The 245,151-nt window shown below is 40.0% G+C and overlaps 6 protein-coding genes and 4 pseudogenes across 10 annotated transcripts; 2 read left to right on the top strand and 8 right to left on the bottom strand.

Annotated features, from left to right (window-relative positions):
- Window positions 1-11,374: 11,374 nt before the first annotated feature.
- LOC118823554 (cathepsin L1-like) lies at window positions 11,375-20,651 on the top strand. Of its 2 annotated transcripts, none has more exons than XM_036593245.1 (9): window positions 11,375-11,407; window positions 12,755-12,871; window positions 13,730-13,872; window positions 14,605-14,790; window positions 15,376-15,567; window positions 18,125-18,290; window positions 18,415-18,523; window positions 18,632-18,733; window positions 20,506-20,651. In XM_036593245.1, exons 2-8 carry the CDS (start codon window positions 12,772-12,774, stop codon window positions 18,729-18,731), a joined length of 996 nt encoding a protein of 331 aa, XP_036449138.1. In that variant the 5' UTR covers window positions 11,375-11,407; window positions 12,755-12,771; the 3' UTR covers window positions 18,732-18,733; window positions 20,506-20,651. The 2 variants fall into 2 exon arrangements, with proteins under 2 accessions (XP_036449138.1, XP_036449139.1); XM_036593246.1 differs by having other exon boundaries at window positions 11,377-11,407; window positions 12,771-12,871.
- Window positions 20,652-29,624: 8,973 nt separating this feature from the next.
- Window positions 29,625-54,225, bottom strand: LOC118823559 (cathepsin L1-like). The gene is made up of 8 exons (XM_036593251.1): window positions 53,962-54,225; window positions 44,394-44,400; window positions 44,113-44,248; window positions 43,791-43,985; window positions 31,821-32,012; window positions 30,683-30,845; window positions 29,839-29,947; window positions 29,625-29,724 (listed from the first exon to the last, which is right to left on the bottom strand). Exons 1-8 carry the CDS (start codon window positions 54,125-54,127, stop codon window positions 29,625-29,627), a joined length of 1,068 nt encoding a protein of 355 aa, XP_036449144.1. The 5' UTR covers window positions 54,128-54,225.
- Window positions 54,226-58,442: 4,217 nt separating this feature from the next.
- Window positions 58,443-64,784, bottom strand: LOC118823561 (annotated as a pseudogene).
- Window positions 64,785-70,077: 5,293 nt separating this feature from the next.
- Window positions 70,078-175,354, bottom strand: LOC118823547 (cathepsin L1-like). 4 transcript variants are annotated; one of them, XM_036593236.1, is made up of 9 exons: window positions 117,851-117,944; window positions 116,781-116,881; window positions 99,620-99,762; window positions 99,303-99,497; window positions 98,715-98,906; window positions 98,084-98,246; window positions 96,772-96,880; window positions 70,730-70,831; window positions 70,078-70,301 (listed from the first exon to the last, which is right to left on the bottom strand). In XM_036593236.1, the coding sequence occupies exons 2-8, from the start codon at window positions 116,878-116,880 to the stop codon at window positions 70,732-70,734; spliced, it is 1,002 nt and encodes a 333-aa protein (XP_036449129.1). In that variant the 5' UTR covers window position 116,881; window positions 117,851-117,944; the 3' UTR covers window positions 70,078-70,301; window positions 70,730-70,731. The 4 variants fall into 4 exon arrangements, with proteins under 4 accessions (XP_036449129.1, XP_036449128.1, XP_036449130.1 ...); XM_036593235.1 differs by lacking the exons at window positions 116,781-116,881; window positions 117,851-117,944 and adding exons at window positions 103,844-103,944; window positions 104,981-105,056; XM_036593237.1 differs by lacking the exons at window positions 70,078-70,301; window positions 70,730-70,831; window positions 96,772-96,880; ... (2 more) ...; window positions 99,303-99,497; window positions 99,620-99,762 and adding exons at window positions 107,894-108,110; window positions 108,535-108,636; window positions 110,813-110,918; ... (2 more) ...; window positions 112,776-112,970; window positions 113,093-113,235.
- LOC118823534 lies at window positions 90,433-93,544 on the bottom strand. The gene is made up of 2 exons (XM_036593223.1): window positions 91,878-93,544; window positions 90,433-91,705 (listed from the first exon to the last, which is right to left on the bottom strand). Exons 1-2 carry the CDS (start codon window positions 92,758-92,760, stop codon window positions 90,756-90,758), a joined length of 1,833 nt encoding a protein of 610 aa, XP_036449116.1. The 5' UTR covers window positions 92,761-93,544; the 3' UTR covers window positions 90,433-90,755.
- On the bottom strand, window positions 124,064-133,257 carry LOC118823535 (cathepsin L1-like). Its single transcript, XM_036593224.1, has 9 exons — window positions 133,223-133,257; window positions 132,111-132,211; window positions 130,749-130,891; window positions 130,414-130,608; window positions 128,373-128,564; window positions 127,738-127,900; window positions 126,705-126,813; window positions 126,490-126,591; window positions 124,064-124,225 (listed from the first exon to the last, which is right to left on the bottom strand). Exons 1-8 carry the CDS (start codon window positions 133,249-133,251, stop codon window positions 126,492-126,494), a joined length of 1,032 nt encoding a protein of 343 aa, XP_036449117.1. The 5' UTR covers window positions 133,252-133,257; the 3' UTR covers window positions 124,064-124,225; window positions 126,490-126,491.
- Window positions 142,151-146,451, top strand: LOC118823568 (annotated as a pseudogene).
- On the bottom strand, window positions 165,748-170,736 carry LOC118823869 (cathepsin L1-like). Its single transcript, XM_036593713.1, has 4 exons — window positions 170,398-170,736; window positions 169,324-169,486; window positions 168,356-168,464; window positions 165,748-165,847 (listed from the first exon to the last, which is right to left on the bottom strand). Exons 1-4 carry the CDS (start codon window positions 170,734-170,736, stop codon window positions 165,748-165,750), a joined length of 711 nt encoding a protein of 236 aa, XP_036449606.1.
- A 28,980-nt stretch (window positions 175,355-204,334) lies between the features above and the next one.
- Window positions 204,335-214,831, bottom strand: LOC118823539 (annotated as a pseudogene).
- Window positions 214,832-241,944: 27,113 nt separating this feature from the next.
- LOC118823867 lies at window positions 241,945-244,413 on the bottom strand (annotated as a pseudogene).
- Window positions 244,414-245,151: the final 738 nt, after the last annotated feature.

The raw sequence follows: 245,151 nt of genomic DNA, 5'->3' as shown, positions 1-245,151 counted from the left end.
GCTGTAGTCAGCTTCACACTGACTCACACTCCAGAGACTCAACACTGACTCACACCCCAGAGACTCAACTCTGATTCACACCCCAGAGACTCAACTCTGGCTCACACCTCAGAGGTTTGATTCAGAGTTGCACCCCAAAGACTCGACTGAGACTCACTTCCCAGAGACTCAAATCTAACTCACACCTCAGAGACTCGACTTAGACTCACACCTCAGAGGTTTGACTCTGACTCAGACCCCAAAGACTCGACTCAGGCTCACTTCCCAGAGACTCAAATCTGACTCACACCCCAGAGACTCGACTCTGACTTACACCTCAGAGACTCAACTCTGAATCACACCTCAGAGACTCAACACTGACTCACACCTCAGAGACTCGACTTTGGCTCGCACCCCATAGACGTGAGATTTGATTCAGACACACACCGCAGAGTCTCGAGGTCTTTGGAGAGACCTACTCGTGCCTCTGTCTAGCTGCGGTATCTGGTGCTGCTGTCAAAGGAAGTGTCAACAACACATTTTTAAAATTCTAATGGATATTTCTGCCTGGTTTTGAAAGGAGGCAGAAAATTGCCTTCTATATGCTTTTGGTAATCTTTATTAAAGTGAGTGGAATATATAATTGGCTGCATTTCTGATATCTCCACCCACTTTTGTGCACTCCTCCCTCGTTTTGCACAGCCATCTCACAAATGTCTATGTACACTGGATCCTCGCTGGTTCCAGACTTCTTTTATTTAAGAAAGATGGAAGCCACTGTGATCTATCTCAGAGTTCCATAGATGATTCCTTGGAAACATCTCAAGGATGATTAGTGAGAACGGACTGCCCCTAAGTTCAATTTTAAGTGTAACAGCAAAGGGTCATGGGAACATAAATGTCTGCCTGATTATCTGCCTTTATCTGTCTCTTTGTGGTTTTGTCTGAAACTGTGCTGCTTATCTCTGTGATAAGGATGCTGGCAAACATGCTGTGCTCTCCACGAACATAACAGACATTCATATAAACCATCTGATAAAATAAGCAAACACTGGGTGCCATAGCAATACAAAAAGCCTACGCTGCAAGGGTCTATGACCTAAAGAGGAATGTGAAATGATGGCTTTATACACTATGTATCTATTTATCTACCAAAGATGTAATTCGTAAGGTAAAACTGCAGTGTTTCATGAGCAAACAATAAATATTAAGGGCTGAAACTGTATAAAAATAAAGTGCAGAAAAGCTCAGAAACAACAAAAAGCAATGAGCATTATGATGCTCTTGAAAAGCTGGTCTCAGATCAGGTCAGAAAAACTGTGAATCAATCAACGGATTTGTATTATTTTGATCAACAGGAGCATCCACAATGTAGACTGAAGTATTGTATACAAGAAACAATTATTTTTTGATGTTTTAATCAAAGTTTTAAGTTTTTTTGAGAACAACAAAACACATTTTTGATGAACAGGGACTCCCCTGGTGGAAAGTCTGACTATCTACGAGGTGACCTAGATATTGACCTATTTCCACAATATATATTTATATATATATTGTGTGAGGTTTACCTTGTAGTTAATCATCTATTTTTAATAATTTCTTCCTAAGTGACCAGTTTTAAGATTTTTTGCCTCAAGACTTCTGAAATATGATGCCTTCTGTATATATTATTTCAGCATCATTGTTATATCTTTTCTTTTACAAAAAAAAAGGATTTTAAATCTGTTCAGACAACATAATGTTTGAAAAATTATATCCAATCAAAAGAAAGCATCTTCAATGTAACTAAATATAACATTTAACTAAATGTTAAAATATTTTTTTTAATTTATTTTTATACAGTTTCACTTGTTTTAAGTCATTTTATCTGGTGTCTCAAGTTTCTTATTCCATTGGCAGATGATTATTAGTTATAAAAATGAACATATTGCATAGAACAGTGAACACTGCTAGCACAATAAATATCCTAATATATATATAGCAAACAAATTGTTAAATAATCTAAACACAGTAAGTCTAAATGCAGTTTTTGGAAGAATGGAGGGAAATGAAAAATGAAATAGGTCTCTGAGTACTGCGGTGGGCACCTATTTGTCAGTGTGGTTGGCTGACGGTGTAAAAGTAGGTCACATGTCTACACCAGAACTGAAGTTTGTACGATCCTGTTCTTCCCTCTGTGTGATCTTTTAGTCTGAAATAAAACACTATAGCTCCAAAGAGGCCTGAACAACAGTAAAGAAGAACAGGAGCTGAACTACAAGAATGAAATTAAAGTTCAAATAGGAACTGAGGAAAAAAGTCGAGGGGAGTCCCCTGGTGGAAAGTCTGACTATGAGGTGACCTGCACTGTTAGAAATAAAGGTTCTGTGCAGGTACATATTTCATTCATTAAGGTACAAACAATGTAAATGTGCAGTCAATACTTAGAAAATAGCATTTCAATAGATTATGGTACAGTTATGTTCCCTGACTAAAGGTACTGAGATGTACCCTTGAGGGTTCCACCCCAGTGACAAGAGGGGTACTGTCCAAGTGACAGTTTTGTCACTTTTTTTCTGAGAGTGTGTGTATTAATAAAAGCTATTCTCACAGCATATTTTTACTCCTGTAGTTTTCTCATAAGGATTTCTAGGCAGGAGTCTTTTAATTTTACACCGATCAGGCATAAGATTATGACCACCTCCTTGTTTCTACGTTCATTGTCCATTTTATCAGCTCCACTTACTATATAGGTGCACTTTGTAGTTCTACAATTACAGACTGTAGTCCATCTGTTTCTCTGCATACTTTGTTAGCCGCCTTTTACCCTGTTCTTCAGTGGTCAGGACCCCCATAGACCCTCACAGAGCAGGTACTATTTGGGTGGTGGATCATTCTCAGCACTGCAGTAACACTGATGTGGTGATGGTGTGTTATTGTGTGCTGTGCTGGTCTGAGTGGATCAGACACAGCAGTGCTGCTGGAGTTTTAAACACCTCAGTGTCACTGCTGGACTGAGAATAGTCCACCAACCAAAAATATCCAGCCAACAGCGTCCTGTGGGCAGCGTCCTGTGGGCAGTGTCTTGTGACCAGCGTCCTGTGACCACTGATGAAGGACTAGAGGACAACCAACACAAACTGTGCAGCAGCAGATGAGCTATTGTCTCTGGCTTTACATCTACAAGGTGGACTGACAAGGTAGGAGTGTCTAATAGAGTGGACAGTGAGTGAGGGGGTTCAGCCTGCCAGTGCTGCTGCTGCTGCCCCTGCTCCTGCTTTAGCTCCCACTCCACCCCCCCGCTGACCTGAACCCCATCCGGGGTGATGCTCTGGTGGCCAATCCAGAGAGATATGCTGGGGACCCAGAGACCTGTAGAGGGTTTCTCTTGCAGTGTTCTCTGGTGTTTGAGCAGCAACCCTCTTGGTTCCCCACAGAGAGGTCCAAAGTGGCTTACATGATCTCTCTATTGACCGGTAGGGCTTTGGATTGGGCCACCTCGCTGTGGGAGCAGGACTCTCCTGACACAGCATCGGGAGAGAGTTTTTTCAAGGCCATGAGGGCGACCTTTCATAACCCCATCGGGGGTAGGGAGGCGGCACCCCGCCTCCTGGCCCTCTCCCAAGGAGCCCGTTCGGTGGCGGATTATGCCATCGAGTTCCGTACCCTCAGGGGGGACCGGTGAGGAGCCAGTCGTCCTTTTCCCCCACTTCGGGGCTCTTCTTGGAAGTAAAACTTTCATGGGGGCCCAGTCAACACACGACCTTGCAGGCCTTTGTTTACTCAGGAGCAGCAGAAAACTTTCTTGATTTCACGTTGGCTGCTGAGCTGGGCCTACCCATTGAGCCCCTGGAACGTCCTCTACCGGTTATGGCCATTGACGGCCAGTCTCTGGGGTCTGGGCCCATCACTCATCACACTGGGCCAATCACCTTGCGAGTGGGCCCCCACAGTGAGAGCAGGGCGCTGTACCTCACCCAAGCCCCCCACTTGCAATTTGTGTTGGGGTTCCCTTGGTTGAGGCAGCACAACCCTCGCATTGACTGGTCGACACAGTCCATATATGCATGGGAGCCCCGGTGTAACGGTCATTGCCTGGTCGACCCTGGCCCCCTCTGAGGGATGCCCTCCCTCAAGGGTCCCGCTATGCCAGACCTTTCAGGGGTCCCCAGAGACTACTGGGACCTCAAGGAGGTCGTCAGTAAAGAGAAGGCCCAGGTTCTGCTGCCCCACAGGGAGTTCGACTGTGCCATCAACCTGCTCCCAGGTGCCACACCACCCCACGGCCGGTTGTTTGCACTCTCGCCCCCTGAACGTGCTGCCATGGATGAATACATCCGTGAAGCATTGGAGCTGGGCTTCATACGCCCATCCTCCTCTCCCGCAGAAGCAGGCTCTACAACCTCATCCACATTCGGCAGGGGGATGAATGGAAGACGGCGTTCGTCACCCCCACTGGGCATTATGAGTACCGGGTAATGCCCTTCAGGCTAATGAATGTCTTTCAGCGCTTCATAAATGAAGTCCTCAGAGAAGCCCTGGGTCTTTATGCGTATGTCTACCTTGACGACATACTCATTTACAGCCGGTCCCTCGAGGAACATGTCAGGCATGTCAGGCGGATCCTGCAACTATTGCTGGAGAACCACCTGTATGTAAAGCTGGAGAAGTCGGTGTTCCATGTCTCTACGATGTCCTTTTTGGGCTTTGTGGTGTCCAAGGGCACCCTCCGCATGGACCCGGCCAAGATCAGAGCCGTGGTGGACTGGCCCCATCCTACCTCCCTCCGGTTGGTCCAACATTTCCTGGGGTTTGCCAACTTCTTCCGACGCTTTGTGAGGAACTTCAGTTCCGTGGCGGCACCCCTCACCGCCCTTACCCGGAAGACCCCAGGGCCCTTTCGTTGGACCATCGAGGCCCAAAAGGCTTTTGAGGAGATCAAAGCACGGTTGACATCTCCCCCGGTCCTCCAGCTGCCCGATCCGGAGGAACTATTTGTCATCAAGGTAGACGCTTCGGAAGTGGGTGTTGGGGCCGTACTCTCCCAACACCTAGGTCCGGCCAAGAAGCTCCACCCGTGTGCGTTCTTCTCCCATCGTCTTACCCCAGCTGAACGCAACTACGATGTCGGAGACAGGGAGCTTCTGGCCGTGAAGCTCGCCCTGGAGGAATGGAGGCACTGGCTTGAGGGGTCTAAACATCCCTTTGTGGTCTGGACCGACAACAAGAACCTGGCCTATATCCAACAGGCAAAGTGGCTCAACCCTCGCCAAGCCCGATGGGCACTGTTTTTTAGCCACTTTGATTTCCTGCTGTCTTATAGGCCAGGCTCTAAGAACACCAAGCTCTGATGCTCTGTCCAGACAGTGGGCACCTCCGGGGCCTGGCCCCTCCCTGGAACCCATTATTCCCGCTCCTCGGATCTTGGCCCCACTCCATTGGGAGCTGGAGACTGCCATCAGGGAGGCCCTACGACAGGAGCCCGATCCTGGAGGCGGTCCCCCCAGTAAGCTGTACGTGCCTGCTGCCATGTGGCAACGGGTGCTGCTATGGGGGCACGCCTCCCCATTTTCAGGTCACCCAGGGGTGGCTAGGACCCTGGACTTTTTGCGCAGGCGATTTTGGTGGCCTAGCATGGAGAGGGACATCCGTGCCTTCATTGTGTCTTGTGAGACGTGTGCACGCTGCAAAGCACCCCAGTCACAGCCCCAAGGTCTCCTCCACCCGCTGCCCATCCCTGCGCGTCCATGGTCTCACGTCTCCCTGGACTTTGTCATGGGTCTACCCCACTCCAAAGGCAACACGGTCATCCTGGTCCTCGTGGACTGCTTCTCCAAGGCATGTAAGTTTGTGGCCCTACCCAAGCTTCCCTCTGCCAAGGAGACAGCGGAGCTCCTGTTACAGCACGTGGTCAGGGTTCACGGGATGCCTAGTGATCTGGTGTCTGACCGGGGTTCCCAGTTCGCTAGCCGTTTTTGGAAGGCCTTCTGCCAGCTCATGGGAGCCTCTGTGAGCCTCTCCTCCGGCTTCCACCCAGAGTCCAATGGCCAAACTGAGAGGGTCAATCAAGACCTTGCCCGGACTCTGCGGTGCTTGACCTCCACCAACCCCTCCTCATGGGCGGAGTATCTACCCTGGGCGGAATATGCCCATAACACTCTCCGGCATTCGTCCCTGGGCATGTCACCCTTTGAGTGCCAGTTTGGGTTTTCTCCGCCCATGTTCCCCGAAGAGGAGCGCGAGGTTGGGGTTCCTGCTGCGGAGCAGTTTGTGCAGCGTTGCCGGAGAGCATGGCGGAAGTCCCGTGCTTCCCTCCTGGTCACCACCGAGGCCAGAAAGCAGGTGGCAGACCGCAAGAGGCGCCCAGCCCCCACCTTCCGGCCAGGCCAGCGGGTCTGGCTCTCGGCCAAGGACCTTTCCGCTCCGTGTGGAGTCCAAAAAGCTGGCGCCTAGATATGTGGGGCCCTTTAAGATCGACCGGCGGATCAACCCAGTCACCTACCGGCTACGCCTTCCGCCCCATGCGGATCCACCCCGCATTTCACGTGTCGCGCCTTAGGCCGTTCCTTTGTGGGACTCGGCCCCCAGCACCGCAGCTTGTTGCTGGCTCCCCGGCTTACACGGTCCGCCGCCTCCTGGACTCCCGCCGTGTGCAGGGTGGCATCCAGTACTTGGTAGACTGGGAGGGCTACGGGCCTGAGGAGCGTCTTGGGTTCCGGCACGCCATATCCTGGACCCGGAGCTGATTAGGGAGTTCCGACAGACACACGCTGCTGGCCTTGGGACTTCTGGGGCTGTCCCTAGGAGGGGGGGGTCCTGTAAAGGTTCAGCCTGCGCCGCCTGCTGCCAGCAGAGGGCGACGGCGGCAGGGTGTCCAGCCTGCGCCGCCAGCTGCCTGTCTAATAGTCCATTTTTCTCAGTTAGTTAATTAAAATATTTTCTTTTGGTAGAAAATTATGGTTTACGGTCATCAGCAAGTAGGTTTGATGGCTCCCATAAAAAGTTAAACCAAATTACGGTTTGCTGGAGAAATGAGTAAAAATGCGCTCATCTATTGGTTGCGCAAAAACACTCTTATTGCTGCATGATCTGATGTTCTAGTGTAAACGTTAGTCATCGCACTGTGGAATTTTCTGTTGATTTCTGTTTGATATGTTTTCCTTTTATCTTATTCCTCATTTGCAGAGTTGTGTTATCTGTATGCTGTGTTGTTTAAACTGTAATGATGATGGGTTTTTTATTCCTTTTAAGGGTTCCCCTAAAGGGTTCTTTAGTAAAGAAAATGGTTCTATATAGAAACATGAACACTCAAAGAACCATTTGCACGATTAAAAGGTTCTTTGCATCATGAAAGCGTTCTTCAGAATGTGTTGTAGATGGTTCTATACAGAACCTTTTTGAAAAGGGTTCTCTATAGCACCCAAAAGAGTTCTTCTATTGTTATGATGTTAAGCTTCACTCCTAAATGGTTCTTCAAGGGTTCTTTAGTAAAGAAAATGGTTCTATACAAAACCATGAGCACTCAAAGAACAATTTGCATGATTAAAAGGTTCTTTGCATCGTGAAAGGGTTCTTCAGAATGTGTTGTAGATGATTCTATACGGAACCTTTTCGAAAAGGGTTCTAAGTAGCACGCACAAAGGTTCTTCTAGTGTTACAATGTCAAACCTCACTGTTGAAAAAGATGGTTCTTCAAGGGTTCTTTAGTCAAGCAAATCGTTCTCAAAAACGCTTGCATGATTAAAGCGTTCTTTGCATTTTTTTTCAGATTGATGGAAAATGTGCATGAATGTGCTGTAAATGGTTCTGTATAGCACCAAAAAGGGTTCTTCTGTTGTTATAAGCTTGACACTATAACAATAGAAGAAACCTTTTGGGTGTAGAACAATTTTCACAAAGGTTCTATATATATCCATCTACAGAACAAACTTACCATCATCAATTTGAAGAACGCTTTCAACATGCAAAGAACCCTTTAATAATGCAAAGGCGTTTTCATGGTTCTGTATAGAGCCATTTTTTGACTAAAGAACTGTTGAAGAACCATCTTTTTAAGGGTATATAGTATTAACTGCTGAAGGGTCTGTATATATTTCAATTTATGATACTCTGACAGATGTAGATTTTGCTGTATTGATTAACTCCAGAGTAGACTGCTGGTCTTCTAGGCCTTATAAGGCAGCCCTTGTAACTTCCCCTGCCACCCATGTCATCAGAGGTCATGAGCAGAGGTGCCTTCAACCCGCAAAATGAGTATATAAATGAGTATATAACAGGCACGGTGAAAGCCGAAGGCAGACGGGGCTACGGCAGGTTGATGTTCCAGCACACTCCACATTAATAAGGCAATAAGTCACTAGAGGCTGTGCGATTTTATAATGGGATGGGGGGTTTCCCTGTGATAAAATCACAGTAACACACAGCCTCAAATGGCTTATTTTTCATAAAATAATTTAAGTTTCGTGGCTTTCTGAGACATGCTCAAACTTTAAGGTTTTCTAGATTTAAAATGTAGTGATGTGGCTCAGATTGCATGGTTATATTACGAATTCAGCCTGAGTGAGCTCCCAGTTTATTCAGAGGGAAGGAGGCTAATGTTAAACATGATAAAAGCATAGAAAAAAACAGTTACAGACATTAATTTGGTCAGAAACATCCTCAAACCTTAAAAAGTACCTGAATTGAGTAAATGGAACTATTTACTGCACATCTCTGCTGTGGGGACATTGTGTAGGTGGTTGTGGAGTGATTTGTGGTGAGCAGTTTGCAGGTATCTGAACCTAACACTTTCCTTGGTAGTACCTAGAATGTAGGGCACCATCAAAAAAAACTTGAACAAAAAGTGAACTTTAAACCTCAGAAACAGTAGAAACAGAAGTAGGCAGCAGGTTAAGATGCTGCTGAATTTCTTTCTCATTGTTAATTATAACAATGCAATTCACTCTCAGAGAATCTACACAGTATCATTTTGGAATATTTGTATGCTACTTGATTACAGCAGCGATATGTAAAAGCATGAAGAGTTCAAATCATTTAAATGTAAACAGTTATGAAGTATCACATAAATTCACTGATCCAGAATAACCCAAGAGCTCAACCACTGAATCAACTGATGTTTTAGCTAAAAACATTACAATTTATTCCACTTGTGCTGAGGTGACCAGCTGCTTCTGATAGGCATCAAAACTATTTCATGTACTTGGCAACCATCACTTTTTATGTAGGTAGTTCTGATTAGGCTAAAATTAAGAATAATATATGGGATAAATGGTCTGTCACTCAATATAAGTGTGCATATGTTGTTAGAAGAGGAGAAAAAAAAATATTTTATTGGCCTGTTTGTATTTGCATGTAAAGTCAACTTAAATAAAAAAGTGAATATAATACATTTAAATAAAGTTACCTTAACTTAAAATATACTAAAAAGCTGTCTTACTCAAAATGACCGAGTTACTATCTCGACAATTAATTTTTGAGTTAGTTTTGAATTTTCAGATGAAGTTACTCCACTTTTCTGTAGTATTTAAGTTGTGTTAACTTAATTATTTCATTAATATGTGCAGTTGGATTTTACAGTGTAGCTGTGAAATAACCCCCCAAATTGCTCTGTCTTATGGGGTCCCTTTTCTCTAGTGGGATGTCCAGGACCCCCTCAGCCCCCCTGAATTTGAACTAAAGGTACAACCCCATTTCCAAAAAAGTTGGGATGCTGTGCAAAATGTAAATAAAAGCAAAATGCAATGGTGTGCAAATCATTTAAACCCTATATTTATTTGAAAATGCTACAAAGACAACATATTCAATGTTGAAACTTTGAAATTTTTGTGAAATTTTATTGTTTTTTGAATAATATTTGCCCGTTTTGAATTTGATGCCAACAACACGTTCCAAAGAGGTTGGGACGGGAGTAACAAAAGGCTGGTAAAGTTGTGTAATGCTAAAAAAAACACCTGGTGGTTAATTGACAACAGGTCAGTAACGTGACTGTTTATAAAAAAACATCCGAGAGAGGTTGAGTCTTTCAGAAGTAAAGATGAGGAGGGGTTCACCACTCTGTGAAAGACTGAGTGGGCAAATAGTGCAACAATTCAAGAATAACGTTTCTCAACATAAAATAGCAAAGAACTTCTGCTTTTCATTATCTACGGTACATAATATCATTAAAAGATTCAGAAAATCCAGAGAAATCTCTGTATGCAAGGGACAAGGCTGAAAAGCAATGTTAGCTGGCCATGATGATGGTCCTCTGGCAGCACTGCATTAAAAACAGACACAATTCTGTAGTGGAAATCACTGCATGGGCTCAGAAACACTTCTGAAAACCACTGTGTGTGAACACAGTTCATCACTGCATCCACAAATGCAAGTAAAACTCTAAAACACAAAGAAGAAACTGTACATAAACAGGATCCAGAAATGCTGCCGCCTTCTCTGGGCCCAAGCTCATTTAAAATGGACTAAGTGGGGGGAACAGTGTCCTGTGGTCCGACAAGTCAACATTTGAAATTCTTTTGGAAATCATGGACACTGTGTCATCTGGGCTAAAGCTTGTTATCAGGGCACAGTTCAAAAGCCAGTATTCATGATGGAATTGGGGTGCATTAGTGCACATGGCATGGGTGATGTGTACATCTGTGAAGGCACCATTAATGCTGAATGATATATACATGTTTTGGCAATATATGCTGCCATCCAGGTGACGTCTTTTTCAGGGAAGGCCTTGATTATTTCAGCAAGACAATGCCAAACCACATTCTGCATGTATTACAACAGCATGGCTCTGTATTACAAGAGCCCGGATGCTAAACTTGCCTGCCTGCAGTCAAAGACCCACTGATAACATTTGGCACATTATGAAATGAAAAATATGAAAAATTAGCCCCTAAACTGTTGAGCAGCTGAAATCCTATATCAAACAAGAATGGGAAAACATTCCACTTTCCAAACTTCAGCAACTGGTCTCCTCAGTTCCCAAACACTTTTAGAGTGTTGTTAAAAGAAGAGGTGATGAAACACAGTGGTTAACTTGCCCCTGTCCCAACTTCTTTGGAACATGTTGTTGGCATCAAATTCAAAATGAGCATATATTTTTCAAAAAAACAATAATTTTGCAGTTTTATCATTTGATATGTTGTCTTTATAGTATTTTCCTTTAAAAATAAGGTTTACATGATTTACGTATCATTGCATTATATTTATATTTACATCCTGCACAGCGTCCCAACTTTTTTTGGAAATGGGGTTGTATTTTCATTTGAAAATAGTTAGTGAAAGCATCTTGAAGTGATTTAATGGAACACTATTTAGAACATTGGGTAGGTTGTTTTGAAGCAGTTTGTGGTGAGCAGTTTGTGGTGAGCAGAATGTCTTTGCAGGTCACTATAAAAACAGAGGGGTGCAGCAGAGCAGCGGATAAAGTCAGGGCACATCTTTAGAACATTACCTGCAGGTAAGTGCTGAAATGTACAGTCCCTTTAGTTCCAGATACTCACCAGGTACTACTCTAAAGTAGTTGTGATTATTTCTATCACTTTACTTTTCACAGTGTATATCCAGAGCAATCTAACTAAATTATACTGCAACGCTCAATATCTCTCTGCATATTTTAGTGCACAGTTTCTATGTATTTTTTAACATATTGGAAAAATTAAAACATACAACATAAAATGTGCCTCACATTTGTATTTGCATTTTTTGTTTTCAGTATGTTAAATTCTGTAAATAAACAGCAATTGTGCACTAAAATTTGCAGAGTGGGTGTTTTCTGTAGAGGATGTGTTCACTTATTTTGACTCAGGAAATCAACCCATCATTTGACCTGGGGTGCCCAAACTTTTGCATACATCTGTATAATAGTAATCTCTGTATAATAGCACAGATTACATGGTACTGGGGGGAGGACGGTACTTAAGATTAAGTAAAAATGTTAGATAAAACCACGCAGCCAGTCACTTTAACTTAATATTAACTTAATATGTTTAACTTAATATTCAGATTCAGTTTGTTAGAATAAGTCTGGAGCTAAACTTTGCAGGTGTGGTAGATCTACAGGACCAGGATTGGGCACCGCTGCTTTAGCCTATATGCTACCTCTAGACTGTTTCTTAAGAATAAACTGACTATATTAAAAATCATATATAGTTAAATAAGAATAAGTGTTACCATTAGGTAATAAGCAATTTGCTACTAGTGCCCCCTTTTGGGGAATCGGAATTATTCAGGAGAACAAATTCTGTACATTTTACAAATTGAATATTAAAATAGAACCTTTTACATGACAAATTTGTCTTTTTTTCACAGTTAATGTGACACTTTGTTCCCCTTGTTGAGATTTATATTTTAAAAAGCACTTTGTCATTTTTTATCTATAAATTAAATGAATTTGTGCTACAACACTTGCAGTTTTTATAGCACCAGTGCTACCTGCTCAAAAATTTTCCATACATGATAATAAACAAACATAAATCATAAGAGCTTTGACCTGTATGACTGGAAACATTCATGGAAATTTGTATGGCACTGTATATTATTGTGTATTATGTTGTCAGTACACCCAAACAGGAGAATTACCCTCATATACCTTCATTTATACAGTGTAAAAGTAGTGAAATCTGCTAAATCAGAAGCTTGGCTGAATTACACACTCTGAATCATCAGGATTCAGTCAAAAAAGGATTACATTTTTTAAATAATGCTGGTGTGAATTGACATGAAGTTAAATGTACTTACTGTAAATGTAATTGATTGAAATTGAATTAATGCAATTCAGTTTATTCTGTTCTCTTTCACCTACCAGATTTTATTCTGTGCAGAATGAGGGTTTTACTCGCTGTCACCACTCTTGTGGTCATAGCTGGTGCTGCCAGTGTCTCTCTGGAGGATCTGGAGTTCAACGCTTGGAAACTGAAGTTTGGTGAGAAATCTACATCATATCTGCTTCTGTATAACAAAATCTCTATTTCCATCTCCATCTCAACAGCTTCCACTCTTCTGGGAAGGCACAAGATAGCAGGAGTTTATGGGGATTGGCTTTCATTCAGCCACAAGAGCAATAGTGAGCGTCACACATCTCATGAATCTGATGTTGGGTGATACGTCCTGGAACACAGTTGACATTCCATTTGATCCCAAAGGTGTTTGAAGGGGATTGAGGTTAGAACCTCAGAACAATCAAGTTCTTCCACACCGAGTGTCAGAGTACACTGTAGCATTAAGATTTCACTGGCACTAAAGGGGCCCAAACCAAGAAAAACAGCCCCAGCCCATTATTTCTCCTCCACCAAACTTCTGCATTCGGGCAGGTAGTGTTCTCCAGCATTCTTCAAACCCATCTCAGATTGCCAGATGAAGAATGAATTATCACTCCTGAGTACACAGTTCCACTGTTCCACAGCCCATTGCTGGGGGCCTTTGTAGACCTCTAGCCCATGCTTGTCATTAGGCATGATGACCTTAGGCTCATGTGCTGCTGCTCCAGAGTGTCCCATTCTATTGGTCAGTGCTTTTCTATGGAGATTATTCAAGCTGTCAGTGTGCAGCTGAGTCAGAAATAGGTGCACCATAAACTAGGTGAATTCATTCATTAGAAGGACTGTTTTTGGATACTTTTGGACACATAGTGCATCATTAAACAGCCTGAAATAAATTACGGAATTGTACTGGAATTATTTTTTATGTTCTCAAACCTTGGATATGTGTTTTCTTCTCAAACTCTATGTATATACATGTGCTGGAATAAAATCAGTATATATGTGTGTATGTTTCCTCTCAGGTAAGAATTATGGTTCAGTGGAAGAAGAGTCTCAGCGTAAGATGATCTGGCTGAACAATCTTAAGCTGGTCCTGGAGCACAACATGCTGGCTGACCAGGGCCTCAAAAGCTACAGACTCGGCATGAACCACTTTGCAGACATGGTAAGATCTCACATACAGACAAAGCCACTCAAATGTTTGTAATTTAATTATATAATTCACTGAATCCTGATGCTTTGCAACTCTGTCAGTTATTATGTGTTGTTATATAACTATTGTCAACATCTGGGAAGTAGGTTGTTAAATCCCCACCATCTCTGTCTCCACTCTCCTTCTCCACCATCTTCTCCACCATCTCCTCCACCATTTCCCTCTCCACCTTTTCTTTCTCCACCTTCTCCCTCTCCACCATCTTACTCTCCACTATTTCCCTCACCACCATTTCTCTCTCCACCATCTCCCTCTCCATCATCTTCACCATCTCCTCCTCCACCATTTCCCTCTCTATTATCTCCCTCTCTACCATCTTTCTCCCTCTCCACCTTCTCCCTCTCCACCATCTCCCTCTCCACCTTCTCCCTCTCCACCGTCTCCCTCTCCACCATCTTCCTCTCAACCATCTCCCTTTCAACCATCTTTCACTCCACCATCTTCCTCTCCACTATTTCCCTCGCCACCATTTCTCTCTCCACCTTCTCCCTCTCCACCATCTCCCTTTCAACGATCTTTCACTCCACCATCTTCCCCTCCACTATTTCCCTCACCACCATTTCTCTCTCCACCATCTCCTCCTCCACCATTTCCCTCTCCATCATCTCCCTCTCTACCATCTTTCTTCCTTTCCACCATCTCCCTCTCCACCATCTTCCCCTCCACCGTCTCTTTCTTCAACAGGACAATCAGGAGTATCAGGCCAGGTTCAGCGGCTGCCTGGGATCCTTCAACATGACCAAGGCCACTACTGATGTCAGAAAGGCAGGGGGCACTGATGTACCCAATTATGTAGATTGGAGGAAGATGGGCTACGTGACTGAAGTTAAAAACCAACATCTCTGTAACTCCTGCTGGGCCTTCAGCGCGGTAAGTTACAGAAGGATGGACGAGGATAAAGAAAGGGATGGAGGGATAACAAACAAAAGGAAAGAGGACAGAGCGGATAAGATTATAGAGGTGCTGACACTGGGCAGGGTTTTCATTAGCTGATGAATACTGATTTTTGACCTGAAAAATTTTACAGTGAGCATTTTGTGCTCACCAGTTCAGTTCAAGTTCAAAACAAACAGACCATTCCCTAATCGGACAGCCATAATGTCGAAACACATAGGTCACATGAAAAATAAGGCGGATACAGTGCCCTGCTGCCTCCTGACTAAATACACCTTGAAGGGAATGCAGTCGAAGCTTTAAACAGGAGTTTCTCAGTTTTGGCTTTTCAGATGTGATGGATTTAATATGTCATAACTTGGTCTCTGATTGAGGTATCTTAACATTTTTTAAAAGTAACCTATTTGTCAATTTTGAAAATAAACATTCAAATTCCAAAAAGTCAGAATATAAAAAATAGTATACTGGCAAGTTAAATCAACTTAAATCTACTCAATATGTACAGTATTTCTGTAAGCTTATATATTGTTTAACTTAATAAACTCCTCCCCATTTTTTCAGACGGGGGCACTAGAGGGTCAGATGTTTCGGAAGACAGGGCAGCTGATGTCCCTGAGTGAGCAACAGCTGGTGGACTGCTCCCAGGAATTTGGAAACTATGGCTGTAAAGGCGGTTGGTACTTCAAAGCTTTCAACTATGTCATGTCTAGTGGAGGCCTGGAGACGGAGAACACCTACCCATATCAGGCCAAGGTGAGGTGACACTAGTGACAAGTGGAGCTTCTGTGATGGACAATGTTCCACTGATTACAAATATGAATCCTCAGCTATTATATTTTTGAGTCTGATGTCTGAATCTTTAATTTGCTAATGTAGCTAACAAGAAAAAGGTGCTAACCATAAGCAATAGTGATTACTCAATAACATCAAAAATGTACAAAAGTATGTTAGCATAGCTAAAAACAGTAATAGTAGCCATCTTAAAGCCTAAATTTTGTCCATACTGTCCATATTTGTTGATAACAGTGTGTTGTAACATTATAAACCATATAATCAAGTCTGCTGGAGATTAGCACTGCATGGTTACGGCAAGCATATGAGGATTTGAGCATAGAGTATGGAGCGTACTAACTATACAATAAAATTTGAATCTTTTTGACTTGCTGTGCCACACAGAGGGGCAGAGAATACATGTTTGCATGCATGCTGGGTGTATATTGCATGTAAATATTCACTGAAAAATGTTTTAAAGGCATCAAATGTACATGTTTTTGATAGAAATGTGTGGGAATGCAGATACACTACATTTTGAGCTTTTAATTAAAGCATTCCTAGAAGAAAAAAGTTGAGCATGGTGAGCATATGTATAATTAAGCATTATAGCATTAAATTAAAACATGCCATGAAATCTAGAACACATTACGGCGGAAGGTATATGGGCCTAGGTATGGAATATGTATATATCTGAGCTGAAAATGCACTTCAATTGCAATAATCTTGCCTTAAACATCAGTAGAACCAGGTCTATTTTTTAAGATAAGGTGTAAGATTAACCTCAGTTAAATCTAATATATAGCACCATCTAGTGGTAGATGTGTGTTTTTTAAATTACACATCAATTGGACTTTATTTAAACAGCAGGTGCACTTTAAACTGCAGCTTTCAAGGACACAGCAATGGAGTTCCAACACCCACATGACTCTTTCAGGTTTAAACTCGGGTTAAACTCTAAACTACAACGCAATAACCCCAGTGGAGTATAAATTCTGGGAAAAACGGATGAGACATACCTGGGAATACTCAATCAGCAATCACACACAGAAAGACTAGTGTTGTGTCCAAAAACGTTTGCTACTGCTCCTCTCCTACCTCATAAGAGCATGGAGGAATTGAAGAGAGGAAAGTAGGAAGAGGAATGGAGAGAACAAGCAGAAACTAGGGAAATGAGACAGCTGACTCCTTTAAACGTCATTAAAGTTGATATCGACTACTGATGAACTGAGCTAATCACAGTATTTGCTGGAAAGCACACCTCTATACTGATTTGTGGGATTTTGTACTTCGAGTCTTTGTTTTATTTTACACCCTGTACAAAGTACACAACACAAAAAATACAAACATGAGACAAAATTAAAAATGTGTAGCTGAATTTCTCCGTGTTTGTCCGTCCTCTCTGGTCATATCTGCAGTGATGTCACTCTAGAGTCTGTACAAGTCTTCCTGGGTTGCATGCACCCATTTATCCTCTGCTGGAAGTCTGGTGTGTCAGTACTGCTCCCCCTGGTGTCTGCGGGGCCTAAACAACTTAATTATCCTGCTTATATCGAGAAACGGCCCTGCTTGTTAGCTACATCAGCCTTGTAGCTCCAGTGTAAAACTAAAGAAGCAAAGTACACCGATCAGGCATAACATTATGACCACCTCCTTGTTTCTACACTCATTGTCCATTTTATCAGCTCCACTTACTATATAGGTGCACTTTGTAGTTCTACAATTACAGACTATAGTCCATCTGTTTCTCCGCATACTTTGTTAGACCCCTTTTACCCTGTTCTTCAGAGGTCAGGACCCCCATGGACCCTCACAGAGCAGGTACTATTTGGGTGGTGGATCATTCTCAGCACTACAGTAACACTTATGTGGTGGTAGTGTGTCAGTGTGTGTTGCGCTGGTTTGAGTGGATCAGACACAGCAGTGCTGCTGGAGTTTTTAAACACTGTGTCCACTCACTGTCCACTCTATTAGACACTCCTACCTTGTCAGTCCACCTTGTAGATGTAAAGTCAGAGACGATAGCTCATCTGCTGCTGCACAGTTTGTGTTGGTCATCCTCTAGTTCTTCATCAGTGGTCCCAGGACACTGCCCACAGGATGCTGTTGGCTGGATATTTTTGGTTGGTGGACTATTCTCAGTCCAGCAGTGACGCTGAGGTGTTTAAAAGCTCCAGCAGCACTGCTGTGTCTGATCCACTCAGACCAGCACAACACACTAACACACCACCACCACGTCAGTGTTACTGCAGTGCTGAGAATGATCCACCACCCAAATAGTACCTGCTCTGTGAGGGTCCATGGGGGTCCTGACAACTGAAGAACAGGGTAAAAGGGGTCTAACAAAGTATGCAGAGAAACAGATGGACTACAGTCTGTAACTGTAGAACTACAAAGTGCACCTATATAGTAAGTGGAGCTGATAAAATGGACAATGAGCGTAGAAACAAGGAGGTGGTGATAAAGTTATGCCTGATTGGGATATAGCTTGGCTGATTAGCAGCATTAGCTCATCTCGATTGTTTCCCCCTCTCTCCAGGATGGGATGTGCCAGTTTAATCCAAAGAATGCTAAGGCTACCTGCCAAGACTACATTATATTGCGCGGTGGAAATGAGAACAATCTGCAGTATGCTGTAGCTGTAATCGGACCCATTTCTGTAGCCATAGACACGTCCAGACCCACCTTTCAGCTCTATCATTCAGGTAACCCTCAGGAACAAGCCTTCACTCACCATCAGGGGCTAAGTTAGAATTTCAGAGCCATGTTTTTTTTTTTTAATGATACTCTTTGTCATTCCTGGGTAATGGTTGAATGTTCTAATGGCAGGTGTGTATGATGAGCCATCCTGCAGCAGCATTAATCTGACACACGCTGTCCTGATTGTTGGTTACGGCACTGACAACCTCAGACAGGACTACTGGCTGGTCAAGAACAGGTAAACAAACAAGCTAACCAATTATCAAAAAGGTGATTCCTGACCACAACAGTTGAATATCCATATATGTATCATTATTAAATATACAATATATCATTTACTTTGAAGCTGGGGTGCTCAGTGGGGTGAAGAAGGCTACATCAAGATGTCAAGGAACAAGGATAACCAGTGTGGCATTGCCACAGTGCCCATCTTCCCTGTGGTTTAAAGGTATGACTTACAGGGTTTCAGTGCCAATCACAGAGATTTACACTTTTAGGTTTAGTTCCAGCTGCCCTTGGACAGAAGTTGCTCTTGGAGGTCTAGTGTTACAACTCCTTTCTACTGTCCACACAGAATTTAGTCTAGTCTAGGGGAAAAGAGGTAGCAATAGAAAAACAAATAGACCAGAACACAGAATTAATGCTCAAGTGAACAGGTTGTATTATGTATAAAGGCAAACAGTCACAAAGGTATTGACTTCAGGGTGGGCTGACGTCAAAATAACAAACAAAACCTCTAAAGCCATCCCTTGAATCTACCTTCCCTAATCCAAATGAAAATATAAAAAGAAAATACAGCACAATCTCAACAGGTAAACAGGAGAAAATAATATATATCAAAATAAATGGCACCCACTCCTACATAGTTGTGACTTCTAAGGTATAGTAATAAGGAACAGGCAATACAGTGCAAGTATGAAATAGATAAGAGCTAAACAAGAGTCTCAATCACTAGCACAAACATCAAAAATCTAGTTCATAAGTCTAACTGGTCTATAGTTCCAAAACAACCAGGTGAACAACATTAAGGGAGCAGCAAAAACCACAGCTTTCCTAGAGACCACCATGGACCACATGGTGAAAATACCACAAGCCAGCTGTATCCCACCAGATCAGCTGATCCAAACAGCTCCACCTAGGAAACAGAGAAAGAAAGACAAAACAAAAAAGACCAGCAGAGGGCAGCAGAAGAAGCGACCTGGGCATAACACTAGTCAACATACACCAATCAGGCATAACATCATGACCACCTCCTTGTTTCTACACTCATTGTCCATTTTATCAGCTCCACTTACTATATAGGTGCACTTTGTAGTTCTACAATTACAGACTGTAGTCCATCTGTTTCTCTGCATACTTTGTTAGCCGCCTTTTACCCTGTTCTTCAGTGGTCAGGACCCCCATGGACCCTCACAGAGCAGGTACTATTTGGGTGGTGGATCATTCTCAGCACTGCAGTAACACTGACGTGGTGGTGGTGTGTTAGTGTGTGTTGCGCTGGTCTGAGTGGATCAGACACAGCAGTGCTGCTGGAGCTTTTAAACACCTCAGTGTCACTGCTGGACTGAGAATAGTCCACCAACCAAAATTATCCAGCCAACAGTGTCCTGTGGACAGCGTCCTGTGACCACTGATGAAGGACTAGAGCATGACCAACACAAACTGTGCAGCAGCAGATGAGCTATCGTCTCTGACTTCACATCTACAAGGTGGACTGACAAGGTTGGAGTGCTTAATAGTGTGGACAGTGAGTGGACACAGTGTTTAAAAAGTCCAGCAGCACTGCTATGTCTGATCCAGTACAACACACACTAACACACCACCACCATGTCAGTGTTACTGCAGTGCTGAGAATGATCCACCACTCAAATAATACCTGCTCTGTGAGGGTCCATGGGGGTCCTGGCTACTGATGAACAGGGTAAAAGGGGGCTAACAAAGTATGCAGAGAAACAGATGGACTACAGTCTGTAATTGTAGAACTACAGAAAAAAGAGAACTTTGTGCTCCTGAGTGTGTGTAGATTCTGTTCTTACCTAAGAACAAATCCCAAATAAGAAAACATTGGTGAATGTCAGAATCTTTGTCAAAAACTACATAAGTGGGTTTTAAAATTCTTCTTAAGAAGGGTATGAAGGTACATTTTGAATCACTTTAATACAACAATACAGATGCAGCAGTTCATGTGACTTAATTCTATTAAATGTTGTTTTTCTACAGATTGGAGAGGCATCATGAAACCCTCAAGGAGGAGATTACAGTCTGATCAGATCTGTTTTATTTAATGATGCAGAAAAAAAAGTCAGCACTGTTTTCCTTTATCTTTTGCATTTTTTAATTGTTTTTAACTTTTCTTGAATTTTTAATTATCAGCTTTTAAAGTTGTGAAATGTTACTGTTTCTGATTGGTAAACATATCTAATAAACTCTCAGCATTCACAGAATTCATAACATGCATAACTGCTCTGATTATTGCTGTGCTTATGTTCAGTAAAATATTTTAAAATGCAGTAAAGTCATCAGTCATCAGATCAGGTGTTCATTATTTCATCAAATACTTTACTTCAACAGAACAGTTTTGCCCACGTCATAATCCGTATTATAAAACTAGAACTGATAATAGCTGATTGATTGAAACATCCATCTGTATTAGAACCAAAGACGATTTACAAGGAGCCTGGCCACTTCCTATTTCTCCCATTGTACCAGAAAATGACTGACAAACACTAGAGGGCACCTGCAAGAAAGTCATCAGTGAATCAGTGGAGCTAAATGGCTTAAAATGAAAAATTATAATGGTAGACATTATTGAGTGGCATTTCCCCTTATTAGAAATTCTCTGGTATAATTACACCGCATATACAGTTCAGGGCTGGGTTTAGTAAGCTTTACCTGTCTTGTCTCACTAACATTTTTACTCACTTTTTTTTTTTAATTTGAACTATGATTTTGTTCTGTGGTTGCCTTTTTCTCCAATAAAGCCAGATGCTATAACTTCTGGCCTCCAAAATCCAAAATAACATCTGGGACAAAATGGGAAATGTGCTTGTATCCAACAGTATTAACAGTAAAGTAAAGATTATACCACTGTGCTTTCACCTGCTTAGAGTGCTGGTCGCCGTAGCAACAGTCTCATCTAGCTAGTATCTTACAAAAAGAGAAAGATTTAAGATGCGCATGGATAATTTAGAGACAAATGGACTGATTTGCATTAATAATTTGCAATGAGAAACTGTCAGACACTAAAGTCGCGAAGCTGAAGTCAGCTTCTCATTCAAATTTTCCCATTCCACCTTAAATGGTGCAGCAGGCACCATTTGGGGAAAAATCGAACAAGAAGCTGGTGAATGAGAAGCTGACTTCAGCTTCGTGAAAAGTAGAAGGTTAAGAGACATTTTACAAGAAGCTGTTCTACTTTGGAAAAGTTTCCTGCCAGAGATAAGAGAAAAGCAGCTATAGCTGAGTTAAAGATTAAAGCAGTCCAAAGTAAGTATGTGTTTTTGTTCATATTAAATTTGTTAGCCTATACTAGGATATGTGCACTGATTACATTAGAGGAGAGTGAGAGAGGCTCCTAATCAGCAGGACAGCAGTTAAGTGCAGTGTGTATAAGGTGGAGGTGGTGGTTGGTCCGAGTCTTTAGGGCTCTCATTCTTGGTCTCTGCTAAGATGGAAACTGATGGAAGAGAGAGAGTGATCGGGGTGTGAGAAGTCAGCCAAGATTTTCCCCGCCCTGTTCCTCATCTTAGATGAGTAAAGTTCTTGATGGTGGAGATCCGACAGATTGATTTAGGATGAAACACACACACACATTTTTTAAACATTTTCTCTATCTTACACCTGTCAACTTTTTTATCCAAAGTTGTGTGGGCCTGGTAACTTTTTTTCCTCCATAATTCAGTGGATGAGAAAAAAGTAAACAAAGTCATTCAGTGGTTTGGTGTGAAATAGTTCATTGTTTTTTTTCTTTCCAGTGGTGGTGAGAGGAACCAGCCTGCATGTATAAGTCCACAATGAATGGAGTTTAAGGCCAAAATCTTCTCAAAGGTATCATAAAACAATGTCTCAGACATCAGGCTGTGAATTCATAACCATTTCATGTAATAACTTTCTGTGAGGGAGCTTTTAGAGGTGGACATCTAGTTCCTATCACCTTGCATTGAATTTAGGGTGACTGTGTATTTGAGTTATCAGTAAATTTAAGATGGCAGTGTATTTAGGATATCAGTAAATTTAGGCTGGAAGTGAATTTAGGGTGGCAGTGAATTTAAGGTTGCAGTGAATTTATCAGTAAAATTAAGGTGGCAGTGCATTAAAGTTATGACCACGTTTAAGATGGCAGTGGATTTAAGAAAGCAATATAAGGTAGCAACTAGAAACACATCCACCTTAGATATTGCAGCAACCGCCTAGCAACATCTAATCAAAACTTTAGCAACCATCAACAGTCTTCTTCCATTTTAATGTCATTAGTTGGCTTTTTAATGCCAACTTAAAGTTTGTTCACAAACTTTCCCTTTCTAGTAATTTATAATTTTAATTTTTATTTTAATTTTATATCTTAATTTATATGAACACATATTAAGACAAAACACATTTTTTATTTTTTTAATGTTTTTAAGGAGCAAAGTTATCCAACAGGCAAATCAACTATGTGAAAAAGTAATTGACTTTTAGCAGCATTTTTAACCAACATTTCTTATAACCTGATAGCAGCCTTTTACACTGCTGTGGAGGAACCTATTCTCACTGAAAAGATGCTTTAAATTAAATATTTTGTAGGTTTTTGAGCATGTTGAGCAGCTGACCTCAGGGTTCTGCCTCAGAATTTATATTGGGATCATGTCAGGACTTTGAAAAGGCCACTACACAACATCCACTTTGTTTCTTTTAAGCCAATCAGATGGATTTGCTTTACTGTTTTGGATCTCTGTCTTGCTGCATAATCCAATTGGAGAAGTTGTGGCAGATCAGTCACTCCTGGGAAGAAGTAGCATGGTCCTTCTGTACTAAATAATTTTAGATCAATTTTAAACCTCTTCTTTTTTTAAGTAAATCTTAGAAAAAACTGTTTTCAATTAAATGTGTATCTAATATCAAACAAGTTATATGAGAAGTTTCTATCAGGTTTCATTCTAACCATAGTACTGAGACAGCATTGCTTAGCATTGTGAATGACCTCAGGCCCAGTGCTGATGTACAAAACCCTTCAATTCTGGTTTTATTAGACCTTAGTGCAGCTTTTGATACCATTGACCACACGATCCTAATCAAACATCTTGAATGCTGGGTCAGCCTCTCGGGCACAGTTTTAGAATGGTTCAAATCATATTTATGTAATAGACAGTTCATGGTTTCAATGGGAAATCATTCATCAAAAAGATTTGGCATTTCTTGTGGAGTCCCTCAGGGTTCAGTCTTAGGGCCTTTGCTTTTCTCTTTGTACATGCTACCTCTAGGTGATGTCATTAGGAAACATAATATACATTTTCATAGCTATGCTGATGACACACAGTTCTACATTCCCATTCCTTCTGATGATGAAGACTCTGTAGTCAGACTAACCAGCTGTGTGTCAGATATTTCTGTGGATGTCACAAAAATTTCTACAATTAAATCACAAAAAAATGGACATACATCAAGAACAGAATTTTGTGAATGTTTAGAGTTTATTAGATATTGTTATCAGTCAAAACATTAATATTTCACATGGATTTTAATTTTTTAGACAATGCTTTTGCTGCATATGTAAATAAATGGTAGTCTGATTGATCAGACTGTAACCTGCTCTGTGGGGCTTTCTGGTTCTGTCTCTCTCCAATCTGTAGAAAAACAACATTTAATAGAATTGACTCATGAACTGCTTTATCTTCAATGTTGTGTTATAGTTAGAGATACAACATATTCATTGATGTAGTTCAGTTCTAATTCTGGAGATCCCATCCCACCTCCAGGAGATCCACTGACCTGCAGAGCTCAGTTTCAACTGGAATCATACACACCTGTTCCAGTCTTACACTGGTTACATACAACAGACAAGTAAATGAAGTGAATGTTCTTATGGGGAGATTCTCAGATTTTTGGTTGTTGTAGGTCATTAGGAACATGCAGTTATCAGACACAAACTAATGTTTACATTTAATTAATGTTTTAATTGTAGTTTAGACATTTCAGGTGACTTGACCACATACAGAAACCTGAAAAACTCCAAGAGCAAATTCTGAGCACTGGATCTTAATGACCACCTGAAAAGGGTGGTTGGAACTGAACCCAACAGTGCAGATCTCTGTGGATGAGGACTGGAACCCCTGTAATGAAGTTATACCTTTAAACCACAGGGTAGACAGCATATGTGGCAATACCACACTGGTTATTCTTGTTCCTGGACATCTTGATGTAGCCTCTATCACCCCAGTTAACACCCCAGCTGCAAAATAAATTACTGTCAGGGTTGTATATTTAGAGCAAGTATCTGCTTTGAAGTCTCATTTTGATTTTTTACTGAAAGCAATCATATTTATTATATTATATCAATTCATTTTAATCTATTTCAACGAAAACTGTAACCCAACAAATGTTACTGTTTAATATTAATCAGGCATTGAATTTGTTTTTACTAAAGAATTCACAGTACTGCTTACAAACAAAGTAAGTTTCATCTGGATAAGAAGCCTTAACCCCAGTGTGGGAAACACAGTGTCGGCTAGTTGCTAGCTAGTTGCTAACATAACATTGGAAACTGCATAAAAATGCTAATGCTCAATTCGTATTATTGTAACTATGGCTAAAGGTTCAAAAGCGTCCTACAGATAGTATTCAATTGACATCACGCTTGTCACGAACGCCATGTTTTTGACAGCGGCACTCATAAAGCCATCTTCATTGTACAGCATTACACTGCAAAAAATATCTTAGCAAGTGTAAACATCTCAAATGTGCTCAATATATCTACTATTTTTAAATAAAGACTGTCATAAGAATATTGCAAGATTATTAAACTCATTTCTAGACATTTTTTTACTCAGTATTAAGCAGGTTTATCTTATGAAAGCATATTGTTCCACTGGCAGATCACTTTACTTGTTTGAAGCATTGCTTCTTGAAATAAGCAAAATTATCTTTGTTATTTCTTAAACAAGTAAACTAATCTGACAATGGAATAAGACGCTGTCACTAAATTATTTAAATTATTTTAAACAAGTAAAATGTACAGGAGGAATAAGCTTATAATATTTTTACAATAGTCTCATAATGGGACTTCTTCTACTCTGAAGAGCTGAACCTAAATGGAAAAGCCTGAAATTTGACACCCAAATACTGCAAAATGAGTTTTATGCTAGGAGGTAGAAAAGAGGAGATCTATACTTGGGTTACAGCAAACTATTAGAAAAAGGGATTTTTTTTAAGTTGCCTGGGGCCGAATACAGCCTGTTACTACAGCACAATAACTTGTGCATAAGCTGTGTGCTCTTCCATAGCGGTAAACACTACAATATCTTTGAAAGTCTGGTAACACTTTCTTTGAAGGGTGTCTACATAACACATTCATATCACCTTACATAAACACTTCATAACATGTTCATGAATGCTTAAATCAACATTCATAAACTATACATGTTTTACATGTTATTAATATGGACTACTATGTCATTTTCCCGAAAGATGTTTTTCACAATAAAAGTCCTTATTTTATTTATTATTTTCAGTGAAACTCCTCGTTTCTGGACTGTCAGCATAAAATGACCTGGCTTTATCCCTTTGGACAGAAAGTGTTTTGACACTTTTTGCCTAGACTTTCAACTTTTTTTTATTTTTTTTCTCAAGCATTTGTATTTTGCAATACGCTATTCTTTCTGCTTTTTAAACTAATTATTCATATATAAAATGTACTGTTCATTCAACACTCTATAGATAATTGTGGAAAATGTTACTTAAACTAAGTTTAACTTTCTTGGGGTAAATGCTAACACTGTTATCCCAATTACCAATTAGGTTTTATTTTTAGTGATGTTCTTCCTCACTTACGGTTTTGGAGAAGGCACAAGTATGCATTAGTTATCCTGTGTAACTGAGGTTAAATGTGACAAGCACTGTTATCACTTTTACAGACACTTTTAAAATCTGCCCTGGTGAAGCTCTGACTGAAAAAGAGTGACATGGATCCTTCCGTACTAAATAACCGTAGACTAATTTCAAACTATCCTTTTTTAAGTGTTAGAAAAAGTTGTTTTCAAAGAATTAAATGCATATCTAATATCAAACAAGTTATTTGAGAAGTTTCAATCAGGTTTATGTTCTAGCCACATTACTGAGACAACAATGGTTTGCGTTGTGAATGACCTCAGGCTCGGCGCTGACACACAAAATCCTTCCATTCAGGTCTGATTGAAACATAGTGCAGCTTTTGAGACCATTGACCACAAGATTCTAATCCACCATTTTCAACTCTGGGTAGACCTCTCAGACACAGTTTCTTGGTTTCACTCGAAATCATTCATCAAAAAAAGTTCAGTTTTAGGGCCTTTGCTTTTCTCTTTGCACATGTTACTTTCAGGTGAGGTCACTAGGAAACATACATTTTCATAGCTATGCTGACAACACACAATTTCCATTCCTTCTGATAATCAAGACTCTGTAGACAGGCTGACCAGCTGTGTTCAGATATTTTTCACAAAACTTCTACAACTAAATCACGAACAAACTGAAATATTGATCGTTGGTTCTAAAACTCAGAGAAAGCTGCTTTATGAGAAGATCAGCTCTTTACCTTCATATATCAAACCTAAAGTAGGAAACCTGGGTGAGACTCTGAGCTCTGCTTTATCTGGCATGTAAACACAGTCACTAAAGCAGCTTTTTATCATGTGAGAAATGGTGCTAATGTTCAGCCTTTTCTCTCTCAGATCGGTGCAGAGAAACTCGTTGCCGCATTTGTTCAGCAGAGTTGATCACTGTAATGATCTTCTTACTGGGGAAAACAATCCATCCTCTACAACTCGTACAGAACGCAGCAGCACGGATCCTTACAACACCAACACAGAGAGCTCATATCACCCCCGTTTACACACTGCAGTGGCTGCCTGGATCTTTAAGGGGAGATTTTAAAGCTCTGCTGCTGGTTTTTAAAGCTCTAAATGACCTTAAAGCTCCTGAATGTCTGTCTGTTTATGATCTTAGATCTGCAGATACTGACCTTCTGCAAACACATTTCATAAAATACAGAAAACATGGAGAGACGCTTTCTGTTATTCTGCTTCTAAACTGTGGAGCTCAGTTCACCTTTTATTAGACAGTCAAGCTCAGAGCTCACTTTTAATAAACATCTGAAAACGCAGCACTTTAAATCATTAAAACTCTATATCTCTTTGGTGTTTATCTATTTAATCTGATCTGTCTGCGTTATATGTTTTTAAATACTCATAATAACATTATTATTATTATTATTATTATTATTATTATTATTATTAAACACATTATTTTCACAGAACTTTACTAACTGTTTTTATTACCTGTTTAATAAACTGTGGAGCTTCTAATCTGAAGATTGTGGACATTTTGTCATGTATGTAACAAGCAGAGATGAGAACTCCAGACTTTTAGCCAAAAAATGTGAATAAAACTGATTTTATGCAGTCATTACTGCAGCACTGTTCTCCTTCAGATTGCACCAGCATTAGGTTCAATATGGCTTCAGATAACAAGCCTTTTATTGTAGAATAATCTTCTGTCTGCACTGTACTGTTGAAAGAACTTTCAAAGAAACTTCAATGAACAGTTATCAGAAATAAACTCTTGAATTTAGCTTACAGTTGTACGGTGCAGAGGGTAACACTGCTGCCCTCCATCCAGCAGACTGAGGTTTGATTTCCTGCTTGGGACAGAACCAAGAGTCCTTAGGCAAGACACATAATGCTAATTTAACATGAAGAGAGTGTAAATTACTGTAAATATTTATTTAAACAAATAAACCTTAATAAGGATGACTAAATTTATCAGCTGTTGAGAAAATTAACAAAATCTTATGTTGGCTTGAAATTTTAAGTCCTCCCAAAAATTTATTTTATATAGTCAGACGGACAGAATGAGTCCAGAATTTTGTTTGGATAGCAACTATGCTAGCTAATGCTCTAGCTATTACAGCTGAAAGACATCATCTAACCTAAAAGAGTTTTAATAAGTTACCAGTCACATTTCAGCTGTATAAGTTATTGCGCTGGCTTAGTAGTTTACATGCTATATAAACTATTGACAATCTACCTGTTTCAAACGAAGCTGAAGTTGGCTTCTTATTCACAAAAATATTTTCCATTCCACCTCAAATAGTGCAACAGTTACATTCTACCACCTGTACACCCACCAGAATGCAACATTTTCATGACTTAAGGTGGAACAGAAAGACTCGACCGAAGGACTTGCAAGCCAGACCCTCGAGACTCGCATGAACTGATTTGCTCTTTACCCACCACCACCAACCTCCACCACAAGCTAATTCACAACCTCTATGTTTATAAGATCTACACTACACTAGAATTTATTATATTTTTTACAACACATTCATTGATGTAGTTCAATACTAATTCAGAGATCCCATCTCATCTCACCTGAGATCAACTGACCTGCAGAGTTCAGATTCAACTGGAATCACTAAAACCTGCTCTCGCCTTACAAAGTTTATTTATTTATTTATTTATTTTTATTTATTTTTTTGAAGTGTTACCAGTTAACTTTGTATCTGCAGCACTATAAATGATTTTTACACTTAGAAGCTGACAAGAAGGCAAGTAGGTCTACTAAGTAAAACCGATTCATATGTTGATTGTTGTCATATGATAATAAAGGCTAAGGTGAACATTACTGAATGCATGAAAACTCTTGGCTAACTAAAGCTTATTCCATATTTGTGGACATTTATCTGATTACAGCCTATTTTTTTCAGTGTGTTAATGGCTGCTATCTAAATGGCTAGTATCTAAAGCTTCTCAGCAGCTGACACAACAGGCTTTAATGTTCTCCAGTTTTAAACTCAGCTCTGTCATACAGTTATTAATTTGGGCTGGGTGCGAGAGTGAGGCCAGTTGTGCTCCCTTGGACTCCCAGCCATGGATGAATGCAATTTAGCATGTTTGGGTAACCAGAGCAATACTGACAGGTCCAATGACCTGAAAAAAGTAACATTTGACTAGAGAGTTTTCAATGGTCATTCAAACTTCTAATTATTTGCACCCCACATCTGGTTTCTAAAAGTCTGCATGAGCGTCTGAAAGAGGCAGCTGGAACTGAACTCAACAGTGTAGATCCCTGTGGATGAGGACTGAAACCCCTGTAACGAAGTTATACCTTTAAACCACAGGGTAGGAGCCTCTTGTGGCAATACCACACTGGTTATTCTTGTTCCTGGACATCTTGATGTAGCCCTTTTCACCCCAGTTTACACCCCAGCTGCAAAACAAATGTTGGATATTTTTTGTCTTCTGAGTAAAGCACATTTCCCTACATCCCTGACTGTTATGTGATCAGGAATTGTCTTCTTTATTGTTTAGCTAACTTGTTTACCTGTTCTTGACCAGCCAGTAGTCCTTTTTGAGTGCGTCAGTGCCGTAACCAACAACTAGCACAGCATGAGTCACCTTATTGTTGCTGCAGTCTGGCTCATCATACACACCTACAATTCATACATTATCTACATTATTCATACATTAGCATCTATAACATTTGTGCTAACAGACTAATAGCACAAAGGAACATAAAGAGGAGAACATCTGAAACATTATTATTATTCAAAAATTAACTGGCTTGATGTTCAGAACGGATTTACATCAAAATTAATTCTGGAATCTATTTTTGCATTAATTCAGGGAAATATATTAGGCATCTTGATGTTAAAGCAGCAGAATTTCATGTCTAATGAGACAGAGATCTTAGTGACAGAAGATGTCCCTTCAGATGAGCTAATGCTAAATAGTCAGAGAGCAATGTTACATTAGTTCCTGAGGAGGACTCATTGTCTTTTATGTGAGGTCTGTCAGCAAGTTTTAATGAAATAATACACAGAATTGCATGTGTATGAGTGCATTAATATTTATCTTTACACGGTGTTTATAATCCCAAATGTGAGTGTGCTACAGTCCTGTTTAATCTGGTAACTGTCAGCAGCTAAGCTAAGAAGCACCAACTAGTTCGATTAACTATAGATGACAATCCTAAAATTGTTCTGTAGCCAATAAGTAAGTATAAGTCTACCTATGAATAGTTTTGACACTGAGCTGTTTGAGCTGAGAGTTTGGTTTTGCAAAGCTTTTTCCATTTCAGGAGTGAAAAGAAAAGAAACAAAAATACACGTATGTCTCAAACACAGCATATTGTAATGAGTACAGCAGGACTGGTTTCTGAGGGTTACCTGACTCATAGAGCTGGAAGCTGTGTGGGAAGGCATTTATAGATACAGAAATAGGTCCAATTGTGGCCACGGCGAGCTGCAGAGCGTCTTCTGTGGGCTTCGCCTTTTCATAGCCTGAGCACTTAGCCCAAGCTTTCTGTTTTTTAAACCTGCACAGCCCTGCCTGAGGAGAGATGGAAACAATCAGGATGGGTTGCCACTGTAACGTCCAGGTGGCCTGCTAGGATGGAGTAATTAGAGCTGAGCGGTGAGAGCTGTGGACGCCTTACTTAAGGGGTGCCCACACACTCAGTCTTGAGTTCACCTTACCAGAAACACCTCACTCTGACTCATATCTGGTAACCTTGGTAAAACAATCTCTGACATTGAGTCTTGAGTATTGCCTCTTTTGAGCTACTCCCCAGCGTAAGTATAAAGAGGAAAAGAAAGAGGAAAAGAGTATCTTTTATTTGTTCAAGAATCTCTTAGTGAAAGAGGATTTTGTTTTTTTTTATTTTGAGAAGCTCTTAGTGATTTGAGAATGTTCTTTGTAAACCCTTTAGTTGGCATCACCCCCACTCTTTCAGGTGGTGTGTGGTACAGCACATTGGTTCCACAATGTAAAGGTCAAGTTTTGATCCTCCCTGGTGACCAATCTCATTTTTTTGTTTATTACACTTATGTTCAAGTTCTTAGTTGAGTTATAATTTCTTCTCAAGCCTTTACTGCTCTGCACTTGAGGCCAGCCTCTAGTGCCCGCCGTGTGGTATGTCTCTTGGTGCTCAGGTTTACCATTACAAAGGTTGTGCCTCACACAGGGTGAACCAACTGATGTGTTTCAGCTACTCTTCTGGTTAAAAGTCCAAATGGATAGTTTCAAAAATCAAATGTACAAAAATTTCCTGTCACTTCAAATATATATGAACAGACAAACAAACATGACCAAAACAAAAAAGTTTTTCACTGGAGCTGCATGCCCAAATCATCACATGCTTCTTTGCAACACTGGTGTAAAAATGGATGAAATGTTTAGACAATATTCAAAAAGGGTACAGTTGGCTTTCATTACTTGTTAGTTCCATTAGCATTGTAGCTCCACTGTAAAGTATATAAAGCAAACTTCAATAACTACTGGCATCATTAACTACGGTAGCCTCACCTTGGCTTGATATGGATAGGTGCTTGCTTTCTCCAGGCCTCCACTGGACTTGATGTACTCAAAGGCCTTGTATGCCAAAACACTGGTACAGCCATGGTTTCCAGAACTCCAGGAGCAGTCCACCAGCTGTTGCTCACTCAAACTGACCAGCTTCTTTTTCTTCTTGAACATCTGACCCTCGAGTGCACCCGTCTGAGAGAGAGAGATAATAGAAAACAAAGGGAGGTGAAACAATGGAAATGCTAATAGTGTGTTTTCCTAATAAAATAATGCTCTATTTAAAGTTCCCCTCTTCCACAGCAACCCTACTCTTACTTTTACTTTTACCTGTGTTCATCCACAAGCTGATAAGATGAATATTATTGATATCTTTACCTTATTTGTTTCCATAAGCAATATTTATGCGAGTTCCTTCATTGCACTGGTAACTTGGTCAGCTACCTCAGATTTCAGGATTGTATTTGTTAAAAATAATTATTACAATAAAACATTCTGAACTTTATCGCAATTTGCATGCAGTAAAGGCCCATGTGTGCTTGGTTCAGAGCGTAATTTGTATTTTTATATTTTAAAAATCTGCAGTAGCTCTGCTTTGTTTAAGTGAACGCTATATTTTCATTACAGCTGCTGGTCACTTTAGGGATGCTTCGCTTAAAAACATGCAGGTTGAGGTGCAAAGAGGAAAAGTGTGTGAGAGTTTTAGGCCAGTTCTGAACCCCAAAGCAAACTAATACTTTTGTGTGTGCCTTTAAACAAAGATTGCTTTAATGTAATAATGAAGTTTATCAACCATTATATCTCCTCCTCAGTGGGGGAATGAATGGCTGTAATGAAAGACAGTAAAATTGTCCAAATATATGGGGCGCATGTATGACAGTAATATTCTTATTCTCTGTCCCACCTGTTTTGCACAAAAAATATTTCTGATTTATTTTACACAAGTCCAATTTGCTAAAAATAGAAGCCTGTGGCAGCACCTCAAAGGCAGAGGTCATGAGGGGTAGGGGTAGCAGTCCTTGACCGTGATCTTATTTATGTCCCAGTAGTCAATACAGGGCCGGAGACCCCATCTTTTTTTCCTACAAAGACAAACTCTGCTCCTGCCGGAGAAGCAGAGGGTCAGATGAACCAATGGGCAACGTCCTCTGGAATGTACTCATCCATGGCCTCACAATCAGGACCAGACAGTGAGAACAATTCAGCCTGGGGAGCTAATACCAGGGAGAAGGTCTATGGCAATGTTGTAAGACTGATGGAGAAGTACGAGCTGGGCCTTCTTATTGAAGACCTTTTGGAAGTCCCAGTACTTCGGGGGCATTTGAGAGTGGTCAGGGCTATCCTGACCAGAAGATGGGGGATTTGTTACACAAAGGTTGCAATTAAACTAGAAGTAGGTCTGGCAGTGGGGGCTCCATGAAAGGAGTGAACGAGTAAGCCAATCCAGATGAGAATTATGGTGTTGGAGAAAAGGAAGGCCCAACACTGACTGCAGATCTGTTGCACTGATCAGAAAAAGGAGATCTGCTTTGTGTGCTGCCCAGTCTGCAGCAAGAGTAGCCTAGTCTGAAGAGGGACCGCCCTGACGGACTGTCCATCCTGATGGGATGGGGCATAATATTTGAGGTGGGCTTACAGAAGAACAGAAGCATCCAGCCTCTGGAGTCCTGCATCATTCCCACGGCCTATTGTTTAGTTAAGGGTTAACATGATCAACTCATCTAAGCTGAAATACTGGTCATGAGGAGCAAGTTGCTCCCTGAGCTCCTCCCTCAAACCTTAATGGAGGGCCATTAGTGCTGCCAAATTCCAGTCATGTTTGGTGGCTAGTGTGTGGGACTCTGCATAATCAGCCAATAACCTTTTTCCCTGACGGAGCCAGGAATCTCACCTCTGCAGACTGGGTGGTCATAGACATGGTGCACAGCTGCCATGAAAAGGTCTGCAGAGTTGTTGCTTCTCAAGTTGCTTCTCCCACATGGGGGTTGCCTAGATGAGGGCTCGCCCCATCAGGAGGTGAGTTTGGTGTGGTCAGAAAGATAGCTATGCAGAAAAGTACCTCATCCTGACTGTGATGGTGGATTTGTGATACTGTGAGACTGTTTTTCTTCCAAAGGCCCTGGACATTTTATTCAGATACATGGTATCAGGGAATGCAACAAGTACCAGCAGATATTAAATCAAAACCTGACTGCATGGTTCTTTGAGCGTTCATGGGTCCACATAGAACCACTGTCTTTACTAAAGAACTCTTGAAGAATCAGCGTACAATTTGCTTTGATTGTAGCTCAGATTGAGACAGAGTTACAAATAACTAAGCAATCCAATTTGAAAGTTTAGAAGTTTGGAATAAATCATATTTTCTTTTACTTACTATTGTTTTGAAAAGTAAAATACTGATTAAGGGCTGCATGTGTGAACAACACAAAGGCTGAACATTAGTGGTAAAAGTAACCTGGTAATGTTCCAGGTTTTGAGCATGACAAAGCCTTTGGTTAGCTGAGTGTGTTGAGGTTTAGTTTCATTTCCAGTCAGTGGTCAGCATAGGGTCACGTGACTGTGAGATTACAATATCTCTTCTTTTCATACCATGTTTTGTATGTATGTCACAAAGGCTGAACATGAGCATAGAGTCATATGAATATGAGATTACAGCATCTCTCCACATCATATTTTAAACATGCACTCAGATTTTATTTGTAAACCTCTGTTTAGAAAACGATTCATCATTCCCTCCTAAAAAAGGTACTTCATGTGGAAACAGGTTAACTGGTGTTATTCAACCCAAATAAATACTTCAAAATGAAACAATGCAAAGCTAAATTGTTGTTTAGATTACCCAAAACAATATTTTACATAATTTCCAAACATACATCACACCAATTTTGCTATTTTCTACTTTTTGCACTGTGTGGAATCAAAAGCCACAACAAAAACATAATTTGAGAAAAACATGCATTAAATCTGTCATGTGATCACTGGTAAGTTTATATTATTTTAGTAGGTCAAACATACAGCTGTTTATCATTAGCATAGTGATGACAGGTAAGGCTATGTTTATGTGTAACAGTATTGGAGCCTATATTATGAGAATAACAGCGATCCTAAAACAGAGCCTTGTAGTACACCATACAGTGCTTTTGTACAAGCAGAAGGTCTGCCGCTTAGATTTGTACAGATGTTCAGTCAGCTGTCAATCAGGAAGGATCTAAAGCTTCCCTGTGATTCCAAGAAAGTTATTATTATGATTTATGGGATCAAATACTTATAAAAGAAAATAAGAAATATAATGTAAGATGTTTATTTATTTTTTACCTTTCTGCCTGCCGCACCTCCTCTGGAGCTCTTGAGGGATCTCTACTCTTGATGAACTGAGACAGAAATGAGAAACAGGGAGGCAGTGGGGTGATGTTGGAGGTGCAAAATGGGTGGTTTGAAGGAAGACGAGTTTTATATACAGTCCTCCTCCCAAACTTTGATTATTTCATTACCCCATTTTGTGGCATTCTTTCTTCTGCCTGTAAAGACTGAAATGTAATGGACTGGTGCAACATAGGATTGTGAATCAGAATCACTTAATTGCACCCACATATAGTAGGAATTTGTTTTCGTGGAAATTCTGAAGTTTAGAGCATCTCATTAAGGAGCAATGAGATGATGAAAATTATTTCAAACAGCCAGTGCTGTCAGTTTTGAACAGTCTGTTTATTATTGTGATCTCAAACTAGCTTAAGTCCTTTACCTGATCTGAAGGACGCTTTCATCATGCAAAGAACCATTTAAGCATGCCTATGATTCTTTGAACGTTCATGTTTCTAAATAGAACCGTGGTTTTTGCTAAAGAACCCTTGAGGAATCATCTTTTTTAACACTTAAACAATTGCAGGTCAGATTGAGACATGAACCTTTCAATATAGAAGGAAAAGTGAATATAACCCCTTAAGTGGCCAGGATCCATGCGCACAGGCTTCTATAATTTAAGAATAACTAGTTTGCTTTGATTTTCATGTAAGGATTAACAAGCCTTAAGATGTAATAAGCCTGGGAGTTTAAAGGGTTAAATGAACAGTAGGTATTTTCCTTCTCCTGTAAAGGTTTTGTTCCAACAGCAGCAAAATGTTTGAAAGGAGAATAAAGAAGAAAATAATGCATAAAAGAATGTTGTGCTTTTGTGTGCAGGAAGGCATGCATGTCATGGGTTAACAGGCCTGATAGGGTGAGAAAGGAGGCTCTAAAGTGGGTCTGTCAGCAAGAAAGTTCACACAGACGTTTTAGTTCTGCTTCAGTTTCATAGAAAGGGTTAAACCCTAAACCTCAAACATCCTGTTTGACTGAATTGCACCTTGTTACATTCACCAAGTCTCTCTCTCTCTCTCTCTCTCTCTCGTCTCTCTATCTATCTATCTGTCTGTGTATTCTCAGACACTCTCTTTTTTTCAGTATTTTTTGTATTTTTGTGGTAAGTGGTAAGGTCTACACTGCGCACAGTGGCCACTACTGCACAAAGGCAATGCAGCATGAGCAGCAAAGCAGGACATTTGGAATTTCAGTGCTGAATTTAAGAAATGAAGTAGTTCATGCTGAGGTCTTCTTTCCGTCCTGTTTACTGACATTTTAATATAATCATAAAGTACCATTTAAGGGCTTCATGTGTGAATGACACCAATACTGAATATTATTGGTAAAAGTGACCCTGTAATATCCCAGGTTTCAAGTGTAACCTTTGCTTAGCTGAGTGTGTTGAGGTTTAGTGTCATTTCCAGTCAGTGGTCAGCGTGGAGTCATGTGACTTTAAGATTACAACATTTCTTCCTTTCACATCATGTTCTGTGTGAATGACACAAAGGCTGAAAATTAGCAGTACAATGACACATTATGTTTTAAACATGCACTCACAGATTTAATTCGTAAACCTCTGTAAAACTGGTTTATCAGTTCAACCTAAAAAGAGGTACTTCAGGTAGAAACAGGTTAACTGGTATTATTCAACACAAAATTAAAATGAAACAATGCAAAGCTAAATTGTAGTTTAGATTAACAAAAGCAATATTTTACATTAATTCCAAACACACATCAAACACTGCTCTTTTCTTCTTTTTGCAGTGTAAGGAATCTAAAGCCACATCAGAAACATTAGCACTGAGAACTTCTGAGCATTCCTTCATCTGCCAGTAAAGACTGAAATGTAATGGATTAGTGTAACATAGGTTGGTGAATGAGAATCACTTTATTGTACCTGCATATAGTAGGAATTTGTCATCATCATCATTATCTTTAACTGCTTAATCCAACTAGGGTTGCGGTAGCAGTTGGGTGAGCAGAGAATCCCAGATGACCCTGTCCCCCGCAACTTCCTCCAGCTCATTCCGGGGGGACTTTGAGCAGCTCCCAGGCCAACTTGGAGATATAATCCCTCCAGCGGGTCCTAGGACGACCCCCGGGTCTCGTCCCAGTAGGCCGTGCCTGGTAAACCCCCACCTGGAGGCATCCAGGGGGCATCCTAATCAGATGCCCGAACCACCTCAACTGGCTCACAAGAGATCATGTACCCTGCCCCGGAGAGGGTTACCAGGACATACCCAGGAGGTAGTAATTCTCAAGTGTCTGGTGGCCCGGCAGCCAGTGTAACCTAAGGTCCAAGCATGGGGGACCGGTGCAGTGCCGTATAGCATTCAGCATGAACCACTTTGCAGACATCAGGAGAACCTACACATACAAACCCCAATGTCAGCTTTGAGGTTTATTACAAAATATGATGTTCAGTAACTATACTTTCATCATTTGGGAAGTAGGCCAAGAAAAGCAAAAATGTGCAAATGTGACGGCCAAGACTTTGCACAAACTTGTGGTTTGAGGGACTGTGAGTGTTGCTCTACAGTTTCTCATTAGGTTGAATGAATAACTGACTCTAAATGTAGGTATTGTGATATAAACTGAATCTGTTCTACAGTTTCTCAATAGGTTAAATGAAAGACTTGACAGAAGGACCCTTGAGACTCGACTCTGACTCACCTGAATTGACTTGCTCTTTACCCACCACCACCACCAACCTCCGCCCCAAGCTAATGTATAACGCAAACCCACTTATGCAGTTTTGATGAAGATTCTGACATTCACCGATGCTTTCTTATTTGGGATTTGCTCTTAGGTAAGAACAGAATCTACTCACACTCAAGAGCACAAAGGTGAGAACAGTTCTGCGCTTTCAGAACACGTCATGAATCAGACATAGACTTTTTTTAGGACCTTTCTTAAGAACACATTTGAGAAAAAACTTAAGAGAAGAAATTGGTGAATTAATTTCTTTAATTAATATATTTATTTTTTATATAATATATATATATATATAATATATATATATATTTCTCTGTTCATCCAACAATATGCTGGCAATAAAATTTAGGGGAAAAAAAATTGCCTTTGCAGGACACTCTTATCCAGAACAGCTTCCAGTGTACTAGTGTTACAGAGGTTACAGAGCGTGTCTTACTCAGTGAGGCTTACTGGTACAGATGATGTGCCTGGGCAGGGAATCAAACCCCAGTCTGCTGGGTGTTGGGCAGAGGTGTTACCTGCTCTGCTCTTCTAAAGACCAGAATGATAATGTTTTCATTGTCATTTCTATTGAACACACTATGTCTCAACACATATTCAATGAATAATGCTAGGTTGACTGATTGATTGACATGATTGACTGCCTACTAGTCCCAAACTAAATGTCCCAGAAAACTCCTCAAACTGTTGTCCATTTAACAGAGGCCCCGCTCGCACCTCAATGTGGATTTTATAAGCTCCCCCCATCAGGGTAATACTACAATACTGGTGGTAATAGATTGTTTTTTAAAATATGCTAGTTAATTCCAAAGAAAAACATACATTTGGTGTGGAAATCACAGAAGCCCATTTTCATGTGTTTAGATTTTTGGGATTACAGGAGGGCAGTGTCTCAGACCAAGGAACCCAGTTCACATCACAGGTGTAGAATGCCTTCTGTACTTTGATAAACATCAATGTGGGCCTCACATCAGGTTTTCACCAGCAGTTTAGTCAGGTTTAGAAGCTTGTATAAAAATGTGTGGGTTTAATGGGGCATGATGATTGACAGGTGGTGCTGGGCATTGCTTCATTAAATGCCCCCTTGATGCTGGGCCTGGGACGATGAGTCACGCTTCCCAGCCCTCAAACAGACTCTCACTGTCTTATAGACTCCAGTTCCCAAGATGCATTCACCATTCACATGACCTAGCCATCCACTCATCAGTCAGTCAGCAGATCCCAGTCACCTCAATTCTAACTGGTTTCACCTGCACTGCAAAAAAGGGTGTCTTGACAAGTACACTTATCTTAAATATAGTCAATACACCTGATATCTCTTCTGTTGAGATTGTTGTGAGCTTAATTTAAATCAAATCTAGAAATAAGCTAGAAGATCTGATAATAAGTGTACAACCATCTCAAAATGGGAAATATTAGATATATCGACTAGATTTAAGATCATTTCACTTGAGAAGATACCATTTTTTTGTAGACTGTTTGCTCTTGCATATATACCTGTCTGTTTATCTCTCTCATTGTGAGGTATTGCCTCTGTCTACCAGTGCACACTGAGCCTTCTGTCTGTAGTTTGTTTTCTAGTTATGACCCTGTTTTGTCTACTGTTGTTGATTCTTTGATTTACCCCTTTGGCTAAGGTTACCGGTTGGTTTGCTTTTTGGTTTAGATCCTCATCTGTTTACTCATTACTCTTTTTGTCTGTTCCTATGCACCGTGTTTGGCTATTCTTGCTTTTATCCTGGTCTGGAGTTAACCCTACTGTTTCATATCATTCTCCTTTTAATAAACCTTTTGTTTATTAAACAAAAAGGTTTGTTTTACATCTGCGAGTGTCTGGTTCATCAGCCCAGCGTTACACAATGTCTCAAATGTGCAAAAGCACCGAACCGCATGAAAGCCATTCAAAGAGATCAGAGCCAGCCTTAGTGTCCTCACAAGGTGGTGTGATGGAGTCACCTACTTAACAAGTAGACCTGACAAGTAGACTTGCATATTAAAACAATTCATTTATATACTGATGTAAACTCTACATAACGTTTTGCTGCTGGATCTTAATGTGTGTATGCTGGTGTGAGGTGTTGGAATGAATTACAGCCATTATAGATTTTGTAAATGCTGAGAGTTTATTTTGTTTTTGAGCAGTCAGAAACAGTAATATTTCACACTGAGATTAGTTTTGTATTTTCAGAAAAGATAGTGGTTTAGCTAATGCTAATTCTACTTTAAAATAACTGAAAAAGAAATGTAATGTAAAGGCAATTAAGAGATAAATGTCAAAAGAAAACTTTTTTGCTGCACTGGTGAATAAATTCTGTTCAGTCTGTAAAACTCATTCGCTTTCTTGGGGTGTTTCAGGTTCTCTCTCCAGTCTGTAAACAAAAATAAATAAAATAAATAACAGAATTAATTCACATGAACTGCTGCATCCTTAATTTTCATTCTTATTTATTATATTTAGAGATACAACATATTTATTGATGTAGGCCATTTCTAATTCTGAGATCCCATCCCAGCTCCAGCTTAAACCTTTAAACCACAGGGTAGTAAGCATATGTGGCAATACCACACTGGTTCCTCTTATTTCTGGACATCTTGATGTAGCCTTTATCACCCCAGGTAACACCCCAGCTGCAAAACAAATTACTGTGAATGTTGGATATTCATTTTGTCCTCTTAATCAGGCACCAAACCTTCCCAGACCATGTTGCACTTCTGTTTACCCTTCCAACAATCAGGAACTTTCTTAATGTTTTGCTAACTTGTTTGTTTACCTGTTCTTGATCAGCCAGTAGTCCTTTCTGCATTTGGCAGTGCCATAACCAACAGCCAGGACGGCGTGAGTCAGGTTAGTGCTGCTGCAGTTCGGCTCATCATACACACCTGTAATCATTCAAGTTAGCAGCTTTCAATTAGGATATTCAACGATTAACTAATCAATTAAGTATCTGGTAAATCAGATAATAATGCAAGCTTAGAAATCAGGCAAATCCAGACACCCTGAACAAGCAGGAATATTCAAAGGGATAGTTTCAAAAAGCAAATTTCTAAACTTTTTCTCTCACTCCAAATGTAGATAAATGGTGCCAAAACAAAAAAAGTCTACACTGGAGCTATAAAGCTCACAACCAAGACCCCAGCAATTAGCACTGGGCGATTCTGAATTGATTCACAAATGTCAAAAATCGATTTTCTAAATATTTATAACGTATTTTTGACGAAACACAAAAGGCGGAACTTGGAAGTGCAGAAGTGCAGCGCCCGGACAATCTGTGACAGCACATAACAAAAACACAACTGGATGAGCGAGAAGTCCGACCGGCACCCTCTGCATTAAAAGCTAGGTTAGGTCAGGAGTCGACAACTCAAATGTTAAGAAGAGCCATTTTGTCATTTCAACAAAATATCCAAACCACCTTGGGAGCCACAACATTTAATGTCCAATATATCTCAGTATGTGATAATGTTGTAGCATAGGCTAAAAATATAAATGAAAACTCGGACTTACTTTGCTCTGCTTTAAGCTTTAGCTATAGCCGCTTTCCTCCCATCTCCACCAGAAAACTTTTCCTCAAAAGCTGAACAGTTTCTTGTAAAACATCTCTCCATGTTCAACTGTTTTACGAGGCTGAAGTCGCTTCTTATTCGCCAGCTTCTTGTTCGAATTTTCCCGTTCCACCTTAAATTCTGCCTGAGGCACCAAAATGTAAATGTGGCACCATTTAAGGTGGAATGTGAAAATTAGAAAGAGAAGCTGACTTCATCTTCGCAACTTTTTAGTGTTTGACAGTCTCTCATTGCAGGTTTAACGTTCCAGGAAACCAACTGCGCTGCTTATAAATGCAAATAAGTCCATTCATCTCCAAATGTTCATCTTAAATCTCTTTGCCTTTTCATGCACTACTAGCCAGGCGAGACTGCATTGCAATGTCTGCAGTCTGCACCCCAGATCTCAGTCGTTGAGAACCAGGGCTTTCGCGCTATGTTGCACACTTTGTAGCCGAGATACAGGGTCCCGTCTTGAGGATATTGACACAGCGATCCCCCACTCTCTACAACGAGACCAAAATTAAAGTTACAAAATAAAAAAAAATATATAAAAGAAAACGGGTAGGACGGCTGTGACATGTGTTGCTTGGACATCTATTGCTACTGGATTTTATGTCACCGTAACAGCACATTTTATCACAGATGAGTGGCAGCCAGTGTTTCCTGTGCTCCAAACGAGAGCAGTGAATGAGAGCCTTCTAGTCACTGGGGCAGTACCCCTCTTGTCACTGGGGTGGTACCCTCAAGGATACATCTCAGTACCTTTAGTCAGGGAACATAATTGTAACATAATACTCCACATACCCCGTCTCGTCTACAGGCTTTTTATTTTATTGTTCTGTTTTAAAACTTTGGGTTATGAAAAGGTTCAAATACCTACTTTTCACCTGGAAAAACCTATTTAAGATACACAATTGAACCTTAAAACCACTGTTGTACCTTTGAGGTACATTTACATTGTTTTACCTTAATGATCGAAAAATGTACCTGCACAGAACCTTTATTTCTAACAGTGTACCTACATAAAGAACAATCCAATCCCTCCAGAGATTTTCCACTCTAGTTCATATTATTCAAAGTAGTAGTGTTCAAGGAAGGGTTGTTATGTTTGTAATGTGTAACATCCTGTCTTATTCCGTCTTTGTCTTTCTCTGTTTTAGCCTTGCTTTTCTTGTTTCCCAGTGCCATGTGTTTTTGTTTATGTCTGCCATGTGCCTTTTTTTTCTTGTGAAATGTGCCTTTGTTGTTGTTTTGGCCTGTCTACTCCCTGGTCCGGCCCCTTGTCACCTGCCTGTAGTCTGTAGCCCCTGTTATTAGTCCCAGGTGTTTCTTGTTTCCCCTCAGTGTATTTATTCCCTCTGTGTTTGCTCAGTCCCTGTCACGCTTATCTCCATTCCCGCTGCCTCCCAGCCTCCAAACTCCATCTCCCAGAACACCTCACATGATCACATCACCTCTGATCTCCTTCACATGACTCTCCACCGGTCTGCTTCACCTGACTACTGATTACCCACACCTGTTCCTTGTTTCTTGTGCTTGTTAATTTGGTATTTAAGCCTGGGCTTTAGCATAGGATAGTTCCAAAGTATTGACTTTCCAGAGCCTTCCAGTCTGCTTGTTTGCTTCCTTCACTGTATATGACCATTGCCTCGTTTGTTTTTGACCTTGCCTTTTGCCTTGCTCTCTCAGTATTGTTGTGATTTCTGATTCAATCTTGTTTCCTGGACTTTGGCAATGGAAGCTGCCACTTCAGAAGAGCTTCAGGTGAGCTAATGCTAAATAATAAGAGCAACTTCACATTAGATACATATGAGGATTCTTCATCTTTTATTCAAAGTCTGTAATAAAACAATACCAAGAATGGCATATGTACAGAGTATTGATGTTTCTTTTCATGAAGAATATTTTTAATGCCAAATGTAAGCGCTTTACGTTCCTGTTTAATCTGGTATCTGTCAGCAACTAAGCTAAGAAAAGATAACCAGTTAGCTAACAGATCTTAACATATTCTGTAACATGAATAACTATAATTGTTTCCAAATTCGAGTAGTGTCTGACAGGTGGAGAGATGAGTGTGTAGGGCCACCACATGAGACTAACATTCGAATGTTGCATTCCACCTTTTTCTGCACAGTAAAAATATTTCGGATTTACTTTAGTTGTTAAAAAATGTTTCTAATTGAAAAGGGGCGTCCCAGAATAATAAGCCCCTTTCAAATAGGTTAACTTAAACATCTAAGTTTGTTTGGAAATATCTTGATATATACCGAATTTTAATTATACCATGACAAATATTTTCCCATACCACCCAAAACTACTTCAAATTATTCGTCCATCTGGTTCTCCCTCTCTGTCTGTCCTGCTGTAACTCACCACACTGAAGGCCCAGCAGGCCATACAATGACACTGGTCCTTAACCTCAGTCACATAGCCTTTTTTCCTCCAGTCCACAGTCCTGGGAAGAGCTGCACCCTCTACCGGTTGGAAGAATGTAGTTGCATTATCAATCTCACACTCCTTGAAGGATCCCAGGCAGCCCTTAAACATCTGCTGGTACTCCTGGTTGTCCTGTTGGAGAAGAAGAGAGAGTTGCGACTTCCCAAAAGTAAAATATGATTACTGAAGAGCACATAATCAACAGAGTTGAGAAAAGATTCAGTGAATTGTGCAATGAAATGTCTAAGTGAGATCTCACCATGTCTGCAAAGTGGTTCATGCCGAGTCTGTAGCTTTCGATGCCCTGGTCAGCCAGCATGTTGTGCTCCAGGACCAGCTTACGATTGTCCAGCCAGATCATCTTATGCTGAGTCTCTTCTTCCACTGAACCATAACTTTTCATACAAATCCAAATAAAAAAGACCCATACACTTAATCACCCATAATGACAATAAAAAACATGTTTTAAGAAAAATTAAAAATCAAAAGTTGAAATGTGTTTCACAAAAGCCTGGGCCACTCCGCATTGCATCCAGTCACATCCTGTCTAGAACACAACTGGAGTCCATTTGCTGCAATTTGAATTGAGTGGACATAGTTTGAAAAGGCACACATCTGGTTCAGTAAGGGCCCACAACTTGCACTGTGTGGGAATGTTGGGGTGTGGGGATTGCAAAACTGCACTAGTCTACGTGTAGCGTGATGGTTTAGAGGCTAAGTTCCCCTCGAAAAGATCAGGCGGGGCTCCAAAGTTCGACTTACACACACGTGATATTTTATTTGCACACAAGCACGCAAAAAGTGAAAGAAAATATTGTAACCATAAAATAAATGGGCTGCAGGGCAACTAAAATGACTAAGACAGAAATGGATTATTTCCAAGCATCTAAGCAGTCTATTACGGATATTCCTGGCTAGGCGTCAGCCAGGTTGTGCCGGCGGCCGCAAGGCCATATAGACACATCCTCTCTCCTCCCCCTCAAATGAATTTCACCCCCCTTTTAACACCCTAGCCCCACCCCATCTGGTTAACCCAAACCATTCCCCAGGGCTAGTGAGGGGATACACAAAACAAACAATAACCAAACAACTTCAGGACAATAAACACAATACAAATAATACACATAACAAGAAGCTTCCTTTTACCGGTAATCACACTCTTTTACATTAATTTACCCCTACCCTTTTTCTGTCTCTCCCCCCAGGTTCTCGGATCCCACCTCCCCCCTCCTACACACAGCCATGGGCTCTACCGGCCAGTATAAGGGAAGCCCTGGAAGGCGCCCGCACTCCCCTGAGGATCAGGACAGAACCAGGTAAGTATTTCTTCTATGTACATTTTACCATAGTCTAGGTTTCACTCCAGTCGTTGCCCCCCTTTCTATGCCCTGGTGTCCTTTCACAGTCTTTGTGATGGGACAGATTTACTGACCCCATCACACATCCCCCCCATTCAGCTAGTCACTCGCTCGACTAACGTGAGAGGAAGTCTGCAGTCACATTTTGCGTACCTTTTGGGTACCGCACCAGGAACTTAAAAGGTTGCAACGACAAATACCACCTAGTAATCTGAGCGTTGCTGTCTTTCATTCTCTGCATCCATTGCAATGCACGATGATCAGTCTCAAGAATGAAGTCAGAGCCCATTAGGTAGTATTTCAAAGAGTCAAGAGCCCACTTCACTGCAAGGGCTTCTTTCTCGACCGTCGAATAGTTCACCTCTCTCGGAAACCCTGATGCATCAGTCTGGACCACAAACTGTTTCTCAAAGTCCGGGCTGCTCAAAACTGGGTCTGTACAGAAAACTCTCTTTAAGGTCCTTGAAGGCAGCATCACATTCTGCTGTCCATTTCACCCGCTGCGGCATGTCCTTCTTGATCAGGTTAGTCAATGCTGCCGCCCTACTGGAGAATGGAATGAATCTCCGGTACCAGCCAACAAGACCCAGGAAAGACCTCACCCATCTCTTTGTGGTTGGGGCCGGAGTCTTTCGGACAGCTTCTACCTTGTCGACCTGGGGGCACATTACCCCACCCCCTAGGACATAACCCAGGTATGAAACTGAACCTTTAGCCAGGTTGCACTTAGATGGGTTGGCTGTCAGGCCTGCATCTGCGATCTTCTGCAGGACCACCTTCACATGCTGCACATGCTCTCCCCAGCTTGCACTGTATATCACCACATTGTCAATGTAGGCAGCTGCAAAACCTTCTGTTCCTGTCAACACTTCGTCCATTAGCCTTTGGAATGTCGCGCCCACTCATGCAGGCCAAAAGGCATAACAGAGAAATGGTACAGCCCAGTTGGCACTCGAAAGGCCGTCAACTCGCGAGCTGCAGGACTGAGTGGCACTTGCCAATATCCCTTGCACAAGTCCAGCGTTGTGAGGAACTTTGCCGTTCAATCAGCTCATCAGTTCTTGGCATGGGGTATGGGTCGAAGGCAGATACCGCATTGAGCTTGGAGAAGTCTATGCAGAATCGTAGGCCTCCATATTTCTTGGGTACTAGGATGACAGGACTACACCACTCACTCTTTGATGGCTCTATCACCCCCAGCTCCAGCATAGTCTCTACTTCCTTTTTCAAATCAGGGATCAAGCGTGCTGGCACTCTGCAGTTCGTCTGTCTGATGGGATCCGGTTTCAGCAGATGGATGTTATGCTGCATGATGCTTGTCCTGCCCGGCTCCTCCCTGAAGAGGTTTGGTGGAATCACGCTCATGAGCTCTTTCTGCTGGTGAGTGTGGAGGTGTGACAGCTCAAGTGGGGTGCTGGTCCCTCCTGTACCTGGGAAATATTGCTCTTTGTTCTCTTCTTCGTCTCCAACTGCTCTCACCTATAACTGTTCAGCTGTGTTCGGCTTGGCCTCTCTCCACTGTCTCAGCATGTTGATGTGGAAAGTTTGTTTCTTTTTCTTTCTATCAGGCAGCAACAGTTCATAGGTGGTCTTACTGATCTTTCTCAGCACTTCATATGGCTCCTGCCATTTGGCTAACAGTCCCGTGTCAGATGTAGGAAGAAGAATGAGTGCTCTGTCCCCTGGTTGCAGCTCTCTGTCTTTTGCAACCTTGTCATACCATTGCTTCTGGCGATGCTGGGCTACCTCCATGTTGCCTCTGACCATCTCAGTCAGCTGAGCCATCTTGTCCCTCATTTTGAGCACATGTGACAGCACATTGATCTTTTGTACGTTGCCATGTCCCTCCCAGGCCTCTTTTAGGACATCCAGCAGGGCCCCTAACCTCTCTGCCATAAAGAAGCTGGAATGGCGAAAATCCAGAGGACGCTTGGGGTACTTCTCTGTAGGCAAAGAGTAGATATGGCAGCCACATGTCCCAGTCAGCTCCAGTCTCTGAAACAAACTTCTGAGCATGCTTTTGAGTGTCTTATTGAAGCGCTCAACCAGGCCATCAGTCTGGGAATGGTATGGGGCGGTCTTTATACCTTTTATGCCTAACAGAGAGAAGACCTCTTTAAGCTGTTTAGATGTGAAGTTTGTACCCTGATCTGTTAAAACCTCCCTTGGTATACCCACTCTAGAAATTAATTGAATCAGAGCGTTAACAATTTGGCGTGTTTTAACCTTCTTGAGTGCGAAACACTCCGGGTACCTTGTTGCATAATCACAGACCACAAGGATGTAGCGGTTGCCTCCCCGACTTCTGGGGAGAGGTCCTACTACATCCATGGTTATGCGTGAAAAGGGCACGTCTATTATGGGCATGTTAATCATAGGGACCCTGTCTGCCTTCTTCTGAGGGGCTGTTAGTTGACACTCTGGGCATGTTCTGCAAAACTCTGTCACATCTAGGTGTAACCTTGGCCAAAAAAATCGGTTTGCTATCCTACTCTGAGTTTTGTCCTGTCCCAAGTGGCCTGCCCATGGCTCAGAATGTCCCATTTTAAGTACTCTATGCCTCATACATGTAGGTACCACTAGCTGTTCTACATTGTTCTTTATTCTGTATAAAATGTGTCCCTCAACTTGAACTGGATGTCAGTTTTGCCCAGGCTGTTCCCATGACTACATTTTAAAAACAGAGGTTTAAGAGACTCATCCTGTTCCTGTAGCTCCCTTATGTTACCAGGTAACACATCTATGTTACCATCTGGCATACTTAAAGGTTCTGCCATGGTCGTGCCTTTAACCTTTTCCTGCCTCCTTTCCCTACAAGACCTTCTGATTTTAGGGGCTTCATTAAAAGGCAGCTCTTGCAGTAATTTGCTGTTTTCAGCCTCATTTAGCTTAGCTTGCATTCTAGTGACTACAAAGGTTTCAGCTGTTTTGTGTTTAGACGCCAGTAAGTCTATCAAAATAGGCAGATCTCTCCCGAGAATCACGGCATAAGGTGTTTTTTGTAGAACGCCAACATTCAAAAGGTAAGTTTGACCATTAATTTCAATGTTCACATCTGCTGTTGGGTAGATTTGCTCTTCCCCATGGATACATTTCACTCTGAGCTTAGTCTCATGTTTTAGATGGATTTTTGGCACACATTTTGCTGACACTAGTGTCTGACTTGCTCCTGTGTCTATTAGAGCTTTAAACGTTTTGTTGCCTATTTTTACAGCAATAACACTCTCTTTAGTGTCTTCAGCAAGTTTAAAGCTATTCTCCTTCCTGGGTAAATAACACAGTTGAGATGAACTATTTTGCACTGACGGGCATGCATTCATTTTGTGTCCAACTTGGTTACAATTAAAACATTTAAAGACTTTCTCAGGGTGACATTTTCCACTACTCTGATCCCTCTCTGCATTTTTATTAGTGTTACGCCAGCTCCCCTGTGTGGTAGCTTTGCTAAACTGCAGTTTTGGACCACCCCTTGCCACACCCTCAGATCTACCTGGCGCGTAGCGATGACATGGTTTGTTGTTGTTTCCCAGTTTGAATTCTCCGTCCACCATTCTCGCTGCAGCAAATGCTTCCGCCATTTCCACTGCTTCATTGGCTGATGATGGGCCTCGCTCCACAATCCAGCGTCTTAGCTCGGGACTCACCATGCTCAGGTACTTAACATAGTCAAATACTGTTTGATGTCGTCGGAATCTTTGAGCATTGGCATCCTTGGTGTCGGCCATATCGTGCTCACAAAGTGCTGTTGTTGCAGTGGAGTTTCCGCACCTCTTCTCTGGACTCCGCTGGCAGTATGCATGCTCCGGAGAATCTGTGACTCTGTCGGTTCGCTCGACTCACCACGCTCTCCACTCACGCGCGTCTTTGCACTTCTGCTTGGAGTAGACCGAACTGATGCTGCATTGTGCGCCACCTCTGCTCATTTTTAGCTGCTTCACTTCGCAGGTGCTCATCTTTTGCCCTCTACTCTCTGATGAAGCTTTGTAGCATGCTGCATACTTGCTCCATGTCGCTAGTTGAGCCGCTCGGTGTCGCTTCAGCCAGCCGGTTTGTCGCCTCTTCTTCTACCACTGTTTGCACATCTTGTTGTGCGCTTTGTGATGAAAGGGGTCTCTTTGAAGCCATCCTTTCAAGTAATGAGGATGTCTTGAACTTCACGCTGGCACCGTCTGCCTCTTGTCGTTTGCTTGCGTTACTCTCCAAGACTTTTTCGCTGCCACCATTTGTGGGAATGTTGGGGTGTGGGGATTGCAGAACTGCACTAGTCTACATGTAGCGTGACGGTTTAGAGGCTAAGTTCCCCTCGAAAAGATCAGGCGGGGCTCCAAAGTTCGACTTGCACACACGTGATATTTTATTTGCACACAAGCACGCAAAAAGTGAAAGAAAATATTGTAACCATAAAATAAACGGGCTGCAGGGCAACTAAAATGACTAAGACAGAAATGGATTATTTCCAAGCATCTAAGCAGTCCACTACGGATATTCCTGGCTAGGCATCAGCCAGGTTGTGCCGGTGGCCGCAAGGCCATATAGACACATCCTCTCTCCTCCCCCTCAAATGAATTTCACCCCCCTTTTAACACCCTAGCCCCACCCCATCTGGTTAACCCAAACCATTCCCTAGGGCTAGTGAGGGGATACACAAAACAAACAATAACCAAACAACTTCAGGACAATAAACACAATACAAATAATACACATAACAAGAAGCTTTCTTTTACCGTTAATCACACTCATTTATATTAATTTACCCCTCCTACACACAGCCGTGGGCTCTACCGGCCAGTATAAGGGAAGCCCTGGAAGGCGCCCGCACTCCCCTGAGGATCAGGACAGAACCAGGTAAGTATTTCTTCTATGTACATTTTACCATAGTCTAGGTTTCACTCCAGTCGTTGCCCCCCTTTCTATGCCCTGGTGTCCTTTCACAGTCTTGGTGATGGGACAGATTTACTGACCCCATCACACACTGCATTGTCATGAAGTCCAAGGAACTGTCTGTGGATCTCCGAGATCGAATTGTGGCAAGGCAAAGATCAGGGCATGCATATAAAACAAGGCTTTGAGTGTTCCTAGGACCACAGTGGCCTCAACAATTTTGAAATAGAAGAAGCTTGGCACAACCTGAACCTTCTTAGAGATGGTCATCCAGCCAAATTGGGCATCAGGAAAAGAAGGGCCTTGGTCAGGGAGGTAAAAGAGCTAAAAGAGCTCCAAAAGGTCTGTGCAGAGATGGGAGAACCTATTGTTTAGACAACCATCTCTTCAGCACTTCATAAATCCGGCCTGTATGGCAGAATGGCGAGACGGAAGCTTACTAGGGAAAAATGCTTCATGGAGTTGGAGCAAGGTGAAGAAAAACATTCTCTGGTTTGGTGAGACAAAAACTGAACCCTTTGGGCAGAACAGCAAGCATTCTGTCTAGCAACAGGCACTGCACATCACCTGGCTAATGCCATCCCTAAGGTGAAACATGGTGGTGGCAACATCATGCTATGTGGGTGCTTCTCAGTAGCAAGTAAAGGGAAACAAAAAAATGCAGCCAAATACATGACCATTCTTAAGGTAAACCTCCTTCAGAGTGCATGCAAACTCAGACTGGGGTAACAGTGTCTCTTTCAACATAACAATGACCCAAAGCATACAGCCAAAACAACACCAAAGTGGCCTTGGGGCAAGTCTCTGAATGTTCTTGAGTGGCCCAGCCAAAGCCAGCCCTGGCCTAAACCCCATTGAACACCTATACAGATACCTGAAGATTGCCTTAAGAAGATCTGCCATGAAGAATGGCATAAACTGCCCAAATCCAGGTGTGCAAAGCTTGTAGAGAAGTATCCAAAACACTTGCAGCTGTAATTGCTGCCAAAGGGCTTCTACAAAGTACTGAATGAAAGCTCTGAATACTTTTGTGAATTAGAAAATTAGTTTTCTAAAAGCTTTAAAACCATGTTTCACTGTCATTACGGATGATTAAGTATGGATTAATGAATAAATATCCAATTATATTGATTCAAAATCAAATCAATAAAACAGTAAGGTGTGCAAAAAGTCATGTGGTCCAAATACTTTCATATATATTGTGGTGGTGGAAAGATGGAGCCACCGTGACCCCTCCCCCACACAGGTGTGAGCTGCTCCTTTCCCCTGATATAGTGCAGCTGTGACTAATGAGAAGAGGAGCACAGCCACCTTTGAAAATGAGCTCTCTCTGGAGAATAGAGGGAGCGAGAAGGAGAAAAAAGAAGAGGACTCTTTGCAGGCCGACGCTAAGTAAGCCGACGCAGAGTTAAGTTTCAGTTTTGTTTCGTTTAGACACGTGTAAATAAAGCATGTTTGTTCACTTGCGTTGGTGTTTGTGTGTGTGCCTTTGTGCTCTCATTGGGTTTCCCAGTCAGTGTTTTGGCCCTTCCTCTGGCCATGCCACACTGGTGGAGAATGTGGGCCCCGCTCCTTTCTGGGTGGGTCCTGTGACTGGGAGCCGAGTTAGGCTCAGAGGCACGCCACAGCTACACCGTGAGTGCCATTAATTTTGCTTTTTTCCGTTTCGTTTACAAAAAGAAAAATGCCAAGAGCAAAGAAAAGAAAGAATAGAAGAAGCCAGAGCCAGCGACTTGATCCCTTCTTCCTGGTCCCATTGAAGCTCTTCTACTAGGCATGGAGCAATCAGCTCGACAACCCAAAGGAGACAGCAGCGGATTGGCTGGGCTGATTTACCAGCCTCTACGCTCCTGAAGGAGAGGCGGTACCTGGCACCGCCTGAGTTAGGTGGGTGTGAGAGGTGCCCAAAAGAGTGAAATCGGGCAGCGGAGTGTGACAACACTGAGCCGGGTTATTGCTGCTGTTGTGTCTGTTGTGATGATGAGGAAAGCATGTCCTTTGAAGTGGCTGAGCTCCCACAAGCCACACAAGATGTGCTCGAGCCCAAGGAGCTCTTGCTGTGGCTGCAGTGCTTTCAGCGTTGGATGGGGAATATGGCACAGAGAAAGCCCCCTTCCCTGCCCGCCCTAGTCTGGTTCGTCCCTCTCCCTCCCGTCTGGACACGGCTTATTCCTCTCTCCCTCCTCACTGCACTCTGCTGGATGAGCCAGGGTTGTCGATGCCCCAGCCCCTCCCAGCATGTCCATTGCTCGCACCTGTCCCTGTGCCTGGTTTTGTCTTTCTCTGCTGTGGGCCAGGTTTGCAGGGTGGAGGAGGTGGGCCTGGGGAGTGTGGACCCCTGGCTGGGGACGAGGTCTTCCCCTGGCCCAAATAGCTTCAACTTCCTGATTGATATTTTTGTATTTTTTTTTATCGTATTAAGAAGTTGAAAGATGTAGATTATGAGTTATGAGTAAATAAAGAAAGCTTTATTCAAAAAATGCTCACGTTTTCATGTCACTACCAAAACACCACAGGTGGAGCCATATTTTAGCCACGCCCCTGCATTTTAGAGCAGGAAGTGAGGCTGCATCCTTGTCCCCTATGGCCACATGGTGAACAGTTAGATCCCATTGTTTTGAAGTAAATGTGTCCCAAAGTCTAAAAATCTTAACCTCAATCCAAAACATAATCATAATCCTCACTTTGGCCCAAATTCTAACCCTAATCATAACCTCAATCCAAAATTTAACCCTAACCCTCTGAGAGAAAATATTCTCAACATATGCTATTGTCCCTTATATTATTTTCTTAAGGTCTATACCATGTTCATTGTAGAGTTTAAGCAAATGGCAGAAAGGTGAAACTGGTTGCACTCTCACCTTGCCCCTTTGTTTGTATTGAAATGACCCTTTGTCTCACAACCTTAAGCTGATAACAGTCACCCCCCTTATCTCTACCCCCTACATCTCTATTCATATTCTCCTTCTGCAACCCCTCCTTATCGCTCCTCAAACTCCTTTTCCTCCTCCTTCCTCCCCCAACCCCCAGTGTCTCTACTTAAACCATGTCAGACCATGTCATCAGACTGGACTAGACTAGACTGGTGACCAGACCAGACTAGTGACACACTGATGACCAAGCTGTGTCCATGCATGATTGTCCGCATGCACATGAATAAGACTAGACTCCTGATACTGCTGATTGACTGTTGATGGACCACGCTGTACCCATACTCTGTATGTGGAAATAAACTCCAGTCAACGCTGAAGCTCCAGTCTCCTGACTCTTCCTGCTGAATTTCTAACACCTCACTCTGGCCCTAGTCTTGGGGCAGTTATGGGCTGGAGGTTAGGGAACCAGCCCTGTGACCGGAAGGTTGCTGGTTTGATCCCCTGAGCCGACAGTACGTGACTAAAGTGCCCTTAAGCAAGGCACCTAACCCCCAACTGCTCCCTGGGTACTGCGGATAGGGCTGCCCATCATGATGAAAAAATATCAGGTATCAGAATAAAAGTACTGGATGTATTGTGAGCTAGTTTCTCCTGGATGCCTCCAGATTTATTAAATTCCATCAAAATCATACCTGATTCAACAAAATAATTAGAAACCTACAGTTAATAAAGGAGAGGTTTGAAAATGGTAAAACAAACAACAATTACTTTCATTATTATATTATTATATATATTAATATATATTAATATACATTATTATATATATATTAATATAATTTTTATTTATTCTAATGTTTTTGTATCATTTATGTTTAAATTACCACCTACTGCACAAATAAATAAATTTTAATTTGCTATTCTTTCAGATATACACATATATATTTATAACTATAATAAATAATATGTAAGACTTTATCCTAATTAAAGATTTCTCACCAAACTTCAGTTTCCAGGTGTGGAACTCCTGATCCTCCAGAGAAACACTGGCTGCACCGGCCACAACCACAAGAGCAGAGACAGCGAGCAAAACCCTCATTCTGCCGAGAGGAAGTCTCTGAGGTGATATTAAGGAAATGGTTACATTAAAATGCATTGTTGACATGTTACATGAACTAGATTTAATATGTTACTTCCAATAAGCAAAACCTAACCTTACCCAACCTTACCCAAAATCTAACCCTCACTCTGGCATTAATCCTAACTCTAACCAAAAACCTCAAACCAAAACCCAACCCTCACCCGTGCTGTGGTTATGTTCTCACCTCCAATAACCCTAATCTACTAATGCTGAGTCCAAAATTGATCCAATTTTTATTCTATTTTGCCCAATTAGTACATGTTTTATTAATGAAATCAACAATTATCAATTGTTCATTTAACCCGTTTATGGAGGCCTCCTAGTGGTCATCACAGCTCACAGTATTCATCTCATAACTTTTGAGTTACATTGTAGATAACTGAGAGTGAACTCCACCATTACATTTAAAGTTACTCAGCATCATCCACTTTAATTTTACACTTCTTTTTCAGCGTCATTGTTTTCACAACAATGCGCAGGTCCAGGTGCGCAGTGGCCAGACCAGCTCTCAGTCCTGAGCGCCAAGGCGGGGCACAATAAATAGGTGCCTGAACAGGCAGAGAAATGTAAATGGCTAGGTTTTTCATGACATCTCAAAAAATGCATGCTCAGAAACAAGAGCTAGATGCCAAGAACAAGAGGCTATGAAGTCCTGGTTCAAACACTGTGGTGTTGTAATGTGACAGAATCAGTCAGACACTCACGGTAAAGCACAAGAAATGAGGCTTTACTTGTAAAGGGTTTCACAAGAATTGTAGTTGGTCATCTTGTAGCGTAGGTCAAATCCAAAAGAGCAAAAAGACAAACAAGGACAAACATAACAAAAGAAACCAAGTCCAAAAAGGCAAAGACATAAAGGCAAAGTCAGAAAACCCAGAAACAGGGTCAAATACACAAAAATGGCAAACAGGAAAGATTAAATTAAGATTAAGTGACCCTTATTAGTCCCACAATGGGGAAATTTCACCTCCACATTTAACCCATCCGTGCTTTGAAACACCACATACACACTAGTGAAGACAAACACAAGGGGGCAGTGAGCACACTTGGCTGGAGTGGTGGGCAGTCCTATCCTCAGCGCCCGGGGAGCAGTTGGGGGCAGTTGGAAATGCTCAGTACTATGAGAAGCAATACCTCGCAACTGGCTTACTCTAAAACGCACGCTTTTAAACTACACTAGTGGTCATATGACACATAGAACAGGTGCAAGACATCCATTTTCTGGTGATTGTGAATGGTGATTGGAGGATTGAAGAAATTCAACAGTCATGTAATCTCCCACAGGATTCTGCTAAATGTCCATGTGTGAGTCAAAGCTGGAAGGATGCGAGACAGGTGTTCTTAAAAAAGTGGACTTGGACCAATACTTAGAAACTGTCTGCATTTCAAATCACTTACAAAGTCCCATCTCTTTCTTCCATTTCCTGTGACAAAGTTTTCGCAATGAGCAGTGAATGACAGTATTGCTATGTGCCACTGTGCAACAGACATTTTGTCGCTTACCATGCTCACCATCTCTCCTAGAGAGGGAGATCATTTGACCCAACTCCCAACACACCCACATGCTGTGAACATGACCACACGACCCCTGGCACAACTAACAGGCAGTCTGGTACACTATGTTCGAGGGTCTCCTCGACCAAATTGGCCTCATCATAGAAAATAAATCATTCAGCCCTACTTTCAGCCACAGAATGCGTCCACCCACTCCTATCAGAATCTGGAACTGCACTGTCACCTTTTCAAGCATCATACAGACCTCCTGCTAGCACTGCATACTTCATCCTTTCTTTCTGAACCTGGAAGTGACACCATGCGTGTTGCCTCTGGAACCCCTTCAGAACAACTAATCTTGCTCCATCTGTCTCTTCTCTGGATGATGCATGCCTCATAGGCCTTCATTTTGTCTCCTCTCCATGCCTCAGACTAGACTTGAATTGTTTGTTTTGGGTGCTCCTGGGAACCTGCTCATCTCCTAGTCATTTCAGTTGCTCATCTGCTATCAACTGTTGTATCAACACTCTCTCATCCCATTCAGTCATCAGTCCATGGGAGCAATATCTGTTCAACCTCACTGGTCTTCTCTGGGGGCTTGGATTTCAGGAAAGTGATCATTATCCACTGTCATAACTCAAGTCAAGTCAAGTCAGGCTTTATTGTCATTCCAGCTATATACAAGTACACAGTAAAATGAAACAATATTCCTCCAGGACCAACACAGGAACACAAGTGCAGAACAATACAATATACACAGTGCAGACAATACAGTACAATAAATAAATATGAAAAACTTACAATAAATACAAAACAGAACACAGGCAGTACACGGTACTGAGAGTATGTGGAGCTGTGCAAAGGAAGATGTAACATACTATGACATATTAGCAGCTTAGCAGATAGCCTTGCATATATGAGCATAGCAGTCACTGAGGTAGCAACCAGAGCAGCAATATACAGTATACAGTATTTGGTTGATACAGTAATTCTAGCAGCTAATATTGTTAAAGTGAAGTGTTTCAGTGAAATGCAGTAACAGAAGTTTAAAGTGTGTTCACTCTCCTGAGAGTTTATTCTACAGGTGTCTATAATAAGTGGAAGTAGCTCAATTTCAGATGAATCCAAACCAGTGTTATCTGATTCAGATCTGTGTTTCTCCCACAGTCCTGTGAGCATCCAGTTACAGTGAACAGTGGCCTGTACAGTAGACCAGTAATTCAGTTTGGTCCAGCAAAGAATGTTAATATCATGTTTGTGTAACGGGAGTAAATGGAGGTATAATGAGAATGACAATGGTCCTAGAACAGAGCCTTGTGGGACATCATAATTCATTTCAGCACAAGCAGAAAATCTGGCATTTACATTTATAAACTATTAGCTGTAGTGTTATAGACAAGACTGCTACAGCCGAGTCTACTAGATCAAGACCAAAAACCAACAAGTCAATTTTTCTCTGTCATTTTTTGTGCTACAATTTTGAAAACTTTTTTTGCAAGTGGATTGTCTTATATCTAATTTCCTCAGAAATAGCATGGATTCCCAAATCAATGCTGGGCAGTGCAGGGTTCACTCCTGGTTCGCTCTCTCATTTTGTCCATTAAATAGGCGTGGAAACATGAGAAAAAGCTGACTGAGGCCTCCAGGGCCTGACAGAAGCCCCCCATGCATTAGGGGTCCCCTGAAATATCTATAGCACAAAAGAATGTGCTAGTGGTCACATCCATTACATTTCAACAACTTTCAGGTCTGTTCTTGTAAAGATGTGTCTCACGTCTTCTTCTTCTTCATGTCTTCTCTTCATGTGTTGTCCAGCATTTTAATAGTTTACATTATTGTTTTGTTTACTGTTCACATTTTTGTTTATTGTTTGTTGTGAAGTCCTATGCACAAAACGGAGTACATAATTTTAATATTTAGTATTTAGCAAACCACTTATTTAAAAACTGAAATACTGAGAAAGTCGATCTAAGATGAGTTTAGCATTAAAAAGCATGATTTTGAGTGCTGTGGGTCTTTAATAATTGCTGCATAAAAATTGAAATTGCTTTAGTTTACAGGAAAACTGTCCAAACAGACCTAATAAGTAGACTTGCATAATAAAACTATGCAAACTACACTGAAATAAACTCTACATAACAACATTGTGCTGCTGGATCATAATGAGTGTGCACATGTGTGCTGGTGTGAGGAGCTGGAATGAATTACAGTCATTATAGATTTTATGAATGCTGAGAGTTTATTTTGTTTTGAACAGTCAGAAACAGTATTTTCTGATTAATTTGTATTTTAAGAAAGTGTAATGCTTATCTAATGCTTAAACCACTTTAAAAGAAGTGAAAAAAGAAAGGAAAGGAATCAGAGGAAAAGGAAAATAACAGTGGCCAGAACTTCCTTCTTGAGGTTTTCAAGATTCTGTCTCTCTCCAGTCTGTAGAAAAACAACATTTAACAGAATTATTCACATGCTACTCCTTAATGTTTTATTATAGTTAGAGATACAACATATTCATTGATGTAGTTCAGTTCTAATTCTAGAGATCCCATCTCAGCTCCAGGAGATCCACTGACCTGCAAAGTTCAGATTCAACTGGAATCACTAAAACTTCTTCTATTCACAGTTCAAACTGTTAGGGAATGTGACTGACTATAAAACATTTTTGGGTCACAAGAGTAATTGTGCACAGCTACAGTGACATGAAAAACAGCAATACTAACTAGATTTTCAACTGGCACACTACATCTACATTACATTTTCTTCAGCGTCTGAAACAGGAAGCTGGAGCTCAACTCAACAGTGTAGATCTGTGTGGATGAGGACTGACAACTTTAATGAAGTTATACCGTTAAACCACAGGGTAGTAAGCATATGAGGCAATACCACACTGGTTCCTCTTGTTCCTGGACATCTTGATGTAGCCTTTATTACCCCACCCAGTACCCCAGCTGCAAAACAAATTACTGTCAGTGCTGGGTATTTATTTTTGCCTTCTCATTAAAGCACAATACTCTTCCAGACTATGTTGCACATCTATTTATGCTTCATACACGCACTGTAAACACCCCAGTTAACTATCCAGCTGCAAAGTAAATCTCGGATATTCATCTTTGTCTCCTGACTTAATTACTTTCCCCTTCTGCGGGGGTCGCAACCCAAATGTGAAGAAGATCCACTTTGTCCTTTCAACAAAAAACAAACCACCTTGGGAGCCCAACATTTTATGCCCAGTTTACCATCTTGCCTGTAAATATGTCTCAGTATGTGCTAAAGTACTAGAATAGACTAAAAAATAACATTAATATAAAGAAAAATTTAGCTCAGCTATAGCTGCTTTCTCGCATCTCTGTTCCACAAAAGTTGTCTCTTGTAAAATGTCTCTCAACATTCGACTTTTTGCGAGGCTGAAGTTGCTTCTCATCTGCCAGCTTCTTGTTCGAATTTTCCCATTACACCTTAAATGATGCAGCAGTTACAGTCAGGCACCATTTAAGATATAACGGGAAAATTTGAACAAGAAGCTGGCAGATGAGACATCAGCTTCATGACTTTATGATGTTAGATAGTTTCATGTGGCAGATTGAATGTATCAGGAAACCAGCGGGAGTGATTATAAACACAAATGGGCCTATTTCACAAGGAGTCGTGATTACTTCCAACTACTTTAAGTGCTAGCAGGGTAAAACTAACTTCCACTCCATATAACTACTGCAGAAGCAATGACTAAATGTTATAGTAATGTACTATAATGCTCACACACTGGGCTACAACAGACATGTCTTTTTTGTTTTCGTGCACCGTCATGACAAATAGTGAGGATAGGAAGTGGATGGAAGCACTGATTTAACCTTAAACAGAGCTAAAGTGCTGTATGTGTGGTGTCGCCCTGCAGCTGCCTCACATCATGTAGTCTCTCTGTCTTTGTACAGCAGCCATTTCTGTATTATTTCTGTTTTCAAAAAAAAGAACTTTTCTATGTAGCATGAATTTGGTAGACGTTGTTTAGATGTACCTAGCTATGCTAGAAGCCATTGCTAACTGTAGCTGTATTCCCAAACAAGGAAGCTAGTTTTCATTAGCTGCTGGCACCGGCTGGCTAATGTGTGACATATTTACAGATTTCTGATTTATATGTAAAGTCTATTTGACAGACCTCATTTAACCTCTCTTTTAGCTTATGGTAGGCTAGCTAATTAGCACCTGTAGCCTGCTAGCCTACCATTAGGTGGAAGAGAGTCTAAATGAGGTCATTAGCAGGAACACCAGCTTCATATGAGTAGCAAACTTTAAAGCTAGCTGGCTAGTTATGTTAGCAATCTGCCAAACAGCATCATTCTTTTAATTTCATTGCAGTTTCTGAAGCAATACTTTGGATAACATGCACCTTTCAGTGCTCAATCAAAAATGTCACTCCTAGCTAACTTGTATCTTAGCATTGAGGTTATGCTATGACATTTTGGTAAGAGCCATATAAGGTCTCTGACATAATGTGTCAGCTAACATTAGCTGCTTGAGTCAAGCTGATTATATAAGAATAATTTCGTTGATGGTTTATTTTCTGCAATAGCTTTTAAAAGTTGAGTAGAAAATTTGCTGGTGATGCAGGAACCTGCTTGATGTTAGCTGGGTAATCCAGTTTGGGAATAGCTGTTGTTAGCAATGGCTTCGGGCCAGCATAGCTAGCTTAATACAAACAGAGTCTATCAAATTCATACTACATAGAAAAACTTTTCTGTCGTACTTCTGTTTAAAAAAGAAATAAATCATTGGCACATTGTACAAAGACACAGAAACTGCAGTAAAAACAAGGCTATCACACACATACAGCGGAGCGGAACTGAGTCTTACCCTGCTAATGCTTAACCTGGAAGTAATCATGGCTCTTTGTAAAAAGTGTCCATAAGTCCATTCAGGTCTACATTACCTCCAGCATTTAAGACTGCTGTGGAGCCACAACAGGGCAGTAAAAGAGCCACATGTGGCTCCTGAGCCGAATGTTGCCAACCCCTTCCCTACTGTGTCCCTGACAGTAATGTGATCAGGAATTGTCTTTGTGAAGTTTACCTGTTCTTGACCAGCCAGTAGTCCTTTCCATGTCTAGTAGTGCCGTAAACAACAAGCAGGACAGCGTGATTCACCTTAGTGCTGCTGCAGTATGGATCATCACACACACCTGCAAATTCAGATTAGAGGCACACAGAGGAGAAACATTTTATCATTCAAAAATAAACTGGCTTGATATTCAGATCAGACATACATCATTTGAGTAACAAAAATGGATTCTGGAAACCATATATTAATTTAAATTATTTTTTTAATATACATATATATATTAGGCATCTCGATGTTAAAGGAGCAGATTTTCATGTCTAATAAGAAGGAGGTCTTAACAACAGAAGCTTCAGATGAGCTAATGCTAAATAGTCAGAGAGCAATGTTACATTAGGTACTGAAAAGGACTCACCATCTTTAATGTGAGATTTGTCAGCAAACTTTAACGAAACTATATAAAGAATAGCATGTGTACGAGTGCATTAATATTTATCTTGATACCCAATGTTTTTAATCCCAAATGTGAGCGCTCTACAGTCCTCTTTAATCTGGTAACTGTCAGCCACTAAGCTAAGAAAAGTTAACTAATTAGTTAACAGATCTTAATATTCAGTGTAAGTCTGCCTGTTAGTAGTTTGTGAGCTGTGATTTTGATCTTCCAAAACATTTTCACTTTCAGGAATTAAAAGAAATGAAATGAAATAAAAACAGCTCCAGATGATCAGGATAGTGTGAGTCAGGCATTGTACGCTCCTCTCTGACACCTTTTCTTACTCTAATCATTCTGATTTCTTGCCACCATCGTTCTCACAGCACATTTATTCTGAAATGTTCTTCCTTTTTTTGACAGAGGAAGAAATGTTTGGAGACAATCACTATCTTGCAAGTGGTCAATTTCTTCATGTGTGCCTCAACAAAGACAGAATATGGTCGAGAGTACACGCGGGACTGTTTTCTGAGGATTACCTGACTTGCAGAACTAGAAGCTGTGTCGGGAGGCGTCTATAGCTACAGAAATAGGTCCGATTGTGGCCACAGCGTTCCTCAGAGCGCGTTCTGTGTGACACACCTTTCTATAGCCGGAGCACTTAGCCCAAGCTCTCCGTTTTTTAAACTTGCAGTGCCCTTCCTGAGGAGAGATGGAAACAATCAGGATGGACTCCTAACTCTCCGGTTCAAAGTTCAAAAAGACACTTTCAAAAAACCATATTTCCAAAATTTTCCCTTCACCCAAAATGTAGATGAACTGCGCCAAAACAACAGAAAAAAAAATTCACTGGAGCTGTAAGGCTAACAACTAAGACCCTACCAATTAGCACTGCGCCAACTGCATGCCAAATCATCACAAAGCTGTTTGCTAAACTGTTATAAAAATGGGCAAAATGTATGGACATAATTTATGTGGTTAGCACCATGCTAATGGGCATACAGTTGGCTTTCATTCCTTCATAACTCCATTAGCTTTGTAGCTCTATTGCAAAATTAAAGAAGCAAACTTCAGACAATTAAGATATCTTAGCTACATTTGGTGTAAGGACAAATGTATCTATTTTTAACTTTTGGCATTATTAAACACTGTAGCCTCACCCTGGCCTGATATGGATAAGTGTACGCTGTCTCCAGGCCTCCACTACGCATGATGTACTTGAAGGCCCAGTGCGGCCAACCACCTTGACAGCCACAGTTTCCATATCTCCCGGAGCAGTCCACCAGCTGTTGTTCACTTAAGCGTACCAGCATTCTTGTCTTCTTGAACATCTGACCGTCTAGTGCTCCCGTCTGAGAGAGAGAGATCACATAAACAAACACCACAGTTTGAGACTGCTGAGCCACTCTTGGCTGGCTATTTTGAACAACACTGCACTATTTCAATCCTGAAGGCATCTATGACCAAATCTTTCTAGAAGACCCAATCTGAGTTTTAATAGGCAATGTAAGAGGCTAATATCTGAATTTCATGTTCTAGCTTTTACTGCAGAATAAAAAATATTTCAGATTGACTTTGGTTCTTAAAGATGAGTCTAATTAAAAACTGAAGGGACATCCAGGTATAACAACCAGCTCAAAACCGTACTGCTCTAATCCCTCTATCTGGTTTTCCCTCTTTACCTGCCCTGCTCTAACTCACTGCACTGAAGGCCCAGCAGGAGCCACAGTGACTTTGGTCCTTAACTCTGGTCACATAGCCCCTAGCCCTCCAGTCCACATTCCTGGGCCAAGCAGCACCCTCTTCCGGTTGAAGGAATGTAGTTTCACTCTCGATCTCAGACTCATTGAAGGACCCCAGGCAGCCTTTAAACATCTGCTGGTACTCCTGATTGTCCTTTTGACGAAGAAGATGGTGAGAGCATGTTTACTGAACAGCACATAATAAACAGAGCTGAAGAAAAGATTCAGCGAACTGTGTATGTAAGATCTCACCATATCTGCAAAGCGGTTCATGCCGAGTCTGTAGCTTTTGAGGCCCTGGTCAGCCAGCATGTTGTGCTCCAGGATCAGCTTTCGATTGTCCAGCCTGATCATCTTACGCTGAGACTCTTCTTCAGCTGAACCATAACTCTTACCTGAGAGGAAACATTTTTTATGCTGAGGAGGAAATGGGCCCGAACACATCACGAAAAAGTATAAGCTGCGAGTAAAAAAGGAAAAATTTCAGGTTCTTCAGATTGATGGAGAATGTGCTGTAGACAGTTCTATATAGAACCTTTTTGAAAAAGAGAGAGTGGCGCAATATAAAGATAAAGATAAAAACTGGAAAAAATAATAATCATTTTAATTTGTGAAAGCAAACACAGTAGCTTAAATCCAACCTGAGCTCAATGCTGTTAGTGAAAAAATACAGCTGATATTTGGCCGAGCCCTGCAGAGCTCTAACAGCGTTTATCAGGGCACAAAATGATCCACACAGACTGTTTTGATTCAGCTTCAACATTTTTGCTTAGAAAATATAGTTTTTTGTTTGGTTTTGGGCAAGAAGAGTTCCAGTGAAAGACTGTTTAGAATATATAAAAACTACAAATAAAATGTTGAGAGAAAATGTGCAGTGGCATTTAGTAACGACCTTAGTGGGAAAACATCTGTTTTTGATACATTTTCTCATTTTCTGTTACAATTAGTGTTCATTGTCTGTGACAAACATTGTTTTTCATTCTTTTCTTTTGCTTTTTTATTACTTTGTCTGTGACAAACATTGTTTTTCATTCTTTTCTTTTGCTTTTTTATTACTTTGTTTATGAGACATGCTGAACACGTTCTGTTCATAGAACCTCATGTTAAATAAAAAAGTAGCAACTTCACATTTTACAAAAGATTCTGGAGGGACAAAAATCCTAAATTCTCCTCTGAAATGGACTGAACTGCTGGTCTTTCATGCCCATGTGGTCCAGATGACATCAAGAAAGAAACAGTTTAGTCCTATTAGTGGTTGTTTTGACCAGCGTTTGATATTTTGCTGGCTTTTTGTAACTTATTCTCTGCCTTGTCGGAAGGATTGTTTGGATTCCTGGATGATGTTTCAGTAAATTCGTAAAAAAGATGCATGAAGATGAATGATCTTTGCATGATTAAAGGGTTCTCTGCATGGTTAAAGGGTTCTTCAGAATGATGGAGAATGTGCAGTAGACAGTGCTATATAGAACCCTTTTGAAAATGGTTCTATATAGCATTAAAAAGTGTTCTTCGTTACAAGCTTGACATCATCACAATAGCAGAAACCTTTCTGGTGCTATATAGAACCATATACAACACATTCTCCATCAATCTGAAGAATCATTTCACCATGCAGAGAACCCTTTAATCATGGAAAGGGTTTTTGGGTGTTTGTGGTTCTATACAAACAAAGCAAACAAATAAACACCAAACAAATAAACACTTACTGCTCAAATAAATGGACTTTAAAATCCAATTCCTTCAGATATGTACAGCTAAGTATTATAAATAATACATGTTATTTTAGTTTAATATGTCTGTCCAATGGAGAGTTGTTAATGGAGGTGGAGATTTTGTTATACAGAAGCAGATTTGATGTAAATTTCTCACCAAACTTTTGTTTCCAGGCGTCAAACTCCAGATCCTCCACAGAGACACTGGCTGCACTGGCCACAACAACCAGAGCAACAACAGCAAGCAAAACCCTCATTCTGCACAGAGTTGGAGTGAACAGAATAATTACCTACAATGTAAATAATTTCAGCCTAAGGGAAATAAACAAATACTGTTTAAAAATGTAATAATCTTTCAAATTTAGATCACATAAACTCTTTGAACCAGTATTTTTAACCTCTCAGTTTTTCTCACGATGCCATGTAGTTTCTGTCCTGCATTAATGTTGGAATGAGTGATCAGATAAAGTGTACAGGATTCAGTAAGAAAGCCATATCATATAAACACTGTTCAGCTGTGATGCTGGAATGCATCCTGATGAGGTAGTTTCAGTCAAGCTTTAGACTTAAAGAGTTAGTGTTTGGGCTGCTGTAAATTTTGAGTTAATTAAACTTACAGGTACAGATACAGATTAATATAGATTTCTGTTATGTTAACTTACTTTTAGAAGTTTCATTGAAATCTAAAAATCTAAAGACAGACTGGTAACTAACTTAACCCGGCCCTTTTTTTAATAGTGCAGTGTCCTAGAATTTTCTGTGGATGTTTCCTGTCATCCAGGTCAAAGTCCTTACAATTTATATATTTTTTAATTTTTTCATTATCAGATATATATATATATATATATATATATATATATATATATATATATATATATATATATATTTAATTATGATTAAAAAATGGTAACTTTACAGGAGAAGGAAAAAACATATTTTACCTTTGAGTCAATGGAACCAGTCATTTCTTTTGGTCCTTTCATCATGAAAGGACAACAGGGATTTTCAAATTAGATCATAAACAGAAAAATGACAAAAATGTAGATACTACATAATATAATTTTGCTTTCATTATTATTATTTTTATTATTATTGTTATTATTGATTATTTCCTAATGTTATCTAATGTTATTTTTGAAATATATTTCTTTTTTTAATTTTCTGATTGTGCAGAATCCCTAAAAGGTGTAAAAAATACAAGTGTGTTCTTCTTAAATGTAATTGATTTTTTATTTATTTATTTATTTATTTATTTAGCTAGCTAGTCAGTTAGTTAGTTAGTTACTTATTTACTTGTCATAAGGGTCACATATCAGACAGTAGCAAGATAATTAACAAATGCTTCATTTATAGTCATACAATTTGTGCAATTAATTTCATAGTGCTTTAGTTATTTGTATCTGTACCTGCTGCCTTTTTCTGTCTCTCAAAAGTTCTTTTTTTATGATGACCTTTTTTTCACTACTTTGTTTTTTAGGTTAGTATTTTTTCTTCAGTGTAAATCTCTGAATGCGCTTACCTGTATCTACCTGCTCTTCAGTCCTGAAGCTCTCTGTGTGAGTGGGTGCCCTCACTGTCACTGGCTTTATGCTGACTTTATCTGATGTTATCTGTCACTCTGATACTCATCTCTGTGCTAAAGATACCGACAGATACACGCCACAAACTTCAACTATCTAAGACAAAAAAAAAGATGAGAGCAATATGACTTCATGCATTACAGCTGCAGTGTGGAAACCTCAGGTCATTTTAGGCCTTCAGACAAGACATGATGATTTCTGTGAAATAGAAATAAACGGGTCTATACTGTTCAGTTCATTTTTCTAAAAGAGAATCATCAGTCTTATATTTAAAATCTATAATTGTTGCAGTTATAATCTTATTTCTGTTAAGTTAGTAAAATTGTTGTATTGCTTTCATTGTGGACTGAAGGCCTTACACTACCAACATGATTAGATAATGACAACGGAATCACACTTTAATTTACAATGGGACCATGCAGTCCAAAGAGGTGTCGATGCAAGTGGAGGGTTGAAAAACAAATCAACTTTGGTCAGTGGTCAAATTAACAATTTGGTACATTCTTAAAAAGAAGGAACTGGTGAGCTCAACAACACCGAAAAGGCCTGGAAGACCATGGAAGAGAATTAAAGTGAATGATATTTTTTTTTCTGTTGTGAAGAAAAATCCATTCACAATATCAAGTCATCAATTGTCAAAGTCTACAATCAAAAGACTCCTTCATGAAGGTAAATACAGGGGCTTTACTTCACAATCTAACTTGCTAACAATCAAGAAGAGAAAGGCCAGATTAGACTTTGCTAGAAAACATCTAAAAAAGTCTGCCCAGTTCTGGAACAAGATTCTTTTGACAGATGAAGCCATAATTAACTTGTACCAGAATGATGGGAAGAGAAGGGTATGGAAAAGGAAAGGAAGGGGTCATGATCCAAAGCATACCACATCATCTGTGAAACATGGTGGAGGTTGTGTTATAACATGGGCTTTTATGGTTGCCAATGGAACTGGGTAACCAGTGTTTATTAATTATGTAACTGCTGATAGATGTAGCAGGATGAATTCTGAAGGGTATTGAGTTACATTTTCTGCTCAGATTGAGCCAAATACTGCAAAACTGACCGGACAGCGCTTTATGGTACAGATGAATAATAACCAAAAAATTCCTGTGAAAACAAGCCAAGAGCTTCTTGAGACAAAGAAATAGAATATTCTTTGACGGCTGAGTCAATCGCCTGATTTTAACCCAATTGACCACCCTCTTCACTTACGATTTCTGTAATTCTTTTCTGTGTGGAGTTTGCATGTTTTCCAGTGTCAGTGTGGGTTTTCTTCCACAGTCCAAAGACATGTGTGTTTGTGTGTGTGTGTGTGTGTGTGTGTGTGTGTGTGCGCGTGTGTCACTGTCCTAATACTTATGGACTTGACTGTAACACTGTGAATATATAATTTATTTACTATGCTTATGTGTTAATTCACACAAAGAAGTCACACAAAGCAAAATAGTGTAGTATTAATCAAAAGTATAATGCATGGAAAGCAGGCTGACAAATGTGGCTAAAATAAGGAGAGATTATAAAAAAGGTTTTTGGCTTTTAAGGAAGGGACAACATTTGACTACATTTGATAGTCTGCTGCTCACTAGACTGAAGAGAGTGTTATCAGTGTAGCAATGACAGCTGATGCCATGCTTGCGTATAACTGCATTTGGTGGAAGCTTAAATAATGAGAACAACAGTGGTCCCACAACAGATCCTTGCGGGACACCATACTTTTCCTTTGTACAAGCGGAACAAATAAATCTGCTTTTTCCATTCGTAAACTATGCCTTGGGTAGGCTGTTAACCAGGTGCATGCTTTCCTATGATTCTAATAAGATTTTCTTCCCTCTTCAGTAAGGTGGAGGCGTCACAGCTTGGGCTTGCATGGCTGCTTTTGGGATGGGCTCACTAATCTTTCTTGATGATGTTTCTTACAAAGGTAGTAGCAGAAAGAATTCACAAGCCTACAGAAAAATTCTCTCTGCCAATTTACAGAGGGAATGTTATCAAATTTTAATTAGGAAGAACTTCATTATGCAGCAAGACAGTTACCCAAAACATACTGCCATCACAACAAAGGACTTCAACAGAGGAAAAAACAGAAGGTTTTAGATTGGCCAGATATTGACCCAGCTGAGTATGCATTTCACCAGCTTGATGTGATTACTGCAAGCAAGGGATATGCCACCAAGTACCAAATACCAAATGTTTAAAATATCACAAGTGGTCAGTGTAGAGTTCTCCTTTAGCAGCTGTAGCCAGTCAGCAGCCTGTCCATGTTGTCCACCCTCACACACACACACACACACACATATTCAAACACATACACACATACTAACAGCAGGCCGTGTAACCATGTAACCGACTGAGGCCTCCAGGGGCTGACAGAAGGCCTTCCAAAATGGCTCACTAACATGTAGTTTCCCAGGTGCCACCCCTTCTGGATTATGCTCATCCCAGAGTGCCTTCTGAATAGCAAGAGGCTAGAATCTGTTTGTGAAAGGATGAGTTTAAGACTATATCCAGGAGCAAGGGGTCCCCACTGCCCAGGGTATCTTAAGATTCTTGGTCTCCAGGCGATAAAATAGTAAAAATCAAACATGTCCCAAATGTATGCTGAGGTTGGACTATGACTGGTGTCCTCATAGGCCTTGTATGCAATAGGGGTCCACTGGAACTGACCCTGGCACTTTTTTGTGAGGGCAGTGAGAGGGGAGATTTTCTAAAATATCACAGAGATGCTAAGCACAGAAAGGAAAAACAGTAAACTTGTAAATATGACCTACCTTTGTAGGAAAAAAAGAAAAAAATGGCACAGCTGTGTGATGATTTGCACAAGTGGTTAGCAGCTTTGTATGCTAATTGGTGTATTATAAGCTTCCTTTACTTATTAGCTACCATAGCCTCGTAACTCCAGTGCTAAAACTGAAGAAGCAAACTTCAGGCGCCAAACATGTCTTGGCTGATCGACTACATTTAAGGTCAAAATTTGAGGAATTTGGTTTTCTGCTGATCTATTATATTAAATATGAATTAGAACTGTTGCCTGTTGTGCCCTATGGGATTAACTGAAATTAATAAGCATTTGTTGACTGTAGTCCAAAAAAGGCTAAGCGAGTTAAGGTTGAAGTTTGGTTTCATTTTCAGAGTCACTGTGTTTTGGGTGTAAGTGAGAAAGCCATCGTATATACTGATATCCTTTTATAGTGACAGAGACAGAAAGAGCTCTCGCCACACCCTGAGATTTTAAATAGTTTTAAAAGTATAGCTTAATGATATAATAACAACAACAATAATAATCTCTATGATACCTATTATTAGTAGACCTGCTCATTTAAAAGATTAATATAAAAATATTAATTTTATTAATTATTATATTGTATAATGATTATTAATATTAATTATTACTTGCTGGCTGGCCCAGAAGACCAGTGAGCAAGTAAATAGCCCTATTGTGCCACCTAGTGCTCCAAAGGGCATCAACAAGCTGGCATCCAGCTCTGTAGCACTGCCAAATACCCCAGAGGGCCCCCAAAGCCTAGTGCCCAGCTTCCTAGCGCCACCTAGTACTCTAGTACCCTTACACTGCTTAGTGCCTCTGCACCCATACATTGCATATTGCTCCTGTGGGCATGTAAAAGCTGGCACCCAGCACCCTATTTTGGTCTTATTGCCCAGTGGACACTAACAGTCCAGCTTCATAGTGCTGCCTGGTGCTTACAGGCCAGTGAACTCCATTTCACCTTGAAAAAGGAGATCAAAGAGGAGAGATCTAAACTAGCTTGTTGATTTCCTCACATGGTGGTGCAATGGAGACACCCATTTAACAAGCTAACCTAATAAGTAGACTTGCATATTAAAACTGGAAATCAGGTAGTCTGGCTCACTTACACACTGAAGTAAACTATACATAACAACATTGTGCTGCTGGATCATAATGAGTGTGCACATGTGTACTGGTGTGAGGAGCTGGATTGAATTACAGGCATTATAGATTTTATGAATGCTGAGAGTTTATTTTGTTTTGAACAGACAGAAACAGTATTTCACACAGATTAATTTGTATTTTAAGACAGTACAATGCTTTTCTAATGCTTAATCTGCTTTAAAAGAAGTGAAAAAAGAAAGGAAAGGAATCAGCGGAAAAGGAAAATAACAGTTTCTTTTTGCCAGAACTTCCTTCTTGAGGTTTTCAAGATTCTGTCTCTCTCCAGTCTGTAGAAAAACAACATTTAACAGAATTTATTCACATGCTACTCCTTAAGGTTGTATTATAGTTAGAGATACAACATATTCATTGATGTAGTTCAACTTCTAATTCTAGAGATCCCATCTCAGCTCCAGGAGATCCGCTGACCTGCAAAGTTCAGATTCAACTGGAATCACTAAAACTTATTCTATACACAATTCACTGTTACAAGGAATGTGACTAACTATAAAACATTTTTGGGTCACAAGAGTAATTGTGCACAGCTACAGTGATGTGAAAAACAGCACTAGTAACTAGATTTTTTGGCCATTAAAATGTAATGCACACTTCATCTGCATTACATTTTCTTCAGCGTCTGAAACAGGAAGCTGGAGCTGAACCCAACAGTGTAGATCTCTGTGGATGAGGACTGACAACTTTAATGAAGTTATACCTTTAAACCACAGGGTAGACAGCATGATTGGCAATACCACACTGGTTATTCTTGTTCCTGGACATCTTGATGTAGCCTTTATTACCCCACTTAGTACCCCAGCTGCAAAACAAATTACTGTCAGTGTTGGGTATTTATTTTTGCCTTCTTATTAAAGCACAATACTCTTCCAGACTACATCAGCACATCTGTTTATGCTTCATACAAACTGTAAACACCCCAGTTAACTATCCAGCTGCAAAGTAAATGTGAGATATTCATCTTTGTCTTCTGACTAAATTACTTTCCCCTTCTGCAGGTGTCGCAACCCAAATGTGAAGAAGAGCCATTTTGTCCTTTCAACAAAAAATAAACCACCTTGGGAGCCACAACATTTTACATCCATTTTACCATCTTGGCTGTAAATATGTCTCAGTATGTGCTTAAGTATTAGTATAGATTAAAAAATAACATTAATATGAAGAAAAATGCAGACATACTTTGCTCTGCTTTAATATTTAGCTCAGCTATAGCTTCTTATCTCCAGCAGGAAACTGTTCCACAAAAGTTGTCTCTTGTAAAATGTCTCTCAACGTTCGACTTTTTGCGAGGCTGAAGTCGCTTCTCGTCTGCCAGCTTCTTGTTCGAATTTTCCCGCTACATCTTAAATGATGCAGCAGTTACATTCTGCTGTGTCAGGCACCATTTAAGATATAACAGGAACATTTGAACAAGAAGCTGGCGAATCAGACATCAGCTTCATGTCTATATGATGTTTGATAGTTTCATGTGGCAGATTAAATGTATCAGGAAACCAGCTGGAGTGATTATAAAAACAAATGGGCCTATTTCACCAGAAGTTGTGATTACTTCCAGCTACTTAAAGCGCTAGCAGGGTAAAACTAACTTCCGCTCCATATAACAACTGCAGAAGCAATGACTAAATGTTAAAGTAATGTACAATAATGCTCACACACTGGGCTACAACAGACGACATGTCAATGTTAGTTTTCGTGCACCTTCATGACAAATAGTGAGGATAGGAAGTGGATGGAAGCACTGATTTAACCTTAAACAGAGCTAAAATGCTGTATGTGTGGTGTAGCCCTGCAGCTGCCTCACATCAAGTAATCTCTCTGTCTTTGTACAGCAGCCATTTCTGTATTATTTCTGTTTTCAAAAAAAAAGAACTTTTCTATGTAGCATGAATTTGGCAGACGTTGTTTAGATGTACCTAGCTATGCTAGAAGCCATTGCTAACTGTAGCTGTATTCCTAAACAAGGAAGCTAGTTTTCATTAGCTGCTGGCACCAGCTGGCTAATGTGTGACATATTTACAGATTTCTGATTTATATGTAAAGTCTATTTGACAGACATCATTTAACCTCTCTTTTAGCTTTTGGTAGGCTAGCTAATTAGCGCCTGTAGCCTGCTAGCCTACCATAAGCTAAAAGAGAGTCTAAATGAGGTCATTAGCAGGAACACCAGCTTCATATGAGTAGTAAACTTTAAAGCTAGCTGGCTAGCTATGTTAGCAATCTGCCAAACAGCATCATTCTTTTAGTTTCATTGCAATTTCTGAAGCAATACTTTGGATAATAACCACCTTTCACTGCTCAATCAAAAATGTGACTCCTAGCTAACTTGGATCTTAGCATTGAGGTTATGCTATGACATTTTGATTTCCATTTTTTGACATAGCTCCTCTATATTTCCAAAAGTACTCGCTCGCCCCTTTCTTAATCCATACAGTTTAATATGATGACGGCCCACCTTTTGCAGCTATAACAGCTTCCACTCTTCTGGGAAGGCTTTCCACAAGGTTTAGGAGTGAGTTTATGGGAAGCGCATCTGTGAGGTCAGACACTGATGTTGGACGAGAAGGCCTGGCTCGCAGTCTCCGCTCTAATTCATCCCAAAGGTGTTCTATCGGGGTGAGGTCAGGACTCTGTGCAGGCCAGTCAAGTTCTTCCACACCAAACTCGCTCATCCATGTCTTTATGGACCTTGCTTTGTGCACTGGTGCACAGTCATGTTGGAACAGGAAGGGGTTGTCTCCAAACTGTTCCCACAACGTTGGGAGCATGAAATTGTCCAAAATCTCTTGGTCTGCTGAAGCATTAAGAGTTCCTTTCACTGGAACTAAGGGGCCGAGCCCAACTCCTGAAAAACAACCCCACACCATAATCCCCCCTCCACCAAACTTTACACTTGGCACAGTGCAGTCAGACAAGTACCGTTCTCCTGGCAACTGCCAAACCCAGACTCATCCATCGGATTGCCAGACGGAGAAGCATGATTTGTCACTCCAGAGAACACTTCTCCTCTGCTCTAGAGTCCAGTGGCGGCGATTACACCCCAGCGTTCGAGGCTTTGTATTGCGCTTGGTGTTCTAAGGCTTGGATGCAGCTGCTCGGCCATGGAAACCCATTCCATGAAGCTCTCTGTGCACTGTTCTTGAGCTAATCTGAAGGCCACATGAAGTTTGGAGGTCTGTAGAGATTGACTCTCACTATGTGCCTCAGCATCCTCTGTCTGTCATTTTATGTGACCTACCACTTCGTGGCTGAGTTGCTGTCGTTCCCTATCATAGTCCCACTATGAATACTTAGTTATGCCTTTTGGCCTCTGTAACGCCCCCTCTGTATTCCAGGCTTTCATTAACGATGTTCTAAGAGACATGTTAGGTGAATACATCATCGCCTATCTTGATGACATCCTTGTGTATTCTCCTGACAAACATACTCATGTAGAACATGTTCGTACTGTTCTGAAACGTCTCCTTGAAAATAATTTATTTGTTAAGGGCGAAAAATGTGAATTCCATCTCCAGTCTGTTGCTTTCTTAGGGTATGTGATCAGTTCTCAAGGCGTGGATGATAAAAAGGTAGAGGCAGTAGTTCAGTGGCCCACTCCCTCTTCAGTTAAAGAACTGCAAAGATTCCTTGGGTTTGCTAATTTCTATCGCAGGTTCATTCGCAACTTCAGTAGCATTGCTGCTCCCCTAACCTCCTTAGTAGTTATTAACCCCGGTAAATGTCAAAATGATCAAGATAAATATTAATGCACTCGTACACATGCTATTCTTTATATAGTTTCATTAAAATTTGCTGACAAACCTCACATTAAAGATGGTGAGTACTTTTCAGTACCTAATGTAACATTGCTCTCTGACTATTTAGCATTAGCTCATCTGAAGACCTCCTTCTTATTAGACATGAAAATCTGCTCCTTTAACATCGAGATGCCTAATATATATATGTATATAAAAAAATGTATTTAAATTAATATATGGTTTCCAGAATCCATTTTTGTTACTCAAATGATGTATGTCTGATCTGGATATCCATCCATCCATCATCTAAACCGCTTATCCTTCTGGGTCGCGGTGGGGTACTGGAGCCTATCCCAGCTGCCATCGGGCGGAAGGCAGGATACACCCTGGACAGGTCGCCAGTCCATCGCAGGGCAGACAAACAGACATATACATCCACACACACACACTCACACCTAGGGGCAATTTAGCACGTCCAATTGACCGGACTGCATGTTTTTGGACTGTGGGAGGAAACCGGAGTATCCGGAGGAAACCCACGCAGACACGGGGAGAACAGGCAAACTCCACACAGAAACGACCCTGGCCGGGAATCGAACCCAGGCCATTCTTGCTGTGAGGCGACAGCGCTACCGTGCCGCCCACCTGATCTGGATATCAAGCCAGTTTATTTTTGAATGATAAAATGTTTCTCCTCTGGGTGCCTCTAATCTGAATTTGCAGGTGTGTATAATGAGCCAGCCTGCAGCAGCACTAAAATAAATCACGCTGTCCTGGTTGTTGGTTACGGCACTACTAGACGTGGAAAGGACTACTGGCTGGTCAAGAACAGGTAAACTTCACAAAGACAATTCCTGATCACATTACTGTCAGGGACACCGTAAGGAAGGGGTCATCAACAGCCAGCATGGATCTTTTACTGCTCTGTTGTGGCTCCACAGCAGAATTAGATTTGTAGGTAAAAATAAAATAATCATCCTTTGCAGTGAAATAAAGCTATGCTGATCGTTCAAACACAGTTTTAAAAATAAATGGTCTTAAATGCTGGAGGTAATGTAGACCTGCTAGTTCACCCTTTAACCCTGAAGGCTGGCAGGCTGCTGGTCACCTTAGCAACACAGACAACAATCTTCTCCAGGTAGTAGCTAACAAAAAGGCAAAGAAAGAGATTCAAGACGAACGTCAATAATTTAAGACAAGTGGACTTATGGACAAAGAGTCACGATTACTTCCAGTTTAAGCGTTAGCAGGGTAAAACTCAATTCCGCTCCATATAACTACTGCAGAAGCAATCACAAAATGTTATAGTAGTGTACTGCTATGCTCAAACACTGAGCTACAACAGCTATATTTTAGATTTCCCGCACTGCCGTGACAAAAAGCGAGATTAAGAAGTGGATAGAAGCACTGATTTAACTGTAAACAGAGCTAAAATGCTGTATGTGTGTAACGAGACAGAAAGGGCCAGACGCTCGCGGTAAAAAACAAAAGATGAGGCTTTAATATCGGGTTTGACAAGAATCGCGGTCAGTAAACAGGCGAGGGTCAGATCCAAAACAGCAACAAGGTACAAAATGGCAACCATAACCAAAGGGCAAAGACAAAAGGGAAAAACCAGAAATCCAGAAAAACAGTCCAAACACAAAAAGGCAATCACAAAAACAGGAGAAACGCTCAGTAGTTCTACAAGAGAAGCAATACCTCGCAATCTGGCTAAGCTAAAGCCCGGGCTTTTAAACTAAACTAAACAAGTCATGTGACATGGAACACAGGTGAACAGAGTTAGTATTCAGGAGACTGTGAGCGCTGATTGGAGCGTGAGGGAAGGTCAGGGGTCACGTGAGTCAGGTGATCTCTCAGAGGATTCTGGGAGATGGAGTCTGAGTGTGCATCAGAGCCGGGATGTGTGACAGTACCCCCCCCTAAAGAGTCCGGGGTGGCCTCGGAGCGAGGCCGACCAGGACGACCACCACGCTCACCACCGGAGATCCGAACAGGAGCAGACCCAGAGCCGCCGCAGCGCTGGACAGACGGGGTTCGTCTACGACGACCCCGCAGACGATCAGGAAGTGAACTTGGGAGCACCTTTCGTGGACGACCCCTAGGGCGAGGAGCAGGTTTTTAAGGGTGTTGACTGTGGAAGTCTGCAATTAGGCCAGGATCCAGGATGTCACGTGCTGAGACCCAGCACTGCTCCTCTGGGCCGTATCCCTCCCAGTCCACTAAGTACTGGAGGTCACCTCCACGTCTCCGGGAGTCCAGCAGCCGACGGACAGCATAAACTGGTGCATCATCTATCTCCTCCGGGGGAGGTGGCGTGACGTCCGGCGTAGCCTCGTCCAAAGGCCCTGCAATGACAGGTTTCAGAAGTGAAACATGAAAAGAATGGGATATTCTGTAACGAGGGGGCAAATCTAATCTATAAGTCACATCATTGATTCTTTTAAGCACTTTAAATGGACCAATATATTTAGGCTGTAACTTTTTACTTCCCTCTGTAGCTCTGAAGTCTTTGGTAGATAACCACACACGGTCTCCAGGTTGGTATACGGGTGTAGCACTTCGATGACGGTCTGCTTGTTCTTTGTTCCTTTGTAGCATAATCTCAATACGTTGGTGAGTTCCTTCCCAAATCCTCTCACTTCGTTGCATCCAGGCATCCACTGCGGGAACATCTGTCGTGACACCAGTCCAAGGCGCTAGGGGAGGTTGGTAACCGAGAATACACTGAAAAGGGGTGATGCCTGTAACTGAGCTCATGAGGGAGTTTTGGGCCATTTCTGCCCATAATAAAAAACGGGACCAATCATTTGGGTTATTATGGCGGGAGAGTCTTAGGAATCTTCCTAATTCCTGGTTCATGCGCTCACATTGACCATTGGACTGAGGGCCTCTATCCGAAACAATGTCTTCCAGTATACCAAAAAAGCGGAAGACCTGGTTAAACAGAGTCTCTGCTGTCTGAAATGCACTGGGGATAGAGGCAAAGGGCACAAAACGGACTCCACATGAGAACCGGTCAATGACTGTAAGGATTGTGGTATAACCTTGACATTCAGGCAGGTCTGTAACAAAGTCCACTGCTAAGTGTGACCAGGGTCTGACGGGTATTGGTAATGGGACTAGTTTACCAGCGGGTAAGGTCTTGGGGGTTTTGCATTGAGAACAGGTGGAGCATGATGCTACAAACGTGTGAATGTCTTTGTTCATGGATTCCCACCAATAGCGATTGGCTAACAATTGTTGTGTACGAGTCTCCCCGGGGTGGCCAGAAGTGAGTGCAGAATGGGCCCATGTAATTAGCTGAGTGCGAAATTGGTTAGGTACATAGAGTTTTCCTGGAGGGCACTGATCAGGAACATTAAAATTAACCAAGGCTGTCTTGATCTCATCATCGACCTCCCAACGAACAGAGGATATAGAAACCTCAGTGGGTAAAATATGTTCAGATGTGGTCTGAATGGGAACTGGATTGTTACTCTGATGTATTCTAGATAAAGCATCTGCTTTTGTATTCCTGGAACCGGGGCGATATGTTATATTGAAATTAAACCGTGAGAAGAACAGGGACCATCGGGCTTGGCGTGCATTCAGTCTTTTCGCGTTACGAAGGTACTCCAAATTCTTATGGTCAGTCAACACTACAAAAGGATGGTTAGCTCCCTCTAACCAGTGCCGCCATTCCTCTAATGCCAGCTTAATGGCTAATAACTCACGATCTCCTATACCATAGTTCCTCTCTGTTGGGGTTAACTTGTGAGAATAAAATGCAATGGGATAGAGTTTCGGGGGAGAGCCTGATCGCTGGGACAAAACCGCTCCTATACCGGTTTCTGAGGCATCAACTTCTACTACGAAAGGTTCTGAGGGATCAGGGTGTTTAAGTATGGGAGCCGTGGTAAAGGTCTCTTTCAAAGTTTGAAAAGCATTTTCAGCCTGTGTATTCCAAATTAACTTCTTGGGATTACCTTTCAACAAGGAGAGTAGTTATTAACCCCGGTAAATGTCAAAATGATTTATGAGTTATGCGTGACGTCACATGTGAAATATGTAAAGTATTTTCCCAGGGGGTTGATGTGTATAAAAATGTAAACATCAGTGGTATGACATCACATGTGAAATATGTAAAAAAATTTCCCAGGGGTTGGTGTGTGTAAAATGTAAACATCAGTTATATGACGTCACATGTCAAAATTGCAACTAATTTTCCCAGGAGGTGATGTGTGTAAAAACTGTGAACAACTATTGTAGGTTGTAAAGAATTTTTTTTTTTTCCGGTGATAAAATGTTGAATTTTCCCCAGGGTGCGTGTTGGGAGGGGTGGCAAGCGTGAGCAAAATTTTCCCCTCTTGAGAAGTGTTAATGAAAAAAATGATGTAAAAGTTTAAAGAGGTGTGAAAAAATAAGAGTAAGGATGAAAAATAATAAAAAAAAAAGATGCAAGGACTTACCGTCGGTGGGGTGGGGTGGTTGGGTCGGGGTATGGTGTGTGTGTGTGTGTGTGTGAATGCTTTTTGATAACTACCCGAGGTTTGCCCGGTATGATGCGTGGGAATAATTTTCAAAAGATTCCCAGGATGTGTTTTGGAAAAAAAGATGTGTTTTGGAAAAAAAGATTCCCATGATGTAATGGTATGACGTAGTTGTTGTTGTTGTGTTTTTGAGTGACAGCAGCAAGTGGGGGGCCCCCGTTCTGCTAAGCGTGACTAATAATTGAACAGGTGTCGTGTTGTTTTTCTCCTCACAATACTATAAAAACTGGCCGAGAGCCATAATAGTTGTAAAAGTTACTCATTATGGACCAGTTTGCGAGCAATTACAATACCCCTGCTGGGGGTGAAGCTGAGGTGATAAACTTATCGACCGACTCCGAGTACGAGTCTGACACCGAATCTGCGAGAAGTACGATGGTTCTCACAGATTCTGACAAATCATCCACAGTGGAGGATGGTGTTGTTCGCAACACCCCAGAAAAGGACGCGCCAAACTCAGCTGTCGTTCAGGAAAGACCCAGCGTGATCGTGTGGCGATCTTTCAGCGGCACAGGTTCAGACGAATCACTCAGAGCGGGGGCGGTGGATGAAGTTATTTGTATCACCCCTGAAAAAGATGCGACAAACTCGGCGGCGGTTCAAGAAAGACCCAGCGTGATCGTTTGCAACGTCACCAACTGTGTCAACTGTATCACCGCCACGGTCCGCTCGCCGCCGCGACCGGACCAGGAGGAGGAGGAGGAGGAGGAGGAGGAGGAGGAGGAGGAGGAAGAGATTCCGGGGGTTTGTCAGCCACGACCCGGCGACCGTGTTTGCAACACGCCGAAAGTCGGTGCCAACACAGGTGACGGACCGTCGATCGCAGATTACAGCCCGGTCTCCGATTACGAGGAGCGAGTTGATGAGTCGAGAGTTTCTGCTAATTTGACGTCAACGATGAGATCTGTTTTATTTAACGACAACGCTGTATCTTTTTTTGATGACAGGGTACAGAACGACGAATTTGAACATGTTGCGACAAACGGAGGTGTGAACTTTCTAAACGTCGAAGATCCGGTCGATTTGTTTGAACTTGAAACTTTAGTGGACAGAACTTTTCGCTGCGACTTCATTCAATAGAATGAGTGTCGCTCAGCAAAACGATACAGGAATATTGACCGAAGCTGAGGATGGATTACCGTCGCAGAACGAATGGGATTTATCGGATTTTACCTCACACGCTGACGATGGAGCGAATCAGGATGTTTTTATGCAGCATATCAACGCATCGACTTTGGGGGAGTTACCACCGCAGAGCGAAGGACACGCGTCACACGTTAACGATGGAGCAAATGGGAGCGCTTCGACGGGGTGTGAACGGAGGTGTCAGGCGGCAGACCCTGAAATTCACGCAGAAGACCTTTCGATCAGCAGGCCCTCCACAAGCGGGGAGGGGGATGGGGTGAGGGAGAGACACAGACCCATGTTTAATCACAGTGAATACAATTATCAAATAAATTTATCGGATCTAGGTACAGGTTTGAATTTAATTCAGTTCACGCAGGCTCTGCACAATCGAGTAGATCGTTTGTTACAAAAAGCCAGACAGGTTTCACAAGGGGATGACATTATCCAAATAAGTTTGAAAGGTGAAAGCCTGTTCTCGCCCGTGATATTTCAAACTAACGCAGAGGAGCTGAACGCTGAACATTTTCTGAATTACGTAGAATCGGTTGTTCAATCAAATAAAAAACTGTTAAGCGACAAATCACTCACACTGAACGTTCAGATAGTGAGAAACTTTCGAGGCGGAATAGGTTATTCCAGAATGATAAACAGTATTTTGTCATCGGAAATACTTACAAAAAAAAGTAGGCATTTAGTTATATTTTTAAACGCTTACCAAAATTCCTGCTTCGCGTGTAGTTTGACGGGTGTGATGAAACCGGGTTTGACCCAAAGCGAATGTCAAAAGGAAGCTCTATTACTTTTAAATCGGTTAAATATTTCACCGGAACATTTAGTTTCATTTAACGACGTGACTTTATTCGAACAGTTTTTAAACGTCAAAATTGTGATTCTTTACAGAGTAAACAACGGTGGTTCGTTTCAGACTTTCCAAACGCATGAACAGCCGCACGAGAAGACCTATTACCTTCTTTTGCTAAACAATCATTATTATGGTATTTTGAATTTAAAAGGTTTTCTCGGTGTTAAACATGTGTGCAAAGCCTGTCACAAGCCGTATTCGCACAGTAAATACACGCACCGCTGCGATTTTATGTGTAACGTGTGTCAGAGGGTTTGTTTAAAAACCGAGAACGTTTTGAGGTGCGCGGAGTGTCTTAGATTCTGCAGGTCACAGGATTGTTTTTCACACCACAAACGAATGGGATATTGTGAGAAGGTTAAATGGTGTGAAAACTGTAATCGCTCATACATAGTGACGACCAAACACCACAAGTGCCCCCGGACCACGTGTAACATTTGCAAGTCGCCTTTAGCCGAGAAAGAGGATCCCTCTAAACACCAATGTTTTATCAGACCCACTTTGCCGAGGCCGCAAACGCAGAAATATGTATTTTTTGACATAGAGTCCCGTTTTACGGAACAAAACGAGCACGCGGCGATACATATACACACCGTCACGTACGAAGGTCGACATTGGTGCGCCACGGGTCACGACTGCATAGCAAAGTTTTTTAAACGTTTTAGAAAAAACAGATACAAAAAGTATACATTTATCGCTCACAACAGCAGCGGTTATGATTCGTATTTTATGCTAAATTACCTAACAAAGAACAAAATAGTACCGCATCTCATTACTCAAGGAAATAAAATCTTATGCATGACCGATATTTTTTTCAAACAACGTTACATAGACAGCCTGAGCTTCTTCCAAACAAAACTGGCTGATTTACCCAAAAGTTTTGGTTTTGAAAATGAGAAAAAGGGTTATTTTCCTCATTATTTTCACACAAAAGATAATTTGTGTTATGTTGGACGTTACCCGAAACCTGATATGTACGGATATTCACAAATGGCTCCTACGGAGCGGACTGAATTTATAAACTGGTACGATTCTGTAAAAAACGGTGTGTTTAATTTAAAAAAGGAGCTGTACCAATATTGTAAGAATGATGTGGTTATTTTAAGAAAAGCCTGCATGATATTCAGAGAACGAGTGCTGTCCATGGCCAACGTGGACCCGTTTCAACACGTCACCATAGCCAGCGCCGCGCTAAGCCTGTACAGAACAAACTTTTTGCCGGATAGGTGTCTGGCCTTAACGGGGCCGCGTTATTTTATGAAAAAAAACAAAAGTTTTTCAAATTGCAGTATACAGTGGTTAGAGTTTGTCAAGTTCAAGGAGAACGTTTTTGTCCAACACGCGCTGAACATGGGGGAAAAGAAAGTCGGATCTATTTTTGTGGACGGGTTTTGCGAACGGACCAACACCGTGTTTGAATTTCTGGGCTGCGTGTTTCACGGGTGTCCGAAATGTTCGGACCCTAACGCCGAAAACCCTCTGACCGGTGAGTTACAAGGTGAACTTTATCAACGCACCACGGAACGGTTGGAATATCTGAAATCCTTGGGATATAACGTTAGGATCATGTGGGAACATACGTGGATTAAGCTGAAAGCGGACAACGGGGAGCTAAAGACATTTTTGAAAAGCTGTGATTTTCCGGAGAAAATGAACCCGAGAGACGCTCTGTACGGCGGACGGACCAACGCCATCCGTTTGCTGCACAAAACCGCCCCGGACGAAAAAATCCATTACTTGGACTTTACGAGTTTATATCCTTACTGCAACAAGCGTATGGCCTACCCCATTGGACACCCGACGGTGATTGTGACCGATTTTAAAGACATCAGAGAGTACTTTGGCATCGCCAGAGTCAAAATCTACCCCCCAAGAAATCTTTTCCACCCCGTGTTGCCTTTTAGATGTGATAAACTAAACAAATTAGTTTTCACCCTTTGTAGAACCTGCGCGGAGGAGGAGGCCGGGGACGCGTGTCGACATTCGGAAGAAGAGAGAGCCATAACGGGTGTTTATTGCACGGAGGAGATCAAAAGGAGTTTAAACCACGGCTACACGATCGGGAAAGTGTACGAGGTTTGGCACTTTGAGCAAAACTCCTGCGATTTGTTCGCAGGATACATCGATTTACATTTGAAAAACAAAGTGGAAGCCAGCGGTTTCCCCCCGGGCGTGAACACCGACGCTGAGAAAAATGACTATTTGTTTAAGTTTAAGCGACACGAAGGTGTCCAACTGGATGTGTCAAACATCGGATTTAACCCCGCTCAGAGGAGTATTAGCAAACTGTTTCTGAACGCTCTCTGGGGGAAATTTGGACAGAGAACGAATCGGATGAACACGGAATTAATAACGGAGCCTCGTGACTTTTTAGAACTGATGTTTTGCAAACATAAACGCATTTCTTATTTTACTTTTATTAACGACGACGTTGCTTTGGTCCAGTGGCAGTACGAAAAGGATTATTTGCAAAAACCCGTGGTTTCTAATGTATTTGTGGCCGTTTTCACGGCGGCTTACGGACGATTAAAACTGTACGATGTGCTAGAAAAATTACAAAAGCGGGTGTTATATTTTGATACGGATTCTGTCATGTTCACGGCGAAACCGGGGGAATACACTCCTCCCACGGGGTTTTATCTCGGTGATCTGTCGAATCAGCTAACGGATGGAGATTATATCAAGGAATTTGTGTCTACAGGACCCAAAAGCTATTGTTTCGTCACAGCCGGCGGGCAAGTTTCTCTGAAGGTCAAGGGGTTTACAGTTAATCCGGAGACTTCTAAAATTCTTCATTTTGATTCCTTTAAACGGCTGGTGGAGCAGCACGTTAGCACGGGCGATCCGACACTCTGCTGACCGAGACCCTTTTAATTCAAAGAAACAAAAAACGCTTGGCTCTGCGGAACGTCAGAGCTCTGAAAAAATTTTCATTAATTTATAACAAGAGAATACTGAGACCCGACTTTACCACGGTGCCTTATGGATTTTGACGTCAGATTAAAGTTGCCGTTTACATGTATTTTGGCCGGACCGAGCCGTTCGGGGAAGACGTGCTTTGTGCAAAGACTTTTGGAATGTTCTTCCAAAACTCTCAACGGGAAGCCTGGCAAAATCATGTGGTTTTATGAAAACTGGCAAAAAAGTTACGACGAACTACTGGAGCTTATGCCCGACGTGGTTTTCGTTCAAGGAGCACCGAGCAGCCTGCACGACGATGAACTACAAGGACGACGATCAGGAGAAGGAGGAGGAGGAGGAGGGGAGGGGGAGGGGGTCCTCTGATCGTTCTGGACGATATGATGGACGTTATGAGTCAGTCGGTAGAATTAGAAAGGGCTTTCACGAGATATTCTCACCACAATAATCTTAGCGTGATATATTTGACGCAGAATCTATTTTATAAAGGAAAGAATTCTCGCACGCTTAGTTTAAACGCCTCCTACCTGATACTTTTTAAAAATCCTAGAGACAAGTTACACATTTCAATTTTGGCTAAACAAATGTATCCCGGACAATCGAAATATTTCCTGGAATCGTTCCAGGACGCTACGAGTAAACCTTTCGGTTATTTAATTGTGGATCTTAAAGCCGAAACGCCAGAAAGATTTAGGTTGCGGAGCGGGCTGTTACCCGGACAAGAATCTGTGGTGTACGTACCTAAAACATAGATTTTTTTTAAAAATGACGTCAGCCCGTTTAAGAAAAGCTCTCCCTTTTCTAAGCGCTTGGATAAACGCCAAGAGAAACAATAAAGCCGACAAAAAAATTTACCCAAATACGTGATTTTGGCCATATGCGAAATCGTTTTAAACGTTTTAAAAGGCAACGTCCCGCTGACTGACTCTCAGTATAAACAGTTTAAGAAAAGGCGACGCTGTTTAAGACATCTGGCTGACAAAAGTTATCCGTTTGGGCGCAAGCGTAAACTCATTCAGAAGGGGGGTTTTATCGGCCCGTTAATAGCCGCGGCCCTGCCTTTTGTGTTACAAATGCTAACCCCCAGGCAGCAATGAACCACGCGCGAAAACTGTACCTAGTCTCTGCCGACCAATTGCAAAAACTCACACCCTCCTCCTCCTCTAAAGGAGACATTAGGGAAAACAGCGAGAATGAACTGGAGCGGGAGATTAAATCCCTGTTGGAGAGAAAGGATTTATCCGCGGACACCAAACTGGATTTGTATTCTCAACTTTTGCGGAAATATCTGACTCTGGTCAAACAAAAATCTTTGGAAAAAAAAGAACTGACTTTAAGTTTACCTCCACCTAAAGAAGAAGAAGAAGGAGAAAAACGAGAAAGTAAAACACCGGACGGCTTCTCCACAAAGGTTCTGGAACACTTGCCCGCTCGTTCGAGAAACAAAGCCCGACTGATTATGGACGCGCTGGAAAACGCGTGGACGGCTCGCGGCGAATTCGTGTACAGAGGGGATGTCGTGGAAGGGAGTCATATATTTGATTTGTTAAAAACGGCAACCTCTTATCAGAAGCTGAATTACAAGCCCGTCGGGTGGAGCAGTTTCCTTCGCAGCTTGGCGGACGCCAACGTTCCTTCGGGGGCCTTGGGTAATTCTTCTGTAAGGCGAGAGATGGAAAAATACAAACACATCAAAGGGTCCGTTGATAATTCTTTAACGTTTAGCACGCCTGCGAGTACGCCCTCGCGGGTTAAAAAAAAAAGAAATAGAAAAACACACTTTGAACCTCCGGGGTGGATGTCGTATTAAGAAATGTTTTCATTCGTATGCTTAAATAACCACATCATTTATATCTGAATCAAAGTACATTTTATGCTTTTTATAATCGTGTCATTTTTAAACCAACGGGTAATGTGTATGTTTGAATCTTTTCACATTTTTATTAAAACCAAAATGCTTTCATTCGTATGTTTAAATAACCACATCATTTATATCTGATTCAAAGTACATTTTATGCTTTTGTTTTTTTCATTAAAACATAGTCTCATATTTTTCAACTCTTTTAATATGTTTTTTCTTGTGTGTGTGTGTTTGAATAAAGTAAACATTTTTTAAAGCGTAGCGATTTTATTGAAATATATAATCACACAGACGTTAAAAGATCATTTTGTAATCATTTATTGATAAAATCACAACGGTAAACACAACTTTGTACTCCGTGTACAATATGACAGTAAGAATCTATCCGCAGCAAACTTTTTACAAATTTTTTAACAGAGCGATCATTTTCTCGTAAATCGGTGGTATAAGAATTTAGAACCTGAGAAAACGTAAGACCCTTCATACGCTGTTTTAGAAAATACACGCAATGATGCCCGCAGGCGTCCGACCTATGGTCTTGAACTTGTCTAGCGTTACACAAAACTCGTCGTGAATTATTTTTTAGAAAAAGCATGATGTAACTGGGGAAAAATTCAGAGTCCGGCGGAAACCCGTAGGAATCAAAAAACTCTGCATTTCCATCTGACAGTATTAAAACAGCCAACCAGTGTTCCCCAGGTCGTGTATGAGGATGTGTATTTAAAATAAAACAGGACGGAGGTGTGTGTTTTAACACCCGAGGTAGTTGATCGCAGGCGAATACGCCTCTGAAACCGAGGGTGCATCGCATGGCTTTAGCGATCTGTCTGGTGTCCATTTTTTTTTAAAAATAGTCCATAAGCACTTCACGTTTGTGATTAATTTCTAACACGTTGTCAAAAACCGCAAACACGATGATGTTTATGGTGTTGGGCAAAGGCGCTCGAAACCGGAGGTCCAGTCTAACGTGCCCCGACTGTATTAAGGAAACGTGTTCGCCCGAGCTTTCGTCGGGGGTCAAGTTGAACGCGAATAAACAGTAGCCCTGAGAAAAATCTTCACGAGAGATGGCCAAAGGCTGGTCCCTCAACCCTCTGTCCGTAGCCTCGACCAGGCTGAAGTATTCTCGCAGGCAGCGCTGTCTGGGAAGAAGGGGTCGAAAAGGCGTGGACGGGTAGGACACACCGTCCACGCTGAGATTTAAAGATTCCACGTCGTAATGATGAAAATTAAAAGGATTTCGCGCGTATGATCCGCTGAAAGCTTCGTTATGAACAAAACCTATAGCGATGAATTTTGGCACTTGGCCCAAAAATAGATTATCCTGGTTTGACACGCGACCCCCCGCCGGCACGCTTAACACTTTCACGTTAACTCGTTCTAATGGGTACCTCGCGTTAGACTGAAGCAAAGCTGACGCGTGCCCCAGTTTCACACTGGGTGACACGTGTATTCTTTTCACGTACAAAAGGGCCGTTAAAATGTGAAGTTTATAGCCCGGGTTCGGATCCGACGACATTAAAACAAACTCGTTTTTATTACGAACTAACTTGATTCTCACGTCGACGGAATTTAAAAGAAGCTTTTCCTGAAATGCAAAGTCGTTATGCAAATGTCCCATTAATTCGAACGTTCGGCTCCTTTCGCAATAAGCGCTTCGCCACGTTAACCCCTCATTGTCTCTGTTCGGGTCAGCTTCGTCCATGCGCCCCGCCGTGTCTTTGCGAAACAGCCCCGCTGCGAATTGCGAATTCAGAGTAGGTTCGGAATAGTTAAGCAAACACTCCAGAACGGCCCTGTAGGTGTACGTGGAACCACTTTGAGAAATGAGCTTATCGCCGAGGGACAGGTCGACTTGGCTAAAAAGAGTGGCCGCGGGGTAATTGATCAAACCTACGGTCGCACCGGCCGCCAGATCGGTTCCGTCCGCGTTGGTAACTTTGCACGTGAGGTACAAAAGCGAACGGTTCAGATCGACGTAGGTGTCCCCCGACCCCGCCATAAAAAATTCCAGGGGGCCGTTTTCGGTAATGGCCGTGATGGGAGGCGTTTCTACGTATTTGTAGGATTCTATACTGTGTTGCGTCATAGGGATCGTAAATAGGTCCAGCTCGGACTTCATGCATTCCGCCGAGGCGCTGTGTATGAGAGACATCTTTTAAAATATGTCGGGACCCGCACCGGTTTTCCGCTCGCTCTTTTTTTTCTTCCTATTCCTTAAACGAGAGGCGCGGACGAGCGCACCCGCCAGCTTCCTGTTCAGACTGAGACCTTTTGAAAAAACACTTTTATTTTTAAAAGGTACGGAACCGCGACGCCCCGGTGGGCGCATGCGTCGATTCGCGCGGCTCAAAACCACCAGGCCTTCCCCCTCCTGCCGCCTTTCCGACGCGTTTCCCAGTAATTTCCCCGCCGCTGCGGAAACCACGTCTTTCGCGATATTTTTAGCAGCGGTCTTGAGGTGTGGTCTGACTAAGTTGAAGCCCGATTTTAGCAGAGGCACCGCCAGTCTAAACAAACCCCGAAAAACGTTGCCGATCCCTCTTCCGTACTGCACGGGCGCTCCGCTGAAACCTTCTAAACCGGACCCCGCCTGTCGCGTATAATAAAGGACGTAGGGGCTAGGGTCGGCGTGATAAGCAGACATTTTTTATCGGATCGGTCTAAAATGTAGCTTCACGATCACTTTTCCAAATTCGAATTTGACGTTTCGGTTTTGATCCGTCTTCAACTCTATTAAAATTTCATCAAACACGTGTTTGCTGACCGGGTTGTAGTGCACCTTGTCAAAGTTTAGCGTGACGAAATCCAGATGCGCTTTGGGTATTTGAACGGTTCGCAAAAGAGGTGCTAAGGTATCGGCCACGATCTGGTGTGAAGAAATATCTGAATAAAGAAACAAATAAAACGTTCCGCCTTTAATATGGGCAGGGAATTTAGTTTCGGTCGGGTCAGTCCACTTCTGTTCCTCGAAGCCCAGAATGTGCGCCAACTGTCCGTGCGTTCGAATCCGAATAGGCCATCTGTTCAGCGAGGTCAGTCGTATAATCTCCTCCGGTGTGACCCCTAATTTTACCCGTCTCGTGACCTTATCCAAATATAATTCGACGTGGGTTTTGGTGGTTCTAAAATATTTGTTCATTTCGGTCAAAATGTCAGCGATGTAAGTATAATAACCGCATTTTACTTTAAAAGCCACCTGTTTACTGAGATCCGGCCCTTCGCACACCCAAAAGTCCGTTTCCTGTCGCCCCCCGTCCGCCAGCGTGTACCAACTCTGGGGAAATGAAATTTCTGCTAAGCCGACCTCCCAACCGCCCCTGAGGTGAACGGTTTTGGCTAACTTCACCCTGTAGCTGGATATATCGTTTTGAGGGTATAATTTGTCGCTAGCGTTACTCGGCAGAGTGATGAAAAAATCTCTGGTTTCTTCCATGGTGGGGTGGTCCGCGCTTCCGAATAGGGGCTCGCGCCGCTCTCTCACGGGGTTTTTATCGAGCGTCCTGGATAGAATTTTCGTTTACCCAGGAGTCAAATTTTTTATCCCAACCTTTCCATCTCACCTTAACGAGAACCTCGGATTTAGTTTTTTTCCTAGCCAGTATTTTTTCTACACGATAGACTTTATTTTCAGGTACAATAATTTTCTGCATTTCTTCTTCATAAAAAGAACATTCTATTATTTCATTATCGAGGTCTTTTAGTTTATACATTGGCGGGTCTCGTTTAATAATTTTATCCACAAAAAAATATTCATCCGTGAAAGACTGTTCGTAACCTTTCGCGAAGACCCTGCGCTCTTTCGAAATCCGAACCGCGTCACCTATTTTAAACTTGGGTCGGGGTAATTCCCCTCTCATTCTTTTCCCGTACAGATGATGAAACACCTGTATCTGATTGCACTCGTTCACTTCTTCGGGACGCATTTGAATAGATCTGTGAAAAGCGCTATTGTAAGCGCTCACTAGTTCCTGAAGCACATCTAAATATCTCAAGGTGTTAAAACCTGTAAAATATCTGAACATCCGCGTTTTGAGGGTTTTGTTAAATCGCTCCACCACAGAGGCTTTCAATTCGCTAGCCGTAGTAAAATGTCTTATTTTATATTTGTTTAATAGTTTCATAAATGATTGATTACAAAATTCTCGCCCCTTGTCACTTTGAAGGGTGACGGGTTTTCTACCTCGTAAAAGTATTTGTTCAAAGGCCTTCGTTACGCTCTTGGCGTTCTTATTTTCCAACGCCTCCACCCACGCGTATTTTGAAAACACATCTATGCAGGTTAAAATAAACTTTTTCCCATCGTTGTGTTCCGATAGAGAGGACAAATCTGCCAAGTCTAACTGCCATTGTGAATCTTTTTCGCACGCCAGTACGAAACTCCTTTTAAAGTTTATTCTTCGGGGTTTGTGTAGCGTGTAAGTGTCTGAACTTTGTAAAAACCTATCAATTTCATCTTTATTTTTATTAGCCAACCCCACCTCCCTTACGCTTTTGATAAAGGGCTCCCTACCACACAGACCGCCTTCCGACCCGGGTTTATGATACAACTCTTGCAGCGCCGTCTGAGACATGTCCAAATGGTCGAGGTGTGAAACACGTTAGGGTTTTTATATTTTCTTCTGGGTAAAACACGGTCTAAAATAAAATGTGGAGAAAACAAACTGATGACAGAAAACGACTTCAAAAGGTTTTTATGGTTTTTTATTTTTTTTGTTCAAAGGTTTTTATGTGTTTTTTTTTATTTTTTTTGTTAAAAACGGTTTATTTCTTTTATATTTTTTTTGGTTGTTAGTATCTAATCTACTGACAAACCGTTAGTTTGAGATATAGGTAAATTAGTTTCAAACTAAATGTGATGAACACTGAAGTATAAAATATGAAACTAAAAATGATTACACTATTAAATATATGAAAATGAAAAATGATTACACTTAAAATATGAAAAGAAAAATGGTTACATGATTTAAAATATTAAAAAATATTAAAATGATTACACTTAAAATATGAAAAGAAAATGGTTACATGATTTAAAATATTAAAAAAATATTAAAATGATTACAATTAAAATATGAAAAGAAAAATGGTTACATGATTTAAAATATTAAAAAATTAAAATGATTACACTGTTAAAAATATTAAAATGATTACACTATTAAATATATGAAAATGAAAAATGATTACACTATTAAATATATGAAAATGAAAAATGTTACATGATTTAAAAATATTAAAAAATTAAAATGATTACACTGTTAAAAATATGAAAATTAAAAATGATTACACTATTAAATATATGAAAATGGTTACATGATTTAAAATGATTACATGATTAAAATATTAAATGAAAATGATTACATGGTTTAAAATATTAAAATGAAAAGACTTTACAGTTTGTCTAATAAACATGCACAAAAGGGGTTCAAAAAATATGTAAACTACTAGCAGCGATCAAAAGATGTCATAAAGGTGCTATAAACAATTACACAAACTCAAACGACTAAAATATTAAACGAAAAACATGTGGTGTTTTTTAATAAAACAATAAAGTTTTTTCTAATAATAATAATGTTTATGGTTTGTCTAATAAAAAAATATATACAATGTATAAACTTACTAGCAGCAAAAAAACATCGGTGTCATAAATGTCTTATGTACAAATACACAATCTCTCTCTCTCTCGCGAATCACTACACCGATCTGTCATCCTCAGACCCCATCAGAATTTTACACACGTCGGCGGCCGTTGATTCCGCAGCGCTGTTCAGAGGTTCATCCGGCCGCATGTAAAACCGGCTCAGAATTTCGGACGGATCTCTGCTCAGGTACTCGGACAGCGGGTTATATTCACTCAGTTTTTCCTGCGTCAGCGTGTAAATTCTACGCAAAATGTTTATTACAAAACCATCATGAGGTTCTTTTAATTCAAAGTGTTGCTTTAGAGACTCTTTTATTTCCAATTCACAAGCGGGAATGAGATTCAGCCACTTCTGCTTTAACTCGTTGTCCAGAAATCTTACGGGGACGCCTTCCACGCAGCTGTGCTGTTTCTGTGATGGGTGTTCAATTTGACACCCAGCGCAATCTCTCGTAACCCATTGACGAACAGCCAGGATGATCGCTCTTGCCCAGATAAATTCCACAATTTTCGTGGCTCGGTCCTTCAGACTGAGGTCCGAAGGCTTCTCGCTCTGACTTTCCGAGCTGGCGCCGGCGTCAAGAGGTTCCTCGCATTGACCTTTTGACCCCGTTCCTGAGAAAGCGCTCGCGTTCTCTCTCTCACGCTGCTCGATGTCAGCCGGCGAAGAAGGTCGGCTTTGTAAGCCGTCCTCGTCCACCACGATAAATTCATCGCTGTCCAGATCGGTCACGCCGGAGACTTCCTCTTCCTCTTCTTCTACCTCGCTGGCGCTGGTCGAATCTGAAATGTCATTTTCACCGCTTTTTTTACGTTCCACGAGGTCTAGATCAGAACTCTCTTCTTCATCGCGCTCTGGCTGGTGAGTGGGGGAACACCCCCAATCTCCCCCGCTGGGCATGTCCTCGCACATGCGCATCGCCGTTTTGTCATCTTGGTATTTAGACATCAGACTCGTCGGGCGTGGAATATGACAGCTGTCGCAACCACATATTACGCTGGCTGGTGATAGAGAGAGAAAATCGTTAAAAGGTTTAACGGGCTCGTACATGCTTACTCTTCGGCCACACGCTGCAACTTGAAACGGTATAACCCTTTTCACGGTTTATATTCACAAACTACGGTACCTCAAACGGTCAAAATGAATTTTTAAGAAAAAAAGCGTTTTTCTTACCTGTCAGAACATGTTTGACCGCGTGATAAATATCCAGTAGTTCGCTCTCCCGCAAAGTTATTTCAATCAGCTGGACGTGCTCTTCTTTTTCAGTAGGGGCAAAATAAAAAATCCACTGGTCGTCATCGCTGGAGCACACGTTTTCGTGCCTTATCACAGGTGACGTGCACACTTCCAGTCGAACTCTGTAGGTAAACTCAGGGGTCTTGAGCCCTGTGATGGTCAGGGTGATTTGACGCAAATAATGCGCGGATCTGACCTTCAGTGTGATTGTGGCAGACCTGGACAGTTCGGTCTTGTGTTTTGTGTCGCGAACCATGCATGACCTGTTTCTGGCCTGTAAGATCATAGCATGCAATTCCCCCACTTCATTCGTTTTCGGGACGGTCTGGTTTAACAGGTACAACTCCTTTTCAGAAATAGAGACTTCAGTCGACTTGTCACTGTGAAACAGTCTGCTCTGACGGAAAACGATGTAGCGATTGTTCAGCCGGGTTTCTTTCGGCAAAATTGTCAAATACGTCATCGAAAGACATCTCCTCTTTATGCTCGGTTTAAACAGACTGTCGTCCGCTCTGAATCTGTCGATTTCCTGCTTTTTCTTCTGCGAAGGTGTAACATCGTTTTCTTCCCGAATCGAACGGGGCCAGCAGTGTTTAGGTATGTCATTGCGAACGAAGGCCTTCCTCGCGCTCAAAATTTGACTGGTCCTCAGGGGTTGCTCCTTCAGTTTCAGTCGTTTTAGGCTGTTTGGCCACACGAAATAAGGTATTCCACGCTTTTGTAAGTTGTCCCGAATGAATGTGCGATAGCGCCATTTGCTCAAGGAATTCAAGATCGGAGATCCGGCTTGAGCCTTAGACGATCTGTCTGGAGAATCCATGACGATGGTTTTGCAGAAAAGTCACTCTCCGCACCAATCTGTCTCTTTTACGGCCAGTTTTTATAGTATTGTGAGGAGAAAAACAACACGACACCTGTTCAATTATTAGTCACGCTTAGCAGAACGGGGGCCCCCCACTTGCTGCTGTCACTCAAAAACACAACAACAACAACTACGTCATACCATTACATCATGGGAATCTTTTTTTCCAAAACACATCTTTTTTTCCAAAACACATCCTGGGAATCTTTTGAAAATTATTCCCACGCATCATACCGGGCAAACCTCGGGTAGTTATCAAAAAGCATTCACACACACACACACACACACACACACCATACCCCGACCCAACCACCCCACCCCACCCCAACCCACCCCACCCCACCGACGGTAAGTCCTCGCATCTTTTTTTTTATTATTTTTCATCCTTACTCTTATTTTTTCACACCTCTTTAAACTTTTACATCATTTTTTTCATTAACACTTCTCAAGAGGGGAAAATTTTGCTCACGCTTGCCACCCCTCCCAACACGCACCCTGGGGAAAATTCAACATTTTATCACCGGAAAAAAAAAAAATTCTTTACAACCTACAATAGTTGTTCACAGTTTTTACACACATCACCTCCTGGGAAAATTAGTTGCAATTTTGACATGTGACGTCATATAACTGATGTTTACATTTTACACACACCAACCCCTGGGAAATTTTTTTACATATTTCACATGTGATGTCATACCACTGATGTTTACATTTTTATACACATCAACCCCCTGGGAAAATACTTTACATATTTCACATGTGACGTCACGCATAACTCATAAATCATTTTGACATTTACCGGGGTTAATAACTACTCTCCTTGTTGAAAGGTAATCCCAAGAAGTTAATTTGGAATACACAGGCTGAAAATGCTTTTCAAACTTTGAAAGAGACCTTTACCACGGCTCCCATACTTAAACACCCTGATCCCTCAGAACCTTTCGTAGTAGAAGTTGATGCCTCAGAAACCGGTATAGGAGCGGTTTTGTCCCAGCGATCAGGCTCTCCCCCGAAACTCTATCCCATTGCATTTTATTCTCACAAGTTAACCCCAACAGAGAGGAACTATGGTATAGGAGATCGTGAGTTATTAGCCATTAAGCTGGCATTAGAGGAATGGCGGCACTGGTTAGAGGGAGCTAACCATCCTTTTGTAGTGTTGACTGACCATAAGAATTTGGAGTACCTTCGTAACGCGAAAAGACTGAATGCACGCCAAGCCCGATGGTCCCTGTTCTTCTCACGGTTTAATTTCAATATAACATATCGCCCCGGTTCCAGGAATACAAAAGCAGATGCTTTATCTAGAATACATCAGAGTAACAATTCAGTTCCCATTCAGACCACATCTGAACATATTTTACCCACTGAGGTTTCTATATCCTCTGTTCGTTGGGAGGTCGATGATGAGATCAAGACAGCCTTGGTTAATTTTAATGTTCCTGATCAGTGCCCTCCAGGAAAACTCTATGTACCTAACCAATTTCGCACTCAGCTAATTACATGGGCCCATTCTGCACTCACTTCTGGCCACCCCGGGGAGACTCGTACACAACAATTGTTAGCCAATCGCTATTGGTGGGAATCCATGAACAAAGACATTCACACGTTTGTAGCATCATGCTCCACCTGTTCTCAATGCAAAACCCCCAAGACCTTACCCGCTGGTAAACTAGTCCCATTACCAATACCCGTCAGACCCTGGTCACACTTAGCAGTGGACTTTGTTACAGACCTGCCTGAATGTCAAGGTTATACCACAATCCTTACAGTCATTGACCGGTTCTCATGTGGAGTCCGTTTTGTGCCCTTTGCCTCTATCCCCAGTGCATTTCAGACAGCAGAGACTCTGTTTAACCAGGTCTTCCGCTTTTTTGGTATACTGGAAGACATTGTTTCGGATAGAGGCCCTCAGTCCAATGGTCAATGTGAGCGCATGAACCAGGAATTAGGAAAATTCCTAAGACTCTTCTGCCATAATAACCCAAATGATTGGTCCCGTTTTTTATTATGGGCAGAAATGGCCCAAAACTCCCTCATGAGCTCAGTTACAGGCATCACCCCTTTTCAGTGTATTCTCGGTTACCAACCTCCCCTAGCGCCTTGGACTGGTGTCACGACAGATGTTCCCGCAGTGGATGCCTGGATGCAACGAAGTGAGAGGATTTGGGAAGGAACTCACCAACGTATTGAGATTATGCTACAAAGGAACAAAGAACAAGCAGACCGTCATCGAAGTGCTACACCCGTATACCAACCTGGAGACCGTGTGTGGTTATCTACCAAAGACTTCAGAGCTACAGAGGGAAGTAAAAAGTTACAGCCTAAATATATTGGTCCATTTAAAGTGCTTAAAAGAATCAATGATGTGACTTATAGATTAGATTTGCCCCCTCGTTACAGAATATCCCATTCTTTTCATGTTTCACTTCTGAAACCTGTCATTGCAGGGCCTTTGGACGAGGCTACGCCGGACGTCACGCCACCTCCCCCGGAGGAGATAGATGATGCACCAGTTTATGCTGTCCGTCGGCTGCTGGACTCCCGGAGACGTGGAGGTGACCTCCAGTACTTAGTGGACTGGGAGGGATACGGCCCAGAGGAGCAGTGCTGGGTCTCAGCACGTGACATCCTGGATCCTGGCCTAATTGCAGACTTCCACAGTCAACACCCTTAAAAACCTGCTCCTCGCCCTAGGGGTCGTCCACGAAAGGTGCTCCCAAGTTCACTTCCTGATCGTCTGCGGGGTCGTCGTAGACGAACCCCGTCTGTCCAGCGCTGCGGCGGCTCTGGGTCTGCTCCTGTTCGGATCTCCGGTGGTGAGCGTGGTGGTCGTCCTGGTCGGCCTCGCTCCGAGGCCACCCCGGACTCTTTAGGGGGGGGTACTGTCACACATCCCGGCTCTGATGCACACTCAGACTCCATCTCCCAGAATCCTCTGAGAGATCACCTGACTCACGTGACCCCTGACCTTCCCTCACGCTCCAATCAGCGCTCACAGTCTCCTGAATACTAACTCTGTTCACCTGTGTTCCATGTCACATGACTTGTTTAGTTTAGTTTAAAAGCCCGGGCTTTAGCTTAGCCAGATTGCGAGGTATTGCTTCTCTTGTAGAACTACTGAGCGTTTCTCCTGTTTTTGTGATTGCCTTTTTGTGTTTGGACTGTTTTTCTGGATTTCTGGTTTTTCCCTTTTGTCTTTGCCCTTTGGTTATGGTTGCCATTTTGTACCTTGTTGCTGTTTTGGATCTGACCCTCGCCTGTTTACTGACCGCGATTCTTGTCAAACCCTTGGATATTAAAGCCTCATCTTTTGTTTTTTACCGCGAGCGTCTGGCCCTTTCTGTCTCGTTACACACATACAGCATTTTAGCTCTGTTTACAGTTAAATCAGTGCTTCTATCCACTTCTTAATCTCGCTTTTTGTCACGGCAGTGCGGGAAATCTAAAATATAGCTGTTGTAGCTCAGTGTTTGAGCATAGCAGTACACTACTATAACATTTTGTGATTGCTTCTGCAGTAGTTATATGGAGCGGAATTGAGTTTTACCCTGCTAACGCTTAAACTGGAAGTAATCGTGACTCTTTGTCCATAAGTCCACTTGTCTTAAATTATTGACGTTCGTCTTGAATCTCTTTCTTTGCCTTTTTGTTAGCTACTACCTGGAGAAGATTGTTGTCTGTGTTGCTAAGGTGACCAGCAGCCTGCCAGCCTTCAGGGTTAAAGGGTGAACTAGCAGGTCTACATTACCTCCAGCATTTAAGACCATTTATTTTTAAAACTGTGTTTGAACGATCAGCATAGCTTTATTTCACTGCAAAGGATGATTATTTTATTTTTACCTACAAATCTAATTCTGCTGTGGAGCCACAACAGAGCAGTAAAAGATCCATGCTGGCTGTTGATGACCCCTTCCTTACGGTGTCCCTGACAGTAATGTGATCAGGAATTGTCTTTGTGAAGTTTACCTGTTCTTGACCAGCCAGTAGTCCTTTCCACGTCTAGTAGTGCCGTAACCAACAACCAGGACAGCGTGATTTATTTTAGTGCTGCTGCAGGCTGGCTCATTATACACACCTGCAAATTCAGATTAGAGGCACCCAGAGGAGAAACATTTTATCATTCAAAAATAAACTGGCTTGATATCCAGATCAGGTGGGCGGCACGGTAGCGCTGTCGCCTCACAGCAAGAATGGCCTGGGTTCGATTCCCGGCCAGGGTCGTTTCTGTGTGGAGTTTGCCTGTTCTCCCCGTGTCTGCGTGGGTTTCCTCCGGATACTCCGGTTTCCTCCCACAGTCCAAAAACATGCAGTCCGGTCAATTGGACGTGCTAAATTGCCCCTAGGTGTGAGTGTGTGTGTGTGGATGTATATGTCTGTTTGTCTGCCCTGCGATGGACTGGCGACCTGTCCAGGGTGTATCCTGCCTTCCGCCCGATGGCAGCTGGGATAGGCTCCAGTACCCCACCGCGACCCAGAAGGATAAGCGGTTTAGATGATGGATGGATGGATATCCAGATCAGACATACATCATTTGAGTAACAAAAATGGATTCTGGAAACCATATATTAATTTAAATACATTTTTTTATATACATATATATATTAGGCATCTCGATGTTAAAGGAGCAGATTTTCATGTCTAATAAGAAGGAGGTCTTCAGATGAGCTAATGCTAAATAGTCAGAGAGCAATGTTACATTAGGTACTGAAAAGTACTCACCATCTTTAATGTGAGGTTTGTCAGCAAATTTTAATGAAACTATATAAAGAATAGCATGTGTACGAGTGCATTAATATTTATCTTTATACCTAATGTTTTTAATCTCTCACTCTACAGTCCTCTTTAATCTGGTAACTGTCAGCCGCTAAGCTAAGAAAAGTTAACTAATTAGTTAACAGATCTTAATATTCAGTGCAAGTCTGCCTGTTAGTAGTTTTGACACTGAGCTGTGAGTTTGATCTTCCAAAACATTTTCACTTTCAGGAATTAAAATAAATGAAATTAAATTAAAACAGCTCCAGATGATCAGGATAGTGTGAGTCAGGCATTGTACGCTCCTCTCTGATACCTTTCCGCCATTTCTTACTCTAATCATTCTGATTTCTTGCCACTGCCGTTCTCACAGCAAATTTATTCTGAAATGTTCTTCCTTTTTTTGACAGAGGAAGAAATGTTTAGAGACAATCACTATCTTGCAAGTGGTCAATTTCTTCATGTGTGCCTCAACAAAGACAGAATATGGTCGAGAGTACACGCGGGACTGTTTTCTGAGGATTACCTGACTTGTAGAGCTGGAAGCTGTGTCGGGAGGCGTCTATAGCTACAGAAATAGGTCCGATTGTGGCCACAGCGTTCCTCAGAGCGCGTTCTTTGCACGGCACCTTTCTATAGCCGGAGCACTTAGCCCAAGCTCTCTGATTTTTAAACTTGCACCGCCCTTCCTGAGGAGAGATGGAAACAATCAGGATGGATTGCTAACTCTATGGTTCAAAGTTCAAAAAGATACTTTCAAAAAATCAAATTGCCAAAATTTTCACTTCACCCCAAATGTAGATGAACATCACTGGAGCTGTAAGGCTAACAACTAAGGCCCGACCAATTAGCACTGCGCCAACTGCATGCCAAATCATCACACAGCTGTTTGCTAAACTGTTATAAAAATGGGCAAAATGTATGGACATAATTTATGTGGTTAGCACCATGCTAATGGGCATACAGTTGGCTTTCATTCCTTGGTAACTCCATTAGCATTGTAGCTCTATTGCAAAACTGAAGAAGCAAATTTCAGACAATTACGATATCTTAGCTGATCAACTACATTTGGTATACGTACAAATTTATTTATTTTTAATTAAACTTTTGGGATTATTATTAGATAAGTAGATTATTATTAACCACTGAAGCCTCACTTTGGCCTGATATGGATACGTGTATGCTGTCTCCAGGCCTCCACTGGACTTGATGTACTTGAAGGCCTTATCCATTAAACCACCTTGACAGCCATGGTTTCCATATCTCTGGGAGCAGTCCACCAGCTGCTGTTCACTCAAGCGAACCAGCTTCTTTGTCTTCTTGAACATCTGACCCTCTAGTGCCCCCGTCTGAGAGAGAGAGATGACATAAACAAACACCACAGTTCGAGACTACTGAGCCACTCTTGGCTGGCTATTTTGAACACCACTGGGCTATTTCAATCCTGTAGGCATCTATGACCAAATCTTTTTAGAAGATCCAATCTGAATATTAATAAGCAGTGTAAGAGACTAATATCTGAATTTCATGTTCTAGCTTTTCCTGCAGAATAAAAAATATTTCAGATTGACTTTGGTTCTTAAAGATGAATCTAATTAAAAACTGAAGGGACATCCAAGTATAACAACCAGGTCAAAAGGTAGGTTTACTTGCACTGTCACACATTTTGGGCCATACCACTCACACTGCTACTTCAACTAATTCCTCCATCCATTTCTCCCTCTACCTGTCCTTCTGTAACTCACCGCACTGAAGGCCCAGCAGGAGCCACAGTGACTTTGGTCCTTAACTCTGGTCACATAGCCCCTAGCCCTCCAGTCCACATTCCTGGGTCGAGCAGCACCCTCTTCCTGTTGAAGGAATGTAGTTTCACTCTCAATCTCAGACTCATTGAAGGATCCCAGGCAGCCTTTAAACATCTGCTGGTACTCCTGATTGTCCTGTTGAAGAAGAAGATGGTGAGAGGATTGTGACAATCCAGATGTCAAGAATGTTTACTGAACAGCACATAATAAACAGAGCTGAAGAAAACATTCAGTGAACTGTGTATGTAAGATCTCACCATGTCTGCAAAGTGGTTCATGCCGAGTCTGTAGCTTTTGAGGCCCTGGTCAGCCAGCATGTTGTGCTCCAGGATCAGCTTTCGATTGTCCAGCCAGATCATCTTACGCTGAGATTCTTCTTCAGCTGAACCATAACTCTTACCTGAGAGAAAACATTTTTTTTATGCTGAGGAGGAAATGGGCCTGAACATATCACGAAAAAGTATAAGCTGCGAGTAAAAAAGTAAAAGTTTCAGGTTCTTCAGATTGATGGAGAATGTGCTGTAGACGTTTCTTTGAGTGTTCATGGTTCTATATAGAACCATTTTCTTTACTAAAGAACCCTTGAAGAACCATCATTTTCAAGAATGTATTTCATGGGGAAGCCACGTTTTGTGTGTGCATGTCTTTTGAATGCACTTCAAGTTCAGCCTATAGCCCGTTCAGCCAATAGACCACTGAAGTCATGTTGTCATTTCGTGGTTGGTGCTACGCTCTGAAGGAATTTATTGTTGTGAAATGTGCTGTGTTGTGTGTGAATGTGCTGAAGTTGTATTTTAGGCTGCCTATTGTTGTGTTTCTCCTTATATGGTCATGTCTGTCACACCTGTCACTTGTCCTGTATAAGCTGGGTCTAATCTTGGCATCAGTCCAGCTATAAAACTGTGACAGTCCATTGTCTTACGGGCTGGCTGGCTGTCTGGAACCTGTGCACACAACGAATAAACTTCATTTGTTCAGACAACAGACCTAGTTCCCTGGTTCGTTGGGGTTTGGATTCTATCAGCTCTTAAACCCACATGAGGAAATCCGGATCTAAAAAGATTTTATCTATGATAAGAATGAATGAACTTTTCGGAAGCTGCCTCTGTCACATCTTTTTGTAATCAAAACTTTTCCAAAGCTGATCATTTTTGTCCTATGATTTTTTTTTTTCTCAGATATCACTGGATCCTCTGAATTATGAGGTCTTTAAAGAGTCAAAGAGACTGGGTTACCTGATAGAGCTACAGAATATGGACAAAAGTATTGGGACACCTACCCATTACACCTACAGGAGCTTTTATGAATCCCATTCTAAATATATAGGCATTAATAAGAAGTTGTTCCCCCTTTGCAGCTATAACAGCTTCCACTCTTCTGGGAAGCTTTCTACAAGAGTTTTGAGTGTGTCTCTGGGAATTTTGTCCATTTATCCAGAAGAGCATTTGTGAGGTCAGACACTGATGTTGGACGAGAGGGCCTGGCTCACAGTCTCCACTCTGGTCCATCCCAAAGGTGTTTGATGGGGTTGAGGTCAGGGCTCTGTGAGGGCCAGTCAAGTTCTTCCACACCAAACTCACCCAGCCATGCCTGAATTCACCTTGCTTTGTGCACTGGGGCTCAGTCATGCTGGAACAGAAAAGGGCCTTCCTTTTCTGTTCCCACAAAGTTGGAAGCATACAATTCTGGCTGAGCTGTTGTTGCTCAAAGGTGCTTCCATTTCATAATAATAGTACCTACAGTTGACAGGGGCAGATCTAGCAGGGCAGAAATTTCACTAACTGACTTGTGGCAGAGGCGGCATCCTATGACAGTACCATGTTTAAAGTCACTGAGCTCTTCAGCTCCCATTCTATGGCTAGTGTTTGCCTCTGGAGACTGCAAGGCTATGTGCTTAATTTGATCCACTTGTTAGCAATGGGTGTGGCTGAAACACCTGAACTCAATAAATAGGAGGGGTGTCCCAATGCTTTGTCCATATAGTGCACATTTGATACTATCATCACATACTTTGGTGACTTTCAAGTGATTTTAGCCTCTTTTGATACTCTTCTGGTAATCATTGAAAAAGGCTGACAAACCAGTGATACGACCACCATAGTGATGCCAAACTGATACGCAGTGGCTTTAGCTTGCATGTAGCAATATTAGCATCATGACTTTTTAACCTTGTAATTCAGAGGATCCAGTGATATAAGGGAGGAATATGTACACAAGACAAAATGCATGTGGTTCTGAACATTTTATTCACCATGAGGCGCGATAGAGGTGATTTCTGGAAAACTCCATTCATTTTTGCCATAGAAACATCGAGCTTAGACCCAGAGTCCAAATATGGGCCTAATGCCAACTATAAATTGACACAATTTCAAGGGTCTATATGGAAAGTCATGCTACAGTGGGCCCTGCCCACCCAGTCCCCATGGTATCACATGCTAAATAAACTCCACCTTCTGTCAGAAAAGTTTGCTTTCCTCAAACCCTGACAGCGTTCATTTAAATATCTAGATATTTCTGGTGTTTTGTGTTGATTAAATAATTTTGGCTTCTGAGCTCACATTATAATGTCCATGGTAAATAAGCACTACATATAACATATCAGCTCATCTACGTTAAAAGTAGCTGGACACTGGACAGTTTTGACAGTCTAGATCAGGGGCCTGGCCTGGCTTGGGATATTTTTTAACCAGAGCCGAGCCTTCATCCTCTCCTCAAAAGACGGGGAGGGGAGTGCAGCATGATAGAAAGACAGAGATGGCGAGTGAGAGACAGAAAAAAGAAAGAAAGAGAGAGCATATGGCATGATAGAAAGATAAAGAGAGAGAGGGCGAGTGAGAGAGAGAGAAAGAGAGAGAGAGAGAAAGCAGCGCAATAAAAAGATAAAGAAAGATACAATCAGAGAGGGTGTGTGAAAGAGCAAAAAAGCAGGAGCGTGTGTGTGTGTGAGAGAGAAAGAGAGAGAAAGTGAGAGAAAGTGGCGCAATAAGATAAAGAAAGAGGGTGTGTGTGAGAGAGAAAGAGCAGGAGTGTGTGTGTGTGTGTGAGAGAGAGAGAAAGTGAGAGAAAGTGGTGTAATAAGATAAAGAAAGAGGGTGTGTGTGAGAGTGAAAGAGCAGGAGCGTGTGTGTGTGTGTGAGAGAGAGAGAGAGAGAGAGAGAGAGAGAGAGAGAAAGATAGCATGGTACTAAATTCAGGCTAATCTAATACACTGGAAAAATAATAATCATTTTAATTTATAAAAGCAAATACAGCAGCTTAAATCCAACCTGAGCTCAATGCTGTAAGTGTAAAAATATAGCTGATATTTGGCCGAGCCCTGCAGAGCTCTAACAGCGTTTATCAGGGCACAAAATGATCAGCACAGAATGTTTTATTTTAGCTTCACCTTTTTTGCTTAAAATACAGTTTTTGTTTGGTTTTATGAAAGAAGAATTTCAGTGAAAGACTGTTCAGCTTTAAGAATATATAATAACTACAAATAAAATGTTGAGAGGAAATGTGCAGAGGAATTTAGTAACGACCTTAATGGGAAAACATCTGTTTTTGATACATTTTCTCATTTTCTGTTACAATTAGTGTTTATTGTCTGTGACAATCAGTGTTTTTACTCTTCTTTTCTTTTGCTTTTTTATGATGTTGTTTATGAGACATGCTGAACACGTTCTGTTCATAGTAACCTAGTAAAAAAAAAAGTAAAAAAAATAGCAACTTCACATTTTGCAGGTGAATTTACAAAAGATTCTGGAGGGACAAAAATCCTAAAACCTCCTCTGAAATGGACTGAACTGCAGGTCTTTCATGCCCATGTGGTCCAGATCACATCATGAAAGAAACAGTTTAGTCCTATTAGTGGTTGTTTTGAACAGCGTTTGATATTTTGCTGGATCTTTGTAACTTATTTTCCGCCTTGCTGAAAGGATTGTTTGGATTCCTGCATGTTGTTTCAGTACATTCTTAAAAAAGATGGTCCTTCAAGGGTTCTTTAGTAGAGAAAAATGGTTTTATATAGAACCATAAACACCCAAAGAAGCCTTTGCATGATTAAAAGGTTCTCCGCATGGTGAAAGGTTCTTCAGATTGATGGAGAATGTGCCTCCCTTTTGAAAATGGTTCTATATAGCATTAAAAAGTGTTCTTCTTTGTTACAAGCTTGACATCATCACAATAGCAGAACCCTTTCTAGTGCTATATAGAACCATATACAACACATTCTCCATCAATCTGAAGAACCATTTCACCATGCAGAGAACCCTTTAATCATGGAAAGGGTTTTTGGGTGTTAGTGGTTCTATACAAACAAAGCAAACAAATAAACACTTACCAAACAAATAAACACACTGCTCGAATAAAGAGACTTTAAAATCCAATTCTTCCAGATATATACTGCTATTCTAAATAATATATGTAATTTTAGTCTAATGCCTCTACCTGATGGAGAGTTGTTCATGAAAAAAGAAGCAGATTTCATGTAAATTTCTCACCAAACTTCTGTTTCCAGGCGTTGAACTCCAAATCCTCCACAGAGACACTGGCTGCACCGGCCACAACCACAAGAGCAGCGACAGCAAGCAAAACCCTCATTCTGCACAGAGTTGGAGTGAACAGAATAATTACCTACAATGTAAATAGTTTCAGCCTAAGGGAAATAAACAAATACTGTTTAAAAATGTAATAATCCTTCAAATTTAGATCACATAAACTCTTTGAACCAATATTTTTAACCTCTCATTTCTTCTCACAATGCCATGTAGTTTCTGTCCTGCATTAATGTTGTGAAATGAGTGATCAGATAAACTACAGGATACAGTAATAAAGCCATATCATATAAACACTGTTCAGCTGTGATGCTGGAATGCATCCAAGCTTTAGGCTTAAAAACAGCATTTTCACTGCTGTTAGTGTGTGCCTACACTGAAAAAAAGAAGTTTTAACTTTAAAGAGTTAGTGTTTGGGCTGCCATAAATTTTGAGTTAATTAAACTTACAGATACAGATTAATAAAGATTTCTGTTCTGTTAAGTTACTTTTAGAAGTTCAATTAAAATCTAAAAACAACAGGCATTTTCAAATTAAATCAAAAACAGAAAAATGACAAAAATGAAGACACATCATATAATTTTTCTTTTTATTATTATTATCATTGTTATTATTAATCATTTCCTAATGTTATCTAATGTCATTTTCGAAATATATATATATATATATAATATATATATATATATATATATATATATATATATATATTAATTATCTGATAATTTAATTATCTGAATCCCTAAAACGTGTAAAACTACAAGTATGTTCTTCTTAAAATTATTTATTTATTTATTAATTAATTAATTAATTTATTTATTTATTTAGCTAGTTAGTTAGTTATTTTGTTAGTTAGTTAGTTAGTTGTCATAAGTTTCACATATCAGACGGCAGCAAGATAATTAAAAAATGCTTCATTTATAATCGTATAATTTATGCAATTCATTTCAAAGTGCTTTAGTTATCTTGTATCTATGCTGCCTTTTTCTGTTTCTGAAAAGTTCTTTTTTTATGATGAACTTTTTTCACTGCTTTGTTTTTTAGGTTAGTATTTTTCCTTCAGTGTAAATCTCTGAATGTGCTTACCTGTATCTACCTGCTCTTCAGTCCTGAAGCTCTCTGTGTGAGTGGGAGTCCTCACTGTCACTGGCTTTATGCTGACTTTATCTCATGTTACTGTCACTCTGATACTCATCTCTGTGCTAAAGAAACTGACAGATACACGCTCACCACAAACTTCAACTATCTGAGACCAAAAAAGATGAGAGAAATATGACTTCATGCATTACAGCTGCAGTGTGGAAACCTCAGGTCATTTTAGGCCTTCAGACAAGACATGATGATTTCTGTGAAATAAAAATAAACAGGTCTGAACTGCTCAGTTCATTTTTCTAAAAGAGAATCATCAGTCTTGTTGTATTTAAAGTCTATAATTGTTGTAGTTATAATCTTATTTCACTGTTACATTCATAAATTTGTTGTATTGCCTTCATTGTGGAGCTGGACCGAAGGCCTTACACTACTGACATAATTAGCTAGTGACAACGGAATCACACTTTAATTTACAATAGAATCATGCAATCCAAAGAGGTGTCGATGTAAGTGGAGGGTTGAAAAACAAAACTTATCTTTTAGAGAGACATTAGTGAAAAGTAGTGGTCAAATAGCAGTGAATAGCAGTGGTCAAATCACCATTGGTCAGTGGCCAAATCAACAATTTGGTACATTCTCAAACAGAAGGAGCTGGTGAGCTCAACAACACCAAAAACCTGGAAGACCATGGAAGACAAGTGGATGATGATATTTTTCTTTCTGTTGTGAAGAAAAACCCATTCACAATATCAAGTCATCAATTGTCAAAGTCTACAATCAAAAGACTCCTTCATGAAGGTAAATACAGAGGCTTTACTTCACAATCTAACTTGCTAACAATCAAGAAGAGAAAGGCCAGATTAGACTTTGCTAGAAAACATCTTAAAAAGTCTGCCCAGTTCTGGAACAAGATTCTTTTGACAGATGAAGCCATAATTAACTTGTACCAGAATGATGGGAAGAGAAGGGTATGGAGAAGAAAAAGAAGGGCTCATGATCCAAAGCATACCACAGCATCTGTGAAACATGGTGGAGGTAGTGTTATAACATGAGCATGAAAGGTTGCCAATTGAACTGAGTAACCAGTGTTTATTGATGCTGTAACTGCTGATAGATGTAGTAGGATGAATTCTGAAGTGTATAGAGCTACATTTTCTGCTCAGATTGAGCCAAATACTGCACAAATGACAGGACAGCACTTCATGGTACAGATGAATATTAACCAAAAATTTGCTGTGAAAATAAGCCAAGAGCTTCTTAAGACAAAGAAATAGAATATTCTTAGATGGCTGAGTCAGTCACCTGATTTTGACCCAGTTAAGCATCCTTTTCACTTACCGAAGACTAAACTGGATTTCTGTAATTCTTTTCTGTGTGGAATTTACATGTTTTCCAGTGTCAGTGTGGGTTTCATTCCACAGTCCAAAGACATGCACAACAGATCCTTGTGGGACACCATACTTTTCCTTTGTACAAGCGGAACAAACAAATCTGCCCTTTCCATTCGTAAACTGTCCCTTGGGTAGGCTGTTAACCAGGTGCATGCTTTCCTACGATTCTAATAAGATTTTCTACCCTCTTCAGTAAGGTGGAGGCATCACAGCTTGGGCTTGCATTGCTGCTTTTGGGATGGGCTCACTAATCTTTCTTGATGATGTTTCTTATAAAGGTAGTAGCAGAAAGAATTCACAAGCCTACAGAAAAAAATTCTCTCTGCCAATTTACAGAGGGAATGCATGTAATTTTGCTACCAGATATTGACCCAGCTGAGTATGCTTTTCACTGCCTTGATGCAATTACAGCAAGCAAGGGATATGCCACCAAGTGTTATTTACTTTACTTTACTTTAAGATCAACTGTTCTTATATTTTAGCTCACCACCAAAGGTACCATGTTCTGTGCTGTTTAAACACACCCAGATGTAAATATCAGGAAATAAAAGATACATTTTTCTACATTTACATTTTTATTTTTTTGTGAAGCCGTGTTTAACGTGAGAAAACTGCCCCGTTACTGCTTTTGGACAATAAAACAACAAGTGGTGAGTCACTGTGTGTAGGTGAGAAAACCACCATGTATACTGATATCCTTTCATGGTGAGAGTGACAGAGACAGAAAGAGCTCTCTCCACACCTTGAGAGTTTAAATCATTTTAAAATTATAGCTTAATAGTATAAAATGAGAAAATAACAATAATAATGTCTATGGCTCTGATATAGTTAGTAGAAATGCTCATTAAAAATATGAACATAATATCAATTTTATTATTACATTTTATAGGTAATCATTAACATAATAATTATTACTTATTGACTGGCCCAGAAGACACCAGTGAGCAAGTAAGTAGCTCTATAGTGCCACCTAGTGCTCCAAAGCGCATCAACAAGCTGGTATCAAGTTCTGTAGCACTGCCAAATACCCCAGAGGGCCCCCAAAGCCTAGTGCCCTGCTTCCTAGCGCCACCTAGTACTCTAGTACCCTTATACTGCTCAGTGCCTCTGCACCCAAACATTGCATAGTGCTCCGGTCGGCATGTAAAAGCTGGCACCCAGCACCCTATTTTGGTCTTATTGCCCAGTGGACACTAACAGTCCAGCTTCATAGTGCTGCCTAGTGCTTACAGGCCAGTGAACTGTAGTTCCATTTCACCTTAAAAAGGAGATCAAAGAGGAGAGATCTAAACTAGGTTGGTTTGCACATATGGTGGTGTCATTTATAAAGCTGACCTAATAAGAAGACTTGCATATTAAAACGATGTAAACTAGAAATCAGGTAGTCTGGCTCACTGACACACTGAAATAAACTCTACATAACAACATTGTGCCGCTGGATCATAATGAGTGTGCACATGTGTGCTGGTGTGAGGAGATGGAATGAATTACAGCCATTATAGATTTGAATGCTGAGAGTTTATTTTGTTTTTGAGCAGTCAGAAACAGGAATATTTCACACTGAGATTAATTTGTATTTTTAGAAAGTATAATGCTTATCTAATGCTTAATCCACTTTAAAAGAAGTGAAAAAAGAAAGGAAAGGTAATCAGAGGAAAAGAAAAGAAAAGGAAACATTTTTTTTTGGCCAGAACTTCCTTCCTGAGGTTTTCAAGATTCTGTCTCTCTCCAGTCTGTAGAAAAACAACATGTAAGAGAATTAATTCACATGCTACTCATTAATGTTGTATTATAGTTAGAGATACAACATGTAGTTCAGTTCTAATTCTAGAGATCCCATCTCAGCTCCAGGAGATCCACTGACCTGAAGTTCAGATTCAACTGGAATCACTAAAACTCCTTCTATACACAATTCAAACTGTTAGGGAATATGATTAACTATAAAACATTTTTGGGTCACAAGAGCAATTGTGCACAGCTACAGTGACGTGAAAAACAGCACAAGTAACTCGATTTTCAATGGCCATTCAAACTCTTAATTACTGGCACACTACATCTGCATTACATTTTCTTCAGCATCTGAAACAGGAAGCTGGAGCTGAACCCAACAGTGTAGATCTGTGTGGATGAGGACTGACAACTTTAATGAAGTTATACCTTTAAACCACAGGGTAGACGGCATATGAGGCAATACCACACTGGTTATTCTTGTTCCTGGACATCTTGATGTAGCCTTCATCACCCCACACAGTACCCCAGCTGCAAAACAAATTACTGTCAGTGTTGGGTATTTATTTTTTCCTTCTTATTAAAGCACAATACTCTTCCAGACTATGCTGCACATCTGTTTATGCTTCATACACGCACTGTAAACACCCCAGTTAACTCTCCAGCTGCAAAGTAAATGTGAGATATTCATCTTTGTCTTCTGACTAAATTACTTTCCCCTCCTGCAGGGGTCGCAACCCAAATGTTAAGAAGTGCCATTTAGTCCTTTTAACAAAAATCAGACCACCTTTGGAGCCACAACTTCTTATGTCCATTTTGCCATCTTGGTTGTAAATATGTCTCAGTATGTGCTAAAGTACTAGTATAGACACATTAACATAAACAAAAATGCAGACATACTTTGCTCTGCTTTAATATTTAGCTCACCTATAGCTGCTTTCTCACATCTCCAGCAGGAAAGTGTTCCACAAAAGTTGTCTCTTGTAAAATGTCTCTTAATGTAAAATGTCTCTCAACGCTTCTCATCTGTCAATGTCTTGTTTGAATTTTCCCATTACACCTTAAATGATGCAGCAGTTACATTCTGCTGTTTCAGGCACCATTTAAGGTGTAACAGGAAAATTCGAACAAAAAGCTGGCAGATGAGAAGCTGACTTCAGCTTCATGACTAGATGATGTTTTACAGTTTCTTATGGTAGATTAAATGTATCAGGAAACCAGCTGGAGTGATTATAAACACAAATGGGCCTATTTCACCAGGAGTTGTGATTACTTCCTACTACTTAAAGTGCTAGCAGGGTAAAACTAACTTCTGCTCCATATAACTACTGCAGAAGCGATGACTAAATGTTATAGTAATGTACTATAATGCTCACACACTGGGCTACAACAGACATATCTTTTTTTTCGTGCACCATCATGACAAACAGTGAGAATAGGAAGTGGATTGAAGCACTGATTTAACTTTAAACAGACCTTAAATGCTGTATGTGTGGTGTAGCCCTGCAGCTGCTTCACATCAAGTAGTCTCTCTGTCTTTGTACAGCAGCCATTTCTGTATTATTTCTGTTTTCGAAAGAAAGAAGAACTTTTCTATGTAGCATGAATTTGGTAGAGTTTAAATGAGGTCATTAGCAGGAACACCAGCTTCATATGAGTAGCAAGCTTTAAAGCTAGCTGGCTAGCTATGTTAGCGATCTGCCAAACAGCATCGTTCTTTTAGTTTCATGACAATTTCTGAAGCAATACTTCAGATAACATCCACCTTTCACTGCTCAATCAAAAATGTGACTCCTAGCTGACTTAGCATTGAGGTTATGCTGTGACATTTTGACTTCCATTTTCTGACATAGCTAGCTAGTTGTTTGTAATCTGGGAAGAGTCATATAAGGTCTCTGACATAATGTTTCAGCTAACACTAGTTGCTTGAATCAAGCTGATTATGTAAGAATTATTTCGTTGATGGTTTATTGCCTGCATTAGCTTTTTAAAGTTGAGTAGAAAATTCACTGGTGATGCAGAAAGCTGCTTGATGTTAGCTGGGTAATCCAGTTTGGGATAATAGCTATTGTCAGCAATGGCTTCTGGCCAGCATAGCTAGCTTAATAAAAGCAGAGTCAATCAAATTCATTCTACATATAAAAGTTCTTCTTTCTTTTTTCAGCAGAAATATTACAGAAATCGCTGGCACGTTTTACAAAGACACAGAGACTGCAGTAAAAACAAGGCTATCACACACATACAGCATTTAGCTCTGTTTACAGTTAAAGCAGTGCTTCTATCCACTTCTTAATCTAACGCTTAAACTGGAAGTAATCATGACTCATTGTGAAAAGGGTCCATAAGTCTATTTGTCTTCAAATTATCGACATTCGTCTTAAATCTCTCTCTTTGCCTTTTCTTTAGCTACTAGCTAGACAAGATTGATGTCTGGTGACCAGCAGTCTGCCAACCTACAGGGTTAAAGGATGAACTAGCAGATATAGACCACACTAATAATCCAGTGTTTAAGACCATTTATTGTTAAAACTGTGTTAGAATGATCAGGAGAGCTTTATTTTACTGCAAAGGATGATTATTCTATTTTTACCTAAAAATCAAATTCTGCCATGGAGCCGCAAAAGGGCAGTAAAAGAGCCACATGCGACCCCTTCCCTACTGTGTCCCTGACAGTAATGTGATCAGGAATTGTCTTTGTGATGTTTACCTGTTCTTGACCAGCCAGTAGTCCTTCCCATGGTCAGTGCCGTAACCAACAGCCAGGACGGCATGAGTCGCCTTAGTGCTGCTGCAGGCTGGCTCATCATACACTCCTGAAAGTTCAGGTAAGAAGCACCCAGAGGAGAAACATTTTATCATTTAAAAATAAACTGGCTTGATATTCAGATCAGACATACTTTAGATGAGCTAATGCTAAATAGTCAGACAGCAATGTTACATTAGGTACTGAGAAGAACTCATCATCTTTAATGTGAAGTTTGTCAGCAAACTAACAAAACAATATAAAGAATAGCATGTGTACGAGTGCATTAATATTTATCTTGATACATAATGTTTTTAATCCCAAATGTGAGCACTCAGCAGTCCTGTTTAATCTGGTAATTGTTAGCAGCTAAGCTAACTAATTAGCTAATGGATCTTAACAGTGTTCTGTAACCTTAGATCCAGTGTAAGTCTGCCTGTTAGTAGTTTTGACACTGAACTGTGAGTTTGGTCTTCCAAAACATTTTCACTTTCAGGAATTAAAAGAAATGAAATGAAACAAAAACAGCTCCAGATGATCAGAATAGTGCAAGTCAAGCATTCTACATTCTTCACTGACACCTTTGCACCATTTCTAAATCTAATCATTCTGACTTATTTACTGCCACCATCGTTCTCACTGCAGGTTCGTTCTGAAGATTGGCTGAGGGACAAACCAATCATTATTTTGCAAATGGTCAGCTTACTCACATATGCCTCAATAAAGACAGAATATGAGTTCAGCGTGACAGTTTTCTGCAGGTTACCTGACTTGTACAACTGGAAGCTGTGAGGAGAGACATCTATAGCTACAGAAATAGGTCCGATTGTGGCCACAGCGTTCTTCAGAGCGTCTTCTGTGGGCGACACCCCTTTATAGTTGGAGCACTTAGCCCAAGCTCTCTGTTTTTTAAAGCTGCACTGCCCTTCCTGAGGAGAGATGAAAACAGTCAGGATTGGCTGCTACCCCTCTGCTTCAGTTCGAAGTTAAAAGGTTACTTTCAAAAATCAATGTTCTCACAATTTCCCCCCAAATGTAGATGAACCAAGTTTTTCACTGGAGCGATAAGGATAACAATTAAGCCCCCACAAATTAGCCCTGTGCAAACTGCATGTCAAATCATCACACACCTGTTTGCCAAACTGTTATAAAAATGTATAGACAATATTTATGCAGTTTTCACCATGCTAATGGGCAATCAGATGGCTTTCATTACTTCTTAACTCCATTAGCTTTGTAGCTCTATTGCAAAACTAAAGAAGCAGACTTGAGACAATAAAGATGTCTTAGCTGATCAACTACATTTTGTGGACAAAGGACAAATATATCTATTTTTAATTAAACTTTTGGCATTATTATCTACGGCAGCCTCACTTTGGCCTGATATGGATAGGTGTATGCTGTCTCCAGGCCTCCACTGTACATGATGTACTTGAAGGCCTTGTCCATGAAACCACCTTGACAGCCAAAGTTTCCATAACTCCCGGAGCAGTCCACCAGCTGCTGTTCACTTAAGCGTACCAGCTTCTTTGTCTTCTTGAACATCTGACCCTCTAGTGCTCCCGTCTGAGAGAGAGAGATGACAGAAACAAACACCACATTTTGAGACTGCTGAGCCACTCTTGGCTGGATATTTTGAACACCACTGCGCTATTTCAATCCTGTAAGAATCTATGACCAAATCTTTCTAGAAGATCAAATCTGAATTTTAATAGGCAAGCTTAGGCTAGGTTTTCCTGCAGAATAAAAAATAATTCAGATTGACTTTGGTTCTTAAAGATGGGTCTAATTAAAAACTGAAGGGACATCCCAGTATAACAACCAGTTCAAAAGGTAGGTTTACTTGCACTGTACACATTTTTGGCCGTACCGCACAACTAATCCCTCTATCTGGTTCTCCCTCTTTACCTGTCCTTCTGTAACTCACCGCACTGAAGGCCCAGCAGGAGCCACAATGACTTTGGTCCTTAACTCTGGTCACATAGCCCCTAGCCCTCCAGTCCACATCCCTGGGCAGAGCAGCGCCCTCTAATGGTTGGAGGAATGTAGTTGCACTCTCGATCACAGACTCATTGAAGGATCCCAGGCAGCCCTTAAACATCTGCTGGTACTCCTGATTGTCCTGTTGAAGAAGAAGATGGTGAGAGGATTGTGACAATCCAGATGTCAAGAGTCTTTTCTGAACAGCACATAATAAACAGAGCTGAAGAAAAGATTCAGTGAACTGTGTATATAAGATCTCACCATATCTGCAAAGTGGTTCATGCCGAGTCTGTAGCTTTTGAGGCCCTGGTCAGCCAGCATGTTGTGCTCCAAGACCAGCTTACGATTGTCCAGCCAGATCATCTTACGCTGAGACTCTTCTTCAACTGAACCATAACTCTTACCTAAGAGGAAACATTTTTTATGCTGAGGAGGAAATGGGCCTGAACACATCACGAAAATGTATAAGCTGCGAGTAAAAAAGTAAAAGTTTCAGGTTCTTCAGACTGATCAAGAATGTACTGTAGATGGTTCTATATAGAACCTTTTTGAAAAAGGTTCTATATGGCATCAAAAAGGATTCTTCTACAGTTCCTATGTCAAGCCTGCAATGATAGAAGAACTCTTTTGGTGCTATATAGAACCTTTTTCAAAAAGGTTCTATATAGAACCATTTTCTTTACTAAAGAACCCTTGAAGAACTATCATTTTCAAGAATGTATTTCATGGGGAAGCCGTGTTTAATGTGTGTATGTCTTTTGAATGCACCTCAAGTTCAGCCTACAGCCCATTCAGCCAATAGACCACTGAAGTCATGTTGTCATTTCGTGGTTGGTGCTACGCTCTTAAACACACATAAGGAAATCCGGCTCTAAAAAGATTTTATCTATGATAAGAATGAATGAACTTTTTTAAAACTGCCTCTGCTGCATCCTTTTGTAATCAAAACTTTTCCAAAGCGGATTATTTCTGTCCTATGATTTTTTTTTTTCTCGGATATCACTGGATCCTCTGAATTATGAGGTCTTTAAAGAGTCAAAGAGACTGGGTTACTATACTCCTATACACCTACATATTACACCTACAGGAGCTTTTATGAATCTCACTCTAAATCCATAGGCATTAATAAGAAGTTGCCACCCCCCCCCTCCCCCCCTTTGCAGCTATAACAGCTTCCACTCTTCTGGGAAGCTTTCTACAAAATTTTGGAGTGTGTCTGTGGGAATTTTTGTCCATTCATCCAGAAGAGCATTTGTGAGGTCAGACACTGATGTTGGACGAGAGGGCCTGGCTCACAGTCTCCACTCTGGTCCATCCCAAAGGTGTTTGATGGGGTTGAGGTCAGGGCTCTGTGTGGGCCAGTCAAGTTCTTCCACACCAAACTCACCCAGCCATGCCTTTATGGACCTTGCTTTGTGCACTGGGGCTCAGTCATGCTGGAACAGAAAAGGGCCTTCCTTTTCTGTTCCCACAAAGTTGGAAGCATACAATTCTGGCTGAGCTGTTGTTGCTCATAGGTGCTTCCATTTCATAATAATAGTACCTACAGTTGACAGGGGCAGATCTAGCAGGGCAGAAATTTCACTAACTGACTTGTGGCAGAGGCGGCATCCTATGACAGTGCCATGTTTAAAGTCACTGAGCTCTTCAGTGTGACCCATTCTACGGCTAGTGTTTGCATCTGGAGACTGCAAGGCTATGTGCTTAATTTGATCCACCTGTTAGCAATGGGTGTGGCTGAAACACCTGAACTCAATAAATAGGAGGGGTGTCCCAATGCTTTGTGCATATAGTGTACATTTGATACTATCATCACATACTTTGGTGACTTTCAAGTGGTTTTAACCTCTTTTGATACTCTCCTGGTAATCATTGAAAAAGGCTGACAAACCAGTGATACGACCACCATAGTGATGCCAAATTGATACGCAGTAGCTTTAGCTTGCATGTAGCAATACTAGTATCATGACTTTTTAACAACCTCGTAATTCAGAGGATCCGGTGATATATGGGAGGAATATGTACACAAGACAAAATGCATGTGGTTCTGAACATTTTTATTAACGATGAGGCGCGATAGAGGTGATTTCTGGAAAACTCCATTCATTTTTGCCATAGAAAAATTGAGCTTTGAGTCCAAATATGGGCCTAATGCCAACTACAAATTGACACACAACTTCAAGGGTCTATATGGAAAGTCATGCTACAGCAGGCCCCGCCCACCCTGTCTACATGGTATCGCATGCTAAATAAACTCTACCATCTGTCAGAAAAGTTTGCTTTCCTCAAACCCTGACGGCATTCATTTGAATTTCTAGATATTTCTGGTGTTTTGTGTTGATTAAATAATTTTGGCTTCTGAGTTCAAATTATAATGTCCATGGTAAATAAGCACTACATATAACATATCAGCTTATCTACGTTAAAAGTAGCTGGACACTGGATGGTTTTGACAGTCTAGATCAGAGGCTGGTCTGGCTTGGGATATTTTTAACCAAAATATCCCAGGGGGGGTGCAGCACGATAGAAAGATAGAGATAAAGACAGAGATGGCAAGTGAGAGAGAGAAAAAAAGAGAGAAAAAGAGAGCATACGGCACGATAGAAAGATAAAGACAGAGAGGGCGAGTGTGTCTGAGAGAGAAAGAGAGAGAGAGAGAGAGAGAGAGAGAGAGAGAGAGAAAGATAGCATGGCACTAAATTCAGGCTAATCTAATACACTGGAAAAAAATAATAATCATTTTAATTTATAAAAGCAAATACAGCAGCTTAAATCCAACCTGAGCTCGAAGCTGTAAGTGTAAAAATATAGCTGATATTTGGCCGAGGCCTGCAGAGCTCTAACAGCGTTTATCAGGGCACAAAATGATCAGCACAGAATGTTTTGTTTCAGCTTCACCTTTTTTGCTTAAAATATAGTTTTTTGCTTGGTTTTATGAAAGAAGAGTTTCAGTGAAAGACTGTTTAGCTTTAAGAATATATAAAAACTGCAAATAAAATGTTGAGAAGAAATGTGCAGAGGAATTTAGTAACGACCTTAATGGGAAAACATCTGTTTTTGATAAATTTTCTCATTTTCTGTTGCAATTAGTGTTTATTGTCTGTGGCCATCAGTGTTTTTACTCTTCTTTTCTTTTGCTTTTTTATGATGTCGTTTATGAGACATGCTGAACACGTTCTGTTCATAGAACCTCATGTTAAATAAAAAAGATTCTGGAGGGACAAAAATCCTAAAACCTCCTCTGAAATGGACTGAACTGCAGGTCTTTCATGCCCATGTGGTCCAGATCACATCATGAAAGAAACAGTTTAGTCCTATTAGTGGTTGTTTTGACCAGCGTTTGATATTTTGCTGGCTCTTTGTAACTTATTTTCCGCCTTGCTGAAAGGATTGTTTGGATTCCTGCATGTTGTTTCAGTACATTCTTAAAAAAGATGGTTCTTCAAGGGTTCTTTAGTGAAGAAAAATGGTTTTCTATAGAACCATAAACACCCAAAGAAGCCTTTGCATGATTAAAAGGTTCTCCGCATGGTGAAAGCGTTCTTCAGATTGATGGAGAATGTGCCACCCTTTTGAAAATGGTTCTTTATAGCATTAAAAAGTGTTCTTCTTTGTTACAAGCTAGACATCATCACAATAGCAGAACCCTTTCTGGTGCCATATAGAACCATATACAACATATTCTACATCAATCTGAAGAACCATTTCACCATGCAGAGAACCCTTTAATCATGGAAAGGGTTTTTGGGTGTTTGTGGTTTTATATAAACAAAGCAAACAAATAAACACCAAACAAATAAACACACTGCTCGAATAAATAGACTTTAAAATCCAATTCTTTCAGATATATACTGCTATTCTAAATAATATATGTGATTTTAGTCTAATGCCTCTACCTGATGGAGAGTTGTTCATGAAAAAAGAAGCAGATTTCATGTAAATTTCTCACCAAACTGCTGTTTCCAGGCGTTGAACTCCAGATCCTCCACAGAGACACTGGCTGCACCGGCCACAACCACAAGAGCAGCGACAGCAAGCAAAACCCTCATTCTGCACAGAGTAAGAGTGAACAAAATAATTACCTACACTGTAAATAATTTCAGCTTGAGGGAAATAAACAAATACTGTTTAAAAATGTAATAATCCTTCAAAGTTAGATCACATAAACTCAATGAATCATATTCTCAACATCTCATTTCTTTTCACCATGCCATGTAGTTTCTGTCCTGCATTAATGTTGTGACATGAGTGATCAGATAAACTGTACAGGATACAGTAATAAAGCCATATCATATAAACACTTTTCAGCTGTGATGCTGGAATGCATCCTGATAATGCAGTTTCTTTAGGCTTAAAAACAGCATTTTCACTGCTGTTAGTGTGTGCATACACTGAAAAAGAGAAGTTTTAACCTTAAAGAGTTAGTGTTTGGGCAGCCATAAATTTTAAGTTAATTAAACTTACAGGAACAGATACAGATTAATAAAGATTTCTGTTCTGTTAACTTACTTTTAGAAGTTCAATTAAAATCTAAAAACAACAGGCACTTTCAAATTACATCAAAAACAGAAAAATGACAAAAATTAAGACACATCATATAATTTTTCTTTTCATCATTTTTATTATTTTTATTATTAATCATTTCCTAAAATGTAATGTCATTTTTGAAATATATTTCTTTTTTTTTAATTATCTGATAATTTTATTATCTGAATCCCTAAAAGGTGTAAAAACTACAGGTATGTTCTTCTTAAAATTATTTATTTATTTATCTATTTATTTAGTTAGTTAGTTACTTGTCATAAGGTTCACGTATCAGACAGTAGCAAGATAATTGACAAATGCTTCATTTATAATCGAATAATTTGTGCAATTAATTTCATAGTGCTTTAGTTGTTTGTATATTTACCTGCTGCCTTTTTCTGTTTCTCAAAAGTTCTTTTTTCTTTTTTCTTTTTTCACTGCTTTGTTTTTTAGGTTAGCATTTTTCCTTCAGTGTAAATCTCTGAATGTGCTTACCTGTATCTACCTGCTCTTCAGTCGTGAAGCTCTCTGTGTGAGCGGGTGCCCTCACTGTCACTGGCTTTATGCTGACTTTATCTCATGTTATCTGTCACTCTGATACTCATCTCTGTGCTAAAGATACCGACAGATACACGCTCACCACAAACTTCAACTATCTGAGACCAAAAAAGATGAGAGAAATATCACTTCATGCATTATAGCTTCTGTGTGGAAACCTCAGGTCATTTTAGGCCTTCAGAGAAGACATGATGATTTCTGTGAAATAGAAATAAACGGGTCTGTACTGTTCAGTTCATTTTTCTAAAAGAGAATCATCAGTCTTGTAGTATTTAAACTCTATAATTGTTGTAGTTATAAGCTTATTTCACTGTTAAGTTAGTAAATCTGTTGTATTGCCTTCATTGTGGAGCTGGACTGAAGGCCTTACACTACTGACATAATTAGCTAGTGACAACGGAATCACACTTTAATTTACAATGGAGTCATGCAATCCAAAGAGGTGTCGATGTAAGTGGAGGGTTGAAAAACAAAACTTATCTATCAGAGAGATAGTAGTGAAAAGTAGTGGTCAAATAGCAGTGAGTAGCAGTTGTCAAATCACCAGTGGTCAGTGGCCAAATTAACAATTTGGTACATTCTTAAACAGAATGAACTGGTGAGCTCAGCAACACCAAAAGGCCTGGAAGACCATGGAAGAGAATTAAAGTGGATGATAATTTTTTTTTTCTGTTGTGAAGAAAAACCCATTCACAATATCATCAATTGTCAAAGTCTACAATCAAAAGACTCCTTCATGAAGGTAAATACAGAGGCTTTACTTCACAATCTAACTTGCTAACAATCAAGAAGAGAAAGGCCAGATTAGACTTTGCTAGAAAACATCTAAAAAAGTCTGCCCAGTTCTGGAACAAGATTCTTTTGACAGATGAAGCCATAATTAACTTGTACCAGAATGATGGGAAGAGAAGTGAAAAAAAAGAAGGGGTCATGATCCAAAGCATACCACATCATCTGTGAAACATGGTGGAGGTAGTGTTATAACATGGGCTTGTATGGCTGCCAATGGAACTGGGTAACCAGTGTTTATTTGATGATGTAACTGCTGATAGATGTAGCAGGATGAATTCTGAAGTGTATAGAGCTACATTTTCTGCTCAGATTGAGTCAAATACTGCAAAACTGACAGGACAGTGCTTCATGGTACAGATGAATAATAACCAAAAATTTACTGTGAAAACAAGCCATGAGCTTCTTAAGACAAAGAAATAGAATATTCTTAGATGGCTCAGTCAATCACCTGATTTTGACCCAATTGAGCACCCTCTTCACTTACCGAAGACAAAATTGGATTTCTGTAATTTTTTTCTGTGTGGAGCTTGCATGTTTTCCATTGTCAGTGTGGGTTTTCTTCCACAGTCCAAAGAAATGAATGATAAGTGTGTGTGTGTGTCACTGTCCAAATACATATGGACGTGACTGTAACAGTACGAAAATATAATTTATTTACTTTGCTTATGGGTTAATTTTTCAAAGACGTCACACAAAGCAAAGTAGTGTAGTATTAATCAAAAGTATAATGCAAGGAAAGCAGGCTGACAAATGTGGCTAAAATAAGAAAGGTTATAAAAAAGGTGTTTTGGCTTTTAAGGAAGGGACAACATTTGACTACATTTGATGGTCTGCTGCTCACTAGACTGAAGAGAGTGTTATCAGTGTAGCAATGACAGCTGATGCCATGCTTGTGTATAACTGCAATTGGTGGAAGCCTAAAAAATGAGAACAACAGTGGTCCCACAACAGATCCTTGCGGGACACCATACTTTTCCTTTGTACAAGCGGAACAAACAAATCTGCAAATCTGCATTTGTAACTGTCATTTGGATAGGCTGTTAACCAGGTGCATGCTTTCCTACGATTCTAATAAGATTTTCTACCCTCTTCTTTAAGGTGGCGGTAGTGTCACAACTTGGGCTTGCATGGCTGCTTTTGGGATGGGCCCACTAATCTTTCTTGATGATGTTTGTTATAAAGCTAGTAGCAGAAAGATCTAAAGACCTAAAGATTTAATGTATCTAAACCTGTTGAATTGAGTCAGAACTCTTTTTTGTAGATTTCCTATCTTCAGTTGGACATCCAGCACTTGCTAGCTAATAAACAAGAAAAGACATCTCATTAGGTAAGTCAGTGAAAAAGGCAATTAAAGTAAAAACCTTTGTGGTCATTTGTGTGGGTCATTGAGTCTCAAAAGGTTGGGAATGCCTTGTTCAGGCCATTAAGTCTAAAAAACAGAACATTAAAAACAAATCTGAGCATGACAGAACTATTGACCAGAGTTCATTAGGAACCTGAGGTGCAACAAAACCAAACTTTATATGGTTAAACTGTACAAGTAGACACCACTGGTCACCAAAGTAGGCAGAGGAAAGACGCTTGCAATAAAACACATAGAACACGTTTTAAGTTCAATAAATAGCTGCCATGTTATCTTAATATAACAAAGAAGTAAATAGTGTCACAAAACCAGTTTAGCTAGCATTAGTTAGCCAGTCAGCTAACGGCTGCTTCCTCAAGGTGGAGGTTGAGTTGTGAAAAGTGGAGATGTCTGCAAGGTTTGTGAGGTGTGTTTAGCAGCTGATAACGGCACTTTCTTTAGTTTAAGTGAAAACGAATGAAGATGACTGTTTGGATAAAGTGTGTTTCTCATGTATGCTGCTAACGTCCTCCTCTTTCTTTCTCCTGTAAACTTCACTTCTCTGAACTCATCAGTGCTGAAGTAAGTGTTTTTGGGAGCTGCACTGTTTTCATTGGCTTTCAGAACTAAATCGTTTAAATGTAACATCTAATAAGTTTATGAGTCGACACACTCATCATTTATTTTTACTCTGTCATGTTATTAAAAATGAAACAGCGAAGTAGAAGTGCTGTATTAATAAAATAAAAATAAAATTACCATGATTTAGATCTACTCCAAAACCATGTTGTAGGGAAATATGCACTCAAGTACTGTGAAAAGAGCAAATGCAATTCGTTCTATCTAAGTTCTGCTTTGAGTAGTTAAATAAAGGCTGTTGAGGTTGACGTTTGGTTTCATTTTCAGCCAGCGATCAGAATGGAGCCGCGAGCTGAGGCTTGACATGAGAAAACCGACCTGTAGTGTTTTACTGGGTAATAATAAAGCAAGCGATGGGTCACTGGTGTTGGAGTGAACAGTATATTAAGTCATGGGAACCTTGTGCTTTGGGCATAGGTGAGAAAACCAGCTCATTTACTCAAATTCATACTTGAAGATAGATAGATAGATAGAGAGAGAGAGAGAGAGAGAGAGAGAGAGAGAGAGAGAGAGAGAAATTGATACATTGGTACATACACTTTGGAGCTGTCCTCCTCTGAACGTGTTTGGAAACAACAACAACAACAACAACAACAATAATAATAATAATAATAATAATAATAATAATAATAATATAGCTGTGGGTCTAACTACCAGGTACCAACAGGCCAGCACCCAGAATCCTAGTGCTGCCTAATGCTAAAACCCTAATGCTGCTCAGTACCAACAGGTCAGTGCCCAGAACCCAAATGCTGCTGTCATGGAAATCCCCAAAGATTTGTCATGGAAATCCTGACAACAGAATGAATTACAAGTTTTGAATGAGTTATTTATTTAGGAAATGAAAGTGATGCAGACCAGAGAGTGAAAAGATGAGAGCGAAGAGATGAGAGCAAAGAAATGAGAGCGCGCTCTAAAGCAGTCTACCCTTACATAGGGGTTTTATACCCCAAACTGAGTGTTGGCTAGGTACCAAATAAGGGAAGGTTTGACAGCTGCTGTTACCAGTCTTCAGCAGATTTCTGTTAATATAGCCATATAAGGTTGTAAGTACATGCAGCATATTCTGATCGTGCATGTTGTACATGCATGACCAGAGATGCCCTGATTAGAATGTGTTAATAAAAGCAGAAGTATTAGGGAGGTGTAAGATAGACAACCGAGGTCAATTGCTTCATGAGGATACACCCAGAGCCTAAGTGCTGCTTAGTACCAACAGGTCAGTGCCCAGAACCTAAGTGCTGCTTAGTACCAACAGGTCAGTGCCCAGAACCCAAGTACTGCTTAGTACCAACAGGTCAGTGCCCAGAACCTAAGTGCTGCTTAGTACCAACAGGTCAGTACCCAGAACCTAAGTGCTGCTTAGTACCAACAGGTCAGTGCCCAGAACCCAAGTGCTGCTTAGTACCAACAGGTCAGTTCCCAGAACCCAAGTGCTGCTTAGTACCAACAGGTCAGTGCCTAGAACAGGTCTGAGGTGGGGTGGCAGAACTGTCATTTCTCTCTCTTGGCTCAGGTGCCTGTGTTGCCCCTATAATGAAAAACAACTGATACTGATTTGATAAGGAGCTCAGGCACCTTCAGAAAGAGATCAGAAAGAAGAGATCACACCTGGCCTGTCTGTGTCCTCTGTGGCACTGGGTGGCAGTTGGGAGCTGGATCCTAGTAGACTTGCATATTGCTTTTGTCGGAAGAAAACCTTGTCTCCATTTTTGACGTTTTTCAGTTTTTGACATAATTTGAAAATACCTGTTACTCTTTACATTGTATGTAAACATCATGATGAATGGACTAAAAGAAATGACCCAAAATCACTTGGAAAAGAGTCTGTTGACTTACATTAAAAGTAGTAATTTAAAGGTTTTGTTCCAACAACAGCGATATATAAAACTACTACAACTAGAAATCATCTAGTCTGACTCACTTATGTATTTATTTATAGAGTATTATTGGTTTTATATAATTCAAACCAGGTGCATAGCCAAGGGTAGACCAAGATTGACACATTTGTTCCCGACACGAAGGAAGCTTTGGAATAGACCTGTAATCAACAATGGCATTTTGTAGGAATTCCAGGTCTAAGCCAGAAAAATGAGTGACATTGTCAAATAATTATCCATGTAAGACCATGTTGGAAACAGCAAGGTTGCAGACGCAGCCTGTATCAACACTGAAGAACAGAAGTCATGATCTTTCATCTCTGCATGAGCTTCCTGTCAAACTGAGGCTGTTTATGACTGTGTCTCTCTGTTTACCTTCTTAGTTGTAGGCATAAAACTGAACCTCTGGTTTTATGCTTGAATCAGGTGATGGAGGACACATGAGAACTTTTTGCCGTATCATTAGCTTTAAATGTTTATACATGAGATGAAAGTAGGTTGTAGAAACACAGAGAAAGACAAAAAGACACATTAACACATTTATTAAGTGCTTATAGATAGATTATTTGACAGGAACTGGGAACTGAAGGGCAAACTCACATAGATCAGTTTAGATCCTCCAGACTCTTGCCCTTCCTTAAAATGTGTGTAAGGCCTGGTATCAGTACTTTAGTGCCCTTCAGGCCCCTCAGTGGTGGAACTCTGCACTGCACAGTCACTCAGTCTTTTTTATCAATAATATGACTTATTATGTGAAAATAAGCACATATCTTTTCAAATATAAGCAATTATTCACATTTTCAACATACTACATCAAAATCTTGAGAAAATAACTCAACCAGAATGAGAGAAGAATAAAAACTTTATTTTTGTCTACTGGCAGAAAAGGACTTTCATACAGCAAGTGAGCCAAACAGGTGATTACATTGTGCTGCTCTCATGTTAATTAGAAAGTATTCATTTGCCTGGAGGTAGACTGTCAGTAATTAGTGCCTCCTTTAGTAAATCTACCTTCAGATGTCTATTTATTATATATCAGTGTTTCCCAGCTCCACACATTTATTTACTGTATTTACCTGTACTGACCAGATTCAGCTCCAGATGGTCATCAACAGCTAATACTGAGCTCATATTCATCAGCACTGTGCAGAATTCAACTACATGACTGCTGCTGAATGTGTAAAACATGGAAGCAGGACATTTAATTACTAACAGAGGGTGCCACCTTCTCATAAACTAGTAAAGCTCACTGTATCAGGGAACAGTTTGCTCACAGTACAATTAATACTTACATATTTTATGATGATGATGATGATGACATTGAGGGCTGCTTCCAGGTCAGTGTCTAAGGGCATATTGCTGCTGTCCAAAGAAAAACAAGTATCTCCAAAAAAGTAACTTAACAGGAGAGGTAAAAAAAAAACAGTGTTTTACTGACTGTAATATGCTGCGGGATCTTAATGTGCGCACGTGTGCTGGTATGAGGTGTTGGACAATAAAATGAATCACAGCTGTTATAGAGTTAAATGCTTAGTTTTTTTTATTTTCGAGCAGTCCGAAATAAATCCGTGTGTAATTCAGGAATAATGGTAGAAAAAAAATGTTTGCATCAGTTGATAATTCTGATCAGACTCCTCCTCCATCCTTCTCCTCTCCAACCTGTAGAAAAACAACATATAATGGAACTAACTCACATAAACTGCTGCATCCTTAATGCTGTATTATACAAGCCCAATTCCAAAAAAGTTGGGAAGCTGTGTAAAATGTAAATAAATGTAAATAAAAACAGAATGCAGAAAAACATTAACTCATTTAGAACTTGATGGCGACAATGATCTCAAAAAAGTTAGGACAGGACAACAAAAGGCTGGAAAAGTAAGTGGTACTAATAAAAAAACAGCTGAAGGAGTAATTTGCAACTAACTCACATGACTGGGTATAAAAAGAGCATTTTAGAGAGGCAGAGTCTCTCAGAAGCAAAGATGGGCAGAGGTTCACCAATCTGTGAAAAACTGCATCTAAAAATTATGAAACAATTTCAGAAAAATGTTCCTCAATGTAAAATTGCAAAGACTTTGGATATCCCACCATGTACAGTGGATAATATCATCAAAAGATTTAGAGAATCTGGAGAAATCCCTGTACACAAGGGACAAGGCGGATGGTCAATATTGGATGCTTGTGATCTTCAGGCCCTCAGATGGCACTGCATTCAAAACAGGCTGTACTGGAAATCACTGCATGGGCTCAAGAACACTCCTAGAAATCATTGTCTGTGAACACAGTTGACCGTGCAATCCACAAACGCAAGTTAAAGCTGTATCAATAATAGAAGAAACCATATATAAACAGGATTCAGAAATGCCACCAACTTCTCTGGGCCCAAGCTCATTTAAGATGGACTGAGGCAAAGTGGAAAAGTGTCCTGTGGTCCAATGAATCAAAGTTTAAAATTCTTTTTGGAAATCATAGACACAGCATCCTCCATGCTAAAGACCAACCAGCTTGTTATTAGCACACAGTTCAAAAGCCAGCATGGGTAACTTGCACATCTGTGAAGGCACCATTAATGCTGAACGAAATATACAGGTTTTGGCAACATATGCTGCCATCCAGACATTGTCTTTTTCAAAGAAGGGCTTGCATATTTCAGCAAGACAATGCTAAACTACACTTGCATCCACCACAACAGCATGGCTTTGCAGAAGAAGAGTCCGAGTGCTGAACAGACCTGCCTGTAGTCCAGACCTTTCACCAATAGGAAACATTTGGCGCATCAATAAATGAAAAATCTGGCAAAGTACACCCAGGACTGTTGGGCAGCTAGAATCCTACATCAGAGATCAAGAATGGGACAACATTCCTCTCCCAAAACTCCAGCAATTGGTCTCCTCACTTCCCAGACGTTTATAGGCTGTTGTTAAAAGAAGAGGGGATGCTACACAATGGTAGACATGGCCCTGTCCCAACTGTTTTGAGATGCATTGCTTACCATCAAGTTCTAAATAAGTTAATATTTTTCATGAAATGGTAAAATGTCTCACTTTCAACATCTGATATGTTTATGTTCTATTGTGAATAAAATATGGGTCTATGAGATTTGCAAATCATCACATTCTGTTTTTATTTACATTTATTTACATTTTACACAGCGTCCCAACTTTTTTGGAATTGGGGTTGTAGTTAGAGACACAATATGCTCATTAATGTAGTTCAGTTCTAATTCTGGAGGTCTCTTCCCAGCTCCAGGAGATCCACTGATCTGAATTCAGTTTTAAATGTACCTGCACAGAACCTTTATTTCCAACAGTGTAGGGCCAACGCTTTATTATGCACAAGTCTTCAAGATTAGTAGTCAGGAGACCCAAACAGTGATGTTTGTTAGTAAATACTATATGTAATTGCATATAAACTGGTGAAATGAATTAGATTTAACTGTAGCTGAAACATTTTTGGGCAAATGTGCACAGGTCCAGTGACCCATTAAACACCACAAGCAACTGTTGACTGGTGATGTTTCCAATGGTCATTCACACTAAAGATTACTTGCACCCTATATCTGGTTAATAAAAGTCTTGTAGTGACCAAATAGAAGAGGAACTATTTGTGTTGTTTATGCTGTTGTTCGTCAGTTAAAAGTGTGTGATATGTGTTTATTGTGTTAGTCAGACGATATGGGTTGTTAGTGTGTTTTGTGTTGGGGTTTGGTCAACCATCAGGGTGAATCCTGTGGCTAGTGGTGATGTTCCCCACCAGGTCAGTGCTTTGTATGTGCCTTTCTGCCCTGGTGTTTAATAAAGAGCACTTATCGCGGTGGAATCATGGCCTCCCCTGTGTCTTACTCTATGCTGACGCTAGTCTTCATTCAAGTCTAAACCCATCAGTGTAGATCTGTGATTGGAACCCCTTTAATGAAGTTATACCTTTAAACCTCAGGGTAGGCGGCTGTTGTGGCAATACCACACTGGTTATTCTTGTTCCTGGACATCTTGATGTAACCGTGATCACCCCAGCCGACACCCCAGCTGCAAAACAAAATCATTGTCAGTGATGGTTAAATTACATTACCCTTCTGAGTCCCTGGCAGGAATGTGATCAGGGATTGTCTTTTTGATGTTTTGGCAGCTTGTTTGTTTACCTGTTCTTGACCAGCCAGTAGTCCTGTCCGTTATCATCAGTGCCGTAACCAACAACCAGGACAGCATGATAAGGGTAGTTAGTCCTGCAGGCTGGCTCATCATACACACCTGCAATCATTCAGGTTACCAGCTGCCAATTAGGATGGTCAATGATTAACCCATAACTAAAGTATCTGGTAAATAAAATAATAATGCAAGCTTAGAAATGAGACAACAGCAAACCCAGCCATCCTGAACAAGCAGGGATTTCACAGGGACTGTAATATTCAACCCAACTGACAGCAACCGTGTCAAATGGACTGTTTGCAGAATTCTGAGAGTCCTGCCTCCTTCAGTTACTGTGGCTATGTCTGTTAAACTTTCAGTACATGCTACCTGGTAGCATCCATAACATTTGTGCTAACAGAGGAAACAGTTCAGTAGCACAAAGGCACTATTAGAAGCACACAGAGGAGAACATCTAAAACGTCTCTCATTCAGACATAAACTGGCTTTACAAGATGTTCACTGCAGACATACATGATTGAGAACTGATCAAATGTGCATGCTTAGAATTCTAAAGTAAACAAATATGGATTCTTGACACCATGTTTACTTTAATCAGACCAGGGGAATCTTTTAGCAACTCAGGCTGATCTTCATGTCTAAAAAGGAGGAGGTTTTTGCAATGGAAGCTGCCCCTTCAGATGAGCTAATGCTAAATAGCTAGAGCAACATTACATTAGAGAGCTCATCGTCTTTTATGTGATGTATTTCTGTAAAATTGAATGAACTAATACAGAAAAAGGCATGTGTATAAGTGCAGTAATAGTTGGTAGTTTTTAATCCCAAATGTGAGCGCTCTACAGTCCTGTTTAATCTGGTAACTGTCACCAGCTAAGTTAAGTAAAGCTAACTAGTTAGCTAACAGATCTTAACATTGTTCTGTAACCATAGAGCCAGTAACAGTGTGCCTGTTAATAGTTTTGACACTGAGCTGTGCGTTTAGTCTTCCACAGAGATTAATTCAAAGCACTGGTTTCTCAGGGTTACCTGACTCATAGAGCTGGTAGCTGCGATGGTTGGCATCGACGATTACAGAAATAGGCCCGATTGTGGCCACAGCGTACTGCAGATCACCTTCTGTGGGCTTCACCATTTTATAGCCAGAGCAGGTAGCCCAAGAATTCTGGTTGTTAAACTTGCATTCCCCTTCCTGAGGAGAGATGAGTACAATCAGGATGGGTTGCTAACCCTCTGCTTCAAAGTTCACAGGGATATTTTCAAAATTCTAATTTCCAGACTTTTCCCCTCACCCCAAAGGTAGATGAACAGTGCCAAAAAAAAAAAGGTTTTCCACTGGAGCAATAAGGCTACCAGCTAAGACCCCACACATTAGCACTGTACAAACTGCATGCCCAACTCATCAAACACCTGTTTGACATAATGACATATTTATAAAAATGGAAAAAATGTATTGACAAAATTCATGCTTTAACATGGGAGTGCAGTTAGCACCATGCTAATTGGCCTACAGTTGCTTACTTTACTTGTTAGCTTCATTAGCATTGTAGCTCTAATGTAAAACTATACAAGCAAACTTATGAGACCAAACGAAGCTGATCTCAGAAGCTCCACTCAGCACTAGTTTGACCTCACCATGGCATCATTAACTACTGTAGCCTCACCTTGGCCTGGTATGGATAAGTGTACACTGTCTCCAGGCCTCCACTGGACTTGATGTACTTGAAGGCATTATGAGGCCAACCACCTTGACAGCCAAAGTTTTCATAACCCCGGGAGCAGTCCACCAGCTGTTGTGCGCTCAATTCTACCAGCATCTTTGTCTTCTTGAACATCTGACCCTCTAGCGCCCCTGCCTGAGAGAAGAAAATTAGAAAAAATAAAAGGAAAATAGGGTGAACCAATAGAAATGGGTTTGTTTTCTTCCTTAAATGAGGATCTCTTTAGAGTTCCAATCTTCCACAGCACCCCTATTCATACTTTTACCTGTGTTTATTCACAAGCTGATGACATGAATATTTCTCATATCATAAACTTATTTGTTTCTATAGCAAATATTTAGGCAAGTTCCTCCATTCTAATGATGCACACTAAAGCTATCTGTGCACTAACAGCTCTCCCTTGTTGAGAACCTTCAGACTGCTGCACTTTAAGTGTGAGTGTGAATGACAAACCAGTTTCATACAAAGAAACACATGATGAAACATGACAAAAACACATTACAGCACATATTATCAGCATCACATCAATCAAGAGATAAACAGCACAGATCAATCTGAACCCCATCACAACCAGCCTGTTCAACAACACAATCAGCCCAGTGTTCAACTAATAACATTAAATATGACATCCAAAAATAAGATGTCTTCTTTCTATCTTATGCATGTCTATAACTTTTTCTCTAATGTTCTTAGTCTTTATTTTCTCAGCTTTCCTTCAGATTCACAGTCTGATCAAAAATACTTGAATTAACAGGGTTTTTATCCAGTAAAGGTGAACTTTTTTTTTAATAATTCACAAGTAGAGGCCAATTGTAAGCCAACTGTGTCATTGTTAGGGTAACGTCATTCATCTGTGTGAACTTGGAGCTTTCATAATACAGGGGTTGAATACTTATGCAAACAGCATTTTTTCAGTTAATCACTTTTGTCACAATATTTTCTTCAGAAAACTTGAATGTTTTAGTTCTTGATATGTCTATGCTGATACTGTATTTAAGTTATTATAGATGGCTGTATATTTTATCATGGGCAATAACACAAAATCAATACTCAGAGACAACTAATCAACTTCATATGGATCAACACCTCCGATCAAACTGACATTTTCTTGGTATCGTGATTTGGAAGTAAAAGCATCTATATCTTTCTTCTGACTTCATCTTTCCTTTTCTCACTGCCTTCAAGTTAGTAGCGGGCAGCATAAAAGTTCCTTAGGTAAGATTTACACTAGTACAACATAAATAAGTGCAGATAACTCAGTGCAAACCATGTTAACGTTACCCCATTTAGCTGAGTGTCTGAGTCAGGAATATTTCAGTCATGTTTGAAATGAAAATGATACTGCTGCAGATCCTTGATCACCTACTGCTGTCTAAATCAGTGCAGTCTGAGACAGAAAACTTTGCTTTTGAGGCAGCAGACATAAAGAAACAGCCAGTCTTTTGGGGTTAGTATTAGTCAAACATGGACACAAAAGTGACTGCAACCCTTCTGTTTCCTCTTAAGCTGCTTCTGGTGCCTGAACAGGTGACAAAATGTGACTGTTGCTCCATGTGGGCTGAAAATTTCAAACTTTAAGCTGCTGAAAAGGAAGCCAACTCAAGCTAAATTAAGACGTGAAACAAGATTTAGCACCATTTATGCCGAGCCTGCAGGGCTATGTTCAGAAACCAATACTGCCAGGTTTATCTACATATTCTACAGTTTTGATTTTACTGTTTTGCACAATAAAATATTTCAGATATAATTTGGCTGTTAAAAATGTTTTGTATTAAAAATGAAGATACATCCCAGAATAATAAACCGCTGTTAACCCTAAACATCTAATATTTGTTTAATCATCTAAATTATATTCTGATATATTTCTAAACCATCAGAAATTGTAATTAAACCGTGACTTAAATTTAAGGCCACAATGCCCAATACTGTTACTAATTATCCCTCCATCTGGTTCTCCCTCTTTACCTGTCCTGCTGTGACTCACCGCACTGAAGGCCCAGCAGGAGTGACAATGACTTTGGTCCTTAACCTCAGTCACGTAGCCCTCAATCCTCCAGTCCACAGAGCTGGGCAGAGCAGCGCCCTCTACCGGTTGGAAGAATGAAGTGGCGCTGTGGGTTCTAGTCCAGTTGAAGGATCCCAGACAGCCCTTTGACATCTGCTGGTACTCCTGATAGTCCTGTTGGAGAAGAAGATGGACTTTTAATGGTCTACTTTCCAGATGTCAAATACAATTACTGAACACATGAACACATAATAAACAGAGCTGAAGGAAAGATTCAGTGAATTGTGTAATGAAATGTCTATGTGAGATCTCACCATGTCTGCAAAGTGGTTCATGCTGAGTCTGTAGCTTTTGATGCCCTGGTCAGCCAGCATGTTGTGCTCCAGAACCAGTTTAAGATTGTCCAGCCAGATCATTTTATGCCGGGACTCTTCGTCCAATGAACTGTAGCTCTTACCTGAGAGGAAATGTATGTTTATGTATATGTGTATGTATGTGTTTCCTCTGAGGCAAACGCTGCATGTTCCAACCAATGTATGTATATATTACTTATATTATATATACAGTCATTGATAAAAAACGCCTGTTGTAAAAGCTATTTAAATAAACTTTGACTTGACTATTTAACATATATATTATATACATATCAATGACTGTATATGTCATATATATCATAAATACAGTCAATGAGTGTATATTACGTATATCATATGTACAGTCAATGAGCGTGTATATCATATATGTCACATATAGAGTCAAGTGCATATCATATACATATATATATATATATATATATATATATATATATATATATATATATGTAATATACATTCAGTGGTTCAGCTCCATTCAGTGGTTCAATGAATCTCTCATTTATACAACTTGTAGGTTGTTGTTACAGTGGAGGATCTTGAGGGGAACTGGAGCTCCACCAGCTGCTGCTTTTGTTAGTTTGCTGCTGGTTGATTTATCCCTAGTTCCCCTGCGAGTGTCTGTCCAGTACAGTCTGCTGAATTACATTGCGCATCAGCACTGTGTATAGCTTACTAAAGACTTTAGTGTGCTTCAGTGATAAACAAATTCACTGAACAGCAGTAGCTGGAAATAACTTTGGTTTTATCAGGAGTGCCATCAGTGGAACTTGCCCCTTAAAAGCTGTATTTGAATGAGAGGACTACAATCACAGAAACAGCACAAACAGCTGGACTTCAGGGCAAATGAAACAAACATGCTGAACTTTTAATGGCAGTAAGTGGAGAAGTGATTTATTCCAAGCAATTTTGGACTACTTCTATTGGTCCATTCATTAATTTTTGACACAATGTAAAGGGCATCTGGCCATTTATCATTATGTCAAAAAATATATATAGTTATATTAATATAAATATTTCTTAAACCATTCAAAACCATTTTTTGTGCATGAAAAAAACAGCATAACATTAGTATAAATACATATAAGCTTATGAATAGGGTCAAAAGTAAAAATAATTTCATATTTTGAAAATAGTGGTTGATATCTTGTGTAAGTTATGTTGGTTCTAGATTAACATTCCAGCATACAGCAAACATTAAAATTTATCCTGATGCCTCTATCCATTTTCTGATTTCCTGATTGAGTTGTTGATTGGAGGTGGAGAATTTCTCATAAAGGAGCAGATCTGATGTAAATTTCTCACCAAACTTCAGTTTCCAGGTGTTGAACTCCAGATCCTCCAGAGAGACACTGGCAGCACCAGCCACAACCACAAGAGCGGCGACAGCGAGTAAAACCCTCATTCTGTAAAGAACAGATTGAACGAAATTAAATCAATCTAGTGCGAAATACAGGGGGACCTGGGGGCCCCAGGATCCCCTAATTAATCTCTTGGACCCCCTGAATGTCTCAAAATCCAAATTCTGGGGGGTGCCTGAAAATAAACTCTAAAATATCTCGGTAAATCTTTACAACATGCCATATCATATCTGTAAATCTGAAAACTTGCAAAGTTTGCAAGAGTTTGGAGTAAAGAGTAACTGTTTCTCATTTCTCACACTGAAGACAGAAGAGGAGATGAGTAGGATCTCAGTTAATGTGAGACAGAGCGCAGAACCACACCAGAACAGAGACTTTACAGAAGAACAATTGTCAGCGCTGCAGTAGCAAACAAGACCGCCCAAATACCAGGGAGTATTTCAAACACTGATAACAGGCCTTAATAAACAGCAACCTGATCATTATCTAATAGTCTGTTAATGACTGTAATGATTGTATGTACAGAATTACACATCTGTCCAGAGAAAAATTTCTCCATTGTTTTTGTGATTTTTACTTTTTACTTACATTTGAGCTCAGCAGCTGTTCTTTTACATTATGTGATAATTTCATGATGATTGGACCAATAGACATACTTTGAAATTGCTTAGAATAAAATCTCTTTCCATTAGCTCACACTGAAAGTGAACATTTTTGCTCCCTCCTGTGAAAACGATATGTTGGAGATACTTGTTTTTTCTTTGGAAAGCAACAACTGATTTTTAACTGCTATATATATAAATATATATATATATATATATATATATATATATATATATATATATATATATATATATATATATGTAGATGGGGACATATAGAGACATTATATAATCATTAATAATGACAATGTCACTACTCTTGAACTGAAACTCAGTGGCATCCTAATCTGCTGATTCTTTCAGTTTCAACTGTACATTTAACTTTTTCACCTCTTTTTGTTGCATCAGTGTTTGTATTCAGTGTAAATGTATGAACGCGTGTTTCAGCTCTTACCTGAGCGTGATGTTCTGCAGTCTCACCATGATCTGCTGGAGTGTGTGCCCTACTGGCTCTGGTTTTATTCTGATTTTATCTGATTTTATCTGTGACTTTGCTGAGCTAAAGATGCCAGTAAACACGCTCTGCTGACCACAAACTTCAAGCGTCTATACCCTACAAGATGAGAGTGATATGACTTAATCATATCACTCACTGTGGAACCCTCAAGTTCTTCTAAGTCTTCAGAGAAGGCCTGACGATTTCTATGAAGTATAAAAATGCATGTCTGTTGCATTCAAACTCTGGAAGTATTGTAGAAATACCTTCATTTTATTGTTCGGTTTTGGTTGGAAACAAAAGGGTTAAAATGTTGAAATGTCCACATAATTATATGCATTTAAGACTGCTTTCTACAGTCTCAGAAATAAAGGTAGTAAATTGTCACAGGGGCAGTGCCCCTCTTGTCACTGGGGTGGGACCCTCAAAGGTACGTCTCAGTACCTTTAGTCAGGGAACATAATTGTATCATAACTCATTGAAATTATATTTTCTAAGTTGTCTTGACTCCACACACCCCGTCTTGTCTCCAGGCTTTTTATTTTATTGTTCTGTTTTAAAACATTTGGTCATGAAAAGGTACAAATACGTATGTTTCACCTGGAAAAACTGGACCTTAAAACCACTGTTGTACCTTTAAGGAACAATTACATTGTTTGTACCTTGATGAATGAAAAACGTACCTGAACAGAACCATTATTTCTAATAGTGTAGGTAGATACAGCCAAGAGAACTCTCCCATTGGTTAGGACTTCAGGAACTGGACTGAAGGCCTTGCATGTTAGATTTACTATCAACATAATTAGGAAAACACAGAGAAACCAACTCTGATTTACAATGGGACCAACTTTTAAAACGTCTTCTGGAAGTTCTACTCATTGTGAATGGAAGCCGTAGTCTAACCAGGTTTCAATCAGATGTTGGAAAAATGGCCAAAATATGTTCCTGTGAATAATTTAGCACTAACATAGTACTAGAATGCTAGCATTTATATTTAAACCTGGTTATTCTTTGTCAACTTGAATTTTCCTTTTGCAGATTGCTGAGTATGTATGAATATCTGACCTGCTAATTAGCTTTATTTGGCTTTGCTTTGGTGCTGCTCTGCTGCATCTCTCTGCAGTACTGATACCATCAAGCACACTCAACACAAACTTACCTGGCACTCTTATCTAATCATCTTAAAAATGCACCAGACTATTACAAAGAAAATACGAGAATAGATATGCAGTATGCAGATGTACAGATATAATATGCAACGTGAAGTGCAGTTTTCAAATAAATGCAAAGGCAAGTGCTGAACAGATTCAAACTGCATAAAAATAAAGGGCAGATAAGCTCATAAGTGCCATGAAAACCAAAATGTCACCATGAATATTTCACACTTTCCAGGGCGACTCGCAGCGTCGTCTGAGTTAAAGTCATAATGATCTATCTTACACTTACTAAACCTTACCTTAATAAGTAAGTCCATAAAATTTAATCCAACTTCAGTAGGATAAACTATTATGCTGGCTAGAGAGCATTCTTTTTCTACATACTACAGACTAACCAAGTGTTTTAAATAGTTTTGCTTCAGCCTCGAACCCTAGAGACTCAAGTCTGACTGACATTTCAAAGACTCAATTCTGACTCGCGCCCCAGCTATTGCTTTAAGCTGTAGCTCAGCAATCACTGCTTTTCTCACATCTCCGGCAGGAAACGTTTTTCCAAAAGTAAAATAATTTCTTGTAAAATGTCTTGCAATGTTCAACTTTTTACAAGGCTGTAGTCAGCTTTACACTGACTCACACTCCAGAGACTCAACACTGACTCACACCCCAGAGACTCAACTCTGATTCACACCTCAGAGGTTTGATTCTGACTCGGACCCCAAAAACTTGACTTGGGCTCACTTCCCAGAGATTCAAATCTGACTCATACCCCAGAGACTCGACTCTGACTTACACCTCAGAGACTCAAATCTGAATCACACCTCAGAGGCTCAACACTGACTCACACTTCAGAGGCTCGACTTTGGCTCGCACCCCATAGATGTGAGATTTGATTCAGACACACACCGCAGAATCTCGAGGCCTTTGGAGAGACCTATTCTGTGTAGCTGCGGAATCTGGAGCTGCATTCAAAGGAAGTGTCAACAACACATTTTTAAAATTCTAATGGATATTTCTGCCTGGTTTTGAAAGGAGGCAGAAAATTCTTCTATATGCTTTTGGTAATCTTTATTAAAGTGAGTGGAATATATAATCGGCTGCATTTCTGATATCTCCACCCACTTTTGTGCAGTCCTCCCTCGTTTTGCACAGCCATCTCTCAAATGTCTATGTACACTGGATCCTCGCTGGTTCCAGACTTCTTTTATTTAAGAAAGATGGAAGCCACTGTGATCTATCTCAGAGTTCCATAGATGGTTCCTTGGAAACATCTCAAGGATGATTAGTGAGAACGGGTTGCCCCTAAGTTCAATTTTAAGTGTAACAGCAAAGGGTCATGGGAACATAAATGTCTGCCTGATTATCTGCCTTTATCTGTCTCTTTGTGGTTTTGTCTGAAACTGTGCTGCTTATCTCTGTGATATGGATGCTGGTAAACATGCTGTGCTCTCCACAAACATAACAGACATTCATATAAACCATCTGATAAAATAAGCAAACACTGGGTGCCATAACAATACAAAAAGCCTACGCTGCAAGGGTCTATGACCTAAAGAGGAGTGTGAAATGATGGCTTTATACACTATGTATCTATTTATCTACCAAAGATGTAATTCGTAAGGTAAAACTGCAGTGTTTCATGAGCAAACAATAAATATTAAGGGCTGAAACTGCATAAAAATAAAGTGCAGAAAAGCTCAGAAACAACAAAAAGCAATGAGCATTATGATGCTCTTGAAAAGCTGGTCTCAGATCAGGTCAGAAAAACTGTGAATCAATCAACGGATTTGTATTATTTTGATCAACAGGAGCATCCACAATGTAGACTGAAGTATTGTATACAAGAAACAATTATTTTTTGATGTTTTAATCAAAGTTTTAAGTTTTTTTGAGAACAACTCATTTTTGATGAACAGGGACTCCCCTGGTGGAAAGTCTGACTATCTACGAGGTGACCTAGATATTGACCTATTTCCACTATATATATATATATATATATATATATATATATATATATATATATATATATATATATATATATATATATATATATTGTGTGAGGTTTACCTTGTAGTTAATCATCTATTTTTAATAATTTCTTCCTAAGTGACCAGTTTTAAGATTTTTTGCCTCAAGACTTCTGAAATATGATGCCTTCTGTATATTTTATTTCAGCATCATTGTTATATCTTTTACAAAAAAAAGGATTTTAAATCTGTTCAGACAACATAATGTTTGAAAAATTATATCTAATTAAAAGAAAACATCTGAAATGTAACTAAATATAATATTTCAGAGTATGGGAATGTTGTAAAAATGTTAAAATATATTTTTAAATTTATTTTTATACAGTTTCACTTGTTTTAAGTCATTTTATCTGGTGTCTCAAGTTTCTTATTCCATTGGCAGATGATTATTAGTGATAAAAACAAACATATTGCATTGTGAACACTGCTAGCACAATAAATATCCTAATATAATATATATATATATATATATATATATATATATATATATATATATATATCTATAACAAATTGTTAAATAATCTAAATGCAGTAAGTCTAAATGCAGTTTATGGAAGAATGGAGGGAAATGAAAAATGAAATAGGTCTCTGAGTACTGCGGTGGGCACCTATTTGTCAGTGTGGTTTGCTGACTGTGTAAAAGTAGGTCACATGTCTACACCAGAACTGAAGTTTCTACAGTCCTGTTCTTCCCTCTGTGTGATCTTTTAGTCTGAAATAAACACTATAGCTCCAAAGAGGCCTGAACAACAGTAAAGAAGAACAGGAGCTGAACTACAAGAATGAAATTAAACTTCAAATAGGAACTGAGGAAAAAAGTCGAGGGGAGTCCCCTGGTGGAAAGTCTGACTATGAGGTGACCTGCACTGTTAGAAATAAAGGTTCTGTGCAGGTACACATTTCATTCATTAAGGTACAAACAATGTAAATGTGCAGTCAGTACTTAGAAAATAGCATTTCAATAGATTATGGTACAGTTATGTTCCCTGACTAAAGGTACTGAGATGTACCCTTGAGGGTTCCACCCCAGTGACAAGAGGGGGGCTGTCCCAGTGACAGTTTTGCACTTTTTTTCTAAGAGTGTGTGTATTAATAAAAGCTATTCTTACAGCATATTTTTACTCCTGTAGTTTTCTCATAAGGATTTCTAGGCAGGAGTCTTTTAATTTTACACCGATCAGGCATAACATTATGACCACCTCCTTGTTTCTACGCTCATTGTCCATTTTATCAGCTCCACTTACTATATAGGTGCCCTTTGTAGTTCTACAATTACAGACTGTAGTCCATCTGTTTCTCTGCATACTTCGTTAGCCCCCCTTTACCATGTTCTATAGTGGTCAGGACCCCCATGGACCCTCACAGAGCAGGTACTATTTGGGTGGTGGATCATGCTCAGCACTGCAGTAACACTGACGTGGTGGTGGTGTGTTAGTGTGTGTTCCGCTGGTCTGAGTGTATTAGACACAGCAGTGCTGCTGGACTTTTTAAACACATCAGTGTCCCTGCTGGACTGAGAATAGTCCACCAACCAAAAATATCCAGCCAAAAGCGTCCTGTGGGCAGCGTCCTGTGACTACAGATGAAGGACTAGAGGACGACCAACACAAACTGTTCAGCAGCAGATGAGCTATCGTCTCTGACTTTACATCTACAAGGTGGACTGACAAGGTACGATTGTCTAATAGAGTGGACAGTGAGTGGACACAGTGTTTAAAAACTCCAGCAGCACTGCTGTGTCTGATCCACTCAGACCAGCGCAACACACACTAACACACCACCACCACATCAGTGCTGAGAATGATCCACCACCCAAATAGTACCTGCTCTGTGAGGGTCCATGGGGGTCCTGACCACTGAAGGTGAAAGGGGGCTAACAAAGTATGCAGAGAAACAGATGGACTACAGTCTGTAATTGTAGAACTACAAAATGCACCTATATAGTAAGTGGAGCTGATCAAATGGACAATGAGTGTAGATCATTGACTCATTCTCTGGTCATAATGTTATGCCTGATCGGTGTATATCTTTATGATATAAATATTTTTACACTTAGTAGCAGATGAGAAGACTTTGCAAGTGTGTTTAATAGCCCAGTTTTCTCAGTTACTTAATGAACATATTTTCTTTTGGCAGAAAATTATGGTTTATGGTAATCAGCAGGTGTGATGGCTCCCATAAAAAGTTAAACCAAATTACAGTTTGTTGGAGAAATGGCTAAAAATGTGCTGATCTATTGGTTGTGCAAAAACACGTCTTATTGCTGCATGATGTGATGTTCTAGTGTAAACGTTAGTCATCGAACTGTGGAATTTTCTGTTGATTTCTGTTTGATTTGTGTTTCTTTTGTCTTCTTCCTCATTTGCAGAGTTGTGTTATCTGTATGCTGTGTTGTTTAAACTGTAATGATGATGGGTTTTTATTCCTTTTAAGGGTTCCCCTAAAGGGTTCTTTAGGGTTCTAATGATTAAAAGGTTCTTTTCATCGTGAAAGGGTTCTTCAGAATGTGTTGTAGATGGTTCTATACAGAACCTTTTTAAAAAGGGTTCTCTATAGCACCCAAAAGGGTTCTTCTATTGTTATGATGTCAAGCTTCACTCTTAAATGGTTCTTAAAGGGTTCTTTGTTAAAGAAAATGGTTCTATATAGAACCATGAACACTCAAAGAACCTTTTGCATGATTAAAGTGTTCTTTGCATTATGACAGCATTCTTCAGAATGTGCTGTAGATGGTTCTATATAGAACCTTTTTGAAAAAGGTTCTAAATAGCACGAACAAAGATTCTTCTATTGTTACAATGTCAAACCTCACTGTTGAAAAAGATGGTTCTTCAAGGGTTCTTTAGTCAAGAAAATCGTTCTCAAAAACGCTTTGCATGATTAAAGGGTTCTTTGCATTTTTTTTTTCAGATTGATGGAAAATGTGCATGAATGTGCTGTAAATGGTTCTGTATAGCACCAAAAAGGGTTCTTCTGTTGTTATAAGCTTGACGCTATAACAATAGAAGAAACCTTCTGGGTGTTGTATAGGACCATTTTCACAAAGGTTCTATACAGATCCATCTACAGAACAAACTCATCATCATCAATATGAAGAACACTTTCAACATGCAAAGAACCCTTTAATAATGCAAAGGGGTTTTCATGGTTCTGTATAGAGCCATTTTTTGACTAAAGAACTGTTGAAGAACCATCTTTTTAAGGGTGTATAGTATTAACTGCTGAAGGGTCTGTATATATTTCAATTTATGATACTCTAACAGACGCAAATTGTGCTGCACTGATTAACTCCAGAATAGACTGCTGGTCTTCTAGGCCTTATAAGGCAGCCCTGCCACCCATGTCATCAGAAGTCATGAGCAGAGGTGCCTTCAACCCTCAAAATTAGTGTATAACAGGCACGGTGAAAGCCGAGGCCAGACTGGGCTACGGCAGGTTGATGTTCCAGCACACTCCACATTAATAAGGCAATAAGTCACCAGAGGCTGTGCGATTTTATCATGGGAAGGGTGTTCTTAGGCACAACGCGAAGCAGAGTGCCCAAAACACCCTTCCCTGTGATAAAATCACAGTAACACACAGCCTCAAGTGGCTTATTTTTCATAAAATAATTTAAGTTTCGTGGCTTTTTGAGAAATGCTCAATCTTTAACGTTTTCTAGATTTAAAATGTAGTAATGTGGCTCAGATTGCATGGTTACATTACGAATTCAGCCTGAGTGAGCTCCCAGTTTATTCAGAGGGAAGGAGTCTAATGTTAAACATGATAAAAGCATAGAAAAAAAAACAGTTATGGGCATTCATTTGGTCAGAAACATCTTCAAACCTTAAAAAGTACCTGAAATGAGTAAATGGAACTATTTACTGCACATCTCTGCTGTGGGCACATTGTGTAGGTGGTTGTGGAGCGGTTTGTGGTGAGCAGTTTGCAGGTATCTGAACCTCACACTTTCCTGGCTAGTACCTAGAATGTAGGGCACCATCAAGAACAAAAAGTGATCTTTAAACCTCAGAAACAGTAGAAAAGGAAGCAGGCAGCAGGTTAAGATGCTGCTGAATTTCTTTAATTATAACAATGCAATTCACTCTGAGAGAATCTACACAAGTGGAAAATGCTGAAATGATACGACTTTAGTACAACATTTAAGTATCATTTTGGAATATTTGTATATTACTTGATTATTAATGAAATTCAATACTTTTACATTGTAAAACCTGAGGAGTTAAGTCAACTTAAATGGTTTGAGGAAACTGATTGTCTTCAATGATTTAAGTTAAATAACTTATTTGACCATAAAAAATTCCCTGAACTGAGTATGAACAAACACATCGCTGTTGTCAGAAGAAAACCTTGTTTTCAGGTTTGTCTTCGTTTTTCAGTTTTTGAGATCATTTGAAAATACCTGTTGCTCTTTACATTGTGTGTAAATTTCATGATGAATGGACTTAAAGAAATGACCCAAAATAACTTGGAAAAAAGTCTGGTTCCATAGACTTACATTACAAGTAAAGTAGGTTTTTTCCTTCTCCTGTAAAGTTACCATTTTAGAGATATGAGGTTTTCTTCTGACAGCAGCGATATGTAAAAGCATGAAAAGTTCAAATCATTTAAATGTAAACAGTTGCGAAGTCTATCACATAAATTCACTGATCCAGAATAACCCAAGAGCTCAACCACTGAATCAACTGGTGTTTTAGCTAAAAACATTACAATGTATTCCACTTGTGCTGAGGTGACCAGCTGCTTCTGATAGGCGTCAAAACTATTTCATATACTTGGCAACCATCACTTTTTATGTAGGTAATTCTGAATAGGTTAAAATTAAGAATAATATATGGGATAAATGGTCTTTCACTCAATATAAGTTGCATATGTAGTTAAAAGAGGGGAAAAAGAAAATATTTTATTGGCCTGTCTGTATTTGCATGTAAAGTCAACTTAAAAAAGTGAATATAATACATTTAAATAAAGTTACCTCAACTTAAAATGTGCTAAAAAGTGGTCTTACTCAAAATGACCGAGTTACTATCTCGACAATTAATTTTTGAGTTAATTTGAATTTTCAGATTAAGTTACTTAATCTGAAAATTCCACATCCCAGAGAGGCTGAGTCTTTCAGAAATAAAGATGAGGAGGGGTTCACCACTCTGTGAAAGACTGAGTGGGCAAATAGTGCAAGAATTCAAGAATAATGTTTCTCAACAGGAAATAGCAAAGAACTTTTGACTTTCATCATCTACAGTGCATAATATCATTAAAAGATTCAGAAAATCTAGAGAAATCTCTGTATGCAAGGGACAAGGCTGAAAAGCAACGTTAGCTGGCCATGATCTTTGGGTCCTCAGGCAGCACTGCATTAAAAACGATTCTGTAGTGGAAATCACTGCATGGGCTCAGAAACACTTCTGAAAACCACTGTGTGTGAACACAGTTCATCACTGCATCCACAAATGCAAGTAAAACTCTAAAACACAAAGAAGAAACTGTACATAAACAGGATCCAGAAACGCTGCCGCCTTCTCTGGGCCCAAGCTCATTTAAAATGGACTATTTTTATTTACATTGTGCACAGTGTCCCAACTTTTTTTGGAAATGGGGTTGTATTTTCATTTGAAAATAGTTAGTGAAAGCACCTTGAAGAGATTTAATAGAACACTATTGAGAACATTGTGTAGGTTGTTTTGGAGCAGTTTGTGGTGAGCAGTTTGTGGTGAGCAGAGTGTGTTTGCAGGTCACCATAAAAACAGCAGAGCAGCGGATAAAGTCAGGACACAGCTTTAGAACATTACCTGCAGGTAAGTGCTGAAATGTACAGTCCCTTTAGTTCCAGATACTCACCAGGTACTACTCTAAAGTAGTTGTGATTATTTTTATCACTTTTCACAGTGTAAATCCAGTGCCATCTAACTAAATTATACTGCAAGACTCAATATCTCTCTGCATATTTTAGTGCACAGTTTCTATGTATTTTTTAATATTGGAAAAACTAAAACATACAACATAAAATGTGCCTCAACACAGGCCACATTTGTATTTGCATTTTTTGTTTTCAGTATGTTAAATTCTGTAAATAAACAGCAATTGTGCACTAAAATTTGCAGAGTGGGTGTTTTCTGTAGAGGATGTGTTCACTTATTTTGACTCAGGAAATCAACCCATCATTTGACCTGGGGTGCCCAAACTTTTGCATACATCTGTATAATAGTAATCTCTGTATAATAACACAGATTACATGGTACTGGGGGGAGGACGGTACCTAAGATTAAGTAAAAATGTTAGATAAAACCACGCAGCCAGTCACTTTAACTTAATATTAACTTAATATGTTTAACTTAATATTCAGATTCAGTTTGTTAGAATAAGTCTGGAGCTAAACTTTGCAGGGTGGTAGATCTACAGGACCAGGATTGGGCACCACTGCTTTAGCCTATATGCTACCTCTAGACTGTTTCGTAAGAATAAACTGACTATATTAAAAATCATATATAGTTAAATAAGAGTAAGTGTTACCATTAGGTAATAAGCAATTTGCTACTAGTACCCCCTGGTGGGGAATCTGAAATATTCAGGAGAACAAATTCTGTACATTTTACAAATTGAATATTAAAATAGAAACCTTTTACATGATGCTTTTGACTTTTTTTCACAGTTAATGTGACACTTTGTTCCCCTTGTTGAGGTTTATATTTTAAGAAGCATTTTCTGTCATTTTTTATCTATAAATAAAATGAATTTGTGCTACAACACTTGCAGTTTTTATAGCACCAGTGCTACCTGCCACAAGAGCAAAAGTGAGCATCACACATCTCATGAATCTGATGTTGGGTGATACGTGCTGCACACAGTTGACATTCCATTTGATCCCAAAGGTGTTAGAAGAGGATTGAGGTTAGAACTCTGCGCAGAATAATCAAGTTCTTCCACACCAAACTCACCAAACTATTTCTTTTTGGACATCACTCTGAAGTGCCCACAAAGTTGGAAGCACACAGTTCTCTGGAGTGTCAGAGTATGCTGTAGCATTAAGATTTCACTGGCACTAAAGGGGCCCAAACCAAGAAAAACAGCCCCAGCCCATTATTTCTCCTCCACCAAACTTCTGCTTTCGGGCAGGTAGTGTTCTCCAGCATTCTTCAAACCCATCTCAGATTGCCAGATGAAGAATGAATTATCACTCCTGAGTACACAGTTCCACTGTTCCACAGCCCATTGCTGGGGGCCTTTGTAGACCTCTAGCCCACGCTTGGCATTAGGCATGATGACCTTAGCCTCATGTGCTGCTGCTCCAGAGTGTCCCATTCTATTGGTCAGTGCTTTTCTATGGAGATTATTCAAGCTGTCAGTGTGCAGCTGAGTCAGAAATAGGTGCACTATAAACTAGGTGAATTCATTCATTAGAAGGACTGTTTTTGGATACTTTTGGACACATAGTGCATCATTAAACAGCCTGAAATAAACACTGGATATGTGTTTTCTTCTCAAACTCTATGTATATACATGTACTGGAATAAAGTCAGTGTATGTGTGTATGTTTCCTCTCAGGTAAGAGTTATGGTTCAGTGGAAGAAGAGTCTCAGCGTAAGATGATCTGGCTGAACAATCTTAAGCTGGTCCTGGAGCACAACATGCTGGCTGACCAGGGCCTCAAAAGCTACAGACTCGGCATGAACCACTTTGCAGACATGGTAAGATCTCACATACAGACAAAGCCACTCAAATGTTTGTAATTTAATTATATAATTCACTAAATCCTGACACTTTGCAACTCTGTCAGTTATTATGTGTTGTTAAATAATTATTGTCAACATCTGGTAGGTTGTTAAATCCCCACCATCTCCATCTCTACCATCTCCCTCTCTATCATCTCCTTCTCCACCATCTTCTCCACCATCTTCTCCGCCATCTCCTCCTCCACCATTTCCCTCTCCACCATCTCTCTCTCCACCTTCTCCCTCTCCACCATCTCCCTCTCCACCATCTTCCTCTCCACTTTTTCCCTCACCACCATTTCTCTCTCCACCATCTCCCTCTCCATCATCTTCACCATCTCCTCCTCCACCATTTCCCTCTCCATCATCTCTCTCCCTACCATCTTTCTCCCTCTCCACCACCTCCTTCTCCACCTTGTCCCTCTCCATCATGTCTCTCTCCATCATGTCCCTCTCTACCATCTTTCTCCCTATTCACCATCACCTTCTCCACCATCTCCCTCTCTACCATCTCCCTCTCCACCATCTCCCTCTCCACCTTCTCTCTCTGTCCACCATCTCGCTCTCCACCTTCTCCCTCTCCACCATCTTCCTCTCCACCATCTCCCTTTCAACGATCTTTCACTCCACCATCTTTCTCTCCACTATTTCCCTCGCCACCATTTCTCTATCCACCATCTCCCTCTCCATCATCTTCACCATCTCCTCCTCCACCATTTCCCTCTCCATCATCTCCCTCTCTACCATCTTCCTCCCTCTCCATCATCTCCCTCTCCACCATCTTCCTCTCCACCATGTCCCTCTTCACCATCTCTCTCTCCACCTTCTCCCTCTCCACCATCTTCCTCTCCACCATCTCCCTTTCAACCATCTTTCACTCCACCACCTTCCTCTCCACTGTTTCCCTCGCCACCATTTCTCTCTCCACCATCTCCCTCTCCATCATCTTCACCATCTCCTCCTCCACCATTTCCCTCTCCATCATCTCCCTCTCTACCATCTTTCTCCCTATCCACCATCACCCTCTCTACCATCTCCCTCTTCACCATTTCCCTCTCCACCATCGCCCTCTCCGCCATCTTCCACTCCACCATCTTCCCCTCCACCGTCTCTTTCTTCAACAGGACAATCAGGAGTATCAGGCCAGGTTCAGTGGCTGCCTGGGATCCTTCAACATGACCAAGGCCACTACTGATGTCAGAAAGGCAGGGGGCACTGATGTACCCAATTATGTAGATTGGAGGAAGATGGGCTACGTGACTGAAGTTAAAAACCAACATCTCTGTAACTCCTGCTGGGCCTTCAGCGCGGTAAGTTACAGAAGGACGGACGAGGATAAAGAAAGGGATGGAGGGATAACAAACAAAAGGAAAGAGGACAGAGCGGATAAGATTATAGAGGTGCTGACACTGGGCAGGGTTTTCATTAGCTGATGAATACTGATTTTTGACCTGAAAAATTTTACAGTGAGCATTTTGTGCTCACCAGTTCAGTTCAAGTTCAAAACAAACAGACCATTCCCTAATCGGACAGCCATAATGTCGAAACACATAGGTCACATGAAAAATAAGGCGGATACAGTGCCCTGCTGCCTCCTGACTAAATACACCTTGAAGGGAATGCAGTCGAAGCTTTAAACAGGAGTTTCTCAGTTTTGGCTTTTCAGATGTGATGGATTTAATATGTCATAACTTGGTCTCTGATTGAGGTATCTTAAAAATTTTTAAAAGTAACCTATTTGTAAATTTTGAAAATAAACATTCAAATTCCAAAAAGTCAGAATATAAAAATAGTACACTGGCAAGTGAAATCAACTTAAATCTACTCAATATGTACAGTATTTCTGTAAGCTTATATGTTGTTTAACTTAATAAACTCAATGCATCCCCATTTTTTCAGACGGGGGCACTAGAGGGTCAGATGTTTCGGAAGACAGGGCAGCTGATGCCCTGAGCGAGCAACAGCTGGTGGACTGCTCCCAGGAATTTGGAAACCATGGCTGTAAAGGCGGTTGGTACTTCACAGCTTTCGACTATGTCATGTCTAGTGGAGGCCTGGAGACGGAGAACACCTACCCATATCAGGCCAAGGTGAGGTGACACTAGTGACAAGTGGAGCTTCTGTGATGGACAATGTTCCCCTGATTACAAATATAAATCCTCAGCTAATATATTTTTGAGTCTGATGTCTGAATCTTTAATTTGCTAATGTAGCTAACAAGAAAAAGGTGCTAACCATATGCAAGTCATTACTCAATAACATCAAAAATGTTATTTAAAAACAGTAATAGTAGCCATCTTAAAGCCTAAATTTTGTCCATACTGTCCATATTTGTTGATAACAGTGTGTTGTAACATTATAAACCATATAATCAAGTCTGCTGGAGATTAGCACTGCATGGTAACGGCAAGCATATGAGGATTTGAGCATAGAGCATGGAGCATGCTAACTATACAGGACAATTAGAATCTTTTTGACTTGCTGTGCCACACACAGTGGCAGAGAATACATGTTTGCCTGCATACTGGGTGTATATTGCATGTAAATATTCACTGAAAAGGCATCAAATGTACATGTTTTTGATAGAAATGTGTGGGAATGCGGATACACTACATTTTGAGCTTTTAATTAAAGCATTCCTAGAAGAAAAAAAGTTGAGCATGGTGAGCATATGTATAATTAAGCATTATAGCATTAAATTAAAACATGCCATGAAATCTAGAACACATTACGGCGGAAGGTATATGGGCCTACGTACGGAATATTTATATATCTGAGCTGAAAATGCACTTCAATTGCAATAATCTTGCCTTAAACATCAGTAAAACCAGGTCTAATTTTTAAGATAAGGTGTAAGATTAACCTCAGTTAAACCTGATATATAGCACCATCTAGTGGCATATGTGTGTTTTTTAAATTACACATCAATTGGACTTTATATAACAGCAGGTGCACTTTAAACTGCAGCTTTCAAGGACACAGCAATGGAGTTCCAGCACCCACATGACTCTTTCAGGTTTAAACTCGGGTTAAACTCTAAACCACAGTGCAATAACCCCAGTGGAGTATGAATTCTGGGAAAAACGGATGAGGCATACCTGGGAATACTCAATCAGCAATCACACACAGAAAGACTAGTGTTGTGTCCAAAAATGTTTGCTACTGCTCCTCTCCTACCTCATAAGAGCATGGAGGAATTGAAGAGAGGAAAGTAGGAAGAGGAATGGAGAGAACAAGCAGAAACTAGGGAAATGAGACAGCTGACTCCTTTAAACATCATTAAAGTTGATATCGACTACTAAAGAACTGAGCTAATCACAGTATTTGCTGGAAAGCACACCTCTATACTGATTTGTGGGATTTTGTACTTTGAGTCTTTTTGTTTTATTTTACACCCTGTACAAAGTGCACAACACAAAAAATACAAACATGAGACAAAATTAAAAATGTGTAGCTGAATTTCTCCGTGTTTGTCCGTCCTCTCTGGTCATATCTGCAGTGATGTCACTCTAGAGTCTGTACAAGTCTTCCTGGGTTGCATGCACCCATTTATCCTCTGCTGGAAGTCTGGTGTGTCAGTACTGCTCCCCCTGGTGTCTGCGGGGCCTAAACAACTTAATTATCCTGCTTATATCGAGAAACGGCCCTGCTTGTTAGCTACATCAGCCTTGTAGCGCCAGTGTAAAACTAAAGAAGCAAAGTACACCGATCAGGCATAACATTATGACCACCTCCTTGTTTCTACACTCATTGTCCATTTTATCAGCTCCACTTACTATATAGGTGCACTTTGTAGTTCTACAATTACAGACTGTAGTCCATCTGTTTCTCTGCATACTTTGTTAGCCCCCTTTTACCCTGTTCTTCAGTGGTCAGGACCCCCATGAACCCTCACAGAGCAGGTGCTATTTGGGTGGTGGATTATTCTTAGCACTGCAGTAACACTGACATGGTGGTGGTGTGTTAGTGTGTGTTGCGCTGGTCTGAGTGTATCAGACACAGCAGTGCTGCTGGACTTTTTAAACACTGTGTCCACTCACTGTCCACTATGTTAGACACTCCAACCTTGTCAGTCCACCTTGTAGATGTAAAGTCAGAGACGATAGCTCATCTGCTGCTGAACAGTTTGTGTTGGTCATGCTCTAGTCCTTCATCAGTGGTCACAGGACGCTGCCCAAAGGACGCAGGATATTTTGATTGGTGGACTATTCTCAGTCCAGCAGGGACACTGATGTGTTTAAAAAGTCCAGCAGCACTGCTGTGTCTGATCCACTCAGACCAGCACAACACACACTAACACACCACCACCACGTCAGTGTTACTGCAGTGCTGAGAATGATCCACCACCCAAATAGTACCTGCTCTGTGAGGGTCCATGGGGGTCCTGACCACTGAAGAACAGCATAAAAAGGGCTAACAAAGTATGCAGAGAAACAGATGGACTACAGTCTGTAATTGTAGAACTACAAAGTGCACCTATATAGTAAGTGGAGCTGATAAAATGGACAATGAGCGTAGAAACAAGGATGTGGTCATAATGTTATCCCTGATCAGTGTAAATGTTTAAACAAATAATTCTGACAAAAAAAATCTAATTCCACTCACCCCAAATGCACTCAATCATGCAAGACATGTTTGTCGTACAAGTTTTGCTTCTTTAGTTAACAAACACTGGAAGTAAATCGTCACCAAAACCATTTCCTCAAATACATGCCAAATTCTTCACATATTTGCTTTTTGATAAGCAATACATATTGCTAGTTAATAAGCGCTTTATAAAATAATTACTAATGGCATGATCTTTATTTGTACATTTAAGCTAAAATTGAAATCCTATAATTATCATTCACATAACGTCCTGTTTCCGGTACTACATCATCACATAGGTATGCAGTGTCAGCACGGTAACACCTAAGGCTTGCTTATTGTCAGAAGTTGCATACTGAATAATGATATGAAAATTAGGTGTTTCACTAAACTAGAACAAAGAAATACACTGGTGATTTGGCATGCTCTCACATGTGGTGACCATTTTTTGCCTGATGATTACAAAAGAAGTTCTCCAGAGGTACAAAGTGATTCAAAAAGATTGATCCGATTTCAAAGCGCCATATTTTTACAACCGTGAGGCGCCTAGGAACCAATCACATACCAATTCAAAGAGGGGGTCATAGAGTTTGACTGTCACCAGAAGATGGCTCCCTTCAGTCTGTAAGGAGATGCGACCCCTGAGCAGAAAGTGTTTTGCGTTCTCCAGTTCTATAAGAGTGAATCAGTCATAACTGTGCAGCATGATTTTCGTCAGCAGTGAACCTCCAACAGTGTTCGTCGTTGGTACCAACAGTTTCAAGAAAAAGGTTATTTATGTAAAGGGAAGAGCACAGGGCGACCTTGTGTTTCTGATGAAGAACGAGTAGGGAATGAATTTGATCGCGTTGATGTTGTCCATACAGCGGGAATTAGTTTCAAAGTTTTATTTGTCACATTCATGGTCATACAGGCAGTGAAATCCTTGGATAACTGCCTGCTCACATGAAGCAACACAGTAATAAGAAACAGTAGTCAAATAAAAGAGCAATATTGTGGAAAAAAGTATAACAAAAAATCAATCTATGAAATATACACTATAAACACAATGAAGATATGAAATGTGCAGTGTACACATGGCAATTGTAAAATGGAAGTAAAATGCAAGGTGCAAAATGTGCAAAGTGAAAATGGAGGAGGTTCATATTGAGCACTTGTAACATTATATAATAAATTTTATGCTCCCTTAAACCATTTACAATGTACTGCATTGTTCTGTAATGATTTACAGGTGAAATAAATCATTTTGAAATCAGATGAATCTTTTTGAATCACTGTTTATTCTAAAATCTACAGCAGTATCATTTTTACAGATAACACTTCACAGAAGTGAATCTGAGGTAAGGACTGTTTTCTTTTCTTCTGTCTTCGCTGTGCCCACTGCAAACTGTAGCTAAGAGGATGAGGCTGACGTTGGCTTTCCATTTGGCAGATTCTTATTGTAATTTTCCGTTCCACCGTCTCTGGTCGTCTTGCATGGAACAACACCAAATTTTTCACAGGAAAGAAATGATTCTGGTGGTCCTAAATGGCTGCTCCCTTTCTTAGCTACATAGATAAGTTTTATGTTATATAGTTCATAGTGAATCATACTGTGTTGCAAACCACATTGTTATGGTTTTAAACTAAAAAAGCAAAATTTTGACACCAGACATGTCTCAGCTGATTGGCTACATTTAGGGAATGTGGAGAATCATGGAAATTTGATCTTTTACTGAACAGTTCAATTAATCTACTATTATTTCAATGAATTACTATATTAACTGTAACTACAATTCAGTTCAATTTAAGTACACTTGAAATAATTGGAGAATGGCAGCTTTGTAGCCTGGGCTATTGATCACAGGTCCACTGTTGTGCCCTTGAGCGAGGTACTTGACCCTAAACTGGGAAAAGAAAATAATTTCATTGTACTGTGCAAGTATAATAACATTGGGCCTCATTCTCCAGTATCTTCTTAAATTTGTTCTTAAGTGTGCTCTTGAGAAAAAACCTACGTCAGATTCATGGCGCGTTCTTAAAGCGCAGAACTGTTCTCATCTTTGTGCTCTTGGGTGTGTGTAGATTCTGTTATTACCTAAGAACAAATCCCAAATAAGAAAACATTGGTGAATGTCAGAATCTTTGTCAAAAACTACGTAAGTGGGTTTTAAAATTCTTCTTAAGAAGGGTATGAAGGTACATTTTGAATCACTTTAATACAACAATACAGACGCAGCAGTTCATGTGAACTAATTCTATTAAATGTTGTTTTTCTACAGATTGGAGAGGCATCATGAAACCCTCAAGGAGGAGATTACAGTCTGATCAGATCTGTTTTATTGAATGATGCAGAAAAAAAGTCAGCAATGTTTTGCTTTATCTTTTACATTTTTAAATTGTTTTTTCTTGAATTTTTAATTATCAGCTTTTAAAGTTGTGAAATGTTACTGTTTCTGACGGGTAAGCATATCTAATAAACTGTCAGCATTCACAGAATTCATAACATGCATAACTGCTCTGATTATTGCTGTGCTTATGTTCAGTAAAATATTTTTAAAATGCAGTAAAGTCATCAGTCATCAGATCAGGTTCATTATTTCATCAAATACTTTACTTCAACAGAACAGTTTTTCCCACTGTTTGAAATTTGAACTACGATTTTGTTCTGTGGCTGCCTTTTTCTCCAATAAAGCCAGATGCTATCACTTCTGACCTCCAAAATCCAAAGTAACATCTGGGACAAAATGGGAAATGTGCTTGCATCCAACAGTACTAACAGTAAAGTAAAAATTATACCACCATGCTTTCACCTGCACCTGAGTCCACAGAGAGAGAGAGAGAGAGAGAGAGAGAGAGAGAGAGAGACAGAGAAGTGGTTCAATGAAACACCCTGCAAACCGCCAGTAAAGGGAGGACGTTTGTGGTTAACCTTTTCTATGACGCAGAATCAGATAACACTAGTTTGCCTTCCTCTGAAATATATTACCTACTTCCACTTTCTTAACATATAAAACATCAGTTCTCTTCAATGAATTCATCTTTTTCCTAGGAATGTAAGCTTATTTGCCTATGAAGGTTTGTCACAGGCACTTTCAGGTGCAGATACAGATACTCACAGGACATCTGACATAATGCCATCTTTATTGCATTATAATGCACACTACATAATTTATATCCATTTTAGTTTTAGTTTGTCCTCGGAATGGTCATGCTTTCCTGCACACTGATTCCTATTTCATATACTGGGCCAAAATACTTTTCAACCCACCAGCAGAGTGTGACTCGGTCACGTGCCGAGAGAATTTACACAATGGAAGCGGAGTTTGACTAGTGCAGGGGTCGGCAACATGCAGCTCTTTTACTGCCCTGTTGCGGCTCCACAGCAGAATTAGATATTTAGGTAAAAATAAAATAATCCTTCTTTGCAGTAAAATAAAGCTCTGCTGATCGTTCAAACACAGTTTTAACACTAAATGGTCTTAAACGCTGGAGTTAATGTAGAACTGCCAAATTACCCTTTAACCCTGAAGATCAGCGCAGAGTGCTGGTCACCATAGCAATGCAGACAACGCAGTCTCGTCTAGCTAGTAGCTAACAAAACGCTAAAGAGAATGATTTGAATGAGCATGGATAATTTAGAGACAAATGGACTTATTTGCGTTCATAATCTGCAACAAGGAATTGTCAGACACTAAAGCTGAAGTCAGCTTCTCATTCGAATTTCCCCATTCATTCCCATCCATTTTCCCAATGGGAAAATTCAAACAAGAAGCTGGTGAATGAGAAGCTGACTTCAGCTTCTGGAAATGTCAAAGGTTTAGAAACATTTTACAAGAAACTATTCTACTTTGGAAAAGTTTCCTGCTGGAGATGCGAGAAAAGCAGCTATAGCTGAGTTAAAGATTAAAGCAGTGCAAAGTAAGTCTGTGTTTTTGTTCATATTGACTTTGTTAGCCTATACTAGCACATTAGCACATACTGATACATATTTACAGCCAAGATGGTAAATTGGCTCCCAAGGTGGTTTGATTTTTCCTGAAAGAACAAAATGGCTCTTCTTAACGTTTGGGTTTGGGTTTCGACCCCTGGACTAGTGCTTTCTCAACTACTTTCTCACATTTTTTTTCTTTTTCTAAACCACATTGTTATGGTTTTGAACTAAAAAAGCTAAATTTTGACACCAGATGTGTCTCAGCTGATTGGCTGCATTTGGGGAAAGTGGAGAAGTATGGAAATTTGATCTTATTACTGAACTGTTCAAGTAATCTACTATTATATTTTAATGAATTACTATATTAACTGTAACTACAATTAAGTTCACTTGTATTATTTTCAACACTTGGGCCCAATCCCATTTCACCCCTAGCCTCTACCACTTAGCCCTTAGCCCTCTGTTTTGCGTGTTCACGTCTAGGGTTAGGGTGTCCCAATTTTTGTTGAGATTGAGGGGTAGGGCGAAGTGTTAGGGCTACATGGCCCTCCAAATGGAGGTTTTTCAGAGACTCCAAATGGAGTGTTATCATAAAAAAAGAAAAACTGGCAAGATGGCCATGCCAGCGACTAAAGAAACCCACAAATGTGAGTATTTTCTACATTAAAAAATTACAATAACTATCGGATTATCTTAGTTTAATGTCATTTCAAAGTATTATGGTCGTTTTCTTCATAACAAGCATAAAAAATCGCTAATAGCATGCTAATGTTTCGGTAGCTAGCTAGCTAACTTCCCGTTCCACCTTAAATAGTCTGGCAGTATGGACACCTGAAGTGCCAGAATGTAACTGCTGCACCATTTAAGGTGGAACGGGAAAATTTGACCAAGAAGCTGGCAAATAGCTGACTTCAGCTTCGTATCACCAAAGAATTAGAGGTGGGAGATAATAAATAATTGTCTTAAACCCCTCTTTGAAGGCATATGATGCCCTAAATGTAACCAAAGCCCAGCAGTGAGGAGCTGAACTTTTCCCTTCTCTGCTATCACTGAAGACGGGTCGGGTCGCCTACAGAGCACTGCTAGTGGCCCGTTAATAAAACGATGTTTTTTTTTTTTAATTTGAGGGTTGTCCCATTTCATAAGTAATTTCAACCACTACCCCTTGTAACTCAGTTCAAAGGGGTTAGGGTGACACACGAAAACAAGGGGTAGGGGAAAAAGAAGAAATGGGATTGGGCCTTGAAATAGTTGGAAAAGGCATCTTTGTAGTCTAGGCTATTGATCACAGGTCCACTGTTGCCACTGTTGTGCCCTTGAGCGAGGCACTTAATCCTAAACTGGGAAAAGCAAAGAAACGAATTTCATTGCACTGTGCAAGTTTAATAACATTGGGCCTCATTCACCAGTATCTTCCTAAATTTGTTCTTAAGTGTTTTCTTGAGAAAGGTCCTAATAAAAAATCATGATGTGTTCTTTGTGCTCTTGAGTGTGTGTAGATTCTGTTCTTACCTAAGAACAAATCCCAAATAAGAAAACATTGGTGAATGTCTTTATGAAAACTGCGTAAGTGGGTTTAAAAAGAAATTTCTTCTTAAGAACGATTGGTGAATGAGGCCCAATGAAGGTGCTTAACATTTTGAATCACTGTGATACTACATTATTAGTTGATGTGAGTTTATTCTATTAAATGTTGTTTTTCTAGAGATTGGAGAGAGACCACGAAACCGTCAAGAAGGAGGTTACAGTCTGATCAGTTTTATTTAACAATGAAGCAAAAAAAAAAAATCAGCAGTTGCATTTTTTCCTTTATCTTTTGTGGGTTTTTATTATTGTTTTTAAGTTTTCTTTCATCCATCCTGCCACCGTCTCAACAGAAAATCTCAAAAAAATAATCAGAATCGTTATTTGCCAAGTATCAGGTGTACAAAGACCTTTTTTTGTTGCAGGTGTCAACATAAAATTAAACGCAGTAACATAAATGTTAAAAAGACGTGCTTTATACAAACATAAAACAGACAGTACACAAACAGTCTGTGAGTAAAATAAAAGTGTGATGGGAATTAAGTATAGGAGGTACATATATACAGTATGTGCAGCAAAACAATTAAGCCGCAAATGAATATATACACACACACACACATATATATATATATATATATATATATATATATATATATATATATATGTGCATATGTGTAATAATCGTAAGTACTACAGTAGAGAGAAGTGTGAGAGGCTCATATTCAGAGGAATATGGTGCGGTATATACAGTGGTTATATACATTACAATGTGTGTAATAAAGTGTGTGCAGCAGTTCAAAGCAGAGGGATGTGAGAAACTTCTAGTTTAGGAGGATGACGTTCTGGGGAAAGAAGCTGTGGAGGTGGCGGATGGTCCGAGTCTTTAGAGCTCTCATTCTTGGTCTCCACTGACATAGAAACTGCTGGAAGAGAGATTGACTGGGAGTGAGGGGTCATCCATGATTATCTCTGCCCTCTTCCTCATCCTAGATGTAAAGGTCTTTGAGGGTGGAGATTCAACAGATTGATTAAGAATGAAATACAATAGGAAGAAATATGAGAAATCGTATTTTATCATAATGACCCACAATTTGAATTTAAAACAAAGAAGAATTAAAACAAAAACTCTTGTTTGTTGGAAACTGGCTTGTATGTGAACCATAATCCTAACAGATTTATATTATGCTATGCTAATTATTTACAAATGGTATTGCACCATTTGTTCAATTGCATGGAAGTTCTTATTAGATGACCCGCTAAACTGGCCACCACCATCACCAGTGCAAAGTGACCCGATGATAATCTGGTAGATGATAATCAGAGGCACTTTTAGGAAATCTGCCTAAAGAGTGCAAAAACTCCCAAAGTCAATTTAACAGTCTGTGTGTGCTTGTGTTGTTTAGAGGAAAAATAAACTAGAAGAAACAGGGCTAACCAACAGTGTGATGCTTTCCACATGCAGTTAGCACCATGCTAATTGGTGGAGATCCAGCATCAATTACTTTTTGACTACATTAGCCATGTAGCTTTAGTGCTAAAACTAAAACAGCAAACTTCAGACACCAGACAAGCCTTGGCTAATGGACCATCTTTGGGGTAAGGCAGGGGTGACTGGGTTTAATTTGTTGTTCATCATTTTGGACTGGATCACAACATTAAGCCTCCAATTTAGAATTCTAAACTTCCACCACACACTGTGTCCTTTAATGGAATATATCCTTCTATTTTCAAAAATTAACAACAAACAAAATAAGTTCATCCACATGTGCTCTTGACCCTGTTCCTACTTCATTCCTTAAGATTTTTGATTGTTTTTGTGATAAGTTTTTGATTGTGTTCACAGTGATGTTGTAACTACTGTAAATTGTTCTCTGTCAACAGGTGTTTTTCCAGACGCTTTTAAAACTGTGTTGGTGAAGCCTGGATCCTTCCATACTAAATCAGCATGGATCCTTCCATACTGAATCATTCTAGACCAATTTCAAATCTGCCTTTTTAAGTGAAGTCTTAGAAAAAGTTTTTTCAAACAATTAAATGCGTATCTGATGTCAAACAAATTTTATGAGAAGTTTCGGTCAGGTTTTCGTTCTAACCATAGTATTGAGAGTTCTATTCTGGTTTTATTAGATATTAATGCAGCTTTTACCATTGACAACAAGATTCTAATCCAACATCTTGAATGCTGGATCGGCCTCTCGGGCACAGTTTTAGAATAGTTTAAATCATATTTAGGTAATAGGTAATTTGTGGTTTCACTGGAAATCATTCATCAAAAAGATTTCTTGTGGAGTCCTCAAGGTTCAGTTTTAGGGCCTTTGCTTTTCTCTTGTACTACGTGGTGTCATTAGAAAACATAATATAATTTTCATAGCTATGCTGATGACACCCAGTTATACATTTCCATTTCTTCTAATGATCAAGACTCTGTAGACAGAACAACCAACTGTGTGTCAGCTATTTCTCAGTGGACTTGGCAAAATTTTCTACAATTAAAGCACGAAAAAATGGAAATACAGCAATAATCAAAGCCAAAACACATGTGAATTTTGCGAATGCTGACAGAGTTTATTAGATATTTTTATCAGTCAAAACATGAATATTTCACACTGATTTTATTTTTTTAGACGATGCTTATTTTATTAAAAGGATAGAAGCACTGCAGTGGCCTAACTAAAGCTAACACCACTCCAAATTGAAAAGGAAAAGTTAAAAAAGCAACTGCTGACTTTTTTTCTTTAATTTTATGATTGAAGTGTTCAATAATAAGTGACTGAAAAAAAACTGTAACCCAAAAATGTTATTGTTTGTTATTATTCAGGCATTAAATTTGCTTCTACTAATGAATTCACTGTAAAACAGCTACAAACAAGGTAAGTATCTTTTTGATCTGCTACAGGAAGCATTAAACCCAGTGTGGGAAACACAGTACTAGGTAGTCGTTAGCTAGTTGCTAACATAACATTGGAAACTGCATAAAAATGTTAACACTCAATTAGTATTATTGTAACTTTGGCTAAAGTTTCAAATTTGACCTATAGATAGTATTCAGTTGACATCACACTTGTCACCACCGTCATATTGTTGACAGCAGTGCTCATAGAGCCATCTTCATTGTACAGCATTACACTGCAAAAAAATCTTATCAAGAGTAAACATCTTAAATGTATTCAATATATCTACTATTTCTCATTATGAGACCGTCATAAGAATATTGCAAGATTATTTAACTCCTTCCTAGACATTTTTTACTCAATATTAAGCAGTTTTATCTTATGAAAGCATCTTGTTCCATTGGCAGATCACTTTACTTGTTTGAAGCATTGCTTCTTGAAATAAGCTAAATTATCTTCATTATTTCTTGAAACAAGTAAACTAATTGGCCAATGGAATAAGACACTTTTACTAGATAAAATTATTTAAAACAAGTAAAATTATACAGAAACAGGAATAACCTTGTAATATTTTTACAACAGTCTCATAATGGGAAATATTAGACTTACTGACTACATTTAAGAAGATTTGGCTTGTTAAGATATTTGCAGAATAGTTAATAAAGCATCCTGACACATAAAATATAGCCATGGTATGCTGCGTGTTTCATGGCTGTACTAGCAAAAGCACCAGAAAACAAAATGGTGTAGCTTTTATGAAAAAAGGCTGAACAGCTGAGCCAGCCAAAGAGGAATCTTTAACAGACAAAACAAACAGGAGAAACTTTCAGCATCTCAACTTTCAATGCTGAGGATTGTTCACGATTGACACTTGACATGAGCTGTTTTTCCAACCACCAGATTTTTGGCAAACTTTTCCGATCATGCCACATAGCTTTCCAAAGGCTGCTTTGGATATTGTGAAATACCTAATCCAAAGCTAGTTTGAAAAATGACTGTAAAATGTTCTCCCAGTATAATGTATTTGAGCAGTCAATGCTGGCTAGGACTTTTAAATATATTTTAGCCTTTTAATTAATCATTCAATCAACCTTTATTTCGACTTGGAAGTGCATTGAGGATGACCCTCATTTACAGTATAGCTTAACAAATAACATGGGATTGAAAAAGTTGAAATGAAATTTACCAACTAAAACAAATGAAAATCAAGACAAAAAGATTTATATTAAAAATAATTAAAATAATATAAGAATAAATAAAATAAAATAAGAGCTTAAATAGAGAACAGGCATAATGTTGATAAAATATATAATAAACATACATTAAAATAAAGTAAAAGAACCAACTTAGATAGTAACCAATAAGAAAACTAAAATTTTAGAAAAATCTAATTATTTACTAGAATAGAAAAATAAAATGAAAGAAAAATCCTCCTTTGCAGTAAAATAAAGCATTGCTAATAGTTCTAACACAGTTTTAACAAACACTGCCATTAATCTAGACCTCCTAATTCACCCTTTAACCTTGAAGATCAGCGCGCAGACTGCTGGTCACCACAGCAAAACAACAATCTCGTCTAGCTAGTAGATAAAAATTAAAGACGAACATTGATGATTTGGAGATGAATGGACTTATTTGCATTTATAATCACTCCAGCTGGTTTCCTGATATGATTAATCTCCAGCGAGAAACTGACAAACACTAAAAAGTCATAAGGCGAAAGTCAGTTTCTCATTCACCAGCTTCTTCTTCAAATTTTCCCATTCCACCTTAAACGGTAAAGCAGTTACATTCTGGTGCTGTAGGCACCAATTAAGGTGGAACAGGAAAATTAGAATAAGAAGCTGGCGAATGAGAAGACTTAAGCCTTGTAAAAAATCAAACGTTGAAGTAGTGACAGTATGGGTAAAAATAATTCATGTGAATAGGCCTAATTCACTAATATCTTCCTTCCTAAGTTTTTTTTTATTTGTTCTTGAGAAAGGTTCTGAGAAAAAGTCAACATCAGATTATTGAAATGTTTTTTAAAGCACAGAACTGTTCTGGCCTTTGTGCTCTTCTGTTCTTACCTAAGAACAAATCCCAAATAAGAGAACATTGGGGAATGTCAGAATCTTAGAAAACTGCATAAGTGGGATTTAGGACAAATATTCTTTTTAAGAATAGCTGGAGGCCCAATGTTATTTGAGCTTTTTCTAGCACACACAAATGTTAACATTAAACACAGCCAAGTAGACATATTTGCCTGTCTACTGTTAGTGCTACTATCTAACAGGCAAACTAACTATGGGTACAGCACAGTTTGAAATGGATTACAATTTAATTAATCCTAATCTATACTAGGGATATACTGATATCATTTTTTTTCAGACCCAGTATGAGTACAAGTAACTATTTCTTACTTCTTATATTCATATATATATATATATATATATATATATATATATATGTACAGCTTGTATTAGCCAGCAATGTTACATTAGTTACCTTACATCAAATAGCACTGCAGTGCAGAAGTGCAGGGTTTGGTTCATAGTTTTGATCCTTGTCTGTCTCTTTCAACAACAGTCTCTGTAGCACAGCGACAGCAGAATTCCCGTTTGAGGTTAATTGATCTGTGTTACGCAGCCCTCAGGCTCAGAGGTCTCTAGGGACTCCACTTCCCAGAATCCCCAGGGGGATCACATGATCCTCAGACCTCCATCTTGCTCCAATCACTGCTCTCTGTCTCCTGAGTATTAACTTGTTACACCTGTCCTTGTATGATTAGCTTAGTTTAAAGCCCGGGCTTGTAGACTAGTTTGTTGTGAGGTATTGCTACTTGTCCTAAGAGCTACTGAGTGGTATTCATCTGTGTTTTGTGGTTTTTCTAGTTCTGACTGAGTTTTGGTATTTTGACTTTTGCCTTTGCCCTTTGGACCCTGTTTGCCAGGTTATGTATGTGTTTTTGTGTCTTTTGTCATTTTGGATTCGACATTTGCCTGTTCTCTGACCATGTTTTTTGATCACATTTCTAACATTAAAGCCTCACTTTCTCTTTTTATCCGCAAGCGTCTGAGTTATTCTGCCTCATTACAGAATACCTCGCCTAAAATGCAGACGGCGGATCCGGAGGCTCTTCAGAAAGCTTTTGCCGATCAGGGCCATTTACTTGACCGTCACCAGGAAGTGGTGGGGTTATGCATTCACTTGAGTTACTAGCTCAACAACAGTCTGAGCAACAAGCCCAGTTGGCACAACTAGTGGCTAGCATTAAAGCAGCTTCAGACCTTAAGCCCCGCTGAACCGGAAACAAATCCAGCCAGCTCTCCAGCTCAAGCAGAGGCACCCACTTCACAGTTTCCAGTAAGTAAACCTGAGAAAATTGATGGAGATCCAGATGAGTGCCAGGGGTTTTTGTTGCAGTGCTCTAATTTTTAGATAACTCTCCCATTAGCTTGGATCAGGCTAAAATTTAATTTTGAATCTTACGTTTGTCCGATAGAGCACTAGAGTGGCCTACTGTGAGCTGGCAAAGAGTCCACTCCATTTCTTATTCTTTGTTTTTGAAGGAATTTCAACTGGTTTTTGATCACCCACATGATGGCAAATTAATCGGAAAATTGTTGTGTAAGCTATGTCAGGGTAGTCGCTCTGTAGCGGACTATGCATTAGAGTTTCGCATCCTGGCAGCTTGGAAGTGGGTGGAACGAGGCTAATTATGTATCGTCAAGGACTGAACTCTGAGATCCTGACTGAAATGGCATGTAGAGACGATGACCTGACGTTAGATCAAATTATAACTCTGTCTATACACCTAGATCAGCTCATAAATAAGTGTGGTAAACGTAAAAATAAACAAAGCAACAGAATGACTACAAGAACATGGACAGCCCGTGAACCCATTGAGAGTGAAAAAGTCAATGAACCTATGTAGTGTGTCTCTTCGCGTCTGTCCAAGGAGGAGAGGCTCTGTCAGCTGACGAGAGGCCCATGTCTGTATGGTGGTGGTGCTGGTCATCTCCTCCTGAAGAGTCTCACAGTGATTGGAGCAGCCCCGTGGTGCTTGTCCCCAAGCCTGACGGGACTGTTCATTTCTGTGTGGACTACAGAAAAGTCAATGCGGTGTCTAAATTCGATGCGCAGCATTGGATGGGCATTGATGAACTGCTCGATCGGTTAGGTGCTGCTCGTTTTCACTCGACACCGGATTTGACCAAGGGCTACTGGCAGATCCCCTTGCCTCCAGTATCCTGAGAAAAAACGGCTTTCTCCACTCCGTTTGGGTTACACCAATTCATCACCCTCCCTTTCGGGTTATTTGGAGCACCAGCCATGTTTCAGCGACTCATGGATAGAATTCTCCAACCCCACTGTGCTTATGCCACTGCCTATTTAGATGACATTATCATATATAGCAATGATTGGCAGCAGCACGTGTAACATTTGAGGGCGGTTCTGAGATTGCTGAGACGGGCAGGGCTTACGGCTAACCCAAAGAAGTGTGCATCCCCAAATTGATAAGACAGCGGCAATTGCCACCTGTCCGAGACCCAAGACCAAAAAGGAGGTGAGATGGTTCCTGGGGCTGGCTGGCTATTATCCTAGGTTCATACCTAATTATTCGGATGTCACCAGCCCGCTGACTGATCTCACTGAAAAGGGAGCACCAGATCCGGTCCAGTGGATGGAGCAGTGCCAAAAGGCTGTGAATCGTGTTAAGGCAGCTCTCTGTGGGAGCCCACTGCTGCATTCGCCTGACTGACTCCCTTTTATCTTGCAGACGGACGCGTCAGACAGAGGACGGGGGGCCGTTTTGTCCCAGGTGGTGGAGGGGGGAGGGATCGCCCTGTGCTGTACATAAGTCGAAAATTAATGCCTCGGGAGACTAAGTGTGGTGTTGGCCGGACAGCTGCCCAGCCTGCGTCGGGCGGTGGGGGTATGTGGAGAAGGGGGCATGGCCGAGCGTCGAATGCGGGACGGAGAAGCTGGTCTAGCTAAACCAGCGGGCTAAGTAGCTGATTATGTTCACCTGGGCCTTGTTTCTGCCAGCCTACTTATAGTCATCTCTTCCTTCAGTAGGTGGCAGAGCCCAGAGAGAGAAGGAGACCTATGAAGGCGTGAGAGCTGAGCTGAACGGAACTGAGCTGAGCTGAACTGAACTGAACTGAGCTGAGCTGAGCTAAACCAGAAAGAAAGAAAAAAGAAAAGAAAGGCCTGAAAAGTTCCAGCGAGTGTCTTGTCTTACTTTGTGGGCTGAAAAGCCGAGTGTTTTGCATTGTGTATAAATAATAATAAAAGAAAGCTCTCCGTCTTCACACCTGCCCCCAGCATCTTTCCTCCACCCAAAGTTAGAGTTGTTACAATCACTTATGTAGAAATACTAAGGCTGATGCCCTTTTTAGAATATATCAAGAGGCCACAGTGGAAATAGATTAGTCTAAGAACAAACCCATTCTTCCTCCGCATGTGAACATAGCATCTGTATGTTGGGAGATAGATGATGAGATCGAAGGGGCATTAAAGAATAGCCAAGTACCCAGTCAGTGTCCTCCTGAAAAGCTGTATGTCCCAGTCCAGTTCCGTGATAGACTCATTACATGAGCACATTCCTCTCTCATTCATTTGTATCTTCCTGCTCTATATGTTCTCAATGCAAAACTCCCAAGACATTGCCCACTAATAAACTCATTCCTTTGCCTGTGCCCATACGACCCTGGTCCTATATAGCATTAGACTTCATCACCGATCTGCCTGAATCTCAAAGCTTTACCACAATTCTCAATAGATTTTCACATGGTGTTAGATTCATCCCCTTTCCATCACTCCCTACTGCTTTTCAGACAGCCGAGACTTTGTTTCACTGGGTTTTTCGTTATTTTGGCATCCCTGAGGACATTCTGTCTGATAGGGGTCCTCAGTTTACTTCCAAAGTATGGTTAGCCTTTTTTGATCACATAGGGGTCTCTGTCAGCTTAACATCCAGCTATCAGCCACAATCCAATGGACAGTGTGAACGAGTTAATCAGGAACTAGGACAATTTCTAAGATTTTTCTTTTCAATAACGCATCAGATTGGTCCAGGTTTCTCTTGTGGGCAGAGGTGGCCCAAAACTCACTCATCAGCTCAGGTATAGGACTCACTCATTTCCAATGTGTTCTGAGATATCAACCTTCTATAGCGCCCTGGACAGGTGTGACAACAGATGTTCCAGCAGTCTACACCTGGATGACTAGGAGCGAGAAGTTCTGGGAAGAGACGCATCAGAGCAGTGTTGGGTGTCAGCTCGAGACATTCTGGATCCTGGTCTGATTGCTGATTTTCATAGTCAGCATCCCACTAAACCTGCTCCTCGTCCCAGAGGTCAACCACAGAAAGCACTTTCCATCTCGCTCCCTGCTCGTCTTAGGGGCCGTCGTAGATGGACCCCTTCTGTCCAGTGCCAGTGGGCAGCTTTGGGTCTGCTCCTGTTCAGGCCTCCAGTTGGGGGCATGGTAGTCGTTATGGCCGGCCTCATTCCGAGGCCACCCCGGACTCTTTGGAGGGGTACTGTCACGCAGCCCTTGGGCTCAGAGGTCTCTAGGGACTCCGCTTCTCAGAATCCCCAGGGGGATCACATGATCCTCAGACCTCTATCTCGCTCCAATCACCACTCTCTGTCCTGAGTATTAACTTGTTACACCTGTTCTTGTATGATTAGCAATGAATAGCTCACTGTTCAAGTTGCTGGAGTTAGTTTGGCTGGTTGAGCTGTAGTCGAGTGCCCACTAAAGAAGGCATACACTGTGTGATTTTAGAAATCTTGTTTTATTCTTTGGTGACTCACAGCATATGCGAAAAGATCATTGTGTACAGACAAAGCTTTCGATTTCTATACTTACACTGTATGAAAAATCATGGTCTGATTGACATGTTTTTACCTTGCAGTTCTGTTCCTTCAGAGTGAAGTAGGCATACAAGGACTTTGTTACTGCAATTGTTAACTTTTTTGCCTCCATTTTGCTAGCCTACATGTCTCTAACTATATTGAGGAAGTGGTGATTGTGTTTGTATATGTTTAAAAATGACTGGAAATCAAACAGTGAATTCCTGGTGGGAATTTGATGCTAAGGCAAAATGTTTAAAGACAGTAGTGGCTTTCTTTCTGACTGCCATGGAGTCAGTAACACTTCCCTGTGTAAGCAGACTCTTGTTCACTGCCAGCTTGAGTTGTTTGTTCATTAACACGGTAACATACAGCTGGCTTATGTCACATGGTATAAGGTGGAATTGGATGTTGGTATCGGTGCATTTTTATGAGTAAAGTGAATCAGTAAGGTATTGGACTGAATACCTTATACCAGTATTGGTATCGATGCCCTAGTCTATACCAAAAGTAAATGGAGGGCATTTGATGTACTTTCTTGTGAAACTTGCTTCGCATCAAAATGCTCTTACTACTGTTATGATTAAAAGTGCCAGTGCATTATATATATATATATATATATATATATATATATATATATGTATATATATATATATATATATATATATATATATATATATATATATATATATATGATGTATGTATAGTGAAGGTTTGTTTATAAGTGTTACCTGTTGTATAGTGCTTAAAGCTGTCTTTGGAAGTGTCTATGGATACAGAAATAGGTCCGATTGTGGCTACAGCTATCTGCAGACTATGCTCATCTCCACTGGTCAAGAAATTGTAGTCACAGCAGGTAGCCATAATATACTGTGAATAAAACCACCACGTACCGTCCTGGAAAGAGACGGGAACAATCAGGAAGCTGATGGATGGCTAGTATCCTGGTTCAAAGTTTAAAATGAAAGTTTGCACGAACACCCCCACCCCAAATGTAGCCGATCAGCCAAGACATGCTTTCTCTCTTTAGTTCTTTAGTATGTTGCTAATGTAGCTAACAGGCAGGGCTGTTTCTTAATATAAGAAGTATTATAAAGTTCCAATACTGAGCAATTGTCAATCATTGAAAAAAAAACAGTGAAGTTCCCAAAACTGGAGTGCAAAAAGTGATTAAAAGCTCCAGAGAAAATGTGACTCCTAACAACCACCTGGAAGATCTGGTAGACACCAAAACTGCCCCCATCAGTTAAACAGCTCTTAAAGCTTTCATCTTTGAGAGAGAGGAGAAAGTCAAACTGCTTCAGATCTAAAAAACATCCACAAGTGTTTCTGTCCATGCTTCCACTGTGAGAAGACAACTCAGCGCTGTGGGTCTGAAAGGGATGTGTAGCTGTCAAGAAGACCTCACTGAGAAAAGGAGACAGACACATCAAACAAAGAAGCTGAACAATGGACTGACCACCACTCAGTTTTACTTCAGAAAATGATCAACCAACTTCTAAGACTGAACTTCCTTCTCAGTCTTTCACAGAGAGCTGACCTGCAAAGTTCAGATTCAACTGGAATCACTAAAACTCCTTCTATACACAATTCAAACTGTTACAAGGAATGTGACTAACTATAAAATATTTTTCCGTCACAATAGCAATTGTGCACAGCTACAGTGACATGAAAAAACAGCACTAGTAATTAGATTTTCAGTGGCCATTAAAATGTAATGCACACTACATCTGCATTACATTTTCTTCAGCGTCTGAAACAGGAAGCTGGAGCTGAACTCAACAGTGTAGATCTGTGTGGATGAGGACTGACAACTTTAATGAAGTTATACCTTTAAACCACAGAGTAGTAAGCATATGAGGCAATACCACACTGGTTCCTCTTGTTTCTGGACATCTTGATGTAGCCTTTATCACCCCACCCAGTACCCCAGCTGCAAAACAAATTACTGTCAGTGTTGGGTATTTATTTTTGCCTTCTTATTAAAGCACAATACTCTTCCAGACTATGCTGCACATTTATTTATGCTTCATACACACAGTGTAAACACCCCAGTTAACTATCCAGCTGCAAAGTAAATGTTGGATACTCATCTTTGTCTCCTGACTAAATTATTTTCTCTTTCTGCAGGGGTCGCAACCCAAATGTTGAGAAGAGCCATTTAGTCCTTTCAACAAAAATCAAACTACCTTGGGAGCCACAACTTGTTATGTCCATTTTACCATCTTGGCTGTAAATATGTCTCAGATTGTGTTAAGGTACTAGTATAGACTAAACAAATAACATTAATATAAACAAAAATGCAGACATACTTTGCTCTGCTTTAATATTTAGCTCAGCTATAGCTGCTTTCTCGTACCTCCGGCAGGAAACTGTTCCACAAAAGTTGTCTCTTGTAAAATGTCTCTCAACGTTCGACTTTTTGCGAGGCTGAAGTCGTTTCTCATATGCCAACTTCTTGTTCGAATTTTACATCTTAGATGAGGCAGCAGTTACATTCTGCTGTTTCAGGCACCATTTAAGATGTAAGAAGAAAATTTGAACAAGAAGCTGGCGAATGAGAAGCTGATTTCAGCTTCATGACTATATGATGTTTGACAGTTTCTTGTGGTAGATTAAATGTATCAGGAAACCAGCGGGAGTGATTATAAACACAAATGGGCCTATTTCACCAGGAGTTGTGATTACTTCCTGCTACTTTAAGCGTTAACAGGGTAAAACTAACTTCCGTTCCATATAACTACTGCAGAGGTGATGACTAAATGTTATAGTAATGTACTATAATGCTCACACACTGGGCTACAACAGACATGTCTTAGTTTTCGTGCAAATAGTGAGAATAGAAAGTGGATGGAAGCGCTGACTTAACTTTAAAGAGAGCTAATATGCTGTATGTGTGGTGTAGCCGTGCAGCTGCCTCACATCAAATAGTCTCTCTGTCTTTGTACAGCAGCCATTTCTGCATTATTTCTGATTTCAAAAGAAAGAAGAACTTTTATATGTAGCATGAATTTGGCAGACATTGTTTAGATGTATGCTAGAAGCCATTGCTAACTGTAGCTGTATTCCCAAACAAGGATCTAGTTTTCATTAGCTGCTGGCACCAGCTGGCTAACGTGTGACATATTTACAGCATGCCAGTGATTTCTGATTTATATGTAGAGTCTATTTGACAGACCTCATTTAAACTCTCTTTTAGCTTATGGTAGGCTAGCTAATTAACGCCTGTAGCCTGCTAGCCTAGCCTAAGCTAGAAGAGAGTCTAAATGAGGTCATTAGCAGGAACACCAGCTTCATATGAGTAGCAAAGTTTAAAGCTAGCTGGCTAGCTATGTTAGCGATCTGCCAAACAGCATCATTCTTTTAGTTTCATTGCAATTTCTGAAGCAATACTTCAGATAGCATCCACCTTTCAGTGCTCAATCAAAAATGTCACCCCCATCTAACTTGTATCTTAGCATTGAGGTAATGCTGTGACATTCTGATTTCCATTTTCTGACATAGCTAGCTAGTTGTTTGTAATCTGGGAAGAGCCATCTATGTAAGGTCTCTGATGTGTCAGCGAACATTAGCTGTTTGAATCAAGCTGATTATGTAAGAATTATTTCGTTGACTGTTTATTGCCTGCATTAGTTTTTTAACGTAGAAAATTCACTGGTGATGCAGAAAGCTGCTTGATGTTAGCTGGGTAATCCAGTTTGGGATAGCTGTTGTTAGCAATGACTTCTGGCCAGCATAGCTAGCTTAATATATACAGAGTCTATCAAATTCATACTACATATAAAAGTTCTTCTTTCTTTTTTAAACAGAAATATTACAGAACTCACACACTGTACAAAGACACAGAGACTGCAGTAAAAACAAGGCTATCACACACAAACAGCATTTAGCTCTGTTTACAGTTAAATCAGTGCTCCTATCCACTACTTTATCTCGCTGTTTGTCATGATAGTGCAGGAAATCTAAAATATCGCTGTTGTAGCTCAGTGTTTGAGCATTATTGTACAATACTATAACATTTTGCCATCACTTATGCAGTAGTTATATGGAGCAGAATTGAGTTTTACCCTGCTAACGCTTAAATAGGAAAAAATCATGACTCATTGTAAAAAGCGTTCATAAGTCCATTTGAATTATCAACATTCATCTTAAATCTCTCTCTTTGCCTTTTCGTTAGCTACTAGCTAGACAAGATTGTTGTCTGTATTGTGTCTAGCATTTAAGACTATTTATTGTTAAAACTGTGTTTGAACAATCACCAGAGCTTTATTTTACTGCAAAGGATGATTATTTTATTTTTACCTAAAAATCTAATTCTACTGTGGATCCACAACAGGGCAGTAAAAGAGCCACATGCGGCTCCTGAGCCGAATGTTGCCGACCCCTTCCCTACTGTGTCCCTGACAGTAATGTGATCAGGAATTGTCTTTGTGAAGTTTACCTGTTCTTGACCAGCCAGTAGTCCTTTCCACATCTGTCAGTGCCGTAACCAACAACCAGGACAGCATGAGTCACCTTAGTGCTGCTGCAGGCTGGCTCATCATACACACCTGCAAATTGAGGTTAGAGGCACCCAAAGGAGAAACATTTTATCATTCAAAAATAAACTGGCTTGATATTCAGATCAGACATACATCATTTGAGTGACAAAAATGGATTCTGGAAACCATGTTAATATTAATTTAGGCAAATACATTAGGCATCTGGATGGTAAAGGAGCAGATTTTCATGTCTAATAAGAAGGAGGTCTTAGCAGCAAAAGCTTCAGATGACCTAATGCTAAATAATCAATGAGCAATGTACATTGGGTACTGAGAAGGACTCACCGTCTTTAATGTGAGGTTTGTCAGCAAACTTTAACAAATCAATATAAAGAACGGCATGTGTATGAGTGCATTGATATTTATCTTGATACATAATGCTTTTAATCCCAAATGTGAGCGCTCTACAGTCCTCTTTAATCTGGTAACTGTCAGCCACTAAGCTAAGAAAAGTTAACTAATTAGTTAACAGATCTTAATATTCAGTGTAAGTCTGCCTGTTAGTAGTTTTCACAACAAGCTGTGAGTTTGATCTTCCAAAACATTTTCACTTTCAGGAATTAAAATAAATGAAATTAAATTAAAACAGCTCCAGATGATCAGGATAGTGTGAGTCAGGCATTGTACGCTCCTCTCTGACACCTTTCCACCATTTCTTACACTAAGCATTCCGATTTCTTGCCACCGCCGTTCTCACAGCACATTTATTCTGAAGTGTTCTTCCTTTTTTTGACAGAGGAAGAAATGTTTAGAGACATTTGTGATTGAGAAAATCACTATGTTGCAAGTGGTCAATTTCTTCAAATATGCCTCGACAAAGACAGAATATGGTCAAGAGTCTATGCAGGACTGTTTTTCTGAGGATTACCTGACTTGTAGAACTGGAAGCTGTGTCGGGAGACATCTATAGCTACAGAAATAGGTCCAATTGTGGCCACAGCGTTCCTCAGAGCGCGTTCTGTGTGCTGCCCCTTTCTATAGCCGGAGCACTTAGCCCAAGCTCTCCAATTTTTAAACTTGCACCGCCCTTCCTGAGGAGAGATGGAAACAATCAGGATGGATTGCTAACTCTCTGGTTCAAAGTTCAAAAAGATACTTTCAAAAAATCAAATTTCCAAAATTTTCCCTTCACCCCAAATGTAGATGAACTGTGCCAAAATAAAAAATTTCACTGGAGCTGAAAGGCTAACAACTAAGACTCCACCAATTAGCACTGCGCAGACTGCATGCCTCACAAAGCTGATTGCTAAACTGTTATAAAAATGGGCAAAAATGTATGGACATAATTTATGTGGTTAGCACCATGCTAATGGGCATACAGTTGGCTTTCATACCTTCGTAACTCCATTATATTTGTAGCTCTAATGCAAAACTAAAGAAGCAAATTTCAGACAATTACGATATCTTAGCTGATCAACTACATTTGGTATACGGACAAATTTATTTATTTTTAATTAAACTTTTGGCATTATTAACCACTGAAGCCTCACCTTGGCCTGATATGGATAAGTGTACGCTGTCTCCAGGCCTCCACTGGACTTGATGTACTTGAAGGCCCAGTGCGGCCAACCACCTTGACGGCCACGGTTTCAATAACTCCCGGAGCAGTCCACCAGCTGTTGTTCACTTAAGCGCACCAGCTTCTTTGTCTTGACCCTCTAGTGCCCCCGTCTGAGAGAGAAAGATGACATAAACAAACACCACAGTCTGAGTCTGCTGAGCCACTCTTGGCTGACTATTTTGAACACCTCGCTATTTCAATTCTGTAGGAATCAATGACCAAATCTTTCTATAAGACCCAATCTGAATATCAATAAGCAGTGTAAGAGACTAATATCTGAATTTCATGTTCTAGCTTTTCCTGCAGAATAAAAAATATATCAGATTGACTTTTGGTTCTTAAAGATGGGTCTAATTAAAAACTGAAGGGATATCCCAGTACAACAATGTGGCATGTGCCCGCCCTCCGGGCCCCGACAATGACGGGCATGAGAGCCGGCAGGAAGGCGGGGCCCGGAACACCCAGCGGCGACATACCTCGGCGAAGAGGGCAGGGAGAGTGTGGAGGGGGTGGAGCGCAAAGCCCGAGCTCCGCCGAGGGGAGGAGGAGGACGATGGTGCCGGCCATAAGAGGCACAAACGAGTCCCGAGGTCCGCTGCCCGAGCCCCGCCCCCTGATACACAGTGAGGCCGCTTTACTACACATCACGTTCGACCCAGGCGGCCGAGCTGCAAGTTGGGGGCAGTGACGGGGAGGCAGAGCAGTGAGCTCTCGTTCCATCTCGGCTCAGGTGCCCTTAATGAGAGCCAGCTGATGCTGATCTGGCTGGCAGCGTGACCGCCCTTTAAAAGAGCTGAGAGGGAACAGAGCAAGAGAGAGAGGGACAAGCAGCAGCAGAGAACTGAGGAGCTGAAAAGCTTGAGTAAAAAGACTGAAAATTCTAGTTCGTTGAAAGCCACTGAAAAGTGGCCAGCTTAGCAGAGCTTTGATTATTTGGTTTTGTTTGCTTTGTGTTTATTTGGGAAATAAAAAATGGCTGCTGCAACACTGAACCCTGCCTCCAGCGTCCTCCTTGAGCCCGGGTAGCACATGTCGTGCTACAAATAACCAGCTCAAAAGGTAGGTTTACTTGCACTGTCACACTTTTTTGGCCTTACCACTCACTGCTACTTCAATTAATCTCTCCATCCAGTTTCTCCCTCTACCTGTCCTTCTGTAACTCACCGCACTGAAGACCCAGTAGGAGCCACAGTGACTTTGGTCCTTAACTCTGGTCACATAGCCCCAAGCCCTCCAGTCCACATTCCTGGGCCGAGCAGCACCCTCTTCCTGTTGAAGGAATGTAGTTTCACTCTCAATCTCTGACTCATTGAACGATCCCAGGCAGCCCTTAAACATCTGCTGGTACTCCTGATTGTCCTGTTGGAGAAGAAGATGGTGAGAGGATTGTGACAATCCAGATGTCAAGAATGTTTACTGAACAGCACATAATAAACAGAGCTGAAGAAAAGATTCAGTGAACTGTGTATGTAAGATCTCACCATATCTGCAAAGCGGTTCATGCCGAGTCTGTAGCTATTGAGGCCCTGGTCAGCCAGGATATTCTGCTCCAGGACCAACTTACGATTGTCCAGCCAGATGATCTTGCGCTGAGACTCTTCTTCAACTGAACCATAACTCTCACCTAAGAGGAAACATTTTTTTATGCTGAGGAGGAAATGGGCCTGAACACATCACGAAAAAGTGTAAGCTGCGAGTAAAAAAGTAAAAGTTTCAGGTTCTTCAGATTGATGGAGAACATGCTGTAGATGGTTCTATATAGAACCTTTTTGAAAAAGGTTCGATATGGCAGCAAAAAGGATTCTTCTATAGTTACTATGTCAAGCCTGCAATGATAGAAGAACCCTTTTGATGCTATATAGAACCTTTTTCAAAAAAGGTTCTATAGAACCATATACAACACATTCTCCATCAATTTCAAGAACCATTTCATCATGCAAAGAACCCTTTAATCATGCAAAGGGTTCGTTGATTGTTCATGGTTCTGTATAGAACCATTTTCTTTACTAAAGAACCCTCAAAGAACCATCATTTTCAAGAATGTATTTCATGGGGAATCCGCATTTAGTGTGTGCAAGTCTTTTGAATGCACCTCAAGTTGAGCCTACAGCCCGTTCAGCCAATAGACCACTGAAGTCATGTCATCATTTTGTGGTTGGTGCTATGCTCTTAAACCCATATAGGGAAATCTGGATCTAAAAAGATTTTATCTATGATGACCTTTTTAGGGCGGCATGGTGGCGCAGTGGGTAGCGCTGTTGCCTCACAGCAAGAATGGCCTGGGTTCGATTCCGAGTCGGGTGACCAGGGTCATTTCTGTGTGGAGTTGGCCTGTTCTCCCCGTGTCTGCGTGGGTTTCCTCTGGGTACTCCGGTTTCCTCCCACAGTCCAAAAACATGCAGTCAGGCCAATTGGACATGGTAAATTGCCCCTAGGTGTGAGTGTGTGAGTGAATGTGTATGTCTGTCTGTCTGCCCTGCGATAGACTGGCGACCTGTCCAGGGTGTATCCTGCCTTCCGCCCAATGACAGCTGGGATAGGCTCCAGCACCCCACCGCGACCCAGAAGGATAAGCGGTTTAGATGATGTATGTATGTATGAACTTTTCAAAAACTGCCTCTGTCACATCCTTTTGTAATCAAAAATGTTCCAAAGCTGATCATTTTTTTTTTTCTCAGCTATCACTGGATCCTCTCAATTATGAGGTCTTTAAAGCGTCAAAGAGACTGGGTTACCTGATAGAGCTACAGAATATGGACAAAAGTATTGGGACACCTACACATCACACCTACAGGAGCTTTTATGAATCCCACTCTAAGTCCACTGGCATTAATATGGAGTTGGCACAACTTTGCAGCTATAACAGCTTCCACTCTTCCGGGAAGCTTTCTACAAGATTTTGGAATGTGTCTGTGGGAATGTTTAACCGTTCATCCAGAAGAGCATTTGTGAGGTCAGACACTGATGCTGGACGAGAGGGTCTGGCTCACAGTCTCCACTCTAGTTCATCCCAAAGGTGTTTGATGGGGTTGAGGTCAGGGCTCTGTGAGGGCCAGTCAAGTTTTCCCACACTAAACTCACCCAGCCATGCATTTATGGAGCTTGCTTTGTGCACTGGGGCTCAGTCATGCTGGAACAGAAAAGGGCCTTCCCCAAACTGTTCCCACTACACACATGCAATTCTGGCTGAGCTGTTGTTGCTCATAGGTGCTTCCCATTTCATAATAATAGTACTTACAGTTGACAGGGGCAGATCTAGCAGGGCAGAAATGTCACTAACTTGTGGCAGAGGTGGCATCCTATGACAGTGCCATGTTTAAAGTCACTGAGCTCTTCAGTGTGACCCATTCTACTACTAGTGTTTGTCTATGGAGACTGCAAGGCTATGTGCTTAATTTGATCCACCTGTTAGCAATGGGTGTGGCTGAAACAACTGAACTCAATAAATAGGAGGGGTGTACCAATGCTTTGTCCATATAGTGCACATTTGCTACTATCATCACATACTTTGGTGACTTTCAGGGTTTTAACCTCTTTTGATACTCTTCTGGTAATCATTGAAAAAGCAACCAGTGATACGACCACTTTAGCTTGCATGTAGTAATGTTAGCATCATGACTTTTTACCAACCTCATAATTCAGAGGATCCAGTGATATATGGGAGGAATATTTACACAAGACAAAATGCATGTGGTTCTGAACATTTTTATGTACTATGTGGCGCGATAGAGGTGATTTCTGGAAAAACCCCTTTCATTTTTGCCATAGAAAAATTTAACTTAGACCCAGTGTCCAAATATGGGCCTAATGCCAACTACAAAATGATACAAAACTTCAGTGGTCTATGGAAAGGCATGCTACAGCAGGCCACGCCCACCCAGTCTCCATGGTATCACATGCTAAATAAACTCCACCATCTGTCAGAAAAGTTTGCTTTCCTCAAACCCTGACAGCGTTCATTTGAATTTCTAGATATTTCTGGTGTTTTGTGTTGATTAAAAAATTTTGGCTTCTGAGCTCAGATTATAATGTCCATGGTAAATAAGCACTACATATAACATATCAGCTCATCTACGTTAAAAGTAGCTGGACACTGGAAGTTTTTGACAAATACAGCAGCTTAAATCCAACCTGAGCTCAATGCTGTAAGTGTAATAATATAGCTGATATTTGGCCGAGCCCTGCAGAGCTCTAACAGCGTTTATCAGGGCACACAATGATACAAACAGAATGTTTTGTTTTAGCTTCACCTTTTTTGCTTAAAATATAGGTTTTTGTTTGGTTTTATGAAAGAAGAGTTTCAGTGAAAGACTGTTTAGAATATATAAAAACTACAAATAAAATGTTGAGAGAAAATGTGCAGAGGAATTTAGTAAGGACCTTAGTGGGAAAACATCTGTTTTTGATACATTTTCTCATTTTCTGTTACAATTAGTGTTTATTGTCTGTGACAATTAGTGTTTTTACTCTTCTTTTCTTTTGCTTTTTTATGATGTTGTTTATGAGACATGCTGAGCACAAAAATCCTAAAACCTCCTCTGAAATGAACTGCATGTCTTTCAAGCCCATGTGGTCCAGATCACATCATGAAAGAAACAGTTTAGTCCTATCAGTGGTTGTTTTGACCAGCGTTTGATATTTTGCTGGCTCTTTGTAACTTATTTTCCGCCTTGCTGAAAGGATTGTTTGGATTCCTGCATGTTGTTTCAGTACATTCTTAAAAAAGATGGTCCTTCAAGGGTTCTTTAGTGAAGAAAAATGGTTTTATATAGAACCATGAACACCCAAAGAAGCCTGATTATGATTAAAGAGTTCTCTGCATGGTGAAAGTGTTCTTCAGATTAATGGAGAATGTGCAGTAGACAGTGCTATATAGAACCCTTTTGAAAATGGTTCTTTATAGCATTAAAATGTGTTCTTCTTTGTTACAAGCTTGACATCATCACAATAGCAGAACCCTTCCTGGCATTATATAGAACCATATACAACACATTCTACATCAATCTGAAGAACGATTTCACCATGTAGAGAACCCTTTAATCATGGAAAGGGTTTTTGGGTGTTTGTGGTTCTATACAAACAAAGCAAACAAATAAACACCAAACAAATAAACACTTACTGCTCAAATAAATAGACTTTAAAATCCAATTCCTTCAGATATTTTCGGCTATTCTAAATGATATATGTGATTTTAGTCTAATACTTCTGTCCAATGGAGAGTTGTTAATGGAGGTGGAGATTTTGTTATACAGAAGCAGATTTCATGTAAATTTCTCACCAAACTTCTGTTTCCAGGCGTTGAACTCCAGATCCTCCACAGAGACACTGGCTGCACCGGCCACACCCACAAGAGCAGTGACAGCAAGCAAAACCCTCATTCTGCACAGAGTAAGAGTGAACAGAATAATTACCTACACTGTAAATAATTTCAGCCTAAGGGAAATCTTTCTTGATGATGTTTCTTATAAAGGTAGTAGCAGAAAGAATTCACAAGCCTACAGAAACATTCTCTCTGCCAATTTACAGAGGGAATGTAATCTAATTTTAATTGGGAAGAACTTCATTATGCAGCAAGACAGTTAGCCAACACATACTGCAAACACAACAAAGTACTTCAACAGAGGAAAAAACAGAAGGTTTTAGATGACCAGATATTGACCCAGCTGAGTATGCATTTCACTGGCTTGAGGCAATTACTGCAAGCAAGGGATATGCCACCAAGTGTTAAGTGTTATTTACTTACTTTACTTTAAGATTAACTGTTCTTATATTTTAGCTCACCTAAAAAATGTGTTGTTCGCCACCAAAGGTACCATGTTCTGTGTTGTTTAAACACACCCAGATGTAAATATCAGGAAATAAAAGCTACATTTTTATTGTCATCTATTTATCTTTTGATCTTAATCCTTGCGTGGATTACTCAGTGGTCTTATGGTCTCACTGCATTATTGTTTTTATTTTTTTCAAATCAATACAGCCATAACAATTTATGTTAAAAATACCAGATGTTTAAAATATCACAAATGGTCAGCGTAGGGTTCTCCTTTAGCAGCTGTAGCCAGTCAGCAGCCTGTCCATGTTGTCCACCCTCACACACACAGACATATATACGAACACATACACACACACACACTAACAGCAGGCCATGTAACCATGTAACTGACTGAGGACTCCAGGGGCTGAGAGAAGGCCTTCCAAAATGGCTCACTAACATGTAGTTTCCAATGTGCCCCCTGGGAATTATGCTTATCCCAGAGTGCCTTCTGAATAGCAAGAGGCTAGAATCTGTGTGGGGAAGGATGAGTTTAAGACTGTATCCAGGAGCAAGGGGTCCCCACTGCCCAGGGTATCTTAAGATTATTGGTCTCCAGGAGATACATTGGTAAAAAATGTCCCAAATGTATGCTGAGGTTGGACTATGACTGGTGTCCTCATAGGCCCTACATGCTCAGGGGTCCAGTGGAACTGGAACTGGCCCTGGCACTTTTTTGTGAGGGCAGTGAGAGGGGAGATTTTCTAAAATATCACAGAGATGCTAAGCACAGAAAGGAAAAACAGTCAACTTGTAAATATGACCTACCTTTGTAGGAAAACCAGAAAAAAATGGCACAGCTGTGTGATGATTTGCACATGCGGTTAGCAGCTTTGTATGCTAATTGGTGGATTATAAGCTTCCTATACTTATTAGCTACCATAGCCTTGTAACTCCAGTGCTGAAACTAAAAAAGCAAACTTCAAACGCCAAACATGTCTTGGCTGATCGACTACATTTAAGGTCAAAACTTGAGGAATTTGGTTTTCTGCTGATCTACGATATTAAATATGAATTATAACTGTAAGCCTGTTGTGCCCTATGGGATTAGCGGAAATTAATAAATACTTGCTGACTGTAGTTAAAAAAAGGCTGAGCAAGTTAAGGTTGAAATTTGGTTTCATTTTCAGTCAGTGGTCAGCATGGAGTTTTGAGGCAATATTTAATGTGAGAAAACTGACCCGTTACTGCTTTTGGACAATAAAACAACAAGTGGTGAGTCACTGTGTGTAGGTGAGAAAACTATCATATATACTGATATCCTTTCATGGTGAGAGTGACAAAGACAGAAAGAGCTCTCGCCACACCCTGAGAGTTTAAATAGTTTTAAAAGTATAGCTTAATAGTATAAAGTGATAAAATAATAATAATGATAATGTCTGTGGCACTAATATAGTAAGCAGACATGCTCATTAAGATTAAATATCAATTGTATTAATTATTACATTGTATAGGTAATTATTATCATAATTATTACTTATTGACTGGCCCAGAAGACACCAGTGAGCAAGTAAGTTGCCCTATAGTGCCACCTAGTGCTCCAAAGGGCATCACCAAGCTGGCATCTGGCTCTGTAGCACTGCCAAATACCCCAGAGGGCTCCAAAAGCCTAGTGCCCAGCTTCCTAGTGCCACCTAGTACTCCCCTAGTACCCTTACACTGCTTAGTGCCTCTGCACCCAAACATTGTATAGTGCCCTGGAGGGCATGTAAAAGCTGGCACCCAGCAGCTTAGTTTGGTCTTATTGCCCAGTGGACACTAACAGTCCAGATTCATAGTGCTGCCTAGTGTTTACAGGCCAGTGAACTCTAGTTCCATTTCACCTTGAAAAGGAGATCAAAGAGGAGAGATCTAAGCCAACCTGTTGACAACATTGTGCCGCTGGATCATAATGAGTGTGCACATGTGTGCTGGTGTGAGGAGCTGGAATGAATTACAGCCATTATAGATTTTATGAATGCTGAGAGTTTATTTTGTTTTGAACAGACAGAAACAGTATTTCACACTAAGATTAATTTGTGTTTTAAGACAGTATAATGCTGATCTAATGCTCAATCTGCTTTAAAAAGAAGTGAAAAAAATAAAGGAAAGGTAATCAGAGGAAAAGGACAATAAAAGTTTTTTTGGCCAGAACTTCCTTCTTGAGGTTTTCAAGATTCTGTCTCTCTCCAGTCTGTAGAAAAACAACATTTAACAGAATTAATTCACATGCTACTCCTTAATGTTGTATTATAGCTAGAGATACAGCATATTCATTGATGTAGTTCAGTTATAATTCTAGAGATCCCATCTCAGCTCCAGGAGATTCACTGACCTGCAAAGTTCAGATTCAACTGGAATCACTAAAACTTCTTCTATACACAGTTCAACCTGTTACAAGGAATGTGACTGACTGTAAAACATTTTTGGGTCAAAAGAGTAATTGTGCACAGCTACAGTGACGTGAAAAACAGCACTAGTAACTAGAATTTTTGGCCATTCAAATGTAATGCACACTTCATCTGCATTACATTTTCTTCAGCGTCTGAAACAGGAAGCTGGAGCTGAACTCAACAGTGTAGATCTGTGTGGATGAGGATTGACAACTTTAATGAAGTTATACCTTTAAACCACAGGGTAGTAAGCATATGAGGCAATACCACACTGGCTCCTCTTGTTCCTGGACATCTTGATGTAGCCTTTATCACCCCACCCAGTACCCCAGCTGCAAAATAAATTACTGTCAGTGTTGGGTATTTATTTTTGCCTTCTTATTAAAACACAATACTCTTCCAGATTATGTTGCACATCTTTTCTCTTTACACTAGCTCTCTTGGCAATGTAATATCATCTCATGGCTTCTCTTATCACTGTTATGCTGATGACACTCAACTAATGCTTTCTTTCTCACCCTCTGACACACAGGTTTCAAGTCGGATCTCGGCATGTCTGTCTGACATCTCTTCACGGATGGCAGCTCACCACCTGAAGCTCAATCCTAGCAAGACTGAGCTGCTATTCATCCCTGCAACTACAGGTCCTCATCATGATCTTGCCATCTCATTCGAGAACTCTCTGATTGTCCCGTCAGCAGAGGCAAGAAGTCTTAGTGTGGTTCTGGATGGCCAGTTATCGTTCTCGACTCACATTGCGAACCTAACTCGGTCATGCAGATTTCTCCTGTTCAACATCCGGAGGATCCGACCCTTTCTCTCTCGAGAGGCCACCCAGGTGCTAGTGCAGTCTCTTGTCATCTCAAGGCTTGACTACTGCAACTCGCTCTTGGCTGGTCTTCCGATGCAGGCCATCAGGCCTCTGCAACTCATCCAGAATGCAGCAGCAAGACTCATCTTCAATCTCCCAAAGTTCAGCCACGTCACCCCACTGCTGCGCTCCCTTCACTGGCTTCCTGTAGCTGCACGCATCAGATTTAAAACCCTTATGCTTGCCTACAAAGCCAAAAATGGACCAGCCCCTCCTTACTTGATGGCAATGGTCAAATCTCGAACTGTACCACGAGCCCTTCGAGCTTCGAGTACAGCTCGGCTTGACCCGCCATCCTTCAAAGCGCGCGGAAGCCAAACATCTAGACTGTTCTCTGTGCTGGCACCCAGGGGGTGGAACGAACTCCCACTGGCTGTCCGTACAGCAGAGTCTCTCGCTGTCTTCAGACTGAAGACACACCTGTTTATTCAGCACTTAAATGAGCACTAAATTAAGTATTGATTGTAATGTATTGTACAGCACTTATGTATTGTATTGTATTGCACTGTTCTGTGTTTAACTCTGTCCCTTTTCACTAGGTGTCAATGACCTTCTGATTCTAGCAGTATCTAAGTTTAGGACTGTCTTTCTCTCTAACCTATTCGTAGCTAGCAAAGACTCTTTCTCTGGATAGACAAAGCACTTTTTGTAAGTCGCTCTGTATAAGAGCGTCTGCTAAATGATGTAAATGTAAAGGTAAATGTTTATGCTTCATACACACACTGTAAACACCCCAGTTAACTCTCCAGCTGCAAAGTAAATGTTGGATACTCATCTTTGCCTTCTGCCTAAATTACTTTCCCCTTCTGCAGGGGTCGCAACCCAAATGTGAAGAAGAGCCATTTAGTCCTTTCAACAAAAAACAAACCACCTTGGGAGCCCAACATTTTATGTCCATTTTACCATCTTGGCTGTAAATATGTCTCAGTATGTGCTAAAGTTCTAGTATAGACTAAAAAAAATCATTATTATAAACAAAAATGCAGACATACTTTGCTCTGCTTTAATATTTAGCTCAGCTGTAGCTGCTTATCTCCAGCAGGAAACTGTTCCACAAAAGTTGTCTCTTGTAAAATGTCTCTCAACGTTCAACTTTTTGCGAGGCTGAAGTCGCTTCTCATTTGCCAACTTCTTGTTCGAATTTTCCCGTTACATCTTAAATGATGCAGCAGTTACATTCTGCTGTTTCAGGCACCATTTAAGATATAACAAGAAAATGTGAACAAGAAGCTGGCGAATGAGAAGCTGATTTCAGCTTCATGACTATATGATGTTTTACAGTTTCTTGTGGCAGATTAAATGTATCAGGAAACCAGCTGGAGTGATTATAAACACAAATGGGCCTATTTCACCAGGAGTTGTGATTACTTCCTACTACTTTAAGCGTTAACAGGGTGAAACTAACTTCCGCTCCATATAACTACTGCAGAAGCGATGACTAAATGTTATAATAATGTACTATAATGCTCACACACTGGGCTACGACAGACATATCTTTTGACATATCATACCGTTTTCGTGCACCGTCATGACAAATAGTGAGAATAGGAAGTGGATGGAAGCACTGATTTAACTTTAAACAGAGCTAAAATGCTGTATGTGTGGTGTAGCCCTGCAGCTGCCTCACATCAAGTAGTCTCTCTGTCTTTGTACAGCAGCCATTTCTGTATTATTTCTGATTTCAAAAGAAAGAAGAACTTTTATATGTAGCATGAATTTGGCAGACGTTGTTTAGATGTGCCTAGCTACGCTACAAGCCATTGCTAACTGTAGCTGTATTCCCAAACAAGGAAGCTAGTTTTCATTAGCTGCTGGCACCAGCTGGCTAATGTGTGACAGATTTACAGATTTCTGATTTATATGTAGAGTCTATTTGACAGACCTCATTTAACCTCTCTTTCAGCTTATGGTAGGCTAGCTAATTAGCACCTGTAGTCTGCTAGCCTACCATAAGCTAGAAGAGACTCTCATTGAGGTCATTAGCAGGAACACCAGCTTCATATGAGTAGCAAACTTTAAAGCTAGCTGGCTAGCTATGTTAGCGAACTGCCAAACAGCATCATTCTTTTAGTTTCATTGCAATTTCTGAAGCAATACTTCGGATAACATGCACCTTTCAGTGCTCAATCAAAAATGTCACCCCCATCTAACTTGTATCTTAGCATTGAGGTTATGCTGTGACATTCTGATTTCCATTTTTTGACAGTGCTACACTATATTTTCAAAAGTCTTCACTCATCTGCCTTCACACGCATATGAACTTGTGTGACATCCCATTCTTAATCCATAGGGTATAATATGATGTCGGCCCACCTTTTGCAGCTATAACAGGTTCAACTCTTCTGGGAAGGCTTTCCACAAGGTTTAGGAGTGTGTTTATGGGAATTTTTGACCATTCTTCCAGAAGCGCACCTGTGAGGTCAGACACTGATGTTGGATGAGAAGGCCTGGCTCGCAGTCTCCGCTCTAATTCATCCCAAAGGTGTTCTATTGGGTTGGGGTCAGGACTCTCTCTTTATGGATATTGCTTTGTGTACTGGTGCGCAGTCATGTTGGAACAGGAAGGGGCCATCCCCAAACTGTTCCCACAAAGTTGGAAGCATGAAATTGTCTAAAATCTCTTGGTCTGCTGAAGCATTAAGAGTTCCTTTCACTGGAACTAAGGGGCCGAGCCCAACTCCTGAAAAACAACCCCACACCATAATCCCCCCCTCCACCAAACTTTACACTTGGCACAATGCAGTCAGACAATTACCGTTCTCCTGGCAACCGCCAAACCCAGACTCGTCTATCGGATTGCCAGATGGAGAAGCATGATTTGTCACTCCAGAGAACATGTCTCCACTGCTCTAGAGTCCAGTGGCAGCATGTTTTACACCACTGCATTCGACGCTTTGCATTGTGCTTGGTGAGGTAAGGCTTGGATGCAGCTGCTCGGCCTTGGAAACTCATTGCATGAAGCTCTGTATGCACTGTTCTTGAGCTAATCTGAAGGCCACATGAAGTTTGGAGGTTTGTAGTGACTGACTCTGCAGAAAGTTGGCAACCCCTGCGCACTATGTGCCTCAGCATCCGTTGACCCTGCTCTGTCATTTTACGTGGCCTACCACTTTGTGACTGAGTTGCTTTCATTCTCAATCGCCTCCACTTTGTTATAATACCACTGACAGTTGACTGTGGAATATTTAGTAGCGAGGAAATTTCACGACTGGCCTTCACGACGAGGTGGCATCCTATCACGGTACCATGCTGGAATTCACTTTCACAAATGTTTCTAGAAGCAATCTGCATGCATAGGTGCATGTATATACAATGAACATTGATATATATGGAATGAACATATTCCCCCAGAATATGAGAAATTTTTAGCAAAAATAAGGCTACTGAACTTCCTCCTCACCGTGAATATGACTGTTCCATTGACATCATTGAGGGCACTATTCCCCAAAAAAGCTAGAGTTTACCCCCTTACTCAGGAGGAGGATAGAGCTATGGAGGAGTATATTCTGGAGGCTTTGGCTCAGGGGTTCTTCTACTTCACCTGCAGCTGCAGGGTTCTTTTTTGTGAAGAAGAAGAACGGAGGACTAAGACCGTGCAGTGACTATCCAGGACTTTTACCAAGAGTTTTCCTTATCCTCTGCCACTAGTACCACTAGCTTTGGAACAGCCACTGTTTATTTCTAAATTAGACCTACGTACTGCCTATAAACTTGTCAGTATTAAAAAGGGTGATGAATGGAAGACTGCGTTCATCACCACCAGGTGGCACTACAAATACTTAGTTATTAATAGTTATGCCTTTTGATCTTTCTAATGCCCCATCCATCTTCCAGGCATTTATTAATGACGTACTGAGAGACATGTTAGGCAAATTTGTCATCACCTATATCGATGGCATTTTGGATTACTCCCCAGTTCTTCCCACACACATTAGTCATGTCCATTAGGTCTTGGCTCAGTTACTAGAGAATCACTTGTATGTAAAAGGTGAGAAATGTGAATTCCATTTGCAGTCCACATCCTTTCTAGGATACATTACCAGTTCTGAGGGAGTCACCATGGACGTCTCTAAAGTTGACGCAGTTTTGAATTGGCCCATACCCACTTCTTAAGGGTTTACAGCATTTTCTCAGATTCGCCAACTTTTACTGTAGATTTATTTGTGGGTATCTCTATTGCAGCACCATTAACTTTTGAAGGGTAACACCAAACTGCTAGTCTGGAACCCCCACGCTGAGAAAGCTTTTAACTTGTTGAAGTCCGCTTTCACGTTTGCTCCCATTTTGAAACATTCTGACCCTACCCAGACTTTTGTGGTTGAGGTTGATGTCTTCGATGTTGGCATCAGAGCTGTTCTTTTTGAGCGCGTGGGTTCAACGTCTAAATTATACCCTGTAGCATTTTATTTCCATAAACTCACCCCAACTGAACGCAACTACGGCATTAGAGATAGGGAACTGCTAGCCAAGAAACTTGCATTTGAAGAGTGGCATCATTGGTTAGAGGGTGCTGAACATCCATTCCTCATGCTAACAGATCACAAAAGCTTAGAATACCTTCAGTCAGCTAAAAGACTCAATCCCCGTCAAGCATGTTGGTCCCTATTTTTCAATCGATTCAAATTCACTATCACGTATAGGCCCAGTACTCGTAACACCAACAGATGCTTTATCCAGGGCTTTTAATGAGGAGAATCAGATGACAGCTACACCAGATAATGTCATACCTTCTGAAATTATCGCAGTTCCCATCTGTTGGGAGGTAGATAAAGATATAGATCAGTACCTGGTCAATTCCGAGACTGCATTATTACCTGGGCTCATTCCTCCCTTCCATCAGGACATCCTGGTGAGACTCGCACACAACACCTCATATCTAACCGGTACTGGTGGGAGAATATGCTAAGTGACATTCATAGGTTCATAGCATCATGCTCCATGTGTTCACAGTGTAAGGCCCTTCCTGCGGGAAAACTTCTACCATTGCCAATTCCTACATGTCCTTGGTCACATATAGAAATAGATCTTCTTGAGTCAGAAGAATATACTACAATTCTTACTGTTGTGGAATGTTTTTCATTCAATTTACATGTATACCTAATGCTTTTCAGACAGCTGAGGCATTGTTTCAACACGTGTTTCATCTTTTTGGCATTTCTGAAGATATTGTGTCGGACCGTGGTCCCCAGTTTACCTCCCAGGTTTGGTCAGATTTTTTCGAAAGACTGGGCATAACCATCAGTTTGACATCAGGTTACCACCCGCAATCCAATGGTCAGTGTGAGAAAGTCAGTCAAGAGTTAAACAAATTTCTAAGATTGTATAGTCATGAAAATCAATCAGACTGGGCTCATTACTTACCTTGGGTGGAAACTGCACAAAATTCTCTATTAGTTCTTCTACAGGTCTCACTCCCTTTCAGTGTATCTACGGTTATCAGCTTCCCTTGTCACCCTGGTCAGCCCGAGAGCACTGTGTTGTAAGAAATGTCAGGCCGATCATCGCCGTGGGGAAACCCCAGTATACTCCCCAGGAGACTGAGTGTGGCCTTCGACCAGGGACTTCAGGTTCTCAGAGGGAAGTAAAAAATTGTTTCCTAAATACATTGGTCCGTTCAAAGTTATTAAACAAGTTAATGAAGTTACCTGTCAGCTTGAGTTACCACTTTAATACCGAGCATGTACAACCCAATGCAAATCATTTAAACCCTATATTTCATTGAAAATGCTTCAAAGACAACATATCAAATGTTGAAACTAAGAAATGTTATTGTTTATTGAAAAATATATGCCCATTTTGAATGATGCCAGCAACACGTTCCAAAAAAGTTGGGACGGTGGGGCAACAAAAGGCTGGTAAAGTTGTGTATTGCTTAAAAAACACCTGGTGGTTAATAGGCAACAGGTCAGTAACATGACTGGGTATAAAAGCAGCATCCCAGAGAGGCTGAGTCTTTCAGAAGTAAAGATGGGGAGGGGTTCACCACTTTGTGAAAGACTGCACGATCAAATAGTGCAGTGATTCAAGAACAAGTTTCCCAATGTAAAATAGCAAAAAACTTTTGCTTTTCATCATCTACGGTACATAATATCACTAAAAGATTCTGAAAATCTGGAAAAATCTCTGTATGCAAGGGACAAGGCCAAAAACCAGTATTTGCTGCCCAAGATCTTTGGGCCTTCAGGTGGCACTGCATTAAAAAACAGACATGATTCTCTAGTGGAAATCACTGCATGGGCTCAGAAACACTTGTGAAAAACACTGTTTGGCGTTGCATCCACAAATGCTAATTAAAACTCTTAAACGCAAAGAAGAAATCATGCATAAACAGGATCCAGAAATGGTGTCACCTTCTCTGGGCTTGAGCTCATTTAAAATGGACTGAGGGGAAGTGGAAAAGTGTCCTGTGGTGCAACAAATCAACATTTGAAATTCTTTTTGGAAATCATAGACACTGTGTCCTCCGGTCTAAAGACCACTCAGCATGTTATTAGTGCACAGTTCAAAAGCCAGTATTCATGATGGTATAGGGGTGCATTAGTGCACATGGCATGGGAGACGTGCACATCTGTGAAGGCACCATTAATGCTAAACGATATATACATGTTTTGGCAAAATATGCTGCCATCCAGATGACGTCTTTTTCAGGGAAGGCCTTGTTTATTCCAGCAAGACAAGACCAAACCACATTCTGCATGTATTACAGCATGGCTCTGTATTAAAAGAGTCTGGGTGCTAAACTGGCCTACCTGCAGTCCAGACTTGTCACCCACTGATAACATTTGGCACATTATGAAATGAAAATGAGGTAAAAATGCAAAAAAGCAAAAATGAGAAAACATTTCACTTTCAAAACTACAGCAGTGTCTCCTCAGTTCACAAAGGCTTACGGAGTGTTGTTAAAAGAAGATGATGAAATACAGTGGTAAACATGCCCCCATCCCAACTTTTTTGGAGCCAGTGCCACGCCAGCTCCGGGAGTGTGGCCCGAGACTCCTCCAGGTCGTCGCTGAGGTTGACCTCATTCCTCGGCGTTCTCGAACTTGGAGGGGGGGGCTTTCATACTTCCTGGTTCTCAGTCGGACACTCATACCATCAAGGACAGTCACCTGAATTCTAATCACCACCACCTGTTATACTCAGTATAATTACCAGTCTGTTTGAGACATTTCTTTGCAAAGGATTTCCATTGTCTCATCAGTGCATACTAAGCCTTTTTTATTTCTGATTGCTGTTCTGTGTTAGACCTTGCTTTGTCTTTCCTGTTTCTTGATTGCTCCTGTTTTGGCTTAGTTATTTTGTGTGTGTGTGTGTGTGTGTGTGTGTGTATATATATATAGGTTGAAAATATCAATTCCAATTAATTAGAATGCTGATAAAAAAAAATATATTGCACATCTGTAGCACCAATCATTTCCTTCATAAACACAAAGAAATATAATTTATTATTCTTAATTTATTTCTCTGCCTCTAATTACTGCATTATTATGCACTTCCAACATGTGATTTTCAATACTTATCGACACATCCCACTTATCTAGAGGAACCCATCAGCACCGCTCCTGGCTGGTCTTCCCATGTGGACTATAAGGCCCTTCCAACTGATCCAGAATGCAGTAACATGGCTTCAATCTTCAAATTTCACTCATGTCACTCAACTGCTGCGCTCCCTTCACTGCATCCTGTAGCTGCCCACATCAGATTTAAAACCCTGATGCCTAAAAAAGCCAAAACTGGCCCAGCCCCTCCCTACCGAAAGGCAATGCTGAAAACCTGAACTCTACCTTGAGCCCTTAGAGCTTCAAGTGCAGCTCGGCTTGACCCACCATCCTTCAAGACCCATGGAGACAAGCATTAAGACTTTTCTCTGCCCTGGAGCCCAGATGGTGGATCAAATTCCCACCCGCTGTCTAAAGAGCAGAGTCTCTAACGTAATCTCTTTATATAATAATACTGCAATATATATATTGCAATCATGTTGAAGGCGAAAGAGCTTTCTGAAGTTCTTGGGAACAGCATTATTAAACAAACTGGAAAAAGCTACAGAGCCCTAACAAATACATTAAACATCCCTGTCAGTTCAAGTAGCTCGATAACATGTGAGTGGAAAATTCTTGGAACCACAATTAATCACTCCTGGACAGGTGCTCCAAGCCAGATTTTTCTCAGTCTGATGATGAGGAAGGTACGAGAGAACCGAGAGTACGAGAGTAACAACAGTTACACTGAGAACAATAAGCACCGCAATCATTCTGTTTCTACACCCCACTTAAAATTCCTCTGCTAAAAAAGAACAAACATATTAAAGAGGAACTCCACAGATTTTGCAAAGTGGGTTGGTGTGAAATGTGCCTTTCTAGAGAGATTTACTGGGTCAGAACTTTTCACCATTATAGTACTAGGAATCAGACGTCTGAAGCATTTAATGGCTCTACAAGCTACATCCTGTTATTACACAAAATGGTTATCAATGTGTGGCTTGATACCTGAGACATTGTTTTATGATAGTTTTGTTATAAAGTTTTAGCCTAAAATGTATTTTTAGTATAAACTTTTACACCAGGATTACTTCTGTGTTTCCTCTCGAAGCTGCATTTTCAAATGAGATCACTACGTGCAAGCTAATGTGCTTTTTTTGTTACTAGTCTGTTCAACACAGCTAATGCCAGCAGAAGCTTTTGTTTACAGTTTATTTTTAACAGTTTTCTTACTTATTTTGGAAGATGGCAGAGTATGTGGAGGACTTCGAGGAGGTGTGTTTCCAAAATGCCAAATCGATTTGAACCAGAACACACAGTTGCAGCGGCTTGAAGGAGACAAAGAGAGAGAGAGAGAGAAAGAGAGAGAGAGTGAGAGACTGAACCCGCTGGTGCCAAAGCAGAGCAACCCAGGGCGAATGGACATTGGTGGTGTCAAAAACAAACTGCTTGCTACTCTGCTTACCAGTCTGTATAGTCTGTAACAGTGATATATGTACGGTGGCGAACAACGACTAATTTATTTCACTCACAAATGTTTCTTACTTTGATTCTAGGTTCTGTGGTGGAAAATACAACAGAGGGAACAGCAGTTTTCTTATGCAGCCAGCATTTGAAGAAATTCGCCTTGTGTTCTTTCACTGGTCTTGATTTGTTTGACTTTGGTATTTGTGTGTAGCTTCAAAACAATTAGCCACAACTTCAGGATTTCTGATATTTGTAATGCCAACCAACGCACCATACCGTATTTTCTCCATTTAATTTTGCATCCTGGTACAGCGCAGTTCACCACCACTCTGACCAATTAACCAGCAAGGTGCAACTGTGATCTATCGCAGTTCCTCTGATGAATAACGTTACTCACATAAGCTCTGCATAAGCTCACATGAGTTTTGCTGACCGTGCAATGCAACGCCACCAACCCAAACAACACAAAAGGCATGAAGGGCAGAGAGGTACATGTAGGGCATTGTAAAGAAAAAATAGTGCCCACAGATCAGCGTCAGCTGGCTCTCATTATACAGTGTTAGCTCCTGAGCCGAGAGGGACAGAGAGCTCATTGCTCCGCCTCCCCATCACTGCCCACGCTCCGCAGCTTTGCCACCGGGGTTGAACGTAAGGTGTAGTCTAGCGGCCTTGCTGCGGAGGAGGCAGGGCCTGGGCGGTGGAGTTTGGGATTCGTGTCCCGCCTTCATGCCCCTCATGGCTGTTGTTGTCTTCCCCCTTTCTGGCGGCTGACATCCTACGCTTGCCGTCCTTTGCGTTTCTCGGTAGTATTCGGGATTTGGGCCCTGCCTTCCCACCAGCTCTCATGGCTGTCATCGGGGCCAGGGGATGGGTGCATGGCACAAAAAGGTTGAACGCAACATATTCAAAAGACATTAATTCACCCACAGTAGTATTTTTGCAGGTGCAGAAGTTTCTTTAATAAATACATGTCACTCCTCCTCCTCCTCTGCCCTGTCTTACAGTATGCATAAATCTGTAGTTTTCCAGAGCCAGGTTTAAGTTACTGCTTTCTACACTATGTGTTTGGGGTGGAGTTGCCTTTGTAGAGGAACAGAAATTAGATTATTGCTGTTTTGGATACATATGTTCCTTTGATTTTCTAATCGCACAGGATTTGATGACTCTAATAGTGTTACTGGAATAAACCTTACAGTTTTATCTGTCTCAGTATTGTGGGAATTTTTTTGTGCTGTCCTTAATGACCAGTTTAGAAATCCTTCTCCCTTCATAACTAGAAGAAAATTTAGAACTACGACAGCAGAGAAAAGGGGGACTGATAGAAATTGGGAACCATTGAGCATAGCATAAAAAGCACTTACCTGTCTGCTGTCAATACTACTTACTCATCTGTTGTTTACTACTGTTACATCCAGTTAGTTCTGGTGCAGAACCTTCTCTTTATTCTCAGACAGGACTTGTGTAGTCCATCCCTGCGGTAGAAGGCCGGTCGCTCCCAGAAAGTACACCGGTTACTCATGTTGCTGATGCCATTGTTATCACAATGCAGTGCAGCGTGTAGAGCCTGCTGAACATCTTGCTTCCTTTCCTGTAGGTGGGCAGAGGTCCTGAGATGATGATCCTGGCCTCGGCCCTCTTCTTAACAGTGTCTAGAAATAATCTGAAATGTTCCTTGAGGACTTCGCTCTGAAGGAATGAGATGTTGTTCACCCCCGTGTGAATGACCACGGTGCAGACATCCTGATGTTTGCGCTGCAGCAGGCACATAGTCGAGGGCTTCAGAGATGTCATTCATTCCCGCAGTGCATATGTTTTCATATTTGCTCAGAGCCGCGCTCTAAAACACTGCCCTAACACTCTGTCTGAAGCATGCATTGGGCGGAGAGCTGAGAGCTTGGAACCAGTTACTGGAGCTGAAGTCTGGTGGAAGAGGGGGTGGCCACTCTGGTGCTCCCAGCCCCGCACTGGGGCTCGGTTGAAATTGGGGAATCCCAGCATTAGCTGCAGACGCAAAAGGGGCACTGGTAGAAATTGAGGAAGGACTGTCTATAGCACATGTCAGACTCCAACCCTCACAGGCCAAAACACTGCAGAGATCAGCATGCTACCTCATTAAACACACCTGATCCAGCTCATCAGCTAATTAGCAAGGCCTTCATGAAATGAATTCAGAGCATTAGATGAGGGCAACACTGATCTCCCCCTCTTTTTTGGAATGGAAGGTCCCCAGTCTGACATGCCTGGTCTATAGCATAAAAAGCACGTACCCGCCTGCTGTCAATACTACTTACCCATCCGTTATTTACTACTGTTGCGTCTAGTCAGGCCTGGTGTAGGACCTTCTCTGTATTGATGGATAGAAAGATAGACCCTCAGCAACTTGGGTATATTCTGTGGTAGAAGGCTGGTTGCTCCCAGAAAGCACTTGGAGGAACTTGGATGACCCAAAACTGCAGTACACAACGCAATGAGAAACTGTAGAACAGACTCACTTTATATCATAATACCTACATTTAGAGCCAGTTATTCATTAAACCTAATGAGAAACTGTTAAACAGACTCAGTTTATATCACAGTACATACATTTAGAGCCAGTTTTTCCTTCAACCGTACGAAAAACTGCAGAACAGACTCAGTTTCTATCACAATACCTACATTTAGAGCCAGTTTTTCATTCAACCGTACGAAAAACTGCAGAACAGACTCAGTTTATATCACAATACCTACATTTGAGCCAGTTATTCATTCAACCTCATGAGAAACTGTAGAACAGATTCAGTTTATATCACAATATCTACATTAATTCAACCTAACCAGAAACCATAGAACAGACTCAGTATATATCACAGTACACACATTTAGAACCGGTTATTCATTCGGCCTAACGAGAAACTGTAGAACAGACTCAGTTTATATCATAATACCTACATTTAGAGCCAGTTATTCACTCAACCTAATGAGAAACTGTAGAACACTGCTTACAGTCACTCAGACCACAAGTTTGAGCAAACACTTGAGTGTCACGTTTGCACATGGCTTTGCACAGGGTCACGTTTGTACAATGTTTACTATCCGGTGTCGACCAGAGGATGATGGGTTCCCCTTCTGAGTCTTGGTTCCTCTCAAGGTTTCTTCCTGTTCCTAGGGAGTTTTTCCTTGCCACTGTCGCCACTGGCGACGCTCATGGGGGCTCGCACCCGGATTTCTTTTTGTAATGCTCATTTCCTTGTAAAGCTGCTTTGTGACAACACCTGTTGTAAAAAGCACTATATAAATAAACTTTACTTACTTACTACTTACTTACTTTTCTGATGCTGCACAAGGACTACTTCCCAAATGAAGTAGGTGAACTTGTTTTGTAAAAAACCTCAAAGTTGACACAGACATTGGGGTTTGTATGTGTGAGTTCTCACCACGTCTGCAAAGTTTCATCTTACCTTTCAACATCTTATCACCAGTTAGGAAATCTTGATCAGAATCTGTTCGATCAAAGTTGACAATCAACTGTCATATCTCTTAACAACTGACGATACACAGAGCTGTTGAAGCCAAAACAACATCAAAGCAAACAAATATTTGCTGTACATATATATATATATATATATATATATATATATATATATATATATATGCTCTTTTATTGAGAGCGAGGGAAAACAGTGCCACTTGATCCAAAATAATACAGTAAACTCTGTATACACACTGTAACTAAAGAACAACAACATAACAACATTAAATAACAACGTCTAGGCCACAACACACACAACCCCAAAAGTCCCTCTCTGTCTGTACAAAACATTTTATGAATTATAATATTCATTTTTTTATCTCAATGTTCAATCCATGTATATCAAGGTTCATTCAATACATATCAAAGTTCATTAAATATTTCCTGTTTGGTTTACCGTCATATATCTATGTGTGCGTGTGTGTATATAAAGTATTATATTATATATATATATATATATATATATATATATAATCTAGATAGATAGATAGATAGAAAGATCTCATGAGTGAAACACAAAAAGTAAATTTTGCTACACAAGGAGGCGAGATAAGCAAATCAGGTAGTAGTCCCGGTGATGCACCGTTATGTTAATGTGGTGGTCCACTCAGGGCCGCAGCTACGGTGTCTTAGACCTACCAATTGGGGACAGAATATTTATTATGCCACGTGTTTCATGATAATGAAATTTGATTTGTTTTCTGTGAGCACTGTCACTCTATTATGGCCAATCAAATCTGCCAAGCTCCGCCTTATTCTCCTCAACCTTCCAAAAACTGCATAGCAACCGCTGCTATCCACAATTAGTTACTTCAGTGTGTTATCAGCAGCCATAATGTCCATAACTAGCGTTAGGAAACCGAGGTCCTCTGAACTTTCTAATGGGTTTTATTAGATTCAGTGTGGAAAAAAACGACGCAACTACCTGTGATTGATTCTCAGCTGACCTCAAAACAGCTGTGGTTCGGCCATAGATCAAACAGCCCGTTCCGTTCATCTCTGTAAGAGTAACTTTGACTTATTAACATGTTCAGGTATGCAGCACACACGCTATTGGCTAATATATAACATCACTATGGTAAAAATGTAGCTAGCTCAGAGTGTATGAGCACAGTTAACACAATAAGATTGTAAAATACAAACCCTATATTTAATTTTTTGTTTGGACTGCTTATAGATTAGATTAGATTAGATTAGATTCAACGTTATTGTCATTGTGCAGAGTACAGGTACAGAGCCAATGAAATGCAGTTAGCATCTAACCAGAAGTGCAAAATATACTATTATTTACATATAAAGTGCAGAAGGATGGTATGGTGGTAAAATAACATTGTAATGTTGCTGGTTAAATCAGCAAGCTTTAGTCTATTTCCAGTAGCTGCTCAGTTTTGGCTATAGGCGCCATAGTCCACTATTCTTGTGATTAGATGAGAAAAGCTGTATTGTGAAAATATACAGTTTGAATGCTGTGAATGTATTTACTGTCTGTAGAGATTCACACCTATTAATGTAAGCAGGAGTCCAGGGAGCTGGTGGGCAGCAGGACTCTCACTAAAATTACATCATTAAGTAATCTACTCATAATGTTGACTTTGAGTTTTTTCTCTTAAATGAACTTAATTAAACAGTAACAGACTCTGCTCAGTCTTTCAGGGACTCTAAAATACTTCATTGAAAACAGATAAACTAGGATGTCTTACATAATCATCTAACCATGAAATGCATGCGGTTTAATGTAAACCGTATTCCTTACACAGCTCACAGAAAGGTGTGTGCACTAGTGGACTGTGATCTTAGCTTTTTTTTCAGAACTTTTTTCCTACATAATATCATCAAGTAACTCAAGTACTTAAGTAGTTTTTCAGTAAACTACTGTGATGGGCCTGTGCCATTACAGGTGGAGCTGTTGTGGGTGGGGCTGAAGGCCTTATCATGAATGCTACTTAGACCTGTGTTTTGTGGCAGGAGCTTCGCTTTTATTCTTTTGTTTCTGAGTTTTCTGCAGTTTGTTTTTCTATGCTTTAGTTTATTTATTTATTTTGGAGTTATTTTGGCCTACAGTTTTTGACCTTGAGATGTTTGCACTAGATCCTTAAATTTATTTCTTATTAAAATAATTTTTCATTTATTCACTGTGTGCTTCCCTTTTATTTGTCATGATGTCATGACTCTACTTTATTTACCCTTACTTGAGTAATTTTATTTACTAATACTTTTACTTGTACTTGAGTAAATTATCACTACAGTAACAGTACTTGTACTTAAGTCAAGTCAAGAGGCTTTTATTGTCATTCCATCTATGTACAAGTACACAGTGGAGTGAAATTACGTTCCTCCAGGACCAACATGGTGCAACATGGAACAAAATAAGACAATGCACACAAAGTGCAAACAAGAACATGTAAGTGTGCAAAACATTAGAAACAGCTAGAAACGATACAATAAATACAATAAATAGTGGGGATTTTCAGTACTTTTTGCACCCCTGAGCTCCGCTTACGTCACAGAGTGTCTGTCTGTTTATGTTCCAGCATGTGATATTAGATCTACAGATACTGACCTTTTACAAACACCTTCTGTAAAATACAGAAAACATGGAGAGACTCGTTCAGTTATTCTGCTTCTAAACTGTGGAGCTCAGTTCACCTTTTATTAGACAGTCAAGCTCAGAGCTCACTTTTAATAAACATCTGAAAACACAGTTCTTTAACTTAGCATTTAATAAAATCTCTACGTTTTTTGGTATTTATCTTTTATTTTGATCTGTGTCATTTCGTTATATGATTCTAAATTAATATTTATAAATTCTTGTGTTACTATTTAGCTTTATCACCTGTCTGTAAAGCACTTTGAGCTGCTACAAGTGCTATATAAATACAAATTATTATTATTATTATTATTATTATTATTATTATTAATGATACAGACCTGGAGGAGGAGAGCTTGTCAGATCGTCATCAGACACCACTAATTTTATCCTCATTTTCTTTCCATTTTTAATGTTTTCTTATATGCATTTATTCATTTATAGCAGATCTATTTCCTTGCCAACAACACAGGGATTCCTAAGCTACATTATGTATGAAAGCTACATTATGAATACATAAGTTGTCCATTTTATCAGCTCTATTGACCATATAGTTTCACTTTGTAGTTCTACAGTTACAGACTGTAGTCCGTCTGTCTCTCTGCATACTTTGTTACCCTGTTCTTTAATGGTCAGTACCACAGGACTCTCAGCACTGCAGTAACACTGACCTGGTGGTGGTGTGTTAGTGGGTGTTGCACTGGTTTGAGTGGATCAGACATAGCCGTTGTGCTGGAGTTTTTAAACACCTCAGTGTCGCTGCTGGACTGAGAACCAAAAACATCCAGCCAACAGCGTCCTGTGGGCAGCATCCTGTGACCACTGATGAAGGAGATGACCAACACAAACTGTGCAGCTACAGATGAGCTCTGACTTTACTTCTACAAGGTGGACCGACAAGATAAGAGTGTCTAAGAGTGGACAGTGAGTGGACACAGTGTTTAAAAACTCCAACAGCACTGCTGTGTCTGATCCACTCGCACCAGCGCAACACAAAGTAACACACCACCACCATGTCAGTGTTACTGCAGTGCTGAGAATGATCCACCACCCAAATAATACCTTCTCTGTTGGTGTCCTGTGGGGGTCCTGACAATTAAAGAACAGGGTAATAAAGTGTGCAGAGAAACAGATGGACTACAGTCTGTAACTGTAAGTGAACTATATGGTCAATAGAGCTGATAAAATGGACAGCTTATGTATTCAGCTGTAGCTTTCATACATAATGTAGCTTAGGAATCCCTGTGTTGTTGGCAAGGAACTAGATCTGTTTTAGCTATTTGGTTCTATTCACCCTCACTCACTGAGGACTCACTCACTAGTGCCCTCTAGTGTTTAGCTGTAAATGTTTGGTGTAATGGGAGAAGTAGGGAGTGGCTGTGCTCCCCTCAAACTGTCTCTGGTTCTGCAACAGCTATGATGTTTATCTATCAATTCTATAATTATCACCCAGACTACGACAGCTGGACATAAATATTCTGATAATGTAATGTAGCAATGTAAGCCTCATCAATCAGGACTTCACTGCATGAAGAGAACTGTGAACTATTGACTGTAATCACAGCCATAATCAAATCTGTTACACATGTTGTAAATTTTGTGAATGCTAAGTCTTTATTAGATATTCTTATCAGTAAGAAACAGTAATATTTTATGCTGATTTAGATTTTTAGACAGTGCTTATTTTATAGAAAGGATAGGAGCACTGTAGAGGTTTAACTAAAGCTGAAACCACTTCAAAAGATGACAATTGAAAAAGCAAAGTAGGGAAAAAGCTAACTTCTGATTTTGATAAATAAATTTTGATCTGATCAGACTGTAACCTCTTCTATGGGGTCTTCACGTTCTGTCTCTCCAATCTGTAGAAAAACAACATTTGACAGAATTAACATATGAACTGCTGCATCCTGGTCCGTGTAATTTCTGTTCATTTGATTCTCAAGTTAAAACCAATATTGAAAAATTGGAAAATGGTTTTTGGTTCTGTTATTGTCAGGGGAAAAATCAAGAAATGGCTTTGTTTTACAGTTTCACAAACTAATTATGAGATGGAATAAAGGGCTGTACTTCCAAAAAAGTTGGGACACTGTACACAATTTAAATAAAAAAAACAATGCAATAATGTGCAAATCATTTAAATCCTATATTTATTTTGAAAATAGTACAAAGACAACATATCAAATGTTTTTTGAAAAATATTTGCCCATTTTGTTGCCCATGTTGCCATTTAAATGACACCTTTTTCAGGGAAGACCTTGCTTATTTCAGCAAGACAATGTAAAATCACATTCTGCACATATTACAACAGCATGGCTCTGTATTAAAAGAGTCCAGGTGCTAAACCGTCCTGCCTGTAGACCAGATTTTTCACCCACTGAAAACATATGGTCCCGAACTGTTGAGTGGCTGAAATTCTATATCAGACATGAATGAGAAAACATATCACTTTCAAAATTACAGCAGTTGATCTCCTCAGTTCCCAAATGCTTACAGAGTGTTGTTAAAAGAAGAGGTGATGAAACACAGTGGTAAACATGTCCCTGTCCCAACTTTTTTGGAACGTGTTCCTGCCATCAAATTGGCATATATTTTCAAAAAACAATAAACTTTTTTGGTTTTTGTATTTAATATGTTGTCTTATACTATTTTAAAATAAATACAGGATTTAAATGATTTGCCATTGCATTTTGTTTTCTTTTACATTTTGGACAGCGTCCCAACTTTTTTGGAAATGAAGTTGTAGTTGTATTAAGTAATTGGCCACGTGTACTTAAAATACACGTCCAGTTTTTATTTTATTTCATGAAGCCCCTTTTGGTTGCTTGCTATCCCAAAAACACCTTTAAAAGAGATGCAAGATCTCATCTTGAGACCCTGAGTTACATTCATGGATACTAAGTGTATCAAAAGAAAAAAGACTTTAACTGAACTTTTTGAGCTGACTTGGTTGTATTTCTGAAGGAAATAAGGGTCATATGTTTTTCAATCCTTCATAATTACAGTGAATACATGTCTGACCTATTAAGTTATGCTGTAGATAACTGAGAATAAACTCCAGCACTGCAGACAAAGCAACTTAGCATCATCTGCTTACTTTCTTCTGTTACCTACTCCTTTTTTTCTGGAGAGTTTACTTTAAATTTGCCTTTTTTTTGCCACATTTATTTTGCTTAAGATGTGTCGGTCATATTAGCTATAGTTCAAAAAGAGACTGTGTTCTACAATAAGGCAGTGTTCATCTCTTGTATGTGTGTTTATTCTGTTATGCTGCGGGAATTTTTCCGATATTCAAATTGAGTTCTTGGTCTTTGAATCTGCTGAATGACAGAAAGGTAATGTTAGCTATGTTAGTTATATTTTTAAAATAATCTGTGTTATGTATTGTATGATAATAAGGTCAGCATCACACACAACCTGAGCACTGATGGAGCTGCTCTTATTGCTCTGCATGCAGTTGACTTGAAAGTGTCACCCACCAGCTTTTGGAATGAGTCTCTAGAAAAATTTCAGTTCCAGACACAAAGCAGGACTCAGGGCTCTGTTCAAACCGAGATGTGTTTCTTTTCTTGCAAGTTTTCCCATCAATCAAACTGACCAGCCATTTTAACAACAGGACATGCACCTACTAAAGGGTACGTGTAAAATTGAACAGTTTACGTTCAAACTAGGCTACGATCGAACTTACATTCAGCTGGTGCAACTGACTGCTGATGTTTTCACCTGATGTGAGATGCAGTAATTGAGATACAAGATGGAAAGAAGTATGTTTGTATTTTATAGCTTAAGCAGCACTTAGTCTGACTCTAATTACAGCCTGTAACTGTGTCTGTACATCACACTGTTCCTGAACATTTAAATACATCACAGGCAAGAACAAACAAGTGAATTAGTATTTCACAGCACTAATACTGTTTGGTTTTACTCACTTTCACTGTAATAGTTACTACTTAATTATTTTGTGTCAACTGGAAAATTAACATTTTATTTAGAGATAATTAGAGTTTGTTACCATCATTTTTCCATTTTCTTTAGTTAATATTGTAACTGTTAACTTAATACCCGTGACCCAGAAGGAGAAGCGGCTTAGAAGATGTGTGTGTGTGTGTGTGTGTGTGTGTGTGTGTGTGTGTGTTAACTTAATATAACCCTCAAAAATTAGCATGCTATTTTTAGGTTTGTGCCAATTATTTTTTACCTTTGTTACCATTACAACTAACTTATTATTTAGCATCAAACAGGAAAACTTTATCATTTTTGTTATTACAACTTATTACCATAATACTACCATTTCGTTACCCCCTTTATTACCCTAGTAAAAGGATCTTTTGTTAAGAAAGGAGCCATATGCTATTTTGGTAGTTAACCACATGGTGGCAGTATGTACCACAGAGCAGAGTGGGTATAGAACAACACATAGAAAGAGAGCTGTAAAATGGATATAATCTAGCAGTGAACAAGTGTGTAAATCTAAAGAAGAATAAAGATCCTTCAAGCTGCCCTCACTTCATTCTGCTTCATGTGATGACTTCCACAGCTCAGATATTACAATTACCAGTGTGTAAAGTACTGCCAGTATTTGAATATTAGTGTAACTTTATGAACGTGCCTACTGGCGTGTGTATCAGCTCTTATCTGTGTCTATGACCTAATAAAGTGAATGATATATCTTGATTTAATCTAGTTTTAAATATGCAGACAATAAGCACCAATATTAAATGCTGAACAAATTTATAGTGCATGAAAAGATTTACAGCTCTCCTTATACATTACATTTGTAGTAGATTAAATAAACATATTATATCACCCTCATCTTTCAGGTCGTAGACCCTTGCAGCGCAGGCTTTGTTGTACTGGTTTGGTACCCACTGTTTGCTCATTTTAGAAGGAGATTTTGATAAGAGGATCTGCTGTTAGTGTTGAGATGTGTTTGGTGAGCAGTGCATGTGTAACTAGCATCCTAAACACAAAGATAAGGACCTGCCTTATCCTCAGGCCACTCAACAAGCCATAAAACAGTGGACCTGATTCACCAACCGCTCTTAAGAAGAAATTTCGGTAACACTTTCTATGAATGTCACATTTGTAAGCATCTATAAACACATTTATAACAGGTTATAATGTATTCATAAGGCATTATACACATGGTTATAAATATTTATAAAAAGAATTACACTGAATTACACTTTATAGCCATGTTTATTATACATTATGAATTGTTAATATAATGTATTATAAATAGTGTTTATAACATAATGTCAGTATGCCAAAATTATAATGTCAGTGCCAAAGAAGTCAGTCCCAGGTTGGAGAGCGTAAAGACAAATACCAAGCTAACGGTGGTGTACATTACCTTTCCCACATTGGGTAAAACACTGATGGCAGCACTAGTTTAAACTCTGACATTTTAAGCCTGTAATGTGCTTTATTGTGAATGTTTTAGTGTTTCAGTAAATCCTTCAGTAAATACTTCAACTTGAAGCCTCACTCTTAACACTGGAGGAGGCTTTAGTACAGTATGCTTCACTTTACTTAGAGCAGACAAATACAACTTATGAGCTCTTATAATTTGTTATGATCAGTACTTATAATGTATTAACAATTCATAATGCGTAATAAACATGGCTATAACGTATAATGCATTTTTATAAATATTTATAGCTATGTTTATAATGTCTTATGAATGCATTATAACATGTTATGAATGTGTTTATAGATGCTTACAAAGGTGACATTCATAAAAAGTGTTACCGAAATTTCTTCTTAAAACCCACTTACGCAGTTTTGACGAAGACTCTGACATTCACCAAAGTTTTCTTATTTGGGATTTGCTCTTAGGCAAGAACAAAATCTACTCACACTCAAGAACACAAAGGTGAGAACAGTTCTGTGCTTTAAGAACACGTCATGAATCTGACATGGACTTTTTCTTAGGATCTTTCTCAAGAACACATCTAAGAACAAAGTTAGGAAGATATTGGGAAATTAGGCCCAGTGTTCTTAAACAGACCCTCTTTAGAATGTGTAGCCTCATTATTGACCTGTAAAGGTTTTTGACCAAGCAATTAAATGCAGAGACACAAAACATTCAAAGGAATAAACACAAACGTCACAGTTTCACAAAAACATGATTTTTCTGTAACAAAATCGAAATGACAATTTCACATGACATATATAACATCCTGTGACATGTCGTATGTTGCCAGTCTAAAGATATCATGTTGTATAAATGTATATATGTATATCTATAGGTAGAAAATGTACCATCCCATTTCCAAAAAAGTTGGGATGCTGTGCAGAAAATGAAAATACTACAAAGATAACATATCAAATGTTGAAACTGAGAATGTTTGTTGTTTTTTTGGAAAATATATGTCCATTTTGAATTTGATGCCAATAACATGTCCCAAAAAAGTTGGGACGGGGGCATGTTTACCACGGTGTTTCATCATCTCTTCTTTTAACAACATTCTGTAAGTGTTTGGGAACTGAGGAGACCGACTGCTGTAGTTTTGGAAATGAAATGTTTTCCCATCCTTGTTTGTTATAAAATTTCAGCTGTTCAACTGTTTGGGGTCTCCTTTATTGTTTTCTCATTTCATAATGTGCCAAATGTTCTCAGTGGTGAGAGGTCTGGACTGCAGGTAGACCAGTTTAGCACCCAGGCTCTTTTAATATGGAGCATTGCTGTTGTAATACATGGAGAATGTGTTTTGACAATGTCTTGCTGAAATAATCAAGGCCTTCCCTGAAAAAGACACTGTCCAGAGGCAACATATGTTGCCAAAACATGAATATATAATTCAGAATTCATAGGGCCTTCACAGATGTGCATGTCACCCATGCCATGTACACCAATGCACCCCTATACCATCATGAACACTGGCTTTTGAACTGTGCACTAATACAAGTTGAGTGGTCTTCAGCCTGGAGGACACAGTGTCCATAATTTCCTATAAGAATTTCAAATGTTGACTCGTTGGACCACAGAACACTTTTCCACTTCCCCTCAGTCCATTTTAAATGAGCTCAAGCCCAGAGAAGGTGGCAGCATTTCTGGATCCTGTTTATATATGGTTTCTTCTTTACGTTTAGAATTTTACTTGCATTTGTGGATGCAGCGACCAACTGTTTTCACAGACAGTGGTTTTCAGAAGTGTTTCTGAGCTCGTGCAGTGATTTCCACTAGAGAATCATGTCTGTTTTTAATGCAGCGCTGTCTGAGGGCCCAAAGATCACAGCCAGCAAATACTGTTTTTTGGCCTTTTCCCTTGCATACAGAGATTTCTCCAGATTCTCTGAATCTTTTAATGATATTATGTACCATAGATGATGAAAAGCAAAAGTCCTTTGCTGTTTTACATTGAGAAACATTATTCTTGAATTGTTGCATTATTTGATCATGCAGTCTTTCACAGCGTGGTGAACCCCTCCCCATCTTTACTTCTGAAAGTGTTAGACTCTGTAATGCTCAATTTATACACAATCATGGTTACTGACCTGTTGCCAATTAACCACCAGGTGTTTTTAGCATTACACAACTTTACCAGCCTTTTGTTGCCCCCTGTTGCCCATTTTGAGTGTCATAGCAAAGAGCCTGAATACTTGTTTAAGTGTGATATTTCAATTGTTTTAGTTTAAATCAATTTAATCCTGTTTATTATTATTTATATTGCAAAAAAAACTTTTTTTAATCGCAGAAAAAATAAGTTTTAGTCCATTGTGTTCTGACGCCTTTAAGCCTTGAAGTAACATGAACGTTCTGCCTGCTTACTGGTTTTATCAAGCTTTATTATCTGTCTTTTTCTGCCACTCCGCTGCACCACTGATGCTATCAAACATGCTCTGTTCTACAGAAATAGTTCACCACAAACTACAGAACAGGTTTTTTGGTATAATGGGTAAAATAGTAGGTGGAGTGAGTGAAATTTGTGACTACTGAGGGTTTATTATATATATGTATCAGTCAGAAACAGTAATATATAACATTGTTTGTATGTGTTGTTTGTTATGTTCTGAGCTGGGCTGCAGGGCTGGTTGGGTAGTTTAATTGTCACCTTAAACTGAATATGTGTGGCTGGAGGTGACCTATCTTGCTTCACAGCCGTTGAGCAGCACTGAGCAGTGGGTCTCCTCTGCTGCTGTGTTAATAAAGAGCACTCGTGTCTTCTTCTTCACCGATGCCACATTATACTGTGTAATAATTTATCATCGCTGTCCAAACAACCCTCATATCTCCAAAAAATTAAGTCTGCCAGGAAAAGAATAAATATCCTTAACTTTAAAAGGAAGTTAATGTAGCAAAATTTAATACTGAGTCACTTTGGACCATTTCTATTGGTCTGTCCAGTGACAGTGAGAATGAAGCAGGATATGCTGCAGCTCTTGGAGCTCTTATTTAGAAAAATAAACACAATAACTGAGCTAAGAGCTGCAGGGCCTCAGCAGCTGAACCACATCCTCTCCACACACCAGCAGTGTAAGCACCACAATATCATTATGACGAAAGACTGAAGTAAAGTGTTATATACAATCAACTGTGTGGCATTTGTAGTAAGTGTCTATAACACAGGATACTACACTTAGGGCCTGATTTAACATCTGTATACTGACAAATGTGTCTTACATAAAAAGATGTCCATATATACCTTAACTGTACTTGTGTGTTTGTACATTGCATACCAGCAGAGCTCAGTCTACAGTATTAGATCATGATAAAGCCTTTGTACCTTACAGGAGGGACAACAGTTCTACCCTTTCTGGTGCATTATATGCTTGGTTGGGCTGGCTCATATACAAAGTGGAAGGTCTGGTAGAGGGACAGGCTGTTCATGTGATTCGAGGTCTGTGTCGCTGAACAAGCATGGGTGAATCCTCCTCATCTGGTGTTTGTTTCTCCTGAAGGTCTGCTTTGGGAGTTTCTCCTGAAGGTCTGCTTTGGGAGTTTCTCCTGAAGGTCTGCTTTGGGAGTTCGCTCTGTTTATCTGTGTATGAGATGCTACACTGTCCTGAGTACCAGAGTAACTTTGTAGCTTTATTCTAAAACAAGGGAGCTTTCATCAGCTGGCTAATGTGGAGCAGTCTCTCTGGCACATTTACTTTGTTTAAGGTATCTTTTGTAGCTAATGGAAGGCTAGCGGCTACAGGTGTTAGTTAGCTACTCTACCATTAGCAGTTTAAGGAACACCAGCGTCATATGAGTAGCAAACATAGCTCGTTTAGCTAGTTATATTAGCGATCTGCCACATATTATCATTCTTTAGTTTCATTACAATCGTTGGAAGCAGTACTTCAGATAACACCCATGTTTTACTGCTCACTCAAAACATGACTTCTGGCTTGTATCTTAGCATCATGGTTATGCTGTGACATTTTGATTTCCCTTTAACACAGTTGTTTGTGGTGTGGGAAGAGCCATGCCGTGTCTCTGACATAATGTGCCAGCTAACATTAGCTTTTCATACTAAGCTGATGTAGGACAAATTATATTGTTGATGGTGCACTGCCTGTAGCATAACCTTTTTGAAGACATGAGTACAAAAATCACTGGCAAATGTGATACAGAAAACTGCTGGATAAAAGTTTGGGATAATAACCACCTTAAGCAATGGCTTCTGGTTGGCATAGCTATATCTAATGACAATGGCACAGGAGTCATATTCCATAATCACATCCGTAGATGGAACTTCTGGAGGTAGCGGTAAAGATAGTGTCTTTGAAGGTGCTGTACATTGAGGAACACAGCAGTGCTCAGAATATTTCTTCAGTTGTTATCATGCTCACTTTGGTGTGAGGCTTATAAAAACCCAGTGTAAACAACACTACCAGAAATGAGAGCGCCGCACTATTTTAAAAGGGAAATGAATCATAACACAGAATGCAAGGAGTGAATTTGTGATAGAAAATTGACGAAACTTAAAGTTTAAAAAATGCTCCATTCTTGCGTCAGAACGGAAACAATCCACAGGTGTTTCTGTCCATCCTTCCACTGTGAGAAGACTACTCAGCGCTATGGGTCTGAAAGGATGTGTAGACACAAAAGAAGAAATCAAACAAAGAGCTGCTGGTGTTCTCAAAAAAATATATATTTTTTGTTTTTTTTTGTATATTAGTTGTAAAATGATAGATGAAAATAAGTGAACACTGGCATGAAAGTTATTACATATTTTTGTGAATGCAGAAAGTTATTTTTTATTGTTTTTTTTTTTCTTTGTACAATATCATAAATGATTTCGAAGAGAGTTTGAAAAGATTTCAATTTAAAGTTGAAACTTGGAAAAGAAATAAATGTAAAAAATCAAATTCAGCAACTGTAGACAGTTTTTAAAGAACTGCTTTAAATCTGTCATGTGTTCATGATGTGTTGATGTTGAATAGCTGCTGCTCAGATGTAAGATACTCATCAGGGCTCTGATATTCTCCCATCTGTAAAAAAAAACAAAAAAACAAAACAAAAACATTATTTATTAGAGGTGGTTCATAGAACTTTTAAAGGACCTATATTATACATTTTCATGTCATTTATAATTTTCCCTGAGGTTTATGTGCTTTTATCTACCAAAAACAGTGATAATTAATTTCTATAGAACCATTGTCTAACCTCTCTTTGTCCCTCAGAATTAAAAAGATTGTTACTGTGGCTTTCAACTCAGTTTATATCACAATACCTACATTTAGAATCAGTTATTCATTCAACCTAATGAGAAACTGTAGAACAGACTCAGTTTATATCACAATACCTACATTTAGAGCCAGTTATTCATTCAACCTAATGTGAAACTGTAGAACAGACTCAGTTTATATCACAATAACTACATTTAGAGCCAGTTATTCATTCAACCTAATGAGAAACTGTAGAACAGACTCAGTTTATATCACAATACCTATCACAACTCAGTTTGTGTTACTGAAGTGTATATGAAAGTTTCTAAAAATGTTTGAAGGTTTAACATGGTCAACAAAAGAAAACTGCAACCAGCATTTCCTGTAATCTGATGTCAGCCTTTCACACTGTTGTGAAATTTGTGTGGAGAAAACTGTATTCTTTATTAAAGAGAGTATCTAGTATACCATGGTGATAAATACCAGTGTGTTGTTAATAACAAATTCCAATGGGATGTTAACAATGCTATATCTATATGAAGTTGTGAATAGTATTAACAAACATGCTGCTGCAGTATTGAACATTTGCTGCAGTTCAGCTGATGAATAATTAACACAGCTGTTAAGTTAGCAAAAGAAATAGCATAAGGTTAGCTATATTTTTTTGATACTTTTCTTGTTACTTTTTTATAGCAATGTTAACTACAGTAATCAGTGTCAATGTGTGCTACAATTTCCTGCTAGTGCCTTACCCTTAAACTAGATGTGAAAAGAGTCTAAATGTATGAAAGCCAGTTAGCGAAGTTAACTAACATTAATAACATTGGCTAGTTCATCTGACCACTAATGATTGAAAAAAATTCTCATTATGAGAGAAGAATGTTTCATAAAACATGACAGATGTGATAAGACTAAACAGGTGGTGACATTTTACTTAGCAGTTGCTAACTGTGTTCTCAGTAGGCAACCTTGTGAGATTTTGTTCTATTGTCAGACTATCACATGTTTGAATCCTGAGAAAAGCCCAAAAAAGTCAGTAATTATTACTTGATAATGCTGTATGTGTGGGTTGCCATTAATGGATGATATTAGACACAGAGCACAGAGCGGTACTATTTGGGTGGTGGATCATTCTCTGTGTTACTGCAGTGCTGAGAATGTTTCACCACTCCAATAGTACCTGCTCTGTGAGGGTCCATGGGGGTCCTGACCACTGAAGAACAGGGTAAAAGGGGGCTAACAAAGTATGCAGAGAAACAGATGGACTACAGTCTGTAACTGTAGAACTACAAAGTGCACCTATACAGTAAGTGGAGCTGATCAAATGGACAATGAGTGTAGAAACAAAGAGGTGGTCATAATGTTATGCCTGATTAGTGTATATTGTAATTATATAATGTAAATGTAATGCAAAATATAATTTTTATGGATCCACACGAATGGTTACATAATTATATCATTGCATTTGTTATTTTTCTACTGTAAATGTACACATCACAGCTGGACTGGACTTGAACTCCTGTAATGAATTTATACCTTTAAACCACAGGGTAGACGGCTCTTGTGGCAATACCACACTGGTTATTCTTGTTCCTGGACATCTTGATGTAGCCTTTATCGCCCCACTTAACACCCCAGCTGCAAAACAAATGTTTTTTTTTCAGATATCTGGAGCAATTATTTTGTTTGGATGCAACTCATTTTTGCATTAAAGAGATGGTCCTTAAACCTTAAAGAGACTTTTAATTAAATTTCCATACTTTTTGCCCTGTCCCAGATATTGTTAATCATCCAAGATGTATCAAGCATTAGAACCTTATTTTAGTTTTTATTAGCATGGTGCTAACTGCATGTCTAACACCATGTAGAGTTATTTAGTAATCTCTAAAGGCTTGATTATGTGGTTTCTGACACTGAATGTCTCACTGTTATCTATAAACATGGACTGACAATTGAAAATGACACCTTTTTTCATAATGCAACATACTGTATATTTCTTTTTTACATAGAAACCACACAATCAAATCTATTAGAGATTACAAAATGACTCTATTGTGTGTGGGCTCAGTGGGCATGCAGTTAGCACCCATAATTGGTGAGGTATAAACCTTCATTACTTGTTATATTAGTTTATATCTACTATAAATTTTTCAGTTTCTACTATGATATATTCAGCAACTGTTATTAGCATTATGGACTATAAAACTAATATATAAGTTAATGTTGTAGTGAGGAAATGAAGTATGGATCCACACATGGACAGTTTAAGGGGTTAAACCACAGTAGCCTTCCCATGTTCATTCCAATTAGAAATTGCCTTTTTAATGCTTTACCTTCTTTGTTTTCACTAGTCCACCCCTTTTACCTGTTCTTGACCAGCCAGTAGTCCTGTTCGTTGCCTTCGGTGCCGTAACCAACAACCAGGACAGCATGATTCAGCTTAGTTCTGTTGCAGTACCGGTCATCATATACACCTACAATCAGTCAAGATATCCAGATAATAATGGACTAGTTAGTAATTTGGTGAATTAATGAATCAAACTTAATTTTTACACACTTTTTGTTGAAAAGTGCTATATAAATAAATAAATCTTGAGTCTTCAGTTAGATTAGCTACCAATGTGAAAATCATTCAATTCTGTTTACTAAATCCTGATGTCCTAGTGCTTCCATCCTTGATTCCTGAATTTGACCCAACAAAACGATTTTGTAAATATATCTTTCTGCCTAAAATTTCAGAGATGTGCAAGGAAATGTATTTTTCCACTATTTTACCATCATCAACATTACATATAAAAACTCAGAAGACATGAGTAGGTTCACTGGTGGTTTTATATCACAGACAGCTCGAAGAAACTGTTAGATTCCCCCCATCTAAGCTGGCAGTTGCAGTTCTCAATAGAGACAGAAAAGACAAAAGCAGGACTGGTTTCTCTTTGGCAGCTTCTGAGTAGTTGACAATGGTTGGGCGTGTGCACCAGTGCAGACAGCAAATGGTAATGAGTACAGCAGGACTGGTTTTAGGGGGCTACCTGACTCATAGAGCTGGAAGGTGCGACGCCTGGTGTCTATGGATACAGAAACAGGTCCAATTGAGCCCACAACCTGCTGCAGAAAGCCCTCATCTTCACTGGGCAGGATCTCGTAGTTACTGCAGGTAGCACTAGCTTTCTGTGGATCAAACTTGCACTTCCGTTCCTAAGGAAAGATGGGAAAAATAAGGATATTTTGCAGGATGGCTAGCATTCTAGTTTAAGGATTTTCATAGGATCTCATCCACAGTAAAATTACTGCAGCTCACCCACTTAGTGCGGTATGGTATATCCAAAGCTGGAGGTGTCACTCTGTATTTAAAGCAAATCTGGGCTGTCCAGCTGGGTAGATAGCAGAAATTACCAAAGATGCAATAATGCTAATTTCTGCTAGACTGTTACAGTTTTTCACTGTTATGTTAGCGCCAGGCTAATGGTTAAAATTCACTTTTCCTCTCTGGGTTTAAACATTACCATACTTAAAGTTTCTATCTGCTTGTGCGCTGAGACTATAAGAAACATGAGGCGTTTTGTAAAGTCTGTATATGTGTACTGTAATACCCTATTTAACAGGCTATGTTTAGATCACAGTGATGTTAATTACTAGGACACAAAGACTGAACATTCTATCATGTTTTTATTTCTAAAAATTTTGATTTTTGTTATGTGTTTTAAAAATTATAATTTCAGTGCTTATTATTAATGGCTGTTTTCTCTTCAGCTTTGAGCTAAATTTTGTGCTGATTTCTAGGAAATATTTTCATATTTAAGAGGTGTATCTGTAACTGCACTGGCTCTGGGGCTTTGTGTATAGTCCTGCACTGTGGATAGTCCTGCACTTCGTATTATTCTGCAGGGTATTTAGTCCTACATTGTGTATAGTTTTGCACTGTGTATAGTTCTACACTGTGTAGAGTTCTGCATTGTTTATAGTTCTGATCTGTGGATTGTCCTGCATTGTGTATAGTTTTGTACTGTGGATAGTGCTACACTGTGGCTAGTTCTGTACTCTGTTTAGTCCTACACTGTAAAAAGCTGTGTACTGAGGATAGTCCTGCACTGTTGATAGTCCTGCACTTTGTATAGTTCTGTACTGTATATAATCCTGTACTGTGTATATTTCTGTAGAGTGTATAGCTCTGCATTGTGTATATTCCTGCACTGTGTACAATTGTGTATATATATATATATATATATACATATATATATATATATATATATATATATATATATATATATATATATATATGTCCTGGGCATTTCTTGCTCAAGACTGTTTGTTGAAGTGCCTGTTTAATAAACAGCATCTGCCCATATGTGCAATGTTTATTTCTGTGCCGAAGCTACAATAAACATTTTTAGCCAGTACTACCTGAGATTATTCAACTTGATCTTTCATCTCCTCCCATCACCAATAAGCCTGTTAGACTCACCTTGTTCTTATAAGGATAAGACTTTCTCTGTCTGCAGGCCTCCGCTCTGCTTCACATACTCGAAGGCCCTCTTTGCATTTCCGCCACCACAGCCATTGTTTCCAAAATCAAAAGAGCAATCAATCAGCTGCTGCTCACTGAGAGACACCAATTTCCCTGTCTTCTTGAACATCTGACCCTCTAGTGCCCCTGTCTAAGAGAGAATATTTATGGAGAAACAGAGGTAAAATGGAGAGAAAGAGAGAATAGTTTGGTTTGTTTTCTTGTTTTCTACCACTAATATTGTTCTCTCTCAAGAGTGTCATGGTAAACTATACCTGTAGTAACTTCTCAAGTGATAAGAAAAAAAAAGTCACATAAACAACACGCTGGTCAAAATACACACAAATGCCGAATAAATTCATCATAGCCCGATATATTACATTGTCTACAAAACCACTTGTGCAGTTGCATACAAAATTTTGGGCCCCTGGACAAATGACAAATTACAACCCCATTTCCAAAAAAGTTGGAATGCTGTGCAGAATGTAAATCAAAATAGAATGCAATGATGTGCAAATCAAGTTAACCATATTTTTAAAGGAAATAATACAAAAGCAACATATCAAATGTTGAAACTGAGAAATTTTATTGTTTTTGGAAAATATATGCCCATTTTGAAATTGATGCCAAACACACGTTCCAAAAAAGTTGGGACGGGGGCATGTTTACCACTGTGTTTCATCACCTCTTCTTTTAACAACACTCTGTAAGCGTTTGGGAACTGAGGAGTCCAGTTGCTGTAGTTTTGAAAGTAAAATGTTTTCCTGTTCTTGTTTGATAAAGGATTTCAGTTGCTCAACATTTCTGGGTCTCTGCAGTATTTTTTATTTCATAATGCACAAAATGTTCTCAGTGGGTGACACGTCTGTACTGCAGGGAGGCCAGCGTCCGGACTCTTTTAATACGGAGCAATGCTGCTGTAATACATGCAGAATGTGGTTTGAAATTGTCTTGATGAAGTAAGCAAGACCTTCCCTGAAAAAGACGTCATCTGGATGGCAGCATATGTTGCCAAAACATGTATCTATCGTTCAGCATTAATGGTGCCTTCACAGATGTGCACGTCATCCATGCCATGTGCACTAATGCACCCCAATACCATTATGAATACTGGCTTTTGAACTGTGCACTGATAACAAGCTGAGTGGTCTTTAGCCCAGAGGATGTAGTGTCCATGATTTCCAAAAAAATTTTCAAATTTTGATTTGTCGGACCACAGGACACTTTTCCACTTCCCCTCAGTCCATTTTAAATGATCTCGAGCCAAAAGAAGGTGGAAGGTTCTGGATCCTGTTTATATATGTTTTTGTTCTTTGTGTTTTAGAGTTTTAACTTGCATTTGTGGAAGCAGACAGTGGTTTTCAGAAGTGTTTCTGAGCCCATGCAGTGATTTCCACTAGAGAATCATGTCTGTTTTAATGCAGTGCCGCCTGAGGCTCCAAAAATCATTGCCAGCAAATACTGGTTTTTGGCTTTGTCCCTTTGCATGCAGAAATTTCTCCTTTCTCCTTTCTCTTTTAATGATATTTTGTACCGTAGATGATAATCCCCAAGTTCTTTGCTATTTTACATTGAGAAATGTTATTCTTGAATTGTTGCACTATTTGATCGTGCAGTCTTTCACAGGGTGACGATCCCCTCCTCATCTTTACTTCTGAAAGACTCAGACTCTCTGAGATGCTCTTTTTGTACTCAGTCATGTTACTGACCTGTTGCCAATTAACCACCAGGTGTTTTTTTAGCATTACACAACCTTACCAGCCTTTTGTTGCCACATCCCAACTTTTTTGGAACATGTTGCTGTTATCAAATTCAAAATGTGCATATATTTTTCAAAAACCAATAAAATTTCTCAGTTTCAACATTTGATATGTTGTCTTTGTTCTATTTTCTATAAAACATAGAGTTTAAATGATTTGCATATGATTACATTTTGTTTTTATTTCCATTTTGCACAGCATCCCAACTTTTTTTTAAATGAGGTTGTACAACTAAGACTCTACTTAGAGAAACTCCCTTTGGCAACTTAGTACAAAATGGCAAATACAAAATGCTTTTGTAGTCAGTTAGGACTTTTTTTAACCATTATTTATTATTAATAAATTGTTTCTTATTCATTTTTTTTTATGTTTCTGTAATCCTGAAAACTTCCATTTCCATTACACTTTACAGTCTAGATTGCCTTTCCCTTCTATTTCTATCACATCACAAAAATTATCAACAGTTGATTTCTTTACATTTAAAATGTACCTTTCTTAACTCACCGCACTGAAGGCCCAACAGGAGCCACATTTCTTTTGGTCCTTAACCTCAGTCACATAGCCCTTGTCCTTCCAGTTCATAGTATCAGGTGGAGGAGCACCCCCTGCCTGTCTGAGGAATAGAGTTGCACTTTGAGCCTTAGTGCTGTTAAAAGTCCTCAGGCAGCCCTTGAACATGTCTTGGTACTCCTGATTATCCTGAAGGAGAGGGAGATGGTGGGGATTTTGAAAAGCAAATGTATTCTTTTGTACTTTACAGGACACTGTTAAAAATTCTATTCAACCTAATGAGAAACTGTAGAACAGACTCAGTTTATATCACAATAACTACATTTAGAGCCAGTTATTCATTCAAGCTAATGAGAAACTGTAGAACAGACTCAGTTTATATCACAATACCTACATTTAGAGTCAATTATTCATTCGACCTAATGAGAAACTGTAGAACAGACTCAGTTCATATCACAATATCTACATTTAAAGTCAGTTATTCATTCAACCTAATGAGAAACTGTAGAACAGACTCAGTTTATATCACAATAACTACATTTAGAGCCAGTTATTCATTCAACCTAATGAGAAACTGTAGAACAGACTCAGTTTATATCACAATACCTACATTTAGAGCCAGTTATTCATTCAACCTAATGAGAAACTGTAGAACAGACTCAGTTTATATCACAATACCTACATTTAGAGCCAGTTATTCATTCAACCTAATGAGAAACTGTAGAACAGACTCAGTTTATATCACAATACCTGTATTTAGAGTCAGTTATTCATTCAACCTAATGAGAAACTGTAGAACAGACACAGTTTATATCACAATACCTACATTTAGAACCAGTTATTCATTCAACCTAATGAGAAAACTGTAGAACAGACTCAGTTTATATCACAATACCTACATTTAGAACCAGTTATTCATTCAACCTAATGAGAAACTGTAGAACAGACTCAGTTTATATCACAATACCTACATTTAGAGCCAGTTATTCATTCAACCTAATGAGAAACTGTAGAACAGACTCAGTTTATATCACAATACCTGTATTTAGAGTCAGTTATTCATTCAACCTAATGAGAAACTGTAGAACAGACACAGTTTATATCACAATACCTACATTTAGAGACAGTTATTCATTCAACCTAATGAGAAACTGTAGAACAGACTCAGTTTATAGCACAATACCTACTTTTAGAGCCAGTTATTTATGTTATTTATGTACATATATATTTATGTGATATCCAATGAACTATCTAATAAGCTACAGATGGAGGGGTATTTGTGTGTGTCTGTCTGTGTGAGATCTCACCATGTCTGCAAAGTGGTTCATGCCGAGTCTGTAGCTTTTGATGCCCTGATCAGCCAGCATGTTGTGCTCCAGGACCAGCTTAAGATTGTCCAGCCAGATCATCTTACGCTGAGACTCCTCTTCCACTGAACTGTAGGTCTTACCTGAGAGATTAACACATACACTTTCTTTATTCTAGACACATGCAAAAGTTTGACAAGTACAGTAGTATGAAAAAGTTGGATCACACCCTGGTTAAATTTAAAGTTGTTCATGTTGATTTTCTAAGTGTAAATAAGTTAACACATCGTCTGCAGAGAATAAGTCCTGGTATGTATTAAGCCTGGGATTTTACAGGGTTAATAAAATAAAAAAAAATCATAAAATGTCACCTGTGCAAAGGCTTTGGCACATTTTATGTTTTATATGTTAAAATATGTTGGATGCAGCAGATGAACAGACATTGTGCATGGAATTGCGCATCGTATAGAAGCAGATTTGATGTAGATTTCTCACCAAACTTCTGTTTCCAGGTGTTGAACTCCAGATCCCCCAGAGAGACACTGGCAGCACCAGCCATGACCACAAGAGTGGTGACAACGATCAAAATCCTCATTCTGCACAGAGTAAGAGTGAATGAAGCTTAAACAAGTTGTAGATAACTAAGAGTGAGTCTCTTAGTTCCACTCCATCACTCTAGTCAGCAGCATTTTATTTATTATTTTCATTACCTACTTCTGTTTTCTGGAGAGTTTACTTTAAATTGGACTCTTAAGCACCAGTATTTTGGTAGCACTACTACAGATCTGTAATAACTGGGTTATGATATTGTAATATTATGGTAACAAGTTTTACTAACCTGAAAAATGGCATGGTTATTTGCTAGTTGTTAAGTTTAAGAAAGCAGAGGTGGTAAGTTACGAAGTACTTGTACTTAAGTCATTTTAGGTATCTGTACTTTAGTATTTCTGTCCCTTAATACTTTTTACTTTTACTCATTACTTTTCAAAAGAAAAATCGCTACTTTTACTCAGTACATTTTTAAAACAGACTCGTTCTTTTAGTTTTAATGATCTCTTTATTTATTTTATCTCTCTATTTGTCTATGTCTATTTGTCTATCTAATGTTTTAATTAGGCGATTGTATTCAGGCACCTAATGAAGTTAAGTTACCCTTTATTAATCCCACAATGGGGAAATTCACCTCCGCATTTAACCCATCTGTGAAGTGAAATACCCACATACACACTAGTGAATGCACACACCAGGGGGCAGTGAGCACACTTGCCCAGAGCAGTGGGGAGCCCTATCTGCAGCACCTGGGGAGCAGTTGGGGGTTAGATGCCTTGCTCGTAGTGAACCTTTGAATGGCTACTTTCATGGCTTACAGGCCCCAGCAGAGCACACGGGAAAAAGAAGGTAAACATAGTATAAACCATTATGTATGCTTGATGGATGTGTACCTCTAACCCTCAAAAGAATTAGAAATTATTTTTAAAGAAAGACTTTTATTTTTTCCTTAAGTACATTTATGACCATTTACTTTTATACTTCTACATGAGTAAAAACTCAACTACATTACTAGTACTTTTACTTAAGGATAAATACTTTAATCTCCGTATTTTTACCTATTTTTGTATTGTATTTATACTTGCATATCTCCATTTTTTACCACTCTGCCATCCTTAATTGTACATACTTTAACCACAGCATCACTTACCATGGCTACTTTCCTGCACTTTATAGGTAAATAATACTGTATTTTGCACTTCTGGTTAGACACGAACTGCATTTCACTAGCTCTGTACCTGTACTCTGCACAATGACAATAAAGTTGAATCTAATCTGATCTAAAAATTAACAACCACAAAAGTAGCACATCATTTTGAGGTTAGTAAACTTGTTACAATAATAATACCAAATCATATCATCCACTTATTACCATGTATAAAGTGCTACCAGTATTTTACATTAGTATAATTTTATAAATGTGTCTACTGGTGTGTGTGTGTTTCACTTCTTACCTGTTCTGCAGCCCTGAAGTGCTGTCTGTGTGTGTGTGTGTGTGTATGTGTGTGTGTGTATGAGGAAGTCAGTGTGTCTGTCGCATCGAGTCACGGTTTTATTCTGACTTTATCTGACTAATCTATCACAATGATGCTTATGTTTGTGGTACAAGTACCAATAAACAAGTTCTGCTCACCACAAACCACAGATCTTCTTATCAAGATCGTCTTCTAAAATGAGTAAGCAGTGGGAGCTAAACCAGTACAAAAAAGCCTGCCCTGAGTGAAATGACATCTTGATTTAATCTACTAAAGATGTAATATGCAAGGATAAACATGTATTTTTTAATATATAAAAAATAAGCACAAATATTAAGTGCTGACCACATTTAAAGTGCATAAAAATAAAGAGCAGATACACTTTTTGTCTATGAGCATATGCATACTTGCTATACAAACTACCAACTGACCCACCATTTCAAACTGTTTTGCCTCTTTCTTTTAAACCCTGTATTTACTTCATGTAGTGCTTCAGTTCTGTCCTTCAGACTGAAGGTGTATCTGTAATAACAATCTCATTATTTGAAACTGTATCAAACCTGCCAGGGTTTTAGTAGTAGTAAACAATGTCCTGGACCACTTAAGAGGACCCTTTCCCCAGAATGTGTGGCCTTTGCTTTTGACCTGCTAAGGATCATAACTAATAGGTTAAATGCACAAAAGTCACAAATTTTACAAAAAAAAATAAATAAACAAATAATTCGGTAATAAAATAGAAAGGAGAATTTCACATAACATTCATAAAATCCTGTGACATTATGTGCTATTTGTGTCAACATATCGCGTTGTATGAATATGTAATTTATACGTGTAACCTTATAAGTACAATCAAATCAGAGGCGATTTTCACAGGACGTTTCTGCAGAGAGGAATATGAGCAAAAACCCCACATCTAGGTGTTCAAGGCTTGTGGTTAAAAAAACTTAAGGCTGCATTTGCAAGTGGGGTGCAAGTCCAAGTGGAATATTTGGGGTGTGGGACTGAGTCTAGTCTTGAGTCTTGAGTCTCTATTGTTTAAGTCCAAGTCTCTGGGGTGGAAGTCCAAGTCATTTCTGTAATTTATTTACTGTGAATGTAAGTAAATTCAACTTGATATAAATTCACACTAATATTGTTAAAAGAGAGTAATGCTTCAAATCCAGAAGTTTTTCTGTCTGAATCCTGATGATTCAGATTCAGATTCAGATTCAGACTCAGATTCAGATGCAGATTCAGACTCTGTCAGCTAAGTTTAGACTTAACACTTTTCATTACTTTTGCAGTATATATATACAGTCTGTCCAACTCTGCCACTAACACCCAGTCTGAACAGCAGTTTAAACACACAGTTTTTATACTTTGTCTTCACCCTGGGTTAGGCCCCTGCCAGCATGAATGCCAACAGTTCTGCCCAGGGTTCTTCTTTTAGTCATCTGCATTAACCTTGTTTTTTTGGTGGTAACACCACTTTGCAATGTGAAGCAGGTGTTTTCATCTTTGATGTAATACTGCTACATCACTAATTAGAAGAACCTGCAACAGTCTTTTCCATTTAGCCTATAATGGAGCAGCTGTGTGACTTTTAATCATGACCCACTGTCCTTGGGGACTCAGTGACACTGCCAGTGGAGAGCCCCCCACCCCACTTTTGGGGTTCTGCCCACACTCCCTGCTTACAGTCCTGAGTGGCAGAAATTAAAACAAGGGGAACTTCCTTGAAGCCTTGTAGGAAACTCTATGCTTTTTCATCCTAACAACTTCCAAACGTAATGGAAGTTCACACTCTGACATGATACAAGCAATATAGTTATACTCAACAGCTCTAAAGAACCCTTGGATCCTGCTAAATGGGGACAAATCATAGACTAAATCATAATCTCAGTTTAATCTAAGATAATCAAGGAGACAACTTTGGTCTAGCACTGCATGTTGTGAAAACAGCCATTCACCTGCTATAAGCCATCACTGATACAATCAGGTCTGGATTTTCTAGTGAAACTTCACAAATAGCCAAAGCACTGAGGTACTTTAGCTTTACAGAACCATAATTACCAGAAATCACTCATTCAAATTCATTCAAACTCAAATCACACACCATCATTATCATTGATGAGTCAGTCATAATTAACAGTAAGGATTGGGGATCCAAACTCTCTTGAAGGCAAATTAGGAACTTTATAAACTGTGAAAGCAGAGCCAATCACTACTTTTACACAATAACACCTACATGAGCTGAACCAATAGCCACCATGGACCTGCAGTGGATATGCAGTCATAAACCCATTAAAGGCAACCCCAAGTTGCACAGAACCCAGTGTAGCAGACGTAAACAACGAAAGACTAAATTTTCAACCATGGCTAAAGTTATTAAATAGTTGGTTTATGATGATTCACAGCAGTTTTTACATACAACCTATTGTCCTGCTCATGTGTAATTAGCTATAAATACGCTCTTACTATCATTATTTTAACCTCTGTGAGAAAACTGAGTTGCTTTCCGGATAAACAGTTTACCTGCCACCTTGGGCGGGTGAATCCTACATTCTAACTCTTCACCATACATTGCGTCCTTTAAGAATAACTGAAATAGTTATTGACCTCTGACCTCTGGTCTAGACTCAGATGGTTTTTGTGACTGGTGGATAGATTTCCTGTAATCAGCCTCCAGCTCATGATAATTCACTTTCCCACAGTATTTGATTTCAACCCAAATTCACCAGTCAGGGATCTCAGACATTAATTAATTTGATTTTAAAAGGACTATGCTCGTGTTTAGCCAACCACCAATGCCCTGTCCCCCTCCACGGAGGAGCTAGGTCATACTGGCTACAGATGAGGTGAGAAGAGCACTGATGAGGATCTCAATCAGATGGCATTCCAGGTTGAGTCCTGAAAGTGTGTGCCCACCAGCTAGCTGCCACCTTCATGGACATCTTCAACCTTTTCCTGGCACAGTCTAACGTTCCTGCCTGCTTCAAAGCCACAACCATCATTCCAGTCCCAAAGAAACCCATCATCACATGCATGAATAAATACCACCCCATCAATCTCACACACATAGTGATGAAGTGCTTTGAGAGACTGATCTTAGCTCATATAAAGAGGAGTCTTCCTAGAACTTTCAGTTTGCCTACCATGCAAACAGATCTACTCATGATGCAGTCTCCCTGTCAATGTGCACTGCACTCAACTACCTGGAAGGTAGTGAGAATGCTGTGTATTGATTTCAGCTCTGCCATCTGTCTGGGCACTCTTGGAATAAGTCACAAATGGACTTCCTCATCTGCAGACCACAGTCTGTTATGATGGGTGACCACACCTCTCCCTGCCTCAAGCTCAGGATGTCCACAAGGCCCCATGCCCTACACACTGTACACCTACAACTGCATCACAAAACACAATCATCACTGCTACTGAACACAAGTGGTGAAAACTGCCCAGCACATCACCGCAGCTGCCCTCCCACCCATGCTCTACATCTACAACAAGAGATGTCTAACGAAAGCCAGCAACATCTCCTCTGACACCACACACTCCAGCCACTCCCTGTTTCAGCCGTCCAGAAAGAGGTACCAACACATCCGAGCCAGAACCACCAGATTCAAGAGCAGTTTTTATCCGCAAGTTGCTAAACAGGTCACACCAGCAACACCAACCAGAACATCAATACACAGAATACAGACTAGGGGAGGGAATCTCTAGGCACCTCACGATTCAATTCGATTACAATTCAGAGGCTGCGATGCGATTATAAAATGATTATCGATGCATCTCTTTTTTTCTTTACAGCATTTCTACTTTCTCACTGTGTGAGGACTTGGTAGTTTTAAAGCAAAGTATTTGTAATGATCCATAATGAATTTACTTCCAATATCTTTTATTAAAAAATCAAATGGAAGTGATGTGGCAAGTGAACTGGAAGACTCTTGTTCACTGCTCTGGTTTGGAGCACATGAGACACTGCTGCCACTCGTCTGCGATAAAAGCGCAGTTACAGTGAAATAAGATCCAATACAATAACAATGCAGAGTGCAAAGATGTGGTTAAAGTGGCAGTATGGAGTTCAGCAGGGTCACAGCCTCAGGGAAGAAGCTCATCCTGAGCCTGCTGGTGCAAGAGTGGAGGCTGCTATAACGCCTGCTAGATGGGAGGAGCGTAAAAAGTCTAGGATGAGAGACGTCCTTGATGATGCTCCTCGCCCTGCCCAGGCAACGTGTTCTTAAGGGAGGGTAATTGGGCACCTGTGATGTGTTGGCCACTTTTCACCACCCGCTGGAGTGCTTTGCGGTCAGATGCGGAGCAGTTGCCGTACCACACTGAGATGCAGTTTGTGAGTATGCTCTCAAAGGTACAGTGGTAAAAGTTCACCAGTATCCCGGGACACAGATGAGCTTTCTTGAGGCTTCATAGGAAGTAAAGACGCTGTTGCGCCACTTTGACCATGATGGAGAACATTTAAGCTTTGTACTTTCTCTACTTGGATATTTATACTGTAAGCTGTATATGTGAACTGTAAGCTGCATATCCTACCTGCACTTTGTGAATGTAAGAACTTTGACAAATATTTAAAATACTACTATATATGCACACTTGACCTGGTTTACCTCAACATAGTGTACACTTCCAATTAAAGCACACTAAAACACCAAAGCTATAATCACTCAAAACTACATATTTCTAATGCAGTTTGCACTTTATAATTGTACCTCTACCTCTGACCTTGGACCTCTTCTGTATTTACTATCTGTGCATGTTTTGTCTTTGTGTTTTGTTTATTGGCTTTGCATTATGTTTTTATCCTTTCATCATTGCATCGGAGAAGTAGCCTGACGGTCTTTCGTTATACTGTATTGGAATAATGACAAAGTTGAATTGAACTGAACTGAATAATTTGAGTTGAATTGAACTAAACTGAATTGAATTGAAATGCATTCATGATGGTTCATGATGGTGTCCAGTTTCAACCATTGCTTTAAATATTGTTTAAATCATATTTCAGAGGGCTTTTCAGAACGCCAGTGCAATAAAAACTAGTACAATTTTTCCATATAAATGCACTCAAAAGAAGTATAAATAATGAGAATAGCAACAATCCCAGAATGGAGCCTTGAGGGACACCATACTTCACTGTTGTATGAATGGAAAAAAAAATCATTTTTATATGTAAACTGTTAATGATCAGTCTGTTAGGTTCTAAACCTGGAGAGAGCCATTCCTGTTATTTTAAGAAGGTGTTCTAGCCTGTCTAGTGAACTCTTATGGTCTACAGGCTGTACTGAGATTAAGGAATATAACTAGTGAAAATAACACGTTTAAGGGATTTTTTGGTGACACTTTGTTTTGAGTGATCCTTTTAGATGAAAGAAACACTCAACAGACTCTCAGTAACATGTCAGAAACATATGAGGGTTAGGATTAGGTTTGGTTTGAGGTCAAGTTTAGGGTTAGGATTAGGACCAGGGTTAGGGTAAGGTTGGGTAAGTTTATGTTTTGTGAAATCATCTTAATGTAGGTAATGTATCAACAGAACATCTACAAGACATTTACTTTAATCAATATATTCAGATGCTTCACTACTGCTACTTCACTTCCAAGCCGCTACTGAACTGGAGGAGTGGAAACATATTCTGTGAATCAATGAATCACGCTTCTCTATCTGGCAGTCTGATGGATGAGTCTGGGTTTGGCGAATGCCAGGAGAACATTACCTGCCTGACTGCATTGTGCCAACTGTAAAGTTTGGTGGAGGAGGAATAATGCTATGGGGTTGTTTTCTCAGGGGTCAGCCTAGGCCCCTTAGATCCAGTGAAGGGAAATCTTAATGCTTCAGCAGACCAAGACATTTTGGACAATTGTACGCCTCCAACTTTGTGCGAACATTTTGGGGAGGACCCTTTTCTGTTCCAGCATGTCTGTGCCTCAGTGCACAAAGCAGGGTCCGTAAAGTCATGGCTGGGTGAGTTTGGTGTGGAAGAACTTGACTGGGCCTCACAGAGCCCTGACCTCAACCCCATCAGCACCTTTGGGATGAACTAGAACAGAGACTGCAAGCCAGGAGCTCTCATCCAACATCAGTGTCTGATGAATGAGCAAAATTCCCACAGACACACTCAAAATAATGTACCTTTCAAGAAGAGTGGAAGCTGTTATAGCTGCAAAGCGTGGATCAACTCCATATTAATGCCTATAGATTTAGAATGGGATGTCATAAAAGTTCCTGAAGGTGTAATGTGTAGGTGCCTCAATGCTTTTGTCCATATAGTGTGCATATATTTAAATGTATTTTTTTTTAAAAATGTATTTATTTAACTTTTTTAGTGACCATAAACAAATTTAGATCCATGGTTAGTTTATCTGAGCTGTGGGCTGTGCCGTGAGCCAGGAAACATTTAACTGCGGTGGTGGCCATGACCCCTGAAACTCATCCCCACTGTTGTGTTTGACTTGGCCATGAGCCAGGAAACTCTTCACCAGTTTGGCGGAATTTGAGTTGGCCATGAGCCAAAAACTCTTCCTCATTATGGTGGAGTTTGACTGGGCCGTGAGCCAGGAAAATTTTTCACCGCAGTGGCAAAGTTTGACTTGGCCATAACCTGGAAAACTCTTCATCATGGTGGCAGAGTTTGACTGGGCTATGATCTGGGAAATTCTTGACTACATTGGCAGAGTTTGACTTGGCCAAGAGTCTGGTAGGCTCTTCACTACTGTGGAAGCAGAGTTGGACCATGCCATGAGCCAGGAAATGCGTCACCTCGGTGGCGGAATTTGACTGAGTCGTGGAGTTTGACAGGACTGCAAGACAGGAGACTGTTCATCATGAAATCAGGGTTTAACTGGATTGTGAGCTAGGATGCTTTTCACCTACTATGTGGATACACCCAAAGGTCTTGCTAGGAGAACCTGAAGTCATTTGGAGGCCGTGTTGAGCACCACGCTGTTTCACAGGAAAACCACATTTTCACACTACAAAGTCCAGCTACCACACAAACTCACAAACCTCCACCCCTTCTTAGAGCTTTCAGTAATACTGAGTGTTTGGCAGTAACTCAGGTGACAGAGCCCCCCAGTCTGTTACTAACTCCTCCCCGCCTCAGCTGATCCATGCTGCTTTAAAAAAAAAACAATACTGATCTAACTTAAAAAAGTGAGGTACTTGAGTGTTTTAAAATGAATTGAAGTATTAATAGTAAATTTACAGAACCAACATCTGTCTTACACTCTGTCAACTTATTATTTACAGTTCAGTAAACTCAAAGTGTTAAAGCAGCGTAGTAATATTTTTTTCTCCATAATTCATTGTTTGTGATGTAAACAGTGTGATTCAGAGTGGTTTGGTGTGAAATGGTTGATTGTAGAGACTCTTGCTTTAAAGTGGTGTTGATAGAAACCAGGGGTCACCATGACTACAACACATATATAGACATTTTATTTACTATTCAAAACCACCAGTGAACCTACATGTGTCTTCTGAGTTTTATATGGAATGTTGATGATGGGAAAACTGTGGAAAATCTGAAATAATAAATTTTATTTGGGGACTATTTTGCCTCACAAAACACTGCATGTATCCCTCCACCATGAATCAATTTTTAAATACATTTTAGACCAAAACCTTCTCAAAACAGTGTCTCAGACATCAGGCAGTGAATTCATAACCATTTCATGTAATAACTTTCTGTGAGGGAGCTTTTAGACGTGGACATCTGGTTCCCATCAGCACCACTGTGAACAATTCTCTCTCGGTTTCTCTAGAATGGAGCATTTCACACCAAACCACTCTAAATGACTTTGTTTAAATCTTAACCATTTCATAATGCAATTTTTTAAACATTTTAAGTGGAATTGCCCTTTGTGAAACTGTAACCTGTTACTGCTTGCTAGTAAAAAGAAAGTACTAGAAAGAAGATAAAATAAGCACTGAAGTCACACTATACAAAACCAAAGCAATAGCACAATTAACTCCCTACTAAGAGACATTTTACAATATGTGAAAAATAATATACATTATACTAAAGTGCAAAATACTCCTCGTGTATACAAAGTATTTGGCCCATTCTTTCCATATGCAACGTGACAGAAAGGGCCAGACACTCAATATTAAAGGGTTTGACAAGAATTGTGGTCAGTAAACAGGCATGGGTCTGATCCAAAACAGCAAAAAGGTACAAAAAGGCAACCATAACCAGAGGGCAAAGACAAAAGGGAAAAAGCAGAAATCCAGAAAAACAGTCCAAACACAAAAAAGGCAATCACAAAAAACACAAGAGAAACGCTCAGTAGCTCTACAAGAGAAGCAATACCTCGCAATCTGGCTAAGCTAAAGCCCGGACATTTAAACTAAACTAAACAAGTCATATGACATGGAGCACAGGTGAAAAGAGTCAATGCTCAGGAGAACTAGATCAGTGATTGGTTGAATGAGGAAGTTCTGTCCCATGATCTCCCAAGGGGTTCTGGGAGATGGAGTCCTTGTGAGAGTCTGGGCCAGAAGGATGTGTGACACCATAATTGTTACTGTAAATGGTTTTATACATTTAAACAGAATGTAATATTAGACAAAGAGAACCTGACCAAACATGAAAAGCTGTTTCAACATTATTCAATTTATTTAAGGAAAAAAGTTATCCAACATGCTGTTCACTCCTGTGAAAAGGTTTATATCACAATACCTACATTTAGAGTCATTCATTCAACCCAGTGAGAAACTGTGTTAATTCATTTAGTCTAATGTGAAACTCGTGAATATGACTCAGATTGAATCAGGGTTTATTCCAAGATTTTTGCTCCACCGTTTCTCAGAGCTTTAAGACATACTGAGTTTTGGGCAGTAAATTGGTCTCTTCCTGACCCTTATGCTCCTCAGTCTATCCATGATGCCTTAAAAAATTGTGGTTTAACTTAAAGTTAGTTACACTGCTTTAAAATTGGCTGAATTACTAATAGTAAATTAAGAGAACAAGCATCTGCGTTTACACTCTCAACTTATCTGAAGTTCAGTTAACTCACAGTTTTAAGGCTGCCCGTATTTTCTGCAACCATCTTCCAGCTCATGATGATTCACTTTCAGACAACAAAAGATTAAACTCAACTCAAATTCAACATGTCTGACCGATCAGGTACGTTGTGCATTAATTATTTTGATTTTCAAAGGACTGCACCTTTGTATATCAATGCAAAGGCATTTTCCAAATTGTATCTAAGTGGTTCATGATGACATCCAGTTTCAATTACTTCTTTAATATTGTTTAAATCATCTATTATGCTATGAAGATCTACAGGCTGTACTAAGATTGACAAATATAAGAAGTGAAAAATATTTTCCTACTATATTTTAATTAGCAGCCCTGAGAGCAACATTCATTGTCCATGTTTTCTGGTAACACTTCCCAATAAAGGTACATTAAATAGAATTAACTTATGCATTATTTCATGCAAGTAATTATTAACTAATATATGTTATGCATGGAGTCGTCATGAAAATGCATAAAGGTTAACTATTTTTACAGTTTTATCACAATTGAGGTGTTGACTGTCATGAAGACCTGTATGAATATCAAGAATATAATGTTTGTGGTCTTGCATGTGGTGAAACACACTATTTCTTCTGTATCACTGCTGTGTTGATTAAGGAAATTGCTAAGTAAAGCAACATTTTTTTATTCTGAACCTTATGTATCTTTACACAGTTGTGTGAATTGTGTTATTTTTAAAAGAAATAGACATATTTCACTACTATAATAAAGTTATACATGCGCACACTGCTTAGAAAACACATAACAGCAAAGTTGCAAACATTCAAGCTAGAACACTTAGACTTATTGACACAACATTAAGCAGTGCCTTGAAAATGTACACGATGTTCAGTTTATTAGGACAATTTTGAAACTTTAGAATGGTTTCACCATAGTGGCGGAGTTTGACTTGGCCATGGTCTGTGAAAGCTTGGTAACCTCTGGCCTGGTTTTTGTGGCTGGCTGAAAGATTTCCTGTAACTAGCCTCCAGCTCATGTTGATTCATTTCCCCTCAGAGTTTAGTTTCATCTCAAATCTATCACATCTCCCCAGTCAGGCATCACATACATACATAGATGTTTAAAGGACTACACATTTGTATAAAATAACTAGTACAATTGTTCCACATACAGAATAAGGGGAGAAATAATGGTGAAAGTACAAATAATGAGAAAACCAACAATCCTGAAACCAGTGTGAAAGAAACCATACTGACTTTTGTATGGGTGGAAAATCACTCATTTACATATATAAAGAAAGAAAGAAATGACAAGAGATTTATATGTTATATGTAACAAGTGTCAGATTCTAACTCAGAGACAGAAAGAGGGAGAGAGAGAGTGAGAGAGAGAGAGAGAGAGCGAGAGAGAAGTAGAGGGAGAGCACCATGCTGTCTCAGAGAAAAACCATGTTTTCACACTACAGGTAGAGTCCAGCTATCATACAAACTCACAAACCTCCACCCTCTCTCAGTCATACTTTCAGTATGAGCTTTCAGTAATACCGAGTATTTGGCAGTAATTCAGGCGACAGAGCCCCCCAGTCCCTTATTAACCCCTTCCTCCCTTGGCCTGTCCATACTGCCTTAAAGAAACAACAGAGTTTGCAGAGGGTAGTTAAAAAATTAGTTACTTGACTATTCTAAAACTAACTATTTTGCCCCACTACACCCTGCTTGCCTCCCTATGCCATGAATGGATTTTAAAATATGTTTTAGACCAAAACCTTCTGAAAACTATCTTAAAACAGCGTCTCAGACATCAGTCAGTGAATTCATAACCATTTCATGTAGTAACTTTCTGTGAGGGAGCTTTTAGAGGTGGACGTCTGGTTCCTATCACCACCACTGTGAACAATTCTGACTCTGTAAGTTTCTCTAGAACAGAGCATTTCACACCAAACCACTCTGAATGACCACTCTTTGTTTAAATCTTACCTATTTCATAAGGCAGCTTTTTTGAAATGGTGGAATTGCCCTTTGTGAAACTATAACCTGTTACTGCTTGCTGGTAAAAAGAAATGACTTGAAAGAAGATAAAGTAAGCATGCAGCTACACTACATAAAACCAAAGCATTAGCACATCATGTACATGCTAATTAAGGGTTCCTACTAAGAGACATTTTACGATATGTAAAAAATAATACACATTATGCTAAAGAGCAAAATACTTCTTGTGTATACAAAGTATTTGCCCCATTCTTCGCATAATTGTTACTGTAAATGCCTTTTAAACATTTAAACAGAATGTAAAATTACACAAAGAGAACCTGACCAAACATAAAAAGCAGTTTCAACATTATTTAATTTATTTAAGGAGAAAAGTTATCCAACATGCTGTTCACCCATGTGAAAATGTAATTGCCCTCTAAAAACTGAAAACTTATTTCATGAACCTCAGCAGCATTAACTGCAGCCAACATTTCCTGTAATCTGATGTCCTCCTTTCACATTGTTGTAGGGGTGTTTTTAAGCAGCTGGGCTGTGACAGACTACAAGTATCAGGAATACATATTCAGAATGCAGAGACTGAGTAACTGTAATTACTCCAAGTTACATTTTGTGAAGGCAACATTCAGAATACAGTTACTGTTTAATTGTTTTTACAATAATACTTTTAAACATGTACACACTAAATTAAAGAAGAATCATACAATTTTCAAAAGTAACACCATCGATGCTTGTTTATTCACTTTAAAATCAGTGGAAGGCATGTAGCATGTCTGTCAGGTAAAATCTAAATCTTAGGGTCTTAATTAACAGCTTCTTAATAAACACTGAAGTTTCAGTAACACTTTCTATGAATGTCACCTTTGTAAGCATCTATAAACACATTCATAACATGTTATAATGCATTCATAAGACATTATAAACATAGCTATAAATATTTATTAAAATGCACTATACGGTATAGCCATGTTTATGATGCATTATGAATTGTTAACATAATACATTATGAGTACTGATCATAACAAATTATAAGAGCTCATAAGTCGGAAATGTGTTTGTAGATGCTTACAAAGGTGACATTCATGGAAAGTGTTACCAAAGTTTCTACTAAAGCCTGAGTTGACTGATAGAGCTAGTTATTCAGTCAACCTAATGGGCAACTGTAGAACGGACTCAGTTTATATCACAATACCTACATTTAGAGCCAGTTATTCATTCAGCCTAATGAAAAAAACTGTAGAACAGACTCAGTTTATATCACAATACCTACATTTAGAGCCAGTTATTCATTCAACCTAATGAGAAACTGTAGAACAGACTCGGTTTATATCACAATACCTACATTTAGAGCCAGTTATTCATTCAACCTAATGAGAAACTGTAGAACAGACTCAGTTTATATCACAATACCTACATTTAGAGCTAGTTATTCATGATTTAATCATTTAATCTAATGTGAAACTCAAGAACACGACTCAGTTTCAATCACCAAGGTTTATGCCAAGATTTTTGCTCTACCATTTCCCAGAGCTTTCAGTCATACTTAGTTTTGGGCAGCAAATCTGGAGACAGAGCACCTCAGTCTCTTCCTGACCCTCATGCCCCTCAGTCTATATGTGATGCCTTAAAAAAAAACATAGTTTAGCTTAAAAAAGTTAGTTACTTGACTGCTTTAAAATTATCTAAATTACTAATAGTAAATTAAGAGAACAAGCATCTGTTTTTCACTGTCAACTTATCTGAAGTTCAATTAACTCAGCCTTTCTGTAACCACCTCCAATGCATGATAATTCAGAGTTTAAACTCAACATGAATTATTTTTTTCTTTGTTTTTCAAAGGACTGCACCTTTTGGTATCACTGCGGAAGCATTTCCCAAACAATATCAAAGTGGTTCATGATGGCGTCCAGTTTCAATCACTTCTTTCATATTGTTTAAATCGTACTTCAGAGGGCTTTTCAGAATGCCAGTGCAATAAGAACTAGTGCAATGTTTCCATGTAAATGCCCTCAAGAGAATTATCAACAGTGAGAATAACAATCCCAGAACAGAGCCTTGAGGGACACCATACTTTTGTATGGAACCTGTTAATGGTCAATCTTAAGTTCTAAACCTGGAAATTGACATTGTTGTGATCTCAAAAAGGTGAGACATTATGATCTACAGGCTGTACTAAGATTAAGGAATATAAGTAGTTAAAATAATACATTTATATGATTTTTTGTGTTGTTCTTTAATCATGACAATCCTGTGTTGCTGTGATGTAAGTTGAGGATCAGAGTCAGTATAATTTCATTGCATTTGCTTGTACTAGGTGAAGACTGTCTCACTATGGAACAACAAGAACACAGAAAATCATTTCACATACAGTAGCTGATGTTCATAATTTTAACAAAACACCCTTGGATCTCTTCCTGCTTAGTTGAAGGTTTTCATTGTTTCATTCACTTACTCGTCTCTTTAATTAGCAGCCCTGACAGCAGCGTTCACTGTCTCATGTTTTTGAGTCATGAATAAACAGCAACACTTCACAATAAGGGTACATAAAATAGCATAAATGTATGCATTATTTAATGCGAGTAACCATTAATTTATACATGTGATACATTGAGTCATCATGAATATGCATAAAGGTCATTCACGATTGGTTCATAATTCAGTTTTTCCACAATTTAGGTGTTGACTATCATGAAGACCTCTTCATGGATTCATGTTTGTGGCCTTCAAAGTAAAGTGAGGAAATGTTAAGCATTACACTTACATATTTAATTACATTAAATAACTCAGGAAATCCATTAATTAAGCATTTTTAAAATTATTTTGAATCTGATGTATCTTTACAGTCTTTTGACTGTTATTTTCAAAAGAAAGAAGGACAAAGTGGTGGTACATACTGTGTAGAAAACTGGCAACAGCAAAGTTGCAAACATGCAAGCCTTTTTGATGCAACAAAAACAAAATCAAACAAGCCAAAGCCAAAATTTGTAATAAATAAAATTACAGCTTTCTTCTAGTTCCATTGACTAACAGAAAAGGACAAGACCCTGTGATGAAACAAAAAATACATGATAGTTGAATCAAAACAAATTTACGCCTTTCGTGGTTAGAGACTCTTCACCACTATGGCGGAGTTTGACTGGATCATCTGCCAGGAGACTCTTCAAACTCTCGCAGAGTTTGACTGGGGTTGAACTGGAAAACACTTCACTGCAGTGGCAGTGTTGGCTAGGCCATGAGACCAAGGGACTCTTCACCACTGTGGAAGCATAGTTGGACCAGGCCATGAGCCAGGAATCTCTTCACCTCAGTGGCGGAGTTTGACTGGGTCATGAACCAGGACACTCTTCACCACTGTGGCAGAGTTTGACTGGGGTTGAGCTGGAAAACATAAAAAAAAGATCTAATGAACTAATGCCATTTTTCCAGATAAATGCGCCTAAATAATAAGGCATTTGCATTTAAATCGGGTGAACAGCATAGTATAACAACTATCCATGCTGCTCTAAAAGACAATAGTTTTAACTTTAAAAAATCAGTTACCTGACTGCTTTAAAATGAACAGAACTGCTAAAAGTAAATTAACAGAACAAACATCTGTGTCTTACACTCAACTTATTATGTGAACAAAGTTTTAAGGCAGCCCTTATTTTCTGTAATCAACCTCCAGCTCTTTCTCTTTAATATATGAAAGCTTTAGCGCAAGTTCTGCCAGGTAGACTCCAATGCTACGTCACTCATTTCTCTGACCAATCACAAGCTGCCACCTGTCTTTAAAATGACATGACTTATTCACCTGCTTTGCTGCTTTCAGATGCTGACGTTTCATTGTTCAGATCTCGTAGCCCACATGTCTCACTCCGAACTTCAGAGTTTGCATGTTTCTGACTCAGACGGTGAACTTGTTGCCCCGACATCTACGCGCAGGAGTGCTCGCATTCACGCCCGGGAATCTCCCTGGTCTCCTTGGCCGTCCGAGAAAATATTGGAGCTGCTAGGTGATTACGGCATTCCTGTCGTGAGCGGTTTGTCGAGGGATGATCTCCTCCTGCTGGCTACTTCTACTTTGGGCTGCCCTCCCATTTCGTTTGATGGCGTCGCCACCGTTGTTTCTGCGGTGCCTGCTAACACCGCGAAAGTCAGAAGGAAGCATTCGGATCTACCTGGTCCCTCCACCTCTGCTGTGGATGTCCTGGCTTCTGCTCCCTCTGCGGCTCCAGCTGCCCTGCACCCTCGTGCCTCTGCTGTCTCATCCTAGCCTTCATTCATTCTCTCCACCGCTGTGCCTGCACAGGCCTTGGGCAGGCCCTTCATTCCCCCTGCTGCTGTGGCAGTTTCGTCTCGCTTGCGGTGCAATATCCTTCAGGGTAAGGACGTTAATCTGGCCTCTCTGCTTCTCCCCTCTCCGGCTGTCGATCAGCAAATGGTCGATTGTGGTGACGTTTCCGTTTTTCTGAAAACATTCGATCCTCGGCTTCAGCGCAACCTCTCTTTTGGGGAGTTTGTCATTGCTTTTGGAGTCTATATGGACGTTTTGTGTCAGGTCTATCCTGACTGTAGGGAAGAGCTGGACCTGTATTTATCTATGATGGCGGACTTTAGCCAGCGTTATGGCGGCATGCTTTTTTATGAATATCACAAGGCTTTTTCGGCTAACTCAGCCTTGTATATTTCCCTTTAGAACTCCAGGCTGGACTGGTCTGTCATAGACACTGAATTGCTGGTTCGCCACTTCGGCAGCCACTGCGCGCTGGCCCTCACGGTCACTCTTGTGCCCTCTGCCCTAGGACGTACGTTGCTGAGGCTGCACCCGCTGCCCGTGGTGCTGAAACTGTAAGTGCTCCCCCGCAATAGGCTGGGCCACCCCCTAATTGATTTTAATGGGAATGTTTTATGCAATAATATTAACAAATCTGTATGCTCTTTTCCTCATTGCAAGTTTTTGCATGTTTGTAGCTTTTGCAAGGAGCCCCACCCAAAGTCTGTTTGTCCTCATCGCTTTCGTCCGGCTGGGCGGGGGAAGGCCCCTCCGTCAAAGAAATTTTGAGTGGCCATCCGTCCACTCCTGTTGACATGCCTACTCTGTCCTCCTTTCTTTCTTCTCACCCTGACTGATGTTTTGTTAAGTATTCGCTCACGGGGCTTTCGCAGGGGTTTAGGGTTGCTGTCCTTTCTCCACTGTCCTCTTCCTACGTATCTTCGAACCTCCGGTCTGCGTTAGAGGAACCTGGTGTGGTTTCTGCTCTCCTGGCCAGGGAACTTGAAAGGGGTTATTTGGTCAGTCCTTTTCAATCGCCTCCTTTTGTTCCTTTTTGAGTCAATTCCCTTGGTGTTGCAACTCGCAAGTATGCTGGCAAGAAACGTCTTATTTTTGATATGTCTTCTCCTCATTCAGATCTGGTTACTAGTGTTAATGAATGCATTCCTCTCGTGCTGTTCTCCCTGTATTATGCCTCTGTTGATGATGCTATCCGGTTTATTAAGGTTGCGGGTCGTGGCGCTCTGCTGGCTAAAGCAGATATTACGGACGCCTTTAAAATATTGCCTATTCACCCATGGGATTGGCCTCTCTTTGGCGTTAAGTGGGAGTCTAGGTTTTATTTTGCCACCCGGCTTACTTTAGGTTGCAGGAGTAGCCCTCGTATTTTTAACTGTCTTTCCGAGGCTTTGTGTTGGATCCTGTTGAACGTCTGTGCCTTTCGTCCTCCATCTCTTGAATGATTTTTTGCTCGTGGACTTTCCGTCTTCTCATCGTTTCACGGTAGATATCCTCAAGGACGATTTTTGCGAATTGGGCGTTCCTCTCTCGCCCATTGGTCCTTCCACCAGTCTCGAATTTCTCTGCATCGTTTTGGATTCTGTTGAAATGTGTGCGTCTCTCCCCAGGGATTAGCTCGCTATGATTAGATTGATTTTAGGAGCTTTTCTCTCTGCTTAGTCTGTTTCTAAGCCTGACATTCTGTCTCTTCTCGGCCATCTCAACTTTGCTATGCGTGTCATTCCTCAGGGTCATTGTTTTATTTCTCGCTTGCTCCTTCTCGCTCACTCCATGGTTAATTTGCGTGATGTCGTTGCCCTTGATGATGGCTGCCGGTCTGATCTGTGTTTCTGTTCTCGGCTCCTCGAGCAATGGAACAGCATCTCCTTCTTTTACTCCAACATGGTTGAGTCCTCGGATTCTCTTCCTTTGTTCACTGATGCTGCTCCTTCTGTTGGTTTTGGGGGGTACTTCCAAGGGCATTGGTTTGCAGAGAAATAGACAGCCAAATTCTCTGAATTTGCCCTTGGATCTGCTTCCTCGGCACTGCACAAAATTTATCCCATTGTCATCGCTAGCATTCTGTGGGGTGAGGCTTGGTCACGGAAATGTATTAATATTTTTTGCAACAACGAAGCCGTGGTTGCCATCATTAACGAAGGAAGGTCGTCATGTAGCACAATCATGTCTTTACTTAGACATGGCAATCAGTCATTCATAATTTTATAGAGACAGCTGGACATATTCCTGGCCATTTTAATGCTGTAGCTGACGCACTCGATCTCGTTTACAGGAGTTCAGACGTCTCTGCCCATCGGCCAAAATGGATCCAACACCTTGCTCTCCTTTCACCCAACTCATTTTGGACTAAATAACTATTATAATGCCTTGCTAGATTCAGCCAAATATTATATGTCAAAAGGCTTAGCCCTTTCCACTCTTAAAGCTTATAACTCCACATGGTCTTGGTTTGTTCTGTTCTGTCTTTCACTACAAATTCCGTTTTTTTTTCATACTCATGACAACAGTTTGCACATTCATCATTCATAGTTATCAGACTTGCAATCTTAAAGCCACTTCAATTCGCAGAATGTTAGCAGGTATCCAATTCCATGCTAGATGTAATGACCCTGACTATCCTAGTTTGTTCTCCAACCCAGCTATCCGCTTGCTTCTTAAAGGTTTAAATAATTCTACACCGCAAGTTTCAGATAAACGTTTACCCATAACTCCTGAAATACTGCAGATGCTTATCTCTGCTCTACGCGAAGGTCTTTTTACACCTTTCATTAACTTTCATTAATTAGCTTTTTATGATTTCATGCATCCAGGGGAATTCACTTCTAACACTTAGTCATTCGATCCCACACAAGGTCTCACACTGTCTGATATACGCTTCTCGCCTCACTTCTTTACTATCTTCCTTAAACATTCTAAGACAGATTTCTCTGAACCTGGTGTTTCTATTAAAATCTGTAGACCAAACACCTATTTCTGTGCCTATTCCTCTATGACCCGTTATCTGAAACTCCACCCACCTACTCTCAACTCACCTCTGTTTATATTACCAAACGGCCTTTCTATGACTGCACTATGGTTCAGGGAACATCTAGCCTTCGTCATTACAAAATTTGGACTGTCCCCTACTCACTACACAGGCCATTCCTTTAGAATAGGAGCAGCTACAACTGAGCTAAACTTGGTCTACCCATCAATTCAATCAAGCTGCTTGGGAGATGGTCCTCATCTGCCTATGAATCCTACATAAGGCCAGATGCACAATTCATTATTGATGCTCAGTTGGCTCTCTCAAAATCTATCAAGGTATATTAGATTTCTTGCAACTACTGGTGACCTCTTTAACATTATACATTTTTAATCTATGGCAATCAGTGCTTTTGATCTGCATTCATGAGCTCATCTGCCAAGCCATTGCATATCGCCCCAATGAAAGCTATGCATGTACAGGCCCGTCGCCCAAGCAAAACGCTATGCATGTGAGGGCACGTTGCCCTAATGAATGCTATGCATGGGAGAGCGCATCACCCTAACGAATGCTTTGCATGTGTGGGCCCGTCGCCCAGCGAACATAGTGCATGTGTGGGCTTGTCGTCCAGCGAACATAGTGCATGTGTGGGCCCGTCGCCCAGCGAACATAGTGCATGTGTGGGCTTGTCGTCCAGCGAACATAGTGCATGTGTGGGCTCGTCGCCCAGTGAACAACTTGAGTTTTCTTTTAACCTGATGCAAACTTTAAGCATAAAGCCGCCTTATGTACTCCAGGTGACTGTCACTTATTACATCACCACAATGGTATTTAGAATGATGAGCTCATTCACTTATCACTCCATCTTAGCATATGCAATAATTAAAAGCACTCAGTACACTTAATCAGTAATTTAATTGCACTTGTTACTAATACACACAATCTGTACTTTTATTGGATATATACTGATGCATTTTGCTAATAATATCTCTTATGTTCCTTTTCAGACTAGTCAATCCAGGTGAAGCCTTTCCCAGTGAGTACCCACTATCTCTTACAATCTTTTGGGGTTTGCTCCACCCCCTGCCATCCCTGTACGGCAGGATCTGCGAGGCTCTACAAGTTGAAGACTGGGGCCACGCCAAGGACTTTAACTTACAAAATTCTGTTATCTATGGAATTGTTAAATACTATTAGATTAAACTATTTTCCTTCCTTCACGTTCGTCTGTGGAGTCTTTCTGGTAGAATTTAATTTCAACTGAAATTCATGTCTCAACAATCAGGCACCTCCTACATGAATTATTGAATTTTCAAAGGACTGTGCGTTTCAAAGTGGTACATGGTGGTGTCCAGTTTCAAAAACAGAAAAAAACACTAAGAATTATTTAAATCCTACTATAGCGGGCTGTTCAGAATGGCAGTGCATATAGAACTGGTGCCATGGTTCCATATAAATGCACTCAAAAAATGCAACTAAATAGTGAGAATAACAACACTGCTATTACAAAGCCTTGATGGACACCATACTTAACTTTTGTATCAGTGGAAAAAATTTTCATGATGGTTGAATCTAATGAAAAAAACACTGCACTGCAGTGGCAGTGTTGGCTAGGCCATGAGACCAGGAGACTCTTCACTACTGTGGAAGCATAGTTGGTTGAGGCCATGAGCCAGGAATCTCTTCACCTCAGTGGCGGAGTTTGATTGGGTCGTGAACCAGGACAGTCTTCACTACTGTGGCAGAGTTTGATTAGGCCATGAGACCAGGAGACTCTTCACCACTGTGAAAGCATAGTTGGACCAGGCCATGAGCCAGGAATCTCTTCACCTCAGTGACAGGGTCATGAACCAGGACAGTCTTCACCACTGTGGCAGAGTTTGATTAGGCCATGAGACCAGGAAACTCTTCACCACTGTAGAAGTACAGTTGGACCAGGCCATAAGCTGGGAAACTCTTCACCTTGGTGGCAGTGTTTGACTGGATTGTGAGAGTCTTCACCGCTGTGCTGGGGTTTGACTGGGCTGTAAGCTGGGAGACTCAGTGGTGGAGTTCAAGTGGGTTTGTGAGCCAGGATGCTTTTTACCACGGAAGCAGTTTGACTGAGCTGAAGGGTAAGAGGCTCTTCACCATAGTAGTGAAGTTTGACTGGGCCACGCACTGGTAAACTCTTCACTGTGGTGTTGGAGATGGACTGTGGAGCAAGCCAAAAAACTCTTCACTGAGCTGCAGGTGAGGACCATCAGTGACGGTAAATAACAATCAAGTAGATCATAATCAAGTAGACGATAATATTTTCACAGATTTTTTACAAAAAGGTGTAAAAAAATAATTTTAAATATGTTTCACTCTGAATTACTGGGTTGAAGGTAACAGTAAGTCTCTGATTGGAATCCTAAGCCTCCACCACACAATGTATTCTTTAAGAATAACTAAAATAAATAACTAAACCATAGAAGCAGTCTGATGTTGCTACATGTGTTGAAATTTGACAATTGGCTTTATTTCCAGTCATCAGTAAATAGTAAGTCATGTGACCATGTGCTGACAGTACAGTAAGATGGCTGGCCTTTACCTCTCCTTTCCTTTATTTACTTGTGGGAATTTCTTTATATTATTTACTGAATGCAATTAAAAATCAGCTAGTCTGGTTCACCTATAAGTTGCTGTATAATGTATATTATATTGTATAGAATCAGAACCCTTTAATTCATATTTATGTTGTCAGCTAATAAAAACATTATTAAATTTGTATATGTTTATAGTACTTAATTTTTGAGATCCTTGATTGGTGTAATGTGTTGGATTTTTGGTGGAAATTAAACTCTGAGGGAATCTCACCAGTCAGAGGTCTCATACATGAATAAATTTGATTTTTAAAGGACTATGCAACTGCAAAACTGAATTTGTGAGAAAAAAAGGAAAAAGGAAAAAAAAGACGAAATCATACTAGCTTTTGTATTTGTAGAAAATCATGAAGAAATGTGAAGGGGTAAATGTGTTTATGCTACAAGTGTCAGATTCTAACTCTGAGACAGAGAGAGAGAGAGAGCACCACATCTCACAGGAAAACCACGTTTTCACACTAGTCCAGCTACCACACAAACTCACAAACCTCCACCCTTTCTCAGCCACACTTTCAATGTGAGCTGTAAGTCATACTGACTAGCAGAAACTCAGGTGACAGAGCCCCCCATCTTACTATCCCTTTCCCCCCTCAGCCTGTACATGCTGCTTTTAAAAACCATAGTGAATTACCTTAAAAAAGTTACTTGACTATTTTAAAATTAACTGTTACCTCTAAATGTTAAGGCAGCCTAGAAATATTTTTTTTCTCCATTTTCTCCAAATTCAGTGTTTGCGATGTAAATACAAAGTCATTCACAGTGGTTTGGTGTGAAATGGTTCATTGTAGAGACTGTTTACAGTGTAAAGATTGTAGAGATTCTTTACAGTGGTGGTGATAGGAACCAGAGGTCATCATGACTACAGCACAAATATAGACATTTTATTTACTATCCAAAACCACCAGTGAACCTACATGTGTCTTTTGTGTTTTATATGGAATGTTGATGATGGGAAAATAGTGGAAAATCTGAAAAATAAGTTTTCTTTGGAAACTATTTTGCCTCACAGAGCCCTGCATGTATCCCTTCACCATGAATGGAGTTAAAAATACGTTTTGAAACAAAACCTTCTCAAAACTATCTTAAAACAATGTTTCAGTCATCAGGCAGTGAATTCATAACCATTTCATGTAATAACTTTCTGTGAGGGAGATTTTAGAGGTGGACATCTGGTTCCTATCACCACCACTGTGAACAATCCTAACTCGGTAAGCTTCTCTAGAACAAAGCGTTTTACACCAAACGCAAAGTTAAAAGGTAATTGTCCCCTAAAAATGAATGTTTTACATGATCTTTAGCAGCATTGACTGCAACCAACATTCCATGTAATTTGATGTCATCCTTCCACATTGTGGTAGGGGTGTCTTTATGCAGCTGGGTTGGGACAGAAGTATCAGGAATACTTATTCAGAATACAGAGATTAAGTAACTTTTTGATACATTTACAAAAGTTACATTTTTTAAAGGCAGCATTCAGAATACAGTTATTGCAACATTTTTACAATAATACTTTTAAACATGTACACACTAAATTAAAAAAAGAACAATCTTCAAAAGAAACACCATTAATGCTTATTCACTATTAATTCACTTGTATGCTCATAAGCTACATTCTAAAGATGATCCCAATTAACAGCTTCTTAATAAACCCTGAAATTTCTACCAAAGCCTGAGTAAACTGATAAATCAATGTGATCAGTTATTAATCTCAGTAATACTGAACTCTGCTAAAGCCTGAGTAGACTGATAAATCAGTGTGATCAGTTATTAATCTCAGTGATACTGAGCCCCTGAGATGGCTCCATCATTCCCTACATGACCAACGCTTCCCGAGCCTTCCCTTTCTCCCATCTACTTGGACAACATTTGACTCAACTTCTCTTCCAGACTGCACTCATCACTGCTTATTCTCAGTCATTGGCTGTGCATCTCCAACTAGAGATGAAAGAGATGTTACTCTACATGGAAGCTACCACACACCTACCTGCTGTTGGCCTTCAGTATGCTGCTCCCTTTCCACCCCTCAGACAGGATTAGCATTGGTTTATTTTGTGAAGATGCTGCCTGTGCCCCTGGGAACCTGCTGCTTTCCCAGTCATGTGCTGCTTTTCTGCCATTGCAAACACCTGGTGGTTAACAGGTCAGTAACATGATTGGGTATAAAAAAGCATCCCAGAGAGGTTGAATCTTTCAGAAGTAAAGATGGGGAGGGGTTCACCACTCTGTGAAAGACTGCATGATCAAATAGTGCAACAATTCAAGAACAACATTTCTCAACATAAAATAGCAAAGAACTTTTGCTTTTCATCATATACAGTACATAATATCTTTAAAAGATTCAGGGAATCTGGAGAAATCTCTGTATGCAAGGGAAAAGGCCAAAAGCCAGCATTTGCTGGCCATGATCCTTGGGCCCTCAGGTGGTGCTGCATTAAAAACAGATATGATTCTGTAGTGGAAATCACTTCATGGGCTCAGGAACACTTCCAGAAATTGTTGTCTGTGAAAACAGTTCACTGTGCAATCCACAAATGCAAGTTAAAACTCTAAACTGTAAAAAAGAAACTGTACATAAACAAGATCCAGGAATGCTGCCACCTTCTCTGGGCCCGAGATCATTTAAAATGGACTGAAGGGAAGTGAAAAAAAATGTCCTGTCGTCCAATGAATCAACATTTGAAATTCTTTTTGGAAATCATGGACACTGTGTCCTCCGGGCTAAAGACCACTCAGCTTGTTATCAGTGCACACTTGAAAAGCCAGTATTCATGATGGTATAGGGGTGCATTAGTGCACATGGCATGGGTGATGTGCACATCTGTGAAGGCACCATTAATGCTGAATGATATATGCACGTCTTTTTCAGGGAAGGCCTTGCTTATTTCAGCAAGACAAACTCAAATGACATTATGCATGTATTACAACAGCATTCCTTCGTATTAAGAGTCTGAGCGTTACACTGACCTGCCTGCAGTCCAGACCTGTCACCCACTGATAACATTTGGCGTATTATGAAATGAAAATTACGACAAAGGAAACCCCGAACTGATGAGCAGATGACATCCTATGTTAAGCAAGAACGTGTTGTTGGCCTCAAATTCAAAATGGTCATATATGTTTTAAAAAAAAACAATTAAATTTCTCGGTTTCAACATTTGATATGTTGTCTTTGTACTATTTTCCATGAAAAATAGGGTTTAAATGATGATTGCGTTTTGTTTTTATTTACATTTTGCACAGCATCCCAACTTTTTTGGAAATGGGGTTGTACCTCTAACTGGGTGGACTACTGGAATGATAGAAGCCTGTTTTGATTGTTTTTATATGACTAGTGAAAGTGAGATCTGAGTCAGTTAGAACTCCAAGGTGTAGTTTTGGTTTTTAGAGCCCTGGAATCGAGGTGTTTGCTAACATAGCCTCTGGGCTTTCAGGGTTGATCCATATGAGGGTGAGGGGGGTTAATGCCTGAAGAACGGCATGAAGAGAGAGAGAGAGAGAGAGAGAGAGAGAGAGAGAGAGGGAGGGGGAAAAACAAACAAAGGAGCGTCAGGAGAAAGACTGACTAGCTCAACTGAACAAAGAAGAATTTTTTTTTTCAAACAAAACCAAACAGTGAATTAGGAAGACAGAGTAAACTAGAGAAAACCGTGAGACGTGCTCAAGAGAGCAGGGAGACCCAAGAGAAACCTCAGGAGCCTTTACCAAATTACCAGCTGAGACTTGTATAGTACTCTGAAAAAGAACCCGAGACTGAGCAGTGAGAAGGGAGAGCTCTCCTTAAGTAGAGAAGGCACAGGTGCTGCCATTTGCTCTTCATTGCTGAGGTGCTCAGTGCCTCCCTCTGGTGACCAAAGGTGGCCTAGCAGGTCTTCCAGCCACAGGCTGGGCTGTTACAGAAACTCAGTTTATGTTGCTCTTTTCAGTTTTTTTAAGGATAACACTTTTTGTGTGCGTGTGTGTGTGTGTGTGTGTGTGTGTGTGCATGTGTGTGAAAACGTGGATGATTTTTCTATGTTAGGGGGGTCATATTTAGCATTGAAATTGAACATGCATGCCTGGGTGTTCCACTAATGATGGTTTGGGTCTATGAATTTATGTGAAAAAACAGTAGAAGACTTGTTTGAAGCAAGCTTTGGTTTAATACAAGTTGTACATTTAAAACTCAGTATTTCACTTTCTTCACTCAGCCACAACGTATGTAACAACTTACATTTTCAACTTACTAAGTCAAAGTCTCAGGAAAATTATTTGACCTCATGAGACACCAGAATCAGAGAACATTAAAACATCTTTTTCTCAGCGAGTGAGCCAAATGAGTTGTCATGTTGTCTAAGTATTCCACAGAAGTTCTTAGTAGATAAGCTGCTGAATTCCCTGAGCCCTTCTGCACAAAGTGTCAGTAGACTGTCAGTAATCAGTGGCTCTTTTAGTAAATCTGCCCCTCACATGTCTATTTATTGCATGTTAGGGTGTTTCACAGCTCCACTACTGAAGTCCACATGCTTCAAACTATTTTGTATTTATCTGTTCTGATAGACCCGATTCAGCTACAGAAGGTCATCATTAGCTAATAAAGGAGCTTGTGTGGACCTAAACTCAGCAGTAGTGTATACTGTGTATGAAGCAACAGAGACGCAATACATTTAATTACTAACAGAGGGCGCCACCTTCTCAGAAATCAGATCTCAGAAAGTTCAGCTCACTGTATCAAAGACTAGTTTGCTTACTGCATAATTATTATGATTTCTTATTTTCACAAGACCTTACTGACTTTTTTTATTACTTGTGTAATATGTAGAAACTGTGGAGAATCTAATCTTATTCATATGTATCAGTGGTGTCATGTTCAATACAGCTTCAAATAACAAGCCTTTTATTACAGAAGAATCTTCAGTGTTTTACAAGAAATGCAAAAAACAGCCACAACGACTAAAAACTTTTGGCTAGCATGTTTTTTCGTTCCACCTTAACTTGTGAAACAGTTACATTTTGCTACCTGTACACAATGCAACGGCTTGACCATTTAAGGTGGAACAGAAGGACTTGACAGAAGGACTTGTAAACTAGAGACTTGAGCAGTCAGGAACAGTAATATTTCAGACTGAAACTGATTATTTTTTTCAAAAAGGATAGGGGTTTAAGTAAATGAAGTGAAAAGGGAAAGGAAACGTAATTTAGAGATAAAGGTAAAAATTGCTGCATCAGTAAATAAATCATCAGACTGTGACCTCTTCTTTGGGGTTTTCAGGTTCTGTCTTTCTCCAATCTGTAGGGGAAAAAAACCAGTATTGTATTATAGTTAAAATATGCAATGTGTTCATTGACGTAGTTCAGTTCTAAATCTGGAGATTCCATCTCAGGAGATCCACTGACCTGCAGAGCTCAGTTTCAACTGGAATCACACACACCTAGACTAATTAGACTATAACTACCCACAAATAATTGCAAACTTTCTTTTTATATGAATTTATTATTGTTTTTATTATTATTTTATTTAGGTGACATTTTTCTCCAACTGTCTCCGCAATTTACTCATGTCCAGTTCCACCCAGTAGGTCTTGAGGGGGTCCCCTGGTGAAAAGTCTGACTGTGACATAACAGGTTTTAACGTTCTCTAGTTTTAATCTGGAGTTTAATCTGGAGTTCTCTAGTTTTAATCTGGATTGATGCAGCCCGATTGTACGGTTATGAATTCGGGCTGGGTGAGTCAGGAATGGCTGTGCCATCACTCACAATCTCCCGATGATAGGGCCAATGCTTGGATGGCTGCAGGAGGTGAACTTTATTATGCAGAAATCTTCAGATTTGGGCTCTTCAGGATCATTGTAACGTCAAGAGATAGTGATGTTTAATAGGAAATGCTATGGAAAACAGCAAATATATGCAATGTAAATGGTTGTAGCTTAAAAATTTTTGGGTTTCTGGATCAAAAGAACTTTTGACTGTTGGAGTTTCCAATGGTCATTCAAACTGATAATCACTTGCACCTTCAATCTGGTTTAAAAAAGTCTCATTCAAAGTATGTATTTGTACCTCTTCATAACCTAATGTTTTAAAACAGTACAATAAAATAAGAAGCCTGGAGACGAGACGGGGTGTGTGGAGTTAATACAACTTAGAAAATGTTTCAGTGGATTATGGTAAAGTTATGTTCCCTGACTAAAGGTACTGAGATTTACCCTTGAGGGCCCCATCCCAGTTAAAAGAGGTGACAGTTTAGTACCTTTATTTCTGAACACTCTGAGAGTGTAAATTTCTGTGGATGAAGAATGAAACCACCTTTAATGATGTTATACCTTTAAACCTCAGGGTAGACAGCATATGTGGCAATACCACACTGGTTATCCTTGTTCCTGGACATCTTGATGTAGCCTTTATCACCCCAGTTAACACCCCAGCTGCAAAACAAATGACTGTCAATATTGGTTTTGTCTTCTGAATAAAGCACATCACCCAAAAAGTGTCCCAAAAGTGTTGCATGTTATTTAACCTTCCTGGATTCATTATGATCATGAATGTTGGGTGTTTCATTAACTTGTTCATTAACCTGTTCTTGACCAACCAGTAGTCTAGTCTGTTACCTTCAATGCCATAACCAACAGCCAGAACAGCGTGAGTCAGGTTGGTGCTGCTGCAGTTTGGTTCATCATATACACCTGCAGTCATTCAAAATATGTAAATTATGAATTCAAAAAGTGCAAATGATAAAATGTGCATTTAGGCAGGGCTGTAGAAATGCAACCTACTTTACACAATGTTTAAACCACACCTCCAAATACAGTAAAGAGTGTTTTAAAAGTAAGGAAACACCCATATAAAATAAAAACGGTTTGAGAAATCAGGAAATGTTGTGAAATGTGTTGGTGAAATGGACTAACACTGATTGTGTCCTGATTGTTTCTTTACTTGTGAGATACTCTTTATATTTATTTTATTCAGTGCTAATTTTTCCACCATTTTACTCCATTTTTTACCTATATTTGCCTGTGTACCCATTTTATTTGTTCATTTTCTTCAATTTTTCTACACTGTCCAGTTAGAGTGTCTAATTTAATTAATTATTCAACTCTTTATGTACCAATTTAGTTTAAGCTGAAAGTACATGTGGAAGCCTACATATTAAATGAACAAGCTGTTTCTGATCAGGCAAGTTTAATTTTTAAAACATTAACAATACATAGAATATGTGGTGAACATAATTTTGCCAATAAATCCATCCATCCATCCATCATCTAAACCGCTTATCCTTCTGGGTCGCGGTGGGGTGCTGGAGCCTATCCCAGCTGTCATCGGGCGGAAGGCAGGATACACCCTGGACAGGTCGCCAGTCCATCGCAGGGCAGACAAACAGACATATACATCCACACACACACACACACCTAGGGGCAATTTAGCACGTCCAATTGACCTGACTGCATGTTTTTGGACCGTGGGAGGAAACCGGAGTACCCGGAGGAAACCCACGCAGACACGGGGAGAACATGCAAACTCCACACAGAAATGACCCTGGTCTTGCCAATAAATCAAGAAACCTTATTTAAATAGAATTCAATACGATGCTTATTGTGATAAGTGGCTGGAACAAGGTGAAGTTATGCACTAACTACCTGCCAATGATAGATTTGCAATATGATTTAGCTAGTGATATTCAGAGTGGTCTAAAGAACAAATTTCAGGGGTTGTTATTAACAAGTGTAGATTATTGTCTTTATAAACATGCATATCCTGTATTCTCACATAAACCTACAAAGTCAAAGTCATAGCATGTTATGCAGAGCTAAACATAGGGAGCAACAAGTTAATGGGTTAATTATTATTTTGCAAATGGTCGATTCATTCATGTATGCTTCAATGACAGAATATGCTAATGAGTACCACAGGTTTTTCAGGGTTACCTGACTCATACAGCTGGAAGCTGTATCAGGAGGCATCTACAGCTACAGAAATAGGTCAGATTGTGGCCACTGCGGAGTGCAGAGCGTCTTCTGTGGGCCCCACCCATTTATAGTTAGAACAGGTAGCCCAAGTTTTCTGGTTATTAAACCTGCATGTCCCCTCCTGAGGAGAGATGAAAACAATCAGGAACACGAATTTCGATGTTTTAATAAAAATATTGGCATCATTAAATCTGGTAGTCTCACCTTGGCCTGATATGGATAGGTGCTCGCTTTCTCCAGGCCTGTACTTGATGTACTCAAAGGCATTGTGTGGCAAACCACCTTGACAGCCCTCATTTCCAAAACTCCGGGAGCAGTCCACCAGCTGTTGCTCGCTTAAGCTTACCAGCTGCTTTGTCTTCTTGAACATTTGACCCTCGAGTGCACCTGTCTGAAAGAGAGGGACAACAGAAAATTAACAGAGGTGGAAAAATCAGGTCCGCTGCTATCAGGAACAGCAACGGAAGCAACACAGCTCCTCATCACCACCTTCAACTTTCTTTGTTGTCTGCCTTGCTAATAATACTGGTAAGACTGCTGTTCGCACGTCCTGCCCCCTACTCTTCACCCCAGCCATACCACTAGCTGCAGCGTTTCCTTCCCGAAATCAAGCAAGGCCACAACTGCTGCCAGGAAATCCACGTTGAGAATGCGTGTCTCCCATATGGGTGCAAGCCAAAACTCATATAGGTACTTGGCTCAGACCCCCCAGAGTGAACCAGGAGCCACTTTCTCCTCCACAGCTTAATTTGGCCACCTATGACTGACCTGAGCTGGGTGGTGGTCACCTTCCAGCCATCTGATGTGCCTCTCTCAGCATGCGGGAGCATGCCTGGACATAGCAGAGAAACTTACAAGCTAATGTCAACACGTGCAATGAGCCGTCTGCCATTTTCGCTGTACTGGACCCACAGCCAACTTCCATTTCTCTGCCGGCTTAGGATTGCGTAATTGCTTAGCACGGTGTCCACAAAAAGAGAGAGTTTATCACATTTATTTATTTTCAACTTTGATGCTCAGAGCTGAGAGGATGTGCTCACCATAAGTCAAAATCATGCACTTCCCAATCAAACAGTGATTAATCACGGATTTTACAATGCCACAAGATTTCTAAATGTACTCGGCACAGAACTCAAACCACCAAACCACCGTGTTTCCAAACAGATCATCAAAAACATTACGTATAGTCTCAGTTATATATTTGTAACATTGTGAAATAACTTATTTTCTCAAATTAGTTATATATTATGCTGAAATAATCATGCACTTTCTCACAGAGTAATAACCAAAATTTTGAGAAAAGTCATTATTTCAACCTAATGAGTTACAATTTGAACCAGAATCAGAGGATAAAAATGTTTTTGGCTGTGTCCCAAATCACACACTGCTATAGTTTATGTACTACACTAATAAATATGCTTCCAATGTTGGTGCACTATTTTTACTCACTATCTAGTGCTTTAGTGTGCAGTTTGGAATGCAGACTTTTTCTCCAACCTGGTGGGAATGGACTTCCATAAAAATGTGAGTCAGAAGTATGGGTATACTGAGCTGCTCATAGGTTAATC

Source organism: Colossoma macropomum, unplaced genomic scaffold (genome assembly GCF_904425465.1).
Source record: "Colossoma macropomum unplaced genomic scaffold, Colossoma_macropomum, whole genome shotgun sequence".
In the NCBI taxonomy this organism is placed as follows: Eukaryota; Metazoa; Chordata; class Actinopteri; order Characiformes; family Serrasalmidae; genus Colossoma; species Colossoma macropomum.
This window is presented reverse-complemented; position numbering and strand designations above follow the sequence as displayed.

Coding starts and splice junctions, on each gene's coding strand:
- LOC118823554 (XM_036593245.1), top strand. CDS start 12,772: ATGAGGGTTTTACTCGCTGTCACCACTCTTGTGGTCATAGCTGGTGCT. Junction 14,791..15,375: donor CCTGCTGGGCCTTCAGCGCG/GTAAGTTACAGA, acceptor CCATTTTTTCAG/ACGGGGGCACTAGAGGGTCA. Junction 15,568..18,124: donor CCTACCCATATCAGGCCAAG/GTGAGGTGACAC, acceptor CCCTCTCTCCAG/GATGGGATGTGCCAGTTTAA.
- LOC118823559 (XM_036593251.1), bottom strand. CDS start 54,127: ATGTCAACAATGCATTTTAATGTAACCATTTCCTTAATATCACCTCAG. Junction 30,846..31,820: donor CCTATCCATATCAAGCCAAG/GTGAGGCTACCG, acceptor ATCTCTCCTCAG/GCAGGGCTGTGCAGGTTTAA. Junction 29,725..29,838: donor TACTGGCTGGTCAAGAACAG/GTAAACAAGTTA, acceptor TTTGTTTTGCAG/CTGGGGTGTAAACTGGGGTG.
- LOC118823534 (XM_036593223.1), bottom strand. CDS start 92,760: ATGGATTCTCCAGACAGATCGTCTAAGGCTCAAGCCGGATCTCCGATC. Junction 91,706..91,877: donor GGTCAAACATGTTCTGACAG/GTAAGAAAAACG, acceptor CTCTATCACCAG/CCAGCGTAATATGTGGTTGC.
- LOC118823547 (XM_036593236.1), bottom strand. CDS start 116,880: ATGAGGGTTTTGCTTGCTGTCGCTGCTCTTGTGGTTGTGGCCGGTGCA. Junction 98,247..98,714: donor CGTATCCATATCAGGCCAAA/GTGAGGCTTCAG, acceptor ATCTCTCCTCAG/GAAGGGCGGTGCAAGTTTAA. Junction 96,881..98,083: donor CTTCCAGCTCTACAAGTCAG/GTAATCCTCAGA, acceptor CTGAATTTGCAG/GTGTGTATAATGAGCCAGCC.
- LOC118823535 (XM_036593224.1), bottom strand. CDS start 133,251: ATGGTGAGACTGCAGAACATCACGCTCAG. Junction 130,892..132,110: donor CACCTGGAAACTGAAGTTTG/GTGAGAAATTTA, acceptor ATTTCCTCTCAG/GTAAGAGCTACAGTTCATTG. Junction 128,565..130,413: donor CCTGCTGGGCCTTCAGTGCG/GTGAGTCACAGC, acceptor TTCTTCTCTCAG/GCAGGGGCGCTAGAGGGTCA.
- LOC118823869 (XM_036593713.1), bottom strand. CDS start 170,736: ATGGAACGAGAGCTCACTGCTCTGCCTCCCCGTCACTGCCCCCAACTT. Junction 169,487..170,397: donor CGGGCACATGCCACATTGTT/GTACTGGGATAT, acceptor ATCTCTCCTCAG/GAAGGGCGGTGCAAGTTTAA. Junction 165,848..168,355: donor TACTGGCTGGTCAAGAACAG/GTAAACTTCACA, acceptor TTTGTTTTGCAG/CTGGGGTACTGGGTGGGGTG.